We start from the raw sequence: 288358 nt of genomic DNA on the forward strand, positions 1-288358 counted from the left end.
CTCTGTTAGAATTAGGGATTGAGGAACTGGCACAATTCATGAAACTCTAGTGCATTTGCTGTGAGTAAAAATGTCCTCTGACTTTGACCCAGGATACCTATGTATTCTGCCAGTACCTACAATACTGCAACAAGTTATCTTGTTAAGTTGCAAGTAGGGTAAAGTCTCAGATCCTTCATAATTCTTGATAATAGGCTGCTCACCTTAATCTTCAAAGACTGCCAACTTCATTCCTTAGGGATTCAATTTGCACATGCATGAAACAGTGAGAGAGCACGCAAGCAAAATGCCTGTATGTATTCTGTTGCAGGTAGCAGTCTAAGAAAAAGGGTCGCTGGAATGGAATCTCATATCAGATTTATTGACTGTTTTCTAATTTATCAACATTAGCAAAGGTCAGGAAGATTTGTTCCAGTGTTATCTGACTGATGGAATAATCTTCTAAATTGAATAGCACTTTGGCTTTCTCCAAAATACTAAACACCTTTAATAGAAAAAAAAAAAAGGGTGAAGTTACCACTGCAATATCCTCAGATAAACCATTTCCCCACCCTACCTTCCCCAGCTCTTGCCAGGTTTATGCATAGGGACACAAACATACCAAAGGGGGAAGTCAGAAAGTAGAAAGAAAAGCTGACAAACAGAGGAGAGGAGGTATTTCTCCATTCCCATTCCTTGATGGATAGGGAATAACAATAACATTTAGAATTAGAATTTCAATTTAAACTATATAAAGTTTCTGTTCTTCTGCCAATGTTAGATTCCCTTTTGACATGCTTACAATCCAATGCTTTCTATTAGTCCTCTATTAACATACAATGTTAGGACGGTATATTTTCTACAATCACCTTTCCCCAGCAAATTTCCTTGCTTGGAATGAAGTAGCCAATAATCCCTTGATAGTCCTGGTTTATGATGTTACCTAAGAAGGGAAAGATTTTGACAGGTGAATTATGAAATGGAACCCAGTATTTGGCAGCATTTTGAAAAATTCCTTGAGTAATTCCCATTCCAATTATCTTTAGCAATATGCAGTTAATACAAAAATACATAATTCCAAATCTTATTACTCATATATATGAATGTGTTAACTATTTCAATAGACTTATTTCCTTGTGAAATATGATCTTATTGCCTATAGTTTGTAAAAACTGCGGAAGTTAGGATAATAAGTTTTAGGCATGAAAAAATCAATTGTTCATATGGTCACTTTGCAAAATCTGAGACCTGTATGAATCCTAATGGTTCTATAGGATTCTGTTTTTAAACATAATCTTGAAACTATGCTTGTGATATATATGCTTTAGATATAGTTTCTTCTTCTAGTTGTGTATGTGTGTTGAAGGGGTATCATATCTTTAGGGTTTCCACAAGTAGGCAAAATTCATTCTAAAGGAAGAAGAAAATGTATATATATAAACACAGATCTAAAGGCATTCATTGCAGAAATGATGTATTACAGCTTTAGAAAACATGGTAGCAATATTGTAGCCACTCCTGATTAATAGGATGCATTAAATTTATTATCATGTACTTGGAGATTATTGAAAAGGATACTGAGATAAAAGTATTTTAAAGAAATAAACTATATGTTATTAACAATAGTAATTCTTTTGTAACGAGTACACACACAGCCTCTATGAGTAATTTAAAAATTTAAGCCTTTTTTATTGCAAAATATATCAAATACACATATAACTTAGTAACTCAGTAAATCACAATAAAGTCAAATATATAACTGATGCCCAACATACTAGATGTCAACTATGTGCTTCTCCCAGAAACTGTATTACTTAAAAAGACAACGGCTCTCCTCATTTCTTTGCTATTCTTTACAGTATTATTGCTTAAGTATGGAACACTAAATACTACAGTTAGATTTGACTTCTCTGTTCTTTACATGAATACAATTGTACAGCATGTATTTTTTATGTCTGGCTCTTATCAGTCATCCATGCTGTCTTCTATAGCTAAACTTCATGTTTCAGTATATAACTGCATCACTATTGTTGATGGACATGTGGCATATGTCTATCCTCTGTGATAGTCCCAAATGATCCTTGCCTCCCAGTAGTCACACCCTATCTCGTTTTCTTCTACAATGCATAAGACTGACCTGTGTAGACAACAGGTTATCACAGAAATAACAGAATGTGGTATCTTAGGCAAGTTCATAAAAGACATTGTACTTTCCATCTTGCTCTCTTTAGGATCATGTGTTATATGGGCATCTAGCCACCATATATGAGGACACTTAAGAAGTACTATGGAGGGGTCCACATGATAAGATATATCTATGTTAGTAAGCTTTTCCTTGTTGTGAACAAAATACCAGAAAAGAACAATTTAGAGGAGGAATAGCAAAAGAAAGCTGCTTAGTTCATGGTAGCCAGGAAGGGGTAGGGAAAAAGAAGTAGAAGGTGGGGAGGGAGGGAGGGAGGGAAAGGAAGTGGTTAGGGACAAAATAGAGTCCCCGAGGGCATGACTTCCTCCCACCATGCCCCACCTGTCTACAGTTTATTCATTTATCAATGCATAAATCCACACATGAGGTCAGAGCTCTCATGATCCAATTACTTCCCTAAAGCCCCACAACTGAACATAGTTGCACTGGGGACTAAGTCTTCAACACATGAGATTTTGGGGGACATTCCAGATCCAAACCGTAACACTTCAAACAGGCATATGAATGAGGCACTTTGTAAGCAGATCTTCTAGACCCAGTGGAATCTGGAATGACTGACACCTGAGCCAATGGCTTTACTTCAATCTCACATGAGACCCTGAACCAGATCACTCAGAATAGTAAGTTTTTATTACTATTTTACTTTTTGGTAATTTTTATGCAGCAAGAGTTAAATACAGATTCCAGGTTGGGGCTATTACCTATCAGTTTTGTTTTGAACATTCTCTACCCAACTCTTGGTGCTTATATAACATTATTTTCCTTGAAGTAAAACAGGTGGAGCAGAGGTTTGAGTACCTTCCACATTATTAGATATTGCTAAAAAAATTGCAAGTAATTTACATTCCAGTCAGCCATATATTAGTGTTCCATTTACCCACCCAATATGGTATGGTTGATCTTTTAAATTTTAGCCATTCTGTTGGATGTGTCATTGTATTTCATTGCAATTTTTAATTTGGATCTACTAAATGATAAATGATAGAGTACTTTTCTATAGGTTTACTGACTGTTTTGGTTAATTTTTCAGTATAAAAATTGCTCCTTCCAATACAGATTTAGTGTAATTACTATTAAGATCCCAATGACATTCTTCACAGAAATTAAAAAAGCAATCATTTAGAATTCATTTGGAAAATTTATTTGGAAAAATAAGAAGGCAAGAATAGCTAAAGTAATCCTTAGTGCAAAAAGTGATGTAGGAGACATCACAATATCAGACCTTAAATTATACTACAGGACTATAGTAACAAAAACAGTATGGTATTGGCGCCAAAACAGACATGAAGGCCAATGGAACAGAAGACACAGAGACATATCCACAAAAATACTGTTATCTCATCCTAGACAAAGGAGCCATAAACATACATTAGAAAAAAGATAGCTTTTCAACACATGGTGCTGGGAAAACTGGAAATCTATATGTAATACAATGAAATTGAACCCCTATCTCTCACCCTGCACAAAATTCAACTTTAAGTGGATCAAGGACTTAGGTAGGCATTAGAACAGAGACCCTTCATTTACTAGAAGAAAAAGCAGGCCCAGCTCTCCATCATATTGGCTTAGGTGTCAATAAGACTCCTAAAGCGGAAGAAGTAAAATCAAGAATCAATAAATGAGATGGTATCAAACTGAAAAGTTTCTTTACAGCAAGAGAAACAATCAAGAACATGAACAGAGATCCTACAGATTGGGAGAAAATCTTTACCATCTGAACTTAAGGCATTAATTTCTAAGATATGGAAAGAACTCAAAAAACTTAACACCAGAAAAATAAATAACCCAATCAATAAATGGGCAAAGGAACTGAACAAACACTTCACAGAAGAAGAAATATGAATGGTCAAAAAACACATGAAATCTCTAGCAATTAGAGAAATGCAGATTAAAACTATATTGAGATTCCATCTCACTCTAGTCAAAATAGCAGTTATACAGAATATAAGTAACAATAAATGTTGGCAAGGATGTGGGGAGAAAGGTACACTGATATTTTGTTGGTGGAACTACAAGTTGGTACAACCACTCCAGAAAGCAGCATGGGGATGCCTTAAAACACTTGAAATGGAATCATATTTGACTCAGTTATCCCACTCCTTGGTCTATACCCATTAGACTTAAAAATAGCATACTACAGGGATGCAGCCACATAAATGTTTATAGCAGCTCAACTCATAATAGCCAAGCTATGGAAACAACATAGGTGTCTTTCAATGAATGAATGGATAAAGAAAATGTGGTATATATACACAATGGAATATTACTCAGCTATAAGGAAGAATGAAATTATGGCATTTGCTGGTACAGGGGTGCTTTACCACTGAGCAACATTCCCAGTCATTTTAAATTTTGTTTTTATTTTGAGAAAGGGTCTCACTAAGATATTTAGGGTCTTGCTAAGTTGCTGAGGCTGGTCTTGAACCTATGATCCTCCTGCTTCTGCCTGTTAAATTGCTGGAGTTATAGGTGTGCACACCATGCCTAGCCTACATATTTACTTAACTTAATTTTAATTTTCAGACAGGATTACACTAAGTTGCTCAGGCTAGCCTCAACCTAGTCTCAAATCTGCTTCAGCCTCCTGAGTAGCTGGGGTTACAGGTGTACATTACCCTGCCTGGGGTCAAGAAAACCCTTTACTAAAGCATTACATATACACAGCAAGCTATATAAATATCAAGTATAAATTTTCATCAAGTGAACCAATGTAAGTTCATATGAAAACAATCATATAATAAGTACTCTTTTGTGTCTTTTTACTTTCTCAATATTACATTTAAATTGTTTTTTATATTATTGTAGAGTGTCTGTTCTGTATTCCACTTCAGTAGGTCGAATCATTAGAATCATATTCCATTCCACTATGAATATGCTATAATTTACTTATTCATTCCACTGTGAATGGACATTTCTACCCCTATAGATTCTTAGTATTATGAATAGTACTTTAATAAATAGCTTTGTACACATTTTTTAGTGAACATATGGATGCATTCCTACTAAGTATCTCAGGAGTAGAAAATGATGGTATATTTCACAATCCATTTTTTTTAAACAATGAGCCCTTTTTAATTTTTTGTTTTATGTTGTGTGTGTGTGTGTGTTTTTTTTAATGTGGTGCTGGGGATCAAACCCAGTGCCTCATGCATGCTAGGCAAGTGCTCTACCACTGAGCCACAACCCCAGCCCTTCACAATCCATTTTATGAGATGAGTATAACCTTGATGGTAAAATAAAACAACACCCATTACGAGTAAGGAAAATTACAGATCAATATATCTTTTTGAGCCCTGGGTTCAATCCCTAGCACTGCACAAAAAAAAAAAAAAATCTTTCGAGCACAGATGCAAATATATATACATATTAAATACTAGAAAATGGGTCTAGCTAGATTTTTTAAAAAAAGAATACATCACAGGCAAGCAAGATTTACTCCAGGAATACAAGTTTGGCTGACATCAAAAACAAAATACAAAACAAACAAACAACAACAACAAAAAACCAAGGTAACTGACCACAACAAGTGGAAAAAATGGTAAAATTATGCAATCATTTTGATATTAACAGTCATGAGATAAAATTCAACATTCATGTCAATAAGATTCGTGGTAACTAGAAGAAGGGAACTTCATCAATCTACTCACTTTTGATAGTCTAGAATTTCTTGAATTTTAATTTTGGTAAAATATGCATGGTATATATCATCAGTCATTTGTAAGCATACAATTCAGTGCCATTAATTTTCTTCATAATACTATGGGCCTAATATCACTGTCTTAGTTCATTTTCTATTGCTATAATGACCTACCTGAAACCATGTCATTTAAAAAAAATTATTGGTACATTATACTTACACTAGTGGGCTTCATTATACCATATTTGAACAGGCATATAATCTGATCAATCTCATCCCTTTTTCCTTCCTCTCCCCTCCCCCATCCATTCACTCTACTCTACCAATTTCCTTTCTATTGTTATCATTTTAATTAGTATATTATAATTTGTATATTAATATTAGGATATCATTTTAATTAACATATTATAATTATACACATAACATCTAATAGATATATTACATATATTCAGGATTCAATGGGGTATACTTAAACATGAAAATGGCATCTTTTGATAGTTTTCATTCCTTTTCTTCCCCATACCCTTCTTTTCCCTCCTTCTAAATACCTTTCTTCTACTCATTGGTTTCTCTCCTATTTTTGTGAGATCCCTTTTTAAGTTCCTCTTCCTTTTTTCTCTCTTGAGAAAACATTAGACCTTTGACTTTTTGGGTCTGCCTTTTGTTATTTGTATTCTTAATGCTTACCAAATGGAGTAGGATGTATCCTTCTCTGCATGGATAAGTGAAGATCTTCAGCACTTCATGTAGTAAGTACTCCATACATAATATTAAATGAATGACTAAATTAATATTTAACTGCTTAATAGATATAATCTGAATCTCATAGGTACTTTACAATTAATACAATAAACTCTGGACCCATTATCTATCTCACATTTTGGTTCCTCATCTTGTATTACCCATGTATATGTGTGTATCCATTTCCAAATATTTCCTCCTTTTTCTTCTTACTGTCATTTCCCTAGTGCAGCCCAATATCATTTATTGTTTCACCACTACTTTGACTTCCATGTGCCTTACCTTGAACCCTGGCATCTAGCCCTCATACTGTTGATCCTTCAGGATGGAGACTAATTGGTATAGTCTGAGGGTTTGTTCACTCTGGAACTTACACTGAGATTTAATTGCAATTTTAACAGTGTTAAGAGGTGGGGACTTTGGGATGCAAATAGGATTAGATGAGGTTATGATGGTAGAGTCCCCTTTATGGCATAAATGGCTTTATGAGAAAAGGGAAAAACCTGAGCTCTCAGGCTTGCTCTGTTTCACTATATGCTGCCTTCTTTCATGTCATGATATAGGAAGAAGTACCTCAGCAGATGCAGAACATATGACCTTGTCATGCTCTTGAACTTCTCAACCTCCTGAACTATGGGCCAAAATAAACTTCTTTCCTTTATAAATTACCTGGCGTCAGGTATTTTTTATAGCAACAGAAAATGATCTAAGACACTAATCAAGGCCCCCCAAAAGGCTTGATTAATCCCCGTTTAATGCTTACAATATAGTAGTAGAAATAAATAATAGAAGCTTGCCATAAATTACTGCTAATATACCACCTGTACAAAGAAGCACAAACTAAAGTTAGCATATAAAAACAATGATTGATTGATTATTTCCTTGAGAGTCTATTGGTTTTATTTGTATCTCATAAGAACTACCTCATTTAGTCTTTAGTCCATTGAAGGACACCGAGATTGTTGCCATAGCTTGGCTATTGTGAATTGAGCTGCTATAAAAACAAAAATTGGACTGCTATTTTCAATTGTGGCTATGTTGCTAGTGTGCCATTTTTAAATCCCTTTGGGTACAGACCAAAGAGTGGGGTAACTGGGTCAAATGATGGTTTCATTCCAAGTTTTCTAAGGCATCTTTATGCTGCTTTCCAGAGTGGTTGCACCAATTTGCAGTCCCACCAACAATGTATGAAAGTACCTTTCTCCCCTCATCCTCACCAACATTTATTGTTACTTGTACTCTATTGCTATTCTGACTGCAGTGAGATGGAATCTCAGTGTAGTTCTAATTGGCCACAAAACAAAAGGTCGAATGTTCTCTCTGATATGTGGATGCTAACTCACAAAAAGGGAGGGCAGAGAGGGTAAGAATAGAAGTTCACTGGATTAGGCCAAGGGGAACGAAATGAAGGGATATGGGGATGGGAATAGGAGAGACAGGAGAGTGAACCGGACACAGCTTTCCTACCCTATTAATACAGGTCCAGTGTAATGCCACATCATATATGACCACAAGAATGGAATCCTAATTAGAATAAATTATATTCCATGTATGTAAAATATGTCAAAATACATTCTATTGCTATGTATATCTAAAGAGAACAACAATAAAAACTGAATTGCCTCATTTAGGGATCAGAAAAAGGCAAAAAGATACATGCTTAAAAATAGGATGCTACTGTTAGGAAGTGTCCCCCAAAGGCTTATATACTAAAGGCTTAGTCTCCAGTCTGTGCTGCTATTGGGAGACAGTGGAGCCTTCAGAAGGCTGGGCCTAGTGGAAGAAAGTTAGGTCACTGAAGAAATGCCACTGAAGTGAATATTGGGATCCCCTTTCTCTCTCTGTTTTCTTGCTGCCATGAGATTAACAGGTTTTCTCTTCCATGCACTCCTTGCCATGAAATGTTGTCTTGCTATGGACCCAAAGGAAACAGGACCAAGTGATCATGAAAGCATGAGCCCAAATAAATCTTTCTTCTAAGTTGTTTATCTCAGGTATTTTGTCACAGTGATGGAAAGCTCCTAACAGAGGGGAACCTGAATGAATGGTCATGGATACATAATACAGACCTATCTTCAATGATTTAACTCTAACACATATGAAAGTTTTAGCTTACTGGTTGATTGATTCCATCAAGGGATTAGGATAAAAGCCCCTAATGTTTTGTGAAAACTTCTTACTATAATCAGGGATAAGAAAAATTAAAGAAGCTTAATGTAAATGCTCAATAAATATCAATAACACAATGAAAACAATAATTATTGAGAACATGTGAGAGAAGAACAAATAAGACTTAACACAATCATCCTGGGTTAGACCTATATAGATTACCTGGGAAAGCCTTCTCAATGAATTGTTTAAACTTTTTAACTTTATCTTCATCCTTAGAAATATTAATCTTTGCTGTTAGTGTGTGTATATTACCAAATTTATTTCTGACGTGCCGAGGGCTGCCTAGGCATATGAACATCCCCTTTACCATGATCGCCAGTCTAGTACAGAGGGCCTCACAATCTTCCATGCTAGGAGGACAAAGGAGATATGGGTGAATAAATTCCTTGCAGGGGACAAATTCTATATATTTTTTATAAGTTGTTGATGGACCTTTGTTTTATTTACTTATTTTTATGTGGTGCTGAGAAGTGTACCCAGTGCCTCACACATGCTAGGCAAGTGCTCCACCACTGAATCACCACCCCAGGCCAAAATTCTACATTTCAAACAGACCCAGGATTGGAAAGCTTGGAATTGGAAGCTTTGGTTCTGTAGATGATTATCCCTAAGATCATATTTGGATGAGGATAATTTAAAATTCAAAGTAGTTGATGGATAAATCCACAAAAGGAATAGTTTCCTAACTTCTGTTTTCCCTTAATTCTTCCCAGATCTCTGCTGAGAATTCTTGGCTGAACTCTTGAGCACTCAGCCACTACCCAATGGTTTCTCCCCTGCAGCTCACCAGTCCTGGCTCAAACTAATTCCATCCTACGCACAATGCAACCCCTTCTCTAAGTTCCAACCAAGGCTCCAAATGGTTCATACCTGTGAGAAGTTATGATGATAGCTTTACCAGTTTTACAGATCCATGTAACTGTGTCCCAAAGCAGGTGTCGGGCTACTGGGTCCATGCCAGTGGATGGCTCATCCAGTAAGACAACTGAGGACTTTCCCATTAGGGCAATAGCAGTGCTCAGCCTACGTTTGTTTCCTCCACTTCATGGTTAAAGAAAGTGATGGACATACGGAAGAGAAAGAAAATATAAGGGCATTCATGTCATTAATTCATAGAACAGATTATACATTCAGAACACTGATTTGATAAGACTAACAGAATCAGACTCAAATCTAAGTAAATATAACATGTGTGTACATGTGTTCGTATGTGTGTGAGCATAATTTTCACTAAAAATTTTTAAAGAAGTATTTTTAGTTGTAGATGGACATGATATCTTTATTTTATTTTTATGTAGTGCTAGTGCCTCACATGTGCTAGGCAAGCACTCTATCACTGAGCCACAACTCCAGTCCCTTCACTGAAATTTGAAATTACATTTTTTGTAATTTGTCTCAGCATTATTATTGGTGAAATATTTTTGTTTTGGGGAGACAAAAACTAAGGACAGATAGGAATAAAAGTGCTCTTTTTTTAAAGCAAAGGTTATAGTTTATGTTGGCGAAGGGTTAACTTCATGCAGGTAGGATCTTCTGTATTCATGATATCTGAGCCCTAACAGGACATTAGGTTATTTCCCAGTCATTGCCTTTTTGTGCAAGAGGGGTGTAGATAGAGTTTGCAGACATTCCTTCTAAAAAATAGATGTACAGGACAGAGAGCTTATTAACTGCAATAGCGTAATGTCTCACCTGTATGTGTAGATAAAGTTGTCAGCAAGTGGTTCCAGGTGCACTGAACACAAAAAGACTTCTACATACTTGTAAATGTCTGACTCTGGAACCCCCCAAAGCCTGGCATACATGATCAGCAATTCCCGACCTGTCATGTGGTTCAGCACGGAGTCAGATTGAGGACAATAGCCAATTCTTGACCTAATCTGAATCAAGCAATAGATCCATGTCAACTATTCCACTGAGCATTCAATTCATGTGAATAAAATACACTACTCACACTACTAAGAGGTTTGTTACCCCTAGAACTCCCACAGGGATGATCAAAAGCTGATTAATACAGTATATATATGTTTTGGTTAATTTGAATTGTCAACCTGACTGGATTAAGAGATGCCCATGATTAAGAGGCTTCTGTGTGTGTCCATAAGGGTGTGTCTAGGAATAACTGGAATATGGGATAGGAACTGAAGTGGAGCCCCTCCCTAAGTGTGGGCAGCACCGCCCAATAGGATGGAATAAAAGCTGGGAGGACAAGGAAGCAGATGCAGACACAAGTTTGGCTCTTCTTGAACAGGGTCTTGACTGATTCTTGGATCATCTGAGAATTTCGAACTCTCGCTTCTTCACTCTTGCAAAGCAGACTCTGCCAGTGATTCTCCATGTAGTTTCCAGAAGCCTTGGTCTCTGACTAGGGTAGCACTGCTGATCTTTCTGTTCTGGGGTTTCTGTCTCTTGGACTGCACAGCTGCTGGTTCTTTCAGTTCTCCAGCTGCAGACAGCCATGTGGACTATCCGGCTTCTGGTCGTGTGAGCCAATCTAATAAATCCCCTTTTGTAATCATATTTCCTGTTGATTCTGTTCCTTCAGAGAACCCCAACTAATACAATATACATATGCATATAATACTGTATATAAAGTATACAGTTATATGTATTTATATTTAGCCAAGTTAATGCTAAAAGAATTGAGCTATCAGCATTTGACTAACATGGAGTAGATCAAGTTTATAGTGTGAGTTCAGTCATGCTAAATGCTTGTTGAATATGTAAAACTCTTTGAAGGACTGTAGCAGAATTTAAAAAAATACATTATTTACAAGATCCTGTTACAATTCAACATTAATTTGCAAATGAAATGAGGAAACATTATCCATGTTTCATAGAAAACAGAATAACAGGGACTGATCCCAAACTGAGCAGGTTACTAGAATAAGTAGAAATGAGTTTTAAAGAAACTCTTGTAACTATGTTCAACGAAGTAAAGTAAATGAATAAAATGCTTGTAATAGGAAAAAAAATAGGACAACACTGCAGAAATAGAATACATCATAAAGAATGAAATGGAACAAATGGGGGTGTAGTTCAGTGATAGAATGCCTAGCATGTGTGAAGCCCTGGGTTTGATCCCCAGCTAAACAACACACACACAGACACACGCACGCACACACGCGCACACACACACACACACACACACACACACACACACACATATACAGTAAAAAACCAAAAGAAAATTTCTAATGGAAAACTGCAATATGAAATGAAAACACTGGATAGGATTAATATCAGGTTGGAGGTGAGAGAATGACTCTGTAAACTTGAAGAAGACAAAATAACACACACAGACACACACACACAGACACACAGACACACACACACACACACACACACATACTATGTAGGAAAATGAAGGGAGTCACAGTTTTCTTTGTGGACCAGATCAGAAGAACTGACACATAAAAATGAATTCCCAGAAAGGGAGCAAAGAAAGAATTTAAAAGTGTAAATGTTTTTGCTCAATATTTCCCACATTTGATGAGAAACACAAATTTAAATTTATATATTAAATGAAGTGGCTGGGTGTGGTTGTGCACACCTCTAATCTCAGAGGCTAGGGAGGCAGAGGTAGGAGGATAACAAATTTGAGGTTACAATCAGCAACTTGGCAAGGTCCTAAGAAACTTAGCAAGACTCTGTCCCAGAATAAAAAAATAAAACTGGCTGCGGGTGTAGCTCATTGGTAAAGCACCCCGGGGCTTAATCACTAGTACTGGGGTGGGCGAGTTTAGTTAATATCAATAAGGATAACAAAATGCTGCCCCAAAACATAATGGCCCTAATTCTGTAAACCAAAGAAAAATAAAGTATGTTACATGCACCTAGGGACAAAAACATATATGAAAAGACAAGAATTCCAATTTCTGCAGATTTCTAACTTTGCAGGCCCAAAGATACTGGAACATCTCTAAAGCACAGGGTTTTATATCTATTAGAAATGTCTTTTAATAGTGAGGTCAATTTTACTTGTAAAATCCTCCAGACTAGAAAAAAGTCAAATGTCGGCTCCCGGATAAATGAATAAACAAATTGTGACATATTCACATAATGGAATACAACCCAGCAATACAAAAAATGTAATATTCATACATGTAACAACATGGATGAATTTCAAACAATTATCATGAATGAAGGAAACGCTATAAGAAATATGTTATAGGATCACACTTACATAAAACTCTATAAAATGCTAATTAATTTATAGTGGTAGAAAATACAAGTGGTTTCTCGATGAGAGGGTGAGGAGAAGCAGGAGGAAGGATTACAGAAGGACACACAGAAACAGCTGAGAGTGTTGGAAACACTGACTATCTTAAGTAGGGATAAACTAAAAAAAATGGGATGAAAAATGTGTATATTTAAAATTATAAAATATAGATGAGTGAAAATGAAGATGATGGAAATGGACTGGAAGAATTAATGTTGGTAAAATGTTCATACTTTCTCAAGTGGTATACAGATTCAATGCAATCCCTTTCAAAATTCCAATGACCTGATTTTCAACAAAGGCATCATGAAAGAATAGACTCATCAATAAATGGAGTTGGGAAAACCACATATTCACATGCAAAAGAATGAAATTGAACCCTTTTCTTATGCCATACACAAAATGGAAGAAAGACTTAAATGTAAGACCTGAAACCGTTAAAAGTGCTGAAAGAAAATATAGAGCTCAAGCTCCTTGATACTAAAAGCACAGGCAACAAAAGCATCAAACTAAAAAAAGTTTTTGTACAGCAAAGGAAATCACCAAAAAATGGAAAATCAGACTACAAAAGGGGAAAAATATTCGTAAACCACATCTGACAAACAGTTAATACATAAAATATAGAAGGAACCCAAACAATTCAATAGCAGGAAAACAATCCAATCTAAAAAATGGGTAAAGGACATGAATAGACATTTCTCAAAAGTAGATGTAAAACTGGCCTACAGGTATACTAAAAAATGTTCCACATCATTAATTATCAGAGAAATGCAAATCAAAACCATGAATGAGAAATCACCTCCTTATTTGTTAGATGGTTATTATGAAAAAGATAAAAGGTAAGTGTTGGTCATGACACAGAGAAAAAGGAATGCTTAAACACTGTTGGTGGGAATGTAAAGAAAAATGTGATGACTGAATATAATCCTTAAAAAAGATGGCAATCCTCTGTGACAACATGGATGAACCTGAAGGACATGGTGCAGAGTGAAACACAGAAAAACAGTACATGATCATTTCACTTATACTGGACTCTAAAAAGAACAGATGACCTCATTGAAGAAGGATGGTTATCAGTGGGTGGCGGGTGGGAGAAAAGGGAAGGTATTGGTCAAAGGGTGCCAACCTTTGATTATGATTTAAGTACTGTAGATTCAAGGTATAACATAATGATTACATTTAATAATAATGTGTTATATACTTGAAATTTGATAAGGGAGTAGATCTGTTATCACCACACCAAAAAAATAACCATGTGAGGTGATGGACATGTTAATGACTTGACTGTGGTAAGCATTTCACAGTGATAAATATATATCATTTTACTTATCAATCATGCCTTCATAAAGCTTAAAGAAGATGGGGGACAAATAGAAAATACATATCAGCTGGCAGATTTAAGTTCATATGATTTGATTTTTCAAGAATAAGTGAACTCAGTGTTGTAGTTAAAGAACAAAGACTAACAATGTGGATATAATAAAACAAAGACATACAGAAACAAATCCACTTACTATGTCCCCTTTACAATATACATATTTTAGAAAATAAGGGAAATCTGAAAGTAAATGGAGATAAAAAGTTAGCTATAATATTTGACAAAAACATTAAGGCACAAAAATGTTACAAGAATTGGAAGAATGTACCTGCTTAATTTTTTTCAAAAGAAAGACATTATAAAACACTTCAGGTATTTTAGAATATAGCCTCAAAATATAAAAAGAAATGGAGTAATTTAAGGACAAACACAAATTCATTTATTGCAATGGCTAATTTTAACATATTTCTTTCTCATTGTAGTAAAACAGGAAGACTAAAAATAAGTAATGCTGCAAATATTTTTGAATAAAATAATTAAGTTTAATCTAAAGGAATGTATAAAACATTGCACCCAACAAGAAAGGAATAATATTTTCATAAACAGAAGAGATGTTAATTTGGAAGAATTTGTCATATGTTGGACATAAAGCAAGGCTCAATAAATATCAAAAATACAAAAAGTTACATAAATAATTATAAAAACACAATACAAACCTTTGTAAAAATCAAAAAAGGAATAAATGTAAGTTATATCAATAAGTATAAATAAACCTAAATCACTTATAAAGATTTTTTTGTACCAGAGATTGAACCCAGGGCCAATCAACCACTGAGTTTTTTATATTTTATTTAGAGACAGGCTCTCTCTAAGTTGCTTAGGGCCTCACTCAGTTGCTGAGGCTGGCTTTGAACTAGAGATCCTTCAGCCTCAGGCCCCCAAGTTTCTGGGATTACAAGTGTGTGCCACCGTACCTGGCTATCAAAAATATTTTTAAAATTACAGTCCCACTCCGTAGGCTCTCTTTTTACATTGCTGATAGTATCCTTTGCTGAGAGAAAGCTTTTTAGTTTGAATCTATCCCAGTTATTAATTCTTGCTTTTATTTCTTGTGCTATGGGAGTCCTGTTAAGGAAGTCTGATCCAAAGCCGACATGTTGAAGATTTGGACCTACTTTTTCTTCTATGAGATGAAGGATCTCTGGTCTGATTCCAAGGTCCTTGATCCATTTTGAGTTTTGTGCAGGGTGAGAGATAGGGGTTTAGTTTCATTCTGCTGCATATGGGAAAATCTTTGCCACTCATACTTCAGATAGAGCACTAATTTCCAGAATATATAAAGAACTCAAAAAACTCTACACCAAGAATACATATAATCCAATCAACAAATGGGCTAAGGAAATGAACAGACACTTCACAGAAGATCTATAAGCAATCAACAGATATATGAAAAAATGTTCAACATCTCTAGTAATAAAAGAAATGCAAATCAAAACTACCCTAAGATTCCATCTCACCCCAATTAGAATGGCGATTATCAAGAATACTCGCAACAATAGGTGTTGGAGAGGATATGGGGAAAAAGCTACACTCATACATTGCTGGTGGGGTTGCAAATTAGTGCAGAAACTCTGGAAAGCAGTATGGAGATTCCTCAGAAAGCTTGGAATGGAACCATCATTTGATCCAGCTATCCCACTCCTTGGCCTATACCCAAAGGACTTAAAATCAGCATACTACAGAGATGAAGCCACATCAATGTTCATTGCTGCTCAATTCACAATAGCCAGATTGTGGAACCAACCTAGATATCCTTCAACTGATGAATGGATAAAGAAACTGTGGTATAAATATACAATGGAATATTACTCAGCCATGAAGAAGAATAAAATTATGGTATGTGCAGGCAAATGGATAAAACTGGAGAATATCATGCTAAGTGAGATAAGCCAATCTCAAAAAACCAAAGGATGAATGATTTTGCTGATAAGCGGATGATAACACATAATGGGGGTGGGGGGGCAAGAATGGAGGAAGGAGGGACTGCAAAGAGGGAAAAGAGGGTGGGAGGGGTGGGGGGAAGGAAAAAATAAAAAATAACAGAAATAACAGAATAAATCAAACACCATTACCCTATGTAAATGTATGATTACACAAATGGTATGCCTTTACTTCATGTACGACCAGAGAAACAACATGTACCCCATTTGTTTAAAATAAAAATATAAAAAAAATTACAGTACCAAATAAAGTCCAAATCCATGCTAACCTCAAGACGTATATTTTACAATGACTCATAACTTTTAAAAATGAAATACAGGGCTGGGGATATAGCTCAGTTGGTAGAGTGCTTGCCTTGCAAGCACAAGACCCTGGGTTCAATACCCAGCACTGCAAAAAAAAAAAAAAAAAAAAAAAAAGAAATATGAAGTATTAAAAAAAAACTTTCTAAACATTCATCTAAAACAACATGAAATTCAAGGTTAAAAGCATCAAAAATGGCCTGAGCACTACAAAGGAACTATTATAATTGATATAGAAAAGTTATGAATTATTTTTGTATCAAATAACACAAAACAAACTTCTCTAAGGCAGAAAGTACAGAAATATCAGAAAAGAAATATGTAAAAGATGAAATGCCTGATATTCTTCTGGCTAAAGACAGATCATGTTAAAAGACAATAAATATGGATGACAAAATGTGAACACTTAAAATGGTAGACATGATTTTCATGGATTGAATTATCCATCCCTCAGTAATGATTTATCAATTCAACAATTTATTATGACATATATTGAAAATTCCAAATTTCCAAAATTTAGAATACATATAAATTCTGACCATAATTAAATAAGAAAACAAAAAATGAAAAGTCTCTTCTATTTTTAAACAAAAATTCATCTTCACAGAATTTTTCCTTTCAATGGAAATTTTTAAAATTTTAAAAATTCTAGAAAATGAAAGAGTATATCAAAGCCTATGAGGTAAAACTAACCAGTACTCAGAGAATAATGTATAATCTTACATATTTATTTCAATAAGAAATAAAGGATAAAAGTAAACAACTTGAACATCAGCCTTAAGAAAAAGCTCAAAGTGAATTGAAATAAATCAGAAAAAAATGAATATAAAGTAGACAATAAATGAAAAATTAAGTTAAAATTTAAAGTTCATTAATGAACAAAGAGAATTTCATAAAAATTAAACTTCTGCATAACAAAGAAATCAATCTCAGAATGGGGGAAAATATTTGACAAACAACAACAACAAAACCCCCCAGTAATCCAGTTTAAAAATGGGCAAGTGATCTGAATAGATATGTCTCAAAGGAGGAAATACCAATGGTCAACAATTATGTGAAAAAGTCAAATACCATCAGACATCAGGGAAATGCACATCAAAACTATAACAAGATATCATCTTACCCTTGTTAGAATGGCGGTTATCAAAATACAAACCAAAACACAAATGCAGACCGGGATGGGGAGGAAAAGGAACTCTCATAGAGTTGGTGGGAATGTAAATTAGTACAACTTCTATGGAGAACAGGATCAGACTTCTAAAAATCTAAAAACATATCTACCATAAAATCTAGTTACCCTTCTAGGTATATATCCAAAGGAAATGAAAGTGTGCCAAAGAGATGCCTGCACATTTATGTTTATTGAAGCCACTATTCACAATAGCCAAGAAATAGAATCCCCCTAGTTACCCATTGAGGGGTAAATGAATAGATAAAACCAGGTGTACATGTATAATGGGATATTATTCAGTCATAAATAAGAATAAAATCCTGTCATTTGGAGCAAAATGGATGAACTTGAGGACATTATAAGGGAAATAAGCCAGACAGAGAAAGACAAGCACTGCACATTCTCAAGTGTGGAAGTTAAAAAAAAAAAAAAGGAAAAGGAATAAGAAGGGAACAGGGAGAGTGAATAAAGTGAGGCTGGATTTGATTAGTGCACACTGTATTTATATTGAAATATCACAGGAAATCTCAATGTGTACAATTAATATATGTTAACAAAAATAAATTTTAAAAATGCATAAACCTATGAAAATGATGAGGATATAAATACAACAAAAGAAATGATTAATGGGAAATACTTCCAAAGTAATATTGATTCTATTCCAAACAAATGAAATTTAAGTCCTTAATGGAACTGATACATTTCTAGCTACATAGAAATCAGTAAATTCAATCTCAGATAAAAACAGAAAACTAAGCCAGGCACAGTTGCCCAAGACTCTAATCATAGTGACTCAGGAGGCTGAGGAAGGAGAATTTCAAGTTCAAAACCAACTTAGTGAGGCCCTAAGCAGCTTAGCAAAACCCTGCCTCAAAAAAAAAAAAAAAAAAAAAAAAAAAAAAAAGGTGGGGGGGCTGGGGATCTGAATCAGCATCCCAGTACAAAACAGAACAAAAAACAAAAAACACCCCCACAAAAAAACAAAAACAAGCAATCAAAAAAACAAAATTAAAATTTCACAATTCCCATCGAAGAAACAGAATGTAGTCAATGATGCACTCAAAATAAGATAAAATTGAACAAAAGCAAAACACCAGTTCCAGATAATTTTATAAGGGGCATACAATTTTTTAAAGAGAAGAGAATGATGGTATTTGAATGTTTTGTATCATGAAAAGATTAAGGAAAGCTTTCACAGAAAAATAAGAAAACAGAAAACAAAACCTAAATCTAAAAGCAAAATCCAATCTCATTCTGAAGAATGACAGAAATTCCTTAAGGGAGGAGAAACTGCATAGAAGTTCAGCAGAAAATAGGATGTCCACGAGCAAATGGGAGTTTATTCCAGGATATAACAATGGATTAATATCAGGTAGTAAAAGAGCTTTTAAAAAATTTTAATGACCATTTTTCTTTCAAACAGTCGAAAATGAAAATAAATGGCTAATTTCTCATGATTTCTCTAATAAGAAATATATCTAGGACACATATACCATACTAGGTGGGATATACATAATTCTTATAGACTATAAGCAACAATTATGGCAATTTGTTAACTGCATAGAACAAAATATGAACATGGCCACTCTATGACTGTTTGAAATAAGACAGGAAAAAAGGATATTCTGCAATTGCAAAAAAAGCCAAACAACTGTGACTAACATGAGTGCTGCTTTTATTTTTCCAGTAACATCTCTGATATGTTCCAGTGAGCATGGTAGTTTACATAGTAACCTGACTCATGATAAAAGAAGAAACTATGCTCAAAGGCCATTTTAAAAAACTGTCAGACTAGGAAAAATTCAACTGAGAGGGCACGCTGGGAAACAAGCAACTGAACATTGCTGGCATACTGTAAATTCATATAGTCACATATGGAAAGCAAATTGGCAAGATTTTATGAGTAATAAAATAGAAAATAGATCTTTAGAGGCTCTTTCCACGGGGCGATCCAAGATGGCGGACTAGAGGGTGACTGCATCCCCAGTCGCTCCAGAACCCAGGAGTTAAGAAGGGGAGGCACTGAGAGACTCGGACTAAAATAGAGCCACGGGTGAGTCTGCCCACTGGGTAAAGCTTGGCCCGGGTGGCAGGCCCAGATAGAGGTGGCTTATTGGAGCAGGGCAGGGCAGCTAGAGTCTTCCACAGGCAGCCCTGCGCATGCCCACGGTGGGCCCCTCCCACACAGCCAGCTTCTCCAAGTTCTCGGAGCAGGCCCCCTAGTGAGAGCCTTTCTGATCAGAACAAGCTCCAAGTCCCGGAGCCAGCGCGGCGTATTCCGGCCCGCAAGCGGCTTCAGGGACCAGGACAGGGCAGCCAGAGACTTCCCCAAGCAGCCTGGACCCCTGCGGTGGGAGGTGCCTTTCAAGGCTAGCTTCTCGGAACAGAACGCCCAGTGAGAGCCTTTCTACATAGAGCCAGCCACAAGTCCCGGAGCCAACGGAGAGCTTCGATCCGCAAACAGCCTCTGGCATCAGGGCAGGGCAGCCAGAGACTTCTCCAGGCGGCTCTGCCCACTCCGGCCGCAGGCTCTTTCCACGGGACGATCCAAGATGGCAGCCTAGAGGGTGACTGCATCTCCAGTCGCTCCAGAACCCAGGACTCAAGAAGGGGAGGCATTGAGAGACTTGGACAAAAAAAGAGTCACGGGGTGAGTCTCCCCCACTGGGCGAAACTTGGCCTGGGCAGCAGGCACAGATAGGGGTGGTTTATCAGAGCAGGGCAGGGCAGCTAGAGTCTTCCCCAGGTAGCCTTCCACACTCCGGCGGTGGGCTCCTTCCACACGGCCAGCTGCACGGTGCAGGCCCCCAGTGAGAGTCTTTCCGCACAAGAGCCAGCTCCAAGCCCTGGAACCAGTAGGGGGCTAGGGGCAGCTTTCTTCGGAAGCACTGCATTATCAAGTTCCTCCAAGACCTCAGGCTACTGAAGGCTGGGAGGTGATACACTGGAAATCTACCGGAACACTATAAGCCAATAGAGGAAATCTGCAATATCTCAGGGTCCCACTGACAGCTGACCAATATGAGAAAACAAGGGAAGAAAATGTCCCAAACAAACCTAGATACTACATCAATAAAACCCAATGACAGCACAGCAGAAGAAATGTCAGAAAGGGAGTTCAGAATGTACATAATTAAAACGATCAGGAAAGCAAATGAGGAGATGAAAGAGCAAATGCAGGCACTGAAGGAGGAGATGAAAGAGCAAATGTACGCATTAAATGATCGCACCAATCAACAGTTAAAAGACCAAATATGGGAAGCAAGAGAGCATTTCAATAAAGAGTTAGAGATACTGAAAAAAAAAACAAAATGAAATACTTGAAATGAAGGAAACAATAAACCAAGTTAAAAACTCCATAGAAAGCATAACCAATAGGATAGAACACCTGGAAGACAGAACCTCAGACATTGAAGACAAATTATTTAATCTTGAAAACAAAGTTGGCCAAATAGAGAAGATGGTAAGAAATCATGAACAGAATCTACAAGAATTATGGGATATCATGAAAAGGCCAAATTTGAGAATTATTGGGATTGAGGAAGGCTTAGAGAAACAAACCAAAGGAATGAACAATCTATTCAATGAAATAATATCAGAAAATTTCCCAAATCTGAAGAATGAAATGGAAAACCAAGTACAAGAGGCTTATAGAACTCCAAATATACAAAATTACAACAGACCCACACCAAGGCACATTATTATGAAAATACCTAATATACAAAATAAAGACAGAATTTTAAAGGCTGCGAGAGAAAAGAATCAAATTACATTCAGAGGGAAACCAATAAGAATATCAGCAGATTTTTCAATCCAGACCCTAAAAGCTAGAAGGGCCTGGAACAACATTTACCAAGCCCTGAAAGAAAATGGATGCCAACCAAGAATCTTATACCCAGCAAAACTTACCTTCAAATTTGATGATGAAATAAGATCCTTCCATGATAAACAAAAGCTAAAGGAATTTACAAAAAGAAAGCCAGCATTACAGAACATTCTCAGTGAAATATTCCATGAGGAAGAGATGAAAAACAACGATGCAAATCAGCAACAGGAGGCGCTAGCCTAAAGGAATAGCCAAATAAAGGAGAAACCAAATCATGTCAAAAAACAAAAATGAGTCAAATGACTGGGAATACAAATCATATCACAATAATAACCCTGAATGTTAATGGCCTTAACTCATCAATCAAAAGACATAGACTGGCAGATTGGATTAAAAAGAAAAATCCAACAATATGCTGCCTGCAAGAGACTCATCTCATAGAAAAAGAGATACCCATAGACTAAAGGTGAAAGGATGGGGAAAAACATACCATGCACATGGACATAGCAAAAAAGCTGGAGTATCCATCCTCATTTCAGATAATGTGGACTTCAAGCCAAAACTAGTCAGAAGGGATAAAGAAGGACATTACATGCTGCTTAAGGGAAGCATAAATCAGCAAGACATAACAATCATAAATATCTATGTCCCGAACATTGGCTCATCCACGTATGTCAAACAAATCCTTCTTAATTCCAGAAATCAAATAGACCACAACACAATAATACTAGGCGATTTTAACACACCTCTCTCACCATTGGATAGATCGTCCAAACAAAAATTGAATAAAGAAACCGTAGATCTCAATAACACAATCAACAATTTAGACTTAACCGACATATATAGAATATACCATCCAACAAAGAACGAATACACTTTCTTCTCAGCAGCACATGGATCCTTCTCTAAAATAGACCATATTTTATGCCAGAAAGCTACTGTTAGCAAATACAAGAAGATAGAGATAATACCTTGTACTCTATCAGATCATAATGGATTGAAATTAGAAATAAATGACAGAATAAAAAACAGAAACTTCTCCAATACCTGGAGATTAAATAATATACTATTATATAATGAATGGATAACAGAAGACATCAGGAGGGAAATAAAAAAATTCTTAGAAGTAAACGAGAACAAAGACACATCATATCAAAATCTCTGGGACACTATGAAAGCAGTAGTAAGAGGAAGATTTATTTCATGGGGCGCATTCAAAAAAAGAAGTAGAAATGAACAAATAAACGACTTAACACTACAGCTCAAAACCCTAGAAAAAGAAGAGCAGACCAACACCAAAAGTAGAAGACAGGAAATAGTTAAAAACAGAGCCAAAATCAACGAAATTGAAACAAAAGAAACAATTGGAAAAATTATTTATAAAATAAATAGTTGGTTCTTTGAAAAAATAAACAAAATTGATAAACCCTTAGCCACACTAACAAAGAGAAAGAGGGAGAAAACTCAAATTACTAAAATTCGGAATGAACAAGGAAACATCACAACAGACACGAGTGAAATACAAAACATAATTAGAAGCTATTTTGAAAATCTATACTCCAACAAAACAGAAAACCTTGAAGACATCAACAAATTTCTAGAGACATATGAATTACCTAAACTGAACGAGGAGGACATACACAACTTAAATAAATCAATTTCAAGCAATGAAATAGAAGAGGTCATCAAAAGTCTACCAACAAAGAAAAGTCCGGGACCAGATGGGTTCTCAGCGGAGTTCTACAAAACCTTTAAAGAAGAGCTCATTCCAATACTCCTCAAAGTATTCCATGAAATAGAAGAGGAGGGAACCCTCCCAAACTCGTTCTATGAAGCCAATATCACCCTGATACCAACCAGAGACACATCGAGGAAAGAAAATTTCAGACCAATAACCTTAATGAACATCGATGCAAAAATTCTCAACAAAATTTTAGCAAATCGCATACAAATATATATTAAAAAGATAGTGCACCATGATCAAGTGGGTTTAATCCCAGGGATGCAAGGTTGGTTCAACATTTGGAAATCAATAAATGTCATTCACCATATCAACAGACTTAAAGTTAAGAATCACATGATTATTTCAATAGATGCAGAAAAAGCATTCGATAAAATACAGCTTCCTTTCATGCTCAAAACACTAGAAAAAAATTGGGGTAGTGGGAACATTCTTTAACATTATAAAGGCCATCTACGCTAAGTCCATGGCCAATATCATTCTAAATGGTGAAAAACTGAAAGCGTTCCCCCTAAAAACTGGAACAAGGCAGGGATGCCCTCTTTCACCACTTCTATTCAACATCGTCCTTGAGACTCTAGCCAGAGCAATTAGACAAACCAAAGAAATTAAAGGGATACGAATTGGAAAAGAAAAACTCAAACTATCCCTGTTTGCTGATGACATGATTATATATTTAGACGAACCTGGAAATTCCACCAGAAAACTTTTAGAACTCATAAGTGAATTCAGTAAAGTAGCAGGTTACAAGATCAATGCTCATAAATCCAATGCATTTTTATACATAAGTGATGAATCTTCAGAAAGAGAAATTAGGAAAACCACCCCATTCACAATAGCATCGAAAAAAATAAAATACTTGGGAATCAATCTCACAAAAGAGGTGAAAGACCTCCACAATGAGAACTACACAACATTAAAGAAAGAAATTAAAGAAAACCTTAGAAGATGGAAAGATCTCCCATGTTCCTGGATAGGCAGAATTAATATTGTCAAAATGGACATACTACCTAAAGTGCTATAGAGATTCAATGCAATTCCAATTAAAATCCCAATGATGTACCTTGCAGAAATAGAGCAAGCAATTATGAAATTCATCTGGAAGAATAAAAAACCTAGAATAGCTAAAGCAATCCTCAGTAGCAAGAGCGAAGCAGCGGGTATCGCAATACCAGATCTTCAACTCTACTACAAAGCCATAGTAACAAAAATGGCATGGTATTGGTACCAAAATAGACAGGTAGATCAATGGTACAGAATAGAGGACATGGACACAAACCCAAATAAATACAATTTTCTCATAGTAGACAAAGGGGCCAAAAATATGCAACTGAGAAAAGATAGCCTCTTCAACAAATGGTGCTGGGAAAACTGGAAAACCATATGCAACAGAATGAAATTAAAGCCCTATCTCTCACCGTACACAAAACTCAACTCAAAATGGATCAAGGACCTCGGAATCAGACCAGAGATCCTGTATCTTATAGAAGAAAAAGTAGGTCCAAATCTTCAACTTGTTGACTTAGGATCAGACTTCCTTAACAGGACTCCCATAGCACAAGAAATAAAAGCAAGAATCAACAACTGGGATAGATTCAAACTAAAAAGCTTTCTCTCAGCAAAGGACACTATCAGCAATGTGAAGAGAGAGCCTACAGAGTGGGAGAATATCTTTGCCAACCATACTTCAGATAGAGCGCTAATTTCCAGAATCTATAAAGAACTCAAAAAACTCTACACCAAGAATACAAATAATCCAATCAACAAATGGGCTAAGGAAACGAACAGACACTTCACAGAAGAAGATGTACAAGCAATCAACAGATATATGAAAAAATGTTCAACATCCCTAGTAATAAGGGAAATGCAAATCAAAACTACCCTAAGATTTCATCTCACCCCAATTAGAATGGCGATTATCAAGAACACAAGCAACAATAGGTGTTGGCAAGGATGTGGTGAAAAAGGAACACTCATACATTGCTGGTGGGGTTGCAAATTAGTGCAGCCACTCTGGAAAGCAGTGTGGAGATTCCTCAGAAAGCTTGGAATGGAAACACCATTTGACCCAGCTATCCCACTCCTTGGCCTATACCCAAAGGACTTAAAATCAGCATACTACAGAGATACAGCCACATCAATGTTCATATTCACAATAGCCAGACTGTGGAACCAACCTAGATGCCCTTCAGTTGATGAATGGATAAAGAAACTGTGGCATATTACAATGGAATATTACTCCGCAATGAAGAATGATAAAATATGGCATTTGCAGGCAAATGGATGAAATTGGAGAATATCATGCTAAGTGAGATAAGCCAATCTCAAAAAACTAAAGGACGAATGATCTTGCTGATAAGCAGATGAGGACATATAATGAGGGGTGGGAGGGGTTAGCATTAGGTTTAGGGTTAGGGATAAGGAGTGTGGTAAGAATGAAGGAAAGAAGGACTGTATAAAGGGAAAAGAGGGGTGGGAGGGGTGGGGGGAAGGGAAAAAATAATGAATCAAACATCATTGCCCTATGTAAACGTATGATTACACAAATGGTATGCCTTGACTCCATGTACAAATAGAGAAACAACATGTATCCTATTTGTATACAATAATAATAAAAATAAAATAAAATACTTCCTCCAAAGCTAAAAAAAAAAAAAAAAAGAAAATAGATCTTTATAGTTGACTGTATATACATAAAGAGTGTAAAATGATGAAGTTGTCTCTTTGTGGGTTCAGGAAGAAATGAGGCAAAGATAGGTAGGAAAGGGACTGATACTTGTTACTTGTATACCTTTTCATATTGTTTTGATTTATGCCCCCAGTGAACAAAAACATTCTTCTCAGATAGCTTGAGGTGCTATGCATTTTTAAATTCTTCTTACTGTCCTTTTTCACTTATATAAATGTCTTCTAGTTGCTAAAAGTTACAATTTGTCTTTCTCCAAATCTGGTGCATGCTCATTATTTCCCCATCCTCATTTGTCTACTTGCCATTCCATGCTTCAGGTCTTTATAGGTGTAGGATCTCCAGTTCATTTCTTTTTTTGCCTCACCTGGCTTCAATGATAAAAACCATTCAGACTTTCCTAATAACTCCCTCTTCTTCCGTTTTTTTCTCCAGTTGTCCTTCCTCTCCATATCTTAGAAATGTTGATAATCCTCAGGATTAAGTCCATTTCTTTCTTCTATTATACACACTCCTGATAGATTATCTCATCTACGTACACATCTTAAACTCGACATATTCTCCAGCCAGAAAGAACTCTTGCCTTTCCTCAAACTCAAGGATATCATGCCTATCACTGTCCTCAGTTTGTTACTTTTGAGAAAAGAGAATTTATAGATCAGTGCCCTCAGCTTCCATTCTGTGTCCCCCACCACACTCCTGGTCACCTCCTCTTTCTGGGCACCAAGTCAGTGATAAAGAAGAGAAATACCTTTCTGATATTTTCAGTGACACTACTGCCATCAATTAACACAACTCCAGAGGTGATGGTCTCCTCTCCAGTTAACATTTTGAATATAGTGGTTTTCCCAGCTCCATTCAATCCAAGCAATCCAAAGCACTCTGACTGTTGAACTACAAGGGAGATATTTCTTACGGCTCGTACAACTGGACACTTATAATAAATCTGAGAAAAAAAAACACACCACAATGTACTGAGGTACTCATTATGGATCAACCTCAACCATAACTCAGACCCATGGCTTGCTACCTATGGACAGTTTCACAAGAGCTTTTCTTTCAGCTCTCTGTTACCAGAATGTACAAAGACCCCAAAGAACTATAATTAATTAGTATTACCAACAGTGGGTTCTTGGCAGGGAAAATGTGTAAACCTCAGGGCAGTGCTGCCCATTGATGGCTTTACCTTGCTAACTTTGTTAAGCAGCACTGGGGTAGTCTGCAATGTTTGAAGCAGGGTCAGGACTTTGTTTCTTTCTTTTGTTATAGCTTCATCCTCACGCTCCTTGATTGCTTGGTTGGGTGCTACAGCCTGTATTTTTAAGACAAGGATTATACATATGGGTACTCCTTAAATAATTGGTTTAAATTGAGCAGCTTTAGGATAGCTAATGAGGGTATAATCTCAAAGATGTCAGAAAAGGTTTGAGTAATTTCTACAGGCTTTCCTACCACAAATATGCACAAATATATCCTTGACTCTCTTCGTTTTGGAAATCGTCATAAGGGAGTTTCTATAGCTATAAATAAGCTAAGTATGTTCTTATCAATAATATGGATACTTCATGGAAAAAAGAAGTCATAGTATTATTGTCTGGTGTGATTTGTTGCAATTAAATATAAATTCAAGATCCCGAGAGAGATTGACCTCTCTTTCAAGGAAATGCTCCATTACAAGTGAAATATGGGCTGGATTTTAAGAATAAGCAAGGATCTATATTGAGAGGAGGAAGATAGAGATGAAAGAAAAGCCATATATAAGTCATATAAAAAATCAGTCAAAAGCTTTGCAAAAGACATGTAGGAATCAAACAATATGCTCTATTCTATGAAGAATCATTTTTACTGTTTGGGAAAAATTTTGTTGAATTGCAAATATTTGCATGAAGTGTTCTGTAAGACTAATGATTAAGGAGAAATGGAGCCAGAGAATGTGTTCAGTTCAGTAAACATGCTAACCAAAGCAGTGAAAAGATAGCCTCCAATCAAGTTTCTTTTCTAATCACAAAATCAGATATACAGGGGAGGTGAGAATGGGCATCCATGCTTTATTTTCAAGATTTTATTGAGATAAGACGATTCGGTTACTTTATTTCTTCTTGGGTTTCTGTAGTTGTGCCTTTCTAGGAAGGATTTCATTGCATCAAAAGTGTCAAACTTTAAAGAGTGGCTTTTATTAGCTGTATCTCCTCTTTTGTTTGGCTATTGGTAAGATGTGTCCTTTTTTTCTCCTCTTTTATTTGGCTATTGGTAAGATGTGTCCTTTTTTTCATTTCATGATTACTCTGGCAGAGGTTTATCAATTCTAATGACCTTTCAATGTTTTAGCCTTTGTGCTCACCGAGTTTTCTGTTTGTTTGTAGTTTTCTTTATTTCTTGTTTATTTACTTGCTCTGAGTATATTTTGCTCTTTTCTCCAAAGTTTATTGGGGGGGGGAACTTCAATTATTAGAGAACTTTATTTCTAACATAAGCATTTAATGCTATAAATTTCCATTAAAACACTGCTCTTTTGTATATCTTACATATTTTGATGTTTTCATTTTATTTTAGTTTGGAAAATTTTTAAATGTCCCCTGTGACTTTTTCTTCTCCAGTGCTGGGGACTGAACCCAAGGCCTTGGCCATGCTAGGTAAGTGCACTACCACTGTGCTTCATTCCCAGGGTTATAGAGAAGTGTGTTACTTAATTGCCCAGTGTTTGAAGATATTTCTGCTATTGATTTTAGTTTAATAATGACTAGAAAAAATACTATGCATTATTTCAATTCTCTCATCAATGATTTCTTTTGGTGAATATTGATGTGCACTGCTTTTTGGGAGATGTGTCCCATGTCTATTAAATCTAGTAGGCTGATGCTATTTTACTGATTTTCCTGTCTCTGTGTTCTATGGATTACGGAGAAAATAGTTATCAACTCCTCCCTGAGGTGGCATATTTGTATATGCATATATGCATACAACATAATTTTGTTACATTTGTTCCATGTTTCCTCCCCTTTCTCATCCTTCCTCCCTCTCTTGATCTCCTTCTATTTCACTGATATTCCCTATATCTTTATGATATCCATTCCCCTTCCCCACCGCCTACTTTCCCTTATTTTGCTACAACTTCCATGTGTGAGAGAAGCCATTCAACTCTTGGCTTTCTGAGTCTGGCTTATTTCACTTCACATGATATTCTTCAGTTCCACTTCATTAACTGGCAAATAGCATTATTTCATTCTTTTTAAAATTTTATTTGTTCTTATTAGTTATGCAAGACAGTAGAATGTATTTTGATATTATACATTTATGGAGTATAACTTCTCATTCTTCTGATTGTACATGTTGAATTACATTGATCATGTAATCATATATGCACATCTGATTCATTCTACTATCTTTTCTATTCCCATTCCCCCTCCCTTTCCTTAATTCCCCTTTGTCTAATCCAAAATACTTCTATTCTTCCTTACCCCCCTTTTTGTGAGTTAGCATCCACATTATCAGAGAGAACATTCAGTCTTTGTTTTTTGGGGGTTGTCTTATTTCACTTAGCATAATATTCTCCAGCTCCATCCATTTACTGGCAAATGTCATAATTTCACTCTTCTTTATGGCTCAGTAACATTCCATGGTGTATATATACCACATTTTCTTTATCCATTCATCTTTTTAAGGGCACCTAGGTTGGTTTCATAGTTTAGCTATTGTGAATTGGGATAACTGGGTCAAATGGTGGTTCCATTCCAAGTTTTCGGAGGAATTTCCATACTGCTTTCCAGAGTGGTTGCACCAATTTGTAGTCCCATCAGCAATGTATGAATGTACCTTTTCCCCCACATCCTTGACAACATTTATTGTTACTTGTAGTTTTTTTTTTTTTTGTACTGGGGATTGAACCTAGGGGTGCTTAACCACTGAGCCGTATCCTCAGCCCTTTTTTTGTTTTATTTAGAGACAGCGTCTCACCAAGTTGCTTAGGGCCTTGCTAAGTTGCTGAGGCTAGCCTTGAACTTGTGAATCTCCTGCTTCAGCCTCCCAAACTACTGGGATTATAGGCATATGCTACTGTGTCTTGTATTATTAATAATTGCCATTTGGACTGGATTGTGATGAAATCTCAGTGTGATTTTAATTTGCATTTCTCTAACTGCTACAGATGATCATCTTCAATAAATTTGTTGACCATTCATATTTCTTCTTCTGTGGAGTGCTTGTTAAGTTCCTTTGCCCACTTATTAACTAGGTTATTTGTTTTTTTGGTGGAGTTCTTTATATATCCTGGAGATTAATGCTCTATCTGAGGTGTAAGTGCCGAAGATTTTCTCCCCTTCTGGTTGTTTTCTTTGCTGTGAAGAAGCTTCTTAGTTTGATTCCATTCCATTTGTTGATTCTCAATTTTACTCCTGTACTTCAGGAATCTTGTTAAGGAAGTCAGTTCCTCAGCCCACATGATGTAGATTTGGGTCTACTTATTCTTCTATTAGGCACAGGGTCTCTGGTCCTAAGTCCTTGATCCACTTAGAGCTGAGTTTTGTGCAGGGTGAGAGGTGTTTAATTTCATTTTGCTACATATGGATTTAGAGTTTTCCCAGTCTCATTTACATTATTTCATTCTTTATGATGGAGTAAAATTCCATTATGTATATATGCCATGTTTTCTTTATCCACTCATGTATTGACAGGCATCTGGGTTGATTCCATTACTTGGCTACTGTGAACTGTGCTGCTAAAAACAATGAAGTGGTTGTACCACTATAGTATGCTGATTTTAGTTCTTTTGGCTAAATACTAATGAGTGGGATAGCTGGGTCATATGGTGTTACATTTCTAGTTTGAGGAATCTCCATTCTGCTTTCCAGAGCAGTTATGCTAATTTGTAGTCACACCAACAATGTATGAGAGTACCTTTTTCCTCACATTCTCATTAGCATTTATTTGTGTTCCTGATAATTGCCATTTGGACTATGGTGAGACGAAATCTTAATATAGTTTTGATTTGCATTTCCCTAATTGCTAGAGATGAACAATTTTTCACGTATTTGTTGGTCATCTGTATTTCCTCTTTTGACAAGTTTATGTTTAGTTCTTTTCCTTATTTATAGTTTGGGTTGTTTTTTGAGTTCTTTATATATTAATCCCTTGTCAGAGAAGCAGCTGGCAAAGAGTTGGGAGAGTTAATTCTTAACAGAGAGTAGTAGGCTACTTTGGTAGGCTCAGAGTGTTAGGAGAATTTGGGTCTTCAGATCAACTTGGATATTCCCAACCCATGTATCAGGTTCCATTCTTTTTTCAACAACAGCTATAATCTGGCACAGCAGACCTGCCTTGGTTGAGAGCTGGACTTTCTTGGAGTTTACCCAATCTGAAAGTTAGGCTTTGATCCTCTTACAGAATTTTTCTCTGCCTTTCCACTTCAGGAAATGAGAGTCTCATTATATAATACCAAGCAGGTCCTTTCTTTTTCACACTTGATGTTCAATATGATTCCATGGGAACCAACTCTTGTAGAAAAGAGGGAAAGGAATCAGGAATCAGGAATCATTTGATGCAGGCCAAATGGCACCCTCAGTAGATGCCACAGCAGCTCTGAATTAATCCAGGTGGCACAAAGATGATCTAATATTTTATACTTGCATCAGTAAGTAGATGTGTACTATTGAAGAAGAGGTGTCACCTTGAGGCTCTCTGCAGCTGAAGTCTTCCACGAAAAGTATGATGGCCAAAAACAGATCAAAGTTAGTAATCTGTGAAGCTGGGCAGCAACTCATTCATTGAAGGGGAATCTGGACAGTGCATTACAATAAACATTATGGGGGAGTGTATTCAAGTCCTTTACTTTCTCAGACATATCTAGCTGCCACCAGTGAAAATGTTTGCACCTAGGATAAAGTGCCAAGTACTCATTTTGAAACAAGTAAAAAATCTGTACAGAGATTTTAATTAAAGATTAGATTGGCAATAGGGCATGTAAAAGGTAATAAAGACAAGTCCCAGATTATTCTGTTAAACAAATGTATAGATGATGGTGTTATTTACTGAGAGAGGGAATAATGAATGTATTTGGGCAATGGAGGAAGTGAAAATGAAGATGTTAATGAGTAATAACAATGCTCCCACTGAAACCAAAAATTTTTGAGTGTTTTTTATGTGCTGTTTACTGTGCATTTCACCAATATTTCAACTTTATCATTAAATGAAGTAAAGTCTATTATTATCTCATTTATAATGAAAATATTTGGACAAATGATGGGCTAAAGGGGCTGGGGAGATAGCTCAGTCAGTAGAGTGCTTTCCTTGTAAGCACAAGGCCCTGGGTTCGATTCCCAGCACCACAAAAAAAAAGATGGGCTAAAGTTTCTAAAATTTGATGAAAAATATCACTTTATACATCTAAGAATTTAAATGAATTCCAAATTTACACAAAAGATGCATATTAGTCAAAGTCAAAGAAAAATTTGAAAGTGCTTAGAGAAAAATGACTCATCACAGACAAGGGTACCATGAAGTTGGCTTTCCATAGTGTAGAAACAATGAGTCTTAAAGTCAGTGGTACTGAAAGGAAGATTTTTCAACCAAGAATTCTATATCCAATATTTTTCATTTTTTATGGTTCAAGAACTATTATTTCCTCATTTTGAAATGTAAGGAAAACAGATTAGAGTTTTTGCTTAAAGAGCCTAAGAAATTCAGTTTACTTGGGGTTTAGGATTCCAATGCTAACCAGACTAGTTCATCAGAATACTACATAAAAATTGAGGCCTTGGCCTAAATATTTCTTCTCTCTCTCTCTCTCTCTCTCTCTCTCTCTCTCTCTCTCTCACACACACACACACACACACACACACACACACCATACAGAATATTCCTCAGTCTGGCCCTGTTCTCTTGGAATACAGGAGCAATGAGAAGTACAAGAATTCAGAAGCCAAATATTCTCATAATATTGTCATGCAATCTCTCTGCATACTCATTATACTCCTTTTTTTCATACTGGAAGTGTAACTTGGCCCAGGGATGATTATTCAATTTAAGAAAACTTAGTGGAGGAAAAAGTCTAGAGATAACACTCCCTTGTTCAGTCCCAGGTATCAGTAAAACCCCTTCCTCTTTTGTGTTGAACAAAAATTTAAAACTTCTTTTTGTTGGCATTTTTCGAACCACATGTCTTGTGACTAGAGAAGTAAAACCTGTACTGGACTTGTTGTAACATTAGATAGAACAGGACTTTTGGACAGTTTCGTAGTTTAGGTAACAACAACACATAATAGGCAACTAAACTCTGAGTAAAAGCTATCATATTATTCAGAATTCCAGGTGGTAGAAGAGGTCATTATGCCTTTAAGATATTTAGAAGTTTATGGACAAGACCCAGAACCATCATGGAACAGCATCCAAAATTGGGACAAATGAGAATTTATAAAGAGACACATGTATTGAAAAGCAATTGTTTGCCTCCTCCAGAGATGTTCAAGAATATAGCAATAAATATTCAATAACTGAATGAATGGATCACTAGCATGATTTGGCAAATCCTAGTCAAAATTCTGAGGTTATGTAAAATTAAGAGTAATACCTCAAATAATAATTATTAATTAGACTGGTGGAAGTCATGCAGGCCAACAACCTTACACAGTTTTAAATAAGTCAATTCCATAGTTGCAACCACATACATATAAAAGACAGAGCATGAGTAAAACAATGATTTCTATCATAGTTAATTTATGACAAATAGCTTATTTCCTTGAAGGTAAAGGATTCAGATTAGTAATTTAAAACTCAAACTAAGATAAGAGGCTTATAATTCTAATGAATTCCACCCAGATAATTAAGTAATTGAGGTAGGCATATATAATTTCATAACATTTTGGCCTAAAGTTGAACTTTGTGTGTGTGTATGTTGTATTTAAAGTTCATGTTAGTTACTCACCGTCTTGACTTTTGTTAATAAATTGAAGAAATTAAAAATAATGTTATGAAAAACAAAGTTTTTCAGGCTCCAGAATGCAGTCTCCAGAGAAAAAAGCAAGAGGAGGAAAATCAAACCCATGGCAGCCAGTGTAACCAGAAACTTTGCAATCCCGTGTTCTCCAAAACTATAGATATTGTTCTGAGTTACTGAGGATGATAAAAAAGATAGCCTTAATTTAAAAACTAATACAAAGAATAAAATGATGCCAAACAGTAAGAAATATATGATGAAAATAATTTTTAGGTTAGACAAAATAAAGTATAAAATACAGAAAATAAGTAATTATTTTGACATCTTGTTTAATCCTCCTTGACATTTATGGTTTTTATAAAATTTCTTTGGTCATTTATTTTCCCTCTAGTTGTTTTTTTCTTTTTTCTTTTTTTTTTTTTTTTTTTTTTTTTTTTTTTTTTTACCAGTTTTTGATAGAGGACAATCTTACTACACATTCAAGAAATTTCAAAGGCTGGGCCTTTGAACAGAATGCTTACTAAATGAAGCATACAAAATAATGATATTTACAGTATAAATAAAACCATGCAGAATATCCTTAAAGACTTTCAAAAAGAAAATTTTAAACAAAACTGACTAAGTAAAAGTTTTAACATATAGTATAAAATGTAGGTGGGCTATGGTTGGTTGATTTTGACCTTACTATAGAGCAAGTTAGCTAAAGTAAACAGCTGAATTCTGGATATGAGAGTAGGAGGAATTTCTAAGATGTGAAGATAATTATTCTATTTTTATAAGAATTACATTTTCTGATTGATTTGTACCAGTACATAGAAATGTGTTTTAATAAAACATAACAAAATTAACCTGTGTATATTGGGTGCATTCACAATGCTGTGCAACCATCACTACTGTATTGATCTAGAATATTTTCATCATTCCAAGAGAAAAGCTAGAGCCACTAAATAATCATCATTATCCTCTTTCCCTAACCTACTGGCAACTGTTGCTCTACAGCTATGCCTATTTTGAGGTATTTTATATAAATGGAATCATATGATATATGCCTTATAGTGTTTTGTTTCATTCTTTCAGCTTAATGTTTTCAAGGCTTATCCATGTTGTACTGTGTATCAGTAATGCTCCCCCCTCTTCATTGATGCATTATAATTATACAAAAGTGGGATGCATTGTGACATATTCATAAATGTACATAGTTTTCCCAGTATCTCCCCATTCACTCCTCTCCTCCCTCCCTCTGATTCGTCTCCTCTACTCTACTGGTATCCCTCCTACTTTGATGAGACCCTTTCTAATTTTCTCTCTAGCGTCCTATACAATCCTCGTGGTTTTACTTGTTTGTGTGTGTGTGTGTGTGTGTTAGTGTGTGTGTTAGTGGGGATTGAATTCAGGGGTGCTTTACCACTGAGCTACATCCTCATAGGATCTTGCTAAGTTGTTGAGGCTGGTTTTGAACTTGCAATTCCTATGCCTCAGACTCCCAAATTTCTGGGATTACTAGTATGTACCACAACACCTGACTTACAACCTTTGGCTTTGAGACTCGTTTATTTCACTTTAACATGCTTTCCAGTTCTATCCATTTTCCTGCAAAAGATTCAGTAGTGAGAGAGGCATGTTAAAGTCATCCAGTATCATTGTGCTGTGCTCTACTTGATTCTTGAAATTGAGAGGGGTTTGTTTCATAGGTATTTCATTGTTTGGGGTATAAATATTTACTATTGTTATATCTTGCTGATGTATAATTCCCTTAAGCAATATTAAATGTCCTTCTTTGTCCCTTCTGTTTTTTTTCAAATCTTTTAAAAAAATCTACTTATATTAAGCAATTAGCATCTCCTCACTCCTCTACCTCTTCACGTTTTATTTTCCACTTTCTTCCACATTGCATGATTGATTTTTTTCAAGGTTAATTTATAATTGTTCATATTCCACATAGTAATTTTCTGGTACGTATGTGGCATATGTATGAAATATTTCCTGCCAGATTGAACTTCTTTGCTTTCTTTGTCTTTCAACAAATAAAGATTTTAATTTTAATGTAATCAAATTTATGTATATTTTTTCATGAGTTAGTGTTTTTTGTATTTAAGAAATATTTTCAACCCTGGGGTTAGAATATTATTCTAATGTATTTTCTTCTCAAAAATTTTAAAACTTTATTCTCTCTACCTCCTTTATTAGCAGTTGGACTTTTAAAAAAGTGTTTGGTAGTGTGTGGGTCCACTGTTTTTTTTTATAGTAATCTTATTTACACTTTTTGAATAGTTTAGTCTTTACCCAGTGACATACAATATTATCTCCTTTATACATCAAACTTCTGCATAGATTTTGGCATGTTTCTGGGTTCTGTCCTATCTTGTTGTCCATTTATTTCTCATAAGTGTTGACATTTATAAATCTTTACATTTTCAAATCTTAAAGAATTGAACCAATACTTGAGAAAGCATATAGCTAGAAAACATTTAAGTCCAAAGACAGTAGAGTGAAACAGACATTATTACCTCATGTACTGATGTGATCCTACAATATGTATAATCAGGAAAAATGAGAAATAACACTCCATTTATGTATGATCTATCAAGATGTATAAATGCATTCTACTGTCATACAACTAATTAGAACAAATTAAAAATTAGTAAAAAAGAAAAAAAATTAAGTCCAGTTTTTTAAAGGTAAGTTCTGTTAAACATTTAGCAAAGGGATATTTTATATGAAATATTTCACTAAATAAAAAATGAGGGAACACTCCACAATGCATTTTCTTTTGCTCATATGAACTTAGTATACAGTGGACACTATGAGAAAGGGAGATACCAGCAGAATCCTTCTCATAAACGTGTATGAAAACATCTCATATAAAAATACTTACAAATGGAATAGATAGGTACATAGACAACTAAGTTTATTCCAGGAATGCAGAAATTTATCATTCAATATTTTAAAATATTAATGTAATTTTACCACATTGTTACATTAGTGGCAAAATCACATAATCATCTCTTTGTAGTTACAGAAAGTACAGGTTGAGCATCCCTGTACTTTGCACAAAAGTTAAAAATCACAAATCCAAAGCGTTATGAATGCCAATGTGATGTGACAAGTGGTAAACCACATATCTTACAGCATGTGAAGGACTATAGTCAAAACACAGGTACAAAAATTACCTTCAGGGTATATTCATGAGGTTTATATGAAACATAAATGAATTCTGTGGTTAGACCTGGGCTCTATCCCCAAGGATATCATTACATATATGCCAATATTCCAAAATCTGAAAAAATTCAAAATCTGAAACACTTTTGGTCTTAAGCATTTCAGATAAGGGATACCCAATCTGTATTTAAATAAAAAACAAAACTAAAAACTACACATAGCAATTCTTCATACACTTAAGGAAAACTACAAAAAACAATAAACACCACAATGAATGGTGGATTAGTAATTTACGAAGCCAATAAGTTATAGTCAAGATTTAAATTCAGGACATGTGACTCAAAGTCATGTTTTTATTATACTGACTTTCCATAAAAACAAATATTAAAACAGAATGAGATAGCCATATTTATAACCACAAGGAATGCCTTAATAAGTTCCTTCTATATAGTTCTTAACTGCAAATACCATGATTATAATCAATAAGACTAAATACAGGAAAGGGAGGAATAAATCAAGAATATCAGAAATTAACAAAATAAAATATGTAAAAGTATTTTAAATTTAAAATATTGAATTGCACATAAACTAGCTTAAAACTGTATTAGATATATTCCTTTGTAAGATTTTATTCTAAAGAGAAAATATTTGAATTAAAATATTAACTGAAGTTTAAAAAGAAAAAAAAGTGCTGAAATTAATACAATGAAAATTTAAAAAGAATTAAAAGGAAGCATAAAACCAAAGGCTGATCCTCAAATACATGGTTGTCTCTTAGAATCTTTGGGGTGGGGGCTAGTACTAGGACCCTGTGGGTAACAAAGCCCAAGGATGCTCAAATTCTTCATACAAAATAGTGTACTATTTGCATGTGACACACACATTCTCCCATATATTTTAAATTGTCTGTAGATTACTTATAGTATCTAATAAAATGCAAATACTATGTAAATATTTATTACTCTGTATTGCTTAGGGAATAATGACAAAAAGTCTATATATGTTTAATAAAAACACATTTTTTTCCTGGCTAACCCAAGGTTGGCTGAGTTCATGTGGAACCCAGGTTAGATGAATCCATGTGGAGGGTCAACTGTACTTAGGTTAAGAGTAAGAAAAAAGGAGAAGGCCCCATTGCCAACATACTATGTTAGGAATGAGAAATACATTAATTAATGAGTAATACATTAATTAGTAAAATCAGAAAAAATGATTTTTTAAAATGAAAAAAATAATTATTCTGTGGTTTGACTGAGGGAAGATATAATCAGTAACTAAAGAGATTACTGCAGTTCTATTAGGATAAACATGACAAGTTTAGATAGCTTTAAAGGCTGAACTCTACCAATGATCAAATAATTTGTTATTTGAACTATTTCTAAGAGTTACCATTCTCAGATTGTCACGTCAGCCCACATAGTTGTTTCTTCCCTAAAATATTTCTGAAATGCTTTAAAAATATACACAAGGAAATGAATCATAAGAATATAGAGAATGATGGTAGGGATATGGTTAGGAACCAGATAACTTGAAATTTCAGTGACTTTCTGGAAGAGGGAAAGATGACTGGGTGGTGCTGTTGAATAAGCCAAAGAAGAGGAAATTGCTACCCTACTGGACAAATCCCTAGAGAAACTATAAACATAAAATTGCCAGTTATCATTGTGTGGAACACTGTTTAGAGTATTTACTATAAGTGTTACACAGTGAACTGAATAAGACTACATTAATCACAGAATTTCTTCATTCATACATATAAACAGAGGATTACCTCTATTCCCAACTTAAAACAGCCATGTAGGTTGTCTTTCTGTTCTTTAAATATGTAAACTCCTTTCCCAATTTGAGGCTTGTTTTGCTCATGCTTTTCCATCAATTCATGTGGAAAACAATATTTCCTCTATCAGTGCCGAAAGTTTATTCCTCCCTAGCTCTTACATTGAATCATTCAATCTAATTCTTTCAGTCATCAGATCCAGTAACGTTCTGCAAAAATTCCTTACTTAATTATTGTCTCTCAAGTAGGTTAAGTTATTCTTTTATTTACCATTTCCTTTGATGTCTTATTGATAACTATAACTGCTGTGTTTGTTTACTAATCTTTAATTTTTTTCACTTGCCACAACTCTGAGAAGATAAACTTCATGAAATGAGGGACCTGTCTTCTTCAAAACTCTATCAGTATAGGAGCATAGCAGTTCAGCAGTAAGAGTCTAAGAAAGAGAGGATAGAAAAGATTGAGGGGAAGTGACAATAAATGAAATTATAGATCTAGTACCAAGAAAGGACAGAAGCCTTTGGGTTGAAATTACAATCAAATACTAAGCAGAATTAAGGTGAAAAATCCATGCCAGGGCAACTCATGGTAAAATTAACTCATGGTAAAATACCAAGGATAACAATTTTCTGAAGACAGGATTTCAAGATGAGTATTATAGGTTACCTGCAAAGGAAATCAAAATCAGATTAACATCAGATTCCTCTTAAGCAATATGATTTAATAGCAGGAAACCAATTAGCTTAATTCAGCAGTAAAAGCATAAAGGATAAATAAAACTCTCAAGATTTTCTTAAAGACCAGAAAAAGTATTTGATCTCATGCATAAAAACAAATCAAACAAACAAAAGAAACATAAAACACAAATAAACAAAAAATTCCAACTATGAACAAACTAGGAATTGAGTGGTACTTCCTAAAATTGATTTATGCAGACCCTATGGCTAAGAGCCATACTTTCTGGTGGAAGACTGGATTGCCTTACTCCTCAGGTTGGGAAGAAGGTGAGAATGTTTGCTCTCAACACTACTGCTGAACAAATGAAGTTCCAGTCAGTGAAAGAAAATGAAAAAAAGAAAAAATAAATAAAAGAAAAATTGATTTTCAAAAATAAGAAGTAAAACTATTCTCAGAAACAACATAATCATCTATATAGAAAATCTTAAGAAATTACAAAACCCTACACGAACTACTTGAATTAAATAAGTTCAGAAGATATAAAACAAAGATACAAAAGGTCATTTGCATTTCTATATGCTATCAATGAACAACAAAAACAGAAAACAATTCCAGAAACCAGCAGAGAAACAACTTAGGAATAAATTTAATAAAACAAATGCAAAACTCATAAACTGAAAACTATAAACAATGCTGAGGGAAATTAAAGAATATCCAAATTATCTCATAATAGTGGTCACTGGAATCTAGGAAAAGAGGCAGGATAGAGGGAGGTTGTAACATAGTAGGGTGACTATAGTTCACAACAACTTACTGTATATTTTATGAAGAACTAAAAGAGAGGAGTTTGAAGGAGGTGATAATTGTTTACGGAGATGGAAATGCTAATTACCCTTCCCTGTTCATTACATATTGTATACATGTATCAAATTATCATACTATGGCCCCCAAATATATACAATTATTATGTATCATCAAAAATAAAAAATAAGGGGCTGGGATTGTGGCTCAGTGGTAGAGCACTTGGCTAGCATGAGTGAGGCACTGGGTTTGATTTTCAGTACCATATTAAAAAAAAAAAGGTCCACTAACAACTAAAAATAAAAATAAAACATATTATTAAAAATATATAAATAAATGGAGAGACTTTATGGATTATAACTGAATATTTTTAAGAGGGAATATCTTCCCAGTTTGATCAGTAGTTATCAATGCAGTCCTATTCCAATTCTATAAGCTTTTTAGTTTAGGGCAGCAAATGACAAGTAGATATTAAAATTTATAGGAAAATTCAAGGGATCTAGAATAGACAAATTTAGAAAAGAAAGAACAAAGATGGAAGACTTTTACTTCCCAATTTCACAACTTGTTACAGTGATAAAGTAATAAAAAATGTTCTAATGGCATAGGATAGTGATATCAAGGGAACAGAATTTATACACAAGAATTAAAATCTTATACAGTTCATTTTTAACAAAGGTGCTAAGGCAATTCAATGTGGAAATATATTCTTTTAAACAAATGGTGCTAGGACAAACTGTTATGATTTAAATGCAGATAAGTATAATTATAAAACTTCAACTTCATGATCTTGGGAGGTAAAATGTGGCAGAGTTTTAGATATGATACATAAAATACTATCCATACCAGAAAAAACTGATAAACTGGAATTCTTCAACATTCCAAACTTTTAGGCTACAAAGGACACCAGGAGACACCATTAACAACTTTAGTCCAAACAAATATCTGCACATTGATGAATAGATAAGTAAAACGTGGTATATTCATATAATGGAAAAATTCAGCAACCAAAAAGAACTAAGATAGGTTGCAACCTAAGTGAATCTCAAAAACATTACGTGAAAGAAGACAGATATGATTTTATTACATGAAATGTCCAGAAACATCACATTTATAGAAGCAGCAAGTATATCAAAATGATTTTATTATATGAAATATCCAGAAATATCTCATTTATAGAAGCATCAAGTATATTACTGGATTCTTGGGTTGAGTGTGATAATAGATTAAACAAACAGAGGGGATTGTTTTTAGGTAGTGAAACTATTCTAACCCTGGCATGTCATGATTGCACAATGTTACATATGTACCAAAAATACTAAATAGTATTAACTGGTTTAACTATGATATAAGGAGTAAGTTGTGTTTAGGGACCTGTGGAGCCTCAGATACTCACATGATTTACTACAATCCAGGTAGATGCTTTTAAATTTCCTGGTACAAAGTTTTTTCAATTCATAATCATCAAAATATCTGCTGATACTCATTGCAAAGTTGTAACTAGGAAGCACCATTAATACATTATTTATGATAGTTCCAAGGGAAAATAGATGGTTCTCTGTAATTAAAAAGATTAGCTTCAATTATAAGAAAGTAATGAACCCCCTCAAAACAACTTTTCCCAAGTGATTAAACCACTTAATCTCAGACAACTGTCAAACCAGCAGATGATCCTTGGCTAATTTTTAGTTGCTAAATTTGTCCACCTTGATAGCCTGTGGTATAGATTTGTCAATTACAGCTTTAAAGACTTTTGGTTAAGTATTGCCCTACGAAGGAACTGAACAAGCACTTCACAGAAGAAGTAAAAATGGTCAAAAAATATGTGAAAAAATGCTCAACATCTCTAGCATTAGAAGTAAAAATTTAAAACTACACTGAGACTTTGTCTCATTCCACTCAGAATGGCAATTACCAGGAATGTAAGTAACAATAAATGTTGGCAAGGATGTGGAGAGAAAGGTACACACATAAATTGTTGGTGGGACTACAAATTGGTGCAACCACTCTGGAAAGCAGTATGGAGAGTCCACAGAAAACTTGGAAAGGAACTACCATTAGACCCAGTTATCCTACTCCTTGGTTTATACCCGAAGGACAGCAATGCAGCCACATCAGTATAGCAGCTCAATTCACAATAGCGAAGCTATGGAAACAACTGAGATGTCCTTCACTGGATGAATGGACAAAGAAAATGTGGTATATATACACAATGGAATATTACTCAGCCATAAAGAAGAATGAAATTATGGCATTTGCCAGTAAATGGATGGAGTTGAAGAATATCATGCTAAGTGAAAAAAGCCATTCCCCAAAAAACCAAAGGCTGAATGTTATCTCTGATATGTGAATGCTAACCCACAACAAGGGAGACTGGGGAGAGGAAGAATAGTAGTCCATGAATTAGACAAAGGCAAAGGAAGGGAAGGGAGGGGAGATGGGAATAGGAAAGACAGTAGAAGTAATTGGGACATAAGTTTCCTAGTCTTGTATTTGATACACAACCAAGGTAACTCCATATCATTTATAATCACATAAATAGGAATCACGTAAGAACAGGATCCTAATTAGAATAAGTTATACTCCAGTATGTATAATACACTAAAATATATTTCACTATCACATATAACTAAAGAGAACAAATTTTAAAAGCCACTAAAAAACAAGTCTTGCTCTAGGGCCTGTCTTCCTTTTTTATGTGTAGGTCTGATTTTGTTATCTTTTCCTCGCTCTCTCTTTGCCTGTTCCTCTACCTCTTTGCTCTCACATACAAACATTATTTTCTGATTTCAAAAAAGCATAAATTTTCAGACTTAATACTCAAAATTTTTATTCTCATACATTCCATCCTCACTTATTTAACATATTTCCTTAGGAAAGGAAAAAAAATGTGTGAAGTCCTTACCATAAAACTGTAGCACACTCTGAATGATGATACTGCAAACAATTGAAATGTAGTTAAAGAGAGTAAGCTTGATGGAGGCAGCAGTCCCACTAGAAAACAGGAAGCTTCCGAGATACATGAGAGGAACAATACACCAGCCGTACAGCATAAAGATCAACATTGTGTCCAGAAAGTTGTAATTCACAACAAAGGCTTCCACTTCACAGAATTTGAATACTCCCTGGGTCACAGAGTGTAGAGGTAAAAGGAAGGTAAATGATACTGTGCGGTCAGGTCAGACACTTAGAAATCAGCCACCTTACTGTCTTCATTAGATCACAGAATTACTGATTTTATTTATTTTTCCCATTTTAAAAAAAGCCTTAGAATATGAGTCTAAAGAGAACTACTTCTTCAACAGAGAATATTCCAATAAGCACAATGACTATCCTTTTCTGTTTTTTCTCTTTGGAACACTTCTACTTTTTATTTTTCTCCCCATGATCAAAGCCAAAGTAGTTATGTCTGCATTAAACCAAAGTGAACTTTCCTAGAAGAAAAAAATGACCTAGGAAGTAGACTATTTCTCTGAAGATTTGCTGCTGCATCACCTCCCACATTTAGACTGCCTCTGAGCTTGTATCCATCTCAACAATTCAGGATTCTCCTTCTTTAATTATATAATTAAATCAGATTGGTATAAAGTGGCACATTATTGATACACCAATGGAACAGAATAAACAATACAAAATATAGCTAAATGCACATTGTTAGTTAATATACAACAAAGCAAGGTTGTATTTCAAATCAGTGTAAAAGAGCCATTATTTAAAACAGGCATTAGAACAATGGGTGAAAACCCCACCCCTGCCATTATTACTTTGTTCTTGCTTAAAAATAAGTTCAGGAAGGAGAGGAAAATAGCAAATGATAACCCTAGTAAAATAACTTGTGCTGACGCATGATTTGAAAAGGGGCAGCTCTCTAAAGACTTTCTAGAATTGAGCTATACAATACTGATTTACAATATTGATTCAGTAGTCTAACCCATTTGTGAGGTTGGTAACTTTTTTAAAAATGCATTATATATATATATTTTTTATTGTAAACAAATGGGATACATGTTGTTTCTCTGTCTGTACATGGCGTAAAGGCATACCATTTGTGTAATCATAAATTTACATAGGGTAATGTTGTTTGATTCATTCTGCCATTTTTTCCCTTCCCCCCCTCCCCTCCCACCTTTCCCCTCCATCTATACAGTCCTTCCTTCCTCCATTCCTGCCCCCCTCCCTAAACCCAACTCCAACCCCAACACTAACCCTTCCCACCCCCCATTATGTGTCATCATCCACTTATTAGCGATATCATTCTTCCTTTGGTTTTTTGAGATTGGCTTATCTCACTTAGCATGATATTCTCCAGTTTCATCCATTTGCCTGCAAATGCCATAATTTTATCATTCTTTATGGCTGAGTAATATTCCATTGTATATATATACCACATTTTCTTTATCCATTCATCAATTGAAGGACATCTAGGTTGGTTCCACAATCTGGCTATTGTGAACTGAGCAGCTATGAACATTGATGTGGCTGTATCTCTGTCATATGCTGATTTTAAGTCCTTTGGGTATAGGCCAAGGAGTGGGATAGCTGGGTCAAATGGTGGTTCCATTCCAAGTTTTCTAAGGAATCTCCACACTGCTTTCCAGAGTGGCTGCACTAATTTGCAGCCCCACCAGCAATGTAAGAGTGTACCTTTCTCCCCACATCCTCGCCAACACCTGTTGTTGCTTGTATTCTTGATAATTGCCATTCTAATTGGGGTGAGATGGAATCTTAGGGTGGTTTTGATTTGCATTTCTCTTATTACTAGAGATGTTGAACATTTTTCCATATGTTTGTTGATTGCTTGTACATCTTCTTCTGTGAAGTGTCTATTCATTTCCTTAGCCCATTTGTCAGTTGGATTATTTACATTCTTGGTGTAGAGTTTTTTGAGTTCCTTATAGATTCTGGAGATTAGCACTCTATCTGAAGTATGATTGGCAAAGATTTTCTCCCACTCTGTAGGCTCTTTCTTTGCATTGCTGATAGTTTCCTTTGCTGAGAGAAAGCTTTTTAGTTTGAATCTATCCCAGTTATTAATTCTTGCTTTTATTTCTTGTGCTATGGGAGTCCTGTTGAGGAAGTCTGGTCCTAAGCCGACATGTTGAAGCTCTGGACCTACTTTTTCTTCTATATGATGCAAGGTCTCTGATCTGATTCCGAGATCCTTAATCCATTTTGAGTTTAGTTTCGTGCATGGTGAGAGATATGGGTTTAGTTTCATTCTACTGCATATGGATTTCCAATTCTCCCAGCACCATTTGTTGAAGAGGCTATCTTTTCTCCATTGCATATTTTTGGCCCCTTTGTCTAGAATAGGAAAAGAAGAACTCAAACTATCCCTATTTGCTGATGATATGATGGTATACTTAGAGAAACCAGGAAATTCCACCAGAAAACTTTTAGATCTCATAAGTGAATTCAGTAAAGTAGCGGGATATAAGATCAATGCACATAAATCTAAGGCATTTTTATATATAAGCGATGAGTCTTCAGAAAGAGAAATTAGGAAAACTACCCCATTCACAATAGCTTCAAAAAAAATAAAGTATTTGGGAATCAATCTCACAAAAGAGGTGAAAGACCTCTACAATGAGAACTACAGAACACTAAAGAAAGAAATTGAAGAAAACCTTAGAAGATGGAAAGATCTCCCATGTTCTTGGATAGGAAGAATTAATATTGTCAAAATGGCCATTCTACCAAATTGCTATACAGATTCAATGCAATTCCAATTAAAATCCCAATGATGTACCTTACAGAAATAGAGCAAGCAATTATGAAATTCATCTGGAAGAATAAAAAACCCAGAATAGCTAAAGCAATCCTTGGCAGAAAGAGTGAAGCAGGGGATATCGCAATACCAGATCTTCAACTCTACTACAAAGCAATAGTAACAAAAACGGCATGGTATTGGTACCAAAATAGAAAGGTGGATCAATGGTACAGAATAGAGGACACGGACACAAACCCAAAAAAATGCATTATATTTTTTGGCAAATTTCAAGTAAGTTTTTGAAGAGGCTATCTTTTCTCCAACGTATGCTTTTGATGCCTTTGGTGTGAGAAAACTGTATTTATGTGGGTATTTCTCTGTGTCCTCTGTTCTATTCCATTTGTCTGCGTGCCTATTTTGGTGCCAATACCATGCTGTTTTTGTCACCACATGTCTGTAGTATAATTTAAGGTCTGGTATTGTGATGTCTTCTACGTCACGTTTTGCACTAAGGATTTCTTTGGCTACTCTGGTCCTCTTATTTTTCCAGATGAGTTTCAAGACTGCTTTTTCTATTTCAACAAAGAATGTAATTATAATTTTGATGAGAACTGCATTGAATCTGTACAGTGCTTTTGGAAGTATGGGCACTGACAATTAATTCTGCTTATCCAAGAACATGGGCGGTCTCTCCATCTTCTAAGTTCTCCTTTAAATTCTTTAGTGGTCTGTAGTTTTCAATGTAGAAGTCCTTCACCTCTTGTTAGATTGATTACCAGTTTTTTTTTTTTTTTTGAGGCTATTGTGAATGGGATTTTCCTAATTTCTTTTTTAGATGATTTATCATGGGAGTATAGAACACAATTGACTTTTGAATCATTTTGTATCCTGCTACTTTGCTGAATTCAGTTATGAGCTCTAGAAGTTTTCTAGTGCAGTTTTTTTGCCTTCTAAATATAGGATCATGTCATCAACAGGTAGATTGTTTTGGCTTTTTTTTTTTTTTTTTCTATTCAGATGCCTTTATTTCCTTCTTTTGCCTAATTGCTCTGGCTAGAGTTTCAAGGACTATGTTGTCTAGGTCCTGTTTTTAGTGGGAATGCTTTCTATTTTTTTCCATTCACAGTAATGCTGGCCTTTGGTTTGTTGCATATAGCTTTTATGATGTTGAGGCATTTTTATTGCCATTTTTCTAGTGTTTTAAACATTAATAGATCATGGATTCTCAAAGCTTTTGTACATCTATTGAGATAATCATGTGACTCTTGTCTGTTTATTGATTTCTGTATGTTGAACCAACCTTGCATCCCTGGGGTAAAACCCACTTGATCATGATACACTATCTTTTGTATGTGATTTGCAAGTATTTTAATAAGAACCTTTGCATCTATGTTCATCAAGGATATTGGTCTTAAGTTTTCTTTCCTTGATGTGTCTTTGTCTACTTTGATATCAGGATGACACTGGCTCCACAGAATGAATTTGAAAGAGTTCCCTCCTTCTATGTCTTCTACAACTCAGCTGAGAATCCATTTGGTTCTGGACTTTTCATTGTTCGTAGGCTTTTGATAGCTTCTTTAATTTTATTACTTGAAATTTATCTGTTAAATTTTGTATTTCCTTCTGTTTCCATTGGGTATGTCATAAGTCTTTTTAGGAATTTGTTGATGGTAGGAATATCACTTCCTCTTTTGGGATCTAAGAACAAGTCCAGTCAGTGGTATTTCATAGAGCCAGAGCAGAGTGAGGAAGTGTCTCATTTAAAATAAGGGGATGTTTCCATTCCAAGCTTTCTGAGGAATCTCCACACTGCTTTCCAGAGTGGCTGCACTAATTTGCAACCCCACCAGCAATGTATGAGTGTTCCTTTTTCACCACATCCTCGCCAACACCTATTGTTGCTTGTATTCTTGATAATCGCCATTCTAATTGGGGTGAGATGAAATCTTAGGGTAGTTTTGATTTGCATTTCCCTTATTACTAGGGATGTTGAACATTTTTTCATATATCTGTTGATTACTTGTACATCTTCTTCTGTGAAGTGTCTGTTCATTTCCTTAGCCCATTTGTTGATTGGATTATTTGTATTCTTCGTGTAGAGTTTTTTGACTTAAAATCAGCATACTACAGAGATACAGCCACATCAATGTTCATTGCTGCTCAATTCACCATAGCCAGATTGTGGAACCAACCTAGATGCCCTTCAGTTGATGAATGGATAAAGAAACTGTGGCATATTTATACAATGGAATATTACTCCGCAATGAAGAATGATAAAATTATGGCATTTGTAGGCAAATGGTCGAAATTGGAGAATATCATGCTAAGTGAGATAAGCCAATCTCAAAAAACTAAAGGACGAATGATCTCGCTGATAAGCGGATGAGGACATATAATGGGGGGTGGGAGGGGCTAGCATTAGGTTTAGGGTTAGGTTTAGAGTTAGGCTAAGGAGAGCGGCAAGAATGAAGGAAAGAAGGACTGTGTAGAGGGAAAACAGGGGTGGGAGGGGTGGGGGGAGGGGAAAAATAAAATAAACATCATTACCCTATGTAAATGTAAAAAAATAAAAAATAAATAAAATAAAATAAGGGGATGGAGAAACAACATGTATCCCATTTGTTTACAATAATAAAAATAAATAAATAAAATAAAATAAGGGGATGGGAAAGATAAGCAAAGGCAAAACCCCATTTAAACAGCCCCAGTATAAGCATCATGAAAGGGATTTTTGGGTGGAGGGAAGAGAGAACTACTAGTCCAAAAGGACAGAGAAACTGTTATCAAAGTCAGAGTAGGATTCTTAGACAAAAGAAACTGCAAATATTAGAGAAGAAATAAGTTCAAAGTACATTGCTTAGGAAAACTTTGTATAAATGACAGTGAGTTTTGGAGTAACCCCAGTTAGGGTTCTGGTTCTGTACTAGCTGCGTGAACTTGGGCAAGTAACTTACTTCTCTAAGCCTCAGATTCCTTGCTTGTAAATATGATGGTATGAATGTGGTAACATAAAAAACACATGGCAAGTAACTCTTCTCATGAGACTTAAGTGGAAATATTGGTATAAGTATTAATAACATCTTAATTAACAAATTAATAGTATTAGTAAGAAGTACTATTTACATTTTTCTTTTCATTTGTTAACCAAGAAGTGGCAGCTAGATGTGCCACTGAAGTTTAAAGATCCACAGAAAGAATGAAACCTTGACACAAAGATGAAGAGATTCAGGGGTTATCTGAATGATATTGCACTTCACAGCAGGGAGAGTCAAGCCAGAGCCCATGCCTGGAGCAGACTCCCCATTTCCTAGAGTGACAGATATGAATTGTGGCCCTCACAAAGAATGTTGATTTTTATTTATCATGCTGGTTGGTTGATGAGCTGTACACTAAAAAGACTGGTGTGGAGAATACCACCCAGTATTACAAGTATGAAGGAAATGCTACTCTGTTCTATTCCCAGATGCTAGTTTTCCCTGAGCAGCTCTTCTAGTTGTTCTCCCTTAGAATCCATCCTAGGGCACCTATTCAATAATCAAATTTTTGTGTGGTTATCAGAGCCAAACTTACCAAAGTTTATCTCTTTTCCTCCAAAAATTAATTTTACTGTCCAAGAGTATATAGTTTGGCACCAGTAATTCATCCTTTATAAGTGCAATTAGTATGGTATTTTATAATGATTTACTTTCATTTTTGTGTCCATTGTGAATTATTCGAGGGCTGAGATATCTTATTCACAGTCTTTATATCCCCAACATCTCCTGTATAGAAAGGAACTTTACCTTTTTTTACTCATGTCTTTATCCCTATTAACTATATTGCTTTTGTATCTTGATCACCTCTAATATTTATACAAAATAACAAAGGTTGCTACTATTTTCTAATAAGCAAATAATTACACTAAAAGATCATGATCATTCTTACATACTCACTCTCCATATGACTTTCTTAATGTCCAAAAATGAATTGTGAGTCAAAACTAGTTCTACTTTGCAGACCTGGCCATCTTGGATTGTGAAAGTGGGGAGTGGAGCAAGCTGCCCTCAGATATTGAATCTAAGTTGTGCGCTACAGTCCCACTTCTTTAGACAGCACAGCACTGGCAAATTTGTGGGCAGTGGCTTAGCTATATAGGTGATAAGGGAAAAGTTACAAGTGGCCAAGGCATAGTGGTGAACAAATACATGAAAAACCAATTCAAGTGAGTCTTTTCAAAGAAAAATATTTTCTCCAGCTTAAAGAATATGAGAGAGAATCTTTCCATGAGTTTTGCAGAGCATATTCTATGGAATATTAAGTCAATATAGTTACAAATTACTTAATAAGTTTTATTTTAGAATGCAATTAGTTTAGTGGGAATTCTATGGGCAACTGAAGGAAAATGACCATTCATGCAATCTCAGATAACACTCACCAGTAGTAAGAAGCAGGGAACGGAGAAGCAGATGAGATCCCACAACAAAGCAGACAGCCAGTATGTAAGTACATAGACCCCACTCAGAAACTGGATATGCTTTGCTTTACTGATCCTTTCAGTTACTGTTTGGAGACAAAAGCTACCGGCCAGAATAGAAACTCCAAAAGCCAAACATTGTACTATTTGCAATCCATTTATAGGCCTATAGAAAATAAAATTAAAAAGATGAAATAAAGGTAGAAAATGCTGATTTCAGTAGCTATTTTCAAATGCTTATGGTCAGACACAAAGGGGCCATCTTGAGGCTCAATTTCAGTAAAAGGAAAATCATACATACGCTGCATTAGAACCATAAACAGGGAGTGGCTGAGGCTTGTTGGAGACTGTAATAGAAGCTCTAGGGCCAGAGAGTAACATAAAAAGAATGTTGTCTAACACTGCCAGGGATGTTGCAGATGAATGGTATGCCTCATTATTGAACAAAATAGTAAATACTGTTGTGTTTTTTCCAACCTCAATGGAAAGTGCAATAATGCAGAATTCACGACACTCTTTACTTTCCAATATGTAATTCTGCACACTACCTAGAATAAAGAAATTCATCAATGAGTCAACATTTTAATACATCGACTAGAACTTATGTTGAAGAAGGATCAAAAGGATCAAATATTCTTCCCTGCCATTTATCATTTCCTTTCCCAACTTCCTTACAATGGGCTATTTCGAATCCTAACCTTTTTCAAGAATTTTACTCAATCACTAATCTCACTATATTATCTACAACCCACAAAATAGTAAATAATGATTCTCTTCTTGTCTAAAACAAACATGGTTTGCTCATTTTCAAAAAACTGTTTTGACTATTGTCATTTGCATTTCTACTTAAATTTTAGAATTGGTCTGTTAATTTATGCAAAAAAGCCTGCTGGAGTTTTGATAAGGCTTGCACTAATCTATAGACAAATTTGGGAAGAACTGCTGTCCTAACAAATCAGTTTTCCAATACATGATGTGGAGTTTTCTCCTTATAATTTCCTTAGTAACATTTACTAATTTTCAGTGTATAAGTTTTTTGCTTATTATCTAATTTATTTCTAAGTATTTTATTCTTTTTGATGCTATTGTGAATTTTGATGTGTGTTTTCTTTCCCTAGTAATTTGTCCATTACATCTAAGTGGAAATTTTTTAAAAAATAAAATCTGAAAATTTCTGCCTTTTGACTGAAATGTTCACTCCGTTTACATTTACTATAATTATTGACATGCTGGGATTTATACCAGTCACCATGTTATTTGTATTTCCTATGTCTTATCTCCTTGTTTCTTTCTCCACCACTGCCTTTTTGCGGTAAACATAAATTTTAAACTATAACATTTAAATTCTTTTTGTTGTTGTTGTCATTTGACTATTTTTTAGCTATTTTCTCAATGGAAGTTCTGCAGTTTATAATATGAATTCTAATTTAAAACATTTTGGTTAAGATGAATACTAATTTACTTCCCAGAGGACACAGAAATTTGCTCCAACATAGCTCTCTTCCCTCTCTCCTATGTGCTATTATAGTACAAATTATATCTTTATATATTACAAGTCCATTAACGCAGTCTTGTAATTATTATGCAATTATCTTTACTGTTTTCTTTATTGACCTCTGTAATTATCTTTGCTTATGTCTTACTCCTTCACATGGATCAGTTAGTGTCTGGTGTCCTTGCATTTCAGACTGAATTAAACTCTTTAGTATGTTTTACAGATTGAAATATCTGCTGGTGATTAATTCCCCACTTTCATTTATTTAGGAATGCATTTCATCACTTTTGAAGAGGAAATGTGCTGGATATAAGGCTAGTGGATGTCAAATTTCCTTTTAGCAATTCATTCATTCCACTGTCTTCTTACCTGCCTGATTTCTGATAATAAGCCAGCTATTAATCTTATTAATAAACCCATATATCTGCTAAGTCATTTTTCTCTTCTGCTTCCAAGATTTTCTCTTTTCCTTTGACCTTTGCTAGTTTATGATACATTTAGTTGTGGTTATCCTACTTAAAAGTTCATTAAGCATTGTGGATGTGAACCATTTTGTTTTTCATCACATTTGGGAGTTTTCAGGCATTATTTCTTCAAATATTTTTCTGCCCCTTTATCATTCTCTTTTTAATACTCCCATTATGCATATCTTGGTAAGCTTGATGTTGTCCCACATGTTTCAGAGGCTTTGTTTTTCCCCCTCATTTTTCTTCTGCTGCTCCACATACGGGATGATTTCTATTGACCTACCTTCAACTTATATAGTTAGTTCTTCTGAGTTCCTCCGGTGAAATTTTCATTTCAGTTATAGTTTTCAACTATGAAATTTCCATTTAGTTTTAAAATTTTGTTTTCTAAATTAATATTCTATTCTTGGTGAGACATGGTTATCATACTTTAATTCTTTAAACACAGTTCCTTTAATATTTTGAAAACACTTGTGTAACTGACTTAAAGCCGTGTTTACAAAGTCAAAAACTTGGCCCCACACAAGAACATTTTCTACTGACCCTATGTTCTGTTTATTTCCCTATTATCTTGCTAGGGTAGTCAGGAGAAAGTACCAAAGACAGAGAGACTTAAGGAATAGAAATTTATTTTCTGGCATAAGATACATTCTAATTCCAAATGAAAAAGTCAGAAAGAAGAAAGCAGTCATATGTCCCAAGTAAATCTGAAAACTAACAGTCCATTGGACTATAAGGCTCAAGAATAAAATAATCCTCTCTGGCTCAATGTTCTGTCCTCCAAGTTCACTTTAGTGACTTTACGCCTTTTGGTTGACAGGGTTGTGACTGTGCCTTCTCCACCTTGTCCCTTGTTAGTGGGTCCTTCCTCCTTGGCTCTATATGGTGTCCCCAACTATGCTGGGATTAAGAAAGCCTCATCTTCTGTGCCCATGCCCACCAGGCTCCTGGTGGCGATGACAACCTTGCTAACCTCTGAACTACCTTCGGGGTCATTTTTCCCTTTCTTGATATATAGCATGTGTTTGCAACTAGATAGCTCTATTGTCCCATTCTGAAGAATCCTATCAACTGAACAGCCTTCCTGTATATCATTCTTTCAAATGTTCCTCCATAAGTCACACAATCCTTTTGTAGCAAGTGGTGTCCAATCATACCATTGATGTTCTCTCCAGAATACTTTCTTATTTTTTACAATACAAATTACAGTCTTCTACTCTTTACATTCTTACTTCTTTTTACTTAATGATTCTGTTATGGTTTAATATGAGATGTCCCCCAAAAGTTAATGTGAAACAATGCAAGAAAGCTTAGAGATGAAATAATTGGGTTATAAGTCAAGAAGTAGATCAATGGGGACCTGCCTTTGGGTTTATATCTTGTCCCTCTGCCATGATGTTCTGCCTCACCTTAGACCCAGATCTATGGAGTTGGCTGACCAAGGACTGAACCTCTGAAACTGTGAGACACAATGAACTTTTCCTCCTCTATATTGTTCTTGTTGGGTCTTTTAGTCACAGTGATGTAAAAGCTGACTAAAATTCCTTCTTCGATTTCTCTCCTTTCTCATTTTACAGTATGTAGCAAGGAGAAACCAGGACATGACTTCAACACTTTGCTTAGAAATCTTCCCAGGTAAATATCCAACTTCATCATTTTTAAGTTCTATTTTCTACAAAACACTAGAACACAAGTTTTTCAAGTTATCTGCCCCTTTGTAACAAGGGTTACCTTTCTTCCAATTTTTTAATTGATGAATTATGATTATTAATAATAATAGGATTCATGGTGAAATATTCATATATTAACATAATTTAATCAATTTCATTTCCCAGTGTTTCTTCTTTCCCTTTCTCCCTCTCCCCAGCCTTTTCCTGTAGTGGTCTCCCTTATATTTTCATGAACTACCGTTTTAAAAATTTTATTCTATCTTTCACACATAAAACATATGACTATTGACTTTCCGAATCTAACTCATTTTGCTCTTTTAGGTGGCTTTCTTCTTTGTATGTGTTCACTGGGTATTCCCTCTGTGTATGCATGTACACGTCCAATTTCCTTCTCTTATAAGAACACCAGTGATATTGGACTAAGGTCTACCCTAATGACTTCATTTTAAATTTAATCACCTTTTCATAACCTTACCTCCACACACAGTTACATTCTGAGACACTGGAAATTAGGACTTCCACATATGAATTTGTGTTTGGGGTGACACAAATTTATCCCATAACTCTTTTTTTGTTGTTGAAAGGTGTACATTCCTGATAAATACTGTATATACTAATATCTCTGCTCTTTATGTTTGTTAAAACTGGTTTTTAAAAAATTGCTGCTCCTCCTTTGTTTAGTGACAATGTAGACCAATTTAGTAGATGCTGTATTCTTTACAGTATGCAGTCATGGATTTCTTTAAGAGACTTTTGAAAATAATTCTGGCTTTTATTTTTCTGCCCGGCTCCCAGAGGGGTCAGCCCCAGGTCTGTATATTTAGTGATTAAAAAACCCAACTTCCTTGAATGTTTTAAGTCAGTAAGTTTCCGTGATTTGTCAAGTAGATCTATATATGAAACCACACCTTCAAGCTTTAGGCAATTTAGAAGTCAGCTTCAACTTTTACTTTATGCTTGTACAGGTCTTCAACATCAACCAGAGGTGAGTGACTAAAGCATTTTCCTCTCCTAGATTATTTCTGGCCACAGGTACTACACTACCATTTTAAACCTTATAGAAACCCTGCAATGTCAAAACTTTTCAAAGTTCTCTGTGGTTATCTAGTTCTTCAGGTATTCCTTTTTAATTTTTTACCTAGTTCTTGTCTTACCCTGTTGGAATCACAGCCTTAATCAACTGTGATGATGTTACCAGCAGATTGCCAATAATTTTAGTAATGGTCTGAGAATAATGCTTTATTTTTTAAATTTTTTATCTTTTAGAGCTATCTTTGATTCAAATCTAACAGTAACAATGTTATTGGAATAGATATTTTTCAGGAACTTGGTAGTTGACAGTGTTCTAAAGATAGGGCTTTTACAGAGCTCCAAATAGAGCTGTCCTTTCTGCTAACTGCTAGGCTACTGCTGGCTTTTCATGGCTATCATATCACTAAGCAGGTGAGGGAGGGTGATGGGAAAGATGCTAACTTAAAATGCTGTAGTAGATCTTATAAAGGTTCAACAACTTTTCTTGAATAGATATACATTCTAATTTGTTTTCTTCTTTTGGTTAATGCTCAGTTTTTGAAAATGCTTGATTTAAATTTTTACAAATATTTTTGTTCTTTTTATGAGAACAATGGTTAATTCCATCTTACCCAAAGTTCAAATTATCTATCTACCAGGTGTTGGGGTAATTTGTGATATAGAAAAGTTAATTAATCAACTGTCGTAGAGGGTTACTTTTAGCATTAATAAAGAGAATGCAGAGAACACATTCAGTTGAACAAATTAAGTAGTTATATAGACTGTCTTCAAAAATTAGTTCTGAAAAGTAAATCTTTTAAGTCTTCAATCACCTGTTTTTAGAATGGCCAATATACTAAAAGACAGCTTTCAGTTATTGGAACAAACATTCTACCATGTAAGAGCTCAGAGAGACACTTGTATTCTGATCAAAGTAAAACTCTAATGCTAAATAGCACAAAACAATATTTTCACCCTGGGATGATGTAATTTAGCCAAAAGACTCCATAACCAAAATGTCTTCGTTAGTGGCTAGTTGTCTCTGGTTTAGTTGCTTCTATGATACTGGTAATTAAGAGGGGGAGAAAAGGTAGCTAAATACTATAGTTATGTCCTTTCTTTGCAAGTGACAAAAGTCTTCATATATCAGCAATCTCTTCTCTTCCTATGGGTCTTACCTTTAACTTTCCGTAGTTCTTGATTTTGGGACTTTAGAAAAATATCAAGATTCCTTATGAAATTCACAGTCAAATAAGAATTCCCTGAAATTGAGTAAGGCACAATGGTTCGTCCATAATGAGTCAAATCCATTTCCCTTGCAGGCACATCATCATCCTTTAATTGCAGAGCTATTAAGAGGTATGTAGTGACAGCCAAAATTACTATTATCTGTAGCAAGATCAACTTCCAGTTGCGCCAACTGAATAGTGCCCTTTTTATAAACATGGAACAAAACTGTTGGCGGTAAAGAGGAAACTAAAAGGAGGAGGGAAAAATAGTATTTCAGAGGTTAGTGACCCAAGTATAATATACATGTTAAAATACATTAGTTTAAATGTTTCAAAATTTTATGGTAGAAAATACATGCATATAATATAATTATGCTTTGAACTGAGTCCAAGAAAACACAATGGTTTACTTGTATAAGGTATTAAGTGAAAGGATTAAAATGGGGCTTCTGATCTGACTATACTGAAAATCTTAAGATGGTATAGTACTTCCGATCAGAAAATAAAAATTATATCTGTCTTTTACTTAATATTAAGCTGTAATTTTTCTATTTTCTCCATTTATAAGAAAAACATTCCATAAAACTATTATATTTTTCCTGGTTATACTACTTGTACTCTAGTTCATAGAGAGAACATGTCCTTAATTTGACCAATAAATGTTTTCTGAATATAATAGTCAAAGTTCTTGGGTCTAGTTAATACTAAATAAAGGGAAAATCTATGAGAACTTTTCAAAGAGATTCTTGAGAAATAATCTGTAATCTTTTATCTAGAACCCATTTCTCCTGCATGAGGAAATTAATGTGGTTATTACAGACTGGTTCATATCTGGTTGGCTAAGCTCCAAACATCTTTTAAATTTAGATATTAAATTATACGAACATACTTAAACCAAACATACTAGTGAATATGCTTACCCCAGTATTAAATTTAATGGTAGCAAGTTCTGGAAAAGTTCTGGAAAAACCTGGTCTTTCATAACTTTCAAAACTTCTGGACATGTTCTTATTCTGCTGTTTGTCTTTTCTTATGTTTTGGTCCTGAATAGTCATTTGGGAAGCTGCCAGCTTATTGACCCTATACACATACACACATACATGAAATGAGCACAGAGCATTTAGTTTTAATCACAGCCACAATCTGTTTTATTTAAGGAATGTTAAACAACGTTCCAAACTTTAAAAAACTCCTTGGTCTCGCTCATGGATTGGCAGGAGCGTTGATGTCAGAGCAATATAATAACATGGTTCCCAATAAAACAGTCAGAGGACTGCTGTCGACTGATGGCAAGTTTTCTACCATTTGGAGGCAACATGAGAAATATAATACAATCTGTTTCATTAAACTGAACATACTCAAGTTAAATGACTTATCTTTAATCAAAGATATCTGTCCTTCAGGATTTAATATGTTCTTTGTTTTATAAAATGACAGGGACATTGAACAGTAAGGTTTTTTAGTTAGTTAAAAGTTTTTATACTTCCCACTACTGCCTATGTTTCCCACTACTGTTTTTTTGGGTGTGGATGCTTGAGAAGAATGCAGATACACACAAGTAATTATAAACCAGAGGGGGAAACTCTAGTTAGAATAATAGAAGAAAAAAGATATCACAGTATATTGAGAGACAGAAGTAGTGGTGAAACACTTGGTGGAAAACACATTATTTGAAAAGGTATATTATTTTCTAAACCACAGAGCTATCAAATCTTTTCAATAACTTTCTGCTAACATTTTTTTTGGATTATATTACTAAACTCTGATATAATGACTTAGGTAGTCTTTAAAAACCACATACCAAATATGTATTTTTTAAAAATCTGCTTCAAAATGTTGGGTGGTATCTGCTCTGGAGAGATTAGATCAACACTTCCTATCAATATTCCCCCAACCTGTGGGGAGACAGATTTTCTGCCTTCGATTTTCTCCTCCCACCTTAGAAGTTATGTGATTCTTCTTGAGTAGAATTATGCTGGCTTGGTGTAGGTGTTGGTATCATGAAACAAGAGGACTGTTCTTACCTTTCTCAGTTCTGTGGACCTAAGGAATTTTTTCTGATTTTCCCTTATTTTGATGAATTCAGTGTGTCATTTCTGTGTATAAATTATTTGCTAGTTGGACTTCTGTGGCTGTGTGTGATCCCATGTACCATCAATGTTGACATCTTACTGACATCACTCCCAATGAAATATTTTTTGCCTTGCTTCCATATTTACCTTATGAAAGTCTTTCCCTGCACCACTTCATTGGAAACCTGAACTTCTTGCTGTCTTATTCTGCCTGATTCATCAGTTATGAAATACTCAAGTAAACCCTTTAATATTTTAATGTGACCCAGTTAATCTTTGAACACATTTTATCTTGATTAGTCATATCTTTTCAGTTTATGAATCTATCTTATATGCCCTTTTGGGAATGTTTCTATATCTTTTACACTTTTATATTCAATACTTATTAATTTCCTTTATTCTTTTGATTTGTAATTTTCTAAAAAGAATATTTTAATATACTGTTTTTTTCTCATCTGTGATCCAGTACTTGGTCAATCTTTGTATCTATTTTATACATGTTTTTGAAAAATATATTCCCAAATAGTTAAGAACAAACTTCTCTTTTCATATATATGAAAGAGACAAGAAGAAAAACTTAATTAAATTGTTTAAACAATTTAAAAGTATTTTTATCTACCTTATTTTTCAGTGTATGAGAAAGGCATGTTAATGTCACCTATACATTGTAAATTCTTTTAAATTAAATTGGTTTTTGCTTTTATTTAACTTCAAAATTAAGTCCATATAAATTCTTGAATCCTACTGGACTTTTTTTTAGCAATATTAATTTTTTCTCCTGAATTTTATTTGGTCCATTTTTAACACAACAAAAATATGAGATCATAAAATAGAAAATCATTATTTATAGAAACCATAATAGTTCTATTTGGAAAACTTTGCAGAATCAAAGATATTAAATAACTTTAAAGTATACTTTTGGTGGGAACTAACAAATGATGTTAAGATTCATATAGTAGTGGCTTTTGTCATTAAATATCATAAAATATAATGAGGAGAAACTGCACTTTTATAGAGTGTTGAATTGGCACATAAAAGAAAATATGGTTGAAAATTTCAAAGTGTCCAAGCCTTAAAAACAAAACAATACAAAAATGCTGATTTTAAAAAATTGGGGGGCTGGGGAGATAGTTCAGTTGGTAAAGTGCTTGCCTGAGGGCTCGGGTTCGATCTCCAGCACCGCAGAAAGAAAAAAAAAGGTCATTAAAAAAATTGGGGGCTTGTCCAGTGCAGTGGCACATGTCTGTAATCCTAGCAGCTCCGGAGGCTGAGACAGGAGAATCTCAAGTTCAAAACCAGCCTCAGCAATAGTGAGACACTAAGCAACTCAGTAAGACCCTGTCTCTAAATAAAATACAAAAAAGGGCTGGGGATATATGGCTCAGTGGTTGCATGTCTCTGAGTTCAATCCCTGGTACCAAAAATAAATAAATAAATAAAAGTGGGGGGAGCTGTAATTAAAAATAACATGAAAATTAAAAAGGAAAGACAAATTGGGGAATTGTTAGCAAAATGGTTATCTTCTTAAGAGGAAGGCATGTGTGTGTGTGTGTGTGTGTGTGTGTGTGTTTATTTCAAAATCTGTAAGGAAGAAATTCACTTTTCATTGAATTTGCTACTTACCTGCTTTGTAAGCTTGAAATTATGTAAATTCTCTGGTTTTTTGTTTTCTTCCCTAAATATAGAACCCTACGTCAATGGATCTTAGTAAGGATTACTTGTCTTTAAATCTGTCACTTAGAATAGTACTTTGCAAATAGTAGGCACTCAATTATGACTTAATCCAAAAATCTTTGTAATTTAATGTCATCATTGTTATGTAATCATTATAACCACCATTTGCTAAGTACATAAAAGGAGTTATTCATTGTGCAATTCCTGATAAATAAACTATATCATATTCTTGCTCTAGCTCTTCTTACGTTAATCTGAAACTTGCTACAATTTCAGATTTATCTGATGTTTATGCCTTTACTGCCTTGATTGATTGGCACAGAAATAATTACCTTAAGGAGAGCAAGTCATTGTTAGCTTAAATTTAATTGTCTCCAAACTGAACTAAAGAAAAATCTAGTCATTAAGAAGAAGGTAGGAATGGAGACTGACACTGCCATAGGTCCTAGGAGAGAGGACTCATCCTGGTCCAAGGTTTGTTTGTTTGTTTGTTTATTTATTTATTTTTTAAAGAGCTAAACTTCTGCTTGCAGAAATACATAATTATTTATATTTTACATCCATTTATTCATTTTTAAATTTTTTTATTGTTTGTTCTATTTAGTTATATACATGACAATAGAAGGCATCTTGATTCCTTGTACACAAATGAAGTACAACTTTTAATTTCTCTGGTTATACACAATGTATATTCATACCATTCGTGTAATCATGCATGTACATAGGGTAATGATGTTTGTCTCATTCCACCATCTTTCCTTCCCCTTGCCCCCTCCTTTCCCCTCATTTCCCTCTACACAATCCAAAGTTCCTCCATTCTTCCCTTACCACCCACCCCGCTTATGTATCACCATCCACTTATCAGAGAAAACATTTGGCCTTTGGTTTTTTGGGATTGGCTTATCTCATTTAGCATGATATTCTCCAATTCCATCTATTTACCTGCAAATGCCATAATTTTATTCCAAGGTTTTTGTTTTTAAAATTGGGGAATAAACTGAAGGAGCATCCTATCACTGAGATACACCCCCAGTTCTTTTTATTTTTTGAAAGGGTCATGAAAAATTGCTGAGGCTGGTCTTGAATTTGTGATTCTCCTGCCTCAGCTTCCCATTTCACTGGAATTGTGCTTGGATGGTTCAAGGTTTTAAAATGTAATTTCCCAGTTGCAGGTAGAGCTTCTATCACTGAAATGGTGACTTTAAAGAATAAACAACACTCATTCATTAATTTACTCACTGAGAACTATTTTTGAGTATCCTTTATATGATGGCTTCTGTGAGGCCTCAAGTATAATCACTGAACAAAAAAGACAAGATCCCTGCCCTTATGGAGCTTTTTCATAGCTGTGCTTACACAGTAACTTTCTCATTATAATTTAGTTCTCTACAAAGAGACAAGAGAACATTTTTATTGAATGATCAAGAGAATTCTTGATCATTCAATAAAATCAAGATCAAGATCATTTCTTATTATAAATTGCCTTAGTCCATTCTGTGCTTCTATGACAGAATAGCTGAGACTGGCTAATTTATAATGAACAGAAATTATTTCTCATGTTTTAGAAGCTGGGAAGTCCAAGATTGAGGGGTCAACATCTGGTGAGGATCTTTTTGGTGTGAAAGTAGAAGATAAAGAAAGCACTCAAGAGGAGCCTGAACTTTGTGGGCCATATTAAAGTCACAGCACAAATTATCCTTATTGTAAATTAATAAAGTCACATTTTAATTTATATATATCAGTCTTATATAAACTTAATTTATGTGACTAAATTATGCCAAGTCTACTTTGAGGCATTGATTAATTCCTTGATCCTGGAAGAATAAAGTCTAGCTTCAACCCTGTCATACCCTCGCTAGAGAAGGACATTTGGTGAGTCCTTGCAACTAACTGACCTTGCTTAGTGACAATACGAACTCCATGGGTGCTGTGATTTTGAACTTTTACACAGTGAAAGACACAAGCCATATAAAAATTAAATAAATTAATGGAACTATGGTTAGGACAAAATTTTAAAGTCATTTTAAAGTCACTACAAGTTAGAAAAGAACTTTTCATATAATACATAGATGTTAATTCTCTTTTTTCCTTGACCAACTCTAATCCCTCTACTACAGAAAGACATATGCATCAAGTCCAAGTTCAAAATCTTTTAATATCTCTTAGTAGCGGAATATATATAAATACATTAGCAAAAAATATTTGAAAACTCAGTAATACTGTGATTATGTCAACTGCAAATGGGGGGAAGTTTACTCTTGAATCGATGTAGGGTTTTAGGGGTAGAAACGTTTTTTTAAGGTCATTAATACTTACTTAAGGAAGACTTCTTTCATGGTAGAGATTGAAACCCCAAAGTTGGCAATGCCCAGCTCTTTCTGATTCTTTTCCAACTCATCAAACAGAGCTTCAAACCTGGAATGAGAGAAGAAAGGAAAAAAGCTAGTGTTAGTCTAGATAAATTTTATCTTTTTTTTTCACTTCACTTTATTTTCTAGTAAAAAGAATGTTTTAAAAAGTAAGAAAAGTAAGCATTTTTCCAATGTAACACCAATTTATATTCTCAATTGTATTTTCTCTATTATTTTCTTAAAATATATTTTGTGGTAGAATATATAACATAAAATTTATCATTTTACATAATTTCCAGAACTTTTTCACCATCTCAAACTGAAACTCTGTACCCATTAAAAAATAACTTCCAAAAAAATAACTTCCTATTTCTTCATTCACTCTAACTTAATTTCTTTGTTTCTACAAATTTGCCTATTTTATGTACACAGAATATAGTACTTATCCTTTTGTGTCTGACTTATTTTACTTAGCACAATTCTTTCTAGATTCTTTCATGCTGTAGCATGTATTAGGTTCTATTCCCTTTTAAGACTGAATAATACCCCTTCTATGGGTACACCACAAATTTTTTATACATTCATCCATGAGTGAACATTTGAGTTGTTTACTCCCTTTGTGTATTGTGAATAATACTGCTATGCACACTGGTTTATAAATATCTATTGAAGTCCCTGCCATCAATTCTTTTGGTTACAAAACTAGAAGTGGAATTGTTGGATCTCATTGTAATTATATGTTTAAGTTTTTCAGGAACTTTCATAACATTAAAAAACAAAATCTACCTACCTTTTGACATTCTATCTACCAGTGCAATAGGGCTCACTTTCTCCATACCCTCACCACAATTTGCTATTTTTGTGTGTTTAATTTGCATTTCCTTAATGACTAATGATGTTGAGCATCTTTTCATGTGCTTACTGGTCATCTGTATATCTTCTTTGGAGAAATTTCTATTCAAATCCTTAGACCAATTTTGAAAGTTTTTTTGTTACATGATTTTTTTCAATATTATTTTGTTCCATAAAAATGTCTGGTTATCAGTGGAAAAGTGTTTAGTAATTATTCTTCACTGTAATTCTTATCATGAAACAAATGAAGGATGAAGGATTTACCTTAGCAAATCTATCCCCACTATAACTGGACATTTGATACAAATTATTTGTTTTTTCTAATAAAATAATCAGTTTATTTCTACATGTGTTAAAGACTATAGCTATTTGGCAACATTTACTTTATTTACATATGGCTCCTTCACCAAATGGAAAGAGTTCTCAAATTTTAGGAAGAAGTGGTGAAATGGCTACTAAATAAAAAATTTAACCAAATAGCCACGGTAATTATATAACATTTTTGCTAACTGTGTTGTATTTACATCAAGGATTCCAAAAATAGTGGTTTTTTTTGTTTGTTTGTTTTTTTGTTTTTTTTTTTTGTGGTGCTGGCGATTGAATCCAGGGCCTTCTGCATGTGAGGCAAGCACTCTACCAACTGAGCTCTATCCCCAGTCCCTAAAGAATAGTTTTATCAGGAAGAATTAATATTGTTTTAGGTTAAAAAAAATCTTTTACAGAAATCAATCAACATCTTACACACATTTCTCATTCTCAATGAGGGATTATCAAGCCTACAGAGATGGTGATCTCAAAACTCCAACTCCTGAATTTTCTCCATTCTAGGCTGAATTTCATTTCTATCTAACCTCACCTTGCTTTGATTCTTGGTTTTAATCTTACCCCTCAGTTTAATCTGACCCTTCCTCCTATAACAACTCTTCACATATTTTAAGATCATTTTCTTGTTCTTTCTGAGTTTTCCTGATAGAATTCCCACAGTGCTTACTTGGTGTTCACCTTTATTTAAGGCCTCATATGTTAAAGATTATTGTGTAATACTAAAAAATTATTCTTGTAATGCCATTTGACTGATTTTGGTATCAGGGTAATACTGGCCTTATAAAACAAGAGAGGAAATGTTTCCTTCTCTAGAAATATTTCTAAAATATTTTTGTATAACTGGTATTTTTTTTTTTCTTCTTTAAATAAATGTTTAGGAGAATCATCACTGAAACCATCTGGTACCACATTTTTTTTCAGTGGGAAGATTTTTTTGTGTGTGTGATGGAGTCTAATTATATTGCCTAAGTTGGTCTTGAACATCTGGGTTCAATTAATCCTTCTGCCACAGCCTGGGACTACAGGTTCAGACCCCCATGCCTTCTGAACTTAGAAAATTTGATTTTTCAAAAATTGATTCATAATAACTGTAGATATTTATAGGGTTTCGCATGATGTTTCTAATTATTCAGATATTTAATTTCTTTAATAAATAAAGGACTTTTCAAATTAAGTATTTCTTATTGAGTCAGTTTTGGTAATTTGTGTATTTTCTCCTTTTCTTCATGATCAGTGTGACTAAAGTTTTATTGAATGTACTGATCTTCTTTAAGAAGCAGCTTAAAGCTTGTTTAAAAATCTCAAGTTCACTTTTGTTAGCCACACTGTGTGGACAGGAATCTAGGTGTATGAGGTTGTAAGTATTATTCTCTTCCTTATTTTCTAATGTAAATGCATACATGTCACGTACTGAGAATTGTGCCTGGCAAAAAGCAAATTAACAATTATGTGTAGCTGCCAAAGTCTTAGAAATAACCAAGCAATTCTTATCTTTTTATTTTTTCCCTACAATGATGAATTTCAATGATTTAAATGGTTTATGGCCATTTTATTCTGGTCGTTTTTTCCCCCTCTCTCTTTCATGGGTTAGTTTAAAATAGAATATCTAGATAGTAATAACTTCAGGTAAGAACTCAAAAAATGGCACATTCCCAAAAGGGCAATAATGAACACTTAGTTTCCATATCTCTTAGCAGGGATGGCAATCTCAGGTAGAATTATTGTTATGTCTCTATAACTAATTTAATTAATTGCTGAGGTCAAAATTCCTGTTTTTTCTGTTACATCTACACCAGAGTTTCCATTGAAGCTACTTTTACTCTTATCATCTTAGTATTTTCCTAGATATGACTCACAATGAAGAAAATTTGTGTACCAGAAACATCCCATTATTAGTTAATCCTTATTAACGTCACAAAGCTATAGCCACTAGGTTGCAAACCTCTTCCCTCAAAAACAAACAGAAAGAAAATTATCAAATAAGCCTGAGCTTCAACTTGTGAGGTGATCCTCTGTTTAGCAACAGAAATCTTAAACTGTGAGCTTCCTAACTCTACCTGGCAAACAGCAGCTGGAAACATGGTTTGTTAGAAAAACAATACTCACTAAGCTTGCTAGACCTGGAAAATTAAAAATAATTTCTGATTACACAAAAGCCATAGAGCTCTCTGGATCCATACCTGTGTGTGTATTCTTTGAGTAGTACAAATGATAATTCATCTCCAATATCATTCTCTAACTCGGCGCCTGGAACATGAGACTGAATCATTGCTGAGATTTTTTCAACATCACAAAGAGGTTCCCTCTGCATGACTATGTGATATCCAGCACCTGAAATAAACCATTTAGATGATCAAATGAAGATGCTTGTACTTTTTAATACCCTTGTAAGACCAAACTTGGCTCTCCAGGTTATCTAGGTCTACAAGGAAGAGAACATGGTATGTTGCAGACATTAAGTAATGACTATAAGGAAGCTCACAACTAAGCTTAGAAATGCTATTCCAAGAAATAAAATCTGAACAAATAATAGCTTTCTTTTTAATTGAAAAAATTTTCTTAGAGACTTAGTGATTTAATGTATATGTGATGCAACCTATATATGAAGAAAGGTCCTTGTTATCTGGCTACCTATCATTCTTGAAACTAAAATCTTGATAAATACTTATTTAGCTATTATCGGTTTTCCACTGTATATTGGGCACTAATAAAAGCCCTGGGGATACAGTAATAATGAACATAGCAGATAAAAATTCACCCCCTCATCAGCGCTTAGGAGATAGATAATCATCAAATGAAATAAACTGAAATACAGTGTGTTGAAAATAACAAGTGAATTTGGTCACTGGATTTGCTCTGATGTTTCTTACTAAGATGCTTTAAAAGCTAATAATAGATCTTGAGCACGGATCTCTCAGCTGTTAGCCTAGTTTATTAACCTGCTTATAGAAGGGAAGACTATAATCCCATTTTATAATTGAGGTACTTCACATCAGAGAAGAAGTGCTATTTCCATTGTTTACTAGGTATGAGAACCAAACCTATTTTTGGTTAAGTAAAAATTGATGTGTAGGGCTGAAGATGTGGCTCAGTGATAGTACACTCACCTAGCACATGTGAGGCCCTGGGTTCAAACCTCAGCACCACATAAAAATAAAATAAAGGTATTGTGTCCACCTACAACTAAAAAATATACTTAAATAACTGATGTGTAAACTGTCATTTCTCGCCAGGTGTGGTGGTGCAATGACTCAGGAAGCTGAATCAGCAGGATCGCAAGTTTGAAGCCAGACTCAGCAACTTAGTGAGGCCCTAAGCAACTTAGCAAGACCCTATCTCAAAATAAAATAACAAAAGGGCTGGGGACATGGCTCAGTGATCAAATGCCCCTGTATTCAATCACTAGTACAAAAATTTAAAATTCTCTTGAATCATGACACAATATGCTTTTTTATTGTCTCATCTTCTTCAAGAATCTGATCAATAGAAAATTCTTCCTTTTGCAGAGAGGTGAGGTAGTTAGTGAGAACTGAATGCTGACACCAACAAGGAATTTCCCATGCCATCAAAGAAGTAAAGCTTGGGAGGCTGAGATAGGAGGTTTGAGAGTTCAAAGCCAGCCTCAGCAAAAGTGAGGCGCTAAGCAACTCACTGAGACCTTGTCTCTAAATAAAATACAAAATAGGCCTGGGGATGTGGATAGGGGTCGAGGAGTGCCCTTGAGTTCAATCCCAGGTACCCCCCCACCAAAAAAAAGTAAATTCAAATCCTAAGATTTTGATTAAAATGTAAGAAATTGTTTTAGCAGACTTAAAATTTATCATTTATGAGAAGGGATCTCAATGCCCTCAAGTATTATGCAACTTTTAAAATGTGTAGTTATATACTATGTACCGATTTGTGAATACTATTCAAAATTACTATAAATGATTTATTTTTAAAAAGCATAGCTGTTTAAATAACCTAGGCAGACACAATTCAGATGTCATAAACCCTGTTTTGGATGTGGAACCCTTTAAAGGCAATTGTTCAAACTCAAACCTGTGAGGTGATAAGAAACTTTGAACAACTAAAGGAGTATCTAAATTGACTTTTGAAAAGTGTTTTGATAAATCTGGGTCTTGGTTTTGTAGTCTGTAAGGGGAGGTTGTTACTTTGAATTTATGTAAGATTATAAGTTGAATGAACCTCAAATATTAAATAAATGTTCAAAATAATTCATCCTTAATTATCTTCATTTACATTCATATTATCTTATTTTAGAATCAAATTACTATAATTTTAGCCCTCATTAATACATTAAAATAACAATTTTATCTCCTTTTAAAGCTGTATACTTATCAAAGTCAAGAATGCTTTTTTTCACTTATATGATTGTGATTTTATTCTTTACTACATTCTTACTGTCAGCACATTTTAGAGTTATTTCATCATCATGGAGATTTGTCTTTCTCTTGCTTTTCTTTCTTTTTTTTTTTTCTGTTACTGGGAACTGAACCTAGGGCTACTATATCACAGAGGTACATCCCTGGTCCTTTGATTTTTTTGAGACAAGGCCTTGCTAAGTCAAACTTGTGATCCTCCTGCCTCAGTCTCCCATGTCACTGGGATTACAGATATGTGCTACTGAGTATTGCCATATGGGGATGTTGACCGTGGTTTGGCAATTGAGAAACTAAGATCAGAGATATCTGGTTTCTCTACTTTCTCTCCTCATCAGTCATATAAATCTATTTAAATACATAATTGCATTCCAGAGACAAACTGTCAGCAGGTACAAAAAGGGACAAATAAGCATGACCTTTATAAGCTGATAAAAATATTTACTGAGTCTGAAAGTACGTGCTGAAGACAAGTGATAAATATATGTAAGGAATATTCAGATTGCAAAAGACCTTAATAATTATATTTGAAGCTTAATTTGTACAGCAGAAGTTCATTAAAATTTGGAGTATACAGACCAAATATAATAAAAATAATGTGAGAATATTATTAAGGTATAAATATCCTAAGAATGATCAAATGGACAGAGACCATATGTTTGTTTCAGGAAGACAGAAGAGCCACAGCACTGCAGAGTCCCCCTGACCAGGATGGCAATGCGGTCACCCAGGGTGTCAGCTTCATCCATGTAGGGGGTGGTCACTAAGATGGTACGATTGTGTTTATATTGCAGAAGGAGATTCCAGGTGAGCCTCTTTGAGACCGGGTCCATGCCAGATGACGGTTCATCAAGAATGACTACCTAAAGGCCAGGAGAACAATTCCATAATCATCGATAACTGATGCTATGCTACCTGTGGGATTATTTACTATTTGAGGGGAATGTATTTAAGTTAAGATACAAAATCTAGACCAAAATAGAGGTAAACTTTAGGAAAAAAATGATAATCCCAAACCAACAGATAACAGCTGGGCTAATAGTATAAACCCTTTCTGATTATCATTGAGAGGTTTCCTTTTAGATTCATAATATTTCTCAGGTTTTATGCAGCTGGATTTTCTATGCCAGCTGGCAGGAACACATATTTAGTCTCCCACTTACCTCCCACTTTGTGTGCTCATGACCCCTTCCCTTTATCTTCCTTCTTTAATACCTTAGAGCCCCCTATAAGTGCTATAATGACAGAGAGTTTGCGCTTTGCTCCTTCACTCAGTGAGTGAGAAAATGCATGGCGATTTTCTAGCAGGTCAAAAATAGACAGCATATGGTCAATTTCCAAAGGATGCATCTTTAGTGGCATTCCTTTTATCTAAAAAGAAGAACCAGAATTTATATTGTGCATTCAATTTTATCCTAGAAAGTTCTCAGATCATTAACTTTTCTTACAGTTTTATAGAAGTTTCTTGCAGATATGTCCCTAGGAACATTTTATACCATTTTTATTTTTCTTTGAGACAGGGTTTCGCTATGTTGTTCAGGCTGCCCTTGAACTCAGGATCCTCCTGTTTCAGCCTCCAGAGTAGCTGGAATTATAGGTACCACACCAGGCACTAGTCTTGTCCTAACATCAATAAAAAATAGCATTTTTTCCTTCCTTGCCTCTGTATATAAATCTAAGGAAGAGTCCCTAAATAAGAATTTTCAAGACCTAGGAATGTAGTTCTATGGAGTTCAACCCTCAGTGCAAAATAAAAAAAAAAAAAGATTTTCCAGAACTTATAAAGACATATGAAGTTCATCAACAAAGTGATGAACTCCTGGCTCCCAGGGTATACTGTAGTAAACCTACACACCTCTTTATCTACTACTGAATTCAATTATTAAACCTGGAGAATTATGAAAAGTAAACGTTAGCATTTTAATCATGAATAATACCAGAATTGAAAATATCACTGAATGAGTGATGAGTTTACCATTTTCCCCCTATAATGGAACCATTTTCTATTTCTGAGACTAAATTAGGAGACAGATTAAGACGATTTATATGCCCTTCCAACTTCACTGCTCCTCAGGGAGAACAGTCCCCTTCCAAAACCCACTCATGTGCACGTACCACCTCTCCCCATCCCTTAGTCTGAACTCAAAGCAATACAAAGCTTACAAGCAAGCACTGTAGTCTAAAAAGAGTGAGAATTAAGAATTAATTAAGAAGAAATCCTCTAATTTTAGTTTGAGAAAGGAAAGGTAATCCCTTTTGCTCAGGGAGTAGAGGGGAAATCAATGTTTTCTTTGTTCTCTTGTGACCTAGTACATGTTAGTCTAAAGGAATGAACAGGGGGCAAGAACAAAAAGAAGGTCTAGGGTCAAATTCTAGGGGAGGGAACCTTCATCTCAGTTTAGTGAAGCTGTCTCCAAGTAGGCAGGGACAAATTACTGATTTTACCACACTCTTCCTATCTTCTTTCCTGCAAGTTGGATGTGGCACAATTATGAAAGGGGATTTCTGTCTGGAGAAATGAGAAAGGAAAGTACTGAGGCGATAACAGAAGAAGGCAGCAGGAAAATAATACATATATATAAATATATATTTATTTATTAATTATTATTTTTGGTACTGGGGATTGAACCAAGGGGCTCTCAACTACTGAGCCACATCCCCAGCCCTTTTTACTATTTTAATTAGAGACAGGGTCTGGCTGAGTTGCTGAGGCTGGCTTTGAAATCACAATCCTCCTGCCTCAGCCTCCTGAGCTGCTGGGATTACAGGCATGTGCCACCTCACCCAGCAGGAAAATGATATTTTAAAGCTGTTAATGAACTTGTCTGCTCACTCCAGCATTTGCATACATGGGTCTAATACTAATTAGCATACTAAACTTTGAAAACTGATTAGATACTGCTGAAGTGTAAGACTAACCAACAGATATTACATACACGGAAGAGAATGAAATAGCACTATAAATACTTTGAACACTGTCATTACAGTTACAGCTCACAGATAGTATATAAATAAGATACAGAGTCTCATGAAGAATTGTTCAAAACACCTGGGATAAAAAAAATTATTTGGTACACAAAAATAACAAAAATCTCAATTCATAGAGAAATAATTAACAGACATAAATGACAAAATGACACAAACCCGGTAACATTATGAATGCAAAATTATGAAAATGAATGCAAAATTATGAAAATGCTCAAATGAGTATTTGCAAACAAATTCTAACATAAAAAGTATTATAAAATTATAGAAGATATAAAGAAGAAACAAATGGAAATTTTGAAACAAAACACTTTCAAAATGGAAATTCAATAACCAAAATAAAAAAGTTCATTTTATATACTCAATAAAATAATAGAAATGATACAGAAAAGGATTACAAACTTGAAGATAAATCAGAAGAAATGATCTTACCTTAACATAGAGAAACATAATGGAAAAAAAAAATAAATCTCAGGTAGCTTTTGGAACAAGAGGTCTACATTCATGTTACTGAAGTTCCAGAGCAAAGAATAAAGAATGCAAATCTAAAATAATAATATTTGAAGAAATAATGGCTTCTCATATTTTACAAACACAAGCCTACAGATTCAAAAAGTTGACAGAACCCCATCCAAAATGAATCCAAAGAAATCCCCACTTGGATAAATTATAAACAAATTGCTGAAAAGTACTCAAAAAATTGGGGGAGTATCCAGAGACAAATAAGAAATTACCACCAGGGAACAATGATTCAGAAGCCATGACATTCAGAAAGCAGTGGGACAATAATTTTCAAATGCCGAAGGAACAGAACTATGAACTCAGATTTCTAAGTCAAGCAAAAATGTCTTTGCAGAATGATGGTGAATTAAAGACACTTTCAGGAAAAGAAAAACTAACAGAATTCACCGTCAACAGTAGTGATATTTTTAAAAAACTGATTTATTTAAACAGAAAATAAATCACACAGAAGAAAATATGAAATATGATGAATGATAAAAGTTCAACATAAACTATTAACATAATACACTTACTGAGTTTTTAAAACAGAATAGATGATTTAGAAAAATATAACACTGATGAGTTTTTCAGTATATGTAGGTGAAATATATAATAAAAACTATAGCATAAAGGAGGATAAAATAACTACAATGTGATAAGATTTCTACATTCCAAGTGAAATAGAAAATATTGATTGGAAGTGATTGTGAAAAGCTGTTTATTTTCTAACCTCGACAGAAACCACTAAAAATATATAAAGGAAATGTCATAATAGGTAAATTAAAATACATTACTAAAATGTTCCTAAAACACAAAAGAAGGTAAAGAAGGGGAAAAAGAACAACAGAAAATAGTGGAAAAAATAGAAAGCAAATAATAAAATGAGAGATTTAAATATAAACATTGATAATTAAATTAAATATAAGTGTTCTAAACACACTAAATAAAAGGTTATTAGAGTAGATTAAAAGCATAACTTGATAATTGAGTTTCTTATCATCACAAGAAAGTCAAAATTTAATAAGTAGGTTTAATATCAAATGAAGAAAACATACCATGCAAACACAAATCAAAAGAAAGCTGAAGTATTTATATTATCAGATAAAGTAGAGTACAGAGCAAAGAAAATTACCAAAGATAAAATATGGAAATTGCATGTTGGTAATTATTTCCCAAAGAAGACATGATCCTAAATATGCATACACCTAATAGCAAAACTTAAAATACAGAAAAACACTAACAAACTTACAACTATAGTAAGAGAGTTCAACATACTTCACTTAGCAATAGACAGAACTATTACACAGAAATCAGCAAACATACAGTACTAAAAATAACATCAAGTTACTGAATCTAATTGACAGTTATAGAAAATTCCAAACAACAGAATACATATCTTTCTCAAGTACATGTGGAACAAATACAGACCATATAGTGGATCATATAAAAAACTCAACAACTATAATAGAATCAAAATAACATAACGTATGATCTCTAACAAAAAGTAGGATTAAACTAAGAATAGCAAAAAGAAAATGACAACTTTACATCTCTTAGGCATTAAGTAACATACTTATAGATCATGTATCAGCCACAAAAGAAATCTCATGAAAAACAAAATATTTTGAACTGGAAAATATGCTCAGCATATTAGAGCAAAATTTGTGGGATGCAAGAAAAGGAGTACTTAGAGTACTTAGAGGGAAAATCACAGCAAAAAATGTTAATATTAGAAAACAAAAAATGCCTCAATCTAATTATCGAATCTCTGACTTTGAGAAACAACAAAAATATCTTAAAAAAATCCCAAAATGGAGTAAGAAAGAATGAATATACGAGCATAAATAAATGATATAAAAACCAAAATGTAGTAGAGAAAAATCAAGTGAAACCAAAAGTTGGTTCTTTGAAGGATCATTATAACTGATAAACCCCTTGCAAGATGACAGTAAAGTTAATCAGGAGAATGTGGCATTTGAAAATGGATAGATATATAAATCAATGGAACAGAAAACAGAGTTCAGATAATTTAATCTTTGATAGATGTGAAAAAGTATTCCAAAGATGAAAGAATACTGTTTTCAAATAATGGTGTTAGAACAGTTTATCTAAATACAAAAATGAACTAGACCTAAATTTAATACTTTTATATAAAGACTAACTCAAAATAGATCCTAAATCTAAATGGAACACATAACACTATAATAATCTAGAAAAAATATAGAATAAAATCTTCATGTTCTCAAGATTAGGGTTAGGCATAGAGTTTTTTTTTTTTTTTCTTTTGGTGGGAATATTGGTCATCCTTTATTCGGAGGTGGCCATAGCCATTAGCCAGCGCCACAGGCCATTTTCATGGGCCCCTTTTACATTTTTCTATACAACTCAAACAAAGAAAGCACACTGCCAACAGGTTACATAAGGGAGGATGGGCATACTCACAAGTTGATGCTTATGATCTAGAGTCCATAAGCTCAATCACGGTGTTTCTGGCCTTGACTAACAATAACATCAGCAGTTCTCAGTCCTGGATACATACTAAAAACATAACAAAGCCCCCCAGAAGTCTGGGCAAGGGGGTCTAACTACAGCCATTTGGGGCCCTGCCCCAAAACCATCTTAACCATTTTTTTTTATTGTAAACAAATGGGATACATGTTGTTTCTCTGTTTGTACATGGAGTAAGTAAAGGCAGACCATTTACTCCAGGCATAGAGTTCTTACGAAAAGATATCAAAAGCAGAATCCACTAAGATTTTGCTCAAGAAAATGAAAAGACAAGTTACAAATGGGGAAAAGATTTGCAAAGCACGTATTCAACAACATATATACATAGACACCGTTGGTGGGATAATAAATTAGTAAAAGCACAATGGAGCTCAGGATAGAGATTCCTCAAAAAACTAGGAATGGAACTACCACTCCTTGGTATTTATCCAGAAGAATTAAAGTCAGTATACTATAGTGATACATGCATATCTCTGTTTACAGCAGCACAATTCATGATATAGCCAATTATGGAACCAAACTAAGTATTGATATAACCATCCTAGATGACCATCAACAGCTGACTAGATAAAGAAAGTGTGGTACATATACCCAATGGAATTTTATTCAGCCACAAAGAAGAATGAAATTATGCCATTTGCAGGAAAACAGATGAAGCTGGAGAACATTATGGTAAGTGAGATTAGACAAACTCAGAAAGTCTAAACTCATATGTGGAAAAGCTAGAGAGAATAAAGAAATGAAACTGCATGAAAATAGAATACAGGAAGGTGGTCTGGGGTGGAGGGGAGATAAAGCAGGGTTATGGGAGAATGAAACAGACCAAATTTACACACACACACACACACACACACACACACACACACACATAACATGTATGAATATATATCAATATAGCACAATGAATCTCATTATGTATAATTAAAATGCACCAACTAAAAAATCCTTCTTCCTGTAATATTAAGAAATGCAATAATTTTGCCAGTAAGAGTATAAAAATGGTATATAGAAGCAAAGCTGTAACATACTGAGAAAATGACTCCAGAAGGTATCTCAAATAAAATGAAACAAAAGGATGAGCATGAATGAGAAATAAGATTAAGATAACAAAATTTATATATTTAGACTTTACTCTCTTTCCTCAGCTTTGAAACACAAAACGATATAATAATTATATTATTGCTGAATTTGTAATGCTTATAAACATAATGTGTATAAGAATATCCAAGAAAGGTATATGGAGAAAAGTATGGAGCTGTGTAGTGATCTAAAGAAGGATACTGAGCTATAATAGAGCTAATACCTAACTGAAATTAACTTACTATAATGTACCTCTGATGTCACGAGGTACATGGTAAACTCACACTATGGCAATATGTGAAAAAAGAGTGAAAAATTTGATAATGAAATTTAAATGCTTCATTAGAACATATCTAATTATTGCAAAACAAAGCAGTAAAGTGAAAGCTAGGATAAGAGACATGGAAAAAGCAGAAAATAAATTAATATGGCAGACAAATTTAATTATGTCAATAATAATATTATACATGAACTGATTAAATAATTCTATCAAAAGCTAGAGAGTCTCATCCTGAATAAAAATCAAGGTGAAAAGCAATATATATGCAGGCTATATTAAAAAATTCTGAGAAATTCAACAATAATAAGTAACACATATTTAAATATGGACAGAAGGCATGAATAAACATTATATAAAAGAGGATACAGGGACATCTAATAAGCACACAAGAGATATTCATCATGATTATACATTCATTAAATGTAAATTAAAATGATAATTAGGTACCACCACACACATATGGTTTCTAAAAGTATTAACAATAGTAGGTGTTGGCTAACATGGAGCAACTGGAATTCTCATGCATTGCTGGTGGGGTTGCAAATGCTAACACCTACACCAGAAAACAATTTTGCAGTTTCTTACAAAGCTAAACATGTACTTTAAAAATGATTCAGTAATCCTATTCTGAGAAAAATAAAAACTTGTTCTACATTAAAAACAGAACAACTTTAGTCATAATCACCAAGCTAGAAATCACTCAAATTTGTCTTTAAATTGCTATACCTTGGCAGACCTAAATATCAAACACTATTCTGCAATTAAAAGAAACAAACCATACATACATATAACAGCATGTATGAAATTTAAAAGCAGTTGCTCAGTGAAAGACAGCAAAATAAAGCAGTGAAAGAGAAAGCTAGAATGTGACATTCGACATTGCATTGTTAGAGTTTGGGTGCAATGCTGAAGGACAGATGAATGGGTACAGGGGGAAAAGGGATGACAATAAACAAATAGCGTGTGCGAGTGTTTTGGGGTGATGAAACTGTTCTGTATCTGACTTCAGTGTTTGTTAAGTGTGCTAACTTTCAAAAGTTTGACATCTACACTTCCATGTTTATGGTAGCAGTATTCACAACACCCAAGAAATGCAAACAACCTAAGCGTCCTTCAATTAAGGAATAAAAAAAAAAAATGTGGCCCAAATACACAATGAACTATTTCTCAGCCATAAAAAGAATAAAATTCTGCCAGGCTTGGTGGTGCACTCCTGTAATTCCAGCAACTCCGGAGGCTGAGGCAGGAGAATCTACTTCAAGAACAGCCTTGACAACTTAGTAAGACCCTCAGCAACTTAATGAGACCCTGTATCAAAATAAAAAATAGGTCTGGGGAGCTCAGAGGTAAAGCACCCTGAGTTCAATCACCATTAAAAAAAAAAAAGAAGTCCTATTACTTCTGGAGAGAAAAGAAAATCATTATGCTAAGTGAACATAGTCAGGCACAGAAAAACAAGTACCCTGTGATCTTATTCACCTGAAGCTGGGGAGAGTAGAAGGGGAGGAATGGGAAGAGGCTGATCAATGAGCCCTAACTTACAGTTAGAAGAGTAATAAGTTTTGGTGTGCTACTGTACAGCAGGGTGACTATAGATAATAATCTACTATACATATTACAAAGCTAGAAGAAAGGATTTTGAATGTTTTCACTAGAAAGAAGCATGTTTAACCTGATTTAAACATTACAAAATATATGTAACAAAACATCACAATATGTATAATTTTAATGTTTTTAGGTAACAAATTAATACATCTGTATATTAAAAGAAAAAAATCAAATTTATCATAGTTTTATGAAATATATCTCTGACTCACCACAGAGTAGAAAAAAAGATGTTCTGATAGTGTCAAGTGTTTAAATAACAAGTCATGCTGTGGGCAGAAACCCAAGTTTTTCCGAATTTCAATCATGTTATCTGAAATGTCAAGTCCATTAACATGGGCTTCTCCTCTGGTAGGAGGAAAACGACCTAGAATTATGTAGAAGACATGGAAAAAGCTAAGCTTTGTTGAGAGAATATGATTAACACATTGCAAATTAGTGCCTCACATTCATAATCTATTTGTGGATTACTCAAGAGAATTAGCACTATTTCCTGCAGAGGAATAGTTCAGAAAAATACAGAAAGTTAAATCAGGGTGATGGAATTAGTTCTCTTAATTTTCTCTTTTGTTTACATATACTAACTTTCTACAGTGGGCATGCAATATGTTGATAATGAAAACATTAAAATAATTTTGCTACATTCTAATATATAAACACTACATTTAAATAGTAACCTTTGTGAATTATATTAAGTACTTTGTAGATACTACGAAAAAACATAAAGATTGGGAATATGTGACATTTATCCTTTGACCCATTTAAACTACTTAAAAATACTATTAAAATACATTTTTAAAAAGTATATTTAGGGCTGGGGCAGTGGAGTGCTTGCCTCGCATGTGCGAGGCACTGGGTTTGATCCTCAGCACTGCATATAAATAATAAATAAGCATAACAAAGGTATTATGTCCATCTACAACAAAAATTTTTTTTAAAAAAGTACATTTAAAATATACTTCAAAGTAGAAAACTGTTTTCAAAAATGCCTATAATAAGGATAACTAATTTGAAAGAAGACAATGCTCAACAAAAGGAAATAACTACAGCATATGAATATGAAAGATTATTAACAATTACATGGACATTAAAAAACATGTAAATATTAAATACCACATGGATGCTGGAAACTATGTGGATGACATAAGCATAAAGAAATTTTGATTTGAAATTATCTTCTCAAAAGCCAAATGCAAACTGTCATGCTACACAGTAGAAACATTAATGAAATATTCATTTTTATTAATAATTAATAATAAGTTCAAAAGGTGTACAGAATTTAGTACTTTGTTGTCATTAGGTTCTTTCTTTCTCATATTATTACACAAACTCTTCCATTTTTAAGAATTGAAATGACAGCTCAAAAAGTCCAAGCACCTGTTTATCTACAGAAAAATAAAAACTAAAATAAGAACCCAGCAGCCCCTAAACATACTAATGTGTTCAGAACTCCTGAAAATGTTTGCAGCAACCAAGCACATAATCAAGAAAAAGGTGACTGAAACATGATACAAATCCTCAGAGTCATTTAAATTCCTTCTTGCTCTCCCTGCTTGGAAAGATCATGGGAGACCTAATTCTAAGAGAATTGTGTTAATTTTTTTTTGTACTGACTAAGGATTGCTGAAGGACTGAGCAAGTCTTAGATCTGTTTCAACTAACTTGGAACTCTTTAAAGGAGGAAAAGTAGATAGGTAGAGGGCATTTTTAAAGGCAAATGGAAAAGCTACTACATACATCCTGGGGCAGAAGACAATAGCTGGCTGGCATTCCCTTCACCTACCTCAAAACAGGAAGAATGGACCAAAAACTCCGTGTAGGGCTGGGGATGTGGCTCAGAGGTAGAGCACTTCCCTAGCATGTGTGAGGCACTGGGTTGAATCCCCAGTATCGCATATAAAATGAATGAATAAAAATAAAGGTTTATCAACATCTAAAAAAAAAAAAAAAAAACTCCACATACCCCTACAACATTTTCACCTTGAAAAACTAAAAACTTATACCAATTTAACAATAATGTCTCATTTAAATATTCTCCAGCCTCTAGTAACCAACATTCTACTTCCTTTTTTTTATGAATGCAGCTACTTTAGACATGTCTGACAAGTGGGCTCATATTGTATTTTTCTTTTTGTAATTGTTTTTTATTTGGTGTAATATGGTAATGTTCTTGTAATATTATTCATGCTGTAGCACATGACAGGATTTCCTTGTATTTTAAGTCATGAATATTCTACATTTTATTCAAAATGTAAAAATCTGTTTATAGAAATCTGAATTGCTTCTACACCTTGGCAATTGTGGATAATGCTGCTAATAAAATGAGTAGGTACATGAAAATCTCTCTTCAAGATTCTCATTTCAGATATGGGCCAGGAGATTCAAGTTGGTGGTTTAGAGGAAGGATCCATGGCTTGGGATCCAAGCAGTTGGAGTACTCTTCTCAGATGAATCAAAAAAGGAAAGAGGGACTCCCCTTTTAAAAGTCTAGCAGTCCCACCCTGATAGTGCAAACACAATATCAGACAGTCTTCCAGGAACTAAGAAATTCAAGTACCTTGAACAAAGAGCAAGAAAAGAGTACACTAGAGCCAAGTCAGCTGTGGCAGCAGTTGCAGTTCAGCACAGAGTGGAAGGTAACACAGAGAGAGAAACACAAAGGGAAGATCCGGCACAGAAAAACCTGTACATCAGAAAAGCAGCCTGAACTTAGCTAATCCAGAGGCTGCACAGTGAACTGGTATTTAAAAATTGCTCTGTATTTCTCCACTGGCAAGCTGAGAGCTGGGTGCATTCTGCTGCTGCAAGAGCTTGGAAAAATCCTAGAAAACGCTGCCACACTGTCCTGGAAAGCGTATCATGTGGTCCAGGGTAAACTTAGTAGGTGAGTGAAACAAGCACAGGGAAGATTCTACCCAAGAAGATTCAAGTCATAAAAAGGGAGGGGAGTGCAACTCACTTTCCTTTGAGTTTGGGGGCTCACAGGACTTCTGAAGAGGGCCGGGAAACTTAACAGGTGGGTGAATACACTCAGAGACTAAGCCTGAGATGGCCACATTTGTGGGCAGCACTGAGTGTGAGACCTGTGGAGGTTTGGCTCCCCTGACATGAGAGTACAATTCTTGTGAGGATCCTGAGCTCCAGATTCTCAGCAGAGATAGGCACTTATCTACCTGGCCCTAAAGGTGTGATCTAATCTCTGAAGAGAAGATGCCAGTCAATAAAGTCCCTAAGGTCTGAGCCCCAGACAAGGGAACTTCATTTAGACTTTGCAAAAGCCCACCCTGGTCTGTCAGGACAAAACTCCAATGGACAGTGCTTTCATCCTACTTCACACTGGTGAGAAGGGAAGCTGACAGCTATTTCAAACAGCTTCAGTTTTAGGCCACTCCAGCTGGCAGCTCAGCAAGCAAAACAAAAAGAAGGGGTTAACCACCACCAGCCTGTTCTCTCTCCCCCAACTCAGTACACTGCTCATCAAGAAAATAGAAAGGCCAGAGGGGCATAGGTAGTAACAATCCACTCCTGTCAACTGTTTTGACCATCTCAGTGGAGATAATTCTTTCATTTTTTGGTGTTCATGTATAAATATACATAAACATTGTTTTTTTTAGGATAGTTTTCCTGATCTTATATTTTCAGGGTTAAGGTTTTTGGTTTACCTTTGTTCTGTTTCATTTATGTTTGTTTCTCATTTTTCTTTCTCTTCCTTTTTCTGCTAACAGACATATTCTATTATTCTTTTTATCTATCTTTTGGGGTTTTTTTTCTATTTTTCTCTTCCTTCTTTATAATCACATCCTTCTGTATTCTCTCTGTTCATATTTTGAACATTCTAAGTTTTCTTCTACCTTCCTATGACATTTCTTTTTTCTTTTTTTTTTTTTTTTTGGTAAAGAACTGTATTTTTAACACCTTTTAGAACTATTTGGTTTATATATTTTATATTTTTGGTTTATTATAATTCTCTGTACCATCAGTTTTGTTCCAGTTATTAATACTGTTTAATGCTACATTTATTTATTATTTACTGTTTTTGCTATTGGCAACTGCTGACCCCATTTGTGTTTTTGTGGTAAGTTGTGTTGTAGATGTCATAGCAGGCATCGGGTGTTTATTTTAATGTTCTGTATAGTTTACATTGGTTATTGCTATTGTTTGTTTTTCTATGAGGTGCTGGGAAATCTACAGGGACACTACAATTTCACAGGGCTGAAACTCCTCCTGAAGTTAATCCAGTCAAAAGACAGTGCATAACACTCCACACACAAATTAACAATAAAACTTCAGCTCTACTTTAATACAAATGATAGAAGAGATTAAAACCCCCAAACTAATGACTAAGAGCCAAATAGAAACTGGGGAAGCCCTCAGGTGCCACTCACAGACATTCATTCCAATAGCAAAACAGAAAGCATTAACACAAAGGATGTGGAGACTACATGTACAAGGCATCTAAGTCTAGATCACTCTAGAACACTTTAGTAAGAGAAGGTGATACCCTAAAAAGACCCATATATAAGAAAAGAGAAATTCATCCCAACAGATGCATGAAACCCAACACAGGAATACAAGGAATAAGAAAAATCAAGGTAACATGATGCCTCCTTAAGTTCACAATTCTTTAACAAAAGACTCCAAAGATACTGAAGTGGATGAAATATCAGATAAATAATTCAAAAGAATGATTATAAAGGGCAGGGACTGTGGTTCAGTGGTACAGCGCTTGCCTGGCATGTATGAGGCATAGGGTTTGATTCTCAGCTTTGCATGAAAATAAATAAATAAAGGTTCATCAAAAACTAATACAAATGTTTTTAAAAAGGAACGATTATAAAAATGATCAATGAATTCTAAGAGAACAATGACAAACAACTGAATGAATTAAGGAAGCAATTACAAACAACTGAAAGAATTAAGGAAGCATCTGGATACAGGAAGTATTCATACAGACAAAATCAAAAAAGAACTTCTCTACAATACAATATAATTAAAGTGTATAGAATGTTAAACATGTATAGAATGTTAAAAGCCTCAAGAGAAAAAGGATAGGTCACATTTCAAGGCAAGTCAATCAGAACTACTTCTGTTTCTCAGCACAAACTCTAAAAGCCAGGAGGGCCTGTAATGATGTGTTCCAAGTCCTGAAAGAAATAACTGTCAACCAAGATTGCTATATCCAGCTGGGTGCAGTGGTACATGCCTATAATCCCAGAAGCTTTGGAGGCTGAGGCAGGAGGATCACAAGTTCAAAATTAGCCTCAGTAACTTAGTGAGACCATGTCCAAAATAAGAAGTGAAAAAAAAAAAAAAAAAACAACTGGGAATGGGAATGTGGCTCAGTGGTTAAGCACCTGTGTTCAGTTACTGGTACCTAAAAAAAAAGAAAGATTGCTATATCCAGCAAAACTATCCTTTAAAATCAAAGAAAAAGAAAACTTTCCAATATAAGAAACTAAAAGAATTCCTCACTACTAAGCTGGCAATAAAGAGCTTACTTAAAGAAATACCCCACACAGAAGAAACAAAAAACAAGTCCCAGAGCTCTTCAAATATCATTGAAGAGTAGCTAAGCAAATGAGAAACAGGACCAAATTAAACATTAGAAATATGTCAAAATGGCAGGAATTACTAAACATCTCTCCGTAACATTGTTGTAAGTGATCTCAACTGTCCAATTAAAAGAGACTGGAAGAATGGATTAAAAATAAGACCCAATGACATGTTGTTTGCCAGAGACTCAACTTATAAACAAAGATAGGTACAGGTTGAGACTAAAAGGATGGAAAGTGATATATCATACAAATGGAGCCAGAAAACAAGCAGGAGTAGTTACTTTCATATCCAACAAAGCAGGCTTCAAATCAAAATTCATCAGAAGAGACAAAAATGGTCAATGCATACTGGCAATGGGAACAATCCAACAAGAAGCTCTAATGATAGTAAATATCTATGCCCCCTTTGGTGCACCTATTAACACAAAATGGTCACTACTCAGTTAAATCCCCAAATAGATACCAGTTAAATAATATTGGATGATTTCAACATTCTTCTCTCTCCAGTGGATAGACTGTCAGATATAAATGCTGTGAAGACTCTTTGGATGTGAAAAATTTTAAACTAAATGGAATTAACAGACACCTATAGGATATTTCATACCCAAACAGCTGAACACACTTTCTTCTCAGTTAGTTATGAAATGTTCTCCAAAACAGACCATATTTTAGGCAACAAGGCAACTCTGAGCAAATATGATTGATATAATTAATATAGCTGATATATGCTCATCTGGTCATAATGGAAAAAAATTAGAATTTAACACCAAAAAACTCTTACAGAAACTAAACACATGGAGACTTAATGACACAGTTGTGAATAATGAAGGAAAGCATGATAGAAAAAATCAGGGGGAAAATTTAAAAATTCCAAGAATCTGATGAGAATATTGATACAATATACAACACTTTGAAGTGGTCCTAAGAGAAAATCTTATAAGACAGATTCCAAATAAACAACCTAATTATGCATTCAAGGCCCTTGAAAAACAAGAACAAATCAATGCCAAAATCAGCAGAAGGAAGAAAATATTTAAGATCAGAGTCAAAAATAAATAAAATTAGAATTTAAAAAATATAAAGTATTAAAAAAACAAAGAGCTAGAATGATAAACCCTTAGCCAAACTAATCAAAAGAAAGAGACATAAAGGGGGGAATGGGGGAGGTAAAAGAAGAATGGAGGAACTTTGGATTGTGTAGAGGGAAATGAGGGGGTAAGGGGGCGGGGGAAGGAAAGAGTGAAATGAGACAGACATTACCCTATGTACATGTATGATTACACAAATGGTGTGAATCTACATCATGTACAACCATAGAAATGAAAAGTTATACCTTTATTTGTATACATGAATCAAAATGCAATCTGTAAAAATAAAAATAAATAAAATTTAAAAAAAAGAGAGAGGGGACTCAATTAATAAAATTAGAGATGGAAAAGGAGAAATCAGTACAGACATCATAGAAATCCAGAGGATCATTAGGAATTACTTTGAAATCCTCTACTCCAATAAACTGGAAAACACAAGAAGAAATAAGACCAGATGGAGTTTCAGCTGAATTCTACCAGACATTTAAAAAATTAAGGTCAAGAAAACTACAGACCAATATCTCTAATGAACTTAAGAGGCAAAAAATCCTTACTAAAATAATATCAAATCATACTCAACAAAATATTAAGAATATTTTATATCATGACCAAGTTGGTTTTATCCCAGGGATTCAAGGATCGTTTAACCTGGGGAAATCAATAAATGTAATTCACTGTATAAATAGAATTAACGACAAAAATCACAGTCAATGGATACAGAAAAAGCCTTTGACAAAATTCAGCACCCGTTAATGATCAAAACACTGAAGAAACTAGGGACAGAAGGAACCTACTTCAATATCATAAAGGCTATATACAAGAAACCTAAAGCTAACATCATAGTGAATGGGGAAAAACAGAAAGCATTTTCTTTACTATATAGAACAAGACATGGATGTCTACTCTTACTCCTCCTATTAAATATAATACTAGAAATTCAGCAAAGTACTAGGTAACAAAATCAACATACAAAAATCAATAGCTTTCCTACACACTAATAATGAATCTGCTGAAAAAGAAATAAGGAAAACATTTCTATTCACAATAGCCTCAAAAACCAAAGCAAAAAAATAATGAGCAATAAATCTAGTGCAGGCCATATAGCACACCTCGTAGAGTGCCAGCCTCTCATGCTGGAGGCCCGGGTTCGAGTCCCCAGCACTCTGGGCTTCTGGAAATAATAAATCTAAACAAGGAGGTGAAAGATCTCTGCAATGAAAACTATAAACACTGAAGAAAGAAACTGAAGGAAACACAAGAAGATGGAATGACCTCCCATAAACATGGAAAGGCAGAATCATTATTTCTAAAATGGCCATACTACCAATAGAAATACAATACAATCCCATGAAAACACCAGTGATATTCTTCACAGAAGAAACAACAGCCCTAAAATTCACTTGGAAGAATAAAAGATCAGAATAGCCAAAACAATACTAGGCCAAAACCAAACCAAACAACAAAAAACCCAATGGTGGAGCTACCATAATACCTGACTTCAAATTATACTATCATGCACAGTACTGGCATAAAACCACACACAGATAAATGGAACAGAACAGAGTACACTGAGACAAACCCACAAGGACACAGTAATCCTCGACCAAAGTGTCAAAAATACACATGGGAGAAAAGACAACCTTTTATAAAAAAAGGTGATGGGAAAACTGGTTATCTATATGTAGAAACAAGCAATAATGTGAAGAGCAAGCCTACAGAGTGGGAGAAAATCTTTGCCACTCATACTTCAGATACAGCACTAATTTCCAGAATCTATAAGGAACTCAAAAACTTACACCAAGAATACAAATAACCCAATCAATAAATGGGCTAAGGAAATGAGCAGATACTTCAGAGATATATGAAACATCTCTAGTAATAAGAGAAATGAAAATCAAAACTACACTAAGATTCCATCTCACCCCAATTAGAATGTCTATTATCAAGAATACAAGCAACAACAGGTGTTGACGAGGATGTGGGGAAAAAGGTACACTTGTATATTGCTGGTGGGGTTGCAAATTGGTGCAGCCAATCTGGAAAGCAGTATGGAGATTTCTCAGAAAACTTGGAAAAGAACCACCATTTGACCCAGCTATCCCACTCCTTGGCCTATATCTAAAGGACTTAAAATCAGCATACTACAGTGATGTAGCTACTGCAATGTTTATAGCAGCTCATTTCACAATAGCTAGATTGTGGAACCTAGATGCCCTTCAATAGATTTGCAAGTATTTTATTGAGAATTTTTATATCCATGTTCACCAAGGATACTGGTCTAAAGTTTTCTTTCCTTGATGTTTCTTTGTCTGGTTTTAGTATCAGGGTGTGATACTGGTTTCATAGAAAGAGTTTCCTCCTTTTCTATTTCATGGAATAATTTGAGGAGGAATCATATTTATAAGTTCTTTAAAGGTCTGGTAGAACTTGTCTGAGAAATCCATCTGATCCTGAACTTTTCTTTGTTTATAGGCTTTTGATGGCTTCTTCAATCTCATTACTTGAAATTAATTTGTTTAAATTTTTTATATCCTCCTGTTAGGTCATATATATCTCTAGGAATTTATTGATACCTTCAAGATTTTTTATCTTATTGGAATAGAGATTTTCAAAATAGCTTCTGATTATCCTCTGTATTTCAGTAGTGTCTGTGGTGATATTTCCATTTTCATTGGATTTTAGTAATTTGGGCTTTTTCCTCTTTCTCTTGGTTAACTTGGGTAAGGGTTTATCAATTTGTTCATTTTTTCAAAGAATTAACTTTTAGATTTGTTGATTTTTAAAAATTGTTTCTTAAAGTCTAATTTCATTGATTTCAGCTCTGATTTAATTAATTCCTATCTTCTGCTGATTTTGATGTTGAGCTGTTGTTTTTGTAGGGCCTTGAGATGTAATCTTAGATTATTTATTTTGGTATCTTTCTATCTGTTAATGTATGAGCTCAATGGGATTGAGAATCTTAAGTCTTCTATTACTGTATTGTTGTCTTTTCTCTCTTTAGTTCTGTTAATATTTAATTTACTTATTTATGTGATTGGAGGCTGGATGCAGATATAAATACAACTGTAGTATCTTCTTGATGAACTTACCCTTTTATCAACATGTTCTGTTTTCATCTCCTGTAATGGCTTTTGAATAAATTCTATTTTGTGTCATAAAAATAAAGCCACCTTTGCTTTATTTTGCTTGTCATTTGGATTGAATATCTGTTTCCATTCCTTGATTTTCAGCCTATACATATTGTTAAATCTAAGATGAGTCTCTTGTAGACAGCATATGCATGGGTCTTTTTAAAATCCACTTAAAATTAAATTTAGTATTGTAGTTAAGGACATATATTAGCCATTTTGGTAACTGTTTTTTGTTCTGTAGTTCTTTTGCTCTTTCTTTTATTGCTGTCTTCCATTATTATTTGGAATTTTATAGTGTGTTTTTTTATTCCTTTCTCTTTACCTTTTATGTATATATATATATTTTTTGATATGATTAGCATAGGACTTAAATAAATCATTCCATAGTTATAACATTTTAAGCTAACAACTTATTCTTTCTCACATAAAAATATCCTACACATTTATGTCCCTTCCACACTTGATGTTGACACCATTATTTTTAACTTGTTAATAATATCTTTTAACCAATTATTGTAGATATCAATATTCTTAATACTCTTCTTTTTGAATTTTTATGAAGGTTAATGTTTATTCATTATTATTACATAAGAGCATAATATTATTACATTAATAACAATATTATTATTAGAGAAATCTGTATTTGTTTATATACTTACCTTATTAGCATCTTTTGTTTAACTTGAAGAATTCCCTCTAGCTTTTCTTGTAATAGTAACAAACTATCAGATGTTGTTTGTATGGGAATGTCTTTATCTTCCCATTTCTGTACACAGTTTTGTTGGCAAGAGTATTACTGGCTGTCAATTTTTTTCTTTAAGCACTTTGATTAAATTAACACTTTTTTTTTTTTTTTTTTTAGGTACTGGGGATCGAACTCAGGGCCTTAGCACTCTACTAGCTGAGCTATCTCCCCAGCCCAAATCAACACTTTCTTGGCCTGCAAAGTTTCTTTTAAGAAACCTACTAACAAGTCTTATGGGGCTTCTTTTTAATATGATGGGTCATTTTTATCTAACTACTTTCAAAATATTATCTTTAACTTTGATTTTTCATACTTTGATTATATATCTTGGTATAGATCTCTTTGGGTCCATCATATTTGGTATTCCTTAGGCTTCTTGAATCTGGATGTCTATTTCCCATACTTGATTTGGGAATTATTCAACTATTATTTCCTTAAATGAGATTTCCCCCTTTCTCTCTTCTTAACTCCCCAAATGTGCTTATTGGTTAGCTTGTAGTCCCATAATTCCATAGACTTCATTCACTCTCTTTCATTCTTTTTCCTTTTTCTCCTGTGATTGTATAGTTCAAAAGGACCTATCTTCAACACACTGTCTTTTAATTATCTTTCCACGACTTGATCAAACCTACTGTTGAACATCTCTAGTGAATTTTCAGTTCAGTTATTTTATTCTTCAGCTTCAGTATTTGATTCTTTTTCTTTTTAAATCATTTTTATCTTTTTTGTTGATACTGTCATTAATTTTATTTTTTAAAAATTTTATTCATTTATTTATATGTGGTGCTGAGAATCGAACCCAGTGCCTCATACATGCTAGGCAAGCCCCCTATCACTAAGCCACAACCCCAGCCCACTCATTCATGTTTTTTATATTATTTCATTTAGTTGTCTGTAAGTGTTCTCATGTAACTCACCGAGCTCCTTTAAGTAATTAATTTGACTTTTTTTCAGATAATTAATAAATCTCCATTTCTTTCAAGTTGGTTACTGGGGCTTCATTTTTATTTTATCATATCATGCTATTTTGATTCTTCATCTTTCTTTTTCTTTTCTTTTCTTTTTTTTTTTTTTTGTGGTGCTGGGGATCAAACACAGGGCCTTGTGCATGCTAGGCAAGCATTTTATCCCAGCTACATCCAAAGCTATATCCCAAGCCCCCAGTTTTTTATGTTCTTTGTATGGTTGCAACACTGTCTACACATCTGATGAAAACATGCCTTTTCTTACTCTCACAGAGCAATGCAGGCAGTAATAGGATGACTATCCCTTTTCCTTTGTACTTAGTTTTGCCAGACATGTAGATTTACCAGTTCTTCAGTACTTTATAGGACAGAAGAAGGAAACTGGCCCCTGGGGGACTGCACTCAAAGGCTGTGGACAAAACTCCATTAACTTTACTCTTTCCTTTGTGGAGGAAGAGCCTCAGTTCTGCACCTTTTCCCAATCTTGCAGAGTAGTTCTGCCCATAGAGGATTCCTATCTCTTCCTCCTTGCTCCTAGTTATCTCCCGAGCTCTACAAATCTTTCAGCATTCCATATGAGGCGATGTAGAAACTGGCTCTTTGGGGACATACTGAAAGGCTGGGGGACAAGACACACTTGACTTCTCTCCCTCTCCCTTAGAAAGCCTTGGTTCTGTACCTTTCCTCAATCTTGCATGACATTATCAACTATAGGAGAATGCTATCCTTCTTTTTAATTCCTAGCAGTCCCGGGTGTGTGAACTTTACTCTCCTTTCAGCACTCAGTATGAGGCAAGACAGAAATTGGACCCTCAGATGGTATACAGAGGTTTGAAACAAGACTCCATTTCCTTCTCTTCCTCCTTCTTGGAGGAATATCCTTACGTTTTGTGCCCTTTCTCCATCTCTCAGATTGTAAAGGCTGTAGCAGGACATCTGTCCCTTATCTTTTGTTCTTAGATGTCACAGATATCCCAACTCTACCATTCCTTCAGCCTTTGATATGAGGTGAAATAGTTAATTTATCCTCTTGGGAGCACACTGAAAGTTCAGGAGGCTGGGTGGGCAGGTGCACTCTCCATTCTGTCCTCCCTCACCCTCCAAGGGAGAAGTCACAGGTCAAAGTGATCTTCTATAGTCTGTGAGCTAAACTTCCTTGAAAACTCACATGAGGAAAGTAAATTTGCTCTTTTTACCCATATCAGTACAACTTTCTCATATGTATGTTTGCCCAGAATGCTACATTACTTAACTGGATTTTGAATTTTCCATAAAAGTATTTTTATGCAAATATGGTTATTTTGATGTTTCTGTGGGGATCAAGAGCAAGGACTCAATAGCGAAACTCAATGATTTTCACTCTTAGAAGAAATCTGACCATTGCTCTGGATAGAGGTGAATACTTACCTGTAAGAACAGACAAAGTTGTGCTCTTTCCTGCCCCATTATGTCCCAGAAGAATAGTGACCTGCCCTTCATACACATTCAAAGACAAGTCATTTACTGCTGCTTTGCCATTGAATTCCTATGGGATAAAAGAAATAATAATTTGTCATTTATCACTATCACTTATTAAAGTCAAACACAACTCCTATCTTTCAAAGAAACATCAAATATCATCAAACTCATGTTGTCAATAAAGGATGATGCTGAGAACTAGGAACAATATTTTTAGGTGCATTAACTTCAAAAGAATAAAACTGGACCCTTCTCTTACACCACACACAGAAATCAACTCAAAATGAATGAAATATCTGCATATTATATCTGAAACTCTTAAAATTCCTGGAAAAAATATAACAGTAAGGGAAAACAACCTTGACACTGGTTATCAGGAATTATTTTTGGATATGATCCTGAAAGCAAGGCCACAAAAGCAAAAATAGACACATGGGATTGCATCAAGGAAACGTCAGGGTGAAAAAACAAACTATAAAACTGGAAAAAATATTTTCAAAAAAAATATATTTAGTAAGGGTTAATTTCCAAAAACTATAAAGAACACATATAAAGGAATAGTTAAAAAAAAACACAAAGAACCCAATTAAATATGGGTAAAGGACTGAAACAGACATTCCGTTCTGCTCCATCCTGTTTCTCTTTATCCGGCATCAGATTGGGGTAAGTTAGGGGTTTTTTTTTCTCTTTCCCATCTGCCATTCCAATTTTTACCCTCTGTTCCACAAGGGGTCTATCCGTTCACGTGTGCCATAGACTCCCCATCCCCCACCAGTTCCATTTGGGTTCTGGTCACCGGGAGATGTCCGGGCCTCCAGTTAGTCCCCCATTTATTCTGCTTCAGACCCCCAAAAGTCGAAAGACGTTTTGGCTTTTGGCCCTTCCACCGTTGTTCCGGTGTGCACGAGCTGAAATTGGGATGCCTTTTTCTGGCTTCTGCATACCTATCTGGGTAAAGTTGGACAGCTAAAGGGAAATACTGGGAGCTCATTGGACCCTAAAACTCCTTTGGGCTCTCTGCCGTAATTTAACTAAACTGGGACTCTCCCAAGACTTAAGCCATAAATGGCAAGTTTTTATTCGACCATGGCCTGGCCTCAATATATTCTAGATAATGGCTCAAAATGGCCACAAAAGGGCACTCACAAAAATTTGCAAGCTTTTCATTTTGGAATTTGGCGCTCACCCTGCCCCTTCTTCTACCTGTTCCTCCACCCAAGTTCTCCTCCCTGGGGCAGTCCCAAATTCTGCCCCCCTCCATGCTCTGGGCAGAATTCCACCTTGTCTTCCTGTCCTCCTCCTGCAAACCCGCCCTCTCCTCCTGCAGATGCAGCTCCTCCTCCACTTCCTCCTCAGAGCCCTCCTACCTTCCCTCCTTCCCCTCCTTCAGAACGTCCCTCCGCCCAGTCTGTTTCCTCCTCCCCTGTTAGCGCAGACATGTGATCTCATCAGACCCTCTCACTGTCTAACCCAAAGCTTCTTTGTCCTCCCTGGGAAGTAGCTGGTGCAGAGGGCATTGTGCAAATACAAGTTCCATTCTCACTTAGGGTCTTTCTCTGCTGATTTCTCTACTTATATTAAGGAATTTAAACATCTTTCCCAAACTTAATAGTCCCAAACCTGGCATGATGTTCATGTTATTCTTTCTTCCACTCTCACTCCAGACGAACAAGCCTGTATCCAACAGGCAGCACAGGATCACAATGACCAAACCCATTTCATGGACATAACTTTACCCACAGGATCAGCAGCGGTTCCAATCAACCAAACCAAACTGGAACTATCAGGAAGGCCAGCAAGGCCACCATTATTGTGCTCGCATACTCCAATATCTCATAGCAGGCATGCCAGCAGTCTCCAATAAGGTGGTAGACTTTGATAAACTGAGGGAAATTACCCAGAGTCCAGATGAGAATCCAGCTCTGTTTCTTAACTGCCTTATAGAGGCCCTTACTAGATATACTAAACTGGACCCTGAATCTCCCTCTGGGGCTACAGAGCTAGCAACCCACTTCATTTCTCAATCAGCCCCTGATATAAGAAAAAAGCCCAAACGAGCTGAGGAGGAACCTCACACCCCTATCCGAGATCTGGTGAAAATGGCCTTTACAGTCTATAATGCCAGAGAGGAATCAGTCGAATTGGCTAGGCAAGTTCATTTACAGAAAAAGGTGACACTCCAAATCCAATCCTTGGTAGCTGCCCTGCGGCCTGCGGCTCCAGCGAGAGCTTCAAAGGGGGACCAGCAATCCTCTCCACCAGGGTCTTGCTTCAAGTGCGAACGCGAAGGTCACTGGGCTTGTCAATGTCCAAACCCACGGCCCCCCACCAGGCTGTGTCCCGCCTGCAAACAAGCAGGACACTGGAAGAGTGTCCTATGACCAGTCCCTCCCTGGCACCTCTACGCAGGGGTGTGGCCAGCCAGGCGGTCCCTTCCCATGAGCTTTTTGGGATTCGCGGAAGACTGAAGGAGCCGGGACTCGAGGATCCCCATCACCCTAGCTGAGTCCAGGGTAAAGTTCCAGGTAGCGGGTAAGTCTACAACTTTCCTTGTGAACACCGGGGCTACCTATTCTGTCTTGCCTGCCTACTCTGGGCTTTATTTCCTTCCCAGGTTTCGGTTATGGGAATTGACAGAAAACCCTCCTTCCCAAGCAGAACAGCTAGCTTAGCCCATGCCCTGGAGGGACATCCTTGTACACACTCATTCCTAGTTATTCCCTCTTGTCCAGTCCCCCTCCTAGGAAGAGATGTTCTCCAACTCCTAGGATCCACCCTCAGCTTCTCCCCAGGCACACTGCTAGTGCTCACCTTCTTCTACCTCTGTTCGTACATTCTCTAGCACCCCCACACCACCTACCCTACTGTTGCCCCCAGACCTGGTCGACTCCCAAGTCTGAGACACTTCCAAGCCGATCATAGCCTCCCACCACAAGCCAGTCCTTATCCAACCGAAACCTCAAGCTAAGTTCCCTTCATGTCCCCAGTTTCCAATTTCCCGTACTCACAGGGAAGGACTTAAACCCATTATAGACCGGTTGCTTACTTAGGGACTCCTTATCCCTACTGACTCCCCTTGCAAAAACTCCATACTGCCAGTACCTAAACTGCCAGAAACAGCAGATTACATTCTCTCCTTCCTGGGTTTGGCTAGTTTTTTCAGACACTGGGTCCCTAATTTTGCACTTCTTGCCAAATCCCTATATCAGGCAGCAAAGGAGACTCCACATGGGCCCCTTACCTCCCCGAGATGATACCTAACTCTTTTTACAAGTTCAGGGATGCTCTCATGTCCTCCCCTGCTCTCGCTCCCCAACCCTAACCATCCTTTCCACCTCTTCACGGATGAAAAACGGTGTTGCCAATGGCCTCCTCGCGCAACCAACTGGACCTTCTTACAGACCGGTGGCATATCTCTCCAAGCAGCTTGATTCCACAGTTCGTGGGTGGCTACCACGTCTCCGAGCACTGACAGCAGCAGCTGAATTAACTAAGGAAGCTCTAAAACTCACCCTACTCCAACCAATAACTGTGTATTCCACCCATCAACTGCAGGACCTCTTAAGCCATAAATCCCTTCCACTCCCAAAGGTGCTAAAGCGATTCATTCACCTCATGAAGACCTCTTCAATTACCCACTCCCCTCACCTGACCTGTAGATGGCAGTTCTGTGCTGGGTCCTGATGGACGCTATAGAGCTGCTTATGCAGTTGTCACCACCACCTCAGTTCTGGAAGCCAATTGCCTTCCAGAAGGGACCACTTCCAGAAAAGCCAAACTCTTTGCTCTGATCGGGGCTCTAATTTTATCCAAAGGTAAACAGGTTAACATCTACAGAGACTCCTAATATACCTTCTTGATTGCTCACTCACATTGGGCTATATGGAAGGAGTGTGAATTTTTCACAAAGTGCTCACCAGATAGGGAAAAAAAAAAAACAGAAGGCTCTAAGTATGCGAATGTATTCAGTAGAAGGAAAAAGAATGTTTCTGGGTAAGAAAGTTCTTGTGTGATGGAATATATAAGGGTCAAAGTAAGTGCTAAGAAAGTCTGTGTAAGTAAAGGGCAAATTTCAACAAGTTTGCAAATATCTAAGTTGGTTATATGTATGTGAGACAATCAGTTAAAGCTTTTACCTAAGGTCAAATACTAATCTACTAATAATCTATATGTTAAAATGACATTGTGTCTGTTAGGTTTTATTCTTTATAAGCTTCTTTATAAGCTTCTTAAAATGACATTTAAGAAAGAGTGTAATGTGCGATAGAAAAAATGGGACAATAGTGACTGAGATTGGAGGTCTCAGATGACCACATGGCTGTGGCATGCCTGGTACCTGGGAGTGTTCCCGTGCAGGAGCACAATATGCCTGGCTGCTGTGGCAGTACCCTCTCTGGGGAGGCTTTGTGCAGGAGTCCTATCAGCTCTGACATTGATCTCAGGCACACAGCTCTTGGGCAGGAAGAAATTCTTTTGCCAGATAACCAGTGTTTCCTCAGTCCCCTCTCTGGTTTCTGCCTGCCTTACAGTAACTTTGGACAGTGGACTTTCTTGAGAGCTACAGAGCTCCTAATGTTGCACTTTGCAGCTGTGAAAAGTTACACAGATGTCCTAGTCTCTGTAAATTTCCTGAAAACAAAGAATAATGCTTACATAATCTTTAACCTGATAATAAGACATATATAAAGATTGCTGACATAACTGTTTAGATCTGCATTTCCATCAGACAACAGAGCTCCATCTGATCTCAGCTTAATCTTCAAAATCTGTTTTGTGAAGAGTCCCACTTTACCTGAAATAAGGCTCTGCCTCACCCTGCTGCATGTTAGAATGGCTCCAAAATAAGCCAGACTTTACTTCATTTAAAGCTGTGTTCAAAAAAATTTAATGTTGGAGATCCAAGATGGTGAACTAGAGGGAGGCTGCCTTCCTAGTTGCTCCATAACTCTGGTTTCAAGCAGAGGATATCTGTTTCTCGGTGAGGCAGTTTTTGCTGTTTATCGATCCCCTGCTGTTTACCCCATTTGTCTGCTGTGATCACCTGCAATCTGCCAGCATATCGACGCCTTTTTTGAGTGCAGATTGCTCACTGTCAGGTGCCTATCATCCGCCATTTGCCTGCCTCTTGCCTGTCCATCGCCTGCCTTACACCTATCCATCACCAAACGCACGAGGTTCACCTCCCGATCGTCTGACAAGAGTCAGCAAACTGATTGCCGACCGCCAGTGGTGCACCAGCTGCCTGCTGTTGCCTGGAAGTTCACTGTTACAGTACCTGCAGGTTTGATTACACATGGCTGTCGCATTTTGAGACAATAGTCAGGCCCCCTAGGACCCCGGCGGGACTGACTGAGCCCCGTCTCCAGGAGCCCTCAGCCCGACCGATCACTCCCTGCCTCTGGGGTCCTCACATCGACTGACTGCTCCCTGCCGCCAGGACCCCCAGACCAACTGACTGCGCCCTATCACTGGGACCCCACACCGACTGATTGCACCCGGCCTCCAGGATCCCGCAACAACACCAAACATACCCGATCTCCAGGACCCCTGACTGACCAACCGCACCCCGCCTCCAGGACCTCCAGCTGACCATGTCCACACCCTGAGCTGCAGCTCCCCATCTGCCAACAGATTTGGAAGCCAGAGCGGCCATCTTGGATAATCCTGGAAGCCAGAGCTCCGATCTTTAGGTGGGGCAAATCCCATCCTGAGACACCTGCTGGAGACTTGAAGCTCATTGTCAGGTACCTCTCATGCATCAGGCTACTGAACACTGGGAGGTTTCATTACTATATGACTGTTATACTGTAGATTTTCTTTTTTCTCCTTATTGAAAACGTATACGTTTTTATTTCTTTACTTTTCTTGCTCTCTTTTCCTTTGTTTACCTGTTCCCTCAGAGTCTCTTTCTCCCTTTTTTGCATGCTAACATCCAATTTCTTTTGATTACTCTCACCCTTTCTATTTTCTAGAACTTCTGTATATTCTTTTCTTATCCCATTAACAGCCACATTCTACATCCCTCTGCATCCTCTTTGTCCTCCATTAGAAACTGCAGACCTTATTGCAAATCCGTTTGTTTTACTGAAGATAATATTTGAACTCATTCTGTTTATTATGACACTTTTGTTATTGTCCTCATAGGGGCTATTTGGTCTAGGATTGCATAGTGTCTGAATTGGGCACTGCTAATATTGATCTCCCCTTAAAGAAAGGGTTTTGGAAACCTATAGGGCCACTATAAGCCTATAGGGGGAAATATGCAATACCCCAGATCTGCACTGCTAGAGGGGAAGATACATGAACAACATGAAAAAACAAGGGAAGAAAATGATCCAAACAAATCTAGATTCTATATTAACAGAATCCAATGACAGTATGTTAGAAGAAACGTCAGAAAAGGACTTCAGATTATACATGATTAAGATGATTCGCAAAGCAAAGGATGAGATAAGAGAGCAAATGCAGGCAATGAATGATAATACCAATAAGCTGAAAGAGCACCTGCAGGAAGCAAAAGATCATTTCAACAAAGAGATAGAGATTCTAAAAAAAAACCAAATGGAAATCCTTGAAATGAAGGGAACAATAAACCAAATAAGATAGTCAATGGAAAGCATCACCAAAAGACTAGACCACTTGGAAGACAGAACCTCAGACAATGAAGACAAAATAATTAATATTGAAAATAAAGTTGCCCAAATAGAGAAGATGGTAAGAAATCATGAACAGAATCTCCAAACACTATGGGACATCATGAAAATACCAAAATTAAGAATTCTTGGGATTGAGGAAGGCACAGAGAAACAAACCAAAGGAATGAACAACCTATTCAATGAAATAATAGCAGAAAATTTTACAAACCTGAAGAATGAAATGGAAAATCAAATACAAGAAGCTTACAGAAACCAAATGCACAAAATCACAACAGATCCACACCAAGGCACATTATAATGAAAATGCCTAACATTCAAAATAAAGATAGGATTTTGAAGGCCGCTGGAGAAAAGCATCTGATTACATATAGGGGGAGACCAATACGGATAGTAGCCGACTTCTCAACCCAGACTCTAAAAGCTAGAAGGGCCTGGAACAACATATTTCAAGCTCTGAAAGAACATGGTTGCCAACCAAGAATCCTATACCCAGCAAAACTAACCTTCAGATTTGAAGATGAAATAAAATCCTTCCATGATAAACAAATAGAAAGCCTGCACTACAGAATGTTCTCAACAAAATAGTCTATGAGAAGGAAATGAAAATCAACAATGTAGGTCAGCAAAGGGAGGAACTACCTTAGACAAAAACCACTCAATGGAGAAACCAAGCCAACTTAAAAACCAAAAATAAGCCAAATGACTGGGAATACGAGTCATATCTCAATAATAACCCTGAACGTTAATGGCCTAAACTCATCAATCAAAAGACATAGACTGGCAGAATGGATTAAAAAGAAAGACCCAACAATATGCTTCCTGAAAGAGACTCATCTCATAGAAAAAGACATCCACAGACTAAAGGTGAAAGGATGGGAAAAAACCTACCACGCACATGGACTCAGTAAAAAAGCGGGGGTTTCCATCCTCATATCAGATAAAGTGGACTTCAAGCCAAAGTTAGTCAGAAGGGATAAAGAAGGACATTTCATACTACTTAAGGGAAACATAAATCAGGAAGACATAACGATAGTAAATATTTATGCCCCAAACAATGGTGCATCCCTGTACATCAAACAATCCTTCTCAATTTCAGGAATCACACAGACCACAACACAATAATTAAAAAATTAAAAAATTCTTAGAGGTCAATGAGAACGACGACACAACATATCAAAATCTCTGGGACACTATGAAAGCAGTATTAAGAGAAAATTCATTGCATGGAGCACATTCCAGAAAAGAATGAAAAGTTGACAACTAAATGACGTAACATTACAGCTCAAAGCCCTAGAAAAAGAAGAACAGAATAACAGCAAAAGTAGTAGAAGACAGGAAATAATTAAAATCAGAGCTGAAATCAATGAAATTGAAACAAAAGAAACTATTCAAAAAATTGACAAAAGAAAAAGTTGGTTCTTTGAGAAAGTGAACAAAATAGACAAACCCTTAGCCACACTAACAAAGAGAAGGAGAGAGAAAACTCAAATTACTAAAATCCATGATGAAAAAGGAAATACCACGACAGACACCACTGAGATACATAACATAATGAGAAGCTACTTTGAAAATCTGTATTCCAACAAAACAGAAACTACCGAAGACATTGACAAATTTCTAGAGACATCTGCTCCTCCCAAACTGAACCAGGAGGACATATACAATTTAAACAGATCAATATCAAGCAATGAAATAGAAGAAGCCATTAAAAACCTACCATTCAAGAAAAGCCCAGGACCAGATGATTTCTCAGCCGAGTTCTACAAGACCTTCAAAGAAGAACTCATTCCAATACTTCTCAAAGTATTCCAGGAAATAGAAAAGGAGGGTACCCTACCAAATTCATTCTATGAAGCTAATTTCACCCTCATACCCAAACCACGAAAATACACATTGAGGAAAGAAAATTTTAGACCAATATCCTTGATGAATATAGATGCAAAGATCCTTAACAAAATATTGGCAAACCGTATCCAAAAACATATTAAGAAAATCGTGCACCACGATCAAGCGGGGTTCATCCCTGGAATACAAGGATGGTTTAACATCCGTAAATCAATAAATGTAATCCATCATGTCAAAAGACTTAAGGATCAGAATCACATGGTTATATCAATTGACACAGAAAAAGCATTCGACAAAATACAACACCCCTTCATGCTCAAAACACTAGAAAAAATAGGGATAGTAGGAACATACCTGAACATTGTAAAGGCTATTTATGCTAAGCCCACCGCCAACATCATTCTTAATGGAGAAAAACTGAAATCATTCCCTTTAAAAACGGGAACAAGACAGGGATGTCCTCTTTTACCACTTCTATTCAACATTGTCCTCAAAACTCTAGCTAGAGCAATTAGGCAGACTAAAGAAATTAAAGGGATACAAATAGGAAAAGAGGAACTTAAGCTGTTACTACTTGCTGATGACATGATTTTATATTTAGAGGATCCAAAAAACTCCACCAGAAAACTTCTAGACCTCATCAATGAATTCAGCAAAATAGCAGGCTGTAAAATCAATACGCATAAATCTAAAGCATTTTTATACACAAGCGACAAAACATCTGAAAGGGAAATGAGGAAAACAACTCCATTTGCAATAGCCTCAAAAAAATAAAATAAAATACTTGGGAATCAATCTAACCAAAGAGGTAAAAGATCTCTACAATGAAAACTACAAAACATTGAAGAAAGAAATTGAGGAAGACCTTAGAAGATGGAAAGATCTCCCATGTTCTTGGATAGGCAGAATTAATATTGTCAAAATGGCCATACTACCAAAAGTGCTATACAGATTCAGTGCAATTCCAATTAAAATCCCAATGATGTACCTTACAGAAATAAGAGCAAGCAATCATGAAATTCATTTGGAATAATAAGAAACCCAGAAGAGCTAAAGCAACCCTTAGTAGGAAGAATGAAACGGGGTATCACAATACCAGAACTTCAACTATACTACAAAGCAACAGTAATAAAAATGGCATGGTATTGGCACCAAAAGAGACAGGTAGATCAATGGTACAGAATAGAGGACACGGACACAAACCCAAATAAATACAATTTTCTCATACTAGACAAAGGGGCCCAAAATATGCAATGGAGAAAAGATAGCCTCTTCAACAAATGGTGCTGGGAAAACTGGAAATCCATATGCAACAGAATGAAACTAAACCCCTATCTCTCACCCTGCACAAAACTCAACTCAAAATGGATCAAGGACCTTGAAATCAGACCAGAGACCCTGCATCTTATAGAAGAAAAAGTAAGTCCAAATCTTCAACTTGTTGGCTTAGGATCAGACTTCCTTAACAGGACTCCCATAGCAGAAGAAATAAAAGCAAGAATCAATGACTGGGACAGATTCAAACTAAATAGCTTTCTCTCAGCAAAGGAAACTATCAGCAATGCGAAGAGAGAGCCTTCAGAGTGGGAGAAGATCTTTGCCACTCATACTTCAGATAGAGCACTAATTTCCAGAATATATAAAGAACTCAAAAAAACTATACATGAAGAATATAAATAACCCAATCAACAAATGGGCTAAGGATATGAACAGACACTTCACAGAAGAAGATCTACAAGCAATGAACAGATATATGAAAAAATGTTCACCATCTTTAGTAATAAGAGAAATGCAAATCAAAATTACACTAAGATTCCATCTCACCCCAATTAGAATGGTGATTATCAAGAATAAAGCAACAGTAGGTGTTGGCGAGGATGTGGGGAAAAAGGTACACTCATACATTGCTGGTGGGACTGCAAATTAGTGCAGCCACTCTGGAAAGCAGTGTGGAGATTCCTTAGAATACTTGGAATGGACCCACAATTTGACCCAGCTATCCCACTCATTGGCCTATACCCAAAGGACTTAAAATCAGCATACTACAGAGATACAGTCACATCAATGTTCATAGCTGCTCAGTTCACAAAAGCCAGATTATGGAACCAACCTAGATGTCCTTCAACCGATGAATGGATAAAGAAACTGTGGTATATATATATATATATACAATGGAATATTACTCAGCTATAAAGAATGATAAAATTATGGCATTTGCAGGCAAATGAATGAAATTGAAGAATATCATGTTAAGTGAGATAAGCCAATCTCAAAAAACCAAAGGACAAATGATCTCACTGATAAGCGGATGATGACACATAATGGGGGGTGGGAAGTCAAGAATGGAGGAAGAAAGGACTGTATAGAGGATAAAGAGGGGTGGGAGGGGTGGGTGAGAAGGAAAAAATAACAGAATGAATCGAACATCATTACCCTATGTAAATGTATGATCATGCAAATGGTATGCTGTTACTCCATATACAAACAGAAACAACATGTATCCCATTTGTTTACAATGAAAATTTCAAAAAAAAAAAGTTTGATGCTTATTGTAAAGATTACTATGATGTATGTTGTAAAATTTACTCAAACAGGGGATATAATGAATAACTCAACCAAAATTCAAGATAGCTCTTGCACAAAATGAATGTTTTACTGTTGGTGATTCCATTTTGTATTTTCCTTGTAAACTCTATTAACTGTTGCCTGATTAATTTTTTGAAGAAGTACTGCTTCAAGACCAAACACTGTAAATTAATTTGAAATAGTATGCCATCACCTATAGGACAGATAATGTAGACCCCAATTAGATAAAAGGGGGTGAATGACTGTAAAGTCATAGACATTGAAGTTAAAGCCCAGCACTAACGGAGCTAAGAAGCTGCTCTTAAGTTCCGTACGAGTGACCCTTGTGGGAACTCAGCCGATTCTTAACAGATAGGAACAGGTCAATTTGACCAGCTTGATCTTAGACACCTAGAAAAATAGTTAAAACCAAAATATAGCCATTGTTGGGCATTTAAAAGAAACAATAGTTAAATGCAACTTAAGATGTACACTTGTGTTAACACCCCTAGAATAAATAAAGACTGGAAGCTACAAGAGAGAGATTCTTAGGCAGATGTACCTGCTATCAAGAGAAACTGCCAGAATCAGGAGTTTTTAGTCAGTTTAAGGCCTACAGATCCTCCTAAACTACATAGGTAGGTTTAATCTATGCTTGCTAGTATAATTATCTAGCCCTAAGTCACAGGAATATAGAGATCTCTACTAAACACAGATTATACCAACAAGAGGACCTGGTTGCAGTCACTGCCAACCAAAAGCTAGAACAGCAACTCCAGAAGGCAGTAGAGGCATCTGCTGCCCCCGACATTCCTGCAAAGATGAATAACATTTATTGCTCAAGTTTCCTTGCAGAACTACTGAGCACTAGATCTGATGGCAGACAAAGGGGGAACATGCCTCTTCCTAAAAAAATGTTGTTGCTGCATCAATGAAACTGGTCTAATGAAAGCAACATCGAAACTCTCAGACATCTAAAAGAAAGGCTGAAGCAAGAAGAATCAAATGACCCCTGGCCAGGTTGGCTGAACTCCACTCTTGTCACCTGGCTGAACCCTACCCTTACTCCCCTATTTGTGATAGGATTTCTGCTAATGCTTGCTGCCCTCTTCTCAGGTTTGCTCGGAACCTCATGAGTGAGGTTGCCAGGGTGACATACAACCAGATGCTCCTACACTCTTATAGCTGCCTCCCCACCGACCCAGAACCCGAACCTTTTTTTCCCCACGACATGTAGGAAATAGCCAGATCGACCAGCATCCTGTATCACCAAAAAGGGTGGGATGTTAGGTCGGAATGTGGTCGACTGTAGGAGGCAGAGCAGAGCAACTGAGACAAATGGTGACCAATCAAGTGGACTGAAAAACTTCACTGACCCTTAACATCCACCTGTCACTCAGCAGGACCCCCTCCCATCCCGGCCTATAAAGACCCTGGGCAGACGGGGCCACGTGCGATTTTCTTTGGCTCCCTACCTGACCTGTACCCGGGGGGGCTGGGAATTTCTCCTGAGAGCCAAATTTCAATAAAGCTTGCTTCCACCGCTTTCTGTCCAATTTTATTTGGCTGATAATCGTGCCTTCAAGCTTACAGTCTAGCCACTCTGGAAAATAGTTTGGAGGTTCCTAAAAAAATTTAAAATAGATCTATCATGTGATCCAATTAACTGACCTCTGGGAATTAAAATCAGGATCTCAAAGATAGAGCTACATTACCATGTTCTTTGCCGGTACATTTGCACATTCATCACAGCATTATTTACTATAGCTAAGATATGAAAACAACTCAAACACCTTTTGACAAATGAATGGATAAAGAAATGTGGTATCATGTGATGGAACATTATTCAATTTTTTAAATAAGGATATTTTACCATATGCAATAACATGGGTGTGCCTGCAACACATGACTGTCAGAGAGGAACAAATACTTTATGACTGCTCTACCAGGAGGCACCTAAAATAGTAATAAATATATAAGTACAGTCAATAGAATGGTAGTTATCAGGGCTAATGGAAGAATTCAGGAAGAAGCTGTTCAATGGGTATAAAGTTACAGTTGTATGAGAAAAGTAAGTTCCAGGGATCTGCTTTACAATTAGTACATGTAATTAACATCAAGATATTATGTACTTTAAAATGTATTAAGAGGGCTGGGATTGTGGCTCAGAGGTGCAATGCTTGCCTAGCATGTGTGAGGCACTGGGTTTGACCCTCAGCACCACATACAAAACTAAATAAAATAAAGTTATTATAAAAAATTTTTTTAAAAAATGTATTAAGAGGAAAGATCTCATGCTAAGTATTCTTACCACAAAAACAAGGAAAAATAAAACCCAATGGGACACAAGGAAAAAACTGAATATGCTTATTAACTGGATTGTGGTGATGATAACACAAGTATAGACATAGGTCCAAACTTGTCATTTTGTATAATTAATTATATGTAGTTTTTTGGTGGGCCAATTATACCTCAATAAATAAGGAGAAAAAAGCTATGTCAACCTAAAATCTGAAAGTCCATGATTTTCAATTCAACTAGATGAATCTAAAATCTGCCTGTCTAATATGTCTGTAAGTATACTTACTGGCAAATCCTAATCAGAAAGCAATAAGGGAAAGTAATTCTGGAGAATGCAACTATTGGTTTCTCTTTTTCAATGTAGGAGAAACCTTAGAAAGACATGTAGCATTACCAAATTGACAAGAAACATCCAGGACAGTATGCTTACAAATTCCTTAAGCCTAGATTTCTTAAGAGTAGTGTCATTGACATTTTGGGATAAAGAATTCTTTGTTGTAGTGGTCTGTCCTGTGCCTTATAGGTTGTTTTACAGCATCTCTTGTCTGTACTTTCTAGATGCCAGTATTACTCCTTTATGCACCTTTCCCCCTTCCTGGTTGTGAAAACCAAAATATCTGCAGGTATTTTCAAATGTCCTCTGGGGCAGGGGGTGATGCAGTACCAACACAATTGAAATCCAAATTAATTGTCTTCCATAAATTCAATTACATACCTTACAGATGGTGATAGTATTATAATCTATTTTAGTCACCATCCCTCCTCTAACCTATAGTTCTGCATCTCCAAATACTCCTCAGACACACACACACACATATACATAAATATATAGTATATATGAATATTTAATATCTCAAACTAACATCTAAAAATCTGAAGTATCTATACACATCCATACTTCAATATGTCTGCAATATATTCTGTCTATAATATATCATAATTATCCTCTGAAAATATACTCAACAGTACCAACTCAGTAAACAGTCTGCAAATTCACCCAGATGTACCAACCAACCAGAAACCTATACATAATCCTACACCTTTCCATTGCAATAAGTCATTAATCCAACTAATTGACACAGGTCTGGAGAGACCATTCATTTATTCATGAGGAAACTAGCTGAGGCTAGAGAAAGGACATTTAAAGATAAGAGGGAACAATCTTTGATGCCTTCACAGTGCCAGAAAATGATGCTTATTCTGCCAGCCAGACTGTAAAATTCCAGGATTAATAGGGTACTGAGTAGATTCCAAAAAAAGGTCTTGCCTCAAAATTGAGGAATAATTTACTGTAGATAAAGTAAACCAGACATGAAAGAATCAAGCTGTTGCCAAGTAATTATTTCTAAAAATAAAGATCAAGAGTATTTAATGAAATACAAAAATGCCAGTACCCCAAAAGAGTACAGATTCAAGAAGATCAAAAGATCCAAAGAACAGGAGAACTACTTCCAGAGAAAATCATAACCAAATTGCATAAAACCATTGATAAATGTTTTGAAGCGTGCCAGAGAAAATGTACATGGTGGGGAAAAAGAACTAAAGCATAAGGATTAGAAACAATCCTTTTGGAAAGAGAGTAGAGCAACATCTTTAACCTAAAATTCTATATCCAATGAAAATATCATTTGAAAAAGAAGATGAAATAGTTTTATATTCTCCACCCACACCTCAATGTTACTATTGCACCAAATTTATTTTATTCACATAAATTACAAAATCAAATATCACTTGTTGCCAAGCCCATTAGAGTCAAAGAAATGCAGTGGTACAAATAAGACAATATTTGTAAAAAATGTATCTATATTTATATATGTTCATTATTCATTGTTCCAGCCAAGCTCTGCCTCTTAGAGTAGAACTATACCGAGGATGACTCAAATTAAATAGCTCTCTCACTTGTTTTCTTGGAATGGTTAGTTATAAACAATTCCAATGTGAAGTATATGGTGTTCAGTACCTGAAGGAAAAAGAGATCTTTAAAACAATACCTTATGCAAATGTTTAATCTGGATACCTGCTACCAAATTAATAGGTTCAGCCTCAAATAGGTGCTTCTCTGTGTTCCTCCATGTTCTTCAACGTTTTCTTTTTCCTCTTTAATTCTTGGTTTTCCAAACCAATATGAGCGCTACAAAGAAAGTCAAGATGTAATCACAAAAATAAGCAGGAAGAAATGAAGCCCTCTATCCAAACAGACTTATAACAAGTCATCAATAACATCCCTACAAACTCTGTGGTTTCATCAGTGAATTATGCTGAATATTTAAACAAGAAGGAACAATTTTTCCAGCCCTTCCAAAACATACTGAGGGAACCACTAAACTGAGTCAGCATCATGCTGACATCAAAGTCATACAAAGATACCACAAGGAAGGAAAAGAACCTTATGAACACAGATGTAAAAATCTTCAAAAAATACTAGCAAGTCGAATTCAGTAGATTAAAATAATTACATTCCATTACAAAGTAATATTTATCCCAAGGATGCAGGAATGATTCAACTTACAAAAATCAATGCACTACATCATACCAGCAGAACAAAATGAAAAAAAAAAAAAAAAGCCATGCAGTCATTTCAATTAACACATAACAAAAACACTCAGAAAACCAGGAATAGAAAGAAGAGAATTTTCTCAAAACAATAAAGGGCATTTATGAAAAACAAAAGAAACCTATAGCTAACATAATACTTAATGGTTAAAGATTTAAAGTTTTCTCTTTAAAATCAGGAACAAGACAAGAATAACTGCTTTCATACCTGATATTTACCATTTTACTGGAAGTTGTAGCCAAAGCAATGAGACAAGAAGAAAAGAAATGAAATCTATCAGAATTGAAAGAGGTGAAACTATTTAAAGATAACATGAACTTACACACAAAAAATCCGCAAGAGTTCATCCACCCCCCACATAGCCACACACTACAGGAGATAGTAAATTCAGTAAAAATACAGTGTATAAGATCAGCATGTAAATATATACCAGGATGAATGATCCAGAAGGAACATGAATTCCATTTACAAAGTAGCATCCAAAAATAAAACACTGAGGAGTAAAATTAACCCAATGAGATAAAAGACTATACAATGAAAAAAGCATAAAGCCTTGATGAAAGAAATGAAGACCCAAATAAATAGAAAATTCATGCATTTGAAAACTTAATGTTTTACATATGGCAACACAAGCTAAGTCAACCATAACAATGCAATCCCTACCAAAGTTCCAATGGCCATTTTTGCAGAACTAGAAAACCTGATCCTCAACTCATATCAAAGTTCAAGGACCTCTTTTTTTTTTTTAAGAACCTCTTAATGAACAAAACAATCTTGAAAATGAAGAACAAAGGTCACACTTTGTTTCAAAACTTACTGCAGGACTGCTAAACAAAACAGTGTCATAGAGGAATAAGGATATTCACATGGGCCAACAGAATAAAGCTGAGGGTCAAGAAATAAACCCATACATCTATGGTCAATTGATTTTCATCAAGGGTGCCAACATCATTCAATAGGGAAGTGAACAGTCTCTTCAGAGTGGTGTTGGGGCAATTAGTACACCCACGTGCAAAAGAAAGAAGCTAGACGATTACCTCACAATGTACACAAAACTGACTCAAGATGAACCAATGGTCTAAATACAAGAGCTAAAACTATCCAACTCTTGGGAGAAAACACAAGGATAAACCTTCATGACCCTGGAATCTACAATGTTTCCTTAAAAATAAAACCAGTAGAATCTATTTTGATATAACTAAAAAGAACCAATAAAAATCTCATTTTAATAAGTTAGTTAATCTACCAATAAAAGCAGAAAAAAAGAAATAATACCAGATATACAAGCAACAAAGTAAAAAATGTATAAATTGAATTTCATCAAAATTAAGAACTTTTGGGATAGGAATGTGACTCAGCAGTAGAGCATGTGACTAGCACACATGAGGCCCTAGCTTCCACCCCCAGTGCCAACAAAACAAAACAACTTTTGGGTTAAAGAACACTATGAATGAAAAGACAACCCACTAAATGGGAGAGAGTATTTGTGGATCATGTATCTGATGAGAGCCTGGTATGCAGGATACATTAAAAAAACTTAATATAGGGGGACAGGAGTTGAATAGATGTTTCTGTAAACAAGATATACAAGTGGCCAACCAACACATAAAAAAATCCCAATACTATTAGTTATAATGGAAATGTACATAAAACCACAATTAGATACTATTTTTATACCCAAGAGGATAGCTATAATAAAAGAAAAAAGGACAATAAGAAGTGCTGGTGAAGATGTAGAGAAACTAGAACACCAGTACCTCCCTTGGGGAACACAAAATGGTGCAGCCAGAGAGTACCTCAAAATATCAAACAGAATTTTCCAAAGAACTAGCAGTTCCATTCTTGGCTATATAACCAAAAGAACTGAAAGCAGGTATTCAAACAAATACTTGTATTCATAATAGCATAATTCACAATAGATAAAACATGAAAACAACATACATGCCCTCTGATGGAGGAATGAGTAAAGGAATTGGTCCAAGTACATACGATGAAATATTATTCAGCCATAAAAAGAAATTTGTAAATACTGATGTATGCTACATAATGGATAAACCTAAACAGTATTAGGGTAAGTAAAATCAGCAGACACAAATGGTCAATTACTGTATGATTATATTTATATGAAATATCTCAAACAGCTCAATCCACAGATAAAGCAGATTACTGGTTACCAGGGACTTGGAATAGGGAAAAATGGGGATGATTCCCTCATGGGTCAGGGTTTTATTTCTGTGGAATGAAAATATATGGAACTTGGTACAGATGATGGTTGCACATTGTGAACGTAAACTGTGAATATGCCAAGTGCCACTAACTCTATTCTCTTTAAAATGGTTAATTTTATTTATGTGAATTTTACCTTAATTAAAAATTTTAAATAAGAACAAGGAGCAAAGATTTCTGAGAACTGGAAAACACATCAGCTTCTTGATTCACTTTGTCAGATGGAGAAAGTTATAGAATACTTTCAGAGACTGCAGTTTGCAGCAAAGTTATCTACAATTTTGAAGCAAAAGCTGTTAAAATGCAATGTTCAAGATGGAGTGACAAAATGCAATTCTGAAAAATGAGATCACAATCAATGCCTATATATCACAAATGGTCATGATATCTTCTTTGTACTATGTATTACTGAGCAATGGCAAGTAAGTGTGGAGGACAAGATGCAGGTGGTTCAGTCACTGAAAGGAAGCAAGTGGGGGTGAAAACCAGGATATGAGAAGTATAAAAAATCCTCTCCTCACTAGGATCTAAGAAAGTATTACACATTAATTTAGATGTGAACTCCCTTTGCAGACTTTTAAGTTTCCTCATTCTCCAGTCTAATCCACTATTTATCTTTTGGCTGAAGAAGGGTTATGGTACTCACAGTTTTAATGTAGGGGTTCAGTGTCTTATATGTTGTGCACCTGTGTCTGCAGAAGGTTTTAAGGCATATCAAGAAAGGGCTAGCATTTCATATGGATGGTATACAGATGTGTAAGATTCTACACTTGACATTTTATTTGATTATAAATATTATGAAATAGGTTCATAAGATTATGGACTTTCTCAACAATAAAACTCACCAGAAGGAAAAAGTACCACGGTTGGGGCACGCCACACTGCCCAGGAAAGACAGTTTCTACATACCAGGTAACAAGGCCATATAAGAAAGCATCAAGTAAAAGCATTCCCAACAGATAGCCAAAGATGAGGTTATCATCAAGACTGGCTGGTGTCCAAAGGTTATGCCATTTAACACCAATCTCTGAAATAAAAAGGAGATATTTATCATAGATGAATGCTCTGTGATTAAAAACAGCAAAGAAAGAAGTTTGATATTCTACATTCTACCACTGTCAACTGTCTGCTGATAACCCTTCATTCAGAAAATGATGGAATTTGAAACAACCCTGGGTTTCTCCCTCCTTCCTTCAAAACCTTCAAAAGTAAATAGGAATTTTTAAAACAAGATAAATAATTGAAACAAAAATAAGAAATACAGAAAAGTCAGAGGAAAAGCAAACCCATTAGACTCTATCCCTTTACTCTTTTCACGCTAAATTCCAACTGAAATAACCATGAGGATATACAAATTTGGAAAAATATTCAACAGTACTAAGAGATGAACAGGGCAGAAGAAAAAAAAAGTAGTTCTGCTTAGCTATAAAACAGATGGAAAGGGAAAAAGCAAGCCAAAGAAACCAAGTAATTCTATTCTCTTCTACCTTCTCTATCTCCAGACAGGGATAGCACAAGAGGAGAAGCATTAGGGCTTGCAATGAACCCCTAGTTCAAAAAGGCAAGACATAAAAATGGTAATGGCCCATGAAACTCATTTGCCTTTCAAATTTAGCCATCTCTTTTCAGTAGACAATCACTTTGAGAAGAACTTCTGTGAACATTATGTCTTTCAGAAAAAAGAAATAATCTGAAAAAAAGCATTTAGTAGAATTAAAAATGATTATCAAAATGAAGCCATTCTAAGAGGTGATGAATAGTAACTTAGAAACCACAGGGTGGGGAGGGACAGAACACAAACTTCAGGAAGTGTGCCATACTTGAGAAGTCCTCCCACCCTATACCCTAGACACAATGAGTTACTGAAAGATAAAATTTGTAATACCTAAGAGAAACAATAACTAAATAACATAAAATAAGCCATCATGATAAAATAATTAGAAAACTAAGAGTACATGTTCTGTTTCAGAATAAGCCAATGAACTATCACATCTAGATAAATTAATGTTTTTAATGCTTCATTTAAGAAGAATTACACAAGCATCAATAAATAAAATCATATGTATGCATATATACATATGAATACATATATATGTGTGTGTATATGTATATTCTTCTGAATGACTACTCATTGGAGATTTTGTTTACAAATGAGAAAATCAATTAATTAATGGAATCAATTAATCCATTAATCAATAAATACTATAAAACTCCCACTAAATTCCAACAGGATTTTTCATAGAACTAGACAAAATGACCCTAAGTGGAAAGCAAAGTAACAAGAATAACTGAAAAATAGCAAGGCAGGACAAGACTAACATATTAAGACTTGATACAAAGAAACAGATTCATGTATATATGAGAATATGATGCAAAACAAAGGTGGAATTAGAGACCAGTAGAGAACAGCAAATTAATCAATACATGATTTATTGAATAGCTTTATTTTCATATGAAAAAAACCTAGGTTCTTTTTTTTTTTAAGTTGTAGACACAATACTTTTATTTACTCATTTTTATGTGGTGTTGAGGATCAAACCCAGTGCCTCACACATGCTAGGCAAGCACTCTACCATTGAGTCTCAAGACCAGCCCCATTAGATTCTTACTCACAACAGAAAGATCAATTCTATGTTTAATGAAAAGCTGAATATAAAAATTAAACATTTAAAAAATTTTAGAAGTACAGGATCCTTCTCTGGGTATGGAAGGATTTCTTGAACAAGATCTAGGTAAACAAGCTAAAGGAAAAGACTTTGGGTCACTTTGATTAAAAGAAACAAAAAAAATTTTGGAAAAATGAGACCATGAACAAGTTAAACTAGCCAGAGACTAAAGACTATTATTTACAATACCTACAAAATACATAGAAGATTCAAATCTCTCTATGCAACAAAAAGGAATTCTTCTCTCCACCCAAATGAAACATGCTGATATACCATTTTTCGTGGTGGAAAGGAAAAAGTAAAATGATTTGATGGTGTAAAGGATATAAAATATGAAATAATCAGTTATGCATGAGACTAGATTAGTTAGTAAATATATTTCTCCTTATCTGACATTGTGCACCCTGAGAAGATAGAAATATAAATGTCATTTTGGAAAAGAGGTTCATTTTAGAAAAAAATAAGAAGGAAAACCACATCTCTCTACTTAAACTAAGAGAAGAGTGAAAGTAAGCTGGAGAGGACAAGATGTAGTTCTTAGGTTTTCTTGTCTTAGGGATATCCTAGAGAAAAGTTCAGATGGGGTCAATTAGAAGTAGCTAACATTACATGAGACAGCTAGATAAATAGACCTGAAGTAGTGCTCCTAACTCCTAATATTTTCAAAGTGGCACTGAGAGGTTGTGGCAATTTCTATGTGTTTTTGAAGGCCAAAGAAGCTCAGTGAAGGTCAGTGAAAAGCAGAGAACTGGATGAGAATAGGCTTGGGAAAGTGGCCACAACCATGCTCTCTAACAGATGGGGTGCCATTATACTGTGTCACTGGACCACACATACCTAGTTATACTTCAGTATGACTGAAGGATCCATACAGCAGCTCAGGCTAAGTTTTCTATTACAAAGGGGCAAAAGATTCAGAGGATACCATACAGACTTGAGGATCTGCCTCCCCCAACCATAAGAAAGCTCATATATTTCCACCTATATGCATGTACTGTTGAAGAATACATGAGGAGAGAATCTTAAAAAATGATTTATTCAGATGAATCTCAATAAACTGCTGGATTGGACTTAAAATTACATATAATTTCTTCACTCCTACAGTGAAGAATTTGGAGGACAATTAGTTATAAAAAACAAATAAGATATATACATATACTTTTTATTGTCATATTAGTGTAATGTATGATTTGAAAAAATGTGTAAAACTCTTACTACTGGTAAGAGAATAAACTTTTATACTCTTTGTGAAGTTACTTTAATATTAATCAAAATTAAGCTATAAATATTTTGAGATAGCATTTTTATAGCTTAGTTGTTTTTTGGTGTTTTTTTTTTTTTTTTTTTTAAATTTCAAGAAAGGATCTTCCTATGTTGCCCAGACTGGTCTACAACTCTTGGCCTCAACTGATCCTTCCACTTCAGCCTCCTGAGTAGATGGAAAGACAGCTGTGTACCACTGCACCCAGCTTAGTTTCACTTTTTTTCCACTACTGGGAATCAAACCTAGGACTTCATGCATGCCATGAGTCACATCCTGGGTCCCTAGATAAGCATTTTTATAACTATAAATTTTTCATGCATGTGCACTATTATTGTTAAGCTATCTAAACATACATTTATAGAGAACTAGTTAATTATCCATTTTTAAAGGAATGTTAAACAATTTTGTAAAAAAAATGAGGCATATCTTGATATAGAGAAGTTTCAGGATATATTACAAGTGAATGAAGCAAGTCATAGAACAGAAATTCTAAAATAATTTTATTTGAGAGTATAACAGGTGGTTTATTGTGAAATATTTTGACTTCATAACCTTTTGATTTTTTTCACAGTTCACATAATTGTCTTCATTATAAGTAAACACATCCAGGGAAAAATAAATACATGTTCTTACCTTCTCATTTCCTGTCCCTACCACCCACAAGTTCACCTCAATAACCTTCCTAAGAACTGAACCGGGAAGGCCAATGTTGGAATGCAAACACTCACCTTTTATTTCCAACTTGATCAGAAGATTAATTCCCAGTGCCAATGCAACATTTGAGCTGAGACAGGCAGCCACCTTGTTACTGATGGGTATCTTTCCATAGTGTTGAAAGATGAAGTTAAATGGAAAGAAACTGGCAAAAAACATCAGGTTTCCAGCAGAAGCAACCAAATGGGCTGCAAATAAGGAGGACATTTGCGGTTAAGGTAATCTGAAAAACAATAAGTCACAATTTTGTGTGTATGTGTGTGTGTGTGTGTGTGTGTGTGTGTGTGTGTATGTGTGTGTGTATACACCAGGGATTGAACCCAGGGTGACTTAACTGAGACACGACACTGAACAGTCACTAACTTAAGGTACTGGGAAATTGTGGTTACTGGAACAGAAGTAGGAAAGCATTTGTTAACTTCAAATCTGTACCTGCAGCACCACGGCAGGTCTGGGAGGAGGAGTAACAAAGTTAGAAAGAGGGAGAGGCAAAGTGGCAAGCTGACTTCAGAAACAGCAGTGTTAGAGAAAGTAAAACTGAGTTAAGTTGGGCAGTAGCTGCACAGGATTTTCATGAGAGTGCCCAGTTTCTCTCAGGTTGTTAGGGAAAACTATGATGGGTAGACATTTTGTAGAGACCATGTTCTGCAGCTCTGAAAGGAATTCATTCTCTACAGTTTCATCCTACCTAGATACCAGCAAAATTATTGTATGGAATGTCTTTGAAACGGGTCCTCTTAGTAATCTGTGTGTTGGAATAACTGAGCTGAAGGCTCCCCACTGCTGCCCAGAGGACTGGGGTGCAGTGAGCACAGGGAACGACACCGCCAGGGAGTGCAGGGTTAAGGGTGGTGCTCAGTGGATGGCTGCAGCTGCTCCAGAAGCGAGTGGATGCAGTGCACGCCAGTGCACACCAGAGCAGCCAACTGCCACACACACCAGGAGTGGACTGCCCCCATGCGACCCAGCCATGTGGCTGTCACCACAAGGGTGTAAGAGATGAGCTGCAGCTAAACACCTCCTGGACATGGGCTTCCCTGCATCTCTCTCACAAGCCACTACCTCCTGCACACCCTAAAATCAACATGGATGTGCTGAGGCCTGTTTTGATTGCTCTAGGTGTATGAAACATTTCTACCAGGGTAAATTCAAGGCTGTAGTCCCGACCAGGAAGAGACTTGGCTATTAGTCCACAGAAAATCAGGGGCCATTTCCTCTGACCCTCCAGACAGCAATTAGATACTGAGACACAATAAGCAAAGGTGGGCACCTCTTAGGTTTGTATAGGAGGTGTGTGGATAGATGCCAAGACCTAAGTTCTACTGTTTTTGAAGCAAAAAGCTAAACTAGATGGAGAAAAAGTAAATATACAGCAGGGACACAGTGGTGTGGTTGCTACCTCCACTCTCAGAGAAACTTAAGAGGACCAGTCAAGGAGGCATGGGCACCAACTATGCCTCTCAAAACCTGATGGAATCCAAATATGGAAGGCTCAGTAAGAAATCTCTCCATCTCAAATATCTAGGCAAGAAATACTTGAAGACTCTAATATTAATTTTTAAATTTCACTTGTATTTATTGATTTGATAGGTTTCCCTACTATTTGATGACATATACATAAAACCAATTTTATGTATTTTCTAAGTATTAATGTGTTTACTCTAACTTTTTGCTTCCTGATCCTTTTTAAATTCTCCCCTCTATTTCTCTCTTCTTGCATTATCTGCTTCTGACTCTTCCCCGGGTCTTTTTTTTTTTTTTAATTTTTCTGGGATTGAACCTAGGGCTTCATGCAGGCCATACCAACACTTGACCTCACCACTGAGTCATAAGCCCAGCCCTCTTTCCTCCAGCTCTTTTTCCTTCCACACCCTATATAGTGTGTGTGTGTATATATATATATATATATATATGGAAATTTTACATTCTTTAACACCTAGATTTCCATCCTACTCCTAAGTATTACTCTCCTTTCCCACTTTTGAACTAATGGAGTTATAGAGAACATTTTCAATAAATTTTTATGGTTTACCAGTATATGGTAAGCTCCAGCGTGATTATAATGATTACTGGTGATTATTATCTGCTCTCAAAGTATTTCTAGGGATTGATCATAGCACTGTGATCACACTGAGTTTTGACACTGTGATATACCCCCAGCTTTGGACACAGAGCAAACTAAAAGAAGCTCACTAAAAAGCTGTCTCACAGTGGTAGAGATAGCCTCACAACACAAAAGCAAATTTCAACACAAAAACACAGATAACTTAAGAAGGCAACAAATGCCTCCAAAAGTTATATTTTCCAAACAACTAAGTACAGACACATTAAAGTGGAGGGAAAAGCCAACAAAGTATTAAAAAACTTGATTATTAAAATAAGCAACAAATTAAAAGAAGATCCAAAAAATGAACTTAACAATCATACACACAGAAAAGGAAGATAAAAATAACCACAGAGCATAGGAAAGAATAAATCACATTAGAAAATGAATGAGCAAATGATAAACAGGAACAATTCAAACATTAGAAATTAAATAAAATGACAGAAATAACACATGATCTTAACTCTATAGTTACAAGACACAGACTGTATTTCCCAGCACCATTTGATAGAAAGGCTGTCATTTCTCCAATGTGTTTCTGGCACCTTTGGCAAGTATTAGATGACTGTAGATGTGTGGGTTTGTCTCTGTGTCTTTTATTCTGTACCACTGGTTGGTTGGTCTGTTTTATGCCACTACTATGTGGTTTTTGTTACTACATTAAAGGAAAGGAAAATCAAAGGAGAAACTAAGTCAAGTTAAAAATCAAAAATAAACCAAAATGACCAGGAACACAAATCATAACTCAATAATAATCCTGAATGTTAATGGCCTAAACTCATCAGACAAAAGACATAGACTGGCAGATTGGACTAAAAAAGAGACTCAACAAAATGCTGTCTTGGAGACTCACCTCCTAAAAAAAGACATCCACAGACTGAAGGTGAAAGGTCAGGAAAAAATACATCACTCACATGGAACAAGCAGGGGTTTCCATCCTCAAATCAGACAAAGTGGACTTCAAGCCAAAGTTAGACAGAAGAACTTTTCATACCGCTTAAGGGAAACATACATCAACAAGACAAAACATTGGTAAATATATATGCCCCAAACAATGGAGCATCTACGTATATCAAACAAACCCTTCTCAATTTCAAGAATCAAATAGACCACAACACAATAATACTAGGTGACTTCAATGAACCTCTCTCACCACTGGACAAACTAAACAAAGAAACTATGGAACTAAATAATACAATCAGACTTAATGGATATATATAGAGTATTTCAACCATCAGCGAACAAATACATTTTCTCCTCAGCAGCACATGGATTCTTCTCTAAAACAGACAATATGTTATGCCACAAAGCAATGCTTAGCAAATACAAAAAAAAAAAGAAATATTCCCTTGCATCCTATCAGATCATAAGGAAATGAAACTAGAAATCAATTGTAAAATAAAAAATAGAAGCTACTCAAACACCTGGAGACTACATAACATGCTACTGAATGATGAATGGATAGCAGAAGAAATCAGAGGAAATAAAAATATACTTATAGGTAAATAAGAACACCAATACAACATCTTAAAATCTCTGGGACACTATGAAGGCAGTGCTAAGAGGAAAGTTCACTGCAATGAGCTCATTCATTAAAAGAACAAAAAGTCAACAACTATGCCCCGAACAGTGGCTTATCCATGTAGGTCAAACAAATCTTTCAAAATTCCAGGAATAAAAGAGACCACAACACAATAATACTAGGTGACTCTAACACACCTCTCTCACCATTGGATATTCCAAAAAAAAAAAAAAAAATTGAACAAAAAAACCCCACAGATCTCAATAACACAATCAATAACTTAGACTTAATGGACAAATATAGAATATACCATCCAACAAAGAGTAAATACACTTTCTTCTCAGCAGCACATGGATTCTTCTCTAAAACAGACCATATATTATGCCACAAAGCTACTGTTGGCAAATACAAGAAGATAGAGATACTACCTTGTATTCTATCAGATCATAATGAATTGAAATTAGAAATAAATGACAGAATAAAAAACAAAAACTACTCCAACACCTGGAGATTAAATAATACACTACTGAATGATGAATGGATAACAGAAGACATCAGGAGGGAAATAAAAAAATTCTTAGAGGTAAACGAGAACAAAGATACAACATGTCAAAATCTCTGGGACACTATGAAAGCAGTACTTAGAGGAAAATTTATTTCATGGAGTGAATTCAATAAAAGAAGAAAAAAAAATCAACAAATAAACAACCTAACACTACAGCTCAAAGCCCTAGAAAAAGAACAGATCAACACCAAAAGTAGTAGAAGACAGGAAATAGTTAAAATCAGAGCTGAAATCAATGAAATTGAAACAAAAGAAACAATCAAAAAAATTGACAAAATAAAAAGTTGGTTTTTTCCAAGGTGCTGGGGATTCGAACCCAGGTCTGTGCGCACACAAGGCAAGGGCTCGGCAAGCTGAGCTATTTGCCCACACCTAAAAAGTTGGTTTTTTGAAAAAAATAAACAAAATTGATAAACCCTTAGCCACACTAACAAAGAAAAGGAGAGAGAAAACTCAAATTACTAAAATTCAGGATGAACCAGGAAATGTCATGAGAGACATGAGTGAAATACAAAACATAATTAGAAGCTATTTCGAAAATCTGTATGCCAACAAGATAGAAAATCTTGAAGAAATCAACAGGTTTCTAGAGACATATGATTCACCCAAACTGAATCAGGAGGACATGCACAACTTAAATAAATCAATTTCAAGCAATGAAATAGAAGAGGTCATCAAAAGCCTACCAACAAAGAAAAGTCCGGGACCAGATGGGTTCTCAGCTGAGTTCTACAAAACCTTTAAAGAAGAGCTCATTCCAATACTCCTCAAAGTAATTCATGAAATAGAAGAGGAGGGAACCCTTCCAAACTATCTATCATCCTTTCTATCATCCTGAAACCTAAACCAGACAGAGATACATGGAGGAAAGAAAATTTCAGACCAATATCCTTAATGAACATGGATGCAAAAATTCTCAACAAAATCTTAGCAAATCACATACAAAAATATATTAAAAAGATAGTGCACCACGGTCAACAAATAAATGACCTAACATTACAAGTCAAAGCCCTAGAAAAACAAATCAACACCAAAAGCAAAAGACAGAAAAAAAATTAAAATCAGAGCTGAAATCAATGAAATTTAAACAAAAGGAACAATTCAAAAAATTGACAAAACAAAAGTTGGTTCTTTGAAAACATAAATAAAATTGGTAAACCTTTAGTTACACTAAGGAAGAGAGAGAGAAAACTCAAATTACTAAAATTCATGATGACAGAAATATGACAGACACTACTGAAATACAAAGATAATTAGGAACCATTTTGAATTTATACCCAAATAAAACAGAAACTCTCACAGACATCAACCCATTTCTAGAGACATGTGATCTACTCAAACTGAATCAGGAGGACATACACAATTTAAATAGATCAATTTCAAGCAATGAAGTAAAAGATGCCATCAAAAGCCTACCAATCAAGAAAAGCCCAGGAGGCAGAGTCTCAGCCAAGTTCTGCAAGACCTTCAAAGAAAAATTAACACCAATACTCCTCAAATTATTCCATGAAATAGAAAAGGAGGGAACCCTTCCAAACTCATTCTATGAAGCTAGTATCACCCTGATACCAAAACCTGACAAAGACATTAAGGAAAGAAAACTTCACACCAATATCCCTGAAGAACACAGGCACAAAAATTCCCCATAAAATTCTGGCAAATCGCGTACAAAAAAATTAAAATTAAAAAGATAGTGCACCATGATCAAGTGGGGTTCATCCCAGGGAAGCAAGGTTGGTTCAACATATGGAAATCAATAAAAGTACTTCATCATATCAACAGACTTAAAGACAAGAATCAAATGATCATCTCAATAGATGCAGAAAAAGCATTTCACAAAATACAGTACTTCTTCATGTTCAAAACACTAGAAAAATTAAGGCCAACATCATTCTAAATGGGGAAAAATTGAAAGCATTCCCTCTAAAAACTCGAACAAAACAGAGATGCCCTCTTTCACCACTTCTATTCAATATCATCCTTGAAACTAACCAGAACAATGAGAGAGACAAAAGAAATTGAAGGGATATGAATAGGAAATAACTCAAACTATCACTATTTGCTGATGACATGATTCTATATTTAGAAGATCCAAAAAATTCCACCAAAAAACTAGAACTCATAAATTAATTCAGCAAAGTAGCAAGATATGAAGTTAATACCCATAAATCAAATGCATTTCTATACATCAGTGATGAATCCACTGCAAGAGAAATTAGGAAAACTAACCCATTCACAATAGCCTCAAAAAAATAAAATACTTGGCAATCAATCTAACTAAAGAGGTGAAAGACCTCTACAATGAAAACTACAGAACACTGAAGAAAGAAATTGAAGATCTTAGAAGATGGAAAGATCTCCCATGCTTTTGGACAGGCAGAATTAATATTGTCAAAATGGCCATATTATCAAAAGTTATACAAATTTAATGCAATTCCTATTAAAATCTCAATGACATTCCTCATAGAACTAGACAAAAGCAATCATGAAATTCAACTGGAAAAAAAAAAGGTCCAGAATAGCCAAAGCAATCCTTAGCAAGAAGAGAGAAGCAGGGGGCATCAAATACCAGACCTTGAGCTATACCACAGAGCAACAGTAACAAAAATGGCACAGTACTGGCACCAAAATAGACATGTAGACCAATGGTATAGAATTGAAGACACAGAGACAAACCCACATATATACTGTTATCTCATACTAGACAAAGGCACCAAAAACATACATTGGAGAAAAGATAGCCTATTCAACAAATGATGCTGGGAAAATTAGAAATCCATATGTAACAAAATGAAATTAAACCTCTTCTTCTTTACCCTGTGCAAAAATCAACTCAATGTGGATCAAAGACTGAGGCACTAGAACAGAGACCCTGCACCTAAAAGAAGAAAAAGTAGGCCCAAATCTTCATCATGTCAGTTTAGGACCTGACTTCCTTAACAAGACTCCTAAAGTGCAAGAAAGTAAAATGAAGAATCAATAAATGGGATCGATTCAAACTAAAGATCTTCTCAGCAAAGGCAACAATCAATAATGTAAAGAGAGTGCCTACAGAATGGGAGAAAATATTTACCACCTGTAGCTCAGATAGAGCACTAATTTCCAGAACATACAAAAAACTCAAACAACTTAACACTAAAAAAACCAAATAACCCAGTCAATAAATGGGCTAGGAAATGAACAGACACTTCACAGAAAAAGAAATACAATTGATCAACAAACATATGAAAAATGTTCATCATTTCCAGCAATTAGAGAAATGCAAATCAAAAATATTCTAAGATTTCATCTCATTCTACTCAGAATGGCAATTATCAAGAATATAAGCAATAAGTGTTGGTGAGGCTATGGGGGGAAAAGTTACACTCATACATTGCTGGTGGGATTGCAAATTAGTGCAGCCACTCTGGAAAGCGGTGTGGAGGTTCCTTAGCAAACTTGGAAAGGAACCACCGTTTGACCCAGCTATCCCACTCCTTGGTTTTATAGCCAAAGGACTTAAAATCAGCATACTACAGTGACACAGTCCCACCAATGTTTACAACAGTTCAATTCACAATAGCTAAACTAAACAACCAACCTAGAAGCCCCTCAACAGATGAATGGATAAAGAAAATGTACATAAACACAATGGAATATTTCTCAGCCTTAAAGAAGTATGAAATTACGGTATTTGCAGGTAAATGGATGAAGCTGAAGAATATCAGGCTAAGTGAAATAGGCCAAACCCAAAGAACCAAAGGTCGAAAGTTTTCTCTTGATAAGCAGATGCTGATCCATAATGCAGGGTGGGGTAGGGAAAAAGAAAGGAACTCTGGATTGTGCATAGGGGAGTGAAGGGAGGCCGGGGGCATGGGGATGGAAAGGACAGTGGAATGACATGGATATTATCACCCTATATATATGTCTGCTTACACTACCGGTGTGACTCTGCATCATGTACAGTAAGAGGAATGAGAAGATGTGTTCCATGTGGACAATGTGTCAAAATGCATTCTCCTGTCATGTATAACTAATTAGAACAAATTTAAAAAACTTAACAAATTAAATCCACTTATATAAAAAAGTTAATACCTCAGATCACCAAGTGGATTTTTATTTATTATACAAGAGTGGATTATTTTTCAAATATCATGCAATGAACTTAAGTATTTTTAAAGATGAAAAAATATACTAGGTCATTTCAATAGATAGTATTCATAAAATTTAATACCTATTTATGATTTTACAAGAATCTTAGCAATGGGACTTGTCTTATCTTTTGAAAAGTATTAACAAAGACCATACAAGAAAATTTTTAAAGGAGAATTACTGAAAGCTTTAGAATGAAACAGAGATGCCACCTAACATCACTTATAGTCAACATTTTACAAGAAGTCTTAATCAGTGCAGTAATAACAGAGAAAAATGGTATATGGATTGCTGAGGAACAAATGAACTCATTCTGAAATACCACAGTTCTGGTATGAAGAATAGCCCAAAGCATCTAAATGCAAAGGACTAGAATAAATAAATGAATTTAGCCAGGTAGCAAGACATGAAATCAGTATAAAAAACAAACTAGTATTTTTAGGTACTGGGGAACTAAAAATGTAAATAAAATTTAAAATATCATTTACAATAGCACCAAATAATAAAAATATCTAGGGACAGTATAATGAAAGATAATAAAGGCTTTTGAAATAGGCTGAGTATTGATCTGAAAGATATCAGGTCCTAATTCTTGTACCTCATAAATACTACCAATTTGGGAAAAGGGATTTTGCAAAGTAATGAAGGATCTGGAGATAGGTAGATTATTTTTTTCTTTAATTCATTTTTACTGTAAACAAATGGGATACATGTTGTTTTTCTGTACATGAAGTCGAGGCGTACCATTTGTGTAATCATACATTTACCTAGGGTAATAGTTTTTGATTCATTGTTATTTTTTTCCCCACCACCCCCTCCCACCCCTCTGATACTTCTATACAGTCCTTCCTTCCTCCATTCTTGCCCTCGACCCACCCCCATTATGTGTCATCATCTGCTTATCAGCAAGATCATTCATCCTTTAGTTTTTTGAGATTGGCTTATCTCAATTAGCATATTCTCCAATTTCATCCGTTTGCCTACAAATACCATAATTTTATTCTTCTTCATGGCTGAGTAATATTCTGTGTGTGTGTGTATATATATATATATATACACACCACAGTTTCTTTATCCATTCATCAATTGATGGACATCTAGGATGGTTCCACAATCTGGCTATTGTGAATTGAGCAGCTATGAATACTGTTGTGGCTGTATCCCTGTAGTATGCTGATTTTAAGTCCTTTGGGTATAGGCCGAGGAGTGGGATAGCTGGGTCAAATGGTGGTTCCATTCCAAGTTTTCTAAGGAGTCTCCACACTGCTTTCCAGAGTGGCTTCACTAATTTGCAACCCCACCAGCAATGTATGAGTGTACCTTTTCCCACACATCCTCGCCAACAACTATTGTTGCTAGTGTTCTTGATAATCGCCATTCTAATTGGGGTGAGATGGAATCTTAGGGTAATTTTGATTTGCATTTCTCTTATTACTAAAGATGGTGAACATTTTTTCATATATCTGTTGACTGCTTGTAGATCTTCTTCTGTGAAGTGTCTGTTCATTTCCTTAGCCCATTTGTTGATTGGATTATTTGTATTCTTGGTGTAGAGTTTTTTGAGTTCTTTATATATTCTGGAAATTAGTGCTCCATCTAAAGTATGAGTGCAAAGATTTTCTCCCACTCTGTAGCCTCTCTCTTCGCATTGCTGATAGTTTCCTTTGCTGAGAGAAAGCTATTTAATTTGAATCTATCCCAGTTATTGATTCTTGCTTTTATTGCTTGTGCAATGGGAGTACTGTTAAGGAAGTCTGATCCTAAGCCAACATGTTGAAGATTTGGACTTACTTTTTCTTCTATAAGATGCAGGGTCTCTGGTCTGATTCCGAGGTCCTTGATCCATTTTGAGTTGATTTTTGTGCAGGGTGAGAGATAGTGGTTTAGTTTCATCCTCTTGCACCATTTGTTGAAGAGGCTATCTTTTCTCCATTGCATATTTTTGTCACCTTTGTCTAGTATGAGAAAATTGTATTTATTTGGGTTTGTGTCCATGTCCTCTATTCTGTACCATTGATCTACCTGTCTATTTTGGTACCAATACCTTGCCATTTTTGTTACTATTGCTTTGTAGTATAGTTGAAGGTCTGGTATTACGATACCCCCTGCTTCGCTCTTCCTGCTAAGAATTGCTTTAGCTATTCTGGGTTTTTCATTCTTCCAGATGAACTTCATGATTGCTTGCTCTATTTTTGTAAGGTATGTCATTGGGATTTTAATTTGAATTGCACTGAATCTGTATAGCACTTTTGGTAGTATGGCCATTTTGACAATATTAGTACTGCCTATCCAAGAACATGGGAGATCTTTCCATCTTCTAAGGTTTTCTTTAATTTCTTTCTTTTGTGTTGTGTAGTTCTCATTGTAGAGGTCTTTCACCTCTTTTGTGAGATTAATTCCCAAGTACTTTATTTTTTTCAAAGCTGTTTGAATGGGGTAGTTTTCCTAACTTCTCTTTTCTAAAGATTCATCACTTATGTATAAAAATGCATTGGATTTATGAGCATTGATCTTGTAACATGCTACGTTACTGAATTCCCTTATGAGTTCTAAAAGTTTTCTGGTGGAATTTCCTGGTTCCTCTAAATGTATAATCAGCACATCAGCAAACAGGGATAGTTTGAGTTCTTCTTTTCCTATTCATATCCCTTTAATTTCTTTGGTCTAATTGCTCTGGGTAGAGTTTCGAGGACAATGTTGAATAGAAGTGGTGAAAGAGGGCATCCCTGCCTTGTTCCAGTTTTTAGGGGGAATGCTTTCAGTCTTTCACCATTTAGGATGATATTGGCCATGGGCTTAGCGTAGATGGCCTTTACAATGTTAAGGAATGTTCCCACTATCCCTATTTTTTCCAGTGTTTTGAGCATGAAGGGAAGCTGTATTTTATCAAACGCTTTCTCTGTATCTATTGAAATAATCATGTGATTCTTGACTTTAAGTCTGTTGATATGGTGAATGACATTTATTGATTTCTGGATGTTGAACCAACCTTGCATCCCTCGGATAAAACCCACTTGATCGTGGTGTACTATCTTTTTAATACTTTTTGTATGCAATTTGCTAAGATTTTGTTGAGAATTTTTGCACCGATGTTCATTAAGGATATTGGTCTGAAATTTTCTTTCCTCGATGTGTCTCTGTCTGGTTTAGGTATCAGGGTGATATTGGCTTCATAGAATGAGTTTGTGGGGGTTCCCTCCTCTTCTATTTCATGAATTACTTTGAGGAGTATTGGAATGAGCTCTTCTTTAAAGGTTTTGTAGAACTCGGCTGAGAACCCATCTGGTCCCGGATTTTTCTTTGTTGGTAGGCTTTTGATGACCTCTTCTATTTCATTGCTTGAAATTGATTTATTTAAGTTGTGTATGTCCTGCTGGTTCAGATTAGGTAATTCATATGTCTCTAGAAACTTTTTGATGTCTTTGAGGTTTTCTGTTTTGTTGGAGTATAGATTTTCAAAATAGGGCTTCTAATTATGTTTTGTATTTCACTCGTGTCTGTAGTGATATTTCCTTGTTAATTCAGAATTTTAGTAATTTGAGTTTTCTCTCTCCTTTTCTTTGTTAGTGTGGCTAAGGGTTTATCAATTTTTTTTTAATTTATTCAAAGAACGAACTCTCTTTTTTGTTATTTTTTTCGATTGTTTCAATTTCGTTGATTTTAGCTCTGATTATAACTATTTCCTGTCTTCTACTACTTTTGGTGTTGATCTGTTCTTCTTTTCTAGGGCTTTGAGCTGTAGTGTTAAGTCGTTTATTTGTTGATTTTTTCTTCTTTTGTTGAATGTGCTCCATGAAATAAATTTTCCTCTAAGTATTGCTTTCATATTGTCCCAGAGATTTTGATATGATGTGTCTTTTTTCTCGTTTACCTCTAAGAATTTTTTTTATTTCCCTCCTGATGTCTTCTGTTATCCATTCATCATATAATAGTTTATTATTTAATCTCCAAGTTTTGGAGTAGTTTGTTTTTTTATTCTGTCATTTATTTCTAATTTCAACCCATTATGATCTGATAGAATACAAAGTATCTCTATCTTCTTGTATTTGCTAACAGTAGCTTTGTTGCATAATATACGGTCTAATTTAGAGAAGGATCCATGTGGTGCTGAGAAGTGTATTTGCTCTTTGTTGCATGGTATACTCTATAAATGTCAGTTAAGTCTAAATTATTGATTGTGTTATTGAGATCTATGGTTTCTTTGTTCAATTTTTGTTTGGAAGATCTGTCCAGTGGTGAGCAAGGTGTGCTAAAATCACCTAGTATTATTATGTTGTGGTCTATTTTATTGCTGGAATTGAGGATTTGTTTGACGTACATGGATGAGCCAATGTTTGGGCCATAGATATTTGATTGTTATGTCTTGCTGATTTATGCTTCCCTTAAGCAGTATGAAATGTCCTTCTTTATTCCTTCTGACTACCTTTGGCTTGAAGTCCACATTATCTGATATGAAAATGGATACTCTGGCTTTTTTGCTGTGTCCATGTGCATGGTATGTTTTTTCCCATCCTTTCACCTTTAGTCTATGGGAATCTCCTTCTATGAGATGAGTCTCTTGCAGGCAGCATATTGTTGGATTTTTCTTTTTAATCCAATCTGCCAGTCTATGTCTTTTGATTGATGAGTTCAGGCCATTAGCATTCAGGGTTATTACTGAGATATGATTTGTATTCCCGACCATTTGGCTCATTTTTTTTTTTACATGACTTGGTTTCTCCTTTATTTGGCTATTCCTTTAGGCTAGTTCCTCCTGTTGCTGATTTGCACCATGTTTTTCATCTCTTCCTCATGGAATATCTTGCTGAGAATGTTCTGTAATGCTGGCTTTCTTTTTGAAAATTCTTTTAGCTTTTGTTTATCATGGAAAGATCTTATTTCGTCATCAAATCTGAAGGTAAGTTTTGCTGGGTATAAGATTCTTGGTTGGCATCCATTTTCTTTCAGGGCTTGGTAAATGTTGTTCCAGGCCCTTCTAGCTTTTAGGGTCTGGACTGAAAAATCTGCTGATATTCTTATTGGTTTCCCTCTGAATGTAATTTGATTCTTTTCTCTCGCGGCTTTTAAAATTCTGTCTTTATTTTGTATGTTCGGTATTTTCATAATAATGTGCCTTGGTGTGGGTCTTTTGTAATTTTGTGTATTTGGAGTCCTATAAGCCTCTTGTACTTAATTTTCCATTTCATTCTTCAGATTTGGGGACTTTTCTGATATTATTTCATTGAATAGATTGTTCATTCCTTTGGTGTGTTTCTCTAACCCTTCCTCAGTCCCAATAATTCTCAAATTTGGCCTTTTTGTGATATTCCATAATTCTTGTAGATTCTGTTCATGATTTCTTACCATCTTCTTTGTTTGGTCAACTTTGTTTTCAAGATTAAATATTTTGTCTTCAATATCTAAGGTTCTGTCTTCCAGGTGTTCTATCCTATTGGTTATGCTTTCTATGGAGTTTTTAATTTGGTTTATTGTTTCCTTCATTTCAACCAAACAATTTTTATTTCAATATCTCTTTTTATTGAAATGATCTTTTGCTTCCTGTATTTGCTCTTTTAACTGTCGATTGGTGTGATCATTCAATGCCTGCATTTGCTCTTTCATTTCATCATTCAATGCCTGCATTTTCTCTTTCATCTCTTTGTTTGCTTCCCTGATCGTTTTAATTATGTACATTCTGAACTTCCTTTCTGACATTTTTTCTGCCACGCTGTCATTGGATTTTATTGCTATACCATCTACATTTTTTGGGACATTGTCTTCCCTTGTTTTCTAATATTGCTCAGGTATCTTACCCCTCTAGTAGAGAAATTATGGGTTATTGCAGATTTCTTCTATTGACTAATATTGTCCCTGTAGATTTCCAATAACTCACCTGTTAGCCTTCAGTAGCTTGAAGTCTTGGAGAAACTTGATAATGCAGTGGTCCACTAGGAAGCTGCCCCTCTAGGGGTGGTGGCCTTCAGGTGGGGTATAGTCCCTGTCGTTGACAAAGTCCCTCCACTTGTTGACTGATGGTCATCCAATGGGGGACTAGACTGCAGACTGCCACACATCTGAGCTTGTCCTGTGTCTCTGATTCTACCGCCCTGGTGGGAAAGCCTCGCCCAGCGGGGAAGACTTACCCGGTGGGGAAGTTTCGCTGGGCAGCTCTCCTCTGAGCAGTTCCCTCCAGTTCAGAATTACCACTTGGACTGGGAAGTTCTCTTCTGTGATGTTCTCAGGGGTCTTGAACTACTGCCTGGGCTGGGAAGCCTGTCCCTGTGAGGGACTCCCTCTCTGAGCTCCAGTCCTCCCTGGGGACTGGAGCTACTGCCTGGGCCTCGGACCCTCACTCTGCATCGAAGCCTCTCGCTCTCGGCCCTCCTCTGTGATGTTCCTGGTTAACTGGGTTCTTGGCTCCAGCAGGTGAGTCTCACTGGGCCACTCTACTCCACGAAGTTCCCTGCGTTTCAGACTACTGCCCCATCCAGGGAGTCTGACCAGTGGGAGAGATTCACCGGGTGGCTCTGAGTTGGTCCTGAGTCTCTCAATACCTCCTCGACTCCTGGGTCTTGTCAAAGATCCTCTAGCCTCCTGTAGGTGTCTCTGGAAGGGAGTTGCCCTTCCAATGATGGTGGCTACACCCTCAGGAATAATTTGAAATGCTTGCACCAGCCTATAAAGAAGCCTCTGACTAGCTCCGCGATGCAGGCGGGCTGGCTGGTCTGCCAGCTTGCTCCAAGATAGCAACAGACTTGGTGTGGTGGTCAGGCAGGGTCCCTCAGTGATGGCGTCTGTGCTTGGCCTGGTGGTTGGGCGGGTTGGCTGCTGGCCGCCTAGCTCCAAAGGCAGGCAGGTTGGGTGCCCGCCTGCTACCTCTGTGGTGCATGGGACCTGACTTACCTGCCAGCTCACTCTGCCACTGTGACCGACAGGTGATGGCACCGCCCCCGGTGCAGGGGTCCGGGAAATATCTTGATGAAGATGGCCTAGGTAGATTATTTGAGATTATCTGGTGGGCCTTAATGCGATCAAAAACATCCTTAAAAGAGAGGCAGAGGGATACCTGAAACAGATGCTTTTTTGCCCAGTGAAACTGCTATCAGTATTTTGGTCTCCAGAACGGTGAGGAAATAAACTGCTTTTTCAAGCTACAAACTTTTGGGTAAATTTGTTATAGCAGCAATAGGAAATTAATATGAATTCTGTACAGAAAACTGCAAAATATTATGAGAGGAAAAAAAAGGATGCTTAAGTAAAAGGAGGATTATATCAAAGTTCATGAATGGTAAGATTATATACAATAAAGCCTTCAATTAATTACTTATTCAATAATTCAATATACTTTTACTCAAAATTCCTACAGACCTTTTGACCCCCCTACTTTTTGGTGATGAGCTAAACTTTACTGGACAGGCAAAGGATAAAGAATAATAAAGCAAATTTGAAGAAAACAAGGAAAAGGACTCACACTACTGGTTATCAAGACTACACATAAAGCAATAGCTATTTTGCTGTGTTTTTTCTTGCTTCTGGAAGTTGGTCACACATAATATTCTTATGTAAACTTTGTTTCAGATCTTTTCTAATAGTACATATTTAGTGCTATAAAATTTATCTCACCACAGATTTAGCTACTTCCTACCCATTTAGAAATGCTGTAGTTTTGTTGTTTATGTATTTTTAAATTTTGCATTATTTCCTTTGAGGTCTTCTCTTAGACCCATGGCTTTTTAAAAGATGTGCCATTTAGTTTTCAAGAGTTTGTACATTTCCTTGTATTTCTGTTATTAAATTCTAGTTTGAGTCTATTATGTTTAGAGAACTTTCTCTGGATGATTTCAGTTCTTTTCAATTTGTTTAGGTTTGTTTTATGGGCTAGGTTGTGCTCAATCTTTAATGAAAATTCCTTTGAGGCTTGAAGAAAAGTTTGGGGTTTGGGTGTCCTATCCTATGGACTGCGTTATTCAATTCTTTGGATCTTTGGTGATTTTTCTAATGGTTTCATCAGCTGAGAATGGGGAGCTAAGAAACTGTGGATTTCTCAATCTCTGCCTTTAACTCTCAGTTTTTGTTTACACATAAGATTCTTTCATTTGTTGTCTATAAATTTTAGATTATTATATCTTCCTGGTGAATTTATTCTTTGTTATTACATAATATTTTGCTTTTTTCTAGTGCTTTTCTTTCCATACCTCTGTGAAGGTACAGTACAGGGCAAGATGGGTGTGTACATTCAGGTTTTGCAAGTTAACACAGCAACTCTTGTTGTTTTTGTAAATTTGGATAATGTACCTTTCTTCATCCTTTTACTTTCACCTTCCCTACACACTGACTTTGAAGTGAGTTTCCTATAAACAACATATTTTTGGATCACTCCTCTAATCCACTATGTACATGTGTCCTGTAACTGATGTATTCAGATAACTTATAATTAGGGTAATTACTGATATATTGGAGTTTAAATTTGTCATTATATTCATAGTTTTATTTTTCTAGTTTAGTTCCTTTGTTTTTCTTTTCTGTGACATTTTTAGGATTCCATCTTGATTCATACTGTTTTTGAGTAATTTATATAGTTTTCTCAGTTATTACTCTGATATTATAATATACAATACATAATATACATAACTTGGGTATCTGCATTTACCAAAATGAGTTATATAAACCTTATCTCCATATAAGATTGTTTTATCCCACCCACTTTGTCTAATTGTCTTATTTCCTTTACATATACTGAACACTAGATTGGAGGCTGTTGTAAACTTGCTTCAGGATCCATCAAATTTGACTTAAGAAACTCATAAAAAGTAGAACACTCTTATGTTACAATATACTACTATACTGTAATATGCCCACTTATACCCATTTTCAATGTTCTTTGTAAAGTTACAAAATTTTCATTATCATTTCCTTTCTGCTCATTCATTCTTTAAGGGTAAAAATGCAAGCAACTCATTATCTTTCTTTTCCATCTCTGAGAATATCTTTATTTCCCATTCAATCCTGGAGGATGGTTTTGATGAATACAGAATTGGATGTTGGTAGTTCTTTTCTTTTGCACTTGAAAAACATGCTATTTCCTTCTGGCATCAAATGAGGAACTTGTCATTACAAATGGTGTTCCCCCTATAAATAATACATGATTTTACTCTGGCTGGCTTGTTTTTTTTTTTTTAATTGTCTTTAGTTTTCAGAATTTTAACTCTGATATGCCTTGACATGAATTTCTTTGGGTTTATTCCAATTGGGGTTTACTAAGATTCCTGAGACTGTAGGTATGTCTTTCACTAGATTTGGCAAATTTTCAGTTATTAATGCTTTGGATATCTTTTCAGTCTTTTCTGCTTTCTGAGATTCCAATGAATGTCCCTGGTCCTTGAGAAACAATTCATTTTTTCTCAATATTGTTTCTCTATTTGTATTGCATAAATTCTACTGATCTTTCCTCAGTTCTACTCCCTCTTACCTTCATTCTATTCAGTTTTTTTCTTTTTGTGTTTTTCAGGCCTATATATTTAGTCCTTTTTTTAATAACATTTCTTTTTTGAGATTTCTATTTTTCAGTTGTATCAAAAGAATGTATTTTAAAATGACAGGAAGAATCAAGATTTTTTTCTTTCATCTATACTGCCATTTTTTAATCTATTTTTTATCTTTGAAAAATCCATATATCTTCTTCTAATTTTACCCTCACATTAATTGCTTCCTTCTATACTTGTTTATTATTTAGTCTTGATTTTTCTTAAGTGGGATTCAAGTACATGTGGTCTCGTGTTGATTAGATTGTACAGCTGCCAATTTGCTCATACCTTGGTTCTGAATCCTTTACATCTACAAAAACAAAGAGAAATCCCAGAATTTAAATAAAGGAAAACCTTAAATCTATTTGACTTACAGAACTATTTGGTTGGATAAGTCAAATGGACCTAATAAGACAGCTACAGAATATTTCACTCCAAAACAGCTAAATTCACATTCTCAGCAGCTCATGGCAACTTTTCCAAAACAGGCCATATCTTAGGTCACAATATAAGTCTTAGCAAATACAAAAAGACTGATATAATCCCACTCATTCTAATGGACCATAATGGAATGAAACTAGAAATCAACAGCAAGAAATAATAGAAACCACAGAAACACATGGAGATTAAACAACAGTCTTTCAAAAGAAGAATGGATCAAAGATAAAACATATCAAAATCTTTGGTACAACATGAAAGCAGAATTAAGAGGAAAATTAACTGCACTGAGGGCCTGTATTAAAAAAAATAAAAAAGAACTAAAGAGAACCCAAATAAATAAGCTTACACTCCACTTCAAAGACTTAGAAAAAGAACAAACAACCTCAAAGTCAGTGGAAGGCAAAAACAGTAAGAATCAGAGCTGAAATTAATGAATTGAAAATTTAAAAATAGATAAGGTAGAGGCAACAAAGAGTTGATTCTTTGAAAAGATAAATTAGATTTATAAACCCTTGGCCAAACTAAGCAAAAGAAAGAGCAAGAAGATAAAAAATCATCAAAATTAGGGATGAAAAGGAGATATTACCAAAGACACTTCTGAAATCCAGGGGATCATTAGAAACTATTTTGAAAATTTATATTCCAATTAAATGGAAAGTCTAGAAGACTGATATAATTGCACTGGCAGATTTCTAGACACATAGGACTTGCCCAAACTAAACTAGGAAGATACAGAAATGTTCACCATCTCTAGAAATTAGAGAAATGCAAAATAAAACTATACTGAGATTTCACTCACTCCAACCAGAATAGCAATTATCAAGACTACAAGCAACAGCGAATGTCAGTCAGGACATGGGGAAAAGAGTACAAACAGTACTGGTGGGACTGCAAATGAGTGCCGCCACTCTGAAAAGCAGTTCAGAGATTCCTCAAAAAACTAGGCATGGAACCACCATTTAACACAGCTATCCCACTCCTCGGTATGTACCCAAAGGACTTAAAATCAGCACACTACAGTGACGCAGCCACATCACATAGCTGCTCAACTCACAATAGCTAAGCTCTGGAACCAACCTAGATGCACATCAACAGATGAGTGGATAAAGAAATTGTGGCATATATATGGGATGGAATATTCCTCAGCCATACAGTAGAATGAATTTAAGCCTTATGCATATAAGTGGATGGATCTGGAAATTATCATGTTAAATGAAATGAGCAAATCCCCCAAAACCAAAGGTCAAATGTTCTCTCTGATATGTGGATGCTAACCCACAACAAGGGGGGTGAGCAAAGAACAGAAGTTCAGTGGATTATACAAAGGGGAATGAAGGGAAGGGTGTGGGGATAGGAAAAGGAAAGACAGTGGAATGAATCTGACATAACTTTCCTATGTACATGTATGAATACACCACAGTGAATCTCATTATTGTGTACACATACAAGAAAGGAATCCTAATTAGAGTAAGATATATTCCATGCCTGTATAAATGTAACAAAATAGATTCTATGGTCATGAATAACTAAAAATAATGAATACAAAGTTTTTAAAAGCCTACCAACAAAGAAAAGTCCAGGACCAGATGAATTCTCAGCGAAGTTCTACCAGACTTTTAAAGAAGAACTAACACGTTTTCTCAAATTATTCCATGAAATTGAAAGGGTAGAAACATTCCAAAACACTTTCTATGAACCCAGTATAACCCTGATACCAAACCAGATGAAGACTCATCTAGGAAAGAAAACTAATATCCCTGGTGAACACAGATGTAAAAATTCTTGATAAAAGATTAGCAAACTGCATTCAAAAACACATGAAGAAGATAATGATAAACCATGATCAAGTGCACTTCATCCCAGGGATGCAAGACTGTTTCAACAAGCAGTCAATAAATGTAATTCACCACTTAAATATAATTAAAAACAAGAATATGATCATCTCGATAGATGCAGAAAAGACCTCTGATAAAATAAAGCATCTATTCATGTTAAAAACCTAGAGAAACTAGGATAAAAGGAACTTATCTCAACATTATAAAGGATATACATAACAAACCCATAGCCAACATCATATTGAATGGAGAAAAACTGAAAGCATTTCCTCTAAAATCAGAAACACAGGATGTCCACTCTCACCACTTCTATTTGATATAGTTCTTGACACTCTAGCCAGGGCAATCAGGCAAGAGAAGGAAATTAAAGGCATACAAATAGGAAAATAAGTCAAAATATCATTGTTTGCTGATAACATGATCCTATGTCTGAAAGCCCAAAAAAATTCCACCAGAAGATTTCTAGAGCTGATACATGAATTTATGAGCAAAGTAGCAGGAGATAAGATCAGCACTCAAAATTAATAGCTTTTCTATAATCCAACAATGATACAACTGAGAAAGAAATCATGAAAACCATCCCCTTCACAGTAACCTAAAAAAAAAAAGTCTTTGGAATTTACCAAGGAGGTGAAAGATCTCTACTATGAAAACTATAGAATACTGAAGAAAAAAATTGAAGAGAACCTCAGAATATGGAAAAAACTTCATGTTGTTGGATAGGCAGAATTCATGTTGTCAAAATGGCCATACTGGACTGAGGTTGTAGCTCAGTGATAGAGTCCTTGTCTAGCATGTGGGAGACACTGGGTTCAATTCTCAGCACAGCATATAAATACATACATAAAATAAAGATTTTAAAAAATGGCCATACTACCAAAAGCAATATACACATTCAATGCACTCCCCATCAAAAGACAAATGACATTCTTTACAGAACTAGGGGAAAAAAACAATTCTAAAATTCATTTGGAAAAATAAGAGACTCAAAATAGGCAAAACAATTCTGAACAAGAAAACTGATACAGGAGGCATCACAATACCTGATTTCAAATTATACTACAGAGCTACAATAGCAATAACGGCATGGTTTTGGCATCAAAATACACATGAAGACCAACAGAATAAAACAGAAGACAAACAAATTTTTATAGTCATCTGATAATTGGCAAAGGGGAAAGATAACCTTTTTAATAAACGCAGAAGCAAGAACCTAGACCCTTATCTCTCACCCTGCAAAAAAGTCAACTCGAAATGGATCAAGGACCTATGAATTAGACATAGGGCAACAACTTTCTCAATAGGACTCCTAAAGCTCTGGAAATAATGCCAAGAGTTAATATATGTGATGGAATTAAAAAGCTTCTGCAGTTGGACACAATGGCACATACCTGTAATTCCAGTAGCCCAGGAGGCTTAGGCAAAAGGATCACAAGTTCAAAGCCAGCCTCAGAAACTTAGCAAGACCCTAAGCAAGACCCTGTCTCCAAAAAAATGTGTTTTAAGCATGGGCTGGAGATGTGGCTCAGTGGTTAAATGCCCCTGGATTCAATCTCTGATACCAAAAACAAAAAACAAAAACCTTCTGCACAGCAAAGGAAAAGATCAAGAGAATAAAAGAGTAAAAAAGAGAGCCTACAGAATGAGAGAATATCTTTGCCAGCTACTGCTCTGACAAAGGGTTAATATTCAGAATATAAAAAGAACTTGAAAAGCTCAATGCAATAAACAAACCCCCAAACCACCACGAAACAATCCAATAAATAAATGGGCAAAAGAACTAAACAGAAGCTTCTCATAAAAGAAACATAAATGGCCAAGAAATGTACATATAAAAGTTCCACTTCTCTAGCAAATGGGGAAATGTAAATCAAAACTACACTAAGATTTAATCTCACTCCAGTCAGAATGGCAATTATCCCTGGATAGGCAGAATTAATATCGTCAAAATGGCTATACTACCTAAAGTGCTATACAGATTCAATGCAATTCCAATTAAAATCCCAATGATGTACCTTGCAGAAATAGAGCAAGCAATTATGAAATTCATCTGGAAGAATAAAAAACCTAGAATAGCTAAAGCAATCCTCAGTAGCAAGAGCGAAGCAGGGGGTATTGCAATACCAGATCTTCAACTCTACTACAAAGCCATAGTAACAAAAATGGCATGGTATTGGTACCAAAATAGACAGGTAGATCAATGGTACAGAATAGAGGACATGGACACAAACCCAAATAAATACAATTTTCTCATACTAGACAAAGGTGACAAAAATATGCAATGGAGAAAAGATAGCCTCTTCAACAAATGGTGCTGGGAAAACTGGAAAACCATATGCAATAGAATGAAATTAAACCCCTGTCTCTCACCGTACACAAAACTCAACTCAAAATGGATCAAGGACCTTGGAATCAGACCAGAGACCCTGCATCTTATAGAAGAAAAAGTAGGTCCAAATCTTCAACTTGTTGGCTTAGGATCAGACTTCCTTAACAGGACTCCCATAGCACAAGAAATAAAAGCAAGAATCAACAACTGGGATAGATTCAAACTAAAAAGCTTTCTCTCAGCAAAGGAAACTATCAGAAATGTGAAGAGATAGCTTACAGAGTGGGAGAATATTTTTGCCAACCATACCTCAGATAGAGCGCTAATTTCCAGAATCTATAAAGAACTCAAAAAACTCTACTCGAAGAATACAAATAATCCAATCAACAAATGGGCTAAGGAAATGAACAGACACTTCACAGAAGAAGATCTACAAGTAATCAACAGATATATGAAAAAATGTTCAACATCCCTAGTAATAAGGGAAATGCAAATCAAAACTACCCTAAGATTTCATCTCACCCCAATTAGAATGGCGATTATCAAGAACACAAGCAACAATAGGTGTTGGTGAGGATGTGGTGAAAAAGGAACACTCATACATTGCTGGTGGGGTTGCAAATTAGTGCAGCCACTCTGGAAAGCAGTGTGGAGATTCCTCAGAAAGCTTGGAATGGAAACACCATTTGACCCAGCTATCCCACTCCTTGGTCTATACCCAAAGGACTTAAAATCAGCATACTACAGAGATACAGCCACATCAATGTTCATTGCTGCTCAATTCACCATAGCCAGATTGTGGAACCAACCTAGATGCCCTTCAGTTGATGAATGGATAAAGAAACTGTGGCATATTTATACAATGGAATATTACTCCGCAATGAAGAATGATAAAATTATGGCATTTGTAGGCAAATGGTCGAAATTGGAGAATATCATGCTAAGTGAGATAAGCCAATCTCAAAAAACTAAAGGACGAATGATCTCGCTGATAAGCGGATGAGGACATATAATGGGGGTGGGAGGGGTTAGCATTAGGTTTAGGGTTAGGTTTAGAGTTAGGCTAAGGAGAGCGGTAAGAATGAAGGAAAGAAGGACTGTATAAAGGGAAAAGGGTGGGAGGGGTGGGGGGGAAGGGGAAAAAAAAGAAACATCATTACCCTATGTAAACGTAAAAAATAAATAAATAAAAAAAAAAGAATGGCAATTATCAAGAACAATAAGAACAATAATAACAATAAATGCTGGTAAGGAATGCTGCACATGGGGGAAAATATACACTCTTATATTGTTGGTGGGACTACAAATTAGTACAACCATATGGGATAGCAGTGTGGAGATTCCTTTTAAAAACTAGGAATGGAATCATCATATGACTCAGCTATCCAACTCCTCAGTATTTATCCCAAAGATCTAAATCAGCATCTTATAGTCACCTCAATGTTTACAGTACTACAATTCACAAGAGCCAAATTATGGAATCAACCCAGATGTCCACTGATTGATGAATAGATTAAGAAAATGTGGTATACTTACATAATGGAGTTCTATTCAACTGTCAAGAAGAATGGAATAATTGCATTTGCTGGTAAATGGAGCAAATCATGCTAAGTGAAATTAACTAGACTCAGAAAATCAAGATTTGAATGTTTTCTCTCATATGTGTAAGCTAGAGCAAAACAAAGGAAAGAGGGTGACTGGGGAGGGGATCAGATTCATAAAGATACAAGATCAGTGGAGTAGGAAGAGGAGGAGAATGAGTATGAGGGAGAAAAGAAGGGAAAGGGGAAGATAAATGGAATTAATTTAACAAAATCATGCTATATTCACATATAAAGGTATCAAAGGGAATTTCACCTTTATGTATATATAGAAGAAAGGAAGTTCAGTACAGGAGGAAGAATAAGAAGAGGGAGGAGGGGAGTAAAAAGGGAGGGGAACTGGGGATTGAAATCAAATTCCTTGCATGTATGATTTTATCAAAAGAAATCTAATTACTATATATAATTATCATGCTCTAATTAAAAAAGGTGGTTTATCAGGTAATCACAGTATCTACTTCATCTCAGTGTTGTTATCTGTTGAGTGTAATTTTCCATTTTTTATTGAGGTTTTCCAGATTCTTGGGTATAAGAAGACTTCACTGAGCAGATTTCTATCTTGTAACTGGTATATTCAGAGGATTTACACTTAGGGTAATTACTAAACATTAGCTTAAGTCTACCTTTATATACATATTTTCTGATTCCTCTGGGTTTAGTTCCTGTTTCTCTTTTCTTACCTTCCTGTAAGTTACTTGAATATATTTCTAAAAAACTGTCTTAAGTAGACAAGCTAGGGCTATTTGGTCACACATACTATTATTTCTAAAAAAAAATTTTTTAAGTTGTAGATGGGTATTGTGTCCATTATTTTTATGTGGTGCTGAGGACTGAACCCAGTGCCTCACACGTGCTAGGCAAGTGCTCTACCACTAAGCTATAGCCCCAGCCCACACACACTATTCTTATGTGAGTTTTCAAAAGGAACCGATGTGGCTTTATATATACAATACAGAGTCTTGTTATGTGTTAAGTGTACAAAGAAGTTGTTAAATAAATAAATTCACCTATCCTTCCACTTTCTTTCAAAAGTGATTTAAAATAACTTTTACAGGAAGCATTTTTTACTTCCAAATTGTCACAACTTTATATATACATTGGAAAATATTAATTTCAATGCTCCTTCAACCTGTTAAATCATTTCATGTTCAACTCATTTTCTATGTTAAACGTAAGCCAAGGCTACACATGAGGTAGCTGGAAGAAACTCCAAATATATTTTGGCAAATTAAAACAAAAATTATGTTACAGAAGACACATATTTACCTTTATCGAATAATGTGCTAACCATAAAGCCAAAGAATATTGAAGCAATGGCATAACACACAAAGAAGACAAAGATGAAACTACAGTCACTGTGGCGCAAGATTGGCTCATCTGAAATCTACAAAATAAATACATCAGATGAGGTATACAATAACTAGTATCACACAAACACAAAAAAGAGGAAAAAAAAAAAAACGCTAATGAAACCAAATTATCCCACTCAATTTTTGAAACTCAATGAGATAGGAAGTTAAATATCTCATTTTTTGCAGAAGAGTGTAAGGCTTGCTGAGACTAGGCAGCATCTGAGTTTCCATAGTGGAATCAATAAAAAATATATTTAATTTTCCTGCCAACTTGAGACCAATCAGATCACAGCATGATTACTCTTTCCTCTCACAGGAGGAATCAACTCACAGGCTGCAAACAGCTGGAACTAAGTTGTCTAATACAGTAGCTATTAACCACATGTAGCTGTAAAGCACTTGAAATGTAGCTGGTGTGAGGGACAAAATTTTTAGATTTTTAATGATTATTTTGAATTTAAATACACAAAAGCAGTGTCAAATATAGAGAAAATATTTCTAACAAAAATGTCAAAACTGAGATGTACAATAAATATAAAATGGTGGATTTTGAAAAGATAATAAAAAATAATATAAAATATATCATTTGGTATTAGGAAGTGAAACTGATCAAATTTATGTTTTTATATATGCATAAATGTACCACAGTGAAACTCATCATTCTGAATGATAAGTATACACCAATAAAAAAGAAACCAGGAAAAAATCTACAAAAATAAAATGCATCATTAATTTTTAAGTCGGTTACATGTTGAGAGAATATTTTGTAAATACTGAGTTCAAAAGATTATTAAAGTAATTTCACCTTTTTTTTCTATTTTTTAAAAATTTTAGTCACTGAAAACTTGGTATTATGTGATTCATTATTTTTCTATTAAACAAACAGATACTTGCCTTGGTAAAGAATAATACACAAATCAAAGATATAATAATAATATATAAAAGGAAGAATGTGAAAAAATAAGCAGCCCAAATGATCCAGTTTCTAAGTCCAATTATAAGCTGGTATTCCTGTAGGAAAGTCAACACATACCAAGTATTACATACTCTACAATTCATAGTGTTTTTACATACCCTCTTCTAATTCCCATAAAACGTTACATAAATGTCTAACAATGTCTCCAATTTAAGAATGACAAAAAAATCAAGAGTATAGATCAAAATCTTGCAGTAAGGGCAGTACTGGCATTAAAATACATTTTTCCTGAGTTCTGAGATCTTTTTGCAGCACTATACCTGGTATTAGATCAAAATGAAAAACATTTCAAATTAAACTTTAAAGCACTAAGATAAATATCTCTTTTCTATTATACTCTACTTCAAGGAACATTAGAGAAAGGTATCTACAAATAATGTAATTATTGCACCTCTGGTTGCTTTTTGGTTGGCAGCATTTGAGTATAAAAATGCACACATGCATGTGTGTGTTATATATTCTGCTTTGTGTTCTCTGTGGTTTGTAGTGTGATACATGTCATTAATTTTGGAAAATTCTTTGCCATTATTTCTTTAAATATTTCTTCTGCTGTTTTCTCATCTCCTTTTTGAGATTCCAATTATGCATGTTATACCACTGACACTGTCCTATATCTTTTGGATATCCTCTTTTGAATTTTTACATTTTGTTTGCTCTTCTGAATTTTAATTTGTACAATTTCTTTTTTATACTAAAAGAGTAAAGATTTTTATTAAGCATTTTAAGTTGCATTCAATAGCCTTCAGATACATCACACCACAATCCACTGACAGTCAATCAGACTCAACAGCAGCAGTTCATTCTTCACAATCCATGAGTTAAGCCAGAACTCCAGTCAACTTACAGTAAGATCTCGCTTAGCTCTTGTGGGTAGGGGTTAGGGAATTACACCTCATTTCTGATCACTAATGTGATGAAGAGCATCAGTCAGAAGTATATGAGAATGAAAAGAAGTGATTCTGATTTCAAAGTACTTTGTTTAGAAACAAAAAACATCAAAATGACATGTATACCTGCTTCTAAATTTGTGATGGGAATGTTCTCAAGAACAAGCAACTTGCTTCCTGCTACAGAAGAGGTTTTTTTTGTTTTTTTTTTTGTTTTTTTTTGTTTTTTTAAGATCAAAGGGTTTCAATTTGTGTAATTTCAACTGTCTTGTATTTAATTCCTCAATTCTTTCTTCATCTGGGTCAAATCTACAAATGAACCTGTCACTGGCATTTTTCATTTCCATCTATGTGTTTTTTTATTTCTGCCAATTCCCTTGATTCTTTCTTATAATTTATTTGCATAATCCTTCATGTTACTTACTGCGCAGAAAAGTTACCACAAAAGGCCTGAGACTGCTGTTATTAGAAAGGTATGTTTGTAAAGCTGACCCTTGGCTGGTACACAGGAACTTGACTACTAAATTATTCCCTACATTAATATGAAACTTTTGCTAAAACTGGCTGTACAAAGGATATGGTTTATGCTATATATCTACTTTCTTGAAGTTTGGAATTTGGGTACATGCTAGGCAAAGGATGACAACATGACCAGCTCCCACTTGAAAACTTAGGTGTTGAGTCTATAATGGACTTCTCTGAACATCACAAACAGATGACTGGATTTTCAATGCTGGGACAATAGTGCATTCTATATGATCTCATGGAGAGTCGCATGAGGAAGCCTGCAAGTAGATTCCTCCAGACATTGTATCTTTTCCCTATATGATCCAGGTATGTATCTTTACTAACCACTGCAATATATTCTGGTTATGGGTATAACCATACACAGAACCTGAAGAGTCTTTACAGTGAATCTCAGAAACTAAAGTTGATTTAGAAGATTCTGAACACTTCTACCTTTTACTTCACTGTCTTTAGAATATTAATCATGCTTATTTTAAATTCCCTATCTGCTATTTCCAAAATCTATGTCTTAACTGAGTCTTATTCAATTGATTTGCTTTTTTGTGTCTGGTAGTTTTTTGTGGAAACTCAGACATATTGTTCAGGGCAATAGTGAGGTCAACAGACCATCAGTTTGAAAATTCATGTTAGTTTAACCAGGAGTTGGGTCATATTTGAAGCTCACTGTTGTTCTAGGGATGATACTTCCAAGTACCTCTAGTAACATTGTTTTTGTTTCCCTCCATGATCTGGGGTCTTCCTTTGCTAGCACTATCCCATATATAATTGGTCTCTGAAGATTTCCAGCTTGGAAAATTGGTAAGTAGCAACAATACTCACTCCTGGATTTGCTGCTGCTGGGATGTAGCAAACACCCATCAATGTTGAATAATACAATCATTAAATAAAAGTTCTCCACGGGTCTAAAAAACTTTTTTACAGAAACTTTATCAGAAAGTAAGGGGGATTACCTTCAATCTGTTTTCCTTTTCTTGCACAATGTACTGCATGATGGAAAGTACAAGTGGAGAAAACGTAAGTATAAACATCAAAGGGAGAAAAGGACTGGCGACCCAAAGTAATCCATGATGAGGAAAAGCTGGGTATGGAAATCTCTGTACAAAGATGGTAATGCCATCAAATAGCCTTTTTCCAAGACTGCTCTCATGATACAGCATGATGGCCTTATCCAGAGCATGCTGAACAGCCAGGAATCCTTCTTTGATGTACCCTGTATGATAAAACAACTGCTATCAAGTAAAACAGACTCAGGAGCAGCTAGCTCCGACATACAAAGAAGACAGTTCAAACAAGTCATAGATTGTCAACTACAGAACCTAATTTAACTTTTTTTTTTTAAATCAGGGATTGAACCCAGGGGTGCTTAACGACTAAGTCACATCCCCAGCTCTTCTTAAGAAAAAAAAAATTTTAAGTTGTAGATGGACACAATACCTTTATTTTACTTGTTTTTGTGTGGTACTGAGGATTGAATCCAATGCTTCACATGTATTAGGTGAACGCTGTACCACTGAGCCACAACCCCAGAACCCAAAGGCCTGTTTTATAATTTATTTAGTGACAGGGTCTCACTGAGTTGCTTAGGGCCTCACTAAGTTGCTGAGGCTGGCTTTAAACTCACAATCCTCCTGCTTCAGCCCCCTGAGCTGCTAGGATTATAGGCATGTGTCACCTAATTTGACTCTTGTATCAAGACCAGTTGGACATAATTACTCTGAGAACCTATCACAGATTTGACATTAAGGGATAATTCTTCACCTGAATCTGATTCACACTGTCTCAAAACTAAAATATGCTTTCTAAATGCAATTTCTACTTACAAAAAGGACATAGTTTTTTTTTTTTGGTAAAAACTTCATTTTAAAGAGAAATTTTAAGTTTATAGCACAATTGAAAAGAAGGTACAGAGATTTCCCATATACCTCTATACCCACATATCCCCCATCATCAACATCCCTCACTACAGCATGCATTTGTTACAACTGATGAATGGACACCAACATATCCATTGGTGTGTACAGTCTGTGGGTTTTGGACAAATGTATAATGGCTTGTATCCACTATTTCTGAATCATGCAGAGTCTTTTCACTATTGTAAAAATACTTTATGCTCTTTATTCAACCCTTCTGTTTCCACAACCCCTGGGCAACCACTGATCTTATTTTCATCATAGTTCAGCCTTTTCAAGAATATCACAGAGTTGGAATCATACAGTGTATAGGTTGACTTTCTTTGCTTAGCAATATGCATTTTTAAGTTTCCTCCAATCTTTTTATGGCTTGATAGCTCATTACTGTTTAGTTCTGAATAACGGCCACAATATTGGTCTGGATGCACCCAAGCTGTTTGTTATATCCATTCACGTAATGAAGGACATCTTAGTTGCTTCTAAGTTTGGGCAATTAATGAAGTTACTATAAATATCCATGTGCAGGCTTTTATATGAACATAAGTTTTAACTTCCTTTGGGTAAATACCATGGAACATGATTGCTGGATTGTAAGAATATGTTCAGTTCTATAAGAAACAGCCAAAAAGTCTCCAAAAGTGTCATTATTATTTCATATTCCTCCCAGCAATGAGTGAATTTCTGTTGCTCCATATTCTTGCCAGCACATGGTGTTGTCAGTGTTTAGAATGTAGATTTAATTAAGTATTGGAGAGATTATGACTTGGAGATGTTAAAAAAAAAAAAAAGAAATGAAACAAAACTCCAGAATCAGAGACTACAAAATAGCAAGAATGTAAAAAAAATTAAAATCTTTCTTTTCAATAAAGTAAAGTATCAATAAAAATTGGAAATTGGAAAAGGACATTTTGATGTTGCAATCAACGATATTTCCAGAATACACATGAAACTCTTAATCTTTGTACCCTTGTCTTTTCTTACTCCTCTTTAATTTTAATGTTACCTCAGTCTTCCATCTTCTCTAACATTCCCTCCACCAAATTAGTGTGATATTAAAGGAAACTAAGGGTACAGTCTGTCCTCAAGTAATACAACACCCAAAAATCCAAAAGTGACTTTATATAAAGTTTGAGAGGAAAAAAAATCATTCTCTGAAATATCTTTCGCAATTAAATATTTTTTTAGCAGTAATATGGAGCTAAAATATCATGTTTATGTACAAACCAAATCCAAAAATCTAAACTATGTGTGCCATCAACTACAGAGATGCGCCATTACTATATATATTATTGTTCCTATTCATGCCAAATATGGCTATACCTCTGTATCTCATAACTTCCAAGAGAAATTTCATATTCTTAACTTAGCACAATAGGCCTCTAATGACTTGTTCACCTTATAGACTCATACCTTGTAAGTACAGTGCACTAACCGATTGTGTCAAAGGAGTTCCTAAACTCATATCTAATATGCCTCCTCTATGCACTTAATATAGCTATGAAAAAATCTGTTAAATATAAATATTTAAATATAAGAAAGTGTGTGTGCATGTGACATACTAGTATACAACTGTGAAAATAAGTATGCTTAAGGATCTGCTTACCAGGACTTCCTCCATCACTAAGCTCTGGGTTCCTGGGGCCTGAAGAAGGATGATTAGGAAAAAGAAGAGTTGTTTGCCAGCCTATCTTGTCTGGCCACCAGATGGTCCTCTGCACTCTAACAAAACGCAGATGATATTTTACCTAGAAGCAGCAATAGGAAATGAGTTATATTTAAAATCAAACAAAACAAATATTAGAAATAAAGGAAAGTTAAGGCCAAATGAAAAACCATGCAATTGGAGGGATGAGCCTCAACTGAGGACAAAGTGGTTGTGAATTCCTGGAAAAAACCATGATGTCTACATTTGAGTTCAAAACACAGATAATGCACAAAATAAGATATACATATGGCCCATAAATAATTAAAAGATTCTTTTTTATTTGTTCATTTTAGTTATGCAGGGTATATTTTATTTTGACATATTTAAATAAACATGAAGTACATCTTATTCTAATTAGGATTCCAGTCTTGTGGTTGTATATGATGTGGTCGTTAAAGGATTCTTTTTTTTAAACTCTTTTTTAAAAATATATTTTAGTTGTCAATGGATCTTTTTATTTTATTTATTTATATGTGGTGCTAAGGATTTAAAAGATTCTTAATGTCATACAGTGAAATAAATAAATTAAAACTAGATATCTAATATCCTTTTTACCTATCATATTATCAAAATCAAAATTTTGTTTCACAACACATTTGCTTACAAAGTTGTAGACAAACAAGCATTTTTTTTCGATTTTTTTTTTTAGTTGTAGATGTACACAAATCTTTTATTTATTCACTTTTATGTGGTGCTGAGGATCGAAACCAGGGATTCATATAAGTAAGCACTCTACCCCTGAGCTACAACCCCAGCCCAACAAACAGGTGTTTTTGTTTTTTTTTTTTAATTCATGTGGAATGAAAATGGCACAACTCCAACAGAGAATCAGACAATGTCTAACATGCACTGTCTTAGTCCATTTTAAGTTGTCAAACTAGAATTTCGGATTAAATCATAATAAAGTTTATTTTCTTGTAGTTAGAGAGGCTTGGGATTCCAATGTTAAAGGACAAGCATGCTTGATGATTCTGATTCCAGGATGGTGTCTTGAACACTGAATCCTCTGGAGGGAAGGAATACTTTTTCCTCACAAGGTATAAGGTGAAGGGCACAGTAAAAAAGAAGCCAAAGAGGCTAAACTCTCCCTTTCATAACACCATTATTTCACACACAGGGGTAGATTCCTGTTGTACTAATACCTCTTAAAGGTACCCCCTTAATATTGTTACAATGGCAATAGATTTCAACATGAGTTTTGGAGGCAAAAAACATTCAAACCATAGCATGAATTTACTGATTAATTCAGCAATCCCATTTACAGATTTGGATGCAGACCTCAAATAATATGAAGAAAACATCTGCCTAAGTGTCTTGTATTGTTATATATGGTGTGAATATATTAGAATCAACTGCTTATGCAAAGGAGACTGCTGAAACTATGGTACCAATACACAATAAGGTACTATGATCTATTCAACATACAGCCAGAAAATGAACCATACCCAGTAACTGAAAGTGCAAGAATTTTGAGGTATGATATAGGTAGCAAAAACAGGAAAGTAACTGTCAGACCTACGACTAAGGGAACAAAAGCAATATGTTGAAATTATTAAAAATTATAAATTCAGACCTCATATTAAAAATTATAAACTCAGACCTTAAATAAATTATAACCTCTGTGGGGTTAACACCTAGATCTCTGAAGAGGTGAAAGAAGTCATGTAGGGGGCTGTCTCTCTTAGATTGAAGGAGGGATCCTTTGAGACTAGGACTTAGATCCCTTAGAATGAGCTCAAGTTGCCTAGTGCTTGTATTTGAGAGGCTGTAATAAAGCTGATTTTGAAAACTGAAGGTCAATCTACAAAACATATTTGGTTTCTACTATGGGAAAAACTGTTACTGATAAAATGAAGAAATGATGTTGAGAATACTTTCAGAAGAATTAAAAACAGACAGAAAGTCAACAAGAAAGTTCTTTCTCTCCAAGTCTTACAATCTGTCTCTAGTGCTCTAGATTACAGAATGTCACACAGAACTGTCTGGAAAAGCAGAAATGCAACTGATATATCAAAGGGCAGAGTACAGAAGCATGGGTTCAGAAAAAAAGAAATCTGAAAAAAATGGGCAGTATATATAGCATATATATGCACGCACTATATATATGCATATATAATCAAATATTTGTTCACTGCTATTTGAAGTGAATTCATGTACTAAGAAATGCACAAATCTTAACTGTACACTTAGTGAGTTTTGACAAATGACAATGCATACTTACTGTAACTCAAAACACTAGCAAGATACACAGTCCCTTCATTCCTGAAAGTTCACTCATGCCTTTGGCCCAGTGAATCTCTATAATAACCCTCACCATGTTTATTTCACCTCCTATGGAAGTTCACATAAGTAGAACTACACAGTATTATTCTCTTTTGTATAAGGCTTTTATTCAATGTGATAGTTTTGAGATTCAGTTGTGTAATTACTTTTTTCAGTCATTAATTCCTTTTTGTTACAGAGCAATATTTCATAGTATAAGAGTTCCAAAGGCTCCACATTGTTTATTTTTCATCTTTATTGGCCATTCAGGCATGTCCCCTGGAGAACTGTCTCATTATCAAAATTGGAATGTCTCCTCCTTATTGCGCTATAGGACTTTTAAAAATATCTTGGCTATCAGCACATTATCAGATATATGCTTTATAAATAATTTATTCAAATATTATATCTTCTAAGTTCATTTCCTGAAGTGTACTTCTTTAGTAGACTGTCCAGTATTCATTTATTTTTCACTTGCCTTTTCTAAAGTATGATAAAACAAGGATAAATTCAATAGTGAGTATCTGAAATCCAAACCAATTTATTTATAGTGGATATCTTTCTTTTCCTAATTAATATCACAAACATCAGTTGCCTTAAAACACAATTATACCTTATTAATCCCCATGAAGCAAAAAAATGTACTATTTAACATACAAAAGTTACACAATAAAAGTGCATGTTTATCTTCCTTAATTGGCCACTCATTAAATTTACACTTGGTCAAACTTACTTTTTTGGGTGGGAAGGTACCAGGGATTGAACCCAGGGGCACTCAACTACTGAGCCACATCCCAAGCCCTATTTTGTATTTTATTCAGAGACAGGGTCTCACTGAGTTGCTTAGTGCCTCACTTCTGCTGAGGCTGGCTTTATCTCTCAATCCTCCTGTCTCAGCCTCCTGAGCCACTGGGATTACAGGAGTGTGCCACTACACCCAGCCTGGTCATGCTTACTTGTACCATGTACAGAATTCTTCATATATGTAGGTCATTATAAATTAAGAAAAATTACTTCAGCACAAAACATACTTTCTGCTTATTGAAATCTTAACCTCAATTAGTTCTCAATCATTGTAAAGTTAGATAAACTCACAGTTTCTTGGAAAGCTAAAAGACAAACAAATTTTACTAAAAATATGGGCCAACTCATTGCATATTTGCTCCCAAAATGAAAAATTAGAATTGAAGCAATGTATTGCCATACTTACCTTAAAGGTAAGCAGGTTCTCCTATATTTATAGAACTTAAACTGAAGACATTACTGGTAATCTCCAATAGAAGTGCTTTTAAGGAGAACCTAGTTTTAAACTTTGAAAAAGCATAGGACAAACCCCATAAAATTCATCTCTTTATCCCCTAAACAACGAAGATCCTTTTGAAACATAACATCTTCAGTTATCAATATTACTGTGTTATGGAGCTAGCACAATCCTACATAGCCTTGGTTAAAATGAGAAAGAACAATAAAAAAAAATTAAAGTTATCATATGAACAAGATAAGTCATTAAAGATAATTTAAGGCCTTGAAGTGAAGTAATCAGTCTAACTTAAAGTTGAAGTATAAATCATAAATTATCTACCTGAAAGGCAAGCAATATGTTTTTTCAGTTTTTGTTCCATGGATAAGAAAAAAGAAACAATTCTTGCTTATGGTTTGTTTATTAGAATCCTGGGCCTGGAGGAATAAAAGTCAATTCCATTTTTTTCTACTGTTCATGGAAGATTTCAGGACTGCTTTAGTTGTTTATGTGGAATGGCAAACTGCAAACACTGGAGATGCTAGCGCTCAGAAGGTTTCTGCTACTAAGTGAGGGTGAGACTAAAAGATGTTTCTATTATGTAGGTTGCTTGGTTTCTGTTCCAGTTTTTCCCATCTTTACACTCAAGTTGTTGAAATACAATGCACCAATTAATAAAGTCTATGGTTGTGCTTTCATCTGTTCTGCACTGTGCAAATCTGCAAGGACAAGGTTATTGGCAATATTTTCTACTGAGAGATTACTACACAAAGCTTCTTTACACATGACTTTCAGCCATTCCAATGCACATTTGTCTGTAGCTCCCAACAAGTTGTCATTTTATCAAGATTTGGTGCTTTTCCCTGTGGGAATGAATTTCATTATTTCTTTACAAACCTCAGAGTCTAAATCATTAATTTCTACTCCATTCTTTTTGCTTTCTTTCATTTCACTTTCAAACACTGCATTAAAAACTGGGGATCAAGTAGCAAGCACACATTTACAAGCTTTAAATTCTTGTCCTCTCACACACACAAAAAAGCAATCTGTAAATCCTGTGTTTTCCCAGAGATTACCTAAATTTTCTGCTAGTTGACATTCAAGCACCTTCAAAGTATTTGTATTCGTACATCCTGATATGTTTACTGAATCTTGGATTTCACTCACCTGTCTACAGCACCACTTGCAGGGAGGGGGAGGAGGCAGTTCTTTAGGTGGGGAGTACAATGTTTCCTTCTCTTCTGCAAGCAGTGCTGGAGATGCTCACAAAATAATGTAAGCCTGTCATCTGGTAAAAGACCATTAGCTTAATCAAGCAAAAAAAACCTTTCTAATGAAGTTTTTGAATCCCCAGTCCTTCACTTGCATAAATGGACAGGTTTTTTGGCTCTGTCCATTTCTTCCCAATTAGCATTCAGAAGGGAAAATATGAATTTTGCTTGAATTTCACTTTTGGGGTAGCTGATATTTCATTTTGTCACTTGGGCCAGAGGAAAATGTTGACCTTTTTAACACTTCATCCATTTCCACTCTATAAAAACTTAAGTTATTAATGGTCCACATGTAGGAATACTTTACTATTTTAACCTCTAACACTAGCTTTCTGCTATAAGACCAGTAGACATATCTCCTGGCAGAGTTGAGCTGGATTCCCAAGACACTGATTGCCACCTTAGTGCAGTCTTCTAGGATTTATGCAGTAAATCACAGAGCCAAGTACTTTACTCAGACATGCTGCGGGGCGGTGGTGAGCAGTTCCTGCAGCGAATGAGCTGGCCCAGGAGCCAGGTTGTGACTGCAGTGGGGGTAAGGGATGGGGGGTACCACCTCTGCTAAGCTGTGTCCCTCCTCCCGGGTATGCCTTCTTCGGAATCTGAAGCTCCTCAACTTTCTCCAGGATAAACAAATCCGCTGCCAGGGGCAGCCGCCTCCTCCACTCCCGCCCGATACCCTGCCCAATCTTGTCCTGCTCTGGTTTCCTAGTTATAACTCCAGCACTGGCCCAGCCCACAAGGGCCTAAAGTAAAATTTTTAAAAATCAAAATTTCATTAAGACGATTATATGTTTTTGGAATAAATGATAAATAGATCCTGGGTAGGCCTTGACCATTTCCCCAGAAAATGCAACATTTTATGAAACTACAGCATATAACAACCAGGGTAATGATATTGATACAATTCACCAATATTATTCACAGTCCCCCAGTTTTACTCATACTTGTGTTAAATGTGTGTATTAAGTCGTGTACGGTATTATCAAATGTGTAGTTCTGTGCATTTGTGGCCACGGTCAAGATACTAAACAGTTCTAGCATTGCTTTTTTCTGATACCTATTCTCCTGACAATCAAGAGTATGTTCTTCATTTCTAAAATTTTTGTCATTTAAATATCTAAATGGAATCCTAAGTATTAATCTTTGGGCACTGCCCTCTTTTTATTCAGCATAATTCACTAGAGGTATACCTAAATAGTTGTATATATTAATTGATTATTTCTGATTAATTTCCCATGGTACCACAGTTGAAGGACACATTTCTACCTTTTAAATATTATAAAAAAGAAGCAGGTGTGCAGTGAGTAGGCACACAAGTGGGGGGGGGGGTCTGTTTTATGTGTAAAGGAGGTACAACAACGGGAACCTGACCCATCTGTGGATCTACTATTCTTACCTTTTTCCATATCACTCAGAAGTGGCAGGCCTGAGAGAAGAAAATAAAATGGCCTATATTAAATTTCATCAAAGGAATCATCTTAGGGACAACCCACTGTTAATCTTCAGTCTTATTTTACTGTATTTAGCCCATACATGACTCTGTCCTCAACAGCTAGAATATAAAGATATGGGAATAAAGGCTTAGAAGTAGAATTTGTCCTTCTTAAAACCGCTCCCTATAAAGAGAGATCTATGTGTAGAAATTACATTTCCCATCCCTATAATTTTAAGTTCTGCTAAATTCAAGGCCTTGTTTCCTGGAGCAGGGGTAATAGTCTCAATAGGGAAAGTAGCAGTTTTTCTATTGAGACTTGGTCATACTGGCCTAATCATGGCATTCCACCAACAAATAAAAGGCTTATCATATAAGAGTGAGAAATAAACCATGATTAACATGAAGAGCGAGAGTTGGTATTACACAATTAATGTGGAAAGAGCTCTGTATGTCCGAAATAGGGGTTTCACTCCAGGTACTTGTTTTTCCACAGATAATAATGAACATGCATTTGCAACAACCATGGCCTGACAACTAGGGACTCAAGAGGATATGGTTCACCTGACTAGGCAAACAAGCTAAACCCTCTATAGAGTAGGTCAAAAGTGACTAAAATCTAGACTGTGAATGTTATTTCCTTATATTAAAATTTGTCTTTTGAAATACCCACAGTAATATCTGTGTTTCCATATCAGTTTTGACTAATAGAAATACGTACAGATTTTATTATGAAAGGAGAGAGAAGGTAGGTATAAGTGAGGGGATAAAAGTCTGAATGAGAGTACACAAGAATAGTCCTATAATAGAGAAAATAATGTGACCAAAGTCCTAGAAGCAAAAAATAGCATGGGTCAGGCAAGTAACTTCTAGCAGTTAAGTATTATCAGAACATAAAGTAAGGAGTTGAAGAAATGGAACTGGAGAGATAGCCAGGCACCAGTACACTGATAGCCATAAATCTTACACAAAACACTCTGGACATGAGCCTATAGCAATGGGAACCAACAGTCTTTTAATAAGTTCAGTGACATGACCATATCTCAGGTTGAGAAGGATCATTGTGGCATTCTTACAGATAAAGAAGAGATCCTATCCAGAAAGTCAGTTACAGTAGGAGAAAACTGATAGAAATTAGAAAGCCTATGCTATACATGAAGTCATAAACAGAGATAATAATATTTGTTTGGAAAACCATCAAACAGACCAAGAACCTGAATAAAAAAATTTGAGGAATTTTAGTTTCAGAAATATAGCACAGGGGTGATCCAAGATGGCAGACTAGAGGGTGACTGCATCTCCAGTCGCTCCAGAACCTAGGATTCAAGAAGGGGAGGCATTGAGAGACTCGGACTAAAATAGAGCCACAGGGTGAGTCTCCCCCACCAGGTGAAGCTCGGCCTGGGCAGCAGGCACGGATACGGGCGGCTTATCAGAGCAGGGCAGGGCAGCTAGAGTCTTCCCCAGATAGCCCTGCTCACTCCGGCAGTGGGCTCCTCCCACACGGCCAGCTTCTCCAGCTTCTGGAGCAGGCCACCCAGTGAGAGCCTTTCTGCACAGAACCAGCTCCAAGTCCTGGAGCGGCGAGCTCTGGCCCCGCAGGCAGCTGCAGGGACCAGGACAGGGCAGCCAGGGACTTCCCCAAGAAGCCCTGCTCCCTCCGGCAGCAGGCTCCTTTCACGGCCAGCTTCTTGGAGCAGACCGCCCAGTGAGAGCCTTTCCGCACAAAGCCAGCTCCAAGCCCTGGAACCAGTAGCGGACTAGGGGCAGCTTTCTTCAGAAGCACGGCATTATCAAGTTCCTCCAAGACTTCAGGCTACTGAAGGCTGGGAGGTGATACACTGGAAATCTACAGGGACACTATAAGCCAATAGAGGAAATCTGCAATATCTCAGAGTCCCACTGACATCTGACCAATATGAGAAAACAAGGGAAGAAAATGTCCCAAACAAACCTAGATACTATATCAATAAAACCCAATGACAGCACAGCAGAAGAAATGTCAGAAAGGGAGTTCAGAGTGTATATAATTAAAACAATCAGAGAAGCAAACGAGGAGATGAAAGAGCAAATGCAGGCATTGAAGGAGGAGATGAAACAGCAAATGCAGGCATTCAATGATCGCACCAATCAACAGTTAAAAGAGCAAATACGGGAAGAAAGAGATCATTTCAATAAAGAGTTAGAGATACTGAAAAAAAAAACAGAAATCCTTGAAATGAAGGAAACAATAAACAAAGTTAAAAACTCCATAGAAAGCATAACCAATAGGATAGAACACCTGGAAGACAGAACCTCAGACATTGAAGAAAAAATATTTAATCTTGAAAACAAAGTTGACCAAACAAAGAAGATGGTAAGAAATCATGAACAGAATCTACAAGAATTATGGGATATCGTAAAAAGGCCAAATTTAAGAATCATTGGGACTGAGGAAGGCTTAGAGAAACAAACCAAAGGAATGAACAATCTATTCAATGAAATAATATCAGAAAATTTCCCAAATCTGAAGAATGAAATGGAAAATCAAGTATAAGAGGCTTATAGGACTCCAAATATACAAAATTACAAAAGAACACACCAAGGCACATTATTATGAAAATACCTAACATTCAAAATAAAGACAGAATTTTAAAGGCCGCGAGAGAAAAGAATCAAATTACATTCAGGGGGAAACCAATAAGAATATCAGCGGATTTTTTCAATCCAGACACTAAAAGCTAGAAGGGCCTGGAACAACATTTACCAAGCCGTGAAAGAGAACAGATGCCAACCAAGAATCTTATACCCAGCAAAACTTACCTTCAGATTTGATGACAAAATAAGATCCTTCCATGATAAACAAAAGCTAAAGGAATTTACAAAAAGAAAGCCAGCATTACAGAACATTCTCAGCAAAATATTCCATGAGGAAGGGATAAAAAACAACGATGCAAATCAGCAACGGGAGGAACTAGCCTAAAGGAATAGCCAAATAAAGGAGAAACCAAATCATGTCAAAAAACAAAAATGTGTCAAATGACTGGGAATACAAATCATATCACAATAATAACCCTGAAAGTTAATGGCCTGAACTCATCAATCAAAAGACATACACTGGGAGATTGGATTAAAAAGAAAAATCCAACAATATGCTACCTGCAAGAGACTCATCTCATAGAAAGAGATACCCATAGACTAAAGGTGAAAGGATGGGGAAAAACATACAATGCACATGGACACAGCAAAAAAGCCAGAGTATCCATTCTCATATCAGATAATGTGAACTTCAAGCCACAGGTAGAAGGGATAAAGAAGGACATTTCATACTGCTTAAGGGAAGCATAAATCAGCAAGACATAACAATCATAAATATCTATGCCCTGAACATTGGCTCATCCATGTACGTCAAACAAATCCTTCTCAATTCCAGAAACCAAATAGACCACAACACAATAATACTAGGCGATTTTAACACACCTCTCTCACCACTGAATAGATCTCCCAAACAAAAATTGAATAAAGAAACCATAGATCTCAATAACACAATCAATAATTTAGACTTAACCGACATATATAGAATATACCATCCAACAAAGAATGAATACACTTTCTTCTCAGCAGCACATGGATCCTTCTCTAAAATAGACCATATTTTATGCCACAAAGCTACTGTTAGCAAATACAAGAAGATAGAGATACTACCTTGTACTTTATCATATCATAATAGATTGAAATTAGACATAAATAACAGAATAAAAAACAGAAACTTCTCCAATACCTGGAGATTAAATAATACACTATTATATGATGAATGGATAACAGAAGACATCAGGAAAGAAATAAAAGAATTCTTAAAGTAAACGAGAACAAAGAGACATCGTATCAAAATCTCTGGGACACTATGAAAACAGTACTTAGAGGAAGATTAATTTCATGGGGCGCATTCAACAAAAGAAGTAGAAATCAACAAATAAACGACTTAACACTATAGCTCAAAGCCCTAGAAAAAGAAGAGCAGACCAACACCAAAAGTAGTAGAAGACAGAATAGTTAAAATCAGAGCTGAAATCAACGAAATTGAAACAAAAGAAACAATTGGAAAAATTAACAAAATAGTTGGTTCTTTGAAAAAATAAGCAAGATTGATAAACCCTTAGCCACACTAACAAAGAGAAAGAGGGAGAAAACTCAAATTACTAAAATTCAGAATGAACAAGGAAATATCACTACAGACACGAGTGAAATAGAAAACATAATTAGAAGCTATTTTGAAAATCTATACTCCAACAAAACAGAAGACCTCAAAGACATCAACAAGTTTCTAGAGACATATGAATTACCTAAACTGAATGAGGAGGACATACACAACTTAAATAAATCAATTTCAAGTAATGAAATAGAAGAAGTCATCAAAAGCCTACCAACAAAGAAAAGTCCGGGACCAGATGGGTTCTCAGCGGAGTTCTACAAAACCTTTAAAGAAAAGCTCATTCCAATACTCCTCAAAGTATTCCATGAAATAGAAGAGGAGGGAACCCTCCCAAACTCATTCTATGAAGCCAATATCACCCTGATACCTAAACCAGACAGAGACACATCGAGGAAAGAAAATTTCAGACCAATATCCTTAATGAACATCGACGCAAAAATTCTCAACAAAATTTTAGTAAATCGCATACAAAAATATATTAAAAAGATAGTACACCACGATCAAGTGGGTTTTATCTGAGGGATGCAAGGTTGGTTCAACATCCAGAAATCAATAAATGTCATTCACCATATCAATAGACTTCAAGTCAAGAATCACATGATTATTTCAATAGATGCAGAAAAAGCATTCGATAAAATACAGCATCCCTTCATGCTCAAAACACTAGAAAAAATTGGGGTAGTGGGAATATTCCTTAACATTGTAAAGGTCATCTACGCTAAGCCCATGGCCAATATCATTTTAAATGGTGAAAAACTGAAAGCATTCCCCCTAAAAACTGGAACAAGGCAGGGATGCCCTCTTTCACCACTTCTATTCAACATCGACCTTGAAACTCTCCAGAGCAATAGACAAACCAAAGAAATTAAAGGGATACGAATTGGAAAAGAAGAACTCAAACTATCCCTGTTTGCTGATGACATGATATATATTTAGAGGAACCTCGAAATTCTACCAGAAAACTTTTATAAATCATAAGTGAATTCAGTAAAGTAGCAGGTTACAAGATCAATGCTCATAAATCCAATGCATTTTTATACATAAGTGATGAATGTTCAGAAAGAGAAATTAGGAAAACCACCCCATTCACAATAGCATCGAAAAAAATAAAATACTTGGGAATCAATCTCACAAAAGAGGTGAAAGACCTCCACAATGAGAACTACACAACATTAAAGAAAGAAATTAAAGAAAACCTTAGAAGATGGAAAGATCTCCCATGTTCTTGAATAGGCAGAATTAATATTGTCAAAATGGCCATACTACCTGAAGTGCTATACAGATTCAATGCAATTCCAATTAAAATCCCAATGATGTACCTTACAGAAATAGAGCAAGCAATCATGAAATTCATCTGGAAGAATGAAAAACCCAGAATAGCTAAAGCAATCCTCAGTAGAAAGAGTGAAGCAGGGGGTATCATAATACCAGATCTTCAACTCTATTACAAAGCAATAGTAACAAAAACGGCAAGGTATTGGTACCAAAATAGACAGGTAGATCAATGGTACAGAATAGAGGACATGGACACAAGCCCAAATAAATACAATTTTCTCATAGTAGACAAAGGGGCCAAAAATATGCAATGGAGAAAAGATAGCCTCTTCAATAAATGGTGCTGGGAAAACTGGAAAACCATATGCAACAGAATGAAATTAAACCCCTATCTCTCACCCTGCACACAACTCAACTCAAAATGGATCAAGGACCTCAGAATCAGACCAGAGACCCTGCATCTTATAAAAGAAAAAGTAGGTCCAAATCTTCAACTTGTTGGCTTAGGATCAGACTTCCTTAACAGGACTCCCATAGCACAAGAAATAAAAGCAAGAATCAACAACTGGGATAGATTCAAACTAAATAGCTTTCTTTCAGCAAAGGAAACTATCAATAATGTGAAGAGATAGCTTACAGAGTGGGAGAATATTTTTGCCACTCATACTTCAGATAGAGCGCTAATTTCCAGAATATATAAAGAACTCAAAAACTCTACACCAAGAATACAAATAATCCAATCAACAAATGGGCTAAGGAAATGAACAGACACTTCACAGAAGAAGATCTACAAGCAGTCAACAGATATATGAAAAAATGTTCAACATCTCTAGTAATAAGAGAATGCAAATCAAAACTACCCTAAGATTCCATCTCACCCCAATTAGAATGGCGATTATCAAGAACACAAGCAACAATAGGTGTTGGTGAGGATGTGGGGAAAAAGGTACACTCATACATTGCTGGTGGGGTTGCAAATTAGTGCAGCCACTCTGGAAAGCAGTGTGGAGATTCCTTAGAAAGCTTGGAATGGAACCACCATTTGACCCAGCTATCCCACTCATTGGCCTATACCCAAAGGACTTAAAATGAGCATACTACAGAGATACAGCCACATCAATGTTCATTGCTGCTCAATTCACCACAGCCAGATTGTGGAACCAACCTAGATGCCCTTCAGTTGATGAATGGATAAAGAAACTGTGGCATGTATATATAATGGAATATTACTCCTCCATGAAGAATGATAAAATTATGGCATTTGCAGGCAAATGGATGAAATTGGAAAATATCATGCTAAGTGAGATAAGCCAATCTCAAAAAACTAAAGGAAGAATGATCTTGCTGATAAGCGGATGAGGACATATAATGGGGGGTGGGAGGGGTTAGCATTAGGTTTAGGGTTAGGGATAAGGAGGGTGGTAAGATGGAGGAAGGAAGGACTGTATAGAGGGAAAAGAGGGGTAGGAGGGGTGGGGGGAAGGGAAAAAATAACAGAATGAATCAAACAACATTACCCTATGTAAATTTATGATTACACAAATGGTATGCCTTGACTCCATGTACAGAGAAACAACACGTATCTCATTTGTTTACAAAAAAAAAAAAGAAATATAGCACAAATATTTGGAGGAAAAAACCAGCCTATCAGTAGTGAGAATGAAATTTAAAATGGCATGGAGACACTCTGAGTCAATGGATATACTGAGAATTATATATATTCTTAAATCCACATCAGTATATGGATAATTTTAACTTAAGGGAGGAGGCAGAAAGATAATTTGCTGTCCTATTAGTAGTCTTCTTTAATCTTGCCTTCTATTAATAAGTATCTGCATCATAAATAAAAGGATTTGATTTGGTTTCTAGATATTATAGATTGACCACTTATTTCTTGTGGAGAGCAGTGACAGAGGATGGGAGAGCAGTGACTGTGATTGGGGGTCTCTGATGACCTCGTAGCTGTGGCATGCATGGTACCTGGGAATGTTTCTGCGTGAGGGCAAAGGATGCTCAGCTGCTGTGGCAATGCCCTGCATGTGGAGGCTCTGTGCAAGAGTCCTATCAGCTCTGACCGCGGATCTCAGGCACACACCTCCTGGGAAGGAAGGAACTAGTATGCTAGACAACCACAATGTTTCACCAGCTCCATTTCTCTGTTCCTGCCTGCCTTACAGTAACTTTAAACAATGGGCTTTGAGAGCTGCACAAAGCCCCTAACCGCACTTTGCAACTGTGGATTGCAACTACAGAAAAGCTACATAGGATGTCCTAGTTTCTGTAACTTTCCTGAATACAAAGAATAATGGCTGCATAGTCTTTAACCTGATAATGAAACATATATAAATAAGGATTGCTGGTGTAACTCTTTAGATATGCATCTCCATCAGGAAGCAGAGCTCCACCTGATCCCAGCTTCATCTTCAAAATCTGTCTGTGAATCTTTATTTTCCAATCCCCCTTTGACCCTTGCCAGACCTAAGAGTTTGGTCATGCTCATCACAGCAATTTCTATCTCCATTAGAATAGGATATCTATAAAATCTGCTAAAGAGACACCAAGTTCAAAGCATTATCCTGCTTTTTCCTTCCCATGGCCTATAATCAGATTTTCCACAATCCTAATGCTGAATCAATGTGGCTAAGCCTTATTCACGGGAGTCTTATGAAAGTAATTAAATTCCATCTTTCAAAGAAAGAGAATTTTCCATTCTTGGTGGTCTGTCTGCTAATAAAGAAGCATCTGCTTTGAATCTTATTTGTTTTACCACCCTTTGCAGAACTAGAAGTGCTTAATTTCGAAATCAAAGTTTCCCATGAATCTTAGGTCTTAAGTGTTGTAGATACAGTTCTTTCCTTATCATAATGCAGTGGTGGCTAAGAGTAACAGGTTATTAAATTACTCATATCTGGATTCATATTCTTGTTCTATTAGATACTACTGGGATGATCTTGAGAAAGTTAATTTCTTCATTTATAAAACAGGTTTAATATCTAATTTACTAAAACCCTAGCAGCTACAAGTACAATTATGAGAACACCATTTATTTGGAAAACTCTAAATAAATTTTCTTACCTGAAGTGGCAAAGGATCATTGCTGTTTTCGAAGTCACAGTCAAAAACAATGGCGGCAAGCACTTTTTGAGACGCATAATCATACTGAACGTACTTTTCAAACTCCCTTTCTGAAGAAAAGCCTCGAACTATAGGGAGAAAAAATTGTCTACTTAAATAAAAATATATGATAATCCATCCTATTTGAGAGGTTGGATACTAACATTACAAGGAAAGAAGTATATCAAAATACTGTAAATTTCTCAAACATTGGCATTATTATTATCTAGTGGATATTTGGGGTACAGAATTTTAGGTTTTATAAAATTTATAAAAATTTATATAAGTAAAAATCAAAAACATAGTAAAACACTCACAGAAATGGTTGGATAACTGTTGGTGAGGATGTAGAAAAATTGTAACTTTCAAACAGTACTGAACAGGAGTGTAAAGGATAGAAAGTTTGAAGAACAGTTCAGCTGTTCCTCAAAAAGTCACCATATAACCTATTTATTTCCAATCCTAGAGATATACCCAAGAGAAATGAAAACATATGTTCACATAAAACTTGTAGACAAATTTTCAGTATTATATGTAATAGCCAAAATGTGGAAACAACTAGAAATAAACACATACATATTCAAGTAAATGCAACATATCCATACAATGAGATATGATTATTCATTGATGAAAATAAATAATGAGGGGCTAAAGTTGTGGCTTAGTGGTAGAGTGCTTGCCTAGCAAGTGTGAGGCACTGGGTTTGATCCTCAGAAACACATATAAATCAATAAAATGAAGGTCCTTTGACAACTAAAAAAACTGTTTAAAAAAGTAAGTAATGACATGGATAAACTTTGAAAACAGGATGTTAAATGAAATAAGCCAGACCTAAAAGACTGTATACTGTATAATTCCATTCATATAAAAGATCTATAATTAGAAAATATATTAGTGTTTTCCTAATGCTACTAGAGATGGGAGATTGAGAATTCATGGCTAAAAGGTATGGGGTTTCTTTTGGCGGTGATAAAAATGCTCTAAATTTATTGTGGTATTGCACAGCCAATTATGAATATACTAAAAGCCATTCAACTGTACACTTTAAATAGATACATGGCATTACACTATATCTCAATAAAGCTGTTTCAAAAGAAAAAAGAGGGGTGAAGAGCACTTCAAACTGTGCTTTAGAAAAAAAGCAAAACTTATTTGATGGCTCAGCAGATGTATGATAAAAACAGAGGAAGGAGTCAATGAAGATAGATCAGTAGAAATTACTTAATCTAAAAAGGAGAGAGAAAAAAGATCGGAAAAAAGTTGAACAGAGCCTCAAGAACTCATGGAACAACAGAAAATGTCTAGCACTCATGTCCTCATAGTGCCTAAAAAGGAAAAAGAAGGCAATGTTGAAAAGTCCACAAACTTAATGAAAGAAAGAAACTTGGGAGATTCAACAGACTCAGTGTATCCTAAACAAAATGAACCAAAAGTAATCCACAGTTTGACGTAATCAAACTTCTGAAAACTCAAAAAACAGAAAAAGAATCCTGAAAGAAGACAGAACTGATACGTTATCTATGGGTAAATAACAACTCAAATGACTGCCTACTTCTTTTCAGAAACTAAGGTGATCACAAAAAAAAAATGGCAAAATTTTTAAATGTTGGAAGAAAAGACTATGAACCCAGAATTCTATACGCATTGAAAGTATTCTTCAGGAATGAAATTGCATACACAGAGGAAGGCAAAGAAAGATACTTCATTGTCAGCAGAGCTGCTCTGAAGAACTGTTAAAAGCTCTTAAAAAAAAGTAAAATTATACCAGAAGAAAACATGAAACTTAAGGAACAAAACAGCCCTGGTAAACATTAGCTTATTTAAAATATATATGTGAATTATAAACTCTATTCATATGAATATGAATTCTATTTACATGGAAATGAAAACTACAACATAAAAAGGAAACATGTAAAAGATCTATAAACATTAAGTGATAAAATATTACATTTTAAGAAGACTGCAAAATTAAGGTATGAATACTCAAGAGCAACCACTAGTAGTATCATATAAGAGAAGCCCAAGTTACCCATCTTTTTCTTTTGTAGATTATGAATTTGGTGTCATGTCTAAGATATAAAGATTTTCTTCTATGTTCTTCTCTAAATGCCTTTATCATTTTACATTTAGATCGATGATCCATTTTTAGTTAATTTTTGCATGATGTATGAGTTTTCATTGTTTTAGCTATTAATATCCAATTATTTCAGAATCATTTGTTGAAAAGGTTATCTATTCATTGGATTATTTCACATCACTATTAAAAATTATTCTGGCATATTAATGTAAATCAACTTCGCATTTTCTATTCTCTTTCATTGATCTGTGTCTATCCCTCTACTAGTACAACACTGCCCTCACTACTTATAGTCCTAAGTCTTGAAAGTGAGAAGTGTGATACCCCCAACTTTATTCTTTTGCACACTGCTTTGCTCCTCTTGAAACGGTAATGTTTTAAAGGAAACTTTAATGTCAAACCTTTTATACTGATGTTTAGATTCCTCTTCACATTCTCAGTGATTTCTTTCACCACATCAATATCAGAAGGGATGTAAATCAATTCCCATTCGCTGGCATTTCTGATGTAATAAGGCAGAGTACTGATGGGTTGAGAAGTGAACTTGTGAGGCCCAAGAATCTTTATTTCAGTAAGTGTGTGAAATATCAAAAGCACTACTGAAAATACCAATGCTAAAAAGATTTCCAATATTGAATTAATGAGTTTCCTCCTCTACAAGAAGAAAAAAGATGGTGTTAATTAACTTACAAGTGAAAGATCAATGCAAATGAAAATTCTGTTATATTAAATTTCTTCTAGTTTCACTCTAGAACAGTCAGTGCTTTAGGGACTATGTCATACTATCCCTTTCCCTGCCCCTACTTTCTTACAGGGTATGCTATACTATTGATTCATTGACTTTTAATCATTTGGAAGAGCCACCCACAGCTATATAACTAATTTTTCAAAAGAGCATGCATGCATGCATGAACACACACTGAAATGTGACAAAAGGGCACTTGACGACATTCCCATGGATATCTTCACTTACCTTTAAGGTAAAATTTTTCCACAGGAGTACAGCAAACTGGTTGAGTGTCAACGAATCCATTCTTCTACAAAGAGTATATGTTCAACTCTAGAGATGGAGGAAAGCTTTTTTTTTTTTTAATGTTAAATCACCTAATAATGTGAACAACAACAAATAACAAGTTACTTCTTTCTCTGGATAAAATTATATGTGGGTTTGTGTTATTCTGCTCTTATATTTGTTTGTTTATATCTTGGGTTTTGTCTGTCTTACTGCCTCTTCCCTTACTAATAGCCAACTTTCCCTGTTGTTTCTTCCTCTATTTTGTTATTTTATTACTTTTCATTATTTTTTTTTATTCCTCTTCCTTTATAGCAGTCATATGCTACCTATCTCCTGCCTCTCCTCTGATCACTTTTTAAATATTTCAAACTTTCTCTTGGCTTCCTACCCTATTTCCTTTTACTTAAGAAACTGCAATCTCACTCTCTAATAAAATTACATAGTTTATAAAATTCCTACCCCATTCATGTTGTGTTACAGTGGACAATGTAGTAGACACTTGACACTGGATGCCTGATCTAGCTCACAGGTTTTTGTCAGTGCCAATGTTAAATACTGACCTCATCATTCTAATATAGGTGGCAGTGTTAACAGATGACAAAGTAGACACCAGGTATTTATCTTCAGACTAAACATTAGTGCTCTCTGCTTCCTCTAAGAGGGGCTGGAAAGATTGGGACACTTCAAGTTTAGAGAGTAGAGATTCTGTTGCTGAGCAACACTCACAACTCAGCCAAGTAACAACAAATTTCACCCCACACATGATCTAGCTCCACTCCCAAACCTCAACAATACTTCAAACAGAACAGGGAAGACAAAAACATAAAAACCAACAACCAGGAGCCAAGGAGGAAGAAACCAGAGGGGAATCTCAGGTTCCACTAATGGACATCTATATTCATACAAAAAAAACAGAAGTTCCAGAACAAAAATGATAATTTTATACAAGAAGACTCACATATAGGAGGAAGAGAAAACCATATAAATTGATGTGCAAGCCCAAGACCTGTGAAAACATGAAGAAACAGGCAAACAAATCTCCCCCCAAAATTTACACTCCCCCAAAGAATCCTAGATATTGTAGCAGATGAAATTTCAGAGAAAGAGTATAAAAAACATTATTAAAATATTCAGTGAACTAAAAGAAGATGCAAGGAATGAATTAAGAGAGCAAACACAGGAGATGAAAGACCATTTCAATATAGAAATAATGAAAAGGAATCAATCATAACTCCTGGAAATGAAAGACACAAAGAATTAGATTAAAAATTCACTTGAAAGCATCACGCAAAGATTAGGTGTAGAAAATAGAATTTTGGCCCTTGATGACAGAATTTCAGTCCTTGATGACAGGGTATATGAACTTGAATACTTAGTATGCAATAAAGGAAAAAAAATAAAAAAGATCAAGATCAGAATATGCAAGAACTCTGAGCCAGCATCAAGTGAACAAGCCTGAGAGTTATTGGAATAAGAGAAATGAGATAGCCATTCATATATGGAAGCTATAAAGGACTTCAAATAGGCCTATTCAAAGAACACTCTTTTTCAGGAGCTGGAGTTGTGGCTCAGTGGCAGAGTGCTTGCCTAGCATGTGTGAGGCACTGGGTTTGATTCTTAGCACCACATATAAATAAATGAATAAAATAAAGGTCTATCAATATCTTAAAAATACATTAAAAAATAGTCTTTTTTTAACAAATGGTGCTGGGAAAACTGAATATCCACAAGTAGAAGAATAAAATTGACCCCTATCTCTCACCTTGCACAAAAGTCAATTCAAAGAGGATCAAAGACCAAGGAATTAGACCAGAAACTCTGCAACTGCTAGAAGAAAATGCAGGCCCAACACTTCAACATGTTGGCACCAGAACTAACTTCCTTCAATAAGAATTCCAAAATGTAAGAAATTAAACCAAGAATTCGTAAGTTGGATGGCATTAAATTAAAAAGTTTTTGCACAGAAAAGGATATGGTTAAGAGCATGAAGAGAGAGCTTACAGAACAGGATACATTCTTTGCCAGCTACTCCTCTGACAGTGAATTAATATTCAGAATATGCAAAAAACTCAAAAACTCAACTCGTTTAAAACCAAACGAACAAAAATCAATAAATGGAAAAACAACTAAACAAACATTTCTCAAAAGCAGCAGCACAAATAGCCAACAAATATATGAAAAACTGTTCAACATCTCTAGCAATCAAGGAAATGCAAATCATAACTACACTAGGATTTCACCTCCAGTCAGAACAGCAATTATGGAGAATACAAATAATAATGAAAGCTGGTGAGGACATTGGGGAAAAGGTATACTCTTACATTATTGGTGGGACTGTGAATTAATACAACCACTGTAGAAAAAAACAGTATGGAGATTCCTCAAAAAACTTGGAATGGAACCACCTTATGACCAGTTATCACGCTTCTTGATATTAATCCAAAAGAACTAAAAAAAAATCAGCATATTATAGTGATACAGTCACATCAATGTTTATGGTAGCACAATTCATAATAGCCAATTTATGGAACCAGTTCAAATATATATCAATAGATGAAGGGATTAAGAAAATGTGGTATATATACGCACAATGAAGTTTTATGCAGCCATAAAGAAGAATGAAATAATGGCATTTGCTGATAAATGGATAGAAATGGAGAATGTAATATGAAAAGAAATAAGCCAAACTCAGAAAATCAAGGTTTAAATGTTTCCTCTCATATGCAGTAGAGCAAAATAAGGGGAGAAAAGCAGATCAGATATTATAAAGATATAGGGAAGATCAGTGGAGTAGAAGGAAATCAAGAGGGAGGGAGGAGGGATGGAAAAGGAGAGCAAATGGGGAATGAATTTTACAAAATCATGCTATATGCATACATAAATATACCACAGCAAATTCCACCTTTATGTTTATGTATAAAGCACCAATCAAAAATTAATAAATAAATGAGTGAAAGGAAGGTCAGTAGAGTAGAGAAAGGAGAACAGGGAGAGAGAGGAGAGGAGGGGAGGGAAAGAAGAGAGGGTAAATTAATAAATAAATGAGTAAAAGGAAGGTCAGTAGAGTAGAGGAAGGAGAACAGGAGGAGAGAGGAGAGGAAGGGAGGGAAAGAAGGGAAGGTACCGGGGACTGAAATGGAGGAAATCAAAATCCATTCATGCATGATTTATCATAATGAACCCAAATACTATGTATAACTACAATGCACTTAATTTAAAAAGAAAGTTTATGTATTTGAAATAAAGCAAATTGTATTGTTCCTATTTTTCTATTAATTTACTTAGTATATAATGAAGTTCTATAATGTGTAAAACACCAGGAAATAGAGAAATATCAGTAAGATTTGATTCCATTTTTTCCAAGTTAAGATGGAATAATGCTAAGAGGACCTGATTTTTCCTATTTCAATATTCAATAAAATAGTTCCTAACGTTTTAAACAATAAAGAAATCATCACCATCACAATAACAAATTTAGAAAAATGAAATCACTGGAAAGTAACAATCAATTATGTTTTCATGTGCTCAGACTATAACACTCCAAAGTGCTGATGAACATATTCATCCACTCTTACAGTATTCACTGTATATTCCCTATGTGTTGTATTCTATACTAGCTGAGTTTAAGATGATGAATACAACAGAAAAATAGATTTCATCCAAGTCCTGATGATGTTCAGGTAAGGAATATCAATTTTTAAAATGTCCACTCTCTGTGGTATTGGTGTCACTCCATGAGAGAATAGTGCTAGCATTTCTCATTCCCAACAGATCCGTGCTGGAAAAGCTCTATTCCAGGCAGACAGAAATGAGGTCTGGGGCTTCCTTACCCCACCAAGACCCTATAGGTTGAGAATACTGGGGGTCCTGATCACCCTGATCAATGCACAAACTTTCTGGTAGAGCAGCTAATACATGCCAGGAAGGGCAAGACAAAAAAGAGCCAGAGGACACCAAGTCCCCATGTTTGTTCAGAGTAGAGGCAGTCACTCTGGGAGAAGTACACTGCTATCTTTATCTTTAGCTCTGATGCACTGGTACCAAGGCTCTATGCAGGGATAGAGGCAGGATATAAGAATGAAGAGCTCCACAGCTCTGCCCAATGGGGACACATTTTAATTGGAACAGAGTAAAGAGAAATTAATGCCTAAGAGTGTTGTCAAAAAACAATGGAGAAAGGAACAGGTTTCTCCATGACAGCAGTAGTAGCAGTGCACAGAAAAAGAACCAGCAAAGAGAAATAATACAGAGAACCAAGGAAAAGTGAAAGTTAAAAGAATCCTCCTGGATTCACATATGCCCTTGGGGATTGAGAAAATTAGGAGTTCAAACACACAGAGCAATTAGAACAAGATAAGAGGAACAACTGAAGTCATTTTCCAAGCCACAGATACACCAGAGGCAAAAGGTAAGAGCCTTAATGGCTCACAGAGCTTAAGCATAATAAATTTTTCTTCTTTGGAGGGAGAACTACATTATAATTATTAAAAAAGTGAAATTCATTATGGTAAGTTTATGTATGCACATAACACAATTTGGACAAATTCATTGCCCATTAATTCCCCTTTCCTTCCCTTCTTCTTTCCCCTGATCTACACCCTCTACTCTACTGGCTTTCCTCCTCTTTTCATAAAAATCCCCTTTTTTCCTTTTTTCTCTCATCCACATATGAGAGAAAATACACATCCTAGACTTTCTAAGCTTGGTTTATTTCATTCCACATGATGTTCCCCAGTTGCATCCATTTTCATGCAAATGACAATTTGCTTTGTTTAAATTTTTTATTTATATTTAAATTTTTTTTAATTTTTGGTACTGGGGATTAAACCTAGGGGCGATTAACCACTGAGCCACATCCCTGGCCCCTTTTTATTTTTAATTTTTATTTTGAGACAGGGTCTCACTCAGTTGCTTAGGGCCTTGCTGAAAATGGTTTTGAATTTATGATCCTCCTGCCTCAGCCTCCCTAGGTGCTGGGATTACAGGCAGACACCACTGCACCCAGCTTTGTTCTTCTTTATGGTTGCATAAAACTCCACTGAGTATATATATAAAACATTTTCTTTATGTAGTCATCTATTGACAGACATTTGGGCTGGTTTCACAATTCGGCTATTGTGAATTGTGCTGCAACATTAATATGACTATATTGCTATAGTATGCTGATTTTAGTTCTTTTGGATAAATATAAAGGAATGTGATAGCAAGGTCATATGGTTGTTCCATTCCTAGCATTCTTGAGGAATCTCCATACTGTTTTTCAGAATAGCTGTACTAATTTGCAGCCCACCAACAATGTATGAGTATACATTTTCTCCTACATTCTTGCCAGCATTTATTATCATGTATATTATAGATAATAAGTACAATCTCATTAAATGCAGTTAAACAATTAGCTACTATGGCCCACTGAAGAAACCAGGCTTTAAAAAAATCATACACAACCCTGATGAACTGTAAAACAGAGAACAAAACCCAAGGATATATTCTCTTAGGAGCAAACAGAGGGATTTCTAAATTACTAGTCCATGATTGCATATAGATTAAAAAAAAAAAAAGTAGACTTCCTGAACTGTGATAACCACCTCCAAGTCATACACAGATACACTCACACCAGAAAGGATAAAATTCTGACTAAATGGACTTAAGTACAACCTTTGATTTGTAAGTCACATGAACTGTGACACAAAGATTGTTATATTTACCTAGAGGTAACCCTTCAGAATCAAAACTAAAGATAAGAACAAGTATTATGGACTGAATTGTGTTCCCATAAAATTCATATATTAAAGCTATAATTTCCCAGTACATAAAATGTGACTATGTTTGGAGACAGATCCTTTAACTAGGTGTTAAAATGAGTCCGTTAGGATGGAACCTAATCCAATTGATTGGTGTCCTTAAAAAAATGCAGAATTCTGAAATGAAAAAAAAAAACAAAAAAAAAACACAAGGCACATGCATGCACAGAGCAGACATATCAGGACACAGCGAGAAGGTGGCCATACGCAAGTCAAGGAGAGAGGCCTCAGGAGAAACCAACTGTCAACAATTTGAACTTGAACTTCCAGTCTCTAGAGCTGTAAGAAAATTGACTTTTGTTTTGAAGGCACCTAGCCTGTGCTACTTTGTTTTGGCAGCCCTTGGAAACTAATACCCACAGATATAGAACTTGAAAAAAGACTTTAGATTATTGTCTTAAACATGTTCAAAGAGCTAAAGGAAACAGGACAATGATGTCCCAACAAATAAAGAATAGCAATATAGAAATACAGTTATAAAGAAGAACCTAATAGAAATTTTGGAACTGACAACTATAAAAGCAAAAAGAAAATTTTACTAGAGGGTTCCAACAAAGGTGTGAACATGCAGAAAAAAGGATCAATGAACTTTAAAATATATAAAATGAAATTCTTCAGTTTGAGGAGCTGAAAAAAACCCTGAAAATGACAAGAGTCCATTAGACTAAAAGAAAGAATATTCAATGAAATAATGGCCAAGGAAGTGACATCAGCAATATGGTGGGATAGGAGGTCCTCTGCCCTGGTCTCAACAGAAACACTGATTAAACAACTATCCATGGATGAAAATACCCTCTTGAGAGTTCCAGAACTGAGAGGAGATACAGCACCCCAATAGAGCACAAAACAAGAAAAATAAAAGTAGAAAGGGTAAAAAAAAAAAAGTTCAATTTTGTCCACATTCCACAAAGTGGCACACTGCAGCACTGAGGAGGATACCCTTGGCCCGCCATTTCTCTGTGGAAAGAGACTGATGCTAACATTACCTTCTCCAGTGTTTGGGGCACTGCCTGAAAGGCCTACTTCTGTGTTGTTTCATGTGGAAAATTTATAGAATTAGCATAGCTAGACCACCTAGGAAGGTAGGAATAAAGAAAGGGTCTTGGTGCTGGATTCCCAGCTCTTACCAGTGGTCTTATCTACCTATGGAGCCAAGTCATTCAGCCCTACCTGACCACAGCCCTAGTCAGTAGACTTACCTGAGAATGGAGGTAAGTCAGTCAGTCACACCCAGTGGTGAAGTACAGCCCTCTGTCTTTGAATGACTGCAGACACACCCCATAGTGGCCTTACCCAACTGCAGAGCAAAGCCAAACACAAAGCCCCCTCGATGGCATCACCTGACCAAAAAGCCCCTTTAGTAGCTTTGCCTGACTGCAGAGCCAAGTCTGCTATCCCTGTCTGCTGGGAAAGCTCCTCTAGGGAGCTTACCTACTGAAACCTGTGATGGCCAATTCTGTGTATGCAACCATGGAGGTAAGCCAACAAGCCCTGTCAAACTAAAGACATGCTCCCCTCCCACACCAATTAGCCTTACTTGGACATTGCCCCCATCAACCAAGTGATTTTAAATCAATTTAGCTCTAGTTTAAAAGCGAAGATATAAGTAATAAGGCTACCATAACCAAAAAAATTTGTTAATAGATATACAATATAAAAACAGTATTAATATTTTAATAGTATTAAAATAACAAAGATATTATTAACACAAAGGGCAATCAAAATGTAGAGATTTCACATGTGATTAGAAAGAGGTTGGTTTCAACTTTAAAAACTGTGTAACAGGGGCTGGGGATATAGCTCAGTTGGTAGCATGCTTGCCTCACAAGCACAAGGCCCTGGGTTCACTATCCAGCACTGCAAAAAAAAAAAAAAAAAGGACTGTAATAAAGACTGTAATAATTATATAAGGTTCAATGCAAAGACTCAAAGTAACCACAAAAAAACCTATAATAGATACACAAAAAGAAAAGAGTAAAAGTGAATCACTACAAAAATTATCAAATCACAAAGAAATACAGCAAGAGAAGATGGACTGGAACAAGAAAATTCACCTAATAATTATATTAAATAGAAATGGATTAAACTCACCATCAGTTAAACAAGATAAGTTCTCACTATAAGCTGCAGACATCTATCACAATTGCATTACAGCAGAAGCACATAAAAATAAGTTAATGGTTTTTATAGGCTGAGAAATTTAAAAAGGAATACTTGTAAGTAATTCATGTGTTAAAGGAGAAATTATAGGGAATTTAAAACACTCAAAACCAATTGGTAATAAAAAATACTAGATAAAAACACTTGTGGAGATGGGAGTATAGCTCAGCAGTAGAGCACTTACCTAGTATGGGTTCAATCCTAATGTCTGAAAAAAATTGTGGGATATAGCTAATGTGATATTTAGATAAAATGTGTATCTTTTAGTACTTACATGAAAAAACAAAAGAAGCTTAAATCAATGACCTTATAATTCAATTTAAGGAGTTAAAAAAAGAATGATAGGATGAATCCAAATAAAGTTGGAGAAAAAATAAAACTAAATTCATAAATGAATGAAACAAATAAAAGGGAGTAACAATAAAATTATAGCTAATTGAAAGAACAGTGAAAAAGGCATCAAGGGAAAATACAAATAATAATATTAAGAATGCAAAGGCAGACATGACAAGAGATCTGCAGATAGAAAAATGTAATAAAACATATCCATCTGGAGGAAGGGAAGATGTTATTCAAATTAACATTCTGCTGATTATACCTAGATTGAAATTTGAAGAGACAGGCCTAACATTTGGAGAGCTTTCTTCCCTTGATCACTGTCAAATTTTGAAGAGGGGTCTGAGAGACCAGGAGACCAAGTAGGCCTTTCAATAGCCTCATATAGTAGAGTGACCAAAGTTAAAAATCCATAGACCTGGGTTGAGGATGGAACCCTGTTTAGGGTTGTCCGGAGTTAAAATAAACCAGAATAGACCAGTTATTTCAGGGAATGCAACAGAGCTCCAAATCATCTTAATCCCTGAAACTGAACTCAATTGCCAGGTATAGCAGTAAGCAAGCAAACAAACCAATCAAAAACCTCTCCAGGGGAATTAAAAATTAGATCAAATTATACCTAAAAATAATTTTTCAAATGCAATCTCTACCCCATAACACAAAATAACTAAAAACAAAGAAAATGAGACCACATGGGTGAGAAACTGAAAAAAATGAAAAAATAACAAATAACAGAAGCACTTAAAATATTCCATGTGTTAAAATTATCAACCAAGAGACTTTCAAGGAATTTTAAGTGCTATGTTCAAGAAGAGAGAGGGGGAAAAGAGAGAACTGATAATTTAAGATGAGAACTGGAAACTATGACAATGGCAAGGCAGATGTAAAAAATTCAAAACAGAAATTCTAAAATGAAAAACTGCCATAACTGAATGAATTTAACCTCAATGAATGATATAACTGCAGATTCAAATCAACTAAAGTGAAAAGTAAAGGTTCGGAAATTTTACCAGAAGAAAATACTCAAAAGTAAGCAGAAAACAAAAAAAAAAAAAAAGTAAGCAGAGAGAGAAAAAACAAAAACAAAAAACAAACAAAACAAAAAGATAGAAAAAGTATAAAACTTAAATATATAACTGGAGTAGCAAAAGAATAAATGAGAAGTAACAAAGAAAGCAGAAATAGTAAGAAAATTTCTGAAACAAATGAAAGAAAATCACAATCTCAAGAAGCCCTATAAACACCAACCAAGATAAATGATAAAAAAAAAAATGATCCACGCTTAAGTATATTATAGTAACACTGCTGGCAAACAAACATCCACCACAAACAAAAGAAGGAAAAACTTTAAGAGCAACCAGAGAAGATGACTTTCATTAAAATGATTAGACTGATTCTGAAAAAATGGCAATCAGCAGAGATTGTAATGATATATTCAAAGTGAAAGAGGCGAAAGTAAAGCAAATTATTAATGGCTAACAGATTAAGTTAAATGTGGACTCACAGTACATGACAAAATTAGCAAATAACTCAGAATACAGACAAACGGGGCCGAGGTCCTAAGAACTTTCCATTGTCTGTTAGCTGGTAAAAGTTCCAATTAATATTAAACTTTGATAAAATGCACATTATGATTTCCTGAAGAATCACTAAAGTAAGGGTTAAAAAAAAGTGGAAAACACTAAATTAACAATTAAGACAAAAGGAAATAATCAAACTATAATCAAAATAGAGGATAGGAGACAAAAAGAAATGTAGAACAGCTTAGACAAATAGGAAATGCATCATATGATGGTGAATTTAAATCCAAATACTGCATGACATCAACTATACCGACTAAAAGTGGTCTAACTGCTCTAATGCGAAAACGACACTTGCCAGACAGCATCCATACCAAGAACCCGAGAACCCCATTACATGCTATCTGTAAGGTGAACACCTGGAACATGCGGCTGAGCGACTCGGGCTCCGCACAGTCCCGCACCGCCCGTGCGCGCCAACGTCCACACGCTCCAGACCTTCGCCTTCCCCAGCCCAACGCCACAACTGAAACTGGGACGCGCGCTGTCTTCACAGGTGCTTCTCCCGAGCCGAGGCCAGAGAGCGGACGCCTCCTTTGCCCGGTGCCACGCGTCCGTCTGCGTGCGGGACGCACGTTCCCGCTCCTGCGGCGTGGCTGTCGCCGAGCAGCGGCAGGGCGACTCACTCCCGCAAGAGCAGGAACGACTCCACGACCCTCACACTCACCGCTCAGGCCTAGCAACCGCCTCCACCTCCGCCGCTGAGGGGCGCAGCGCCTCCTCCAACGCCTACCCCAACCGCTAGCCGTCGCGCAGCCGCCCGCAGGGGCGTGGCCTTGGTCTCGCGCACCAATCAAAGGCGCCGGCGCGGTCAGGGGCGTGGCCTCAGGGTCGCGCACCAATCAAAGGCACGGGCGCCGGCCGGGGGAGCGAAGGTACGTGTGGGGGCGGGGCTACACCTGCACCCAGGTGCCCACTCCCCCACTCGACTCCACCCTTTTCTTCCAGCCCCGTGTGCCCGCTGCTTCTCGTCATCCTAGCACAGATCATACCTACTATCCTTCACCCCAGCACACTTTGCGGAGACTCCGAGCCTCACATATTTCGTCCATGTACCCTGCCCCGCGGCTTTCGCCCCCTGGAAGGACTCACCTAGGCACCCTTTCCTGTGCTCTCCAGACACTTCTCTTCTCCACCCTGCAATTCACCCACAATTCACCATCTCTCCAGGGTTCCCCTCAGGAGGTAGACCACAGGAGAAAAAACGGTTTCAGTAACAACTCAGAACCTAGGACTGAACTTCCAGAACAACATGCACAGTGACCTGCACACGCTTGTTCTAGAATGAGAGTCCACTGGAGTTCCATGTGGTAAGTAAGCTCACTGGCCAAGTAGGGAACGGAATCAGGCCACTTATGACTGATTACAAATATGCTCCTGTTGTTACTGGAAAGGACAAGGGTAGCCCTTGAGAGTCAGGAACTAGGCTGACATCGTGTCCTTGGTTATGGTGTTATTAGGAACTGGTGTGAACTGTAGCTACTCCTTTGTGGTTTCTTGTTGAATACGATTTAGTAGAACACCAATACTACTTTGATTTTGATACAGCAGGACAAAAACAAAACAAAATCAGAAAGCAACTTTCATGAATATGTCTGATGATGACAAAAAAAAAAAATTCCTCCAAACATCTTCCTTTTTTGGCTAAATATGCCACCCCTTTCCCAGTTACATCTTTGGCCTTTGGCCTTATTTTCTTCTATCTCTTAGATAATATTAAGATAGTCATGGAATTACGTTTTTTGACAGCATTCAATTCAGAGCAAAACCCTTGCTCCAAATTCATCTTAAATCCATATTCTTAGTTCTTCCTAACAGTTACTAACATGCCCATAGTTCCAGTGTGGTGTCCTTGTTGCCGAGTTGTTTGACTCTGTTAATGTGATCTTTGCCTAAAGGGTGATGGCATTACAACTCACTCAATATCAGTCATTAGTGGTTTATTGATGTCCTTATTAATCTTGATACATTACTAATAGTAGCTGTTTTGTTATAATAGTTAATAAGAATTGTTTATCAAGCTCTTAAAGAGCCCTTTTCAGGGGCTGGGGTTGTAACTCAGTGGTAGAGCACCTGCCTAGCACATGTGAGGTACTGGGTTTGATCCTCAGCACCACATAAAAACAAAATTTAAAAAAGAGCTCTTTTCAAAGATCATGTGCATGTAAGAAGCATTATTTTGACAGTACTTTTAAAGAACAGCACTTTTTTTTTTTTACTTATCTATGGAGTAAGTATGGATGATATCATATAGGGATTATAAAGAGGTCATTTAAATGGGAAGCTTCTTAAATGCATATATTCCAAAGAGGGCTGAGGAACACTTGCCTAGGAAACAGAAACTTAGTATAATTATCTTAGGACAAAAAACTATATGTAAATAATAGCTTAATAAACTACCCTTTGTCTTTTTAAATTGATAATGAGAGAAAGTTGTGCATGTATAGAAATCACTAGTCAGAGATCCAGGGCAGGTTGGACTAAAATTACACTTAGGCTAAAACCAAGAATGCTAGTGATTAGCTACTTAGATATTTCATACCTAGCACTATCCAATTCAAGATATAAAAAGCTTGAGCAGGCCTTATTAAAATTACATGTAGAAGTTCCCCACTGAACTTATCTGGGCATGAATCCTGAAGAGCTACTCAAATATGCCTTATTCCCTTGAATGAATCCATGTGCCCAGGCAAAAATTAACTCTCTTAAGAGAGAAGACTATTTTCTTAAGGAAACAAAGACCTAAAAAGGACAACCAGAAACACAGGAAATTATTACAAGAATTTGTTACCAGTAGCAGGATGTTTGTGGAATCTTTAGGACTTTTACTGTTTTGTTTTGGTTTTGTTTTGTTTTGTTTTGTTTTGTTTTGTTTTGTTTTGTTTTGTTTTGTTTTGTTTTGTTTTGTTTTGTTTTGTTTTGTTTTGTTTTGTTTTGTTTTGTTTTGTTTTGTTTTGTTTTGTTTTGTTTTGTTTTGTTTTGTTTTGTTTTGTTTTGTTTTGTTTTGTTTTGTTTTGTTTTGTTTTGTTTTTGTACTGGAGATTAAACCCCCAAGGGACACTTAAAACCCAAGGGCACTTAACCATTGAGCCACATCCCCAGCTCTTTTTTTGTATTTTATTTAGAGATGGGGTCTCACTGAGTTGCTTAGAACCTTGCTAAATTTTTGAGGCTGGCTTTGAACTCATGATCCTCCTGCCTCAGCCTCCCAAGCTGCTGAGATTTCAGGCGTGCACCACTGCACCTAACACTTTAGGATTTTCTACATACAAGATCAGGTTATCTGCAGAGAAATTTTTACTTCTTTTTTTTTTCCCCAATTTTAATCTTGTCTTTCCTTCTTTCATTTCTTAATGGTTCAGTTTTGGTATATTTTATCTTTCTAGGAATTTATTTCATTTTGGTTATCTAATGTGTTGGCATACAATTGTTCCTAACAGTCTGTTATAATCCTCTTATTTAGTATTATGTGGTAGTATCCACTTTCTGATTTCAACAATTTAAACGTTTCCACTTTTTTTTTGTCAACCTGTAACTAAAGATGTCAATTTTGACTGTTTTCAAATAACCAAGATTTGGTTTCACTGATTTTCTGTTGTCCATTCTCTATTTGTCTCCTCTCTAGTCTATTTTGTCTTTCTTCTGTTAGCTTTGTGTTTATTTTACTTTTCTATTTCTAGTTCTTTCAGATATAAAATTTGATTATTGATTTCAGATTGTTCATCTTTTTAAGTCACAGCTATACATTTTCTTTGAGCTGCTTTATTGTATACTGTAAGTTTTTGTTTGGTATATTGTGATTTCTTTTTTTCCCAATAAATTTTCTAATTTCTCCTTTAACTCATTCATTGTTTAAGAGTAAATGTTTATAGAGGAAGCCATGGTGGAGTGGAGCTAGGCAGAAACCCACCATCCCTCCACTGCCCAAGACATGAGGCAGTGAAAGAAGAGCTGAACAGAGGTGAGTGACCAAGTGAACACTCTAAAACTTGATATTGGACAGTTGAGACTTGGAAGGACGTGGAATTTAGTTATTGGAGCAGAAAATAAGGAAAGAATCCCTCAACCCAAACCCTGACCAGTGTGGTGTCAAGGAGGAAGGGTAACAGAGAGAAAGTGGGAGAGGAAAGATCCATAAGCTTCCGTAACAACAGCTGGAAAGAAAAGCAGACCAAATTAAAACAGGATAGAAGCAGCAAAGACAGTGAAGGAGATCACACAGACAGGGCAGTTATTCTATGGAGTCCACAGCGAGCCAGCCTCCCTAAAAGAAACTGAATCAACATAGCTTCTTTCCACCTACAGAGAGTAACAAAACAAAAGGAAACGTCTCTGAAATAGGTTGTCTCAGTAGTCTGTCTGGAAGGAACAGGTAGAGGGATCATGGCTAGCTGAGGTTACTCAAACCCCTTCCTCCTCACCTCAGACAAGGAGAGTAGGGTGAAGCTGACCTTCAAGCAAATCACCCCTAGAAAGGGCTAGCCCCAAACCAGCACTACCCACAGCCTTGGCAGGAACTTAGGTGAAGACAGGATAACTGGCACCCTCTCCCCACCACAGTGATGGGTAAAAGCTGCAGTAGCCAGTGATGATCACAGAGTCTGCACTCACAACCCCGGTAGTTGCAGACAGTCATCAAGCTCTATGCCCCTGCAGAGGAGAGTGGGTGCTCGGTATTCCATGGCAATCAGAAATAGCCCTGAGCCTTATGTCCTATACTCCCATACCCAACAGAAACAGCTAGCAGGCACAGCACCCTGCAAGCAGTCAGACATGCACCTCTGGGCTAACTTGCACTGGCTGGCTATTGAGAACACCATAGGGAGGGTCCACATCCGAGTCCCCAAGTTGCCAGTTAATTCAGTTCTCATTTAGACCCATGGACCATGAAAGACATTTCCTAAGGATAACGCCAAACAGCCTTTAGAGAATCTTGTGTACACAATGACAGTACACCCCACAAAGGAGCTTACAAAGGAGCATCCCACAGACACCAACCACCATGCAGTGTGCCCAGAATCAAGCCCATGTATATGTAACCCGTGTACTATAGAGTGGGCAGCAGTTCCACCTCCCTCCCCTGCCATGAGCCACCCACCACCACCCACCACCACATCAACCACACTACAATACCTCTACCTGAGACCACCAGACCACTGACACTCTGAAATTTACATGGGTTGAGGGCACTGCATTTGACGGTGCTGAATACATGGAGGAGCTTTTGAGGGCACACAAGATTGTACCCACTAACAGGGGTAACCTGGTTGCTACATTAACGCCAATTAGGAATCATCTCTGACCAACCAGAAAGTTGATAGGTACCTGGACACACCAAAGATTAAAGGGAGTTTCCAAGGATTGTATCAGAAGTGAGCTAGTGTGACCACTACCTCCACACCCAGGGAAATATAGAAATAAACTAAGGAGTACTGAGATTTTCCAAAGTTCTCAAATCCTGATCCAATTCAAATCAAGAAGACTCACTGAGAAATCTCCTACCTCTGCATGAAATATTATAATTGCTGTAATCTCAGTTTTGATCTTACAGATACTACTTTTCATACTAAATCAACATTCCCTTATGATTTGATTTTGCAGCCCTCAACCCACTGATCACATTTATTCTAATGTTTTAAAGCATTAACTGGAATCATTCTTCCTAGCGTTGCTTTCCTAGTTCAGGTTTACAATTGTAAACCTAGTTCAGGTTTACAAAGTCTCTCTTTTCCTCTTGCATTAACTGCTCCTTTCTCAATCCCCCTTTATGTCCCCCAAAAGCTCATGTGTAAGACAATGCAAGAAATTTTAGAGAATAAATGACTGGGTTAAAGATCTTTAAACTAGTACATCAATCCACTGATATAGATTAACTGGGCAGTAACTATAGGCAGGTGGGGAGTGGCTAGAGGAAGTGGGTCACTGGAGGTGTGCCTTTGGGGCTGATATTTTGTCTCTGGTGAGCAGAGCATTTTCTCTGCTTCCTGCTTACCATGCCTTGAACTGCTTTTCTCCACCATGATATTCTGCCTCACCTTGGCCCAGAGTGACACATCAAGGAAAGAAAACTACAGACAAATATCCCTGATAAATGTACACAAAAAAAATCATTAAAAAATTTTGCAAATAGCATTCAGAAACACATTAAGAAGACTGCACACCATGATCAAATAGATTTCATCCCAAGGAAGTAAGGTTGGTTCAACATACAAGGATATCCACTCTCACTACTCATATTCAACATGATTCGTGAAACTCTAGCCAGAGAAATCAGGCATAAAGAAATTAAAAGGATACCAGTAGGAAAAGAAGTCAAATTATCTGTTTGCTGATGACATGATCCTGTATCTAGAAGACCCAAAAACTCAACCAAAGGACTTCTAGAGCTGATAAACAAATTCAGCAAAGTTGTAGAATAAAAAAAGGGAAATCAGTGCAGTAGAGAAAGGGGTTAGAGTGGGAGGGAAGAGGGATGGGAAAAGGGATAAAGAGTGGAATGAAATTGACCAAATTATGCTATGTACATATATGAATGTACCACAGTGACTTTCACCTTTATGTATATTTATAAACCACCATTAAGAAAAAATAAACAAAGGGAAGACCAGCAGAGGGAGGGGAGCAGAGCGAGGGTAGAGGAAAGGAAAAGTGGATGTACTGTGGATTGAAATGGAACAAATTATCTTCCATGGTTGTATGATTATGTCAAAATAAACCCCACTATGTGTAACTATAATGCACTAATAAAACATTTTTTAAATGAGTGTTAAATTCCCACATATTTATGAATTTTTCAGTTTCCTTTCTGTTACTGACTAGTTTTATTACATTCTGGGTCCATAAGATACTCTAGGATTTCAGTATTTTTTAAATTTACTCAGGCTTGTTTTATGGGCCAAGATTTGGTGTATACTAGAAAATGTTCCATGCGCACTTGCGAAGGATGCATATTGTGATGCTTTTTATTGGAGTGTTCTTTATATGTTATGAAGTCCAATGGGTTTGTTGTGTTATTCATGTTTCCTTGTTTTGTCTGGCTGTTTAATTCATTATTGAAAATGGTACATTGAAGTCTCCTAATATTACTAATATTTTTAATTCCTTCAATTTTTTCAATGTTGCTTCATATATTTCATGACTCTCTTGCCTTACACATATTTATAACAAAAATTATTTTCTGATGCATTAACCCTTCTATTAATGTACAAAGTACTTTTAGTCTCTTGGAATACTTTTTTTGGGAGGGAAAACATTAAGTGTATTACACAAGGCATTAAAAATACATGTCTACACATCCAGTATAATTTCATTTTTATAATGCAAAGCAAAATGTTTGGAAAACACCCTAACAAAATGTGATGCTACAGTTTTGGGTGTTTTTTTTTTTATCACAGCGTGTTTTTTAATTAATTTATTTGTTTTTTTATTTATACAGACTACATTTTGATTCATTGTACACAAATGGGGTACAACTTTTCATTTCTATGGTTGTGCACAATGCAGATTCAATCCATTCATGTAATATATATGTACATATGGTAATGATGTCTGTCTCATTCCACCATCTTTCATACCTCTCCCCCCTCTCATTTTCCTCTACAAAATCTAAAGTTTCTGGAATACTTTTTAAATTTTATTTTGTCTGGTATTAGTCACCCATCTCTATGTGGAACCCTTAACTTTCAACTTTTTGCATATTTAGATCTAAAGTATCTCTTCTAGACAATATGTTCTTGCATCATGCTTTTTCAATCAATTCTTCCAGTCTCTATAAGACTGAAAAGAAGTTTGATACACATACATTAAAAATAATAACAATAAAGAAAGTTATGTTATTTTGTTATTTTTTTCTGTGTCACATGGCTTTTTTATACCACAAATAGGGGACTGTGATGAGTGTTGCTTTAGAAATTAGTCAAACTTTTCTGTTGATTTGCATTCAGGTGTATATAGCCTAAGTAGACAGAGAAAAACTACACATTTGAGTCTGTTCATGTTCCTAGTCACTTCATAAAAACAAAAAGCTCAAATTCCTCCTTATCTAAAAAGAACAAAATAATTAATTATCTTCTGGATATCACTCTATAATTTACCTTATCCAATTAAGAATCTGGAAACATTGAACAAGCCACTCAAAAATAGAGCAGCTTCATGGACACTTTCAGTTCTACAAGAAGCATCTTAATTGCTCATCTGCCCATAAATCCAAGACAGATGATGATATTGCTTATATTGTTTATTCCATCTGCCTAGAAGAAAATCTCTTTCTCTCTACTTCATTTCTCCTTTTTCTTTCTTAGAACTGAGGAAAGTATAGGTAGGAAAACACACAATTTTAAAAGGAATTTTTTCTTTCTGCTCCATTACTTCAAATGCTCCTGGTGCAAATATTCTTTTTATAACTGGAGCATAAGGACTTTAGGTTGGGTTGTGGAAATAGTAACCCAATTCATCGCTCAAACACTGATGATGATTTAAATTAGATATATTAAGGAATAAAATTTGTGTCATGCATTTATCTGTATATGTACATCCCCCCACGTTTGTGATAATGTTGAGTATCCATAATTAGCTGCTAATTGTTTCATTGAAACATTCAGAATATTCAGAAATATGTCCTTATACTTACTTTGATAAATATTACTTTTTACTATTTCTAGGAAATAGAACAGGAATATCACCAAATTGCTTTAGATTTGCACATGTTAGACACATAGGCCACTAATCTAAATCTGCAAAAAAGGGGACAAATTCTCTTCCTTGAGGAAATCTTTATTATATAGATAAATTGTGTCAAGAGACATACATGCAGGAATGTCCTTCTGTGTATCCAGGTGTAGTTGAAGAAAGACATACAAGTCACTGGTTGCAACTGAATCTCATGGAACCTGTTGTTCATCATCTGCTGTTAACCCACTAACTGGGTTAGCAAAGGCCAAGAAGACTTGTTCTAGTGTTATCTGACTGACTGAATAGTCCTCTAAGTTGAATTGCTCTTTAGCTTTCTCCAAAACACCAAACACCTTCAATGACAACAATAAAAAAACACATGGTTACCATTGCAATCTCCCCTCCGGCCCTCAACCCAGTGGAGCCTCCGCATCTCTTCCCCAGCTCTTGTCAAGTGTATACTAGAGGCCAAGGCCACAGAAGGGGGAGATGAGGAAGTAGAAGAAACAGGTCATTGAGAAACTGAGAGGAGGGACTACTAACAGGATTCAGGCACAGAAATTAAAACAAACTATAGGAGTGTTTGAAAAATAGCCTAAGGGCTCTGATGCTCCCATTCCACAGAATTCCAAATACTTTCAATTATTAATGCTCTCTTAACATGTAGTATTAAAAGGGCATGTTTTCTATCATCACCTTTCCCCAGCAATTGTCCTTTTGGGGAACATGGTAGTTAAGGATCCTTTGATTCTCCTCCTTCAAGATACTATCTAAGAAAGGAAAATAGTACCAGTGAATAATTTCACAGATTTCATTTAGAAATTCTAGAATATTTCTACATTTATTTAATTACAAGAAGTGGACAGGTGAAGAGATGGAATTTATACAAATGGAATATGACCCAGTAACCTACTCTCTTTGGTATTGTGAGAGAGTAGAGACCCCCTTATAAAAAGTAAAAGGTAGAGACCCTCTGATATAAAACAAATATATCTAGTTAAGATTGACCAAACTAAAACAGGTGCGAATAAAATCTTTTGAGTTGTGCTGACTGTGGTAAATACTAGGACAGAAATACCCGAGATAAAATAATGTGGCCAAAAATTAAGTTAATTGTGACCATTTCTGTGAAGCAACTCATCCCTCCAGAGGACTGAGAAGCTTCTAGTTTCAGATATGAATAGTCTAGCTCCCTGCCTAGCCCACACTGCTCACCCGCCAGATGCAACCTGCAATAGATAAACTGAAGCTTGCTGTTTGAATTTCTTTCAAAAAGCATAATGACCCCTATGACCCCTTTAATGACCATAAAGTCAAAATTTTTGTGGTTTTCACTTTTAAAACCAGCCTGCTCGAGTCACTCACTACTACTGCTCCACCTTTCCTTGGAGTGGTGGTCCTGATGCATCAGCCTGCTTCTTCTCTTTCCCCAGAATCAATTTTTATTTCTACTCTTGCCTTTGGTGGTCTCACTATGCACCGATAACCCAGACCCTACCACAGGTATATGTGACAGCTAATGCTTTCAGATTTATTACTGACAAAATAGTTTTCTTGTGTGGAGTTCATAACAATTATCCAGGGCAGGCTTTTAAGCACAGCACAGTAACTTATCCACTCATGTGCCCAGTGTAAGAAACCTGAGCCCTTTAAAATTCCAGAGACTTAGGGCTGAGAATATGAACGGGGAGGATTTTCTTTCTGGATATGTGTGCACGCTTGTGCGCTGTTTGGAAGGGGGAAGAAAGAACAAGACTTCCTCACTCTTCCCATAATTTGCAACCTCCATACCATGCAACAAGGAAATCGTATATAAGCCCCCAAAGTCGGGTTGTATGTCCTTGCTTCTTTTACAAGAATCCACTGATGAAATTAGGGGAAAGAAGGTGGTGTTCATTTCTAATTTTAGAACAAACAGACTTATTTACACTTATCAATACAAAGTTTTAAAGTACTGCCAGTTGAATTAACTTGGATTAAAATGTTTAATGAAATATGCATGTTTATTATGGTATATGGATTTTAATATTAATCTTTATACAGCTAATATCTCCATGATCATGTAAAACACTTTTCTTATGAAACATTCCAAACATAGAGCTTAATGAATTATTCAAAAAAATCACTGATGAAACCACCTCATCTACATCAAATAACAATAACCCAACCTCTGTACTCCATAAAAATAACCAGTGCCTTTGTGGATATAGTGGGCATTTCCTTTTTGTTGTTATTGTTTTAGTTTATCTATTTAATTGTATAAATTGGCAAAAATGTATGTTTATTATGTTCAACGTGAAAAAAATATATATATAAAATATGGGAGAGCTAAATCAAACTAATTAATGTATGGTATCTCAAAGAGTTCTCTTTCCTTTTGTGGTTAGAACACTTAAAATCTACTCTCTTAGGAATTTTCTCTGCCTGCCCCCCTCCTGGGCTACTCCTTTATTTATGAAGGAACTTAACTTGACACCACATTCAGTATGCTGATAAAAGGAATAATTCCTAAAATGAAATATTCAGGTGAAGTCACTAAGTTTGAATCACCCCATGACAGTATATATCTCTTAGGAATTTTCAAAAACACATGTAATAAACGATAGCACCATGTTGTACAATGATCTCCTTAACTTATTCCTATTTAGCTGAAATTTTGCATCCCCCTTTGTCCAATGTCTTCCCTGCATTACCCCACACCCTCCCCTAGTAACCAGATCTTTAAATTTTTTTCCTAAGTATTTATTTTTCATACTGCTGTGATTGGATTGTTTTCTGGATTGCTTTCTTGACAGATAATTAGTGACTAGAAGAAGTACTATTAATTTTTGTATGTTGATTTTGTATCCTGCAACTTTACTGAATTCATTTATTAGGTCTAACAATTTTTTTATGGAGTTTTTAGGGTTTTCTATTTACAAGACCACATCATAAGCAAACCAGAACGATTTAAAACTTCCTTTCCTATTTGGATGCCTCTTGTTTCTTTGCCTGACTGCTCTGGCTAGAATTTTCAGTATTATGTTGAACAGAAATGGCAAGACTGGGCATCCTTGTTTTGACCTTGATTCCTAAAAGAGGGAAAGCTTGCAATTTTTCACTGTAGAGTATGATGTTAGCTGTGGTCTTATCATAGAAGATATTTTATATGTTGAGGTAAGTTCCTTCTGTACCCAAATTATTGAGATTTTCTTTGAGAATGTTTAAAATAATGTAAAGATTTTGAATTTTTTTCCAATGCTTTTTCTACATCTATTCAGACAATCATATTTTGTCCTTATGCTAATATGGTGTATCACGTTTATAGATGTGCATGTTTAACTATCCTTAAATCCATTTGATCATGGTGAATGATTCTTTTGATATGCTGTTGAATTCAGCTTGCTAGTATTTTGTTGAGAATTTTTTGCATTCAGTTTATCAGAGACATTGACCTGTAATTTTATTTTCTTACTGTGTCCTTTTGGTTTTGGTATCAAGGTATGCCGACTTTGGTGACATGTACTTGGAAGTTTTATCTTTGCTTTAAAATTTATTTTTGGAAGAACTGAGGACTGGTATGTTATTATTTTAATGTGTGATAGAATTTAGCAGTTAAGTAAGAAGGCTTTTCTCTGATGGGAGACTTTTTATGACTGATTCAGTCTCCTTATACAATATTGATTTGTTCAGAATTTCTATTTCATCATAATTCAGTCTTAGATTTTATGTATCTAGAAATTAATCCATTCTTCTAGGTTATCCAGTTTGTTGGCATATAATTATTTGTAGTAATCTTTGATTCTTTATTTTTCTACAATCATCTTCATTTTCTGATTTTTCACGTTTTGTTTTCTAGCATAGCTAAAAGTATATCAATTTTATCTTTCAACAAACTGTTAGTTTTTTGGATCCATTTTGTTGTTTTAAATATTTCATTTATTTCTTCTCTGATCTTCATTATTTCATTCACTTTGCTAACTTTGGGATGAGCTTGTTCTTGTTTTCCCAGTTTCTTGAGGTGTAACACAGATTGAGATTTTTTCTTTTTCTTTTTTCAATATAGGTGTTAATTGCTATAAAGTTCCCTTTCAGAACAGTTTTGCTGTTGTGTTTCCATTTCCATTTGTTTCAAATTATTTTTAAATTTCCTCTTGATTAATTGAATCATTTGTTGGTCAGAAGCATGTTGGTTAATTTCCATGTATTTGTGCATTTTCTAAAATTCCTCCTGTTATCGCTAGTATGATACCATTGTGGTCAGAAAAGATACTTGATGTGATTTTAATCTTTTTAAATTTGTTAAGGCTTCTTTTGTGATCTAACATATAACCTTCCCTGGGAATATTTCATGTGCACTTGGGAAGAATTTTTATTCAGCTGGTATTGGATGAAAAGCACTATATATATCTGTTATATCCATTTGTCCTAATGTGTAGTTTAATTCTCAATGTTTCTGTACTAATGTTCTATGGATGAGCTGTCCATTCCTAAAAGAGAGGTACCGAAGTCCCCTACTGTATACAGGTGCTCCAATGCTGGGTGCATATATATTTACAATTGTTTTATCTTCTCGATGTATTGACCCCTTTATCTTGATGTCTCATCTCACAACTTTTGACTTTTGACTTATTTTATCCACTTATAGCTACTTGTATAGTGTCTCTGTCCATCCTATCACTTTCAATCTTTGAGTGTCATTACTGTGGAAGTTAGTCTCTGATGTAGAGGGATTGCCTTGAGAGCCTGTATCCACGAGATCCTGCTAGAAATTTGGGTTCACGGGAGCACACTTTGTATTAGGATGGACCTTGAGCCTAAATGTCCTGGGTCTTTCCAGTTGGTAGATGGGTGTGGTGTCTCGGTTCACTAAGATGAATGTTTTACTCAGCTTTGTTTCAGTGCTGCGACCAAAAGGCCTGAAAAGAACAATATTAGAAGAGGAAAACTTTTGGGGGCACTCATGGTTTCAGAGTTCTCCATTGCTTTGTGCTGAAGGTGAGGCAGAACATCAGGGCAGAGGGCATTATGGAGGAAAGAAGCTCAGGACATGACACTCAGGAAGTAGAGAGAGCCTCTCACTCACCAGGGACAAAAATAACCCCCAAAGTCAAGTCCTCAATGACCTGTCTCGTCCAGTCACACCCTGCCTGGGTGAGATTAATCTCTACCAGGGGATTAATGCACTCATTAGGTTAAGGCTCTTATAACCCAGTCATTTCACCTATAAACTTTCTCATTGTTTCACACATGAGTTTTTGGGGAACCCTAATATCTAAACCATAACAATGGACCAGGATTTTGAGTCTATAGTGGCTGGCTTGTAGACCCAGGTTATAGTGGTGGTCTTGGAGCCACATTTATGGGGATCCACCTTGGCACTGGGGTCTACTGTGATGGGTTTAAAATGTGGATCTACTAGAGTAGTCCCAAACCCTGGATTCTCTTGATTTTGGGGTCACAAGGACTGATCAGGATCCTGGTGCTGGCATAGGGCCTGGGTTGCCTCGAGCTGGCCTTAAGTCTAGAATTACAGATCTGCCCTAGTGTCTGAGCCACTGGGGCTGGCCTAAAGGCCATATTTTACAAATATGCTGACCTAGAAGCTAGTACAGAAGGATAGCCTAACTTCTAGGACCTTGGGATCTTACCTTGGGATTTTACCTGAGACCTGGGTGTACAGGGGTGCTCAGAGCTTAGGTATGTGGAGTCTGGTCCATTGTTGGGATCTACTGGAATACACATAGACTGCTAGGTCATGGAACTGCAGGGGCTCCCTTATAGGGTAGAGGCATGAGGACTAGCCTGGCACTGTGTACGCCTGAAGACTGTGCATGAAGGTGCTTAACTGGAACTTGATCAGGCTAAGAGATCAAGTCTGCTGGGCAGTCTTGGAATCTGGGCCTGCAAGATTCTGCATGGCACTAGGGCAAGCTGGGATGCTCAGCGTGTGGGTACCAACCTAGATCCTGTATCTGCAGGGGCCAACATGGATATTAGGTCTGTAAGCACTGTTCTGATGGCTAAGACTATGGGGGTTGGCTTGGTACTAGAACCAGTCCAGAAGTCAATGGCCATGGGAGCCAGCTCAGTGCTGGGGATAGTCCAGAGTCTGACTGGTTTGGCACTGAGAGTGGTCTGCAGCTTGGTGTTGCTAAGGTCAGCCTAGCACTAGGGCTCAGTCTGAAGGTACCAGCTTGGAGGCCTGGTACGTGAGGGTCTGTCTGGTGCCAGGTTTTATTGGATTGGGCTTACTTCCCTCTCCTTTCCCCAGGAAGAGAATATCTCCATTAATACTGGTTGGGGGAGACAGGTATGCATAATGTAAAACTGTTCTTCCTAACCTCTTCAGTACATCTCTTCTTACTTCTATGTTGTGTCTAGATGCCATAATCTCTCACTGCTCTTGTAAAGATATTTTTGTATATACATAGTTGTTCAAATGGATATTTCTGCAGGGGCACAAGTACTGGAGTCATCTTGCTGAAGTGTAGCCAGGTATTTTCTTTTCCAGTGTCTTTTTATTTATAATGTATACTTAAAAATCTAACAAGGTTTTCTGACTTTTGAATTTTATTTGAATAGAAGAATCAAACATATATTCTTATTTGCTTAATTTACTCCATATCGTGTTTGTAAGAGTCATTAATGTTGTTGCATATAGCTATGATTCATTCAGTTTCCTTTCTAAATAATAGTCTGATGAACAACCCATAATGTATTTTCCATTTGGCAAAAAAACTAAGCTGATATCTGAAGAGAGATATGTGCCTGCAGAGAGAAAGAGGTTCAAAACATTTGTGCCTATACCATGTAGACACTGCCACATGATAAGCAGTTGCAAAGATTTAATGAAAATTTTTTTTACAAATTGCTAAAAGCTGTATGTGGACAAGTATAAAAATGTGAATCTTTCCAATTTATTTTAGTAGTGTCTCTTATACATAAGAGCTATATTTTGATTGTCAGTGAATATGGAAAAATTAATTTTATGAAGTATTTAAGTCTATATTTATTGAAAGAAAAAGGATGTTCAGCTATTATGCTCCCCTATTGTTTTGAATATATGTATGTATAAATGAATAGGTGCATAAAAGCAAACAAAAATATAAATACATAAATCTGAAGTATGTATCTTCACTGGGTGGTCAGTTCTTTTTTTCTCATTATTATATTTGTGTTGATAGGAATAGTTTTTATTATAATTGTTAACTTCCTACTAAATATTTATACTAATACTCATACCATAGTTTTTTTCTTTTTTTTTTTTAAACATTCTTGTTTGAACCTTTATATTATTTATTTATTTTTATGTGGTGCTGAGGATCAACCCAGTGTCTCACACGTGCAAGGCACACACTCTACCACTGAGCCACAACCCTAGTCCCTAGTTTTTTTCTTTTAAAGATACTTTATTCATACTAAGAATAACATAGAATATGCTAGTAAGTTCTTAGTTTCTTTCCACAGCATGTAATAAACATTAATATTCTTTTATCCATATATAGTATTTTCCACATATTTTGTTTTTGATAATTTTACTTCATTTACGTTTCTAAGATATATTTCAATTTTATGATATTCTCTCACCCAGAATGCCTTCATTTAGGCTTAGTTAGGTCCAAGACTCACCAATACTACTTATGCAGAAACTTCTCCAGTGATTTCAAAGATGATAGGAAAATTTTTGTTTGTATATTCCCCAGAAAGAGCTATTTGGGAACAATATTCCTTGAGTTCTTATATGTTCATAATGTTCTGTGATTTTCATTCTTGAACAAAATTTTGGCCATATATAAAAACCTTGTCTTACATTTTTCTTACAGTCTCTCCTAACATGAAACATTTTAGCCATGAACCTGAGGTCAATCTAATTTTCTCTACTCTTTAATTTTTTTTAGAAAAATGGGAATAATTTATTTAAAATTAACATGCACTTGAGACTGTAAGCATAAAGGTGAAAAGTTTTAAAAGGTAAGAGAAATATGTAAAGAAAAAATTCACAAGAGAAATTACAGAATACTTAGGGAGGAAAATAAAATACAACATGATACTTACTAACTTATCGTCACTTTGGTATTATGTTGACTACGTAGATTAAGTTGGAAAATACTGACATCTTAACAATATTGAATCTTCCTATTCATGAATGTGGATTAACTCTCCATTTACTGTTTTTCTTGGATTTTTTTACATGCAAGATCATGTACTTCATTCTTTTTTAGAGTTTTATTATGAAACATTTCAAGCATATACAAAAAAAAATAATGAACCCCATGTATCTGGCTATCAGTTTCAACAATTATCAAGCTTTTCCCAGTTTTAAATTCATCTCTCTCTGCATCTTCCCCCAACTCTACCTCCTGGAGGCACTTAATGTAAATGGCAAACATTGTGTTATTTTACTTATACTTGATTATTCATCTCTAAGAGATAAAGATTTTTAAAAACACAACTTCCATGCCACTACCATATCTTATTTTCCCCATGGTCCTTCTCATCCCCATTGTCCCACCCCTCGTCTCACTCCCCTCAGCATCCTCCAAAGTTCCTTCATTTTCCTACCCACCCCCCACTATGGATCAGCATCCACTTACCAGAGAAAATATTCGGCCTTTGGTTTTTCACTTAGCATGATATTCTCTAGTTCCATTCATTTACCTGCAAATGCCATAATTTCATTCTTTTTTAAGGATGAGTATTATTCCATTGTGTATACGTACCACATTTTCTTTATCCATTCATCTGTTGAAGGTTATCTAGGTTACTTCCATAGTTTAGCTATTGTAAACATTGATGTGGCTGTGTCACTGTAGTGTGCTGATTTTAAGTCCTTTGAATATAGCAGGGTGAAATGGTGGTTCCATACCAAGTTTTTTGAGGAATCTCCATACTGCTTTTCATAGTGGTTGCACCAATCTGCAGTCCCAACAACAAGGTATGAGTATACCTTTTCCCCCACATTTCACTAACATTTATTGTTTAGATTCTTGATAACTGCCATTCTGCCTGGAGTGAGATGAAAATTTAGAGTAGTTTTGATTTGCATTTATCTAATGGCAAGAGATGATGAACATTTTTTCATGTGTTTGTTCATCGACTGTAGTTCTTCTGTAAAGTGTCTATTCAGATCCTTAGACCATTTATTGATTGGGTTACTTGGTTTTTTTGGTGTTAAGTTTTTTGAGTTCTTTATATATCCTGGAGATTAATGCTCTATCTGAGGTATTTGTGGTAAAGATTTTTTTCCTACTCTGTAGGTTCTCTCTTCACGTTATTGTTTCCTTTTTTAGTTTGAATCCACCCCATTTATTTCTTGTGCTTTTGGGGTTAGAGATAGTTTAATTTCATTTTGCTACATACGGATTTCCAGTTTTCTCAGTACCATTTGTTGATGAGGCTCTTTTTGCCAATGAATGTTTTTGGTGCCTTTCTCTAGTATGAGATAACTGTATGCGGGTTTGTCTGTGTCTTCTATTCTGTGTCATTGGTTTACATGTCTGTTTTAGTGCCAATACCAAGTCGTTTTTGTTACTATGTTTCTGTAGTATAGTTGAAGTTCTGGTATTTTGATGCCTCCTGCTTCACTCTTCTTGCTAAGGATTGCTTTGGCTATTCTGGGTCTCTCATTTTTCCAATTGAATTTCATGATTGCTTTTTCTAGTTCTATGAGGAATGTCATTGGGATTTTAATAGGAATTGCATTAAATCTGTATAACATTTTTGGTAATATGGCCATTTTTTTTTTTTTTTTTTTTTTTTTTTTTTTGTGGTGCTGGGGATCGAACCCAGGGCCTTGTGCTTGCAAGGCAAGCACTCTACTGACTGAGCTATCTCCCCAGCCCAATATGGCCATTTTGACAATATTAATTCTGCCTGTCCAAAAGCATGGGAGATCTTTCCATCTTCTAAGGTCTTCTTCAATGTCTTTCTTTAGTGTTCCATGTTTTCATTTTAGAGGTTTTTCACCTCTTTAGTTAGGTTGATTCCCAAGTATTTTATTTCATTTTTTTGAGACTGTTGTGAATGGGGTAGTTTCCCTAATTTCTTTTTCAGTAGATTCAACACTGATGTATAGTAATGTGTTTGATTTATGGGTGCTGATTATATATCCTGCTACTTTGCTTTATTCATTTACAAGTTCTAGAAGTTTTCTGGTGGAATTTTTTTGGATCTTCTAAATATAGAATCATGTGATCAGCAAATAGTGATAGTTTGAGTTCTTCTTTTCCTATTCATATTCCTTTAATTTCTTTTGTCTGTCTCATTGCTCTGGCTAGAGTTTCAAAGATGATGTTCAATAGAAGTGGTGAAAGAGGGCATCCCTGTTTTGTTCCAGTTTTTAGAGGGAATGCTTACAATTTTTTTCCATTTAGAAGGATGTTAACCTTAGACTTAGCACAGACAGCTTTTACAATGTTGAGGTATGTTCGTACTAACCATAGTTTTTCATAGTTTTTCTGAAGAGGTGCTATATTTTATCAAGTGTTTTTTCTGCATCTATTGAGATAATCATATGATTCTTGTCTTTAAGTCTATTGATGTGATGATTTATGTTTACTGATTTCCATATGTTGAACCAACCTTGCATCCCTGGGATGAACTCACTTGATCATGGTGCACTATCTTTTTAATATGGTTTTGTATGTGATTTGCCAGAATTTTATTGAGAATTTTTGCATCTGTGTTCATCAGGGATATTGGTATGAAGTTTTCTTTCCTTGATGTCTTTGTCAGGTTTTGGTATCAGGGTGATACTAGCTTCATAGAATGAGTTTGGAAGAGTTCCCTCCTTTTCTATTTCATGGAATAATTTGAGTATTGGTGTTAATTCTTCTTTGAAGGTCTTGTAGAACTTGGCTGAGACTCCGTCTGCTCCTGGGCTTTTCTTTATTGGTAGGCTTTTGATGGCATCTTTTACTTCATTGCTTGAAATTGATCTATTTAAATTGTGTATGTCCTCCTGATTCAGTTTGAGATTTTCTATTTTATTTGGGTATAAATTTTCAAAATAGTTCCTAATTATCTTTGTATTTCAGTAGTGTCCATTGTATTTCCTTTTTCATCATGAATTTTAGTAATTTGAGTTTTCTCTCTTCCTTAGGGTAGCTTAAGGTTTATCAATTTTATTTATTTTTTCAAAGAACAAACTTTTTGTTTTGTCAATTTTTTGAATTGCTTCTTTTGTTTGAATTTCATTGATTTCAGTTCTGATTTTAATTATATCCTGTGTTCTACTACTTTTGGTGTTGTAGGGCTTTTGAAATGTAATGGTAGGTCATTTATTTGTTGACTTTTTATTCTTTCAATGTATGAGCTCAATATAATGAAATTTCCTCTTAGCACTGCCTGCATAGTGTCCCAGAGATTTTGATTTGATGTATTGGTGTTCTCATTTACCTCTAGTATTTTTTTATTTCCTCCTTGATTTCTTCTGGTATTCATTCATCATTCCATAGCATGCTATTTAGTCTCCAGGTATTGGAATAGCTTCTATTTTTTTAAATTTTATCATTGATTTCTAGTTTCATTCCATTATGATCTGATAGGATGCGGGGTAGTATTTCTGTTTTTTTTTTTTTTTTGAATTTGCTAAGCATTGCTTTGTGGCATGACATATGGTCTATTTTAGAGAAGGACCCATGTACTGCTGAGAAGAAAGTGTATTTGCTTGATGATGGATGAAATACTCTATATATGTCAGTTTAAGTCTAAATCATTGATTGTGTTATTTAGTTCTATAGTTTGTTTAGTTTTTGTTTGGAAGATATATCCAGTAGTGAGAGAGGTGTGTTAAAGTTTCCCAGTATTATTGTGTTGTGGTCTATTTGATCCTTGAAATTGAGTAAGGTTGGTTGATGTATGTCGATACTCCATTTTGGGGGGGCATATATATTTATGATTGTTATGTCTTGTTGATGTAAGATTCTCTCAAGCAGTATGAAATGTCCGTTTTTTTATCCCTTCTGATAAAACTTCGGTTTTAAGTCCACTTTGTCTGATAAGAAGATGAAAACCCCTGCTTGTTTATGTAGCCCACATGAGTGATATGTTTTTTCCCAACCTTTCACCTTCAGTCTGTAGATGTCTTTTCCTAGGAGGTGACTCTCTTAAAGACAGCATACTGTTAGGTCTTTTTAAAAATCCAATCTGCCAGTCTATGTCTTTTGATTGATGAGTTTAGACTATTGACATTCTGGGTCATTTTGGTTTATTTTTGTTATTTGACTTAGTTTCTCCTTTGATTGACCTTTCCTTTAGTATAGTTTTGTTTTCATTGTTTTTTTCTTTCATTTCCTACTCATGGAATATTTTGCTGAGAATGTTCTGTAGTGCAGGCTTTCTAGTTGTGAATTCTTTATTTATCATGGGTGGTTTTTATTTCATCTTTAAATCTGAAGCTTAAATTTTGCTGGATACAAAATTCTCAGTTGTCATCCATTTTCTTTCAGAGCTTGATATGTTACTCTAGGATCTCTTGGTGTTGAGAGTCTGGGTTGAGAAATCAGCTTAAATCTGAGTTGGTTTCCCCCTATTTGTAATTTTATTTTTTTCTCTCACATTCTTTAAATCTTTATCCTTATTTTGTATGTTAGTCATTCTCATTATAATGTGCATTGGGTGTGGATGGGTCTGCTGTAATTTTGAACATTTGGGGACCTGTAAGCCTCTTATAGTTAATTTTCCATTTCTTTCTTTAGATTTGGAAAATTTTCTGATATTATGTCATTGAAAAGACTGTGCACTCCTTTGGTTTTTATCTCCATGCCTTCATCTTTTCCATAAATCTTATGTTTGGTCTTTTCATGTTATCCCATATTTCTTGGACATTCTGTTCATGGTTTCTTACCATCTTCTCTGTATGGTTGACTTTATTTTAAAGAGTATATATTTTGTCTTCATTGCTTGAGGTTCTGTCTTCCAGGTAGTCTAATCTGTTGGTGATACTTTCCATTGAATTTTTAATTTGGTTTATTGTTTACTTCATTTTGAGGATTTCTGCTTGATTCCTTTTTATAATCTCTTCCTCTTTACTGAAGTGATCGTTCACTTCCCGTATTTTCTCTCTGAGACCATTCTTTATTTGGAAGATCAGTCTAACTACATACCTTCTAAACTCTGCTGAGAGTTCTTCTACTGTGTTGTCTATGGATTCTATTGTTGTAACATCTCAGTTTGTTTGAGATGCTTTGTTCCCTTGTTTTTTCATGTTATTTGTGTGTCTTCTCATCTAGCAGTATGGATGAGGCAGTACAGATTCTACTCTGTAGTCTTATAGTGTCCCTGAAGACTTCCAGTACCTCACCTTAAGAGGGAGACCAATAACAGCACCCAATGCAAAACAATATGCAATCTTAAACCAAATAGGTCCTATTAAGGCATTTATAGCTTTGTCACAATAAACAGAAATGAAGTGTTCAATTATTGTCTACAATATAAACAGTAAGTTTGCTAAAAGGGTTTACCATTTCAAATAATGGACAATGAGGGAACAGAAGTAGTATAAGATGTAATGTTCATGAGGGAGAAAGAGAAAAGATAGAGGTAAAAATTCATAGTAAGGGGGCTGGGCCCGTGGCTCAGTGGCAGAGTGCTTGCCTAGCATGTGTGAGGCACTTGGTTTGATCCTTAGCACTGCATAAAAATAAACATATAAAATAAAAGCATGCTGTCCATTTACAAATACAAAAAAAATTATAGTAAGAGTGAAGGAGGAATTAATAGAGGTTGGCTGTTAGTATGAGAGATGTGAGAAAGAGAATCCAGGGAGACAGATAGGTGAGATAAAAATATATTTTTTAAAAAGGTAAAAATATAAGAATACATAACAAAACTGTAATATACTATTCAGACATCCCATTCCTCAATAAATTGATACATGAAAAATAGTTGGATTCAAAGATGGTAGAGGTGTGAGAGAGGGGGCAAGGAAAAAAAAAAAAGGAAAGTGTCAACGTAAAATTGAGTGATTGCTTCTGTTGGCTTTCAAAAATTTTCTCAGCTTCCCTTCTCTGCCAATAGGTGGGGTTGTCTGAAGTTTGATGGTAGCTCCAGTCCAGTGGGTGCCAGACCAGCTGGGTGGTGAGCCCATATCAAATGCCCTCACACCCTCTTCCAGTATTCCCACCCACTGTAGCAGACCCCCTTCAGTCCCTGTGCACTTCAGGACTCACTGAGCTGGAAAAATCCCCGTTTTCTCCAGTTTCTTCAACCTGTGCTTCCCCCAGGGAACTTCCCCTAGTCTTTCCACAAGCCTGCCAGACCCAGACTGGCCCATGCAAACCCAGGTGCAATCTGATGGACCTGGGCTTCAGCTTCCCCGGCTCTGCCTTGCTGCAGTCCCAAGAGCTCAGTGCCTTTTGAACTTGCAGAGAGATCACTAGGGATGCGCTTACTCAAAGGAGTGACCCTGCAAAGAGGCAGCCAGGTGGCAGCCACTACCACACCGAGTAGAAAGACCTCAGATGCAAACAGACCTACAGAGACCCCAATATATTTCCAGGCCCTGGTCTGTCTACAGACTGAGGTGGCTGTGCCCCATGGTAGTGGCAGTGGCAGTGGCAATCCTGCAGGTCCTCACCAAGTCCCAAGATGGCAGCATCATGTGTAACCAAACCTGTGGGTACTGTGACAATGGACTTGCAGGCATCAGCAAGCAGCAGATGATCCACTGGCAGTCTGCAAGTGGTCTGCAGGCTAAGCACAGACCATTTGCAGGTGGATGTCATGTGATGGGTGATGGGTAGGTGAAAAGCAGGCAATGGGCAGGCAAGAGGCGGGCAAATGGCCAAATGGCAGATGATAATCAGTGGTCAGTGAGCGATCTGCACTCAAAAGGCAGGCAATATGCTGGCAGATGATGGGTGATCACGGTGGGCGAATGGGGGGTAGACAGCAGGGGACCGGTGGGCAGGACAACTGCCTCACAGAGAAACGGTATTTCCTCTGCTTGAATCCTGAGCCATGGAGTGACAAGGAATGCAGCTTCCTTCTAGTTCACCATCTCAGATCTGCTCTAATTTTCTTTACCTTTTAAGTTTTCTTTCTTTCCCCGATCTTTTATTTGTATCCAAAGGTTCCCCCTCTTCCATTATTATTAAAATATACTGTATCTTGGTATTGATGATATTAGGTCAATTTCTCAGTTGTCTAGTTATCTTTCAGAACTAGGTTTGTCTTCTTTATTTTGGGAAAATTTTTGAATGATAGTTTTTAGTATTTCTTCTATCCCTTTACTTTCTTTTTGTGGATTGTCATTGCCTTTTTTCTTATATATTTGTTCCCAAATGCTTATCTATATTTCTGTTTCCTATTTTTCTTCTTTCCAATCTTCATTTTCTTTGTACTTTCTTTGCTGTCTGTCTGGTCTTTATATTTATGTATTTCTGAACTGTTTACTTTAAAAACAACCTTTCAAATGTTTTTGTTGTCTTTGAATATTCTGTTGTCTGGTCATCTAATTTCTTAGTCCTTCTAATTGTGATTCAGGATTTTCTTTCATGCATCTATCCCATTTGTACTTTGTTAGGTTCATATTGAAAGACAATAGTTTTATTTCTTTTGTGGCATTATATATCTTCTGTGTTTTCATTATTTTGTTAGGTTTTGCTCTTATCCTCTTCTACTTATGAAATTTTTCTGTGGGGTTCAATTATAATCCTTATGTTTGTTCATATATAAGTGAGATGAGTTTTCTTATAGTTTTGGAAGGAGATTCCTATGTAATAGGTGGGGTGGAAAAAATAAAATTCTTACCTTCATAGCTTTAGGATTCCTTTTTCAGAGTCTTTTGGCATGCATTTCTTACTGTTTGATCTCATGTTTTGATCACCATTAACTTAATTTTTTTCCTTCTTGTTTTTCCTATTTTCCTTTTTGGTTGTTAAAGAATTTTCTTTCGATTGTTTCTGAGCCAGTTATTGCATTAAAGATATCTTGTTTAATCATATCGATTTCTTATTTAAGTTTGCCAGGAGTGTTTCTTGGAGATACATAATCTTTCACACTGCAGAAATGGAATCATCTTATTTGTGCATTAAAAAATAATACACAGTCTCTTAAATTTCCTTGAGATTATGTGGTCTCATTTTAAACATTCTGATTCCTTTGGCAAGCCCTTTTTAGAAGAGTACATACATTCTAGCTGCCTTTTGCTTATAACATTTATTTTTTTTAATTTTTAATTTTTAGTTTAAATATCTTAATTGACTATATTTTCAGACACTTCATTCCATAAAATAGAATATGTGGTCCCTCATTCTTCATTTTAGATATTAATATTTATGTATAGATTTAGTATCAGTTCACTTTAAAAATTCTGTCATATTTCAATAACTATTTGCTAAAGAACACTAATTAAAGATGAACTAGACCACAACCACCTTACACTTAATCTCATACCCATATTTTTGTAAAAGTGTTTGTATCTACAAGTTGCTAGGACAGTTCATGGTAAATGAGCTTTTCTGGCCACAATTTCTTTTTGTGGTGATTTAGATACCACATCAAATAGAACTCTGATACAATGAGTATTCAAAAATAATTGTAGAGTGAGTACATAATCAATATTTAATTCTTTTTAAAAATATACGTTTTTAATTGTAAGTGAACACAATACATTCATTTTATTTATTTATTTTTAGTTATTTATTTTTATGTGGTGCTGAGGATTGAACTTAATGCCTCACACATGGTAGGCAAGTGCTCTACCACTAAGCTACAGTTACAGCCCCAATATTTAATTCTTGATGGACATATCTATCTGCATAGATTTTCATAGGCATATCATAATCACTATGACCAATGCTGAGGTGATTATTTTTCCACACATGTTCTCCACAACTGCTCTACAATCTGTTTTATCTATTTTCTGATCTCCATTCTTACAGATGTCAATAACTTGCAGAAAACTGGTGTCAAAGACATAAATCATAGGCATGGTGAGAACAATAAATATGATTTAGCACATCTCTAACAAAGTTAAAGTAACTTAATTTACCTGGAAATGTCATTGTGATGAAATTTTTAAAATCCTCTAATTTATCCTCAGTCTTGACCTTGACCTTCAGGATATAAATATCACCAAACTTGTTCTTGAGGTGCTGAGGGCTGCCAAAGCACATGAATTTTCCCTTTACCATGATGGCTACCTTGGTACAGAGGGCATCGCATTCCTCCATGCTTGCAAAACAAGAGAGCAGAATAATGTAAGGCTAAAAAGTTTTCCTTTGGAGGACATACTGTTGAGGACATCCTACAAACAGCCAGGATTTCATGATTCTATTTTCAATCATAATTTGAATCTGCTGATTACCAAGCTCATAACTGGGAAGTGTATTTTTAAAAAATAATAAATAATAGGGTACCTAATTCTCAAATGCAACATCTTCTGAACTTTCCTGTCTTCTCCATACTCTTGATTTTTCAACGTATTAAAAATTCTTAGCCATTCCACTTGTTAGAATTAAAATGAATCCTAATTCCTACTAAGAAGCACATATACACATGCAAGTTTACTGTTCCATATTCCTGGCCCCACACAATTCCTTTTAGAGCCACTACAACTCCTGTCAAACCTTAACTAAGCCTGTCAATGAGCCATGCCGACCTGTGGGAGGTTATAATGACAGCTTTTCCACTTTCACGTGTCTTTGTCACTGTGTTCCAGAGCAGGCGTCGGGCTACTGGGTCCATGCCAGTGGATGGCTCATCCAGAAAGACAACTGAGGACTTTCCCATTATGGCAATAGCAGTGCTCAGCCTACGTTTGTTTCCTCCACTTCATGGTCAAAGGAGCGGGGACAGAAAGCAGAAGAGGAGACTACGTATCAGTTATTTAGGGAAATACTTAGCACAAATATCCCAAATGCTGAGAGATCCAACCAACAGTTAACATGAACATCCATTCTGATGATTAGATATGACTTTAGCAATGCAGCAGGTCCAATGACAGATTGTGTGTGTGTGTGTGTGTGTGTGTGTGTGTGTGTGTGTGTATTTTGACATATAGAGGAGTGACATTTATGTGTCTGATTTTGGCAGATTATCAATAATATTTATTTACTCATTCTCAGGTTACCATACACCAGGTACATAAACCCCACCATTATTCACAAGGCCTACAATCCTCTTTACTTGGAAGACAAAGAACCACAGGAGCACTAGGAAGAAGATGCGCCCTCTTGAGGTTCAGAGCTTGCAGTTCAAATAGAACTAGGATTTTGAATGTCATCTCTGCAAGTGGAAGATGTGGAACTTTATTCATCTGCCTTTTTACTTACAACTGAAAATCTAGTAGGACACTGGACAGGGATACAGGTGGAGCTGTGGTTTTTCATTTCAAGTATCGGGATCAGGAACATAGAGAAGAAGCACTTCAAGATTAGCAGCATCATTAACAACAACAACAACAAAAGCAGCACAATGATTTACCTGTAGGTCCTGATAATACTGTCAGCATGTGGCTCCAATTCCAATGAGTGCAAATGTTTGTTCACATACAGATGGATCTGATGCTCAGAAACTCCACATACTCTGGCATACATGATCATTATTTCCCGGCCAGTCATGTATTCCAGCAAAGCGTCAAATTGAGGACAATAGCCAATTCTTGACCTCACCTAATTACAAGAATTGCCTTAAGTAAAAACCTACATCGTCCACCCTACTGACATCCATGGATGAAACGGACCTGCAGGCCTCAGGTCATGCTTTTAAGAGTCCTATCAAGAATTTTTTTTTTTGCTACAAAAGTATGGCTGTTGGGCCTGTTAGAGTACACTGTAATAATTGTTAGATGGAGAAGTTAAAAACAAGATTTCTGAGCCCACTCAGTGTGAAAGAGCATTGGAAACCGAGATGCTCCCCTCCTCAATCAGGAGCTCCCAGGGGCATGGCCGCCATGGGTGCTTCTGCACTGCTCCACCTGCATGGCCATGTGCACCTCTTGTCCACAGTCAGGCTGAACCCAAAGCCTTCATAAATAGGAGACTAAAATGAATGTTGCTTCAGAAATTGGTAAAACCCTCTTACTGATTTTTCATTCAGACATACATGGCCTACATAGCCAGAGAAAAAGTTGTGACTTTAAATTAATAATTACTTTACATTGTTTGGATCATTTATGCCCCTAGACTTGGCATAGTGCAAGCTTCCCCCGATCCCTAGCCAGGCTAAAATAACTTCCAGTGGACTTAAAGGAATCCTTATACTCTCATTTTCATTTTTCTCTTTTCCCCCTTTTAGAAAATAAAATAAATAAATAAAATGAGGTGACACCTCTGTTCAGGGAAACATATAGGCAGGCTCCCAGAAGAAAACTGAGATTGCCCTAAATTTACATGTCAGGCTGAATCTAAGTTCAGAACTAGCCTTAAACAATAGAACCTGAACAATGAACAACAACAAACAGGAAATCAGCAACAGCAGGAGAATGGGGAGAATATGATCCCACATTATCAGGGTCAAAAATCCAGTTTTCAATAAAAATTCACTAGCATACAAAGAAAGAAAATATGGCCCACCCAAAGGAAAAAGAAAAAATAAACTGAAACTCTCCCTGTAAAAAGACCTGATGGCAAGTCTACTAGACAAAGTCTTTTAAAACAATTACCTGTAAATGCTTTAAAAACTGAAGGAAAATATGAGTAAAATCAAGAAATGATGTATTACAAAGTAGAAATTCAATAAAGAGATAGAAAAAAGGCAATTCTGAATCTAAAAAGTACAGTAAAGAAACTCTGAGGACTCAAGAGGACTGCATGGGGTACATAATATTCACCCCTTCCTCCACATAGAAGAACCAAAGCTACATTTTGAGATGAGTGACTGAGGGAGAATGCTAGAAATCAGCAAAAGAATGCAAATTTGTAGGACTTGGAGACCCTGGAAGACAGAAGCACACACAGCAAAGCACCCCAGCAACTGCTACCCTGTTTACACTGCCAGGGAGAGGCCCAGAAAACTCATCAGCGAAGATGCTGGCAATCTCAGCTACTAGAAAGCTTCATGGACCTCACAGGTTTGCAGGCATGAATCACAGGAGAGCAACATGGAATCTACATGGTAGCTTTGCTTTAAAGATGATCTCACATTGTCTCCCAGTAAACCCCTGGCCTGCTATAGCTAGGTGTCATCTTGAAAAGTGAATTATTTTCCAAATTTGCACTGCTGTAGAGGTCAGAAAACTCTCATATTCCCATCTCTGGAACCCCTCGCAAGGAGCATATGGTATAGACAAGGCTATTCGGGGGAGGCCTCATGTCCCAGCTCCTCTGTGAGCCACATGGCAGAAGTCACCTCCTTTCTCTATTCAACTTCTCCCCTTCTAATATAAATTTGCTTGAGTTACTCAACATATGAATATCTTGTCTTTTCCTCATGAATCCTAGCTAATCCTAATTCTTTCCTTTGCATCACAGCTAACTTTCTTCAAAATATAATCTACATTTTTAACTTCACTTCTTATCACTAGATCTTCACTTCTAGGGTCCCTAGATCCTGAACAATGCAGGTTCTGATAACCCTGTCTTCCTGATTCCATGATGGCAGTGGCCCACGTGCGGTGTGGAGCAGGAGTCCATGACCACCACCCATTGGACCCTAGTGCATTGTTCTCGCCACCTTCATTGACGAATTTCTCTGCATTCAATAATGTACGCTATTCAGACTTTCCTCAGATTTCCTGGCATTTGAAATTTGACCATTTCCATCTTCCTGAAATTCTCACCACACTTAGCTTCTTCCAATGTGATAACCCCTCTTCTAGATGGTGTGTTTAGCCAATGACTAGCTGATACAGGAATACAAAGGGTAGTCACCTTGCTTCGATTTGTCACCACTCTGAAGAGTGATATCCTGCTCTTCAGAGCCCTCAGTAATACTGGTCAAGGTCTTAGTTGCAAGTGAATTGCAGAAAATCTTCTGACCAGTCTTCCTATCCTTACACCTTACCATACCTTGTTTGGTATATGTTAGATGTGCTGTTGAGAGAACTTTGCCTTTTATTCCAACAATTTCAAAGACATAAAAGACACTCGTTGTAAATTATGCTCTAATTGCTTAATTCTTTCTTCAGAAATTTCTCTTTTCAGAATTCACTATCAATACCCACACCATGATTGCCATCTATTGTCCCTAGTCATCTGCCTGTTAACCTGTACCCCTGAATCATCATGCACTCACATCTTACACTGTAATATAATCTTACCTTTAGGATATTTTTGGTGATGCTAAAGCCATCAATAAACACATCCCCAGAGGTAGGACTCTCCTCTCCCGTCAGAATTTGGAATGTACTTGTTTTACCTGCTCCATTATATCCAAGTAACCCAAAGCACTCCTTCTTTTGAACTGCCAGGGAAATATTTTTCACAGCCAGAATTACTGGACATGTAAAGTATATCTAAAAATAATTCAAAAAACACAGCTCAGTAAAGAATATTTATAGGTCAAATGTAATACCTTAGACCTCTGGACCACTACCTCAGACAGTATCCTAAGAACTTTCCTGGGAGGATATGCATAGATGCTGAAGAACCATAGTGTGCCCTTGACACCAATGGCGTGCTCCCAGGGAGCTATGAAGACAGCATGTTTTGGCCACAGAATGATTTACCTTTGTGAGTTCCTTAATAAGCACTGGGGAATTCATCAACTCTTCAGGATGCTCCAGAATTCTCTTTCTTTCAAATTCTACATCTTTATCTTGAGATTCTCCAGATAATTCCTTAGAAATTATATCCTATATTTTCAAGACAAGAATCATAAACTGTATGGCCTCATGAAATCTAAACTGAGAGATAATATTAAAGATTTTAAAACAGAAGTTTTGATTAATTTCCAAGAAACATCCTGAATATCAACCCAGGTCTCATGAACAACTTAACTAAGCTATGAGTAATCATGGAAATGAAAGTGGGGACCAGAGGCGAGGGAAAGATTATTCACACTTGCATAAGTGTGTCAAAATGAACCCTATATTATACATAGCTATAATGCACTAATTTACATAACGAAGAAAACCACAATGAGATAACTCCTGACACCCATTACCATAGCTATCATAAAAAACACAACACATAGCAAGTGTTGGAAAGGTTGTGACAGGAACCCTTATAGGCTGTTGGTGGTAACATAAATTAAAACAGGTGTAACAAAGACTTGGAGGTTGCTTTGGCTAAAAACATTGACTCTTCATTTGAACCTGCAAATGTCCGACGGGTAACTGAAAGCATCTTGGTCTTCATTTTGCATCTGTCTCCTTTGCTCTGAGTTACCTTACATTCCAGAAACAAGTTCAATAGATAAACATCAAGTGATGAGTTGAAACTATCCCCCAGGCAACAGCAGCTTTCTTATCACCAACAAGGTCCTGCCTGACCAATCCTGAGATAATGATCAGCTAGGGCAAGACTGCTTGATTCAGCATATTTCTGGTTCCCATCTCTACATAATCTGGACACTCATGTTAATACCCCAGAAGACAGGGTTGGAAATGCTGGTCACTTTTGTCTTCCTGGTGTAGCTGTACCTATTAAAAAGTTCCTTTCCTGCTTGTCACCATTACTTTTTCCACTTGGTTTATGGGGTGAGTGCCCAGACCTGATTTGTTGATTTGTTGGGTTTCTGGTCTAAGACTCTGGTAACACAGCCATTATGGGAAACAGTATGGAGATTCCTAAAGAAATTTAAAATAGAACTGCCATTTGACCCAGAAATCCTTCTGTAGGGTATATATCCCAAGAAAATGAAATCATCACCTTGTAAAGGCATCGACACTCTTGTGCTCAATATAGCACTAATCACAATTAGCCAAAATATGGAATCAATCTAAGGATTCATCAACAGGTTAGGAAAAAGTAGTTAAATACATAATGGAATGATACTAGCCTTAATAAAAAGGACATCTTGTCATTTGGAACAACATGGATGAACCTAGAGGATATTATGTCAAGTGAAATAAGCTATGGAAAATCAAATATGGCATAATCTCATTTATATGTGGATTCTAAGAACTTTAAACTTAGAGAAGTAAAGAGCAGAATGGTGGCCATCGAGTCTTGTGGAGATAAGGAAAGCTGAGCGGAGTTTCGATCAGATGTGAGCAATAAGCCTTGCTATCTATTGCATGCTGAATGTTGATTATAATAAATATAATGCATTATATATTTCAACTAAACAATACCCAAAAGATTAATGATGGAATTGTGCTAATTACCCTAAGTTCTTTTAAGTTTAAAAATCAAACAGAATCTCCTTGTAGTTCCTATGTCAAAAATAGTGATTATTATTATCACTTGAAAATAATAAAAAATATAGACATTAAAAAATTACTAAAAAGGAGGTTTTAGATGCTTTAGCTTGAATTAATCACTCCACTGTAAACATATTGAACATTATGCTGTACCCCTTAAAACATACTATTATTTTTCAATTAAAATCAAATTAAGAAAGTATACTTAGAGGAGTAGATTTGAAATGTTTTCCCCATAAGAAAATATAAACACATGAGATAATAAATATATTAACAAGCTTGACTAAACCATTCTGCCATGTATATCAAAACATCATGTTGTACATTTAAATATACATGTAATTTTTGTCAATTAAAAATAAATAATAATAATACATCAGAATTTAAGGGCATAGTTAGAGTAGTGCTTTTAGAGAATATTTAGTTTTAAATGCTTATTTGGAAATGAAGAGAAACCTAAAAGCTGTGCCTTTGGCATCTAAGAGAGGAGAAATATAAACCAAAAGTAAGTAGAAGGAAGGTAATTGTAACCAACGCATCAATGAAAGAGAAGACAACAGTAGAGAAATTTTATAAAGATAAACTTCAGTTCTTTGAAATGATCATCAAAGTGAATTCACTTTGTTATAGGTAATTTTACTTCATTAAAGTTGATTTACGTTCATGCAGATGAGTTTTTCTTTTGTTTGGTAACTGAGATAGTCACATATTGACTCATACTTCTGAGGCCTAATTTTCAGTGTTTTCAGAGTTGTTCTTAAGCGCTCACCTTCTTATATTTCTTGTAAATAGCAAAGTAAACATGTTGATTGAGAAACATTCTTAATCTCCACAAACTATTATCACAAAGGAAAATGAAGAGAACGAAAAGACAGCCTTCAATACTCATGACAATCAAATGCTTTCCAATTGTATGCTCTTCCAAAGAATAAATATTCTTCTCAGTATCTGGGAATAGTGAGAGAGAATGCTAATCTTATTGATACCATGAAGAGATCAAGAAAACAACAAAGAACAAGAACTACAGGATAAAATGAAACACTAGGCTAAACTAAGACCCAAGTATTTAGGGTGTAAGAAGCGATTATCCTTGAACTTTATAAAGAATAGTATCATAATCTATGTTGTCTACTGGAATCTTACGTTATCATCTCTAAAAGTCTAAAATGTAAAGTGAAATTTAAAAAATAATAAACACTATTCCATCTCCCTAGTATCAATGTTGTTAACATTTTGCCACATTAGCTCCCATACCTTGATACTACCATATGTGCAAGTTGCCTCTGTGGTTCTTAAAATCATTTTGTTAAATGTTTTGTTTTAATCTTTTTTTTTGTTGTTCTCATACTAGCTTTGCTTGAAAGCTAGCTACCTCTTTCTTGATTTTTTGCATTGTAAATTTTCATGGAATTATATGGATTGATGATGACAGGTTTGGGATGAATAGTTAGCTAGCTTATGAAAGCTATTTTACTGGTAAGATGAAATGCATTTTCTTTATAAATATCTTTTTTCCTGAAGTGAGGGGTTGAGAGGTGGTAGAGATGGTGGAGATGGGAGAGGTGGTGGAGGAGGAGTGGATGCTATTTTCTGATTCCTTGACAAGCTCTTTGCTCTGCACTACCTATAACTTATTTGTTTCCTGCTTTGTACACAAGATCAAGGCTTCAAGGGACAATATTGCCTTCCAAATTTTTCTTTTTCTTTTTACTTAGATGTTTTCTCTTACCATGAATGAGAATTTTCTCAAACTAATGAAACATCAAATCACAAATGCTATAAGTTCAGAGTATCTAATCAGGAAAAATAGTAATCCACCAAACCACATGCAGTAATGAAAAGAGAACAGGCTAACAATAAATGATGTAAGAACCCAATTTATGATGTTAGAAAACTGATCTCCCAAGGTTAAAATGTAGAATAAAGTGAAAAAGAACTTAACTAAATAAATTAGAAAACAAACATGCAACAAAATGAACTAACAAAGCTGAAACTTTCTTTTTTGGAAAAGACTAATAAGACTGATAAAAATCTATTATAATTGCTCAAGAAAAATGGCAAGTGGAAAAAATCAGGAATATTATGCATTAAAGTGGGCATATCACTATCAATAATACAGATGTTAAAATTGTCCTAAGATAGTCTGAGAAAATTTACTCCAATTAACTAGAAAATTTAGATGGGATGAAATGATCCTACAAAACTTTTGCCTCAACTTAAGAGAATACTCAATTCTGTCTTTATTCTTAGATCAATCAAGAGTTAAAAAAACCTTCTTCAATTGATGAATGGATAAAGAAACTGTGGTACATATACATAATGGAATATTACTCAGCCATAAAGAAGAATAAAATTATGGCATTTGCTGGCAAATGGGTGGAGTTGGAGAGTATCATGCTAAGTGAAATAGGCCAAGTCCAAAAAACCAAAGGCTGAATATTTTCTCTGATAGGTGGATGATGATACATAACGAGAGAGAGCTCCAGAAGGGGAGAGAAGAATGAAGGAACTTTGAATGGTGTAGAGGAACATGGGGCAGGAGTGAGTGGGGGAAAGAAAAATAGTAGAATGAGACAGACAGTATTACACTATGTATACGTTTGAGTACATGAATGGTGTGAATCTATATTATGTATAACCATAGAAATGAAAAGTTACACCCCATTTGTGTACAATGAATCAAAATGCAGAATATAAAAGTAAAAATTTAAATTAAAAAAAACTTCCAAAAAAACAATCTCCATGCACAATTAATTTCCCAAGCAAATTCCATCAAATATTTAAGAAGAAAAAATATCCATCAAAAACTACAAAATTAAAAAAAAAGTTTTAAAAAAAGAATAACACCAATCCTCTCCCACAAAATTTAAAAATTTTTATTTGTTCTTTTTAGTTATACATGACACTAGAATGTATTTTAACATATCTTACATACATGGAGTATAACTTCCATTCTTGGGGTTGTACATGATGTGAGTTACACTGGTTGTGTATTCATATATGAACATAGGAAAGTTACACCCAATTCATTCCACTGTCTTTCCCATTCCCATTACCCCTCCTTTCCCTCCATTCCCCCTGTCCAATCCAGTGAACCTCCATGACAACCCTCCACCACCACCATTGTGTGGTGGTATCAGAGAGAACATTTGGCCTTTGATTTTTTGGGATCGGCTTATTTCACTTAGCATGATTGCCTCCAGTTCCATCCATTTACCAGCGAAGGCCATAATTTCATTCTTCTTTATGGTAGACTAACATTCCATAGTGTATTTATTTATACCGCATTTTCTTTATCCATTCATCTATTAAAGGGCACCTGGGTTGGTTCCATAGCTCAGCTATTGTGAATTGAGCTGCAATGAACATTCCACAAAATTTTCAACCAAATAAAAACCTCTTAAATATCTTTTATTCTACAAGTTTATAAACGGTTTACAAAAAATCCTAATAGTAGCAAGCAGTCTGATATATAACAATTCATACATCATAACGATGTTTGGTTTATTCAGTTTATCATATGACTTATAATTATTTGCCATTCATTTGCAGGCAAATGGATGAAACTGGAGAATATCATGCTAAGTGAGATAAGCCAATCTCAAAAAACTAAAGGAAGAATGATCTCACTGATAAGCGGATGAGGACATATAATGGGGGGTGGGAGGGGTTAGCGTTAGGGTTAGGGTTAGGTTTAGGGTTAGGGTTAAGGAGGGTGGTAAGAATGGAGGAAGGAAGGACTGTATAGAGGGAAAAGAGGGGTGGAAGGGGTCAGGGGGAAAGGAAAAAAATAACAGAATGAATCAAACAACATTACCCTTTGTAAATTTATGATTACACAAATGGTATGCCTTGACTCCATACACAAATAGAGAAACAACATGTATCCCATTTGTTTACAATAAAAAAATTATTTGCCATTACAAATTCAGGCTAAGTAATTCACTATGTAATTCAATAGAATATATACGTAATTCAACAGGGCAAAGAAGAAAAATCATTTGCTCACTTTAATACAAGTAGTAACAAGCTTGTAAAATTGAACACTTCTAAACATGGAAGAGAAAGGAACTCCTTAATCTGATAAAAATTCTATAGTAAACATCATACTTTATGGTAAAATATTAAAATGTTCACTCTGAAATTGGACTGAAAATGGAGGTCTGCTGTCACTTTGATTCAATTTTAACTATGTGTCTGATGAAGCAGTAAATCAAGAACAAGAAATATGTACATAAAGATTGGAAAAGAAACACTATGAACATCTGCTTTGAATACATTAATTAAAATAATCTACACTTAGATTATAAAAATTAATAAAATAATTTAGCAAATACAATGTACAAAAATGAACTCTGAACTGTATTTTCTATATCAGCACTAAGTAAAAAATGACATTTCAAAAAGTGATACTAGTAGATGGTTGATTATTAGTAGCTCTTATTCTATACCTGATAACCACTTTAAACTTACCTCAGATTTGTTTTTGAAGTTTTACTGTATTTAAGAAGATTTCCTTGGCTTGAAAAACAAAACATGTACCAAACATGTGTCCTCTCTCCTTGAAAGGACAGCAGGTTCATAGCATGTTTCATGACCTGAACCCAAGGTTAATTTCATAGAAATTTATAGAGATCCTCAAGATACTTACTTTCTTTACTACAATTTAAGAATTTGGGAACATTCTTTTTCCCGGTACACAGTATCTTCATCTGGTAGATAACAGTATAGTCACCGATGCATTTCCCAAGGTTATAATTGGGAAAGATCAGTAACGAATTACGTATGAAGTTTCTGGTGACATTAGACAAGTTAGTTGCTGTTGCTAAAAACATGATAAAAGTAGGTTACATAATAGAAAATGAACTATCCCTAAGACAAGAAATCCCCCAGTAATGATCCAACCAAACTCAGGGAATTAAAAACCAGATTATCTTTGAAGAACAGAAATTACTTCCTAATAAGTTTGTTATAGTTTATACCTGATGATAAAGAGTTTTTGCTGATAATTGCAGAATTCTGAATTTTTTGGTGAAGTATGGCCATGTCGGCTTTGTGTTTTCTTTATGGACAGAATTTGAATGATTAATCTCTTGAATACAATTCAAATTTTCTAATTCTTCTTAATCAGATTAAGTAAATTGTGTCTTTCTAGAAGTTTAACTGTTCTGTTAGTTCTGGCTTTGTTAGTACTCTATTGTGGAATGATCAAATCAGAGTACTCTGTGTTTGGGGGTGGTTTCTGGGGTTGAATTCAGAGGACCTTCATCACTAAACCATACCTCAGCCCCCTTTATTTTGTTTAAATTGCTGAGCCTCCCTAGTCGCTGGGATTACAGGTGTGCACCACCCCAGTCAGTTGTACATAATCACTTTCTATTTGGTTAATATTTGTTTTTATTTGTTTACCATTCTTTCTTTGAATATGTGATGCTGGGGGTTTCCCCCAATTTTCTGAATTTATTGGTTAAAGCTATACAGTTTCTTACTTTAGCTGTAGCATGATTATATTATTCTTCAGTTCTAAATATTTCTTCTATTGATATAATCACTTGAGTTTTATTTTTTTGTGAGTATTTGTGTGGCATATTTCTTGCCATTCTTTCACTTTTTATATCTTTATATTTTTTACTGTGCCTCCTATAACTAACATGAAGCTGGGGACTTGTTCCCGACTCAGGGGTTGTGGAAATGCAGAATGGCATGCTTACTGTTATTTGACTTTATTAATTTTGGGGGTGGATTACGATCATTATTTATTTATTCTGACTTTTCATTTTTATCCCTTCTTTGTAGTTTAGCTGTGATTTAGTTTTTTATTCTCTTTTCTTCTGCACTGGTCATCTATGTTTTAGAAGTTAAACTTTAAAAAATATTCCTTTGTGGTTACACTGGATATTTAAAGATGCCTTTTCAACTTTTCTCTCTGGCTGCCTCAAAAATCTTTTCTTTAACTTCAGGGTTCTTTGTCTTCTGTTATTACTTTCTGAACTCTGTCTGGTCATATGTTGGAACTTCTCTCTCTGTCCTCTATGGATTTAATATTTCTTTTATGTTTTCATCTTTTTATCTCATTGAATATCTTAAGTGTATTTCTTTTGTATTTATCTTTAATCCCCTAATTCTTAGACTGATACCTTGAACTGTTGATTTTTTTATTTTTAGCTTTAAATTGACCAATAATAATTATATATATTTATGGAATAAAATGTAAAATTTTGACATGTCAATACATTGTGGAATGATCAAATCAGAATGATTAGCATATTCATCACTTCAGATAGTGCTACTGAGGTGGGGACAGAGAAGAGAAGAGGCCTCATTTCCAAGGACCTGCAGCTCAGGTTCAATCCCATCACTTCCGTATGAGGATACTAGATGAGGCACAGTGCTTAACATATCACAGGTACTCAGAATAAGGTTATTAACTTATGGCCACTGCAGGATTTTTCAAAAAACCTAGAACTTAATTGTCTACTAATATCCTTATGTATCTGTAAGCCCATTACTTATTATTTATTCACTGCTGTCTTCTGGGGAAGAGGAAATTTTGTGAAGTCCTTTCACTTACCGTCTCCTAATATTCTATCTATGAAGATAGTAAAAGTGCCTGAGATGAAGTTGAACAGAATAAGTTTGATGTAGGCAGAAGAACTTCTAGAAAACAAGAAGCTCAACAGGTACATGAGGGGAATGGCAGACCAGCCATATAGTGTGAGTATCAGCATGGTTTCCAGAAAGTGATAATCCATGACATAAATATCAATTTTGTAGTATTTGAACACTCCCTGAAATACAGAGGGGACAAAGGCAAAGGTGAAGAGCAAGTAGAAAAGGAAATCAGGTCAAAACATTCAAAGAAGGAAAGAGGAACTCCTGTCTTTATTTAGTCAATCTGCCTCTTGTTCTTTTTAGTTATATAAGTGACAGTGGAATGTATTTTGGCAAATTATACATACATATTATACATACATAGAATATAACTTATTCTATTTATAATTCCAACCTTGTGGTGGTACATGATGTGGAGTTACCCTGGTAGTGTATTCAAATACAAGGCTAGGAAAGTGATGACTGATTAATTCTATGGACTTTCCTAATCCCCTCTCCTCTCCCTTCCCTTCATTTTCCTTTGTCTATTCCAACAAATTTCTATTATTCTCCTCCCCAACCTCCCTTGTTCTGGGTTAACATCCACAAATCAGAGAGAACATTCAACCTTTGATTTCTGGGGGGATTGGCTTATTTCACTTAGCATGATACACAATGGAAAATTACTCAGCCATAAAGAAGAATGAAAGAATGGCATTTGCCAGTAAATGGATGGAACTGGAGAATATCATGCTAAGTGAAATAAGCCAATAACCCCAAAAAATCAAAGGCTGAATGTTCTCTCTGACTGGTGGATGCTAGCTCAATCTGCCTCTTTTAAAAAGAAGTATAGCCTACGAGCATAAAGTAAATTACTTGTGCCTCTTCTTCACCAGAGGGCATCGCAGTGAACAGAAAGACTATGCTTCCTTCTATTATTTTGTTTTCTACTAGGAACAATTTTTCTTTTTAAAATTCACAAAGTTAGTATACTTTCTCCCAAGAGAGCTAACTACCAACTTCTCCAGAAAGTAGATTATTTCTCTAAAGAGTTTCCTCTGGCCAGGTTTGGTGGCACATACCGCTAATTCCAGCTACTAAGGAGGCATAGGCAGGAGAATTTCAAGTTCTCTAGCCTGGGCAATCAGGAAGAATAATTTAAACAAACCAACTCTGGATCCCAGAATATTGTCCGGATCATAGCATGTATTCAGTACAAATTTTAAAATAAACTGATAGAAACTTTCAGGAAAATTAGAAAGGCTGGCAACAGTATAGCCAGGACCATTGAAGGACAAAACTAGGTAGCAAGAAACATTATAGGTAGGAGTCTTTCTACCTTTAGAGCAGTTTGGGAGGTCAGCAAAAGTATATGAGAAAATAAATGGGAAATTAGTCTAAATTAGTCTTTGTGCTACTGCAAAGAAAAAATTATTTTCTGCTAATGAAGGTGTTATGGTTTGGATGTGATGTGTTCCCCAAAAGCTCACATGTGAGACAATGCAAGAAGGTTCAGAGGAGAAATGATTGGATTGTAAAAGTCTTAACCCAATCAGCAATTTAATCCCGTAATAGAGATTAACTGAGGGGTAACTGAAGTGGTAGGGTGTGGCTGGAGGAGACTGGAATTGAGGTGTGGCTTTGGGGTATATATTTTGTATCTGGAGAGTGGAGACTCTCTCTGCTTTCTGATGATGCAAGCTGCTTCCCTCTGCCACACTCTTCCACCATGATGTTTTGCCTCACCTCGAGCCCCAAGGAAAGGAGCCAGACTCCAACTGAGTAAAACCTCTGAAACCCTGAGCCCTCAAACAAACCTTTCCTCCTCTATAATTGTGCTGGTCAGATCATTTAGTCACAGCAGCAAAATAGCTGGCAAAAACAGAAGGATATGGGAGTTACTTTCTTCTAACAAAATCTACCATGAAACTTTGCAATGTTTCATAAGATAATGAACACAGTTTATTGGCAGAGCTAGATTTATGAAATCACTAGGATAGGGATTTTACATGAGGTATAGGAGGAAAATAAACCCTACTCACCAATAATAAGCAGCAGGAAAATATGAAGACAATAAAATCATGCACTAAAGCAGAAAACCAGTACACGGTGACAGAGACCCCACTCAGAAACTGGATGTGCTTTGCCTTAGTGATTCTCTCAGTCACTGTCAGGAGGGAAAAGCCACTGATTAAAAGAGCTACACCCAGTTGCATATCCCAAAACACCTCCTGTCCATTTATAGTCCTACAGAAGGAACAAAAGATGTAACAGAAAATCAAGAAAGCAGAAAATACAGGTTTCTATCAATAGTTAATTTTATCATGTAAATGAATTTTAAAGTTTAAGAGTCAATTCTAATGAAAGTAATAACATACCCTTCATTGACTTTATTGTCATGGTGTGGCTGAGGTTTATTGGAGACTGTTAAGGAAGCACTAGCACCAGAAAGTGACATGAAAAGAATGTTGTCTAAAACTGCCAGGGACAGAGAGGGTGAATGGTATGCTTCATTGTTGAACAAAACAGTAAATACTGTTTCATCTGTCTTCACCTCCAAGGAAAAAGCAATAATGCATAAACTATTACACTCCTTATTTTCCCTCAAGTAATCCAGAAGATTACCTAGGACGAGGAAACAACACTGGTTAGTGTATTCACAACACCTACAATATGTTAGAGAAGAAGAACAAATAATTTTCTCATCACTTTAAATTTTCTCATAATGATGACTGCACACATTTGCTGTTATCTTTAAACATTTTATTCCATCATTAAATTTCAAGCTATCACTTCATAACCTATAACTTCACTGAGAAAATACATGCAACGTGGTATAGACTCTCTGTCTTAAACTGATTTTGAGTACTTCCTTTTATAACTTTATCTTGCAGCTGATAAATCCTTTCTCTGAAAAACTAGGAAAACTGGATAAAAATTTTTTAAATAACCTTTTTGAGGGCATTAGAGAGCGAAAAGAACACTCAAGAGCCTGAGAAGAATGAAAATTCATGGTGGTAAGTTCAATATTTTCTTCCCTTTGAGAACTTGATAGTTTTATAAATGATGAAGGTACTTTGTTAAATCTTTGGGCTCTTGATGGGGCTCAAAAAGGCTTATACTCTAACAGTAAGAAAGAAACAAACTAATTTTTTCAAAACCCTCAATCCAGTCTCAAGTCACTTCAGTCCCTCACTGGAGATCTTCCCTCAATTTTACTGCCTGCCAGAATTTAAATTAAACCTCTTTTGGAGAACATAATCTCATGTAGAATATCTGTAATTTTCACCCAAAATGCCTGGTATTGAATCAAAATATCACCAGGTATACTGACAAACAGAACTAACAAGAAGCACAGACAATTGAAAAACTCATAGCTAAAAGTGGGTACTGAGATAGAGAATTTACCAGAGAACTGAAATACATAGAAATAATCAGCTGTTGATGTTAGAATTGAAAACCCATATTATTTATTTAAAATTTAAAATTAATATATTCATAGCATATTGAACACAAATGAAGAATAGATCAAGAAAATAATAAGGATAATAAAAGAATACTATGAATGACTACACAGTGTGATAGTTAATTTCACATGTCAGACTGTGGAACTTACACAAGAAAACCTTCTGATTCTAAGATATTCAGACTCAGTCTGAATTATTTGCTTTTCTGGATCTCCAGCTTACAGGTGGCCTACTGTGGAACATTTTGGCTCATAATTATGTGAGATAATTCCCCTAATAAATATCATTTTATAAATTTGTCTCTGCCTCTCCCCCACCTCTCTCTCTTTCTCTCTCTCTCTCTAGAATACATATACTATTGATCATGTTTCTCTAGAGAACTGCAACATAAAAATTAGACAACTTAGATGAAGTAGATCACTTCTTCAAAGCACACAAACTCCAGCCCACCCAATATGAAATAAATTACTTGAATAACTATTGGGGAAATATAATTCTTAACTTAAAATCCCCCAAAAGAAATCTCCAGACCCAGATATTTTAACTGGAGAATTCTATCAATGTTTAAAGAAAAACAGGCACTAAAATTATATGTAATATATTCTAGGAAATAGGAGAACACTTTATTGTTTCTTTTTACTTATATATGATAGAATCCATTTTGATAAAATTATACATGCATAGAATGTGTCTTATTCTAATTAGGGTCCCAGTCTTTTGGATGTACATGATGGTAGGATTCATAATGGTGGATTATGATGGTGGATTCATAAATGAACACAGGAAAGTTATATCAGATTCAACTGTCTTCCCTGTTCCTTTCCCCGTCCCTTCCCTTAATTCCCCTTTGTTAATCCTCTGAACTTCTATTCTTCCCTCGACCCTTATATATGGGTTAGTTTCCATATAGCAGACAAAACATTCACCCCTTGGTTTTTGGGGATTGACTTATTTCACTTAGTATTATAATCACCAGCTCCATCCATTTACTGGCAATGTCATAAAATCATTCTTCTTATGGTTAATATCCCATTGTGTACATATATCTATATCACAATTTCTTTATCCATGTATCTGTTGATGGGCATGTTGGTTTCATAGCTTAGCTACTATGAATGTGCAGCTATGAACATTATTTGGCTGCATCACTATGGTATGCTGATTTTAAATCCTTTGGATATAAACTGAGGAGGGGATAACTGGAACAAATGGTGGTTCCAAGTTTTCTAAGGAATCTCCATACTGCTTTCCAGAATAGTTGTACTTACTTGCTCCCACCAACAATGTATGCGTGTACCCTTTTCCCAGGTATCCTCACCAACATTTATTGATACTTGTATTTTTGATAAGTGCTAAAGGTGTTGAACATTTTTTTCATATATTTGTCGACTGTTTGTACTATTTTATTTTTTTTGGTGTTAAGCTTTTTGAATTTTTTTATATATCCTGGAAATTAATACCCTATCTGAGGACACTATCTGAGGTGCAGGTGTCAAAGACTTTCTCCCATTCTGTATGCAGGAGAATACTTCTTAATTCATTTTATGAAGCTAATATTACCTCGATAGCAAAGTGATTCAAAAATAGCACAAAGAATCAACAGACGAATATCCTTTATGAATATAGATGCAAAATTCCTTAACAAATATTAGCAAATAGAATTCAACACTATATAAAGAATTATAAACCATCACAAATGAGATCTATTCCTGAAATAAAAGCCTGGTTCAATGTTTAAAAATAAATGTCACCCACCATACTGATAGGCTAAAAAATAAAATTTATTTAATTATATAAATCTATGCAGAAAAACTTAAAAAAATCTATTCATGATTAAAACTCTGAGAAATAGGAACAAAGTAGAACTTCTTTAACTCTCTAAATACTTAATGGAGAAAGAGAGTATACTTTCTAAAATTAGAAACAAGGACAAATGTCCACCTCTCACCAATGATTCAACATAGTGATGGAAGTTCTATCCAGTACAATAAAAAATGAATAGAAAAATAAAAGGCATATAGATTATAAAGGGAGAAATAAAACTGCTCTTGTTAGCATATGACATGACTATTGATATAGAAAATCCCAAGGAATCAAAAGAAAGGTTTCTACAACTAATATCAAGTAATTATCAAGGTTGCAGAATATACAAAATAAGTAAGAATAAAATGTATTTCACCATACTAGAATAAGAATACAGACATCAACTTTAAAACATTATAGCATTTATATTCATTCAAAAATATTTAGATGTGAATTATTTTTATTTTTGTAGTGCTGGGGAATCAAACCCAGGGCTTTGCATGTGCTAGGCAACTGCTCACACACTGAGTTACACCCCCAGATCTTTAGGTGTAAATTTAACAAAACATGTATAAAACTTGTGTGCTTGAAACCTATACAACACTGATAAAAGAAATCCAAGAAGTTCTAAGTATATGGAGGGACATACTGGGTTCACGGACTGTAAGACTCAACATGGTAAAGCTGTCAATTACACTCAAACTTATGTACAGATTTAATCCATTTCTATCAAAATTTCAAGATATTTTGTAGACATAGACAAGCTAAAATAGCTAGATCCACTTTGAAAAACAAGAATAGAGTGGGAGGAACCAGCCTACCAGTTTTCAAGCGTGACACTAGTGACGGGAAACATACACAGATTAAAGGAAGGATATGGAATATAATAAAGAACCCAAAAGTAGACCCATTCATGCCCAACTCATTTTTAAAAAAATATTTTAGTTGTACATGGACACAATACCTTATTTATTTTTATGTAGTGTTGAGGATTGAACTCAGTGCATCACATGTGCTAGGCAAGCATTCTTCTACTGAGCCACAACCATAGTCCCCAACTCATTTTTTTATAAAGGTGTAGAATAACTAATTGGACATCCACAGGCACAAAAGTTAACCTTGACTCACATATTACACCTTATACTAAAATTATTTCAAAATGGATCATGAACTTAAGTGTAAAATGTAAAGCTATAAAGCTTTTAGAAAACCATAAATCTTTTAGGAGAAAGTCTTCAGTAATCAGAGCTATGCAAAGAGTTCTTAGACTTGAAAACATGATACATTAAAATATAAGAAACTGGACTTCATCAAAAATAAAAGCTTTTGTCCTGCAAAAAAAATTTTGTTAAGATAATAAATGAAAATATAATCTATAGCATGGCAGGAAATAAATAAGGAACACTTATTTATAATCAGTATTTTTACTCCTCAGTAAAAAAATCTGAAAATATGGAAAATGAGCAAAAGACACACCCATAAAAATGTTTAAATTATGTATAATTATAATGTACTAATAAAAATTGGCAAAAAATGGGGAAAGTAAATGTTTCATTGAAGATGATCTTCAAATGGCAAAGCAAATGTGGAAATGCAAATTGGGGACAGATGAATTAAACCTACAATGAGATATCACTATAGGCTTATCAATATGGGTAAAAGAAAAATAGTGGCACCACCAAATACTGAGGAAGATGCAAAGAAACTGGGTCACTTGTGCACTGCTGGTGGGAATGCTGGAAGACACAGTCACTCTGGAAAGCAATTTAGTAGATTCTTTAAAAATTAAACATACGACTATCACATAAAAAGAAATTATCCCAGAGAAAATGAAGATTTATGTTCACACAAATATGTGTATACAAATCTTCACAGCAGCTTTACTTAAAATAAAGAAAAAATAGGAGAAAAACCTCAGATGTCCTTCCATGAGTGAATAAACTATGAAACATCCATATGATGGAGTAGTACTCAGCAAAAAAGAGACAAATTATGAATATGTGCAACAACCAGAGAACTGTGCTAAATGACACCATCAATCACAAAAGATCACATACTGTATGCATGGATATGACCCAGGAATGGGTTGTACCTGCAGGACACTAATTTTAAAAAAGTAAACTGTAAATGGATTGAAGGGGATGGTGGAGTGGAGGTAGGGGAACGAGGGTCAGGGAAGTGCTAGGACTGAAATGGACAGGTTGTGTTCCATGCTATTGTAATTATGCCAGGGTGTATCCCGGTGTTGTACATAACTAAAAACAACAGACACCATCAGAAAAGGCATGTAGTTTGGAATAGAAAGAAACCATTTAAATCAGTGAAATGAAGTCATAAAATGCTCTGTGGCTAATTAGAACCAAACTGAAAATATTACATGTAAATATTACATGAAAAATATTACATGAAAATGTAATACATATTACATGTAATACATATTACATGAAAATATTACATGTTAAAACAAAGTTGGACTTAGCCTGAAGAATCTCTCTATGCTAAGGTAATGATGGAGCTACTACATTATTTTATTGCACTTCTAACCTAACTATTGATATAACAATGCAGCATATCCAAGTAATCATTTTGTTTTTCAAATGTAAGCAATATCCTGCTACATAAAAACATTCATTTTATGAATCAAGATACTTCCTTATTGTCCTTCTTTATGGTGTAACCTTGGTTAACAACTATTCATTCCTTATAAGGGAAGAGGAAAAGGGACAATTAGTTGTAATCAGTCTATCTACAATTTGTAGGCTATTAAGACAGGATTATGTTTTAAAGGACCAATTGACATGTTCAAATATATTTTCATTCCTCAAACTGCAATGGCGTTAACTTATGGATCAAATCCTTTTTCTTTGAAATGAACTTTACTGATTGATATTCACACTACTCAAATATTTTCATTGATTTGGAATTGAAATCTCCCTCTTGTGAAAAAAGGAAAATTGGGAGTTTGACTGAATAACTCTTAGACTCAAAATGTTTTAATATTCTTAAGTACTACTGTATTTGCTCAGAGTCAAGTTTATCTAATTGTTACTCCCAATGTTTCAATAATAATGTGTGTACAAATATTACTATAATTTGCAAATGAAAAAAAACCTGAAGGAGAAAGAAAAAACAAACAAAATAGGCTGACTAATCCTGCAGGCTGTTTGTTAACCACAAGGAGCACTCACCATCAGACAGCAGTTAAAGAAAAAATACAATATTTAGGAGGAAACAATTACACTTCAAAGAAAGCACACTATGTTCAGAGAGATAATGTGGCATCGTAAGGGGTGTGTTCACAGATGAAGGCAGATCAAGTTAAAGTCAAGTCTCTGTAATACCAACAGTCTGATTTTGGTGCAAAGGATTTGCTTCCTTAAATGTCAGTGCTCCTTATTTAATTAAGGATAATAAAAATATGCACTGACTGGGTGATTACCCAGATCAAATGGCAAGCAGGTAAACTGTTCAGCAGGGTTTTTACTGAAAACAAATGCCCAGAGAATGTCAACTAGTATTTTTACTATCTCAGAACTAGGAACTAGCCCATTAAAACTTCAGAGTTCCAGTTTTAGTTATGATCAATCTAGAACTCTGAAGAATAGCTTTCGGGACATGGACTACCATTTCCATGCTGTGAAGAGAAGAGGCTGGATTTCCTGTGATACATTACATTCTGACCAGAATTTTAAAAAATCTCTTCCTCTCACCCACCTCCCCCACACGTGCCAAAGTACATGTATGTATGTACTCTGGCATTTTACATTTTTATTAGAAAGAAGCAATAAATGCTATAGACAGCCCAGAGCCAAAATGCATCCACTAACAATTTTTCAAGACCAGTAACCTTCAAGAGGGCACTTGTAGGGTTAGATTGCTTCTATGATATTAGTGACCAGCAAGAAAAGAATGGAGGAAGTGGTCAAATATTATAGTTAAGATTCTTCTTTAGAAGTGACAAAGCAGGTCATTCTAAGAGCATTTTTTTTTTCAAATGGGCCTTACCTGGTACTTCCTTAAGTTTGTGATTGTTAGCCTTTAGCATACTCTCAAGGTGTTCTAAGAGACTTGTAGTCAAATCAGAACTCCCAGAAATATAAAAAGGCACAATGGTTTGACCATATTCATTCAAATCCATTTGCCTGGTCATTTCATCGTGATGTACAAGGTCACTGGACCGAAAGAGAAAGAATGTGGAAACTACAAGTCCCAGAATCTGTATCAAAGTTATCTTCCAGTTGCGCCAACTGAACATCAGCCTTTTCAAGAACATGGCACGGAATTGCTGACAGTAGAGGGAACTCTAAAGGAAACAGAAACATAATATTATAACAGTCATAGACCTAAACAGAGCATTCATATAGAAGTTCACTAAAATGAATGCTTTAAAAAGTTGTGGCAAAACAGTTTTATGTCATAAATACCATGACATGGTAGAAACATAAGAAGTTTATATGAACACTTGGAATATAACCAAAGCATAATATGATAGCACATAAAATAAGATCAGTGTTTTGTTTGTATAAGGTTGGGGACAACAAACTATGTTCTTCAACAACATTTATTATTTCTTTACCTTGAGTTTGCTGACTTCTGCTATGAGATATTCAATAAAATGGTTAAGGTTAAAAGTCTTACTGTAACAATTAAGATCTCAGTATACGGATGATTTTCCTCAGACTTTTGATAGTCATGAAAATGAGCATGTTTTATAGAAGGAAAAGACAATTAGAAAGGCAATGAAAGAAATCTTTGGCAACTCAAGAGACTTCCCATGCTGAGGACTGTACTGATGAGGGAGTGACTTCCTACCTTATAACAATGCCCCCTGCAAAACTTGAAATGCTTAAAATGTTGTATAGGGTTAATTACTAAAATACCATGCTCACTAGTATCCTTACTCCAGCTTCAATGAACCAACAAATTTCTGGATTACCTATCTGGAAAAAAAATATCTAAAACAAACAAAAAGAACTAAGGAATGATGATAGTAAAAGTAAACAGATGTTTTTCTAGAACCTATCACTTCTGCATTTGAATATTAATTAGGTTATTGTACAGACAGCTCTGGTTGGTTCTCATATGACTAAGAACTCTATACTCTTGGCTCAACTATTAAAACAAAATATACCTCTTACATCCCAAATACACTCTGGTTTTCTTAGCAAAGGTTCTTACCCCAGTATTAAACATAATAGTTCCATTCAGGGTAGAAGAATATACTCTCTCAAAATTACTTGACATATTCCTATTCTGGCTCATGATGGAGACTTTGCTTTTCTTGGAGGGAGACTGTACAGCTTGGATACAACTTTGTGAACCTTCCATGTGACCAACCCTACATAAAGGAAAAAAATAAAAAGATTTTCATTTTAATCTTATTATGATTTGAATCTGGAATCTCTCCCTAAATCTTGTGGTGAGATCGTGGTTCCCAGCGCAGCAAGGTTCAGAGGTGAGACTTTCAGGCAATAATTGAATCATGAGGGCTTTGACCCCATCAGTGGATTGATAGCTGAATGGAATCAGCAAACCATGGACTTAAGACTTTTTAAACCATGGTCCAAAGTAAACTTTCTTCTCCATGTCATTCTTGTCAGGTATTTTGAAAAGATGATTAAAGGAGTTATAGAAACTACATCCTAATATACCTTGTTTGGAAAAAGTGAGTTGTAACTCCCAGATTCTCTTGGTTTGCTTATTATTGCCTGGCAGTATGATTTGGAGGCAACATGGTAATGATGACAGAGGAATAGTTCCCAAACAGCCCCACCCCAACTGTTGCCACCCTTATATTTCTAATATGTGAACTCTCAAAGTTTGTCATGGTCCTTTCTCGCTAACATTTTTCTTTTCCCTAAATATTCTTACTCACTTAAGGAAGACTTCCTCCATGGTAGTGATAGAGACACCAAAGCTAGCAATGCCCAGATTTTTCTGTCTGTTTTCCAGAGCAGTAAACAGGGCTTCAAACCTAGAAGTAGAAGAGGAAAAGCTGGCACTAAACGAGATGACTTTTGTATTTATTTCTTTTTATTCTAAAGTGATTTCTCCTTAGAAGTAGAAAAATATAGATCATTCTTTGCTTCTATACGTAGTATAATTTCATGCCTTTGGTAAATCAGAAAGGTGGGATAAATTGCTTCCTACTCAGTTCTTGGATACATATAAGTTTTATCTTCTAGTGAAATTGTCAAGAGACTCTATATATGTTAATACTCCAATTAGAGGGTATGAATTTACTTATCACACCTATATGCTATTAGTAAATGAAAAAGAAAATAATATTCAATAGGAAACAGGCACTCAAAAACAGAAAATAGAATAAGTGCAATAAAACTTAAAGAAAGTGAGAACCGTGTGATTAAATATTTAGAAAATTCTATAGAAATTGAAATGATTACAGAAATGGAGAACAGACTAGTAGAAGTTGAGCCATTTGCAATGTAGACATATCCAGGCTTTTAAACAACAGTTTTCCTTGGAAGATCTTATAGCACTTTGCAGTTCAAAAGATTCTTTTCCAGAAACTTCCAGCTCTCAAAACCATCTCTTTCACATTCCCAAGTGGGTGACTGAATGTATCTCAGGGGTGGGAGAACTCAAATTCTCTCTTTTGGAAAGTCTATAGGATTTCATATTCAAGTTTCATATTCAAGCTTAAATTCAGTTTTTTTTCACATTCGTTCAATATTACACCTTGAGGTTATATAGGACCCAAATCCACTTACCTGACAAGCTTTTCAAGTTTCAAGTCTACTTCCTCCTATTTCTTCATTCCCAGTACATGGTTTAACTGAGATTCCTCCATATTTTCTTTTTAAAATACTTTAGTTATGAAATTAATGTGCACATTGTACAAATTCAGAAAATAAATGTATGAAGAAAATAAAATCCATTACAGCATTAAACCCCTTAGGCAGTCAATTTTTAGAACATTAATGTTCTGGCATACTTATTTCTGTTTCTTTTGACTGTACACAATACATAACAAAAGAAAGGGAAGACTATGTCAAGAAAAGAAAGAAAAGGTTATGTCAATGTCCTGCAAGAGCTATCAGAAAAATTTCAAGAATAAGAGAGTAATACACCACCACTACACACTCACTAGGATGGAGTATGTGAACCTAGAACATAGCATGTGAACCTCATGGGCTGATGTGTGAAATGGCAAAATCGATTTGTAAAACACTTGGCCATTCTGCTATTCTTTGCCACAATTATTTTGTTAGTTATTTTTTATCTCATTTTTCCTTTGTAAAATTGTTTAGACTAGATATACAACATCCTCTTCATTTTGAAACTATAGAAAGTTTTAAAACTTTTCTATTTTTGCAGTACACTTATTTTCAGAGTTGGCATTCCATGTTTTCTAACTGTGATTCTATTCTTTCATAATTCAACATATTTTATATAGTCCATTCTTCTTTTCTTCAATCTTTATGAAAGGAGAGTGATATACATCCAGAAGTGATTTAAAATTATATAGAACTTCTGGAGGAAATTCTGTCCAAAACTGTGCTATGATTCTGACTCATACAGTGATTTCTGAATTCTCATTCTAGGCTTTTTGTCTTTCTCCCCAAGGATCAACCTTGGGATCATTGGTGCTAATTTGTGAGGTTTTAAATTAGAATGAGATTGGAATATTTCTAGTTTTATAACACCATATAAGTAGATGAAAAAGCACAGACTTTAAAGATAAATGGGTCCATGTTTTATTCTAGCCTGTTACTAATTACTATTTAATAATTTAATCTGGTTTACTATTTGATTTAGTCCTTCTAACCCTGAGTCATTTTATTAATTATAAAAAGGTAAAATAAGTACATTTTATGTTCCCTCATTTGTTGCAATCTTATTTCACTTTAACATTTATTCCTCCTCAATGACTTTATGATGGTCTGAGTTCACATGTATTCCATCCTAGACATGAACTTATGTGCAGCTGTGAACAGCACCCTGAGGATATCTCTTTCCTTGTCATTTGTTCATGCCTTTTAAATTAGAAGATCATTCTATGATCAAAAATCAATAAAAGAAGTTGAAGACTTTTGCTTTCTTGGTGACAGAACTGAATCTTCTTTTCCTTGAAATTCTTGATTAAGGTACAGTTTTAAATTTTCCTTTCTCTCGTTGTCAGATCCCAACTTCAAAATTCCAAATGGAATTTAAAGACAAATGGAGGTTAAATTAGAGGAAGGAATCAAGACATTTCAAAAGAAGCATCGCCAAAACAGAACTCAATTAAAATGATTTTATTTGGATCAATCATGTTTATATTTAATTTCACTTGCATTCTTTCCTAATTAATTTGTCAATCCCAATCTCAAATACTAGTCTGCTTCTGCTTTACCAAATAGAGTTGTAACCAACACATATGTTCCAACTTTGTTGCATAGACGTCAGGATTGTTTAAAACAACATTATCATGTACATATATTAGAGAGAGTGACAGAGAGAGAGAGAGAGAGAGAGAGAGAGAGAGAAAACACATACATACATTGTGGAATAATTAAATATACTTATTACCTCACATAGTGGTCATTTTGTTGTAAAAACACACCTACTATCCACTTGCTTAGCAGTTTCAACAATCTAATATATTATCATTAACTGTAGTCATTATGATGTACAATCACTCGAACTTATTCCTCCAATCTAACTGTAATTTTGAAAAAATTTTCACTTCACAAATGTTTTTCTTCTTTATTTCTTCTATTTGTGGATCAAATGTGTTTAGCTTTTTAAGGCTTAAATTCAGCATAGATTCTTGAGATAAATAACAAAAATATGATTATATTCCATTTTTAGACAAAGGAAAAATTTAGAAGAAAATAACCTAATCTCTGAGGCTGTAAACACATGGATAAAGTTTTAACAGTCTTACATTAAGATTATACTAACTATAATTTTGTGTCCTTTGACCAACATCTTCTGAATCCCTGACCCCAAATGCCCCAGCCTCTTTTCTATTTCTTTTTTTTTCTTTTCTTTTTTTTTTTTTTTGGTTTTATATTCTTTTTTTTTATTGTAAACAAATAGGATACATGTTGTTTCTCTGTTTGTACATGGCATAAAGGCATACCATTTGTGTAATCATAAATTTACATAGGGTAATGTTGTTTGATTCATTCTGTTATTTTTCCCCTTCCCCCCACCCCTCTTTTCCCTCTATACAGTCCTTCCTTCCTCCATTCTTGCCCCCCTCCCTAACCCTAACTCTAACCCTAACACTAACCCCTCCCACCCCTCATTATGTGTCATCATCCACTTATTAGCAATATCATTCTTCCTTTGGTTTTTTGAGATTGGCTTATCTCACTTAGCATGATATTCTCCAGTTTCATCCATTTACCTGCAAATGCCATAATTTTATCATTCTTTATGGCTAATATTCCATTGTATATATATACCACAGTTTCTTTATCCATTCATCAATTGAAGGACATCTAGGTTGGTTCCACAATCTGGCTATTGTGAACTGAGCAGCTATGAACATTGATGTGGCTGTACCTCTGTAGTATGTTGATTTTAAGTCCTTTGGGTATAGGCCAAGGAGTGGGATAGCTGGGTCAAATGGTGGTTCCATTCCAAGTTTTCTAAGGAATCTCCACACTGCTTTCCAGAGTGGCTGCACCAATTTGCAGCCCCACCAGCAATGTATGGGTGTACCTTTCTCCCCACATCCTCGCCAACACCTGTTGTTGCTTGTATTCTTGGTAATTGCCATTCTAATTGGGGTGAGATGGAATCTTAGGGTGGTTTTGATTTGCATTTCTCTTATTACTAGAGATGTTGAACATTTTTCCATATGTTTGTTGATTGCTTGTAGATCTTCTTCTGTGAAGTGTCTATTCATTTCCTTAGCCCATTTGTCGATTGGATTATATGTATTCTTGGTGTAGAGTTTTTTGAGTTCTTTATAGATTCTGGAGATTAGTGCTCTATCTGAAGTATGATTGGCAAAGATTTTCTCCCACTCTGTAGGCTCTTTCTTTGCATTGATGATAGTTTCCTTCCTTTGCTGAGAGAAAGCTTTTTAGTTTGAATCTATCCCAGTTATTGATTCTTGTTTTTATTTCTTGTGCTATGGGAGTCCTGTTGAGGAAGTCTGGTCCTAAGTCGACATGTTGAAGCTCTGGACCTACTTTTTCTTCTATAAGATGCAAGGTCTCTGGTCTGATTCTGAGGTCCTTAATCCATTTTGAGTTTAGTTTCGTGCATGGTGAGAGATATGGGTTTAGTTTCATTCTGTTGCATATGGATTTCCAATTCTCCCAGCACCATTTGTTGAAGAGGCTATCTTTTCTCCATTGCATATTTTTGGCCCCTTTGTCTAGTATGAGAAAATTGTATTTATTTGGGTTTGTGTCCGTGTCCTCTATTCTGTACCATTGATCCACCTTTCTATTTTGGTACCAATACCATGCTGTTTTTGTTACTATTGCTTTGTAGTAGAGTTGAAGATCTGGTATTGCGATACCCCCTGCTTCACTCTTTCTGCCAAGGATTGCTTTAGCTATTCTGGGTTTTTTATTCTTCCAGATGAATTTCATAATTTCTTGCTCTATTTCTGTAAGGTACATCATTGGGATTTTAATTGGAATTGCATTGAATCTGTATAGCACTTCAGGTAGTATGGCCATTTTGACAATATTAATTCTTCCTACCCAAGAACATGGGAGATCTTTCCATCTTCTAAGGTTTTCTTTAATTTCTTTCTTTAGTGTTCTGTAGTTCTCATTGTAGAGGTCTTTCACCTCTTTTGTGAGATTGATTCCCAAGTATTTTATTTTTTTCGATGCTATTGTGAATGGGGTAGTTTTCCTAACTTCTCTTTCTGAGGATTCATTACTTATGAATAAAAATGCATTGGATTTATGAGCATTGATCTTATATCCTGCTACTTTACTGAATTCACTTATAAGTTCTAAAAGTTTTCTGGTGGAATTTCCCAGTTCCTCTAAATATATAATCATGTCATCAGCAAATAGTGATGGTTTGAGTTCTTCTTTTCCTATTCATATCCCTTTAATTGCTTCAATCTGTTTAATTGCTCTGGCTAGAGTTTCAAGGACAATGTTGAGTAGAAGTGGTGAAAGAGGGCATCCCTGCCTTGTTCCAGTTTTTAGGGGGAATGCTTTCAGTTTTTCACCATTTATAATGATATTAGCCATGGGCTTAGCGTAGATGGCCTTTACAATGTTAAGGAATGTTTCCGCTATCCTTATTTTTTCTAGTGTTTTGAGCATGAAGGGATGCTGTATTTTATCAAATGCTTTTTCTGCATCTATTGAAATAATCATGTGATTCTTGACTTTAAGTCTATTGATATGGTGAATGACATTTATTGATTTCCTGATGTTGAACCAACCTTGCATCCCTGGGATGAAACCCACTTGATCATGGTGCACTATCTTTTTAATATGTTTTTGTATGCGATTTGCTAAAATTTTGTTGAGAATTTTTGCTTCGATGTTCATTAAGGATATTGGTCTGAAATTTTCTTTCCTTGATGTGTCTCTATCTGGTTTAGGTATCAGGGTAATATTGGCTTCATAGAATGAGTCTTTTCTATTTCTATTAGATTAAAATTTTAGATTCCACATATGAGTGAGATCGTGCATATCTGTGCCTGGCTTATTTCACTTAACATAATGTCCTTCAGTTCATTCAGTGACAGAATTTCATTCTTTTTTGTGGTTGAATAGTATCCCATTGGCACGTATGCCACATTTTCTTTATCCATTTATCTGTCAATGGACATTTAGGTTGATTCCACATCTTGGCTATTGTGAATAGTGCTGCAATATCTGGGAATGCTAATATCTCTTCAACAAACTGATTTCCTTTTCTTTGTATATATAATCAGTAGGATCAATAGATCACATGGTGATTCTATAGTTTCTTTGAGGACCCTCCATACTGTTTTCCAAAATGGCCATACTAATTTACATTCTCACTCCACAGTGTATAATGGTTCCATTTCCTCCACATCTTTGCCAATACCATTTGTCTCTTGGATAATTGTGACTTTTAATTTGTATTCCCCTGGTATTAAGTGATGCTGAATATTTCTTCATATACATCTTGGCCATTTTTATGTCTTCCCTTTTTTGCGGTAGTGGGAATGGAACCCATATCCTTGCAAATGTTAGACAAGCACTCCGTCACTGAGGTACATAACTATATCCCCAGCCCTGTGTTTGTGACCTTTCTGTTAGCCTCCTGGAATTACAGGCATGTGGCCCCACACCCAGCTGTAGGTCTTGAGAAATGTCTATTCTGGTCTTTTGCCCAATTTTAAAATCACATTGCTTTTTGCAATTAAGTTAAGTGTTCCTTGTATATTTTGGATATTAATCCCTTATCAGCTGTGCATTCTGTAGGTTGTCTCTCTATAGCTGTTTTCCTTTGCTGTGCAGAAATTGTTTAGTTTGCTGTAGTGCCACGTGTATTTCTGCTTTTGTTGTCTCTTCTTTTGAGATTATCTCCAAAATATTTTGCCCAAATGAATGTCATGGACCTTTCCTCCTGTTTTCCTATTGGTTTCATAATTTTGTGTTTTAAGTTTAAATCACTATTCTGTTTGGGTTTTGTATATAGTTGACACGTAGTTTTTACAACACCCTTTACTGAAGTAACTGTTCTTTTTTAGCTATGTATCTTGGTGTCTTGTTGAAAATTAGTTGGCTGTATCATGGGTCCTCTATTCTGTTTCATGGGTCTATGTATCTGTTTTTAGCCATATTATACTGTTTTATTTACAGTTTTACAACATATTTTGAAGTCAGGTGTTGTGATACTTCCAGCTTTGTTCTATTTATTTGTGATTTTTTTGGCTATCTGGGGTCTTTTGTGGCTCCACACAAATTTCGATATTTAAAAAATGTAAATGTCATTGGTGTTTTGATAGGGATTGCATGAAACCTGTAGGTTGCTTTGGGTAGTATGAACATTGTAACAATAGTAATTCTTCCAATCCATGAATATATAATATCTCTACACTTATTTGTATATTATTCAATTTTTTCATCAGCATTTTATAATTAACCTCCATGAATAAATTTATTCCTGTTATTTTTCATAACCTATTTTAAATTGGATTGTTTTCTTTTTAATATAGTTTAGTATACATTTCTATATTACATTAGTGTGCATTTCTATACATTAGTGTAGAGTTGCTATTTATTTTTTATTTAAAAAATTAAGCTATCACAAGGAATTGTACATTTTTTTTGGATACAGCATGGTGTTTAAAAAAATGTACACAGAACTTAATAATCAAATTTAAGCAGTCAGCATATCCATTATCTTAAACTGTTAAGTGTTTATTGTTCACCATATGTTCTTTTAAAAAGGTTTTTATTAGTGCATTAAAGTTATACATAATGGTGGGGGGTTCATTCTGACCAATATGATTATTATATATGATGTGCATGGGATACACTCTGCTCCACCTCAGTGCCCAGTATTTCCACTTTTCTCCCTTCTCCCTCTCCTTGTTTGCCCTCCGTCTGTTGGTGTTCCTTCTTTTTTTTTTTTAAACTGATGCTTTATAGAAACACATGAAGGTGGAATTCACTGTGGTATATTTATATATGTACATAGAATAATTTGGTAAATTTCATCACAAAGTTCCTTTTCTTTCCCTCTCTCTCTTCCTTCTCCCTCAATCCACCACCTCTCTACTCCACTGATTTCCCTTCTGCTTTCAGGGAGTACCCCCCTTTTCCCCTTATTTTGATCTAGTTTCTGCATATGAGAGAAAACATTTGACCCTTGACATTCTGCCTTTGGTTTTTTTGGAATGGCTTATTTCACTTAGCATGATGTTCTCCACTTCCATCCATTTACCAGCAAATTCCATAATTTCATTTTTCTTTATGGCTGAGTAAAACTCCATTGTGTATATATACACATTTACTTTATCCATTCATCTGCTGACAGGCACCTAAGCTGGTTCCATAATTTGGTTACTGTGAACTGTTCTGCTATAAATATTGATATGGTTGTATCATCAGAGTATGCTAATTTAAGATCTATTGGATAAATACCAAGGAGTAGGATAAGCTGGGTCATATGGTGGTTCCATTCCTAGTTTTTGAGGCATCTCCATACGGCTTTCCAGACTGATTGTACTAATTTGCAGTCCCTCCAACAATGTATGAGTGCAATTTTCCCCACACCCTCACAAGCATTTATTATTATTTGTATTCTTGGTGATTTCCATTCTAACTGGAGTGAGATGAAATATCAATGTGATTTTGATTTGTATTTCCCTGACTGCTAGGAATGTTAACAATTTTTTCATATATTTGTTGGCCAATTGTATTTCTTCTTTTGTGAGGTGTCTGTTTAGTTCTTTTGCCCGTTTATTGATGTGGGGGTTTTTTTGGTGTTAAGTATTGAGTTCTTTATATATTCTGGATATTAATCCTGTCAGTGGAGTAGCTGGTAAAGATTTTCTCTGATTTTGTAGGCTCATTCTTCACTCTTTCCTTTGCTGCACAGAAGTTTTTTTAATTTGATGAAGTCCCACTTATTGTTTCTTGATTTTAATTCTTGAGCTTTAAGGATCTTGTTAAGGAAAATGGTGCTGTTGCAGTATGCTGGAGTGTTGAGCCCTTATTTTCTTCTAGTAGTTGAAAATTTTAATTTAATCCACTGTGAGTTAATTTTCATTATAATGTGTCTTGGTGTAATTTTGGTCTTGGTGTGGGTCTACTGTAATTTTGTACATTTGGGGTCCTGTAAGCCTCCTGTATTTGATTTTCCATTTTATTCTTTAGGTTTAGGAAATTTTCTGATATTATGTCATTCTGAGTTAACTTTTGTGCAAGATAGGGATTTAGTTTCATTCTTCTACATATGGATACCTGGTTTCCTCAGCATCATGTTGAAAAGGCAGATATGTGGGAAGTCATCCATGAATGGTGTGAGAACCAGGAACTCATAGTCAGATATCCACTCTTTGAGAGTACATGAATCAAGTGGTAACCTGTTCTAGCTCACCACTCAAGGTTCAAGCACCAGAGATGGGAGTGACCCACTAGAAGCAAACGACTTGCTTACCCACACCCCATCCTGTTTTTTTCTTGAAGAAGCTTGTACCAATCCCTTTTGATCTATACCACTATAAATAAAGCAAGCACGGGCTCTTTCCTTCATCAGAGTCAGACCCTTTTGGACTGTTCAACTGGTCATGCCCCTGCTTTTAAGATATTCTTGCCTTTTTTCTTATTTTCTTTTTTTAAAAAATATTTTCATTAGTTGTTGATAAACCTTTATTTATTTACCTGTATGCATGCTGAGAATCGAACCCAGTGCCTCACACATGCCAGGCAAGCGCTCTACCACTGAGCCACAATCCCAGCCCCTTTTACTTTCTGATATATAAATTTCATAGCTTTTATCTTGCAGCCAGCCCATCACTCTGACAGGAACCCTTTCTCTCTCGCATGTGGGAAGTGAGCGAGAACTATCTTTTCTCTAACATGTAATTTTGACACCTTACCCGAGTATCAGATGACTTCATATATGTGGGTTTGTCTCTGTTCTCTGTTCTATTCAATTGGTTTTCATGTCTGTTTTGTTGCCAGTACGATACTCTTTTTGATGCTATAGCCCTATAGTATAATTTGAGATCAGGTACTGTGATGCCTCCAGCATTGCTCTTCTCATTCAGTATTGTGCTATTCCAGGTCTTTTATTCATCTAAATGAATTTTAGGACTGTTTTTTCTAGTACTGTGAAGAATGTCATTGGTATTTTGATGGAGATTGCACTGAATCTGTATAACATGTTTGGTGTATGGCTTTGAAAATATTAATTTTGCCTATCCAAGAACAAGGGAGGTCTTTCCATCTTCTAAGATCTTCAATTTATTTCTTCAGTATTCTATAATTTTGTTATAGAGGTCTTTCACTTCCTTGGTTAGATTTATTCCCAAGTATTTTATTTTTTAGGTTACTGTGAATGGGATGTATTGCTGAAATCTCATTCAGCAGGTTCATTATTGGAGTATAGGAACAAAATTGATTTACGAGTGTTAATTTTGTATCCTGCTACTTTACTAAATTCATTTATGAGTTCTAGAAGCATTCTGGTAGAGTTTTTTTGGGTCTTCTAAATATAGAATCATGTCATCAGCAAATAGTTTTAGCTCTTTTTTTCTATTTGTATACCTTTAATATCTTTCTTTTGTTTAATTGCTCTGGCTAGAGGTTCAAGGAGTATGCTGAATAGATGTGGTAAAAGAGGGCAACCTGTCTTGTTCCTGTTCTTAGAGATAATGCTTCCAATTTTCTCCATTTAGAATGTTTGCCTTGGGTTTGTCATATGTGGCTTTTATAATGTTGAAGTATGTTACTTCTATCCCTATTTTTTTCTAGTGTTTTAATCATGAACACATGCTGTATTTTATCAAATGCTTCTTCTGCATCTATTAAGATAATCATGTGATTCTTGCCTTTAAATCTATTTATGCCATAAATTACATTTATAGATTTCTTTATGTTCAGTGAACCTTGGTTTTGGTATCAGGGTAATACTAGCTTACAGAATGTATTTGGAAAAGTTCCCTCCCCTTATATTTCATTGAATAATTTGAGGAGAATTGGTATTAGTTCTTCTTTAAAAATCTGGTAGAACTCAGCTGAGAATCCATCTGGTCCTGGGCTTTTCTTTGTTGGCTTTTAAATGTCTTCTTCAATTTCATTACTTGAAATTGATCTATTTAAATTTTCTGCACCTTCCTGGTTCAATCTGGGTAGGTCATATGCCTCTCTGAATTTGTCAATGTCTTCAAGATTTTCTGGCTTATTGGAGTATAAATTTTCAAAATAGCTTCTGATAATCCTTTGTATTTCAGTAGTGTCTGTTGTGACATTTCCATTTTCATCATGGATTTTAATAATTTGTCTTTTTCTCTCTTTTTCTTGATTAGCTTAACTATAGTTTTCTTTCCTGATGTACCTTTATCTGGTTTTGCCATCAGAGTGATACTGGCTTCATAACCTGAGTTTGGGAGTGTCCTTTCCCTTTTTATTTTAAGGAATAATTTGAGGAAGATTGGTGTTCTTTTTTAAATGTTTGATATAACTTGGATATGAATCCATATATTCCTAGATTATTCTTTGTTGGGAGGCATTTAATTGCTGCTTCAATATCACTGCTTGATATTGGTTTGTTTAGGTTTTCTATATCCTCATGTTTCAATTTGTGTAGGTCATATGTATATAGAAACTTGTCAATATCTAGATTTTCCAGTTTATTGGAGTGTAAACTTTTCAAAATAGTTTCCAGAAGTGTCTGTGGCAATGTCTCCTTTTTCATATATAATTTTGTTGATTTGGGTCTTCTCTTTCTTTTGGTTAGTTTGGGTAAGGGTTTATTAATCTTGTTTATCTATTCAAAGAACCAACTCTTTGGTGCATTGATCATTCATATTTTTAAAGTCTCAATTTCATTACTTTTAGCTCTGTTATTAATTATTTCCTCTATTCTACTCATTTGGGAATGAATTTGTTCTTTCTTTCCTAGGGCCTTGAGTTGTAACATTAGATTATTCATTAAATGCTATTTCCTCTCTCTGGATGTTTTCTGGATTTCTTCAAAGGCTCAGTTAAAAAAATTCATGGCTTTTTTAAGTGGTGCATTATAATTGTACATAGTGATGGGTTTTGTTTTTATAGGATCTATTTTTTTATTGTAAACAAATGGGATACATGTTGTTTCTCTGTACATGGAGTCAAGGCATACCATTTGTGTAATCGTAAATTTACATAGGGTAATGTTGTTTGATTTATTGTTATTATTTTTTTCCTTTCCCCCAACCCCTCCCACCCCTCTTTTCCCTCTATACAGTCCTTCCTTCCTCCATTCTTGCCACTCCTTAACCCTAACCCTAAACCTAACCCTAACGCTAACCTCTCCCACCCCCCATTATATGTCCTCATCCACTTATCAGCGAGATCATTCGTCCTTTAGTTTTTTGAGATTGGCTTATCTCACTTAGCATGATATTCTCCAATTTCATCCATTTGCCTGCAAATGCCATAATTTTATCCTTCTTTATGGCAGAGTAATATTCCATTGTATATATATGCCACAGTTTCTTTATCCATTCATCAATTGAAGGGCATCTAGGTTGGTTCCACAATCTGGCTATGGTGAACTGAGCAGCTATGAACATTGATGTGGCTGTATCTCTGTAGTATGCTGATTTTAAGTCCTTTGGGTATAGGCCAAGGAGTGGGATAGCTGGGTCAAATGGTTCCATTCCAAGCTTTCTGAGGAATCTCCACACTGCTTTCCAGAGTGGCTGCACTAATTTGCACCCCACCAGCAATGTATGGGTGTACCTTTTTCCCCACATCCTCGCCAACACCTATTGTTGCTTGTGTTCTTGATAATCACCATTCTAATTGGGGTGAGATGGAATCTTAGGGTGGTTTTGATTTGCATTTCTCTTATTACTAGAGATGTTGAACATTTTTTCATATATCTGTTGATTGCTTGTAGATCTTCTTCTGTGAAGTGTCTGTTCATATCTTTAGCCCATTTGTTGATTGGATTATTTGTGTAGAGTTTTTTGAGTTCTTTATATATTCTGGAAATTAGTGCTCTATCTGAAGTATGATTGGCAAAGATTTTCTCCCACTCTGTAGGCTCTCTCTTCGCATTGCTGATAGTTTCCTTTGCTGAGAGAAAGCTATTTAGTTTGAATCTATCCCAGTTGTTGATTTTTGCTTTTATTTCTTGTGCTATGGTAGTCCTGTTAAGGAAGTCTGATCCTAAGCCAACAAGTTGAAGATTTGGAGGATCTATTTTTTATGTAGATAGTCAATGCTGTAATATTTCCTCTTATAACTGATTTTATACTATACCTGATGTTTTGATATGTTATATCTGTTCTCATCTCTAAATTTTTAAAAAAATTTCTCCTGACTTCTTCTACAATCCATTCCTCATTCAGAAGAATATTATTTAACCTCCAAGTATTTACCCTTTGTTTATGGTTATAACATTCAAATTCCTTTCTTCTATTTTTGAAATATACATTACTGTTAAATGTTCAATTTGACACTAAAATTTATTCCTACTATTTGTAAACTTTTTTCATCTTTTCCTCCTCCCTGCCTTTTCCAGCTTCTGGTTATCAGTATTCTAACTCTCTACTTCTATCAGATTATTTTTAAAGATTCTACAAATGACAGAGAATGAAGTAATTGTCCTTCCTTGCCTAAATTATTTTACTTAACATATTGTTTTGTATAATAGATATGCTAATGTACCTTCTCACAGTGTATAGGAATTCTCCTTCTCAAAAATCTTGCAAGTCTTTGTTATTTGTTATTATTTTTGATAATAGCCATTCTAACAAGTGTAAGGTAATATCTCATTGTGGTTTTGATTTTATATCCCCCAATGATCAGTGATGTTGAGCATTTTTTCATGTTCCTGTTGGCCATTTGTATATCTTCTTTTGGGAAATGGTGTTCAAATATTTGTCCACTTTAATTTTTTGTTTTGTTTTACTATTGAGATGTTTGAAAAATTAGATATCCACATGAAGCAGAATGAACTAAACCCCTCTCTCTCATCAGTGGCAAAAACCAACTCAAAAAGAATTAAGAATTTCCATGTAAAGTCCCAGAACTTTTAAACTAAAAGAGAAAAAAGAATAAATGCTTCACGACATTGATCTAGGCAACAATTTTCTTGTCTTTTCTTTCTTTGGATAATACCTCAAAAGAAAAAGCAACAAATGGAAAAATAAACAAATGAGATTAAAAAGTTGCTGTCTAGTAAAGAAAAAACAGTAAAGAGAAACCTATACAATAGGAGAAAACATTTACATACAACGCATCTGACACAGGATCAGAATGTGTAAGAACACAAAACCCAATAACTGCTGATTTTTATGTTGATTTTATATCCTGCAACTTTATTGAATTCTTTTAATTAGTTCTAGCTAATTTTTGTGGCATCCTTAGGGTGTTCTATGTATAAGATCATTTCATTTGCAAACAGTGATAATTGTACTTATTATTCCTCACATTTTGGATGCCTCTTGTTTTCTTGCCCAATTTTCTTGCCAGGAATTCCAGTACTATGTTGAATAGAAGTGTTGAAAGTAAACATTTTTTTTAACATGTTAGGGCATTTAACTTAGTCATATCCTATATCTGCCTGTCTTGCCCGTATTCACTAGATTTCAGGTATCATTCTATTTTCTATAGATATGAGACCCTGTGGTCTCAGAATTTCATTTTCAAAGTTTCTAAACACTCTTGAGTAATCCTTCTTTTCAAAAGGTCATGCTGTGGACCAAAGACACAAATAATGTGAAGGAGAACCTACAGAATTGGAGAAAATGTTTGCTAGCTACTCTTCTGACAGAGGATTGATATTCAAAATATATAAAGAACTCAGAAAACTTAATACTGAAAACAGGTGTTTCATGAAAGAAGAAATACAAATGGCAACAAATATATAAGAAAATATTCACCATCATTAGCAATTAGGGAAATGCCAATTTAAACTACATTGAGGGCAGTCATAAAGAATACAAACAATATTGGTGGGTTTATAAATTAGTACAACTTCCATGGAAATCAGTATGGAGGTTTTTCAAAAGACTAGGCATGGAACTCCCAAACGACCCAGCTATACTACTTGGTATTTATCCTAAAGAATTAAAATCATCACGCTATAGTGATTAACATACATACCCATGTTTATGGCAGCACAATTCACAATAGCCAAACTATGGAACCAGCCCAGGTGTCCATTTAGAGATAAAGAGATAAAAAATGTGGCATATGTACACAATGAAGTATTTTTTTATTCAGCCATGAAGAAAAATAAAATTATGTCATTTTCAGGAAAATGAATGGAAGTAGAGGCCATTTTGTTAAGAAAAATAAGCCAAACTCAGTTGGTCAAGGGTCATATGTTTTCTTTCTTATGTAGAAGCTAGAGAGGAAAAAGGAAACGAAAGGTGTGGGGAGACCTCATGAAAATCAAAGTATCAAAGAGGAAGGGAAAGAAGGACAGGGGGAGGGAAAGGGAAATACTAGGGGATGATATTAGAAATATTGTTATGTAGTGTTTATGTATGAAGATATGATAATGGATCCCAACATTATTTATAATTATAATGCACCAATAAAAATATGGGAAAAGGTGTCTGATATTTTCCCTCATCAACCAATACTTTCTTAATTATTAGCATTAGATTGAGAGTAGCAGTTTTTTCTCATTTCCTCTATCTTCTGAGGACAGGTAATTGTAGGTTAAGAAAAGTGAGTAAAATGTCAGAAGACTGCTTTGAGGTAAATAAGACATATTACATGTCTATACTTGAATTATTCCCTTTACTATGTAATCTTGATTAAATCTTGTCTCAGGAATAAATTATGCTTTTGTTCCTTTGAGTTTGCAAGAGTTTAAGTTGTTTCTTCACTTACTGTTTGTTACACATTATTTTTCCATTTCTACCTTCTAGCTCAGAGTTAATCACATTCATATTCCTTGATATATAGTACAATTCTGACCTCTCTCTTACCTATCCCTTTGAAGTGCTGCATATCATCCCACAACCATGTTGTAAATGTAAGTTTCATTCTAGTAAGTCTTAGCATTGTTTAAAAGCACTGTGTAAAGTTACAAGATAGTTTTAAATCTTCAAGAATACTTTCCTTGTGAGATACATCCACTGAATTGGAATACAGGTATGTGTGATTTTTTCTCTCCCATCTTATTTAGTCAGGTAAATAGATACATATCAGAAATATGTCTGTCAAAATGAAACTGCTTGATTACTGTCAGCTATCAAAATTTTGGTTGAAATGGAAATCATTAAGAACTTAACCATTATATCATTTTTTCACGTTATTATGAAGTAACTTGACCCACTGGTAATTCTTTTTCTTATATTTTTCTTCCCATTTCTTAGTTTAAAACTCCCCTGGTCAGAGAAAATTTCATTATCAGCAAAAATGTTCTTGCCTCAATTCATGATTTTCATATTATTCTGTGTTTATCATTCCATAACTGGATTTATGGCCTAGACAACAATGAAACTTCTTCCTATCTTCTCTCTTCCAAGTTCTAATAATTAGAAATAAGTTATGTTCCAACATTATTTGCTACCAGATCCTTCCATTTCCTGGCTTGATGCAATCTTAACAAAGTGTGTCTGATCTCTTCTGAGGATGTCATTTGTGTCCATGAGTCAGGATAGGCAGATAGTATGGTAAGCTTTAGCAAATGCTTTATCTATGTGTCTCCTTCAGACACATTATGTAGTTCCAGATGGATCAAAACTATAACACTTGGCTAAGGTGCCAATATAAAATTTGGCTCTAGCATCTTTGCTGGATAAGTCAGCTACCATGTTTCTCTAGAGACACGTACCTAGAATTTTATTTCAAATTCTCCTTTTTATTTCATTCTTTCACTCTAGCTATGACTACAGTCTTGATTCTACTCTAATGCCTGACAATATTGCCCAATGCTGCTGCTTCTCAAGAACTCTTTGGTTAACTGAGTACATAAAATTCAAATGCGGCAGGACCTCTTTCTTCTCCTCCTTTATGACACAGTCATTTCCCTTTTTCTTGAATATTACTACTGGCTTGAATCTATGGAATATCAAAGCATGTTCTCACTTGAATATGAAAAAAAGATTAAAATATCAGGTCCTGAAAGGTCATTGATGAATATTCTTAATTTCCATTTCTTCTTTTAAGTATGGTCATCCCAGATAGAGTTCTTATTCTTTGTGACTCCATTTAAAGAAAAATTTGGTTACTGCTCCACTTCAATTGCCTGTTTCCACTGGATTATTGTCCTCTTCATTCCAAGAACCACAACTTAAGCCATCCTGTTTTTTCTCATTATGTTAATATTTCCCTTCATTCCATTCACTAGGAGTAATTTTTACTCTACCAACTATATATCCCCCATCATCACCAGTTAACTCTGGGAAGCTATCATAGTTAGGTGACATTTCTCTCTTCAGCGTTAAGTGACAGTTATGAAAGAGTTTTGTTTTCATCAATAAACTCTAATTATTAAGTCTAGAGAAACCAAGAAAAGCAACAATAATTTATGGCGATCTAAAAATCAATCCCTATATTCATACCTGTGAGTGTACTCTTTGGGTAGTATAAATGATAACTCAGTCCCAGCACTGCTCTCCAAAGTGGCTGTTGGTGCATGATAATAAATCAACTCTGAGATTTCTTCAACTTTGCAGTGAGGTTCCTTTACCATAACAACGTGGTATCCCACACCTGAAAAAAAATTCATTTAGAGGAACAAATAAAACAATTTTGTACTTTCCATACTTCTTGTGAGACTATATCTAGCTTGTTTGGTGAACTACAAGGCAGTATGTCACAAATCGTTTGACTACAACAGTAAGTAGCCTAGTAAATAGTTTCCTTATAAATTCATTGGTTTTCTTAGGGACTGATAATGATCTCAGTTAAATAACAAGATGGAGCAGAGATAGGATGAAAAGTCTATTATTTGACTTCTCTTCCTCTGGACACTGAAATCTGGTATGACTATTGGGTGCATGATAATTATGTGCTAGGCAGTAAATAAATGAGATAAAAATCCTTTCTTTCAGTGATCTGAGAAATCTTTGCCAAGTACTTCTTCAACCAGGTGCACATCACTGGCCTTTGAGAAGCTATGGGTGGAGTAGGTTAGTGGAAAAAAATAATCCCTCTAGAGTACTCAAGGATTTTTGGAAAACCTTGCAATGGTATTTGGGTAGGCCAGGACAGCAGAGCTGAGTGAAATACCTCTAATGAGGAGAATCTAAACATAGTTGTAATATATGCCAGTAATAGCTCAAATATAGATTGTTTAGACTTTATCGTCTGCAATAGTGGCCTGACAGGTATCAGTACACTCTTTTCTGAGAATAAATATCAAATACTTCAGTCTCTCTTATTATTTTATTCATAGCATCAGTCATTAAAATTATAAATCATAGAAATAAACAAAAAACCTAGCCCTAAGTATAGTAAAATTAATAGAGGAAAATGTAAGAGATTAGACTACATGTAGAAACTGTAAGATGAAGACTTTAAAATAACCTTGTTAAATACATCAAATAACCTACTGTAAATGGGGAAACAAGGTGTGTGTACATTAACAATTTTTGTATAAGTATATAAAATAGCCAGATGTATACCCTAGAAAAAATATATCATGAATAAAGAATTTATTCAATGATCTTAACAGACTAGACAGGGGAAAAGAATCAATAAATGAGAAAGAGGTCATTTAAAATGATCCAAACTGACACACAAAAAAGAAAGTAAAATATAAGAGAACACAGAATCCAAGATCAAAATGGTCCAATGTGAGAAACAAATCCTAGAAGAAATATTCGAAGAGATAATGGTGGATAACTTGTGTTTAAAAAAAATTATGAAAAACATCAATCCATATACCCAGGAGGTTCCTCAGAGAATCCCAAGTTTTTTAAGTAAATAAATTAAAAAAAAATACAGACAAGTATAGCAGAATCAAATTTCTGGGGAAAAAAAAAAAACCAAAGTTTTTAAAAACAGAGAAAAAAAGACAAATTACATAAGGGGATGAATAATAAGAATGAATTCCTCAGCAGAAATAACAGAAGTCAGGTGCTATGCTTATATTGTAAAATGACGTATATATCCTTTTAAAAGTTTTTCAAAAATTACATACGTGGGGCTGGGGTTGTAGCTCAGTGGTAGAGTGCTTGCCTAGCACATGTGAGGCACTGGGTTCAATCCTCGGCACCACATAAAAATAAGAAAGTAAAATACAAGTATTGTGTCCATCTACAACTAGAAAAAGTGTTTTAAAAATTACATATTCATTGGAAATACCCATAATAAATGAAATTGAAATTAGTTCATGGCCTTGTTGATGTTAGTAGAATCTCAGTGAACTCCTATCATAAACTAGTAAGAAAACTGGAAAAACATATGAAACAACAGTTTTTAGACACTGGACAAGAGGCAACTGAGGGCAATCATCACCACGAGAGGAGCACAGATGCTTGAAGGCAATTTCTTAATGGAAGTACAGAAAATGGGAATGCAAACAGAGTCTAATAGTCTCTGCTGAATTGAGAGGCTGGAGATCAAAGTGTGGGAAGAATGAGTAAGCTAGAAGTTGGGAAGATGATTGCAGTGAGGAGCTCTGCAGTGAAGTAACTATAGGAATCTCCTTGGGAGCACCTGTGGTTCTTTGCTGAGTGTCAAGCTATATAAATAAAAGTAGGAACTCTGTGTAAATGGACTTTTCTTTTTTCCCCTCCAGTTGCTCACATAAGACCAGAGCTCACATAGTTAAGAAAAAAATCAGTGTTTATTCTGTTAGAGAATCAGTGTTTATCAACAAAAAACTTAGTGAAACCCAGAGGGTTCATTCTTCAGTAGTAGAACTGAATTACCAGTGGTTGAAGAGTACTCTAGACCTACTTTTGCAAAGGTTAAAAATGAGGTCTTGAAAGGATTAAACTGGTCTGCAAGAAACTTAGTTGCATTCAGGAAAGAACGCAAAACCTTTTAGATAAAATCACCAGTTACTATGGCAGAGGGTTCTTTGCTTATTCAGATAGAAATTGCAAGAAGGCAAAGTGCAGCTCCCTTCTTTTAGCATCTCTGAGTTCTGGGCTGCAAAGGCGCTCATAGCTCTTAGTGTGAAAGCTCTGAGCTTTTAGTGCCAGTGGCTCTCTGTTACCCTATGCCTAGCATCTGGTGCTAACAGCTCTCTAAACTTCTCAATAGTTCCTCTTCAGCCAGAGTTAGTTATTCCTGGCAGTTCTCTGAGGCTCCTCCAGCGGCTGGAGTTAGAAGCTAGCAGCAAGCAGCTCCCAGAAGCTCTTCTGCAGCTCTTTGCTCTCAGGAGCTCTTCAGCAACTCTATGGCTGCTAGGTGTTCTATTGTTTTTCTTTTATTAATCTAAGTGGTTTTTTGCTCTTTCCTTGGTGTTATCAACTCAGCTCAGCCCACTCTACCCAAGATAAAAATCACCACTAGCAAATAAAGCCATCTGAACAAGGTTTTATTGGGATCTGTGCTGCAGCACAGGGGCAGAGCATGGGTCAGAGGTTCCAGACCAGTCTATGAGGCTAAGAGAAGTGCACCCCAATGTCCTATCTGCTAATGGAAGACTTTCTGCTTAGTCACGCCAGCCTGCACAGGCAAAAAGGGCCCACCTGTCTTGGCTGTCATGGACGGGGGAGGTGCGCCTCACCATCAGGACAGCTGAATGTGGGTGAAGATATCCAAAGTCCATCAAGAGGTTGCAGTCACATGAGGTGGCCGCAGGTCATCTGAAGCTGCCACACCTGACACTGTTTCTGGGTGCCCTTGCGGGGCATCTGAAGCAGCAGTAGATACCATGACAACAGCTCTACCTTATCTTGGAAGAAGGGGCCACTTGACAGCCCCTGACGGTTTCTGCAGAAGCAGTGGGCTTAAGTCCTGGCTGCTACTATTGCCTCCAATGTGGCTTCAGGAGTGGTAGCAGTGACGATTCTATCCCAGTTGGCTTGGGATCCTACCAGGAAGACGGCAGTGGCCCTCATCTCTTTCCTGCCAGTTGCAGCTATCTGGCTGTGCTCTAGAGTGTGGCTATCAGTCCAGAGGCTGGGCTGCTGGACCTGTCGGCCATGCAGTGGGGAGTGGCAGTTGAAATAGCATATGCTGTCTGTTTTCTTCCATAATCCCTCCTGTCAGCTGGAGTTGGCTCCTGAAATCCCAAGTGGTACAGCACATCCAACCGAGTGGCTAGATGTAGGGGAGAACCATCCCAGATGTGTAGCCAAGCATGAGGATACCCTGCTCCCCAGTGTCATCCCAAGGAGGCAAGGCTGGTTCAACACATGCAAATCAACAAATGTAATACATCACGTAAACACAAACAAAGATGAAAGACATACAATCATCTCAACAGATACAGGAAAACTTTTGACCAAATTCAATGCCCTTAAATAGTAAAAATCCTGAAGGAATTTGGATGCAAGGGACTTAGCTCAACATCATAAAGATTATATATGACAAACTCAAAACCATTATTCTCAATGGAGACAAAGTATTCCCACTAACGTCAGGAACAAGACAGGGATGTCCAGTATCACCACTACTATTCAATACAATTCTGGAAATTTTAGTCAGAGCAATTAGGCAAGAGGAAGAAATAAAATTGATAAATAAGAAAGAATTGAACTTACTCCTATTTGCATATGATATGATCTTATACTTCAAAAACAATAAAATTCCACTAGAAGGTTTCTAAAGCTGATAAGCAAATTCAACAGAACAGAAAGATACAAAATCAACGTACAAATATCAATGGCTTTTCTATTCACCAATAATGAATCCGCTAAGAAATTTTAAAAAATGAAAATAATAGAACTCCAAAGAAAGAAAATGGACATATTACCAAAAGCAGCCTGCAATTAAATGCAATCCCCATCAAAATACCAATGAGTTCTTTACAAAATCAGAAAAACTAGATAGAAAAATTAATCCTAAAATTCATATGGGAGAACATAAGACCCAGAATAGCCAAAGCAATCCTGAGCAAAAAAAGCAATACTGTTCTAGAGGTACTACAATACCTGATTTCAAATTATTCTAGAGTCATAGTAACTAAAATAGCATGGTACTGGCATAAAAACAGATATATAAACCAGTGGAACAGAACAGAAGACAGAGACAAACTCACATGGCTACAGTCATCTGATTCAAATGGGTTATAGTAGAACCGTAATTAGTTCAACAGAGGGAATCGCTGAAGCTTTGGGTACATACACAAAAAATAATGAAAATTATGTTAAAATAAATATTATTAGGCATCAATATTCTAAGAATGACCAAAAGAAGAGAGACCATATAAATGTTTCAGGAATATTGAAGAGCCACAGCACTGCAGGGATCCTTTGGCCATGATGGCTATGCGGTCACCCAGTGCATCAGCTTCATCCATGTAATGAGTAGTCAGTAGGATGGTGCGATCCCGTTTATAGGTCTTAAGGAGATCCCAGGTGGCCCTTCTTGAGGCTGGGTCCATGCCAGATGTTGGCTCATCAAGGATCACCACCTAAATTCCAGAAGAACAATTCTGTGACCATCTAAACATTATAGTGGTACCATTAGTGTCTTGCCAGTTAAGGGGTTTACTCTTATTTTACTTTTTTAGTCATTTGTCCAACTGAGTGAAGATAAAAGACAAAACTGAATTAGTAATGCTGTAAAAATTCCAAACTTGTTGCCATTTAATTCCAATGTGTTAATATGAACCCCATCTGGTTTTAATTTAGGGTTGATTTTAGTGTGTTGGATCCATTATCAGCTCTCAGGTTTGTGTCTGCTGATATTTTGGAATAGCTGAAATGTGCGGGGGAATCCATTTTTAGTTTTTTATTTTTATTTTATTTTTTTACCTTTGAGTTCCCTATAAGAGCTACAATAATGGAGAGTTTGCGCTTCATTCCTCCACTCAATGACTTTGAAAATGCATCACGCTTTTCTAGCAGGTTAAAAGCTGACAGCATGTTGTCAATTTCCTGAAGATGCAAATTTCGAGGTACTCCTTTTATCTAGAGAGAGGAGCCAGAGTTTACATGGTGCTTCCAACTTTATTCTTAGGAAATTTCGCATAAGCTCTTACATCGCCTTTGTGGTGGTTTATTCCCTTTGTCACTCTTCACGTTTAAAGGAGAATTCATCAAAATTCAATTTTTGAACTTAAAAGTCTAAGGATATGGACATTTGATAATCTACCTAGAATACATGAATTCAGCAAGAAGAAGGAAGCTATCTTTGACTTACCACACAATAGAAGTAAAGGTGCTCTGACACAGTCAAGTAATTAAACAGCAGGTCCTGTTGGGGACACAAGCCCAAGGATTTCCTGATTTCTGTCATGTGCTGTGAGATCTCATATCCATGAATATAGGCCTTTCCACTGGTTGAAGGATAGAGACCTAAAATCAAGTAGAAGATAAAACAAAACCTGTTTTTGTGAGGTAACATGACAACTAACTGCTCATTAGCACCTTGACTCTGTAACCTATATATGTTTTACTCCTTAGCCTTAGCAATGTCTCATATAGAAGAAAATTCCAGAAAATATCCAGAGCTATTTTCAGGTTACTGATATTAAAAATAATTTATTTTTTATTTTTGTTTGCTTAATTGAATGCTCAATGAGTATGGATGAGTACAAATTACTTGGATAATGAAAACAAGTGTTAAATGAAGGCATTCCAACATTACCATTGGTCATTTGGCAAGATGAATGAATTGTTATAATGTGCACTGCCTTAGACTGGGGCAGACTCTCTTAAAACCTAAAAATCCAAACAATGAAACTTATCCTGTAAACCATAAGTCCCAAGTTTTCAATTCTCTGAACAAAGTAAATATTCAAATATTATTTCAAAATTATCAGAAGTGGTATATTTGTGGATCAATTTAAGTTTTTATAGGAGTTTCATATCCAGGATAATGGGACAAAATGGATCAAATTCCTGATAACTCATTAATCAAGTTAACTCAAGTTTTGGTCTCAAACTTGTGGGTTCAAGCCAAGCATCCTCCTGTCTTAACCCACTGAGTAGTTGGGACTATGGGCACAGGCTACCATACTCAGCTCATTAACCCCCCTTTTTTTTTCTTTGTGGTACTGAGGATTGACCCCAGGGGTGCTCTACTGCTGAGCTACATCCCTAGTCTTTTCATTTTTTGGGGGGGGGACAGGGTCTCACCAAGTTGCTGAAACTGACCTCAAACTTGTGATCCTTCTGCCTACACCTCCCAAGTAGCAGAATAAATCAGATTTTGCTGAATGAACTTTGTTTTTTCTTTGACACATTTCTGCTATTAGGTGCATAAATGTTTATAACTTTTGTAACTTCATGATGAATTGATCCTTTATCATTATAAAATACATTTTCTTGTTTCTAGTAAAACTTGGTTTTAAAGTTTGTTTTATCATTTTGCATGATACACCTTTTTTCTTTCTTTTACTTTCAATCTATGTATCTCTTGTAGACAGCATAGAGTTAGATCTTATTTTTCCATTCAATCTAACAATTTATTTTCCTATGTATTAATAATCCATATTTAATATAATCATTGACCCAGCTGGGTTTCTGTCTACATTTTTCTTTTTGTGTTCTATGTCTCATCTTTTTATGTTCCTCTATGTTTCCTTTATTGCTTTCTTTTGCAGTAAGTAAACATTTTCTATTTTAACATTTTAATTCCTTTATTTTTTTCACTATTTATCTGTTTATTTTCTTGGTGGTTGCTCTAAGAGTTACCTATATAAATTTTACCTTATCAGTATCTACACTTTGACTTTATACTAATTCCAAAAAACTATTTAACCATTACTTCTAAATAGTTCTATTTCCTTTTATTCTTTTTATGCTATTATTGACCATACATGTGACATCTTTACATGTTACCTTGTTGTTATGTACCTATGTATTTTTATGCTCACTGAAGAAGCTAAGAAAGGAGAAATATGTATTAGTAGATTTGTTATATTTACTGTCACTGCTACTCTTTATTTTTTCCTGAGTTTGTGTTGCCATCTAGAATCATCTTATCTAACTTTTAACCCCTACCCTCATATGTGCTGTTACTGTCAAATATAGTGCCTTTGTGTATGTTACAAGTCCAATAATACAATTATGTATGTATTTTAATACAATTGCTTTTTTATATCATTTGAGAGAATGAAGATATTTATATCACTTATAACTACGTAATTATATTTATTGGTGCTCGGGGTGCATGTGTGTATTCAAATTTCTGGGTTTTCTTGATTTCAGCCTGAATAACTTTTTTTAAAGTATTCCTGGTAAGGTAGATTGGATAGCACTGAATTCTCAGAGACATTGCTTATCTACAAATGTCTATTTCTGCATAAGTATAAGATTCTTGGTAGACAATTTTTTTCTTTCAGAACTTTGAATATGTCACCCCGCTGACTTCTTGTCTCCACTGTTTCTGATGAGAAGTCAGCATGTAGTTTCACTGGGGCTTTGCTGCATGTGATAAGTCATTTTTCTCTTGTTGCTTTCAGCATTTTATTTTATTTTTATTTTTCTGAACTTTTACTAGTGTATATTGAGTGTGGATCCCTTTTACATTTATTCTATATGGGTTTGTTGAACTTTTGTGTCTATGTTTTCAGCAAAATTGGAAATTTTCAACTATTATTTTCTAGAATATTCTTTCTTCTCTTTCTCTTCCACTTATGGTACTCATATTGCAAATAGATTGATTCATTTCTTTGATGCTAAGTTTCTGATGCTAAATTTTCTTCATTTTATTTCTGTCATTCAAACTGCATAATTTCTATCAATGCCTTCAAGTTAACTGATTTTTCTCCTAATTCCCTGTTAATTCACTTTAATGAATTTTAATATTTGGTTCTTAAACTTATTCCAGAATTTCCACTTGTATTTTCAAAAGATTTCTATTTATTGAGATATTATTTTCCTTTATTTTTTGGAAAAAATACTTTTAAAATTAGAACTTTAGTTGTACAGTAGATGGGTTCATCCCAACAAATGCATACATACATGGAATTCAATTTCAATTCACAATCCTCCCTTTTCCCTCCCATTCTTCCTCTCATCCCACATTATCCTTTCTCTACTGTACCAAACTTCTTTTTACTCATCTATTTATTTATACTGATTGGTTCATTTACTTATACACAAAGATAAAATTCTCTGTGGTATTTTTATATGTGCACATAATTTTTTAAAGAATTCATTCTGCATTACCTCTCTTTCACCATTCCTCTACTCTCTCATCTCCTCTGTGTTACTGACCTTCCCTTTATCTGTAGATCCTATCCCTTCCTCCAATTTTCCTTTATTTCATTCTAGTTTCCACATATGAGAGAAAACATTTGACCTTTGAGTTTCTGAGTTTAGCTTTCTTCACTTAGCATAATATTTTCCATTTCTATCCATTTCTGGAAAATGCCATAATTTTATTCTTCTTTATGGGTGAGTAGAGTTCCATTGTGTATGTATGTATGTGAAATTTTATTACATATACATGACAGTTTCTTAGTCAATTCATCTATTGATGGGCACCTGGGTTGATTCCATAATTTAGCTATTGTGAATTGTGCTGCTATACATGTTGAGGTGGTTGTATTGCCATAGTCTGCCAGTTTCTCCTGGAAAATACAAAGGAGTGGAATACCTATGGCATACAGTGCTCCATCCCTGGTTTTGTGAGGAATCTCCATACCACTTTCCAGAGTGGTTATACTAGTCTGCAGTCCCATCAACAATGTACAAGTGTCCCTTTTCCCCACAACCTCACTAGCATTCATTATTGCTTATATTCTTGACCATTCTGACTAGAGAAAGATAAAATCTTGTGTGTAGTTTAGATTTGCATTTTCCTGATTGCTAGCAATATTGAACATTTTTTCATATTTTCTTGGCCATCTGTGTGTTTTTGCCTTTCTTTCTTTCAAAGTTTCTTTCTTTTCTTTTTTTTTTTTTTTTTTTTTTTTTTTTTTTTGGAGAAGTTCCTGTTTAGTTCTTTTGCCCATTTTATTGAGTGGTTTGTTTGTACTTTTGGTGTTTTAGGGTACTTTTTTGTTTTTAGATATACATAACAGTATGGTGTATTCTGACATATTATACATACATGGAGTACAACCCATTCTAATTAGGATTCCATTCTTGTGGTTGTACATAATGTGGAATTACACTGGTCATATATTCATATGTGAGCAAAGGAAAGTTAAGTCCAATTCATTCCACTGTCTTTCCTATTCCTATCCCACTGCTTCCCTTCATTCCACTTTGTCTTATCCAATGAATTTCTACTCTTCTCCTCCCTACCCTCCCTTTTTGTGGGTTAGCAACCATACATCAGAGAGAACATTTAATTTTTGTTTTTTTGGGACTGCCGTATTTCATTTAGCATTACATTCTCCAGTTCCATCCATTTACTGGCAAATGCCATAATTTTATTCTTCTTTATGGCTGATTAATATTCCATTGTGTATATACCATATTTTCTTTATCCATTCATTACCTAGATTAGTTCCATAGCTTGGCTATTGTGAATTGAGCTGCTATAAACATTGTTTTGTATGTGTCACTGTAGTGTGCTGATTTTAAGTCCTTTGGGTATAAACCAAGGAGTGGGATAACTGGGTCAAATGGTTATTCCATTCCAAGTTTTCTAAGGAATCTCCATACTGCTTTCCATAGTGGTTACACCAAATTGCAGTCCCACCAACAATGTATGAGAGAACCTTTTTCCCCACATCCTCACCAACATTTATTGTTACTTGTGTTCTTGATAACTGCCATTCTCACTGGAGTGAGATAAAATCTCTGTAGTTTTAATTTGCATTTTTCTAATCACTAGAGATATTCAACATTTTTTCATAGATATGTTGACTGATTGTATTTCTTCTTCTGTGAAGTACCTGTTCAGTTCCTTTGACTATTTATTAATTGGGTTTTTTTTTTTTAGGTGTTAAGTTTTTTGAGATCTCTCTATATTCTGGAGATTAATGCTCTAACTGATTCAATTTGGGTAGTTCATGTGCTTCCAGAAATTTGTTAATGTCTTCATGATTTTCTATTTTCTTAGAGGAGTGGTATAGCTGGTTCCATTCTAAGTTTTCTAAGGAATCTCCATACTGCTTTCCAGAGTGGTTGCACCAATTTGCAGTCCCACCAGCAATGTTTTTGTGGTGCTAAGTTTTTTGAGTTCTTTATATATCCTGGAGATTAGTTCTCTATTTGATGTGTGTGTGCTGAAGATTTTCTCCCATTCTGTAGGCTCTCTCATGATGTTACTGTTGTTTCCTTTGCTGAGAAGAAGCTTTTTAGTTTGAATCCATCCCATTTATTGATTCTTGGTGTTATTTCTTACACTTTAGAAGTCTTGTTAAGGAAGTCAGGTCCTAGAAAGTATTTGCAATTTCAAAATATGATGGAGCAGATGTAGTGGTAACTCAGGATATGTAGTTAATGTTAAAGGAGAAGAAAAAAATAGAAGAATATAAAGGAGAGAGAGAATGAAATTTGGGTACAAGCAATAGAAAACAAAAAGGGGGGTGAGACAAGGGAGAGAGAGTACTGGCAAAGATGATACAAAACAAAATCAAAATATGCTAATCAAAAACCCTAACCCACAAAATATAGAGCATAGGAAAATAACACTTTTTTTTCTTTTTTTTATTGTAAACAAATGGGATACATGTTGTTTCTCTGTTTGTACATGGCGTAAAGGCATACCATTTGTGTAATCATAAATTTACATAGGGTAATGTTGTTTGATTCATTCTGTTATTTTTTTCCTTCCCCCCCACCCCTCCCACCCCTCTTTTCCCTCTATACAGTCCTTCCTTCCTCCATTCTTGAAAATAACACTTTTGAAAAAGAAAAAAAAAGGCTAGAAATGAGGAGAAACAAATACATATATAGGAGTCCTTGCATCAATCAGTACTCATTCAAATAAAAACCCCAATATAGAAAAACCAAACAAAAACAACAACAAAAGGAAAAAGCTTGGGGAAATGCTAAGAAATTAAGGAGTCATTTCCACTACGGAGGATAGAAAAGTCAGTTAGCATATGTGTTCACTGTTTGTTTCCATATGATTTTGTTTTCATTTCTTCTTGAGGTATGATCTAAGTGTGGGAGTGTGGGCCATGGGTTGTTGAGTCCTTCCTTTTTATCGTGTTGCTCACTGAGTTGAAGGCTGGGGTTTAAGACTTCCCAATTTCCTTTCTTGGGAGATTAGTGTGGGCAAGCTTGGCAGTGGATGGGCAGTGAAGTGGCTGGCCAAGTCTGGGAGCCGAGTTGACCTGGGTCAGGTGGATCAGGGCCAGGCGCTGGGTTCTGAGGGCGGGTGGCGAAGCTGTGTGCTGGGCCAGGCAGGACTGGTGGCAAGGCAGCCACCTGGCTAGCAGGGCCATGGCTACTGGTGGTGAAGCAGAATGTCGAATGCCTAGGAGGCTGACAGTGGGCTGGGTTGGGGGCTTGGAGTTTAGGAGACTGGGGACTGGGGTCTGGAGGGCCTGGGTGGGTGCTGGACTGGTGCCAGACCTGGCAAGTCCTGGAGACCAGGGACCAGTGGACATGAGACTGGTGAGAGAGCTGGGGAGAGGGCTGGTGCCATGATCGGGTGAGGGCCAGCTGCATGGGCCCTGGGTCCAACCTGTGGGCATCAGACTGGCTGGCTGGGCAAGCTGAGAGCCAAATGCCATCGCATCCACCCCTCCAACCTCCCCACCTGGTCCTGTCAGCCCGCACAAGCCGCAGGACTCACAGGGCTGGGAGACTCGGGCTTTCTCCGCTTCTCTCCCTGTGTTCCCCTGGGAACTTCCTGCAAACTCATGGCTCTGGTTTTCCAGTTTCTGTTGGCTGCATAATGCTGCAGTCCCAAGGCTTTTAATTGCTGTTTCAAATTCACTACTTAATATTAGTCTGTTTAGGTTTTCTATATCTTTCTGATTAAATTTGGGCAGGTTAACTGTTTCTAGAAATTTGTCAAGTTCTAGGTTTTCCAGTTTATTGGACTTTAAATTTTCAAAATAAGTTCTGATAATCCTCTGAATTTCAGAAGGATCTGTGATGATAGCTCCCTTTTTATCTCTAATCTTGTTGATTTTCATCTTTCCTTCTTTTGGTTAGTTTGGCTAATAAAAAAAAAAAAACTCTTCATTGCCTTGATTCTATATATTGTTTTCTTATTTTTGACTTCATTACTTTTTGGTTCTGATCTTATTTCCAGTCTTCTACTGGTTTTGGAATTAGTTTGTTCTTCTTTTTCTAAGTGGGGCATATGCTTGCTTATTTGGGATCTTTTTTTTTTTTTTAATGTAGGCACTCAGTGATAAAAATTTTTCCTCTTAAAACTGCTTTCATACTGTCCCAGAGATTTTGATATAACTTTGTTCTCATTTATAAAAATTGATTTTTGAAAAAAAATTTTTTTAGTTGTAGACAGATACCTTTATTTTTATGTGGTGCTGAGAATTGAACCCAGTGCCACACACATGCCAGACAAGCACTCTACCATTGAGCCACAACCCCAGCCCCAGAATTACTTGATTTTTAATCCCACTTCTTCTTTGATCCACTCTTCATTTAAAAGAGTATTGTTCAATCTCCATGTATTTATGTGTTTTTTTTTTTTTTTGGTGTTGATTTCTAGCTTCATTCCATTATCTTCTCATAAGATGCATGGTTTATATAAATATTTTGATATTTGCTTTGTGACCTAGAATATGATCTATTTTGGAAAAAGTTCCATGTGCTTTTGATAAAATGTAAATTCACTTGTTATGAGGCAAAATATTCTGTAGATGTCTGTTAAATCCATTTGACTTGTAGTATTTATGTTGGAGAGATCTTTAATGATTTTATGTTTTGATGACCTGTCTACTGGGGATAAGAGTATATTGAAAACCCAGTATTATTGTATTGAGTCTAACTGGGATTTAACATCATTAAGTATTTTTTTTTTTAATGTAAGTGGGTACGTTGACATTGGGGCATATATATTTACTATTGTTATTTATTTCTCATGGATTGTTCCTTTATGAGGATGTAATGGCCATCTTTGCCTCTTCTGATTAATTTTAGCTTGAAATTGGCACTGTCAGGTATGAAGTTAGCTACTCCAGCTTGTTTTAGAGCTCCATTTGTGTGGAATACGTTTTTCCATTCATTTACCTTCAGTCTGTGAGATCTTTGCTTATGAGTCTCTTGCAAACAGTATGTAATTAGATCTTAGTTTTTGACCATTCTGCTAATCTCTGTTTTTTAATTGGAAACTTGAGACCATTAACATTCAGCATTAGTATGGATATATGTTTGTGGTTTCCTGCCATTTTGACTTTTTGCTATATTTATTACTGTCTCGATTCTCATCTAGATTACTCTTCTATTGATCTTTGGAGCTTTGAGGTTTGTTTTTTAGTTCCTCTGTGTGTAGTTTATCTTTGAGTATTCTTTGTAGTGCTGGCTTGGTGCTCATTAATTGTTTTAGCTATTCTTTGCATGGAAAGTTTTTATTCACCCCTTGAATTTGAAAGGGTATAGTAACCATGGCTGGCAGTGTTTTCTTTTAGAACTTGGAGTACTTATTCCAATCTTCCCTGATTTTAGGGTCTGAATTGAAAAATCAGAAGTGAGCCTTATTGGTTTGCCTTGAAATGTGACCTGATGTTTCTGTCTTGCAGCTTTTAATATTCTTTCCTTAATTTCTATGTTAGGCATTTTGATTATGGTAAGTCTTAAAGAACTTCTCATTTGAATAGGTCTATTGGGGTCCTGTAATCCTCCTGTATGTGAATGTCTATCTCATTTCTGAGTTTGGAAAAGTTTCTGCACCCATCTCATTGAAAATGTTCTTAATGCCTTTAGCTTGTATCTCCATGTTCTTCTCCAATGATCCCCAGGTTTGGTCTTTTAATATTAGCCCAAAGTTCTTGTGTATTCTGTTCATGTTCTATAATCTTTCCACGTTTATTGCGTTCTCTGAACTCAAGATCATATACCCTGCTATCAAGACCTGTAGTCTTGGCTGAAGTTCTATTTTATACACAATCTAATCTGTTAGTGATGTTTACAAGTGAATTTTTGATTGATTATGTCTTTCGTTTTTATGAGTTCTGATTTTTTTCTCTTTACTGTTTCTATTTCTTTATTAAAGTAGTCTTTCATCTCCTGTATTTGCTTTCTAATTCATTCCTTAGATCTTTTGGACATTTTAATAATCAGGTTTTTATAATCTTTAGGATTTTGTTCACATCATTATTAGTAGGATTGTGAACTTTGAATGGAGATTTGCCTGTTTCCTATGTTTTCAGAGGTCTTAGACTTGCACGTTAATTGAGATGGATTCCCATTTCTCTTCCGTATGCATGTCCTTTGGTGTATAATTATCTTACTTGTTCTGGGAGTTCTCTCTGTTGTTGATATCGAGGGGTGAGACCTGAGGTCCCTCTCTGATTGTTTTTCCTTGAGTCCTTGTTGTTGGTTTGGGGCCTTTGTCTCAATTCCTTGAGTTGGAGTAATGTCAGGGTTCAGGTGGGGTTTGATTGATTGTGATGTGAGATTCACTGTTTCTTGATTTAGATGTATTTTTCAGCTGCAGGATCTCTACTCTGTGACTGTGAAGTGTCCCAATCTCTTTCTAGCCCCTCTTAGGGGTAGAGGGGAGCCAGTAGTGGCACTAATGTCAGCAACAGGTATAAAACGTTATAATAAATGTCTGATGTCTACTTTGACATGTATAGCACTAATTGCCACTTATATAGGAATGGTGGGGTCGGCAATTAAAAACAGTACCAACCATAAAAAAAAAAACTGAATTAGATCAGGCATTAGACAATGGGTATCTACTATTGTGTGCAGCATATTAATAGTCCCAACAACTTGAATGTGATATGATTTATATAGTCTAATAGTTAGTTTGGGTTTTTATCTTTTCTGTTCTTTGTATTAAAGTGTAGCTGAAGACTGTTATTAATTTATGTTTGGAATAAAGTGTGTTGCCTTTTGGTTGAGTTTAGTTCAGCATCAGTCTCTCTGCCTTGTGAACATATAGTGTCCCTGTAGGTTCCCAGCACCTCACAGAATAGGGCAAAACAAATAATAGTAACAGCTGATGCAAACAATACACAGCATTAAAGTACATACCCAGTTCCTACTATGATATCTACACATTAATTACCATAAAAAACAGGAATGGTAGGGTCAGCAACTCTCAAAAGTAAAAATAACCATGAACTATATCTGGCTTTAAAGCAAACAGCAGTTGTCAACTATGTCATCCATAGCAGCATTAGCAGGTGTGGGGGCAAGAGTTATATAAACCAATTAGTTACACAAAATGGTAAATACTGTTAACTAGGAGAAAACAAAATGTGCTAGAAAGGTTTAAAAGAGCTTATAATTTAAAAAAGTGAACAGAGCAAATGCAGAAGAGATGTAGCAAGTGATGGTTACTGAAGGAGGAGAGAAAATAGGAGAAGCAAAGTAAAGGGAGAGAGAAAGAATAGTAGAATTTGGCTGTTAGCAGAAGAAAAGAGAAACAAACAAATGAAAACAATACAAACTAAACCAGAAACCCCTCACCCTCAAAAGACAAAGCATGGAAAAATAACTACATTAAAAATGCTAAAAATGAGAAAAAAGAAAATACATATATGATCTTGAATCAATCAGTACAGCAAGAATACACACACATACACACACACACACACACACACACATGCATGCATGAAATAGAAAAAAAGGATTTTTAATGAAAAAAATAAAGGAATCATCTGCACTGTGGTGGTCAAAATAGTTGATCAGAATGGATGGTCACTGTCTATGCCCAGCTGTCTGACTTTCTATTTCTTCTTGAGCTACACACTGGGGGGATTTACACTGTGTTATTCTCTGAGCTGCCAGTTAGAGCAGCCTAAGACTGAAGTTGTTTGAAGTAAGTCTCAGCTTCCCTTCTCACAGTAAGAGGCAGAATGAATCAGGAAGTACTGTCAGCTGGAGTTTTGTCCATACAGAGCAGGTCTGTGCACTCCCAGGGTAAAACTGCAGCGTTCTGTGAAATGATTTCTGGCAGGTGAGATCTAACTGGGCCTTAGGGACTTTGTTGGGTGGAGTCTTGTTCTGGTGGGATTAGATCAACACACCCCGAGGGTCTGGCAGTTGCCGATCTCTGAGGGGAGCCTAGATCTCAGGGGCCTCCCAAGAATCCCACTTGTGGGCAGGGGAGCCAAACCTCCACACACTTTGCTCCTCACAAGCACAGAGTGCCTGGGTGTATTCACACCTACTCAGACTCCTGGCTCACTTCCACTGATCACACAAGCCGCCAGACTCAAAGGAGGAGCAAGTTGGTCTCCCCTTCACTTTTCTTACTTGAATCACCCTGGGTCAATCTTGTCTGTGCCTTTTTCACTCAAGTCCTGGTAGGCACACCCTAGGCCATGTGGTAGGCACTTGCCAGGACAGCGTGGCAGTATTTGCTGTGATCTCCTGCCTCGGCACCAGCAGCCGCAGCATGGTTGCGTCACAATGGCTCCCCGCTCAGCTCTCAGTAGCCAGCAGAAGAACAGAGCACTTTTCAAGCCTCAGTGCACAGTGCAGCATCTGCATCAGCGAAGTTCAGGTTGCTTTTCTAAGCCTGGGTTTCTCCATACCAAATCTGTATTTCTCTGTGTCCTGCCTCCCTGTGGTGAACCTGTACCACTACCACTGCTGGCACCGCTGCCAGCTCAGCTCCAGTGTAATCTTTCTTATTTGTTTATTGTACCCAAATATGTCAGTCTCTAAGACACTTCGACAGTCCAATATTGAATTTTATTGAAACCTTTCTTTCCCCCACCTCGCTGACAAGTAGCACTCCTGCAGCTTGAATCCTGAGCCACAGAACCACTATGAATGCAGGCTTCCTCTACTCTTCCATCTTGAATGCCCCTTCTCTACTTCTTTAATGATGGCTTATTTGAGTTATTTATTATGACCATTTTGATAGACATCTAACACCTAAAATTTGGAACCTCTCACAAGGGGTTGCTATTGCCTGTTCATCTGTCCCAGCATTAGCCACACTTTTTGTTTCTTTGCTTATCTCAAAAATTTTTGGAAAACTGGATATTTTATAATGTACTTGAGCAACTTTCTGTAGTAACTATGGATACCAATTCCTCTTAATCTCCATCAGGTATGGTTTTTGTCATAATTTGCTTTATAACTTTGCTAGATAGACTATTCTGGTAATCCTATTTCCTATGCAGCATGATGTCTTTGGTGTTACCACTTCTTGGAAAGTAAACGCTTCTCATAGGAAGTCACCTTGGGATGACAGCAGTTTTAGCATGGCTCTTTTTGGCTCTTTGTCTTAACTATTAAGCTCATTGTCTCATTTAGTATTTCATATAATTGTTAATATGTCTACTACTTTTTTCAAATCTCCCCATTTTTTTTTGCTTTGATTATTTTGATGCTCTGTTCTTTGATGCATGCATACTAAAAATTGCTGTCTTAGTACAGTAACCATTTCACCATCATATAATGTCTCTCCCTCCCAAATTCATTCTAATTTTCATAATTATTTGTAAGCCTAAAAAAGAAATTAGTTTATTAAACTATGTATCACTAAAATGACTAAATTTTAACATAAAGAGTATACACAAAAGTCTCACTGTTTTATTTACAGTTTCTGGGTGAAGACATACTCTGAAGAGAGCTGAACACATACCTGAGAGAATTGACAGAGTAGTGGATTTTCCTGCCCCATTATGTCCTAGAAGAACAGTGATCTGCCCCTCATACAGATTCAAAGACAAGTCCTTTATTGCTACTTTGATAGTGTTATTCTCTTTGAATACCTGTGAAGGAAAAACAACAAAAATTAATTATATATTTATTGCAATCACTTTGGAAGAACAAGCACTCATATCAATTATCTATAGAAGAAATAAGACCATATCATTAATCTTATGAGGAAAAATATATAAAAAAGATGAAAGTGTGAAAACAAAAATTTCTGAAGGAACATGAATTTGAAGAATCTCACAATAGATCTACAAATATCCTCTGAAAATTTCATTTGTTCCTGCTTCGTTTAAATTACCATCTTTTTAAAAAAATTTGTTGTAGATGGACACAATATCTTTCTTTTATTTGTTTATTTTTATGTGTTGCTAAGGATTGAACCCAGTACCTCACATGTGCTAGGCAAGTACGCCACCAGTGAGCCACAACCCCAGTCCTTAAATTACAATCCTAAGTTGATAATGCCACAATCTTCTTTGGTCCATGTCTCTGTCTTAATTTGGAGAAATGCCAATAAAAAACCTGCACATAGATATTTATCTGAAATTTTCCTTGTGTAGACTAGCAGTACTTCTGTTTAGGATGCAAAAAGCTGGAAAGAACATTTCCACTCTGGCAACAAGTAGAAGATGAACAGGTTACAAAACCATAACTTTTCTCCAACCCATCAGACAGGTGAGGTTTGCAAGCAAACAACTAGCCTGAAATTTAAGAAAAGACAAGAAACTTTCAAGGAGAGATGGTACATGAATTTTCTCTTACTCTGAGCAGACATGAATACTATACAATCTTTTAAGAAGATTTTGGTTAATAGTTAATAAAAATGAGATGAGTAATGCATCACAACCCAATCTCAGAAGATACCTATAGTAACAAAAACAGTGTGGCACTGGCATAAATACAGAACAAAGGAATAGATCAGAAGACAAATCCACACGCATACAGATGTCTGATCCTTGACAAAGGCACTGGAAACATACATTGGAAAAAAAGAGAGACTTTTAAACAAATGGTGCTGGGAAGACTCGGTATACATAGGTAGAAGAACAAATCTAGATTTCTATCTCTTGCTCTGAACAAAAGTCAACTCTAAATGGATCAAAGTCCTAGGAATGAGACCAGAAACTGCAACTGCTGAAAGAAAACACAGGATCAACACTCCAACATACAGGTAAAGTTCTCAACTTCCTTAAAAAAGACTCCTAAAGCTAAAGCCAAGAATCAATAAATGAGATATCATCAAATTAAAAAGCTTCAGTAAAGGAAACAATGAAGAACATTGAGAGAGAGAGTCCTTAGAGAGGGAGATCTTTGCCAGCTACTCTTCTGAAAACAAACAAACAAAAACAAAAAATCAGAATATATAAAGACCCCAAAACAAAACAAAAACAAATAACCTTATCAATATGTGGGCAAATGAACTAAACAGACATTTCTTAAAAGAAGAAATACAGATAGCCAACAAATATGTGAAAAAGTGTTACAACATCCTTAGCAATCAAGCAAATGCAAATCAAAGCTACACTGAGGTTTCATTTTACTTCAGTTTGAATGGTAGCCATTAAGAATAGAAATAATAATAAATAATAAATGATAATGCTGGTGAGAATGAGGGGAAAAACACTATACACTATTGATGGAATTGAAAATTAGTACAACCAGTATGGAAATCATTATGGAGATTTGTCAAAAGACTAGGAATGGAAGCAACGTAGGATCCAGTTATTTCACTCTTCGGTATTTATCTAAAAGAATTAAAATCTGCATTACACAGTGACATACGCCAACCAATGATTATAGCAGCACAATTCCTAGGAGCCAAATTATGGTGGAACCTGGCTGTGTCTGTCAACTGATAAATACATGAAGAAAACATGACTGATACACACACACACGATGGAGTTTTACTCAGTCATAAAGAACAAAAATATGATGTCATCAAATAGTTGGTAAACCAAAGAAATCCTGAATCCTCTAGTGTCTCCAATATCCAAACATTACTAATTGACCTTTTCTTTGTCACAAAATGAACATACACACTAGTTTCCTCCTTTCCTTCAATCATACACATCCAACCTACTTCCACTGTCTTCTACATAGTCCATGCTACCGTAATATCTTATCTGAACTATGATAAAAGCCTTTAATTGTCTTACTTCTTCTAATCATACTCCTTACAGCAGCTGGAGTGATCTTTTCAAATTAGATCATATTCCTCTCCTTCATAAAGGCCTATAGTGATTTCTCAATATACTTTTAATTTATGCCTTTTTTTAAAGTTATATACAACACTAAGATATACCCTGACATAATCATAAAAGCATGGACTACAACCCACTCCAATTCAGTCCCCAGTAGCACCAAGTCCAGCACCCTCACTCCCTTCCCTCCACTCCACCATCCCTCTGCAATCCACTTATGATTTACTTTTTTCTTTAGTGTTCTGCGGATACACCCAAAGCCAGGACCCACTGTGCCACATCCATGCATGCACATATGAACATTCAGTCAGATTTTTTTCACTGTTCTTTCCTTTTCCTGTTCCTTCATCCTCCTCAATACCCTTGGTCTACTCTACTGATCTGTCCAATGTTTGGATGAAATTCCTTCTCCCTCCCTTCCTTTTTTTCTTCTCTTTTAACTTTCCTTCCCCTATTTTGGATTAGCTTTCACATATCAGAGAAAACTTTCAACCTCTGACTTTTGGGGACTGGCTTATTTCACTTAGCATGATAGTACCAGTTCCATCAATTTACCAATTGCCATTATGGCAAATGCCATAATGTCATTCTTCTTTATGGGTGGATAATATTCCATTGTGTACACATATTATATTTTCTTTATCCATTCAGCTGTTGAAGGGTACCTAGGTCAGCTCCATACCATGGCTACTGTAAGTTGTGCTGCCGTAAACATTGATGTGGCTGCATCACTGAAGTATGCTGATTTTAAATCTTTTGAAGCAGTGGCATAGGGGGCAAGTCTTTCAGTCTAGAGGGTGGCACGTGAGCAGAAAAGTGGATCATGTGGGAGCCAAATACATTCTTCCCCTCTTCACCATTAGACATCTTTGCCTACTTCCTGATGATCAGAGTCAAGTGTTCTTTGCCAGAATGCTGATTACTTTTGTTTGTCTGTTGGTCTTCTGGATGAAAGGTTCAAAGTAGCTTGGTGGCAACCAGTTTATGTTTCAAAGGGGCTCTTGGGATGCCTTCTTCTGGGGGAACATCTCCCAGAGGTCATGGTTTGAATGACAGATGCAAAAACTTCCCAAATGGATCACTGGGAGTACTGATAGGGTAAGTCCACTCCTATTTCTACTCCTTTGTTTCCAATCATGTATGCTATCTGCTGAGAACAAAGCACCATATAACAGCCACTGCTGTTATCCTTCATCCTGAAGGTTGACACCTCATGCTTACAAGGTATGCACTTCAGGCAGTTGCCTGAAATATGCCTTGACCTAGACACTAAGTTACTCCCTTGGGGTTAGCAGGTTCTGAATGCATGTGATAGACCAGAGCACTGCATGGTTGTAATTTCACCACTGTGCTTTCTTTGTGGAAAGTGGATCTCTAGGTAACATTCTGTGGGATCCCATACCAGTGAGATGTGTGATTGGCTTAAGCTCTATAAGTAAGTTCTAGAAGTAGGAAAGGTAAAATCCTACCTAGAATAAATTTTTGATTCCTATCAGGATGATATGAAGCTTCTTTCAGTCCAATGCACTCATCTAGCTTCCAAGTGATCTGGTTTCCTTGAAGAATGGTGATCAGCATTATGCTTTTGTTGCCGACATGCTGGACAATTGGCAGTAGCAGTAGCGAGTTTAGCCATGGCGAGCGAGAGCTCATGCTTTAAGTTTATCCTGTATTCTTGCCATTGCAGGTGATTATGATCACTGACAAAAGGCTGACTGATGCTCACTGATTGATTCAGTTTGTCTAGCTGGTTATTTACTGCCTATTCTTTGGCATATAATCTCTGGTGAATGTTAACATTTACAAAGATCTTCACATTTTGTTCTCATTCCTGTAGTTTCATCACATGCATCAATCCTAGAATTCCTGTCCCCAATTTCCTAGTCTTTCTTCTTCTAGGACCCTGAACTAATTGTCTAGAACATTTACCATTGCCTATGCGTTCAGTGACCTGGGGACATGCTACCCAAAGTAGATGACCATGTGAATGATCTGAAGCTCTGTCCTTTAGGAGGAATTCCTCTCCATCATTCAAGGCTGTTGGGAGCTGTGCCATGTGGGCTGTGCCAGGATGGCGCCTGGCGGCCAGCCAGAGGTTGTTTTGATCACATTGGCAGTGAGGAGGTTGATTGATATAAGCACACCCAGGTGTTTTGTCATTGGCCATATTCAATTAAGTCCATGCACACAACAAGTTCACAGGTGTTCCCAAGTGCTCCTGCTCAGGCCTGCTCCTTTTAACCTTTGCCGTGATAGGGCAGCTGGCTCCTCGCCTGATCTCAACTGGTGTGGCCCTGCCCTCCGCCTCCTGGAGGGAATATAAGTGGGCAGTAGGCAGAAGGCAAAAAACAGCAGCTAGCAGAGAAAAGCAGCAGCTAGCAAAGAGAAGAAGCGGCAAGCAGTAAGCAGCAGGCAGCGGCAGAAGGCAGATCGTACAGTGGAGAACTGAGAACACACCTCTAGGTCGTAGATCACAGATAGATAGCACCTAGTTCACAGGATGCAGGGTACACCTCTAAGAAGCAGCAGCAGAACTCTAAGAAGAAATAGATCTCTTATAAGCATAGGAGCCTGTCTTTCTCTAAAATTTTCTCTATAAGTAAAAAAGCCTATCTTCCTCTCAAAGCCTCTCTTTCTCTAAAATCAAGCAAGCTTTTCTTCCTCTATAAACTAGTGAATAAGCAAGCAAGCAAGGAAGCAGCACAGGAATAAAAGTAGTTTATTCCCAGTCCACCTCCGATAAATACCCGCGCAATTGTTGCTGCAGGTGGTAACAAATATCCACGGGATTGTTGCTGCGGCCGCCGACACAAAGCTTATTATTTGGAGCACCAGTGTAGCTGCTAAGTTCTGGCTTTTACTCATGTACCATGATGACACACCTTTTTTCCTCCTCTGTGAATTGGCTAAGATGGAGCCTAATACAGCCATAGCTGTGAACTGAGAAAGAAGCACTGATGAAATTCAAGTAGATGACATGAGAATGCAGACTCCCTGCTTACACAGTTTACCATGTCCTTTGATTCTGCTGCTCGTGTTCAATCCTTGAGGCACTACTTCTATAACACATTGCTGCTAGCCTTGCCTGTCCTTAATTTGGTAAGTCTAATGAAATCCAACTCAAAATGGCTAGCCTGAACAAATGTTTATTTGGTGTGCCATGATTAGCTGCTTCATCTCTATCAAGGTCAACAGCACATCAGCAGCTACTTGTGAAAGATGTCTTTCTCTGATCAGTTGTTAATGGCATGGCCTTGATCCAGAACCCTAGAGGTCTTCATTGATATTCTCCTACTGATGCTTAACCATAAAGTCAATGATACATTTTTCTAGCATGATACCATTAGTACGGCAAAGTCTGCAGGGTTGTAATGCCCAAGCAGCCCTTTCTGAATCTGGACTCTTACTCAAAATTGGCAGCCTTTGTGTTGCTTGATATAGGAATCAAATTAGTATTAACGGGTATAGAACATGCTGCTTTCAAAATACTGTTATGGTTTGGAAGTGTGGTGTCCCCCAAAAGCTTATGTGTGAGGCATTGCAAGAAGGTTTGGAGGATAAATGATTGGGTCATAGCTTTAACCTGATCAGTGAAATAATCCCTCATGGGATCGGCTGACTGGTAAGGAGAGGCAGGTGGGGCGAGGCTGGGGAAGGGTTCCATTGAAGGACGTGGCTTTGGGTATATATTTTGTATCTGGTGAGTGGCATTTCTCTCTGCTTCTTCATCATCACATGACCTGCTTTTCTCTGTGACACGCTTCCGCCATGATTTTCTGCCTCAAAAGAGCTCTAAGGAATGGTGCCAGTCTCTTACAGACTGAGACCTCTAAAACCATGAACCCCTAAATAAACCTCTCCTCTACAGTTGTTCAGGTGGGGTCTTTCAGTTGTAGTGGTAAAAAAGCTTACTAAAACAAACCTTTTTCATAATGAGAGGTATAAAATAATCAGTTCTTTATTTTGGGAAGGAAATACTAGCAGAACCCAGACTACTACCTCCTAAGGATTTTACTGATGTGTCCCCAAATCTTTATAGGCTTTATTCTGCCCCTCCTCAGAATACATTGTCTTACCAAGGCCTCCAAATATACTTGTCATGTCTTGCTTATCTGGTCCAATTAAAATGATGTCCTCAATACAGCAAAACAGTGGTGCTCGTAAGATGAATAGCTAGTCACATTCCCATCAGATTATGTTAGTATAGAGAACTAAGGAATTTTTATAACCCTGGATAAGTAAGTAAATGTATACTATTGTTTCCCATTTCAAATGAAAAAAAAAAAATCTTTGATACTCATTTCTGATGGTGTTGGAAAAAGGAATTTTCCCAAATCAATGGCACTGTATCATGTCCTTAGGTAGTGTTAAAGGCCTATTGCAGGTAAAAGATATCACATCTGGCACAGCAACTGCAACTGGGTTGACTACTGAGTTTGTAACAGATCCACTCTCATCCCTTAGAACCCATCTGAATGGATTATTGCAAGGAACAAAGTGTTGATCATAATATAATGAGGGGCCACTCTCATACATTGCTTGAAGATAGCTCTAATCTCTTCCACTCCTCCCAGAATGAAATACTATTTTAAATTTACTATCTTGACCAGTGGAATTAGGCAGTTTCAAAGAATTCCGCATGGCCTTCCCTGATACAACAGCTCTTCCCCAGAGGCATGGAGTCATTGTAGGGGTTATACCAACTATCAAGTATTTCTTTTCCAAGGATACAACTATCTAAATGCCCACCAGGTGGATATGAGATTCCAATGTATCCTTATAAGCTAGATAAGGACCCAGATTCAATTTATTGTCTATACTGCATGTATTCCTGGCCCTAACAAGGGGACTCTGATGTTGCTTTGGATCTCTGAGTATGGTTATCCAAGGAATTAGCTTCCCTTTGCAAATGCACTATGGTAATCATTGTTACATACATTTGCTATGATGTTTCAGGGCATTTCTCCTTAACAACCAAGCCCCTTCTTCTGTCAACAGACATCAGCTCTGAAACCTGGAAACTGTGGAAAGGATCACAGACTGGTAGTGTCTGTACTCCACCTCCTGATGATCCACTCATCATTTCTTCTGATTGTATGGCTCAAGCAGAACCTTTACTGGCTATCCATATACCTTGCCTTAAGGGAACTATGTAATAATCATCATTTGTGGATCAAGTTCTCCAGACTACCACTTGATAGTTGTCAATTATTAGAAAAAGTGTTCATGCCTGTGCCACTAACCAGTCTCTATGACCTTAGAATCATTATTATCTTCATAGCTATCAATGAATCCAGTTCTGCAGTAGTGATTCCCTTTACTAACAGCAGTTCTCAATGATGATGATGTTCCTGTTGCTAGAACATTTCTTACTGCTTGGACTGTTTCAGGATCTCTGAGTTTGTAGTCAAAATGTTGACCTGGGATGAAATCATCTGAATGCTTGACTGAGACCAGGAGACTTGACTTCCAAGGAGACTCACTCGTGTGTACTAGTTGTTTTATGAAGTCTAAGTTCTTGTCTATAAGGAGTAACTCCCCAGAGAAGTTAAAAATATAGAATGGTCTACTTAAAAGCAAGAAATCCAAGACCGAGGCAAAAGTCACAAAGCCTTTTATGACCCATTCTTGGAAATACTGTACCGTTATGGTTTAGATGTGGTGTGCCCCTAAAGTTCACATGTGAGATAATGCAAGAAGGTTCAGAGGAGAAATGATTGGGTTGTGAGAATCTTAACTCAATCAGTGAATTAATCCCCTGATAGGGATTAACTGATTGGTAACTGAAGTGGTAGTGTGTGGCTGGAGGGGATGGGAATTGGGTGTGGCTTTGGGGTATACATTTGTATCTGGCAAGTGCAGACATTTCTGCTTCCTGATCACCATGTAAGCTGCTTCCCTCTGCCACACTCTTCCACCATGATGTTCTGCCTCACCCGAGGAATGGAGCTGGCATTCTATGAACTAAGACCTCTGAAACTGTGAGCCCTCAAATAAACTTTTCTCCTCTACAATTGTTCTGGCTGGGTCCTTAAGCAACAGCAGTGAAAAAGCTGATTAAATGTGTACCATCACTTCTATAATGTTACCTAGGTCACACAGGTCAGCCATATTCAACGTAGGGGAGAAATGTACAGGGTGTGAATACAGGCAAGGGATAATATAGGTTTGCTGGGGGCCACATGAAGGCTGCCAATTATTATCTACATTTTGCTTCTAATGATTCATATCCTCCTACATGCAAAATACCTTCACCTGCTCTCAGGTGAAGCATCAGCTCAAAGACCAGGGTTCTGTAACCTAAATCAAGTCCAGGAGGCTCATGTGCTATAGTTTCTTGAAAAAATTTTCTAGAGTATAGTATCTCTAAATCTGATGACCTGTGAATCAAAGAAACATGAAATCTATCATCCTCTACTGTTCCCTACAAACTTAATATAAAAGAGTGGGATAAACATTACCCACTGCACACACTTTCTTTCAAAAAGGGGAAAACAAGAAACACAAGAATGAACAGAAATTCTGAATCCATTCCTCGGTATGCTGGCAGTTCCTTGATTAGGACTCAAGATCAGAGAATGATTCTCCATCCTCTTGGCTCGAGCTTCGGGGACTCTTCTGAATTATGCTTCCTTTTCCATGAAAGGCAGTCCCTGTCTGAAGTTAAGTGTTGCTTTTTTTTTTTTTTTTTCCTGACTGCTTTCTACCTGTAGAAGTTTGAAGGTCAAAGGCCTCTTTTCATTTTTTACTTTCTGTCATTTCAAGTTGGTACAATTTCTTCTAGCAAAACTTTGTATAAAACATTGGGTTCAATCTAAGTCACAAAAGCCATACCCACAGACGTATTAAGACAATCTTTCTCTACCTTTGGTTTCTGCTAAAGCTCCTGATAGACAATTCCCTAAGTTGTTAGACTTTCTTTATGTGATTGTATAATCCTCTGAGGCACCATTTTGCATCTTTTTGAAGTCTTGTGACAGAATACTTTTATATTTTTGGCTTTCAACTTTAAATCATGTTTTCTTAAATTATTTTTTTATTTTACAGATTGCATTTTGATTCATTAAATTATGTTTTTTGACAGACCAAAATTTGATCTTTGGTTCAAAGACATTTTTTAAAAAAAATTTCAACAGAACCCACCATTTGGAGAAGCTAGGAATTCTCAAAACTAATACCTGGATACTTTATGTTTTAAATTTCTTTATTCAAGTTTCTTTCTCTTCTCTCACATTTATTGCCTTTTCCCCCAAGGCAACAAGAAGAAATTAGGCAGTTCCTTTACCAGTCTTCCTGGAAACATACTTAGGTCACTCAACCAGTTCATTAGGTACATTTTCTATGTTTCTCAATACTGCAAGTGATGATGTTGATGAAGTACCAATATGTACTGAGGATCTTCTTTACTCTAGTTTTTAGTAACAATTTTTCACTTCCCCTCAAGCCTTCAATGGAAGACATCTCCAAGACCCCAGGGCTTCTACTGTCAGTCAATTCTAGGCCCTTTAGGCTTTACCAATACTCTCTTCAAAGTTCTTTCTGTTTCCACATTACTACCTTTTTTTGCAACTATTGTGACAGCATCCTACTTCCAGGCACCAAAATCTGTATCCGTTTTAGTTGTCATCTGCTGAGTAATAAATTACTCAAAATGTAGTAAAGCAACAACAAATATTTGCTTAGTTTCTTAACTGTGCTTACTTAGTAAGCTTTGGCTCAGGGTCTGACAACTAAGAAGCTCAACTAATGTAATGTTCAAATGTTGGCTGGGGATATTGTCATCTGAAAGCTTGGCTGACACTGGAGGATCCAATCTCCAAGTAGCTCATTAATATGGTTGGCAATTTGGTGCTGACTGTAGAAGGGAAGGCTTAGTTCATCCTACATGTGCCTCTCTTAGTCATTTAGGTGACTGCTTGAGTATCCTCATAACATGGAAGATCATTCCTCCAGAGTAAGCAATCTAAGAGACCACATTAAAGCTTTAAATTCCTTTTATGACTTAGCCTTGGAAAATAATCATGCCACTTCTGAAGTTTTTGACTGACCACCCAGGTCAGCACTATTCAAAAGCATGAAAATTTGGAGATGTAGGTCACTGGAGGTCAACTTGGAGGCTGTACATTACATCTTATAACATAATACAAGGTATTTTGCTAATGGCCAGAATTGTGTATGTCTTGTGGGGCAGAGGCCACTGCAGCTTATTTGAAAGGAGGGCTATACTGCTTCTTAATAGGAAGGAGAAGATCATTTCTGTAGGTTGAAGATTAAAGAGAAAATTTGGGGGTCCTAGATTTCCCATTCTAATCAAGGACTCATAATGGCAAGAGAAGATCTAACCTTCATGAGAGGTCTCTTATTTTTTATTAAGTGTGGAGCTTAGTTTTCAGATTTTTCTGCTCTTTGGTTGTTGAGGATGAGGACTTTTTATATGATTCCTGGTGAGCTCACTGGGTTTTACACTAATCATATATGGTCTTTCATTTTCGCCCGTGTATCACTTCTCCCTAACAACAGCACCCAATTCCATGGTGGTTATAATTACTAATTACCCCATATTTTTCAAATTCTTGATGTATATCACCAACTAGCAGTGCCCTTCTTTTCCCAGGTATACCATCTCAATTCATCACCTACAAACATTGTACTGCTACACTCTACCACAGTCTAGTTCTCACCAGCTGCTTTCTCAGTCAACTCTGGGTACCAATAATCACTATTTAGGTTCCATTTATGTAAGACAGAGATTGGCATATAGGAGAGCTCTTGGGTCCAACATCTGTGTGAAGAAGGGAAGGATACAGATTTAGGAGACAGAAGAGTTGGACTGCATTACAGTAATAACAAAGTCAAACTGACAAAGAGTTATGTAGCTTGGATGACTATTCAGAACTAACCTGAGCTGGAGGAAAGAGCTGGGCCTTTATATCTCCCATTTTGAGCAGTCATTTGGTTTAAGCTGACCCAAAGACAGCCTAATCTGGGGTGAGATGATTCTACTCAGCTGAGGTTATTTTATAGAGAGCGATCGGCATTTACAATGGCCATATTTTCAGAGGTTTTGTTGGATAACCTACCTGAAATATTTCTTCTTTCCATTCTATTTCTACATCCTTTTAATTTTCCTAATGAAATTTACTGTGTATTGTAATTATCTAGTTTATTTATTTAAAACTAACTTTTACTCGCACTAGAGTATAAATTCCTCAAGTGCATGGACCATATCCTGCTGTATCACTACCATTTCCCCAGTGCCAAAAATGAGTGAGTGAAAAAGACACAAGGTCCTTGGTTCTTGTGAACTTTGTTATAATCCTGGATAGCAAGTCTGGGGGAAATATGGGGAGCAGTGATGTGTTCAACAATTAGAGGAGATTCTCAGGGGCAATCAAGAAAAGAAAAGAGAAATGAAAGGAGACCAGGGCATGCAGATCTGGGGAAACGGTCATAACCCATGTGTTTCTTCAGCAAATCTCATTCAGCATTCATCTATATTCCAGGTTATAAATATTCACACAAATGATATGAAGGGATCTCCTGACACCAGGGAAAAGACTGAGTTTTACATATGGGTTAACGTAACCAAATAGAGACATCATGTTGCATGATAAAGTAGAGGGGACCATGAGAGTATTAATACCCCACAAAGGTAGCCAAATTTTCAGGAAGGCTTTGGATATCGATAAGGTGTGGAGTTAGGAGGTGGGTCAAGTTTAAGTAGACCTTTGAGAGGCAAGAAAATGCCATAAAATCTATTTACCTGAATACTGCATACCTGCAGATGATCCAAATAAATTCAGAGGGCCTGCCCCCACCCCCAATCAAATGCCCAGGAAGAAGATTACATATAGATGAATAAAAAATATTTGTAACCAGAAATTTATGTTCATGTATTCAAAACATTAAGCTCTACTTGACCCTGCATTTTAAAATGAGAGAATTTGTAGAGTAGACCATTCCATTACAGTTTACAGGCAATCTGATTCTATTCTGTAGGAAGAAGAAAGATGTGACTTTTTATGATATACTTTACAAATTTCCTTTTGATATTTCCCAAAGGAAGTAAACATGATGACTACAACCTTTTATTTGCATCTGATCTTTTTCCTGTATATCCAATAATGAACATTTACAGTGAAAGTAAACTAAGTATTAGTTTCATTAAGAAAAAGAGGTATGTGACATAATACCTTGTGCAAATGTTTGATCTGGATACCTGCTACCAAATCAGTAGGTTCAGCTTCAAAATACTTGTTTTCAATTGTCTCTTTAGGTTGAATTGTTTCAGGTTGATTTTTAGGTGGTTTCCCAAACCAGTAAGAGTGCTAAGAAGGGAATAAAAATATTATCACTGTGATGGTAATGGAAAAGGAAACATTAGAAAACACTAATGTATTTTCTATGATCCATTTTCTATACTCCATCTCAATACAAATCCTTGTTAACATTTGTATTAACGGGCTGTAATGTTAACAGGCCACTTGTATTGAAATGGATTCCAAAAAATTCCTTGGATTAAGTTTTGGAGCAAAATGGAATAATAGGATTTGAATTCAATGGCATAAGAGCAGGCTATTATATTAAAGTCCTAAATGTTCAAGGAAGAAAAAAAGAAAATCTCTCCAATATTAGGTCACTGTAAAAGAATTATATCACTCTCTGTCCAATCTTTTCTGAGCAATATGAGTCAAACATTAAGCATCAAACATTACTTTAAATGTCTGTGTATGTATTGTAAATTATGAAAACCTTGATATAGGGGCTGGGGTTGTGGCTCAGTGGAAGAGTGCTTGCCTTGCACATGTGAGGCACTGGGTTCATTTCTCAGCACCACATGTAAATAAATGAATAAAATAAAGGTGCATCAATAACTAAAAAAATTAAAAAAGAAAACCTTGATATGCCATGATTGAATGGAAAGTATTAAAAACTGTCAGCCCTATTACATAATTTCTGAAGACCTCCCCAAAAAAGATAATATGAGAAAATAACGAGAAGGCAAGATGTTCATGCTCCCAATTTTTCTATGACTGACTCTAAGAATCATATATTCTTGGCTAACCAAGGAAATAAAGCAGGTTGTGAGAATACAGACAGACACACATACACCTATATCTATACATATATTTTTATCTATACATATCTATACATATATTTATATCTATACATATGTGAGGGCTTAGTGTATATTAGGAAAAAGCTAAAACAAATTAGTAAAGTTGAAGTGTAGGTAAGAATAGTTCTTTCACCTCATCTATTTATTCAACTATAGGCAGTGCAAAATTAACTTATGATGGTTTTTAAGATATTTTTAAAAAGCACTTCATAAGGACTATGGCTCTATGAATAACATGCATTAGAACTCACCCTTAAGAAAAAATTCCATGGCTTGGGCACACCATATTGCCCTGGAAAGACAGCTTCTATATACCAGGTCATGAGACCATACAAGAAAGTATCAAATAAAAACATCCCCAGTACATATGCAAATAAAAAGTTGTCCAGATTGGTTGATGAGAATATGTTATTCCATTTAATTCCAGTTTCTAAGACATAAAAGAAGATATTTCATTAGAGGGCAAATGAGACTAAAACAGTTATCCAGTTATATCATAATTAAATAGGGAAGAAAATAATTTGCTGGTATTTTCTAGAGATTACTAGTGAATCAGCCACTTTGTTACACCCTTAGAATTTAGGTTGCCCCAGAGAGCATCCGAGTAAGTAATCATTATAAAGCAATTACATGATTATAATCATTATACCCAAACAAATAATTAGAAATGACTGAAACAAAATAAAATATACCAAAAATACAGGGGGAAACAAGCTTAAAGAAAAATAAACAGACCTGCAAGGTAAGATGGTGGCTCCTCTCTCGCCACCTCTTTTCATGCTAAATATTTATTGGATATATAATTCTGGAAAAACAATCATGGAAAGGTAGGGATAGACACTGACTATAGGAGAGAAAACTAGAAACTTTTGCATGTATGCTGTACTGAAAGAAAAAGTAAAGGAAAAAAGGAGGCTATTAATAGGAGAGTGTCATTTCCCAGTCTACTACCAGACGGTCGGTGGCAAATCCAAAAGTAATAGGAAGAGGCTCTACCAGACTTGCAGTAAATTTTTGGAGAGAATGTGAAAGCATTAATATTATACCACAGTGTTAGTAAAATGTAGCATAAGCTTTTGAAGGACAGTTTAGTGATATTAATCAAAATTAAAACGTGAATATCCACTAAGATGTTAGAGATATATCTACTATATATCTCTATGGCAAAATTTACAAGGTAAATACTCACTGTTTGATTCTGCGTCAAGTAGATATTTAAATCCCAGGGCCATTGCAACATTACAGCAGAGGCAGAAAATCAGTTTCTGCTTGAATGTCATCTGTCCAGAGTTCACAAGGAGTCTAACAGCTGGAAGGTAGGTGATAAAGAAAAGGAAACCTCCCAAAGCAACGGCAAAATTGACTGCAAGTGAGAAGGAAAGTATAATGCAAATTTAAGCAGGTTTCAAAAATATAAATATGTTTGTTTTTTAATAAAAGTATACTAAAATAGGCTCTATGAGAAATAGAAATTTGTTTTGTTCACCAGTACTTCCTTCAGCACATAATACAATACCTGGAACATAGTAAGTGCTCAAAATATTTTTCAGTGAAAAGCCTGAAATCAAACACTGAAGAAACTTTTTTTTTTCCTGAAATTTATCACTCTACATGTAAAGACTGACCATTATAAAATTAATGGAAAATTTAGAGTTTTATATATTACCACTCAGCATAAGAAATTTTAAATATAAATACAACTACTGGCAAAATTACAATATACCTAGATTATGGTTTCAGGCATTATGAGGGGACAAGAAGGATTTCTCAATAGAGAAAGACAAACTTGGCATAAAAAGGTCAGATATGATTTAGTGTATTAGGAATTCCAAAAATGTGATTCTGATATTCAGAGTTACCACATATATATATATATATATATATATATATATATACACACATTAGAATATGCAAAATATTAATGTTTTCATCCAAAGTTGTTAAGCATGTAAATAAACAAGAGTAAGTCCATTCACTAGAAAAAGAAAAAAAAAAACTATCCTTGTGGAAGTCTAGAGATTGGATTTATTAAACAAAGGCTACAAATAAACTGTCCTCAATATGCTCAAATACCATAAGGAGCAGGAGCAAAATAGTGGATAAGTGAGAGATTAACATTAAAGTGATAAAAACTATAAAAGAGAACCAAAAAGAAACTCTGGGACTGAAAAATAAATGAAATGAAAATTTACCAGCATATTTGAGCAGAGAAAAGGAAGAATCAGCAAAGTCGGAAATAATACAAGCAACATTTTATGATCTCAAAGAACAAAAAGAGAAAAGAATGAAAAATTAGCAGAGCCTCAGAGACACCAGGGGAACCAACACATGCATAACTAGAGTCACAGATGGAAAGGAGAGAAAACAGAAAGGGCTGTAGAGGCTATTTGAAGAAATATGGTTGAAAACTTCCCAAATTTGAAAAACAAAAAAGATGAATCTACACGCTCAAAAAGCTCAACTTCAAGGAGGAAAGAAAATCAAAGAAACTTACCCTGAGACACATTTAAAATGTCAGAAATCAAAAAGAGAAATCCTGAACGCAGGGCGTTGGGGGTACAGCTCAGTGATAAAACACTTGCCTAGCAAGCATGAAGCCCTGGGTTAAATCTCCACTTGGGAAAGAGCAGAAGGTAGCAAAAGAGAAGGATCTTATAATGTTCAAGAGTGATTTCTTTTCAGAAATCTAAAGGCCAGAAATCAACTGGGTAACATTTTTAAAGTGTCCAACATAAAAACAAAACAAAAAACACCTTTTCGACCAATAAATTCTATATGGAGAACACTAGGCTTTGAAAATGGAGAGACTGCTCCATGTCTAAGGAGTCTGGAAGCAGTATTACAAACAAAAACACACAAAACTACTTTTTTTTTTTTTTCATTTTTTCAAGAAAGGAGAACACACAACAAATCGCTGGCCTCAAGACTAGAAAGAGACTGGTAAATATAGGAAATCATGGTTTACGGAAGCAGATATTCACCAGCAGAAACTGTGGAGAAAAGTTGCGTTGGGGCAGAACAACCTGCACTGTCATTAACAAACTGCTTGACGCAGTTAAAAAGAGTTAAAAATTCCAGAGGGATTCAGTCAGAAGGGAAGGGACCACAATATTGTGACATTAACCTCCAGGGGTGTGAAATGAGTTCCCACAGTAAATATCAGATAAAAATACTCTGGTGCTTCCAGCAAGGGAAGAGTAAAGAGACATTTAAAAACAGGCAAGTGTACTCTGTTCTTCCTGACAAGACCTGACCTCAGGACAAACTAGTTAACCAGAGCCTAAGTGGCCTGAGGAAAAGGAAACACCCAACTCCAGCTCACTACAGACACTTAAGGAGAGAAAGCTGTAAAACACTTGTGAAGTTTCTCGAGGCACAGGTTCACTGAAAGAATAAGACCTAATCCTAGGGTTAGGTAATGCTTCCCCTCCTCCCATAACTTTCCACCAAAGTACTAAAGATCTACTTATATAAATTTCCTTTTACAAGGAACATCATATCCACCTATCAAGAAAAAACTATAAGGTATTACACACACACACACACACACACACACACACACACACACACACAGACTTTTGAAGAGACTGAACAAGAGTACCAGACTCAGATATGGCATGTGATATTGGAATGAACAGACTGAGAGTTTAAAACAACTAAGGCAGAGTGTCTGAACAAATGGATAAAAAATAGAAAGAAAGAATGCAAAAAAATGCTAGAGATAAAAAACAGTGCAACAAAACTGAGAATGCCTTTGGTGGACCTATTAGTATATAGGACATGGTTGTAGAAACAATCTCTGGGCTTGAGGCTGCATCAATAGAATTTTAAAAATTGAAAAACAAAGGCAACAAAGACTGAAAAAATCCAAAGCAGAATTTCCAAGGACTGTGTGACAACTGCAAAAGGTTTATCAAATGAATAATGGGACCACTAGAAGAATAAAGAGGAAAGAACACAGAAAATAACAATAAAAAGCCACCAGCCTAGAATTTTGTCTTCAAAAGTAAAAGGTAAGACATTCTCAGATATATAAAAACTGAGGGAATCTGTTGTCTTAAAGAAATATTTAAAATTCATTAGAGAGAAGGAAATGATATATGTCAAAAAGTTGGTATAGCTGACAATGACAAATAATAAATGATAATATACATATTTCCACAATCAAGCTAATTTACACATCCATCACTTCATGTATGTATGTGTGTATGTGTATGGGTAAGAATACTTAAGTTCTATTGAAAATTTCAGGTATAAAATACAGGTATTATTAGCTATAGTTATCATGCTGTATATTTCTTCTACTTAATTGATTTAACAGATAAGTTTGTTCATAGATTTGATTATGAATATTTTTACACACAGACACACACACATGTATGTTTACTGCATTAGTCAACTCTTTGTTGCTCTGATCAAAATACCTGACATGAACAATTTAGAGGAGGAAAGATGAATTTTGGCTCATAGTTTCAAAGGTTCACTGCACGGTCAGTGAGTTCCAAGAGAGAAGATGATGGTCAAAGGTTGTGATGTAATAAAAGCTGCCTGCTCATGGAAGCCAGCAGGCAGAGAGAGAGAGAGAGAGAGAGAGAGAGAGGAGAGAGAGAGAGAGAGAGAGAGAGAGAGAGAGAGAGAGAGAGAGGGAAAGAGAGAGAGATGAAGGGGCCAGAGACAAGATAAACCCTTCCAGGGGATAAACCCAGTTACCTACTGCCTCCAACTAGGTCCCTCCTGCCAGCAGTGCATTCAGCTACCAATGGATTCGTTCATCAAACACATTAATCCACTGATGAGGTTAAAGCCCTTATGATACAATCATTGCCTAAAGTCTCTCTTCTAAACATTGCTGCACTGAGGAGCATGTTTTCAACACAAGGCTTCGGGGGACATTCCAGATCCAAACCAGTATACCTCAATATAATTGAAATGACTGATGGCAATGATACAAGTGATAAGAAAGAAGAATTAGGGTTATTTTATGTTACAAGGCACTCACTACCAGTGAAGTGAAATAGTTTATTTGAAAGCAGACCTGAATTAGTTATATAAATGTATACTATAAACTCTAGGACAACCACTTTAAAAAAAGTAAACAAAAAAGAGGAAGAACAGTAGATATGTTAAGAAAAGAGAAATACTCAAAACCACAAAAAGCATAGAAAGAATGGAAGGCAAAAATATTTTAAAACAACAAGGGCAACAAATAGAAAATAGTAATGAATATGGTAAATATTAATCCAACTATGTCAGCAATCACTATGAAAAGTCTATGGTTTAAATGCACCAATTAAAAGATCGTCAGAGGGGATAAAATAAAAAAATTAAAAACAAAAATCAAGAATAAACTATATAAAATAGAAAAAAACTTACTCTAAATATAAAAACTCTGGGATTAAAAAAATGGATAGAGAAAAAATACCATACACCAATCAAAAGAAAATGGGAGTACCTATATTTCAGATATAGCAAACTTAAAAGCAAGGAAAGTTATGAGGGATAAAGAAGGGTATTACATAATGATAAATCCTTGTGGGACAAATCCTCACAAAGACCCATAAATCCTTAACACCTATTCACTTAACAGGAGTGTGTCAAACTACTATAGAAGGCAAAAATTAATAGAACTTCAATGAAAAATAGTGGAATACATTATCAAAGCTGGAAATCTTAATAACTATCAGAAATGGATGGATCTAGAAGGCAGAAAATCAGTAAGGATTCAGTTATACACAACAACTATCAATCAACTGGATATAATCAACATGTATACACTGCTCCATTCAAAACACCAGAAACCAGAACCAGCCGGCACAGTGGCACACATCTGTAATTCCAGCAGCTCGAGAGGCTGAGGCAGTAGGATCTCAAGTTTAAAGATAGCCTCAGCACCCTGTTTCAAAATAAAAAATAAGAAACAGCTGGGGACATGGATCAGTGGTTAAACACCCCTGGGTTTAAGGTTCAAACCCTGATTTGAAAAAAAAAAAAAAAAAAAAAAAGCAACTGACAATCTGACGAGCTCAGAAGGAACATTCCTTAGGACAGACCACATACTGGGCCATAGAACACCTCTTATCCAATTTTAAAAAATACAAACCATGCAGTTCTGCTGTGAGAACACATGACAGAAAGATAATCAGAAAATCCTCCCAATTATGGAAATTAAAGTACATATTTCTAAATAAAACATGGATTATAAAAGATATCTCAGTTGGGCCTGGTGGCACACACCTATAATCCCAGCAGCTTGGGAGGCTGAGACAGGAGGATGGTGAGTTCAAAGCCAGCCTCAGCAATGGCGAAGTGCTAAGCAATTCAGTGAGACCCTGTCTCTAAATAAAATACAAAACAGGGCTGGGGATGTGGCTCAGTGGTTGAGTGTCCTGGAGTTCAATCCTCAGTACCTCCCCACAAAAAAAGAGAACTCTCAGGGCTGGGGAGATAGCTCAGCTGATAGAGTGCTTGCCTCGCAAGCACAAGGCCCTGAGTTCGATCCCCAGTACCGCAAAAAAAAAAAAAAAAAAAGAGAGAACTCTCAAGAGATATTTATTAATTGAATGTACATATTAGAAAATTTAAAAAAATTCTTAGAATATTAGAAAAGGAAGACAAAAAAATAGAAGGCAAAAATTACATCGATACAGATCCAATGAACATTAAAAGCACTATAAAAAAACAACACAGAAAAGAGGCAGTGAAGGAAAAGCAGAATTGAGAGGTGAGTGACAAAATAAATTCTTAAAGACTCCATATTGCAAAGTCTCAGACCTGGGGAGACTGGAAGATGGGTTATTAGAACCTGAACCTGGAGATGATGAGAAGGGGAGAGGGGCAACAGAGAGAGATGGGGACTGGATAATCTCTTAAGCTCACCTGCTTAAAAACATTTGGAAAGACAGACAAAATCTAAAGTGTGATGGTAAGAGAAGGGTCCTAAAAATGGAACAAACAGCTTAAAACCAAATTATGAGAAGAAAACTGAGCCAGGAGTGTAGGGCTACCTTGTGGAGCCCTCAGCTGAAGAGTCACCTACTCAAATAAATACAACATCTTCCCTGGCCCAGAGAGCTGCAAATTAAACCAGAGGGAAGACTCCTGCAGTGGAACCTCTTAAGAATCAGGCCAGAAAGAACTTCTAGCTCTGTGCAGCACTTGCAATGACAGACACTGACAGACACAGCAATGAAGCAGCTTTAGTCTTGGACAAAGGAAAGAGGATTTGCCAGGCCCAAACCACTGACATTGGAGGGAGGAATCATGGGAAACCTAGGGATGGTCCCCAGGATCACAGGGCCATCCCAGAGGGAAGCTGCCAGAATATCCAATGACATGAAGGCCAGGCAAAACATCACCAGAGCCTAAGCCACAGGAAGGGGCTGATACCAGCCTTTGGTGCACAGCCTGACCTGTGATCATAACTGGCAAGTGACAGGCCATTGTTCAGATACTTGTAGGACCTCCCATCAGACTTAGCAACAGAGGAAATCAATGCCTGCCATTCACAACCAGGGGCAGTAGAAACTAGAGTCCAGGTGAACCACTTGAGATCCTTCAGTGCAGTACCCCACAGAGCAGCTTCAACCAGGCAATACTTCCACACTGCAAAACATCCATGGGAAACCACCACCAGATTTCCTGCACTCACAGACAGCCACCAGGATCTTCCAATACCTTGAAAAGGATCCAATAGAGGGGAGCAGGCACACAGTGACCCACAGCAATCACAGGGACACTGCAGAGCCTGCATCTTGAACTCCTGCACACGACAGAAGCAGCCATGCCACAGCACTGCACCCTCTGAGCAGTCAGCTGCAGGTCCCTGAGCTGACAAACCAGAAGCTGCTGGCTGGAGGTTCACAGCAGCTATGGAATTGGCTCCTATGCCCCTGATACTTGGGAGAGAGCCACAGTCAAAGACTGACAGACATCTGCTAAATGTCCAAACTGCAATAAAATAAAAACCAAGATTCAACAAGAATTTTCTTCACCTTGACAGGCTTTACTATAAACAACTCTAATGCCAATTTTGATCATAAAAATGACTTTTCAACTTATACTTTGAACCCATTTGAATGTATTTCATCTAATGGTTTAAAGCATTAATTGGAATCAATCTGCCTATCTTTGTTATCCTAGCTCTAGTTTATAACTGCTTCTCTTATTCCTACTTATTCTCTTGCATTATTTGCTACAACCTCAAATACACACTATTCATCTATTTCTCCTTTCTACCTTGGTGTAAATTATTCTTGTACATCTTTGCTCTTTCCCTCTCCTTTTTTTGCAAATCTTTCTCCCTCTCCTCTTTCACCCACACTTAAGGTTATACTAAGTTTACTAAATTTAACAACTAAATTTTTGACCTATTCCAGAATAATAGTATAGATTTATAACTGAATTTGAAGAATGGTGAAGAATAACTGCAATAAGATTTTGTTTCTTATAAGGCTGAATAGAGCAAGGCTTGGCTCTAAAGTGATTAGATAGTGCTCAGTGGTGTCTCTTAAAGTGGTACTGATATTGGGATCAGCAGAGTTCACACATTAACTTAAAATATCATTATATGGTTATTCACCCAGGGGTCTTAAGAGAAAGAAACATACAAAGCAGTTCTTTGCTTAAAATAAGAAGTGAGAAATATAGATGGTGGGTAGACTTACAAACAATATGAAAAAGCAAGGGAACCATCCCCAACAGCCCATAATACTTCAACAGCAGACTTTATTAACAGCACAGAGGAGGAAATGTAGAGAAGGAATTTAGAAAGATCATAGGTAAAATGTTCTGTTAGCTAAAGAAGATGTAAGGAGTGAAATCTCCCCCCCAAAATTACATAGGAAGTGAAAGATCACTACAATAAAGAGATAGAAAAAAAACCAAACAGAAATCTTTTAAATGAAAAAAAAAGCCAAATTAAAAATTCAATGGAAACATCACCAATGATTAGACTACTTTGAAGATAAGAGTTTTTTTCAGGCCTTAAAAAACAAGTATATGATCTTAAAAACAAAGCCAACAATAAACAAATAATATTAAGCAGCCATGAACAGAAATTTCAATAAATCAGGATAACATTAAAAGACTAAATTTAAGACTCATTGGGATAGATGAAGGCACTGAAATATAATCTAAAGGAATGTACAGTCTTTTCAATGAAATATCAGAGCATTTCCCAAAGTAAAGAATGAGATGGAAATTCAAATATGAGAGATATACAGAACTCCAAACATACAAAATCACCCAATACATCCACTCTAAAAAACATTATTATGAAAATGCGTAACATGCAAAAATACAGAATTTTTAAAGCTACTAGAGAAAAATGACCGGTCACACTTAGAGGTAAAAGAATATGAATTTCAACTGATTTCTCAACTCATACCCTAAAAGTGAGGAGATCGAGGAATAATATATACCAAGTTCTGAAAGAAAAAAGATGCCAACCAAGAATACTAAAGGAAGTAAAATAAAGTTTCAGAGTTGAAAATGAATAAAAACTTTCCATGATTGAAAAAAAAAAGTTAAAAGAATTTAAAACTGGAAAGCCTGTACTACAAAACATATTCAATAAAATATTTCATGAAGAAATGAAAAATGAAAATGAAACCCAGCAGAGGGAGGAACTACACAAGAAGAATGGCCAATCAAAGAAGAATCAAATCCAATGTAAATATTAGAAATAAATCAAAATGTTAGGAAATAAAAAATAATCTCTCAAGAATAATGTAAATGGTCTAAGCTCTTTCAGAAAAAGACATATTGGCAGTTTGGATTAAAAAACAAGATCAAATAATATGCTATTATGGCTTGGATAATGCAAGAAGGTTTGGAGGAGAAATGATTGGATTATAGACTTAACCTAATCAGTGAATTAATCCCTCATGGGATTAACTGAGTGGTTACTGGAGGCAGGTGGGGTGTGGCTGGAGGAAGTGGTTCATTGGGGGTGTGGCTATGGAGTATATATTTTGTATCTGGAGAGTGAATCTGCTTTCTGATCCTCATGTGAGCTGCTTCCCTCTGCTATACTCTTCTACCATGATGTTCTACATCACCTCAAGCCCCAAGGACTGGAGCCAGCCTTCTATGGACTAAGACATCTGAAATCATGAACCCTCAAATAAACTTTTCCTCCTAAAATTGTTCTGGTCAGATCCTTTAGTTACAGCAGCAAAAAGAGCTGACTACAACGTATGCTGTCTGCAAGAGACCTATCTCACAGGCAAAACATCCACAGCCTGAAGGTGAAAGGATGGGAAAAAAACATAGCAGGGGTAGTTATTCTCATTGATGAAAAAATGAAGTTCAAGTCAAGATTAATCAGAAGAAACAAAGAAGATTACTTCATAATGATCAAATACAACTAATAAGATGGACCTGAAAGGCATCTATAGAATATTTCATCCATCAATGACTAAATTCATTTTCTTCTCAGCATCACATAGAACATTTTCTAAAACAGACCATATTTTAGGTCACAAAGCAAGTCTTAGCAAATACAAAAAGTAGAGATAATACCTTGCATTCTATCAGATCATAATGGAATGAAAATAGAAATCACGATAAAATAGAAACCACTCTAATACCTGGAGACTAATAATAAACTTTTGAATAATGAATGGATAGCAGAAGAATTAAGGGGAGAGATAAAATTCTAAGAGTTAAATAAGAATACTGATACAACATCAGAATCTCTGCGATGGCAAGAAGGCAGATCGAAGACAAAACAGCATTGTGCTAATATATGAAAAGAATAGGAAGATACCACATAAATCATCTAATGTTACATCCCAAGGCCCTAGAAAAAGAACAAATCAATACCAAGATCAGTAGAATACAGGAAATAATTAAAATCAGAGTCAAAATCAATGGAATTGAGATTTTAAAAAATACAAAAGATCAGTGAAATAGAGTTGGTTTTTTGAAAGGATAAACAAAATTGATAATCTCAGCCAAACTAACCAAAAGAAATAGGGAAAAAACTCAAATTAACAAAAGCCAAGATAAAAAAGGAAATACTATTGAGGTCATGGAAAGTGCCCCCTGAAGAATCCAAATGCAGAGGTCAAAGCCAAGGAGGCCGGAATGCTGAACACAGCAGGACAGCAAGTACTGCTCACCCTAGGTTAGTTCTTGTGGGGAAGGATGACCCTGTTTAAGGAGAAAAATAAGGTCCTAACTATAGTATTTCTACATACTTTAGGTGTGTATTTCCTGGGAAATACATTTCACTGGGAAACATGATTTCTAAGTACCAGCAAACAAGTTAGTTATTTTCGATATGTTATGCCATAGTTAAGATTTGACCTCGCACTGCCTATAAAACGTGTGTTGTACAAGAACAAAGCAGTCTGCAGCTCTGCAGGCTCCTTAGCTCCCCCCAGTAAACAGTCATTTTTAAGCCCTTAACAGACACCAAACCAAAGGTGAAATAAAGACAGCAAATGAGCCTATGAAAAGATGTTCCATATTCTGTGTCATTAGGGAAATGTCACAGAAAACACCAATGAGAAACTGAGCATGGTGGTATACGCCTGTAGTTCTGGCTACTCAGGAAGTTGAGGCAGGAGGACCATATGAGTTTGAGGACAGCTTGGGCAACAGTGAGACACTCTCAAAAACAAAACAAAACAATATGAAACAAAATCCCACTACGTATTTTATTACAATGTCCAAAATCTAGAACACTAATAACACCAAATGCTGGTAAGAATGTGTAGCAACAGAAATTCTAAATAATTCCTAGAGAATATTCTAAATAATTCCTAAAGAATGAAAAAATGATGTGAGCCACTTTGGAAAAATGTTTGGAAGTTTCTAGGTTTTTCTTTCTTTCTTCCTTTTTTTTTTTTTTTTTTCCCTTTACCATGCTAACACCTGTTGCACTCCTTGGCATTTATCTAAAGAAGCTGAAAATTTATGTCCACATAAAATCCTGCACATGGATCTTTACAGCAGGTTTATTCAAAATTCTAAACTTTCAAACAACCATGGTATCCTTCAGTGAATAAACAGAAAAAATGTGGTATACCCAAGCAACAGAATATTATTCAGTATGAAAAACAAATGAGATACGAAGCCATGAAAAGACATGGAGAATCCTTAAATGCATATTAGCAAAGGAAAAAAGTCAAGAGGAAAAAGTTCATATTGTTGATTCCAACTACAGGGCCTTCTGGAAAAGGCAAAACTATGGAGATAGTAAGAATACCAGTGTTTGCCAGGGGTTAGGTTGATTACAATGTGTCAATGTAGGTCCACCAATTGTAATAAATATACTATTTGGGGGGGGGATGTTGGTAATGGGGAGGCTATCTAGGTTGGGGGTACAGGTATATGGGAAATCTCTGTACTTTCAACTTAAATTTGCTGTCAACCTAACACCTAAAGAAATGAAGTCTGTAAAAAAAATGTGAAAAGAAATTAAGGAATTCCTTAAGCTTGTTGTTTTAGTTGTGCCTTTAGAGATTCTTCCAGCTCAATGAAAGGGCATGAGAAAGTATCTTGAAGCTATATGAAAAAATAAAGTACTCTAGTGAATATAAAGTATTAAGATGTTTTTGGTTTGCATTTCCTCCTTTTCTATGTTATATAAAAGACAAATACACATAATAATTATAAATGTTAATAGGCACAGAAATATAAAGGTATGATTTGTGACCACATCAACAATGACAGTCTGGGGCTTGACAGAAAAGTTTTTGTGCATTACTGATACTAAAATGGCATTAATTCAAATTAAATTATTTAAGACATTAATTATAGTTTTCAAATTGCCCCTCCAAACCAAAAAAATTTATAGGAAAAAAATGACATGGGCATTAAAATGGAAGATGTGAGAAAGGAAAAAGTTAAGACATGTACAAAAAAAATGGCAGATACAAGTTCTTCCTTATTAGTAATTACCTTAAATGTAAGTGGATTAAAATCTCTGTGAAAGGTAAAGGTGGCAGAAAGGTTTAAAAAAAAATCTGAATATACAATTAGTTGAAAGTGAAAGGATAGAAGAAGATACCCCAAGCAAAAGACCAAAAGAGAGCTGGGTTGGCTATACTAACACCAGACAAAACAGACTTTAAGTAAAACATTGTTACAAGAGACAAAGGATATTATCAATAATTGCAAAACATCAGAAGGAATTAAGAGATTTTACAGAAAAGAAAACATGACTTATACTAGTAACACACTAAGCTTCTTTATTATTGACAAATACAGATTTAAATTGCTTTCACATAATCCTCAAAGTGCAAGGAAGGAATTCTTGTCCTTGTTATTAGATACTGTGTCAGCAAAAAGTACATAACCCAAAGTTATAAATTAATGAATATTTGTACCCATGATTTGACTTCCTATTTCCATCTTTCAATACTTCAAAAATGTCTCAAAACCTCCCTTTCTTCCCTGGAAGCATTTTTAGGTCTGTCTTAGCCTGGAATATTTTAATCTGTCTTTTTTATATGTGCACAAAGTTCCATTAATTTTTATTGCTGTCTATTCTCCTAAAATGATTAATTTTGTGTCAACTTGACTGCACTATGGGGTATACAGACTAACCATTACTTCTGGGAGTAATTTAATCTCATTTCCAGATGAGATTAGCATCTGAACATGGGAATTCAGTCAAGAAGATTGTCCTTCTCTGAGTGGACAGGCATTATCCAGTCCATTGAGAGCCTAGAAAGAATAAAAAGGTGAAGGAAGGGGAAATTATCCCTTTTCTTCCTGACTGCATTCTCGACTTGGACATCCATCTTCTCCTGCCTCTGGATTAGAATTTACACCATTGGCTCCCCTTGACTTCAGACCTTTGGACTCATGTTGAAATTAAACCACTGGCTTTCCTGGGTCTCCAGTTGCAGATTGTGGGACTTCTTGGCTTTCATAACCAATTCCTTGTAATAAATTTTCCTTGATCTTATCAAATTCTCCTATTGTTCTGTTTCTCTAAATAACTGTGACTAAAATATTTTATATATCCATGCCACAAAGGTCAGCTCTATGAGGCAGGCACTATATTTAAAAAAAAAAAAAAAAAAAGACAAAAAACAAAACCAAAAACAAAACAGTAAACAATAAACATCTATTAATTAAGTGCAAGAGCCTTTCTCTCATTGAAGCAATTTTTTTTCTTACTCTTCACATATACCAGGCTCATCATCAGGTACTAGCAGACATTACTCCCTCCAATAGTCTTTCCTGGTGGAAGAATTGGACAGATAGAATATGTGAGCCAGCAACTAAAGGTAGAAAAAACACTCAAGTATGATCCTACTATCACATGTATACTGTGCTCTATTAATTTTCACTCCCTAAGCTCTCTTTACTCCCTTTCAAATCATTCCATGTGCACATGACATCTGTCTCTTATTAAAAATGTAGTCTTAGACGAGGTGGCAACTCAACTTCAGAAGAAGCTTCCAAATATAATCTTTGTTTAATCACTGGTAATCTTTCACATGAGAAATTTTAGACTCACCTTTATCAAAGAATGTGCTAATCATGAAGCTGAAGAAAATTAAGGAGATGGCATAAAACAGCAAAAAGATGAAGACAATAACTGGGTCACTATACTGGAAGATTGGTGCAGGATCAATCTAACAAAAGAATCAGGAAGTCTATTTAGTCAAGCTCCAAGGGGCAATATGACAAAACAAAAGAGAAGCCAGGAAACATCCTTAAATATTAGTCCTATTGAAACTATAACCCTACTTTCCAGTACAATGGTGAATTCGTTTATTAAGATTGTCCACCCATCTAGGTTTAAAGAAGAGTTTGCTGAGAGACTAAGTGGCCTCTGAGTTTCTGCAAAGGAGTAAATGAAAGCCACATTTTCATTCCCCAGTGACCTTAAGAGCTCCCACCATACTTCTGCTTCCCCTCTTAAACTTGAGCTATACCGTGCTGCAGTCAAATAGACACTTGCCTTGACAAAGAAAATTATGCACATAAAAATAATGGTAAGAACATATAAGCAGAGGAATGTGAAGAAATAGGCAGCCCAGATCATCCAATTACTGACTCCTATCATGAGCTGGTACTCCTGTAGGTGAGTTAAAATGAATCATCATGAAAAACAATACAACCATACAGAGCCTTAGAGTTTTCACAATGCAATTACAAAAATTATATAATTTTGTGTCCACAACTAAAATGGGTTAAGTAGTAAATATTACCTCCAATTTACAAGGAGGGCTAAGAATATCAAATAACTTGATTAAAACTATAATTCCTATAAGCCCAGAGATCATTTCCCCAGCAATTTACCTGATACTGATAAGACATGAAGAACACTTAAACAAAGCTATAAACCACATAAATTAATCTTTTCTTCTTTTTATTATGTCCTCTTCCAGGAGGTAGTAAAGAAATATAAATACACTTTATTCAGTTAAAAAGGTTAGAAGAACTAAAATTAAGATGAAAAATAAGAGGAAGAAAAGCTCAGTTTCAGCAATAATCTTTTATCAGTAACATATTTTTTAGAACTAGTTTATAAAGACATGTGATATTCTGAGTTCTAACAAAATATATTAAAAAGGATTTAACTAAGAATATTACGTATAAGACCAGTAAGAATCTTCGAACATATGGTCTGAGTTTTCAGAGGCTATTTTAAATATTTTCACTGAACTTCACAGATATGTCAATATTAAATTCTACAGCTTTAGACTCCTTAAGGGCAAATTTTGTACCTTCCTACCACATTAAAGAGGTTTAATAAAGTTATATTGAATGAATGTAAGGATCTTTGGAGATCTTTATACTTTCTAAAGTTCTTAAAAATGATTTGCATATTTTCCCCATAGGGATACAAAAATAAAGGGTCTTTAAAAAGCTTTCTAGGGATCAATGCTGGAACCAAATTTAACAAATTTAAAAAAGCAAGATATATTTAACAAAAAAGTGTAAGACTTGTACACAGAAAGCCATAAAACATGGTTGAATTAAGTTAAAGAAAGCTATTTGTGGGTTGGTGCTGCAGCTCAGTGGCAGATTGTTTGCCCAGCATGTGTGAGGCACTGGGTTTGATCCTTAGCACCACATAAAATGAAAAAAATAAGATAAAGGCATGCTGTCCATCTACAGCTACAAAAAATTTTTTTAAAAGAAAGTTATTTGTATAGATCCTAATATTTAATATTGCTAAGAAGGCAAGACCCTTCAAATTGATCTACATATAAACATGGTCCCTCTCAAAATCTCTGCTGTCTGCTGGGACACACCAAAAAAATAGAGTTGGGGTGCTAAGGTTGCTTTATTCACTCCCAGAAAACTTCCCAGAAGATGTGGGCATTTACTCAGCCTCCAAAAACGTGAGGAAATCCAAATCCAGAAGACTGAATAATAAATCTCTTCATCTCAAGTAGCTCAACATGTAATAAATTAAAACTCTCTAAATGTCAGATTTGGATTTCAAGTGTATTATCTTCTTTATTGATTAGATGAGTTTCATCAGCTCAGGTCACACAGTAATGAGAAAACAGCTCACTAAAAAATTCCTTGTAAAACATAAGAGAATTATTTCAGCAAATGCACAAAAATCAGCACAGAAATACAGACAAAATGAGAAAACAAGGTAATAAAACACCACTAATGCTTAACAACATTCCAATAGCTAGATCCCACAGACATCCACATGGAGGAAATGTTGGATAAAGAATTCAAAAGTTGACTGTTAAATGAACTAAAAGAAGATCTAAGAAAAGAACTAAAGGAGAAAATACAAGATAAGAAAGAGCATTTCAATAAAAGAGAGATATCCTGAAAAAGAAACAAATAGAAATCCTGGAAATAAAAAACAATCAAATAAAAACTCAGTTGAAAGTCTAATAGATTAGATCAAGTGGGAGACAGTATCAGTCTTTCAAGACAAGATATATAAATTTGAACACTAAGTCTGATGGATAAAGAAAAAGAAAACATATACACAATGGAATACTATTCAGTCTTTACAAAGAGGGACATTCTGGTTTTTGATAACATGGATATTCCTGGAGGAAATTATGCTAAGTGAAATAAGCTAGGCCAGGCACAGAAAGACAAATACCCCATGATCTCAAACTATATGTGGAATCCAAAACAACTGAACTCATACACACAGAATAAAATGGTGATTACCAGAGGCTGGGGGTGGGAGGGTGTGATGATGTAGTTCAAAGGGTACAATATTTCTGTTAGACAAGAAGAATAAATGATAAATATCTGAAGTGAATAAAAAACACTGTTACAGATGAAAAAATTGGCAAACAACTTACATTAAAATTAAGGACTTTGGGCTGGGGTTGTGGCTCAGTGGTAGAGTGCTTGCCTAGCCTGTGTGAGGCGCTGCATTTGATTCTCAGCATCACATATAAATAAAGGAATAAAATAAAGATCCATAAACAACTAAAATAAAAAAAATTAAGAAATTCTGATTATCAAAGGGCCTCACTGTGAGAGTAAAAAGCATTAGAAAAAGATACCTACAAAAAGAATCTGTCTCTCTGTCTCTCTCTCTCTGTATATATATATATATATATATATATGTATATGTATATATATATATATATATATGTAACTGTATTCCAAATACATTGGAAGTTCTTACAGTTCCATCTTTTAAAAAAATCAGATAACAAATGGGACAAAACATCAAGAGATCTGAACAAACTCTTCAGATAATATATGAATATATGAATGGCCAAAAAATTTGTAAAAATATGCTCAAGGTCATCAGTAATTAGGAAAATGCATATTAGAGCCACAATTTGAGGGAGAGCTGGATGAAGCACCTAGAAGTGTAAGGACAGACTGCAGCCCTATACCTGTTTCTCTACATCTCTAATGACAACCTATCGAATGTAATGCTCATTGCTCCACTTAAGCCTCCCAAATTTCATGGCACTTCATTTTTAGCTGACTTCTGTAAGGAAACATGTAGGCAAAAATTTTCTAGGAAATACAGTTTCCAGTATAAACAGGTTGCCAACTGATACAATACAATGAAATGCCATTACACACTTA

General features: G+C 35.7%; 2 protein-coding genes and 1 pseudogene across 2 annotated transcripts in view; all 3 read right to left on the reverse strand.

Moving 5' to 3' along the window:
- Positions 1 to 358: 358 nt before the first annotated feature.
- LOC124969945 (phospholipid-transporting ATPase ABCA3-like) lies at positions 359 to 162045 on the reverse strand. Its single transcript, XM_047532948.1, is given in 31 exon segments — positions 359 to 484; positions 849 to 922; positions 8895 to 9085; positions 9606 to 9776; positions 10428 to 10615; positions 26754 to 26948; positions 27189 to 27314; positions 33918 to 34105; positions 41741 to 41875; positions 43220 to 43465; positions 50465 to 50673; positions 50809 to 51055; positions 56329 to 56626; positions 57300 to 57459; positions 62442 to 62540; positions 65833 to 65983; positions 68687 to 68897; positions 69250 to 69405; positions 77206 to 77360; positions 89885 to 90002; positions 105294 to 105374; positions 105377 to 105433; positions 108928 to 109109; positions 112741 to 112914; positions 138024 to 138134; positions 139000 to 139120; positions 141451 to 141710; positions 144014 to 144155; positions 158866 to 158993; positions 161383 to 161635; positions 161955 to 162045. Coding segments are annotated over 31 exon segments (5013 nt in total). The 5' UTR covers positions 162015 to 162045.
- LOC124970619 (speckle-type POZ protein-like) lies at positions 148105 to 149932 on the reverse strand (annotated as a pseudogene).
- A 15747-nt stretch (positions 162046 to 177792) lies between the features above and the next one.
- LOC124970456 (phospholipid-transporting ATPase ABCA3-like) overlaps positions 177793 to 288358 on the reverse strand; it is a 122586-nt gene continuing 12020 nt past the window's right edge. The window contains exons 6-31 of the mRNA XM_047533813.1: positions 285279 to 285395; positions 284832 to 284949; positions 271542 to 271715; positions 270604 to 270782; positions 269427 to 269561; positions 256956 to 257085; positions 244500 to 244654; positions 244112 to 244267; positions 243558 to 243768; positions 238796 to 238946; positions 221513 to 221611; positions 220816 to 220975; positions 219643 to 219940; positions 212746 to 212992; positions 212406 to 212614; positions 210348 to 210560; positions 208428 to 208601; positions 204546 to 204724; positions 202139 to 202264; positions 201731 to 201925; positions 198955 to 199142; positions 198131 to 198301; positions 197522 to 197703; positions 181240 to 181313; positions 180804 to 180896; positions 177793 to 177807 (exon numbers count right to left, since the gene is read on the reverse strand). Coding sequence (XP_047389769.1) covers positions 177793 to 177807; positions 180804 to 180896; positions 181240 to 181313; positions 197522 to 197703; positions 198131 to 198301; positions 198955 to 199142; positions 201731 to 201925; positions 202139 to 202264; positions 204546 to 204724; positions 208428 to 208601; positions 210348 to 210560; positions 212406 to 212614; positions 212746 to 212992; positions 219643 to 219940; positions 220816 to 220975; positions 221513 to 221611; positions 238796 to 238946; positions 243558 to 243768; positions 244112 to 244267; positions 244500 to 244654; positions 256956 to 257085; positions 269427 to 269561; positions 270604 to 270782; positions 271542 to 271715; positions 284832 to 284949; positions 285279 to 285395 — 4149 coding nt within the window. The remainder of the gene's footprint in view (positions 177808 to 180803; positions 180897 to 181239; positions 181314 to 197521; positions 197704 to 198130; positions 198302 to 198954; positions 199143 to 201730; positions 201926 to 202138; positions 202265 to 204545; positions 204725 to 208427; positions 208602 to 210347; positions 210561 to 212405; positions 212615 to 212745; positions 212993 to 219642; positions 219941 to 220815; positions 220976 to 221512; positions 221612 to 238795; positions 238947 to 243557; positions 243769 to 244111; positions 244268 to 244499; positions 244655 to 256955; positions 257086 to 269426; positions 269562 to 270603; positions 270783 to 271541; positions 271716 to 284831; positions 284950 to 285278; positions 285396 to 288358) is intronic.

This window comes from Sciurus carolinensis, chromosome 18 (assembly GCF_902686445.1).
Source record: "Sciurus carolinensis chromosome 18, mSciCar1.2, whole genome shotgun sequence".
In the NCBI taxonomy this organism is placed as follows: domain Eukaryota; kingdom Metazoa; phylum Chordata; class Mammalia; order Rodentia; family Sciuridae; genus Sciurus; species Sciurus carolinensis.